This window comes from Pleurodeles waltl, chromosome 4_2, assembly GCF_031143425.1.
Source record: "Pleurodeles waltl isolate 20211129_DDA chromosome 4_2, aPleWal1.hap1.20221129, whole genome shotgun sequence".
Classification (NCBI taxonomy): domain Eukaryota; kingdom Metazoa; phylum Chordata; class Amphibia; order Caudata; family Salamandridae; genus Pleurodeles; species Pleurodeles waltl.
In genome coordinates, this window is record NC_090443.1 from 1,069,762,249 (window position 1) to 1,070,015,251 (window position 253,003).

Genomic DNA, 253,003 nt, shown 5'->3' on the forward strand with positions numbered 1-253,003 from the left:
GAGTTATCTTAGGTGTGTGACTCCCTTACCATGACTAGAGTGAGGTCCCTACTCGGACAGGGTACAAACCACTGCCGTTAGAGACCCCATGTCTAACAATTACCCTAGGTGCCAGATAAAGTACTTTGGACTGAACCCTTTCTGCTACGGGAAGCCGGTGCAGAGGCAGAGAGGCTAGTGCATTTCTAGCAGACATATCTTTGGGGACCTTGAGTATGATCCTTGCTGCTGCGTTCTGGACCACCTGGAATCTCTTGATGATGTGTTTAGGAGAGCCAAAATACAGGGAGTTCCCGTCGTCCAGTCAGGAGAGAATAAGCCCCTGGACCATTTGCCTCCTAGAGTGAGAGGTAGTAGATCCAGAATTTTTCAGCTAGTTTTGTTTATCTGGGCCTCCATGGACAGAGCTATTCAGCCACATGCCCAGGCATAATGGGGGAGGTTGGGATGGGTCGGGTTTACAGGCACTCTGGCCTGTTTGTGGCAATGGTTTGTTTTATCTCCATTCAGTTTCAGTGAACAGTTTCCCATCCAACTTGCCATATTTACCGGGCAAGTTGTTGTTGTGAAACTGTTCCAGGGCTCAAGCCTCAACATAATCAAGGCACCATATGGATACCTTCCCCCCGTCATAGCAGCAAAGGTAAACAACCTGGACATAGCCACATAGGTATTATACTATAAAGTGCGCAGTGCGTAGCAAAGCGCTTGATGCAACCAGTCCCCCTCCTGGCCCTGGTCTTCTTATACCTGTCCATGAAACGGGCAGGGATCTGTAACAGTGTTCGACCAAACTGGGTAACTAATTGTTAGACCTGGCAGTTTTTTGGTGTGTCTCCCCTGTCTTTGTGCCTTCTGACCTCCTGGTTGTATGGTGTACTGGGCTCTGTTTTTGCTGGTTTAATGTTTCTGCGCACTTTACCACTGCTAATCAGTAAAGTGCAAGTGCTTGCCATATAAATTGTACTGTGGATTGGTTTATCCATGATTGGCACATTTACTAATAAGTCCCTACAGAAGTGCACTAGAGGGGCCCAGGGCCGCTAAATCAAATGCTACTAGTGGGCCTGCAGCACTGGTTGTGCCTCCCGCATTAGTAGCCCCGTAAACATGGCTCAGACCTGCCACTGCAGTGTCGGTGAGTGCAGTTTTAAACTGCCAATTCGACTTTGCAAGTGTACCCGCTTGCCAGGCCTGAACCTTCCCTTTTACTACATGTATGGCACCCCTAGAGTAGGCCCTAGGTAGCCCAGTGGGCAGGGTGCTGTGTATGTTTAAGGTAGGACATATACAAATGGGTTTTATATGTCCTGACAGTGAAATACTGCCAACTTCGGTTTTCACTGTGCAAGGCCTATGTCTCTCATAGGTTAACATGGGGGCTGCCTTTAAATATCCTTAAAGCGCAGACTCCCCTTGAGAGCAGATACAAATGTGGAGTTTAGGGTCTCTGAACTCACAATTTGAAAATACATCTTTTAGAGAAGCTGGTTTTTAGATTGTGTTTTAAAATGCCACTTTTAGAAAGTAGGCATTTTCTTGCTTAAATTATTCTGTGACTTTGCCTGTTTGTGGATTGTCTGACTGGGTCAGTTTGACAGTTGGGCTGTTTTGCACCTCTCTAGACAGTGACACAAAAGGGGGTGGGGTGTAGCCTGCATATCCTGATGAGCCATCTGTGCTAGGAGGAAGAGGAGGAGTGGCCACTCAAACCTGAAAGGGCTGTGTCTGCCCTCCCACAATACAGTCTTCAACCCCCTGGTGCATAGCTCCACCTGCAAGTGGAAGCCCATCCTGACTCAAACTCTGACCTCTGTCAGAAGTTCAAGGCTCTCCTCCACCCGCAGGCTTCTGCCTGCGCCTCATCCCTGGTGCCTAGTGGGAGAGCTCTGCTCTTCTGATGGGCAGCCCTCTGCCTCTTTCTTTTTTCTCCTCCTTTTCTTTGTGTGTGCTGTTATTTGGGGCCTTCTGCTTCGGTGCTTTCCTTCTTCTCTGCCTCTTTCCCTTTTTTCTTTAGTGTGCTGTTCTGTGCCCTTTTCTCTTTCTGTGCTCTTTTGCTCGTTTTTCCCATCACTCCTCTCATTCTCTCTCTCCTCTCTCGCATACTCCCCACCGCTGCTGCCCTGCCCCCTCCTCTCTTGCATTCTCCCCGCCGCTGCTGCCCCTGCGTCCCTGCCCCCCTTTTTTCACACCGTTCCCGCTCCTGCCTCCCAGCTGCCCTCTCCCCCTCCCTACTTAATGGCGGGCGCTGTGCGGCCGCGCCGCTGGTGTGCCGATGGCGTGCCTAAGGCAAGTCTGTCTGTGACCTTCCGCAACCCGACCGCGACCAGCACCAGGACACTTGGACCTCTCTTCCACCACAGCTACACACCAGCAGCACTCATCGCACTCAACCAGGGACACGACATCAACTGCAAGCAGGCATCTCAAAGCAACACCAAGGGACCCTTCACCTGTCACCACTGCAAATTCACCAGCCTCCATCACTCAAACCCACCCCGAGGACTAACGAAGCAGAACACAACCTCTAATGTATCCTGATCAACACTCGCTCCATCCACAGGCACCGAACTCTGTAACCTCATTGACACCACATCCCGGGACGTCACCTTCCTCACGGAAACATGGCTTAACCCCTCCTCGGCTCCGACATCGCCATAGCCATGCCAGATAGCTACAAGGTCATCTGCAGAGACCTCACATACCGCCCCGGGGGAGGCATCGCCATCGTTCACAAAGTGTCCCTACGTCTACCCACCAGCACCGAAAACTCTGCTACCAACATGGAACTCCTCCACTTCCAGATTGGAACCAACCCTAACACCACTCTGCGGGGAACCCTCATCTACAGGCCGCCGGGCCCCCACCCCTCTTTTGCGATACCATTGCTGACCTTGCCTCCACCCATGCTCTTACGTCCAAGCACCAAATCCTACTGGGGGACCTCAACTTCCACCTGGAAAACCCAAATGACAGCAACTCCACCACCCTGATCGAAAACCTCACCAACCTCGGACTCAATCAACTTGTCAACACACCCACTCACTCAGCCGGTCACACTCTGGACCCCATTTTCTCCACCAGCAACCACGTCTCCGTCAGCCACACAGCCGAGCTCCAATGGACCGGCCACCACTGCATTAATTTCACCTTCAACAAACCCATCAGTCGACTCCACACTGTCCAACTTCCCCGCAGGAATTGGATCAAGGTCACTGAAGCCCAGCTCACCGCCAGCCTCAACGAAACATCCCCCCAAGCCGATGCCAACACTGCCGCACACAACCTCCATGAATGGATCACTGACTGTGCCAACACCCTCGCCCCCCTCTGGACTCCCAACTACAGAAGCACAGCCAAGAAAGCAAACTGGTTCACCCCCGCACTCAAAGAATCAAAATAGGTCTGCAGACATCTAGAGAGGAAGTGGCACACCGACAAGACCCCCGCAAATCATGAAACCTTAAAAACATCACCACCAACTCATTAGACCACCAAAAGACTCGCCCTGCAACAACACATCAATAAAAATGCCCACAACAGCAAGCAACTTTTCACCATCATCATAGAGTTCACCAACCCCAACTCCAATTCCACCAACATCCCCCGTCACAAGAACTCTACGAAAACCTCGCCAACTACTTCCATCGCAAGATCGCAGACATCTACGAGAGCTTCACCACCCAGGGCACCCCCACAACTCTCACCACCAGCCTGTCAACCGAAGCGTCACCACACCCCCCACCCTCCTCTGCTGGAACAACATCACTGACACAGAGACCCGTGACATCATGGCAACCATCCACTCAGGAGCTCCCACCGACACCTGCCCCCACCACATCTTTAACAAAGCCAGCAACATCATCGCACCCAAACTCCGTCATACCATCAACCACTCCTTCAAGACTGCCACCTTCCCAGAGAGTTGGAAACATGGCGAAATCAAACCTCTACTGAAGAAACCCACAACTGACCCAACAGACCTAAAGAACTACCGGCCCTTCTCCCTGCTCCTCTTTCCGGCCAAAGTCATTGAGAAGGCAGTCAACAAACAACTCACCGCCTTCCTGGAAATCAACAACATCCTGGATCCATCTCAGTCAGGTTTCAGAAGCAACAATAGCATTGAGACCGCCCTCCTCGATACCATAAACGACATATGCACCCTCCTCGACCAAGGCGAGACCGTCATCCTCATCCTCCTGGACCTTTTTGCCACCTTTGACACAGTCTCACACGACAAACTACGCACCCGCCTACACGACGCCGGCATCAGAGACTCAGCACTGCAATGGCTCTCCTCGTTCCTCACCGACAGAACACAGATGGTCCGACTCCCCCCCCCCTTTCTCTCAGAAAAGCTACCAAGATCAGCTGCGGCGTCCCCCAAGGATCCTCGCTGAGTCCCACCCTCTTTAACCTGTACATGACCCCACTAGCCACCATCGTCAGAAGCCACACACTCAACATTGTCTCCTCCACCGGCGACTCCCAACTGATAGTCTCCCTCACCAACAACCTGACCACGGCCAAAAACAATTTCCACAAAGGAATGAAAAAGAAGTTGGCTCCTGGATGAGATAGTTACCTCAAACTGAACTTGGAGAAAACAGAAGTCCTCCTCCTCTGCTCCACACCCTCTGCCTGGAACGAGTACTGGTGGCCCTCTGACCTCAGAAACGCCCCCACCCCCACTGACCATGCCCACAACCTAGGCATCATCTTAGACTCATCTCTCTCAATGGTCCGAGAGGTGACCGCAGTCTCATTGGGTTGCTTCCACACCCTGTGCATGCTTCAAAAGATCTACAAGTGGATCCCCACTGAAGCCGAATGACAGTCACCCAGGCCTATGTCAGCAGCTGCCTCGAGTACGGCAACGCTCTCTACGCCAGAACCACCGCCAAGACCCCGAAAAGACTACAATGCATCCAGAACGCCTCTGCCCGTCTCATCAAGAACGCCCCACGACACAGCCACACCTCCGCCCTCCTAAGAGATCTAGACTGGCTGCCTATCAACAAGAGAATCACCTTGAAGCTCCTGACCCACGCCTACAAGGCCCTACACACCGCCGGAACGATCCTACCTCAAGCACAGACTCTCCTTCTACACTCCCGCCAAACAACTCTGCTCCACTGACCAGGCCCTCACCAAGGTTCCCTGCATCCGGAAAACCACAGCCGGAGGAAGATCCTTCTCCCACATTGCTGCCAAGACTCGGAACACCCTCCCCACCCACCTCAAGCAATCTCCCACCCTGATCAATTCAGGAAGGACCTCAAGACCTGGCTCTTTGACTGATCCTCATCACCCCCCACCTTCCTCCCCCAACGCCTTGAGACCCTCATGGGTGAATAGCCGCGCTCTACAAAACCCTGATTGATTGATTGTCTGGGGCCTGGCCTGGACAAGGAAGGATCTCACAAACACTTGAGACTTTGCTTTTAAGTTTGCCTACTTCAAAGGCAGAAAGGGGTATACGAAGAAGACCCAAAACCCTAGACTTTTAGAATCTTTCTGGAAGCAAGAGGAAACGCTGCCAAGGAGAAGAGCCAAAGAGCTGGTGGAGGAGTACTGTCCCTTTGCAGTGTTGCTTTGCTGGACTGGCCTGCAGTTGCTGCTTCTGCCTGAAAAGAGTGCAAAGGGTGAACTTTGCTGTGTATCCTGCTTGAGAAAGTTCTCCAAGAGCTTGGAGTAAAGCTTGCCTCCTGTTGGAAGTCTCAGGGATAGCAAAGATTTTAGTTTCAACTTCCTACAGCACTGGGAACTGTGTGTTTTGTGCTGTTCAAGGAGAAAAACCACTGCAACACCGTCAACGACGCCACTGGCCTGCCCCGTGACCTGCTGCATGGAGCCGCATTGCCCCGCTTCGCACCACGACTCTAGTCTCACTGACAGCATCATCAGATGACTTCCCCGAGCCGCTGCTCGCACCATGACCTGTGGGCCCCACACTCTGGCATCGCCTGCTCACACCGCAGCCTGGGCATCCCCGACGCCGGCACTCCTGCTGACACCGGCGCCGCTGCCTGCACCGTGGCCACCGCTGGTGAGGAACACGAGGCACTGTCCCGTCCTGCACCGCAGCCCCGGTCCACCGACGCAAGCATCATCAACTCCAGTGTCGTCAACAGATGTCCCTGTCTGCACCGTGACCCGTAGATGCCGCCCAGAGCCGTCCCGGGCCGCACCGCCGACTTGGGCCTACTGACAACAGTGCTTCAGCAACAACGATGCTGCCTGCACCGTGACCTGGTGACATCGCACAGCCCCGCTTCACACCACAGCCCTGGTCTCACCTATGCCGCTGGCGACCATCACTTCCGGCACCGTGACCTGTGGGCACCGCATGTTGCACCGCCCCCTTCGTACCACAGCCCCAACGCTATCCACGCCAGCGCTCCTGACTTCATCAGCCCAGAGTTCAATCTGCAATGTGTGTGACTTCAAGGGCCCGACGACTCCCACACCAACTCCAGAACTGACACGGCGGCACCAGCGACGCCGCTCTCCTGAGCTCACCACAAGGATGACAACGGCTTGCAAATCCAAGGCACTGTTTGTGGGTCTTCCCGACACTGTAGCTGAACTGTTGGTTTTGTTGATCACAACGCCGTGATAGCCCCAGGTGAAGCTATTGACTGCAAGGAACTGTATTTTTAAGATAAATCTTAAAAAATTCCTATCTTTAGCACTGTATGTTAGATTTTTATCGTTTTTGTCTTGTTTTACACAGATAAATATTGGCTATGTTTCTAAAACTGGTGTGGTGTCCTTTTGTAGTGTTTTCACTGTGTTATGTGCAAATGCTCTACACATTGCTTCTGAGATAAGCCTGACTGCTCCTGCCAAGCTACCAAGGGGGCGAGCAGGGGTTATCTGAGTGGGTATCTCCCGTATCCTGACTAGAGTGAGGGTCCCTACTTGCACAGGGTGCAAACCCACTGCCAACTAGAGACCCCGTTCCTAACACTGGTTGTCAGCGGTGAGGATAGGACTTGCACTTGCACTTGACTTACACTGACTGGTGTACACTACTCCCATAGCGCAGACCACTAAGGGCCACATACAGATTTTTGGGTTTTTTAATTTTTCTCTTTGACCTATTTTTGATCTTGAGTTCAAGTGAACCCCAACGACATCATGTCTCCATCCAGAGCAACTTCAGTTGTATCCCAGGATTTGATTTTTGAGGAGGATAGGTTGGAAACCTATACCGTAAAAAAGCTGAAGGCAATTTGTAAATGTAGGAGGCTGGCCTGGTTTGTAGTGGGTGCCTTGGGTACTTACACCTTACAACAGGTCTAGTTATCCCTCGTTAGTGAATGTAGTAGTGTTCTAGCAGCTTAGGCTGATAGAGGGAGCTATAGCAGAGCAGCTTAGGCTGAACTAGGAGACATGCAAAGCTCCTGCAATACCACTTATAGTTACACAGTACCTATAAACAAGTAAAGACAATACTCAATGTTACCAAAAATATAGGTATTTATTTGGGTGACACAGTACCAAAAATATCTTAGAGACAATACTCCTTCTGGAGGTAAGCATAATACACAATATATACACTAGACACCAAAATTAGACAAGTAAGTAGTCATAGAACAATGCAAACAGTAGGAAATCCTATAGAATGCAACGGGAGAAAATAGGTCTAGGGGCAACACAAACCATATTCTAAAAAACTGGAATGTGAATCACAAATTCCCCCCAGACAAGTGTAATGTGTGCAGAATCGCTGGGAGAGTAAGAATACAGTAAAGGTAAGTAAATTACCCCACCCCAGAGCCCAGAAAAGCAGGAGTAAAGTACTGCAAGTTTACTTAGGAAACAGTACACCTCGTTTTGGGGATTTTGCAGCAGCCAACCAAGTCTGCAAAGACCAACTGCTGGATTATTGGACCTGAAGACCTGCAAAGGAAGGGGACCAAGTCCAGAAGTCGAAAGAAGTTCCAGGAAGGACAGGAGCCCCTGCCAACCCAGAAGAGGGTGCAAAAGAAGAGTCCCCAGTTAGTCGAAGACTGCAGAAATGCACCCTAGGAAGATGCCAGCGGCTTCCTGCATGATGAAAAAGATGTCCCACGGCGTGAACATCGTTGCAGATGAGATTTCGTGTTGGAAGGCACCATCAAGCCTTGGCTACGGCAAAAGTGCATTTTTCATCAAACTGGCACTGGATGGACCCAGGAGGGACCTGGGGGCCTCAACTCTGTGTGAGGAGGAAGAGGGGGCTCTCAGCACTTTATAGAGCCCTCAGGATGCCAGCCAGCACCCCCAGAAGCTACAGGATCCGGGTTCAAAGGAGATGCAAAATGCAGTTGATGCAGCACACCAAAAGAATGTCCCATGCCTCCGAAGAACAACTCAGTGAGTTGAGCGTCACAGAGTGGAGTGCTGGGGACCTGGGCCAAGGTGTGCATGAAGGAATTTTGCAAAGAGTGCACAGAGGCCTCAGGAGACGAAGAAGACACAATACACAGTGGTACAGTCGTTCTCTGGGAAGACAAGGTCTTACCTCCTCCAAATTGCGTCAGCAGGACCTCAGGACAGTCTATGTTGATAATGTTCACCCTCTGTGTCCTTAGTAGCATGGTCGTTGTTGTGAGAGGAGTCCCAGGGTACCGGTCGTCGCTTTGGAAGGTGCCTGCTTGCAACAGGGGAGTGACTTCGTCAGTCAACAGGAGATTTCTTAGGTCCTTCTGGTGCAGGATGAAGGGAGGGAGTCCCCAGAGCATGCACACCAGGAAAACTGTTGCAGTTGCTGACTTGGAGCTGAGGTTGCTTAAGAAAAGTGTCTCTTGTAGACACTTTGTTGCAGTTACAGCGCTTCTTGGAGCAGGCTGCGGTTGATCCGAGGTCAGAAGAGTCTGAAGTTGTTGCAGAGGATTCCTGAAGGAAACATGCAAGCAGAATCGGAAGATAACCCACAGGAGAGACCCTAAATAGCCCTGAGAGGGGGATTGGCTACTTTATCAGGTAAGGACCTATCAGGAGGGGTCTCTGAGGTCACTTGCTGGCCCTGGCCACTCAGAGCCCTCCAGAGTGCCCCCACACCTTGCAAAGCAAGATGGCTGAAGTCTGGGACGCACTGGAGGAGCTCTGGGCACCACCCCTGGGGTGGTGATGGACAGGGGAGTGGTCACTCCTCTTTGCTTTGTCCAGTTTCCCTTCAGAGCAGGGGAGAAGGGGTCCCTGAACCGGTTTAGACTGGTTTTGCAAGGAGGGCATCATCTGTGCCCATCAAAGCATTTCCAGAGGCTGGGGGAGGCTACCCCTCCCCAGCCTGTAACACCTATTTCCAAAGGGAGAGGTTGTAACACCCTGCTCTCAGAGGAAATGTTTTGTTCAGCCTTCCTGGGACTGGGCTGCCCAGACCCCAGGAGGGCAGAACCCTGTCTGTGAGGTGGCAGCAGCTGTAGAGGCAGTGCAAGCCTCAGAGAGCTGGTTTGGCAGTACTGGGGGTCCATGGTGGAGGCCCCAGGGTGCATGGAATTGGCTCCCCAATACCAGATTTGGAATGGGGGCACAATTCCATGATCTTAGACATGTTACATGGCCATATTCGGAGTTACCATTGTGAAGCTACATATAGGTATTGACCTATATGTAGTGCACGCGTGTGATGGTGTCCCCGCACTCACAAAGTCCGGGGAAATGGCCCTGAACTATGTGGGGACACCTTTGCTAGTTCAAGGGTGCCCTCACGCTTAGTAACTTTGCACCTAACCTTCAGCAAGTGAAGGTTAGACATATAGGTGACTTATAAGTTACTTAAGTGCAGTAAAAATGGCTTTGAAATTGCAGGCCTGTGCAAGGGTTTCTCTGAGCAAACTGTGAGTGTCAAAAGAAATGCTGCAGTCCATAAGGATCTCCTGGAACCCCAATGCCCTGGGTACTTAGGTCCCATATACTAGGGACTTATAAGGGGGGTCCAGTGTGCCAATTGAAATTGGTAAATGAAATCACTGGCCTACAGTGACAAATTTAAAAGCAGAGAGAGTATAAGCACTGACGTTCTGATTAGCAGAGCCTCGGTGACACAGTTAGGCACTACACAGGCATACACATTAGGCCACAAACTATGACCACTGGGGTCCTGGCTAGCAAGATCCCAGTGAGACAGGCAAACACACTGACATACAGGTTTTTATCTATGAGCATTGGGGTCCTGGCTAGCAGGATCCCAGTGACACAGTAAAAACACACTGACGCACACTCACAAACAGGAAGCTACTTTCCTACAGTAAAAACCTCAAAGTTTAGGTCAGAAGCCTAACCAAAAAGGAGGAGCTACAAAAAGCGCTGAGGGCCTGGGTATCTGCCAGAGCTGCCAGTGGGCAGTCTGAGGATCCAAATGGAGAGCAGGGGTCTGCCAAAGGTGGACAGGGTTGTCAGCAGCAGAGTGGGGGGGGGGGGACAAGGGTAAACAAAAGGAGTCTCCCAAAGGGCCCCAATCTAGTAACCCCGCTAAGAAATCCCACCCTCCAGGAGATAAGAAACCATGGGCCTCTTCAGGAAAGCCTGCAGAGGCAGGGCACAGTGAGTGCTTTGCTTGTGACCAGGAGGGTCACGTGAAGGGAGATCCCAGATGTCCCAAGTGGACACCACCACCCAGCGGTGGGCAGACCAAGGGATTGTCCAGTGTAGCGCTTAGGGAGGAGCTGGTCCCACAGAGGTGACCCTTGTCTCACTATGGGATGGTGAGATAGTCAAGAGAAACCTAATGCCTGATAACACTAAGAAATACAGGCAGTGGGTGACCATCAATGGGCAGAGGGTTGAAGCTCTCCGAGATACTGGAGCCAGTGTGACCACGGTCCGGTGTCACTTGGTGTCTGAAGAGCACATAGTCCCTGGTGTATTCCACTAAGTAGTTGCAGTGGGCAACTCGGAGTGCCTGTGTAAGGTGGCGCTGGTTCCGTTTCAGTGGGGAGGGGTCTCAGGTTCCTTGAGGGTAGCTGTGAGTCCCACCATACCAGTTGACTGTCTGCTGGGCAATGACCTGGAGACTTCCACCTGGAAGGAGGTGGAGCTCAGGTCGCACTTGGGGATGTTGGGGTTGTCAGAGTGGGCATGCGTGACAACTCGGTCTATGGCAGCCAGTCAGGGTGATCAGACAGACCTGGAGCCTGAAACAGTGGCCCAGGTAACTGCCAAAAGAAAGGGCAAGGTGTGCTGGAAACCCGCCCCAGACGTTTCCAAGGTCCGGGAGGAGGCTGACCTCAAGGGGGAAGCCCCGGCATCTACAGTGGAGCAAGTGGCTGAACTGGGAGTCCTACATGAGCTGACCCACTGGCAGCAAGAAGGGGATCCCACCAAAGAGGAGTTCTGCGCAGAGCAGAAGGTGTACCCTACTCTATTGGGCAGCTGGTGTTGAGCCCATGGATCACCTGATATCTTGGGAGAATGGTCTCATGTGTAGCGAGCTTAAGGTTGCTGAAACTGGGCCGGCAGCCTGTGTGCTGGTGGTACCCCAGCACTTCAGAGACTTCTTACTAGGTTTGGTTCATGATGTGCCTCTGGCAGGACATTTGGGACAAGGCAAGGCCTTTGAGAGGCTTGTTACCCACTTTCATTGGCCCCAAATGAGAAAACATTCAGACCCGTTCTGTAGATGCTGCTAGACTTGCCGAGCAAGTGGCAAAAGTTGAGGGAAATGTAAGGCCCCCCCTCCAACCATTTCCTGTCATGAGCACCCCTTTTAAGTGGGTGGGCATTGACATAGTGGGGCTTCTGGACCACAAGACAGCCCTATGCAACAGGTTCATCCTGGTCTTGGTGGACCATGTCACCTGGTACTCGGAAGCTATCCCTCTGAAAAGAGTGACAGCGCCCGTTGTGGCCAGGGCACTGATGGGGATCTTTCCTTGAGTGGTTTTCCCAAAGGAGGTGGTATCTGAGCGGCGTACCAACTTTATGTCCATCTACATAAAGGCCATGTGGTAGGAATGTGGAGGGAACTACAAATTCACCACTCCTTACAACTCCCAAAGAAACAGGTTGGTTGAGAGGTTCAACCGAACCCTGAAAAGCATGATTGGGGGTCTGTCAGACTCCATGAGGCATAAGTGGGACGTCTTCTTACCATGCCTTCTCTTTGCCTACCGGGAAGTACCACAAAAGGGGGTTGGTTTTAGCCCCTTTGAACTGTTGTATGGGCAACTGGTCAGAGGACCTCTGAATCTGGTGAAAGAGGTCTGGGAGCAAGCTCCTATGAAGCCACCCCAGGATGTATTTTGTTACATGCTGGCCATCCGAAACCAGACCACCAGCTTCAGGAAGCTCACACAAGAGAACCTTAAGGCAAGCCATGAGGACATGAAATGCTGGTACGACCAGAATACCACTCTGGTTGAGTTTCAGCCGGGCCACAAAGTGTGGGTCATGGCCCCAGTAGGGCATTCTGCTCTGCAGGATAGGTACTCAGGACCGTTTGAGGTGAAGAAGTGCAAGAGTGATGTCATCTACTTGGTGGACTTGCAGACTCCTAGGAACCCCTTGAGGTTGTATATGTGAACTTCCTCAAACCTCACTTTGAGAGGTCCGAGTTAACCATGCTTCTGGCCACAGATGATGGAGCAGAAGAGGAGAGTGACCTGGAGCAGGATTGGTCAATAGAAGGCGTTGTCCTAACCCCTTCTCTGACACTAGAACAGCAGGGTGAGTATCGCCAGTTACTGGAACACTTTGCCACTCTATTCTCACTCACTTCCAGTGTCACCCATCAATGCATGCATGATGTGGACCCTGGGGACAACCTGCCTGTGAAAAACAAAGTTTACAGGTTGGCTGATAGAGTGAAGGCCAGCATCAAGGAAGAGGTTTCCAAGATGATGGCGTTAGGGGTGATTGAGAGCTCCAGCAGCCCATGGTCCAGCCCAGTGGTCTTGGTACCCAAGCCTGCTGCACCTGGTGCCACTGTGTGGACTACTGGGGGCACAATGCCATCACCAAAACGGACTCCCACCCCCATAGCTGAAGAGCCCATAAATCGATTGGGGGCAGCCTAGTTCCTCAGCATGTTTGATTTAACGTCTGGGCGCTGGCAGATTGCCTTAACCAAGGGGGCCAAGGAGAGGTCAGTGTTCTTAACACCAGAGGGGCACTTCCAGTTCTGGGTCATGCCCTTCGGGTAGGCGAACACCCCTGCCACCTTTCAGAGGTTGGTCAATCTGGTCCTGGCTGGGCTTGAAAACTTCAGTGCAGCCTACCTTGATGACATTGCTGTTTTCAACTCCAGCTGGGAGGACCAACTGCACCACCTCTGGGAAGTTTTGAAGGCATTGCAAGCTGCAAGCCTCACTATCAAGACCAGTAAGTGCCAGATAGGGCAGGGGTCAGTGGTGTACTTTGGACACCAGGTAGGGAGTGGCCGGGTGGCACCGCTACAACCCAAAATTGATGCCATTCAGGCTTGGGCACCCCCCAAGACCCAGGCAGAAGTGAGAGCCTTCTTAGGTCTCACCGGGTACTACAGGAGGTTTGTCAAGGAATATGACACCATTGTTGCAGCCTAGACAGTTTATCTGGTCTGAGACGTGCCAGGCCGCGATTGCACCCTAAAGGAGGCCATGTGCACGGCGCCCGTGCTACTGGCCTCTGACTTCTCCAAGGAGTTTGTGGTACAGACAGATGCTTCTGAGCATGGTGTGGGAGCAGTACTTTCACAGCTAAACGAAGAGGGCCTAGACCAGCCTGCAGTCTTCCTTGGTGGGCATTCACTACCCAGGGACAGAGGTGGAGTACAATTGAAAGGGAAGCTTTTGCTGTGGTCTGGGAATGAAGAAGCTAAGACCCTACGTGTTTGGGTCTCACTTCCAGGTTCAGACCTACCACAGGCCCCTCAGATGGTTAATGCAGATGAGGGGTGAGAACCCAAAACTGTTAAGGTGGTCCATTTCCCTACAGGGGATGGACTTTACGGTGGAACACCGCCCTGGTACAGAACACACCAATGCTGATGGTCTGTCCAGGTTCTTCCGCCTTAGTGAGGAGGACTCCCCAGGAGTTGGGTAGTTCCCCCTACTCTCTGCTGGGGGTACATGTGTTAGACCTGGCAGCTTTTTGTTGTGTCTCCCCTGTCTTTTTGCCTTCTGACCTCCCAGTTTTATGGTGTACTGGGCTCTGTTTTTGATGGTTTACTGTCTCTGCGCACTTTGCCACTGCTAATCAGTAAAGTGCAAGTGCTCCCCATATGAATTGTACTGTGGATTGGTTTATCCATGATGGCATATTTGATTTACTAATAAGTCCCTAATGAAGTGCACTAGAGGTGCCCCTGGCCTGTAAATCAAATGCTACTAGTGGGCCTGCAGCACTGGCCGTACTACCCACATTAGTAGCCCTGTAAACATGGCTCAGACCTGCCACTGCAGTGTCTATATGCAGTTTTAAACTGCCAATTCAACTTGACAAGTGTACCCACTTGCCAGGCCTAAACTTTCCCTTTTACTACATGTACGGCGCCCCTAAGGTAGGCCCTAGGTAGCCCTATGGTGCAGGGTGCAGTGTATGTTTAAGGTAGGACATGTACTAGTGTGTTTTATATGTCCTAACAGTGAAATACTGCCAAATTCGGTTTTCACTGTGCCTCTCTGTCATAGGTTAACATTGGGGCTGCCTTTAAATATACTAAAGTGGAGATTCCCTTTGAGAGCAGATAAAAATGTAGAGTTTAGGGTCTCTGAACTCAAAATTTAAAAATACATCTTTTATTCTGTGACAGATTTTTTAAAAGGCTGAAGATTGCCTCACCAGACAATAGTGGAGTCTGACTTGCGCAAGCGAGGCTGACCTCGGCACCTAAAATACTCATTCATAGGACTGTATTATGAGCTTATCCAAGAGGTTTGCAACTTCACTAACCATTATCTCGCTTCCATACTATAAAGTCTGGATCAACTTTGACTTTATCACTGTGATGAGAGGTTTAAAGTTATAACCACAGAGGCTTTTCAAAAAGGTAAAAAAGTCAAAGTTTAGGGCAGTTGCTTTCCCTCTAGTAGAATCCTTTTGTGACGCAGAGGAGGCCCTCAAGTCCCGTTAACACCCAGATATGTGTATGTGGCTGTTTCTTCTACCGGTAACCGTTTGAGGAGCCATTTTCCCTGCATAGCTATTTGCTAGTTTTAAGAGATTCCTTTTGTCTTTTTGAGGTAAATCTCCAGCTGTTTTTTGTCAGATTATACTGCAAGCCAGTTGATCAGTCTTTGTAACCCTACTGCCTGTTATCTAGTAATAAGAAGTCATCAGAATGAAGGATGTTAGAAAAGGGCAGGCCATCAAGGCTCGACCATGAGATGCCAGTTCATCGAAGGAAAGTAAAAGATCTGCAGGTTAAACAGGATCGGCGCAAGCACGCACCCATGTTTCAGACCTAGTGATGTACCCACTTCCCTAGACAGATTTCTTTGTATATAGAAACATTATTGTCCTCAAAAGGTTTTACCGGGTCCCCCAGTGCTGCAGCTTTTCACACAGATCGTCACGTGGTACGCGGTCCAATGCCGCCTTGACATCCACAAAGTACATGAACAACGGTGCGCAGGTTTCGCTTGCTCTCCTCATGATCAGACACGCAGCCATCAGATTGGATAGGGTCCCTTGGTTCTTTGTGAACCCCGTCTGATTCAAGAGCAGTCTTCCAACTTCTAATGCCCACTCAGACAGGTCTTGCAGCAACAGGTTTGAGAAGTATTTGAGGTCCATATCGAACCAAACTGTCAGGCGATAACTGCTTGGAGATGAAGCTATCTCGCCATTGAAAATGGGGTGAATGATTGAACCTCGCAACCTTTTGGTGTACTCTCAGAGGCCAATATGGTGTTAAACAGTAAGGCAAAGAAATTCTTCGAAGTTGGTATATTTTGTTTTAGGAAGGCTTGGGGGACACCATTTGGACCAAGTCCCCAGTGGGACTGGGAGTTCTCTCTAATCTTGATTATGGACGAAATAGAGTATTCCAGCGGATCATATCAGGGAGGACATCGCTTACCAAATGGGATTCCTCTGAGGGTGGCACTGAGGAGATTGGGCTTTCTGTAGACCCTGACAAATGTCAGATACTTCACCCAGTCATCCTCACTTATGCTCACATTATTTGCCACCCTTGGGCGTTTGTTGGTCTGCTTTATTAGCTTCCAAAATTTCTTCGGGTCATTTTGCTTTGAAGAGTGTACGAGCTTGGCCCATAAAGCTTCATGCTTGCTTTTGTTGACAGACCAGACCTCTCGTTTAAACCTTCTCTGCTCATTGCAGTATTTTTAGCAGAGCTGCGCCCTGCGGGAAACGCTGCAGTTGCCGGAGAGATCTACTAATTCGAGATCTTATCAGGCGAGTGGGACTTGTCACACAGGGACCCTTTTAAAACTGATGCTTGCACATTTGCGTGACCGATTGGTCAGGTATTTGGCCGCCAGCCACTCAGAGAGGCATTCCCAGGCCTTTATTGGATTCGACTCGTTGTTTGTGGTTGCTTCAAGAATCTCTACTGCATCAATCGCCAGGTCGTGGACATTATCTGCATTCCACTTAAGACGTTTAAGGTTTTCCGTGTGAGCATCTTCTTGCAGTATTTTAACTTGACCAAGTCTACACGTATTTGCTCTGATCCAGATGTTTTGTGGTTGATGATCAACGAACACGGTGAACAGTTTTAAAGCCAATAACCTGGTTGCATGGACTAAAGCTTGCCGTGGAGTAGTTGAGGTATGAAACCGTTTTGTCCGAGGACTTAGTTCGTGTTACGGGGTGACGGGTGTGTCCCAGGAGGCAGCCATTCTTGACTATTAGTCCAGACGATCTACAGGCTCTCAGGAGTTTTTCACTCGTAGAGTAGATACGTTTGGGCTGCTATGGCACCCAGCACAACATCGTGATCCGAATCCGGAGGCTTGAAAAGATGTAGGTTTAAGTCACCAGTGATTGGTAGGTTGGCTACCGTACATTCCCTTTTCAGCTCCACCAGGAGGTTAATCAGCTTATCACTGCCATAGGTTTTTCTCTTGCGTTAATGCAGATGTTGACTAAAATGAGGGGATTTGGACATGGACGCGTTTGGCAAAGCAGAAACAGGTTGTTTAATTAAACATTACAGAACCGGCATGAGGTACCCATGTTCAACAGTAAACCGCTGCGCGCAGGGCCACGGTAGGGATACGGCCCCCCCCTTCATAGCAGCAAATGTACAAATCTTGGACATAGCCACATAGGCATTATACTATAAAGTGCAATAGCTGTGAAAAGAAGCTGAAGGCAGCCCTGGTTCTCCCTGGGCTCGGCTAAACTGCTTTTCGTCATTCAGGTGGGCCCAGGAGATGCAGGCGCTGAGCAGAAATCACCCCCCCCCAAGGCGCCAGTGACACTGCGAGCTACGAGAGGAGGAAGGGGGCTCCTATGTGCCCTACTGCACTGGCTCTATCCTTTACTTTCCCCTGACCAGTCCCTACACCTTAGAGAGGCTGGGGAGGGGAGGAGGCAGGGGCTGTGTGATAGGACATTGTAATGTTGGGAGCAGCGGGCCTGTATCAGGTTTCATCGTCTTCAATGGAGATCTCAATATTCCAATCTTCTAAGCTTTGTCGTCTGGAGGTTTGACTCCAAAACTGAGTTATTTGGTCGCCGTTTGTGGGGCTCAGAAGGCACCGACCCTCCACATCGTCCCTTTAGGTAATTTATAAATGCAAAGCACCAACACATTGATGCCTTGTCGCTTGCGTTTCTCAGCATTCGCACACAGCATCAGCTTGAGCCTGATTTGCTGTTACTCAGAGAGCATGGTTTCTATAAATCTAAGAGTGTGGTTGATTGATTTATGAAGGGTGGGCAGATTTATGTACAAGGACTTAACCAGATTGTTTTGATTCACAAGTCTCATGGGCTGTTAAAGAAAGACCGAGGTTATTAAGAAGTGGACTGGGTTGGTGGGGTCTCCTCTCCGAGACTGTGGGTGCATTCCATATTCACAGAGACCCTTTCCAGCAATGGATCATGGTGCTTCATGAACCAAAAAAGACTACTTTCCGGAGGACAAGAGTTTCATTTGTTTCATAGGTTCAGGAGGATTATTTGGAGAATGGGATGAAGTGTGATCATTGTCTGATACAAAACATTCTCTTTACTTCCTTTCACGGTATCCCGGGATGACCAGGCGGTGCAGTGCGGCGCGGCTGCCACTCTTGGAGAAAGAAAATAAAATAGCTGTCAGGTAAGGTTTCCTAGAACCCTAAGTTTCCTTTTCCCTTGTTTCTTCTTTCTATATTCCCTCTCTCAATCTCATTTATTTTATGTCTCTTCAACCTCAACATTTCACTCCCTCTGTACACTATTCCTGTTGCTATCAGACTTCTGATACTGTCCTTATGGAGCCACATTCCCCCTGGGAACTGCTGGGGGCCTGATGCAGGCCCTGTCCCTTTACAGATCGGGATGCACTGGGCTGGGAGTGCTTGCCTCCCGGTTTGCCCAGTAGTTCCTTAACTATCTGCACATTTGTGCCCTCCTCTACACCACATGATGCTGCCCTCTCTCTGCCTGTTCTTTCTGCGTCCTTTCTCTCTGGATCTGGCTTCCACCTCTTAACCTCTTCCCATCCTGCCCCTTTCTGTCTTGTCTGCCACTTCAGGGGTTGTGCTGGGTTCCTGTGGTCAGAGTGGAAGATAGTCTTTTTTCTCTTTCCTCTGCTTGTTTTGTTTGTCTTTTCTTCTCCTTTTATAGTTTAATTTACTGTTGTGATTTTGTTTTCCCTTTTCAGGTGTTGCAGTGCCCGGGTCCTGTCGGTGGAGTGTGATAAGTTCCAGGTCACCAAGTAAGTCATTATTGTCCCAACAACTTGAAATGGTGAATTCCACTGAGCTAACTGAGCCTCAGTACACAGACCATAGCATTTAAAGCAGTAATTACAACAAGGCCAATTCCTTTGTTTAATGTCCTTTCCTAGTTTGCTGGAAAAGGGAAGAGAGGAACACTCTAAGTGGGCAGGGGAGTAAATAACACCAGATAATCCAATAAAAGTATTCCAGTTATCTCACTATGACGCCAGACACTGCCACAAAAAGTGTAAAGTGATGGTGTTAGATGCTTCTGAGAATATGTGTCACTATATATGTGTAACTTATGTTTCTTTCTTCAGTATTCACTACTTTTGCTCTCACAACCTTGCGTTCCAGTCGTTACAAGCTCCCTGGCTACACAGTGTCCAAGAGCTGTTTCCCCTCTTTCAGAAATGCAACTCAAACTGATGTCCTTCCTCCGTTCTGTAAATACTTTCTTTCTTCAAGGAAAACGGTCATAAGTATTATTTCTCCGTGTTCATTTACAATTTCTAACTCTATTTCTACAGGTGACTGAGGCATGAGCAGAAAAAAGAAGGTTTCAGTTTAGTGAAACACAACAAAAAGGATTGTTTTAAGGAAAGCTAAAATATTCTTGAGCTCCAGAGAAGAAAAACATTCTTGGAGCCAGGAATGGTGAGGACCTGGAGCGGAAGAAACCGCTGAATGTACAAGTTGTCAGGTCCCAAATGACCACAAATGTCTACCAAGGGTCACTTACTGAGGTCGCGGAGCCTCTGAAATGGAAATGGAACCCAAGAGTAAATTGAAAGTCTGCATCTACTAATTGTAAGAATATTTTCACTTAAAGGAAACATTTCAAGATTGGTCGAGCAAAGAACATTGGCAACAATTAATATCCACTCAGTGCACTTGAGAATAATCACTGTTGTAAATTCTGTCTGATGGTTTATGAGGAATGCCTTAAAGACCGAAACCTCTTTCTAACAAAACCGTTTCCATACATGTGATATGACAGAACTGTCAGGAAGAATAATAACCTCAGTTTACAACAGCAACTTTTGTTTATGTCTCTTGTGATTGGTAGTTGCTTTTCAAAGAAACAAATTGTAAATGCTCTTTTTCAAATGACATTGCAGCAAAGACGCTGGATTATCCTTTCCAATATAGAAAGATTTTCCTCGCCATCTCTGTCTCTTGGGTTGATCTGAGTGGTTTCAAACTGTCCCAGACCGCAAAGTGAATCCTGACCTGCCTTAGTCATAGAGAAAAAAAGCTTGTACTAGCACAGAAAACTTAAAAGGGCTCAGAGTTACGCTATTGATAATTTGTAAAAACCAACTGGTGCGCCATAATCTCCTGTCATTACTTGCATGACCAAATATACTTAAAAGGCAAACACTAAACCCAAAGACCTTATCAAGTGCGTTTAAAACTCCTAAATCAAATGTGATTAACTGGAGTCACAAAATGAGTCTAATTCAACTTGAGAGAACTCACCCGGGCATAACTTGGAGAAAATGAATCCATGAGAGGCATCTTAATAAATACAAGGGGCTCCTCAGTGAAGGTTTATAAGACAAGTTAGATAGGCTGCCTTTAAAAGTAGGAACATTATCTCCAGATAAAGGCTATAATGAGTTAAATACAACTTTTAAGAAGAGCATCTGCAGCTTATTTTAGAAATTAATGCTGAGTATAACATAAATGAGTACAGACTCTAGAATCAGATTCAATCTTAAAATGGCATGTATCCAGGAACACAGCCAACTTGGAGATACATATATCTCAAATAAGAGCAATGAATGTGAGAACCGCTTTAGTTATCAATCCCACCTCACTAAACACGAGAGATCTCACACTGGACAAAAATCTTATCAGTGCCCTGAATGCCAGAAAGTCTTCAGCCACAAGTCCTCTCTCATTCAGCACGTGAGAATCCACACTGGGCACAAACCTTATCAGTGCTCTGAATGTCAAAAAAGCTTCAGTCATAAATCTAGTCTCACAAGACACGTGAGAATCCACACTGGACAGAAACCATATCAGTGCTCAGAGTGTCAAAAAAGCTTCAGTTATGGGGTCAGTCTGACTCGACACATGAGAATACACACAGGGCAAAAACCTTATCAGTGTTCTGAGTGCCAGAAAGACTTCCGTCACAAAACATCTCTCATATTACATGTGAGAAGCCACACCGGGGAAAAACCTTATCAATGCAATGAATGCCAGGCAAGCTTCAGTCAGAGAGCACGTTTAATTCAACATGAAAGAATCCATACTGGATACAAACCGTTTCAGTGCTCTGAATGCCAAAAAAGCTTCATTTCAAAATTAAGACTCACTAACCATGAGAGAACTCACACTGGGCTAAAACCTTATCAGTGTTCTGAATGCTAAAAAAGCTTCAGCCAGAAAGCCAGTCTTGCTGCACATGAGAGATCCCACACTGGTCAGAAACCTTATCATTGCTCTGAATGCCAAAAAAGCTTCAAGCACAAATGGCTTCTAACACTGCATGAGACAATCCACACTGGGCAAAAGCCTTATCAGTGCTCGGAATGCCATAAAAGTTTCAGGAGGAAAATTCGCCTCTCGCAACATGAGCGTTTACACACTGGGATAAAACCTTATCAGTGCTCTGAGTGCCAGAGAAGCTTTAGTAAGAAAGACCATCTCATTCAACATGAGAGAACACACACTGGGCTAAAACCTTATCAGTGCACTGAATGCCAGAAAAGCTTCAGTCAGAGAGGGAATCTCACTCGACATAAGGCAACACACACTGGGCTAAAACCTTATCAGTGCTCTGAGTGCCAGAAAAATTTCAGGCGGAAAATGTGTCTCATTCAACATGAGCGCGTCCACACTGGACTAAAACCTTATCAGTGCACTGAATGCCAGAAAAGCTTTAGTCAGAAAGACCATCTCATTCAACATGAGAGAACACACACTGGGCTAAAACCTTATCTGTGCACTGAATGCCAGAAAAGCTTCAGTCAGAGAGGGAATCTCACTCAACCTAAGACAACACACACTCAGCACACACCTTATCAGTGCTCCGATTACCAAAAAAGCTTTGGTTGTAAGGTCAGTCTCATGCGACATGAGAGAATCCACACTGGGCTAAAACCTTATCAGTGCCATGAATGCCAGAAAGGCTTTAGTCAGAAATGTAGTCTCACTGAACATGAGAGAACCCACTCTGGAGAGAAACCTTATCAGTGCTCTGAATGCTGGAAATGCTTCAGCCGGAAATTTAGTCTTGCTGAACATGAGAGAACTCGCACTGGTCAGAAACCTTATCAGTGCTGCGAATGCTGGAAAAGCTTCAGTCAGAAATCTGGTCTTGCTCAACATAAGAGAACTCACACTAGATAAAACCTTGTGATTGTTCTAAATGCCTAGAATGCATCGACTGAAGATTCAGTTTGATTCAAGTTGATAGAACCCACAACGAGAGAGAACATTATCAGTGCTTTCAATGTGCCAAAATGCAACATATCTCCATGAGAGAGACAATGTGGGAGAATTAAGGTGCTCACTGTCAACCCCTTCACATTAAGCAGCCACATAGACATCAATCCATTGATTGTCCAACAAACTGTCCACTGAGAAAAGCACACAACATGGGATGGAAATGCTTGAAATAACCTTATTCCTTAATAACTATTTGTGGCATTATTCCATTCAGTGTGTTTTGTTCCTGTGTGCTAATAAGCCATGGCACCAACACACAAGGTCGAGTTGATCCTGAACTTGATGCCACGCTCCTATGATCTGGAATATAAGTCACCTCAGGCTGTTTCCAGCCTTAATGAGCCTCACCAGGGAGCTGCAGGAGTCCCTTTGTCATAGGTGTCTGTGGGACCAATGTCTGGACATGTCTGTGCCACTTAGGGCTGATCGTTGAGAATGCTAAAGGTGATGGAAGGACTGGTAGCTAATCTCACCATCATCCCACCACTCCATTCTCTAGCCTTTGTACTACTAATGACAAGGCCAACAATATGAAAACCATTCTTAGCCCCACCATAAATAATCCTAAACACCTCTGTTCCGAGGAGCCACATCCTAGTCTTATAAAGATTCACTTGAGTGACCTCTTTCCATTTCTTTTTTGCTACAAATGGAACCAGCTTCCCATCCACAGAGGAAAGTATGACAAGCTTTAGAATCGCATTAGATGCATCCAAGAGTCTCACAAATAATCAGGCCTATTCATAAACTACAATAGGACGACTAACGTACTAGAATATGTTATTCACAGACCTATGTGCGGAAGTTCCACCTCTCCCATCTTTTTCTGTGAGGAGTTGTCTGCCGCGACTGCAGAGTTTCTGTACGCTTTTGTCTACTTTTTAGTAGTAAATGTGGGAGGGACAGAGGAGAGTGACTGTAAAGTGGGAAATAATGGGGAGAGGCTAAGTGAGGAGTTGGGAGGAGTTATGGGACGGACAAGCACTCGCCCACAAAGCAGTAAGCTTATTTCTATTTAGAAGCCACACTTCTAAAGTTACTACAGCCATAATGTTCCTAAAAAAGTCAGAAATGTACTCCAGTTCAGAGCTGGATTGAGTCCAACATCACAGATGGCCATTTGCTGCAAAACTGTCCCGTAAATAATAATGGAGGTAGGGATGTCGAATAAAACCCTACAGGAAATAGTGCTAAACTAAATATAACTAGTTACAAATCTAAATAAATGTGAATGTGATGAGAAGTCCTCATCATCAGCAACAACCCCTCAGCGTGGAACATCTCCTGGTGGCCCACAGCCCTTGGAAGCCCTCTGGCCCCCACTGACCACACCTGCAACCTCGGATTCATCCTGGACTCATCACTCTCGATGAACCGTCAAGTCAGCGCAGACTCCTCTGCCTGTTTCAACACCATGCGCATGCTTTGGAAGATCTTCAAATGGATCCCTACCGAAACCAAAAGAACAGTCACCCAGGCCCTCGTCAGCAGCCATTTGGGCTATGGCACCACACTCTACATCAGAACCACCACCAAGGTACAAAAAAGACTACAACGCATCCAGGACGCCTCTGCCTATCTCATCAAGAACGTCCCCAAACACAGCCACACCTCCACCCTAGTGAGAGACCTGCACGGGCTCCCAATAGAGAAGAGAATTACATTCAAACTTTGCACGCATACAAAGCCCTCCACAACGCCGGACCAGAATACCTCACCCAAAAGACTCCACTTCTACAGGCCCACCAGGTACCTCCGCCAACCTCGCCCCCACTGCCATCCCATGCATCTGGAGGGCCACAGACAGAGGAAGGTCCTTCTCCCACCACGCTGCCAAGACCTGGAACTCCCTCCCGATCCACCTCAGAAGATCTCCCATGCTTCTCAATTCAGAAAGGACCTCAAAACGTGGTTCTTCACGTGATCCCGTCTGACCTTTACTTCCTACTCCCTCCACCCCCCCAGCACCTTGAGACCCTACGCTATACAAGTACCTGATTTATTTGATTTAATGGCAAAAACATATTTAGAAAGCAAAACATTTTATTATTTTAAGATGTTTTTAATTGAAGGACTAATAGAAGAGTCCTAGGTAATATACACCTTCCCAGGGATATGGCTGTGGGCTCCATTACGAGTCTGGTGGTCCTGGGACCGCCAGACTCCCGGTGGTGGTTGAATTGCTGCCAGCCCAGTGGTCCGGCCTCCACATTTTGACAGTGGCGAGAGCACCATCGTCTGACCGCCGGCACCACCACGTTACCACAGGTCAATGGCCTGGCAGTGCCAGTGGTCTTAATCCTCCAGGGCATCACTGCTAGAAGTTCTGTTCTGGAAATTATGACCCCCATGTCCGCCAGATTTTGCATGGCGGTTCCACCGCCATGCAAAGGATGGTGGTGACAGGGCGCCGGGGACCCCATGGGGGCTCCTGCACTGCCCTGCACTTGGCCCCCCTGATTTACACACAGTGAAAAGCGCAATGGGTGCTGTCGCACCTGACACACCCCAACATTGCCGGCAACTTGATTACGAGCTGCCATCAATGTTGTGAGTAGTTTACCACTGGCCCAGCGAGAAACTCATAATAAGGCCAGCGGGTGGATGACCTTATTGGCGGTCTTCCGGGTACAAGGGTTTGGTGGGCGGAACTTGTAATCAGTGGCTGTGTGTCTTATACGCTATACAGTCCGGCCTCAACTCAAACATTTTATTGTGTAATCATTGGACTAGCAGGATTCTGTTGTCACATTACAAAAGGAGACCAAAGCTTTTTGACTTCTTTATTGCTACACGCTAGATCTAATTGACTCACGCACCTTACTGACTGGCTAGTCTACTTCAGATGGCAGAACAGAAGAAATCCAGTTTTTGCAAATTTCTCTTTTTGAAAGAAAGAACAACACGTTCTTTTGGTGCTCATTGAGGTTATTCAAAGCCAAGTCTGCCCCAAAGAATATCTTGAAGTTGTTTACCTTGATTTCACAGCCCATCCTCTCATCTACACAGCCACTTATTTTATTCCAGTAATGTTCCAGCATATGGCAACCTGTGAACATATTGTTGTCGCCCGCTCCCATCATACCGCATTTCTTGCAACATAAGTCCTCTTTGGAGAATTTAGCCAGCCTCTGGGCATCTAATAGGCTCTGTGGAAAGAGAAGAGATGGTTTTGCATCAGTGATGCAGACTTTGCTGTTTCATAAAGAACGATTTCTAGATACTTACCAGAGGTCTTCCACAACCAGCTGCGACAGGTCTTTCTCCCATATCCGGCGTGCGTCTATATACTTCTTGACCTCTGTTGCTATCATGTTCCGGTACCACAAAGACACTTTGGCCTTCATTATAACAATGGCAGTAAAAACCACCTAGTCACCGTGGCTACCATCCATCCACCATATTATGATCACTGCAGGACTTCTGCCACAAGAAGGGCGGAAATCCAGGATTAGTCATACTGGCGGGCAGTGGTCAGCTGGTGCTGTTACCACCAGCACTGCCACGCCAGTTGAATGCCGCCAGCTGTATCATGACCTGTGATACAGCCTGGGGGTGTTCTGCTGGAAGGACGCTGCTGGTGGTAGCAGCACCCTTTCCTGTTCCCTGACAGAAGACCTCCTCGATCAAGGTAAGTCAGGCTTCCGATAGAGGAGGGGGTATTGTGTGCGTGTCTGAGTGTGTGTATAAATGTCTGAGTGTGTGTGTGAATGTGTCTGTGAGTGTTGTGTTGTTTGCGTGGTTGTATGCGTGTGAGTGCGTGTAAGAATGGTAAAGTGAGTGCATGTCTGCATGTCAGTGAGATTGTGTCAAGAATGTGTGCGAGCATGTCTGGAAATATGTGTGTATGCCTGTGTGAGTGATTGGGTGTACCTGTGGTGCATGTCTCCAGGTGTGTGCGTGAATGGGGGGTTGAGTGTGTGGATCGGAGGGGGTGGGGGTTTGAGTGTGTAGATCGGAGGGGGTAGGAGGAGTTTGGATGGAGGGGGTCAGGTGTGTGTTGGCGGGGGAGCCGCCTACCGCTGACAGGGAAAGAATTCCTTGTCGCCGGTAGGGCCTACTGCCATGGTTTTCGTGGCGTTGCTAGCGCCACGAAAACCATGGTGGTAGGCAGGCTCATAATGCCGCCAGCGGAACTATGCCGACCGCCGGGCTGGAGATTGACATCTCTGGCCCGGCAGCTGATACCGCCATGGCGATATTGGTGGAGAAGTGGCGGGTTGGCTGCAGCAAACCCGCTATTCTCATAATGTGGCGGTATGTACCGCCAGCCTGTTGGTGGTATTGCCGCCACATTACCACTCACTGCCGGGGTCATAATGACCCCCTTTATTTTTAATCTGCTTATCCTCATTTAAAGAGGGCTTTGTGTTCCCAGTGCCTATTTTTGCTAGTGCCTGAGCTGACCACCATGGCCAAAGCCACAGATATGTAAACTTGGAGATTTCCTCTCCGAGTAACAACCGCAGAGCCTGCCACGCAATACAGGTGTCACTCGCCCTCGGATTGCCCCCAGGTACTAAAGTTTCCCATTTTTAGTGGGAGACGGAGTTTATCTCTCAACCACACAGGGCTGCCAGATCAGTCCCAAACTGTGCTGAATCTGTATAGTAGTGGATCCCTAGAGCCTTCCTCAAGTTCACCCGAACGCTAAGTGCTGGCAAAGGGACTTTCAACCCTGCTTGATTAAAACATTTCAGATCCCCGAACTTCCACAAAAAACTCTCAGTACTCAGGGGTGTCAGCAGAGCAAAATACATGTGACCCAGCTGTGAGTGATCTAGTGTCCTAGCTGAAGGTTTAAAATGCTTAAACCGAAAAGCATAGCAGTAGATCTGGACATCTTGTAAGGCAAGACCCCCAAGTTGTAATTTTCCCTTAAGCTCTTTCCTAGTAGATCCTTTCACCTGGGGACACCCAGATACAACTAGAGTTCCTCCCGTGTAATGTCTTAATCTGGCAATAACAGTGGGATTGTGTTAAATAGGAAAGTCAATTTCTGAAAGATCATCATCTTAGTGACATTCACTCTACTGTAAAAACTTAGTGCAATATTCTTCCATGTCCTATCCTCCTCTCAATCTCTTTACTGACTTTAGCCTAATTGACACCAGGAAGACCATCCAGATTTTGCGTTATTAAGATCCCCAATTATCTGATCTTGTCTTTTAGATGGTGGGTGGAAATTAAGTTTGGCCATGCCATTACCCCAGTTTTTTCTCTATTGATAGCTTATCCAGACATTTCCACGAATACCTCTAAATGCTGCTCAGACCTGGATATTGAATATTATGAATTTACAGTATATAGAATTAAATCATCCGCATAAAGGGCAATCTTCATAGAAATGCCAGCAGATTAAAAAAGAAGCATGGACCTGTCTAAACGGATTGTCTGTGCTAACGGTTCTACAGTATTTGTCAAACAATAATGGTGGGAGTGGGCACCCTTGCCTGGTGCCCCTGTGGATCGCAAAGGGTTGGGTGAGGTCGCCATTAATAAATACCCTTGCCGTAGGGGACCTATACAACATCTTTATCATCCTTATTACATCACTGCTAACTTCAAATCTCCTCAACACTTCCTATAGATAGACCCACTTGACCCTATTGAATACTTTCGCAGCATCTATGGTAGCAATTATGAAGGGGGAATTGTGTGTCGCCTCCAAATTTATAGCACCAATACGGAGATGTGTTAGCTCCTGTAGATGCCTACCTGCTGTAAAACCTTTCTGGTCAAGATGAAGAACGTGTGCATGACAGAGGATAGTCTCTTGGCTATGATTCCTTTGAAGATCTTGTAGTCACAGTTCAATAATGAAATAGGTCTCTAGGAATCTGCCTTCTTGGGGCCTTTACCTGGCTTTAAAATCATAACCCATGTTTTCTTGTGCACAGGGGGGGATCACTTTGTTATGCAAATAAAGGGTGCTAAATAAGATTTTCCACCGTGGAATCAATTAATCAATTATCCGCTTGTACATGTGTACAGATACTATCTGGGCCTGCGGCTTTCCCGTTCTTTCACCTGCAAACTTGATTTTTAATGTTGTCCTCTGTGGTCTGTTCCTGAAGAAACAATCTGTATTTCTCAGAGAGAGGATCATTCCTTGTCTGAGAAATAGCCTTTGATTTTGCGAGGGTCAGAGTTGGTATCTTCATCATAAACTGCACTGATATTGTTTAACATATTTCCAACTTTATATCCTCATTTAACTCAAGACCTTTCCTGTATACACTTCCATCAGTCTATCGATATGGTTCCTAGTCAGATCTACTTTGGTCTTCCATGCAAACAGTGCCCCACTGTTCTCTCCACATTTGTAATGTTCTAGTTTACCTGCATTCTATATAGCTTGGATTCTTTCTGCAAGATGGCCTTGTATTCATTTAGCATTCCCTCCAACTCAGCCCTCAATGTTGAGTTACCTCGTGGTAGACACAGCATCCTCACCTGTATTTCTATTTCTTTGCATATAGTATTGCGAATAAGATCACCCTTCCTCTTCTGTGACTTCAGTTTCTCTACATAAATTATCTTTGTGATAAATCCCCTGAAAATATGCCATAAAGGCATCGCACACGATCTGACAGTTGCCACTGGCAACCTTGAGCGCTACAAAGACCAATGTGGAATATTTAGCTTCCACCTTTTCTAGGGCTTGACCACTGGAAAATCTAGGGAGAGGATCACAGCAGCGTGGTCTGAGGTTGTTGCCGAGAGATGTTCACCTGACTTCACAAATTGGACTAGAGTTCCACTCAATAGCAAGTAGTGGATTCAAGAGTGGTGCCTGTATTTTTCACTATTAAACGTGTAACGCCTCTGAGTCTCGGACCTCTCTTGCTGTATATAAACTAATCCCAAATCTATAATTATATCATTTAACGTTGCCCTGACTTTTGTCATGCTTGTATAGTTGCACTTAGCTGACCCATGCAACTCCTTATTCAGAACCACTATCAGATGCTGCCCTAATATGTTAAGACAGTGTGGTTTACCACAGTTAGGCCCATAATACCCTGATCAGGCCAACTCGAAATCACCTGTACCCAAGATGCCCATTACCCACCTACCTGAGCTATCAGTTTTAGAGTTCAATCAATCAATCAGTAATTTCTATAGCGTGGCTTATCACCCTTAGGGTCTCAAGGCACTGTTTGCGGGTGTGCTGCTCAATCGAAAAGCCAGGTCTTGATGTCTTTCCTGAACTGCTTGAGATAGTTGAGAACTGTGATCCCGCTGTTCCTTCTTATTGCTATAGCCACCCCTTTTGTGCTGCTCTTTGGTCAGGACAGATTATAATCACTTGAACATTCAACACCTTTAAAAACTCCTGTACCAGTCGTTGGCTCTTCCATTAACGTTCCATGTAGTTATTTCTACTGAGAGCCCATTTTCAACATACTATAACCTCCCTTCGGACTATGTTTCACTTTACTGGCAATCAACACTATACATTTAGGTCATATTATTTTTGTTTTATTTTTCCCTATATTCCCTCCCCACTCAAGAACCCCCCCTACTACTTTTGGCACCAATATCTTTCAAGGGGCTCCCCTGGTAGAAAACCTTTGTATCTAGTCTATGAAAAGGGTCCGAATGGATCCTGTTTGTCTCACACACTGCACTTTACCCTACAGCTGTCCGCATTCATAGGACATAAAGTTATCCTCCCCTAGACCATTTCCCCCAGATCCTGACCTCTTCCTGGCCTATCAACCCTTAGAGGCTGCCGTTAACTTAACTTTCCTGATTAAATCATCAGCGTCATCTCCCCCGCCCACCTAAGATTGTGCTTCTCATTATTCCATATAACTTTGTATGTGGTGGGGAAATGAACCTTAACAGAGACCCCAGAGCCCTGAGGTCCTCCATGTTCACGCCCAGCTCTCACTGTCATTGTGCTGCAATTCTCCTAATATCTGATCTGGTGTGTAAAATTCATATACAACAGTAGTTTGACCCTTAGAGCCACAGAGAGGATCTGCTCCTTCAAGGTATATGTCTGAAAGTTCATCAGGATCTTCCTCAGTGCCTTACGGTTTGGATTCTGCCTAAAGGGGTCTCTAGGTATCCTCTGAATGTCAACCTCTATGTTAGTATCCGGCCTGTCCTTAAAAAAAGTTTCTTTCAGAATTTTTTCGGCAAAAACTTTAAGGTCGGGACCGTTTGTCCCTTCTGGTACATTCACAATTCCCAAGTTGTTCCTCCTTGAATGGATCTCTCATCCTTTCAACATCATCCCTCATCTGTTTATTCTGCTCTTGTAGGGTTCTGAATCCCTCTGAGTTCTCAGTGACACCCAGGTTTACCTGGGCCATCCTTCCTTTTATGACATCAGTGTGCTGTGCTAGTTTATCCAACTTGTCTCCCAGCTTATGACATGTACCGCGTATCTCTCCTTGATTTCGCTCCGATATCTCAAATCTCCAATATCTGAATTGAGACATAAGGTGTTCTTCCACTAGTGGACTTTCACCTCCATGAGTTCCAGTGGTCACGACAGCTCAAGGGGAAGGCAGCCCTCCCTCACTCAGATAGGGAGACTGATTTGATGACTGGGAAGTGAAACTCGCCAGCTGTGAAGGCGCCGGGTTAGATAAAGATTGATATTTGTTTGTGGATTTAACTACTACGGAAGATTGGGCCAGGAGGGGAGGAACTTGCCGCCGCTTCAGTTGACTCCGCCATCTCACCTGGCTGCTGCGCCTGAGGTGAAAGACCTGGTCCGTGCTCTTTTCCTTAGGCTTATCCTTAAGTTCTTTATCCTGCTTCTCCATAATCTTAAAGAGGGAATTTAGGGAGGGGGAAGTTATCCTTTGGAGGTGCTTTATGTATGTATGTATATGGGCATTTATATAGTGCGTTCCGGCCTTAGCATCGAAGCGCTTGAGGACATCTTGAACCTCTTGGACTGTGGCTCCCTTACCTTGTAGCTTAGTATACACACCTATTGCAGGAGCTTTAGCTACAGGGGCTCAGGATGTGACACTCTTGCCTTTATTTCCATCCCCATTCAAGGGATTTCTCCCCCTGGATCTTGCGGACCTATGTTTGTACCTGTTTTGTGACGCCCCTTTGAATGAAGCAACTGCGTTTATTGGGACTGGAAACATAGAAGTAGCAACATATCAGCAACCTTCATGTGATCGCTCAGTCCCCTCCCTTCAGATGTCTTGCCAGGCGAACCCCCTTCGGTTCTCTCCCCCAGGCTGTGAGATGAACTGCCCCTGTACCTGCTTGATTTGTTCGCTGAACATTGTAGCGGTCCCCTGTTCCCGCTGAGGTTTGTTCCTCCTGTCCAGCTGCCTCCAAATAGCAGTAAAAGCAGTTCAGAGTCTGCTGCTCTTAATCTACATCCGCATCTGCTCCTGTGCGTGAACAGGGGACTGCAAAGCCAGCGCACCTCTGCTGTCACAGCCGGGCGTCCCCAGAGAGAGACCTGAGCCACAGCAGCTCACCTCCAGTGCACCAGGGATGCTCTACAGGTCAAGCTGAAGGGGGAGGTACCAAGCTCCTGCATCCGGTAAGGACCTAAGCGGGGAGTACAGGGAAAGAGAGTACATTTCTTCAAAAATGCTCTGAGAAGGACATTTACGCTAGATTCTGTAAAGTGAAACAGCGCTCTCCTTGAAGCTCCCTGCGACTGGCCGGCATGTTCCCTGTCCCTTCTGCTCTCCATAAAGTATAATTAAATTTGTTATAATTAACTCTGTACATCACATTTAATAATTATTAATACCTAATAAAAATGTTGCTTTAGGTGTGAAACGTTTAATTTACGTTTAAGAAAAGATATAGGCCCTCATCATGGCATTGGTGGTAAATCCTGCTTACCGCCGCAGTGACGGCTGCCAACATACCGCCGCGGTGCTGCATATCCGTTCTCCAGATTATGACACACACACACCAATCCGACAGAATATTGCCACACACACAAATCCACCAGCCCAAAGGTCAGTGTTAAAGTGTTGGTGCCAACACCCATACCGTTGCGCCAACAAAACAACGCCCACCACATCATGACCCACAAATCACCACAGCAGACATTCAATGGCGCTAAACCATTGGCGGTATACACCGGCGCGCTCAGAATGGCAAAAGTATTTTAATTGATCATTATTTCCTAAGGGGTTCTGTTTAAGCCTCTGCCTCCATTATTTTCTAAGGGACGGTTTTGCAGTATCAGTGGTTGCCCATGTGTGATGCTGCACTTTCTACAGCTCCATTTTGGCTGTAGTAACTTACATCTCTACATTTTGCTGCACCTCTGTTTTGGGGTGAAGTCTAAACCTTTGAGTAACTTTACACTCGTAATTGTGAAAGCTAAACGTGTCAAGGTTACTCTTCAAGCATCCTTGCATGTAGAGATTACTCACAGGTGTTGGATACCTTTGTGAACAGCCCTCAAGGTGTCCAACTCAACCTGAGTCTTTCATTTTTGTGGTAAAGCTAAAGGGGACGCGGGCACTTGGCTGTTACTAGAGCATATGGAATGATCCTGCTGGAACCCCTGAGCACGTGTCTGATGTGACTGGGGAGCTACGGATATCTTGGAACTTATTTTCCTGGACTTGCTACATCACTGGGCCTCCTGAGGGCCTCTTGAGTAGATCTTTGATATTGCAGTAGTACGGTCAGGTAATTTCTAAATGATGTTAACCATGTGTAGGAGGCTGGCCTGGTTTGTAGTGGGTACCAAGGGGTACTTACACTCTGCACCAGGTCCAGTTATCCCTTATTAGTGTATAGGGTGTCTAGCAGCTTAGGCTGATAGAAAAGGTAGCTTAGCAGAGCAGCTTAGGCTGAACTAGGAGACGAGTGAAGCTCCTACAGTACCACTAGTGTCATATGCACAATATCATAAGAAAACACAATACACAGATATACTAAAAATAAGGTACTTTATTTTTATGACAATATGCCAAAGTATCTCAGTGAGTACCCTCAGTATGAAGATAGCAAATATACACAAGATATATGTACACAATACCAAAATATGCAGTAATAGCAATAGAAAACAGTGCAAGCAATGTATAGTCACAATAGAATGCAATGGGAGCACATAGGGATAGGGGCAACACAAACCATATACTCTAGAAGTGGAATGCGAACCACAAATGGACCCCAAACCTATGTGACCTTGTAGAGGGTCGCTGGGACTGTAAGAAAACAGTGAGGGTTAGAAAAATAGCCCAGCTCAAGACCCTGAAAAGTGCACCTAAGTTCCCCAAAGAGCACAGAAGTCGTGATAGGGGAATTCTGCAGGAAAGACCAACACCAGCAATGCAACAACGATGGATTTCCAGATGAGAGTACCTGTGGAACAAGGGGACCAAGTCCAAGAGTCACGATCAAGTCGGGAGTGGGCAGATGCCCAGGAAATGCCAGCTGTTGGTGCAAAGAAGCTGCCACCGGATGGTAGAAGCTGTGGATTCTGCAAGAACGAAGAGGGCTAGAAACTTCCCCTTTGGAGGATGGATGTCCCACGTCGTGAAGAAGCTTGCAGATGTGTTTCCGTGCAGAAGGACCGCAAACAAGCCTTGCTAGCTGCAAGGGTCGCGATTAGGGTTTTTGGATGCTGCTGTGGCCCAGGAGGGACCAGGATGTCGCCAATTGCATGAGGAGACAGAGGGGGCATCCAGCAAGACAAAGAGCCCACTCAGAAGCAAGCAGCACCCTCAGAAGTGCCGGAACAGGCACTACGAAGTGGAGTGAACCGGAGTTCACCCGAAGTCACAAAAGAAGGTCCCACGACGCCGGAGGACAACTCAAGAGATCGTGCAATGCAGGTTAGAGTGTCGGGGACCCAGGCTTGGCTGTGCACAAAGGAAATCCTGGAAGAGTGCACAGGAGCCGGACCAGCTGCAAATCACGCGGTACCCAGCAATGCAGTCTAGCGTGGGGAGGCAAGGACTTATCTCCACCAAACTTGGACTGAAGAGTCACTGGACTGTGGGAGTCACTTGGACAGAGTTGCTGAGTTCAAGGGACCTCGCTCGTCGTGCTGAGAGGAAACCCAGAGGACCGGTGATGCAGTCTTTTGGTGCCTGCGGTTGAAGGGGGAAGATTCCGTCGACCCACGGGAGATTTCTTCGGAGCTTCTAGTGCAGAGAGGAAGCAGACTACCCCCACAGCATGCACCACCAGGAAAACAGTCAAGAAGGCGGCCGGATCAGCGTTACAAGGTCGCAGTAGTCGTCTTTGCTTCCAGAGCAGTCAGCGGTCGATTCCGTGGCAGAAGGTGAAGAGAGAGATGCAGAGGAACTCTGATGAGCTCTTGCATTCGTTATCTAAAGAATTCCCCAAAACAGAGACCCTAAAATAGCCAGAAAAGGAGGTTTGGCTACTTAGGAGAGAGAATAGGCTAGCAACACCTGAAGGAGCCTATCAGAAGGAGTCTCTGACGTCACCTGCTGGCACTGGCCACTCAGAGTAGTCCAGTGTGCCAGCAGCACCTTTGTTTCCAAGATGGCAGAAGTCTGGAGCACACTGGAGGAGCTCTGGGCACCTCCCAGGGGAGGTGCAGGTCACGGGAGTGGTCACTCCCCTTTCCTTTGTCCAGTTTTGCGCCAGAGCAGGGCTGGGGGATCCCTGAACCGGTGTAGACTGGCTTATGCAGAAATGGGCACCATCTGTGCCCATGAAAGCATTTCCAGAGGCTGGGGGAGGCTCCTCCTCCCCAGCCCTAACACCTTTTTCCAAAGGGAGAGGGTGTAACACCCTCTCTCTGAGGAAGTCCTTTGTTCTGCCTTCCTGGGCCAAGCCTGGCTGGACCCCAGGAGAGCAGAAACCTGTCTGAGGGGTTGGCAGCAGCAGCAGCTGCAGTGAAACTCCGGGAAAGGTAGTTTGGCAGTACCCAGGTCTGTGCTAGAGACTCGGGGGATCATGGAATTGTCTCCCCAATGCCAGAATGGCATTGGGGTGACAATTCCATGATCTTAGACATGTTACATGGCCATGTCCGGAGTTACCATTGTGACGCTATACATATGTCGTGACATATGTATAGTGCACACGTGTAATGGTGTCCCCGCACTCACAAAGTCCGGTGAATTTGCCCTGAACAATGTGGGGGCACCTTGGCTAGTGCCAGGGTGCCCACACACTAAGTAACTTAGTACCCAACCTTTACCAGGTAAAGGTTAGACATATAGGTGACTTATAAGTTACTTAAGTGCAGTGGTAAATGGCTGTGAAATAACGTGGCTGTTATTTCACTCAGGCTGCAGTGGCAGGCCTGTGTAAGAATTGTCAGAGCTCCCTATGGGTGGCAAAAGAAATGCTGCAGCCCATAGGGATCTCCTGGAACCCCAATACCCTGAGTACCTCAGTACCATATACTAGGGAATTATAAGGGTGTTCCAGTATGCCAATGTAAATTGGTGAAATTGGTGACTAGCCTATTAGTGACAATTTGGAAAGAAATGAGAGAGCATAACCACTGAGGTTCTGGATAGCAGAGCCTCAGTGAGACAGTTAGTCATAACACAGGTAACAAATACAGGGCACACTTATGAGCACTGGGGCCCTGGCTGGCAGGGTCCCAGTGACACATACAACTAAAACAACATATATACAGTGAAATATGGGGGTAACATGCCAGGCAAGATGGTACTTTCCTACACCATGTTATCATGATTTGGTTTTATATTTCCCCCTTTCTCTTCCTTTTACCTGATTTTGCTGTGTTTCCACCACTTTAGCACTGAAATGACATTTGCTGTTAACTGCTTCTGAGGCACTCGTATTCTTCGTGTGCATGTATATACGATGAACAGTTTTCACCCTCACTGTACGGCTACAGTGTAAGCACAGAGAGCCCAAAACCTGAGATTCCTCCACCTTCATCAGCCTTTATTGGTATTGTACCTTTCCACTTGAATAACTGAGATATGGGTCGAATCGCTGTTCGAGCTTGAACCTGCTGTGTTATACCTTGACGAATACAAGTCTCATGTTTGAACCATCAGCGTGAGCTCCAGTACTCTGCTTGTTCTCACCACGTTCTGTGCTTTGGTTCGGATCATCAACCTCGAACCATCTCTATAACCTGGAAACCCTGAAGACTTTGCAGCTTTTTCAATTGACTGACATTTGAGGCATTTTGTTAGCTGTAGATTCAACTCTACCTTGTTGGCATTTGGCACAGTTCCGTGCATCTCACCATCTTCAGCCCAAAACTTTGCATCAAATTCACCGGAGACCAAACTTACCAGTGCCCCCTCAAGCCTGGCTGGCAAGGTCAGCTATTTTGTATGCGGCTTCATCATTGATTAAATGGATCAGTTTTTTCCAATCATCTGCATTTTTTGTGGTTTTGAACACGACTAACAGTATCCTTTATTTCCTTAAAGGCATTTGTTTGTGCTCGCCGATAATCCTTAAGTCACAGATCTGCTTTTGGTTTTGCTCCTGAGTAATTGTTAAATATTTGGTTTGAATATTGAAGTTCCTTGTCTCTTTCTACGACACTGTTTTGAAATGTATGACTTCCATTGGTTTGCTTTACCTTCGAGCGTGACCTTACTGCTCAAGCCACGTTACCAAAAGCGAGCTAAGGGCACTTTATTGGAAGACACATTTACCTCTGCTGACCAAAGTATGGAAAAACCAAAGCAGGTTGATTCCAGAACCCAATCTATCTAGCTGAAAATTTTACTATATTGAGAAATAGGATCAATAATATGCGTTCATACAATTGTGGTTACATAGGTCTTTATTAGTTTTTTTAAATGTACTTTAAAATTGCAGCAATTCTCCTGGTTACTTTTTTCTTTATATAACTCTTTGTTCTCCAACAATTGAACATTTGGGGCCCGATTCACATAAGTAACTTACACTTTTGTGTAACTTTACTGCTTTTCGGGATTCACAAAGGTAAACTTAGACCAAAAGTCTAACTTTACTCATAGTAACTTACCTTTGTAAATACCAAAAAGTACTAAAGTTGGAGTTTTGGTCTAACTTTACCTTTATAAATTGGGCCCTCAGGGCAAAAAGGCCCCAAGGGCCCGATTTATAAATGTAAAGTTAGAGTCTAACTTTACTACTTTTCGGTATTCACAAAGGTAAGTTACTACGAGTGAAATCAGACTTTTTGCCTAAGTTAGACTTCTGGTCTAAGTTTACCTTTGTGAATACCAAAAAGTAGTAGAGTTGGACTTTTCTTCTAAGTTTACCTTTGCGAATACCGAAAATTTGTGAATTGTACCCTTGATGTTTCACACAGGATATGTTGTTGATTTTCCTAGATAATTCTAAAATCCCTTTGTTCTTTCTTTGTCAGACTGTGTTTTGTCCCCACGGTGGCCTAATATGGGCCTTCTCGGGTGATAGGAATAATAATATAGACATACATGATATTGTCAGAGCTGCAGATTGTGACAGAAAAGAGCTGAAAACGCACATCTTTAAAGAATATCACACCAAGAAGAATTAACAGTCCTCTTTCACCCTTAGAAACCAGCTCCCACTCTAATCAAACATTGATGGCCTTTGACTTGGACCATGCACAAACAATCAATTAATCAGTCATTTGTAGAGCGCGTTGCTGTCACCCCTGGGGGTATCTAGGAGCTGGGGTGCCATGTCTCTGTCAAAGAGCCAGGTCTTGAGTCTCTTCCTGAAGTCTGCCAGTGAGGATGCAGTTCAGAGGGGCAGGGGTAGGTAGTTTCAGGACTTAGAGTGATGTAGTAAAAAGAGCGACCACCGCTGTGGCTGTGCCAGATTCTGGGTGTGTGTGCGAGGGCCAGAGAGGAAGAGCACAGGTGCCTGGTGGATAAGTGGAAGTGTAGACTGTGCTTGATGTAGTCTGGTCCTTGATCTTCAAGGGCTTTGTAGGCATTTGTGAGGAGCTTGAAATGACATCTCTTCTGGACGGGGAGCCTGTGGAGGTTTCTGAGGTGGAGGGTGATGTGGGTGCACCTGGGAAGGTCCACGATGAGTCCGGCGGTGGTGTTTTGTATTGTCTAGAGTCTCATTAGGAGCTGGGAGGACATGCCGGTGTAGAGAGTGTTACTGCAGTCAAGGCGGGTGGTGACGAGAGCCTAGGTGATGGTTTTCCTGGTGTTGACTGGGATCCATCTGAAGATTCTGCAGAGTGTGTGAAGCAGGAGGAGGTGACTACATTGATCTGCCACTTTATGGTCAGCTCACTTTCGAGGATGATCCCAATGTTGCAAGCTTGGTCTGTAGGCATGAGAGTGGGCCCGAGTTCGACTGGCCACCATCTATGGTCCCCAAGGGAGGTGTTTTTCATGAAGGTCAGGACTTCCATCTTGTGGAGTTGAGCTTCATGCAGTTAGTTTTCATTCAGTCGGCTACGGTGGTCATGGAGTGCAGAAATTGGTTCTGGTGGTGGAGCGGTCATCAGTAAGTGAGAGGATCAGTTGAGTATCATCTGCGTAGGAGATGATGTTGAGTCTGTGGGATCTAACGATGTTGGCCAGGAGGGTCATGTAGGTATTGAAGAAAGCGGGGCTTAGGGATAAACCTTGAGGTACTCCACAAATGATGCTGTTGGGTACAGAGGTGAAAAGGTGTAGTCGGATGCTCCGAGTGCATCCTGTCAGGAAGGAGGCAATCTATTTGAGGAGTCGTTTTGTATTCCGATGCTGTGGAGTCTGTTGATGAGAGTGTGGTGGGAGACAGTGTCAAATGCAGCTTCTGATTCCTTTCATCAGGTCCTACATATGGAATGTGCACCAGGCTCATATCACTCTTCCCTATGTAAACTTGTGTGCCATCTGTGACCCGGCACCAACACTACCATGTGTACCCTCGTGCACTGAACATGTGTGCTGTTTAACCAGGCACCACTAGGTCACATCTCCCACACTTGTAATAGAGCACCAGGCTCTTATCACTCCTTCCTGGGGTACTAAGCATGTATTCTGTCTTCGTCACTCCTTCCTGGAGTATCAAGCATGTATTCTGTCTTCGTCACTCCTTCCTGGGGTACCAAGCATGTATTCTGTCTTTGACACTCCTTCCTGGGGTACCAAGCATGTATTCTGTCTTTGTCACTCCTTCCTGGGGCACCAAGCATGTATTCTGTCTCTAACAGTCAACACCAGAATAACGTCAACCCCTTTTTTGCATAGCCAAGTTCTGGTGCGGTACCCTTTACAATCAAGAACAGTGAAAGCTACTTATCCTCTCTAGGTGAACAACATGGTGGCACTCTGTAACCTGGAAAAACCAGGCTCCTATCTCTCCTGGTTATGTAAATCACCCTATTACCACCTGAGCTTATTTTATGCTACATAAATGCTGTGGTGTTTGTGTACCGCGAGTTTCGATAATTTCTGATAGCACCCAGTAATGAACATCTAAAGCAGGTAGGCTATATAAATGATAACGAACCATCTGCCATACAGTATTAGGATGCTGCAGGTCACTAAGGGGTTCTGTGACCATATAGAAGAGCAAGTGTGAAGACAGAGCTCCTTGTTAGGGTCATGGAACGCAGAGGTGACTTGAAATATCCTTTTAATGCAGAGCAGAGGGAGTTTCTAACTCCTAACTCATCGGCTAGACAGATCAATGTGCCCTTTAGTGCGTAGTTGAGTGATGCTGGCAAAGTTCAAACTTCCAAGAATGAAAGCGTCAGAATCTGCCTCCCACCACGAGCTGAGGGGGTTGGATTTCTAATCGCCCGAAGCAAGGACTGAGTTCAGTGCACCAATACGAATTAGAAATCCGGTCGGACTGCGATCCGTACACAACCCACTCAGCAGTCTGTGCAGGAAGAGATTTATGGTCCTAATCAGTCCCACTAGAGGAGTTCAGGGACACAGTTGACCTCTGAACCCACTTTCGTAAGTGAATAACACAATCAAAACTGCACTTAGAAGCGGGGGATATACCTTCAGATGTTTACTTCTAAAACCCAAGTGTAGTGCATGATATATGAACATTAACCAGACAGAATGTGAAGCTAAATGCAGCAGCGCATGACATGGGCAGGGAAAAATATGAAGATTGTTAATATGGTCAGTGTTAGACATGGGATCTTTGGTTGGCAGTCAGGTTACCCCCTGTCCAAAGAAGGACCCTCACTTTAGTCAGGGTAAGTCACACACAATTGAAGTTATCCTGTGCCCACCCTCTGGTAGCTTGTCACTGAGCATTCAGGCTTAACTTAGAAGGCAATGTGTAAAGTATTTGTGCAATAAATCATGCAATAACAGTATAAACACCACAAAAATACATCACACAGGTTTAGAAAAATATAGAATATTCATCTGGTTAAATGCAGGTCAAAACGATCAAGATTTGACAAGTACATGTTGGAATATCACTTTAGAAAATGAGAAAAAGAGTTGTAAGTTCTTAAAATGCAATAAATGTCTCTTGCAAGCACAAAGTACCTGCTTTGCATCTAAATTATCCACAAGGGACTGCAGAGGAGGAGATGCGTGGAAAACGGGAGGCGTGCGTCGGTTTCAATGCTTTTCCACGCAGCAAGGGCTTTGTGTCAATTTCCGGCACACAGGCTTGGATCCTCTTCAGGTTGCGAAGTATTTGGATGTCCCGGGGACAACGCAGAGAAATCCTGGGCGTGCAGGACGAAGTCACAGGAGCTGCGTCGATCCGGTGGGCGATGCAGGGAAATTTCTGTCACACAGCAGATGCTGCATCGATTCCTCTTTTTCAGGAAGTCGGGCTGTGTTGTTCCAGGTCGGCAATTCATCGATCCAGTGCGTCGAAGTTCCGGCCGCAACGCAGGCGCTGCATCAATCTCCACTCGGGGAGCCGGGCTGCATTATTCTGGTTCGGCGTATGATGATTTTCTCACCGTGGTGCAGGCTGTGCGTCGATTCTGGCAGGCTTTGCGTCGATTTTCGCTGCACAAGGAGTTCTTTGCAGAGTTGAAGTCTTTTTGATCCTTGGACTTCGCGAAACAGGAGCCAAACTCAATCCAAGCCCTTGGAGACCACTTCTCATCAGAGTCAGAGGGCAGCAGGGCAGCAGTCCTTCACAGCAAAGCAGACTAGATGAGTCCTTTGGGCAGACAGGCAGTTCCTCTTGACAGGTTGCAGGTTCAGGTCCAGAAGTGTCTGAGTTGGTATGGTCAGAGGCCCTGTTTAAATACCCAAAATGTGCCTTTGAAGTGGGGGAGACTTGGCTTAGAAGTGCACAAGGTCCCCTTTCAGTTCCATCCTGTCTGCCAGGGTCCCAGTAGGGGGTTTGGCAGTCCATTGTGTGAGGGCAGGCTACTGTCCTTTGACATGTAAGTGTCAGACCCTCCACCCTCCTAGCCCAGAAAGACCCATTCAGTATGCAGATGTGTGCAGGTGTGACTGAGCATCTTGTGTTTGGGGTTGTCTGAGTGAAATGCACAAGGAAGCTGTCAACTAACCCAGCCAGACGTGGATTGTAAGGCACAGAAGGATTTAAGTGCAGAGAAATGCTCACTTTCTAAAAGTGGCATTTCTAAAATAGTAATATTAAATCCAACTTCACCAGTCATCAGGATTTTGTATTACCATTCTGGCCATACTAAATATGACTGTTTACTCCTTTCAGATCAGAATGTACCACTCAAACAGTATATAATGGTAGCCCTAATATTAGCCAATGAAGGAGCAGACCTCACAGCAGTGCAAGACGAATGTAGGAGTTTTACACCACTAGGACATATAAACTACACAGGTGCATGTCCTGCCTTTTACCTACACAGCACCCTGCCATATGGGTTACCTAGGGCCTACCTTAGGGGTGACGTATATGTAGGAAAAGGGGAGTTTAAGACTTGTTAAGTACTTTTAAATGCCAAGTCGAATTGGCAGTGTAACTGCACACACAGGCCTTGCAATGGCAGGCCTGAGACATGGTTAAGGGGCTACTTAAGTGGGTGGCTCAACCTGTGCTGCATGCCCACTAGTAGCATCTAATCTACAAGCACTGGGCACATGTAGTGCACTTTACTAGGGACTTATAAGTAAATTAAATAAGCCAGTTGGGTATGATTCAAGGTCACCATGTTTTAAGGGAGAGAGCATATGCACTTTAGCGCTGGTTAGCAGTGGTAAAGTGCGCAGAGTCCTAAACCCAGCAAAAACAGTGTCCAAAAATTGGAGGGAGGCAGGCAAAAAGTTAGGGGTGACCACCCTAAGGCTGTCAGGTCTAACATGTGTCCCCCCCAGCTTAAATGAGGAGAGCTACCCAACCTCCTGGGAGCTCTCGTCGCTAAGGCGGAAGTATCTGGAGAGACCATCAGCGTTGGCGTGGTCAATCCCCGGGCACTGCTCCACCGTAAAGTCCATCCCCTGTAGGGAAATGGACCACCTGAAGAGTTTAGGATTTTCGTCCCTCATGTGCATGAGCCATCTGAGGGGCCTGTGGTCTGTCCGAACCCGGAAGTGAGTCCCAAACAGATATGGTCTCAGCTTCTTCAGTGCCTAGACCACAGCAAATGCTTTTCTCTCAATTCACTTCACCTCTGTTCCCGTGGTAATAGTCTTCTGCTAATAAAGACTTCTGGTTGGTCTAGGCCCTCCTCATTCAGCAGTGCTAGGACCGCCCCTATGCCATGCTCTGAAGCATCTGTCTACACGATTAATTATCTGGAGAAGGCAGGTGCCTTGAGCACGGGGCCGTGCACATGCCTTCCTTCAGGGAGTCAAAAGCTTTATAACAAGCCTCTGTCCAACTCACCAACCTAGGTTGTTTCTTGGATGTCAGTTCTGTTAAGGGGGCTACGATAGTGCCATATCCCTTTACAATCTGCGGTAATATCCGGTGAGGCCTAAAAAGGCCCTCACCTCTGTTTGAGTTCTAGGTGGTTACCAGGCCTTGATGGTTTCAATCTTGGCCTGGAGAGGCTGCACCTTGCCACCACCTACTAGGTGTCCCAAGTACACCACGGAACCCTGCCCAATCTGGCACTTACTGGCCTTGATGGTCAGGCCTGCCTGTTGCAAGGCCTGAAGCACCTCCTTGAGGTGGAGCAGGTGTTCGTCCCAGCTGGAACTATAGACGGCAATGCCGTCTAGGTAGGCTGCGCAGAAGGCATCCTTGCCAGCTAGGACCCCATTAACCAACCGTTGGAAGGTAGCGGGGCATTTTTCAATCCAAAGGGCATTACTCTGAACTGGTAATGGCCCTCAGGAGTAGAAAAAGTGGATCACTCTTGAACATATGCTCTCTCCCTTAAAACATGGTCACATTGGCTCATACCCAACTGGCTTATTTAATTTACTTATAAGTGGCCTCCTCCTTTCGCTCCCTGACTTCGAATGGGCCAGTCCAGTGGTCCTGGAGAGCTCTAGGCTCTACTGTCTCCATCACCCATACTTTTTCTCCAGGTGAGAATTCTACCAAGGTGGCCTTCTGGTTATTCCACTCTTTCATCACCACTTGACTGGTCTGGAGGTTGCTCTTGGCCTGTTTCAATCAATCCATCAATCAGGAATTCGTAAAGCGCACTACTCACCCGTGAGTGTCTCAAGAAACACTATTGGTGGGCATTACAACCTTGGCGGTCTTTTTACAAGACCACCGATGGACCGCCGTGCGGAAGACCGACAGTAGTGGCGGTTTGCCGCTCTGCGTATTATGACTGTTGGCTGCTCTCTGTCCTTTTTCCGACGGAAAGCCGCCAACAGCCATACTGGCAGGCGGCGGGGAAGTGGAGGTTGCTCCACCTCCACCGCCACGCCAACAGAACACCGCCCACCGAATCACGTCCTGTGATTCAGCGTGGCGGTGTTCTGTTGGCTGTGTGGTGTCGGTGGAGCAGCCCCCATGGCTCCCGTCCCCTCCCAGAGGATCGACAGAACAGGTAAGTCGATTGTCTGTTAGGGGAGGGGGGTGGGGGTGTGCTGTGTGGGTGCATGGGGGGGTGCGTCTGTGTATGTAGAGGGGGTGTGTGAGTGCGTGTACGCTTGCAGGGGTGTTGCGTGTTTTGAGAATGAGTGCGTGTATGTCTGTGGGTATGTCTGTATGGATGTGTGCATGTATGTTTGTATGTGGGTGTGCGTTTCTGACTGTGTGTGTGGATGTAGGCATGTATGTCGGTGTGTGTATTGGTGGTGCCTGCGTGCGTGTCATGTGTGTGTGAGTTCTGTGATGTTGGGGGACGGGGTGGGGAGGGGGGCCCTGCCACCTTTGGGGATGGCAGGGGTGGTGGGGGGTGTATGGGAGGGAGTCGGGTTGGGGGTGGGGTAGACCCCTATCAGTGCCAGGGAAGGAATTCCCTGGCACTGATAGTGCTTACCGCCATGGATTTCATGGCGGTTCCAACCGCAGGAAATCCACGGCGGTAAGCCGGGTCAAAATACTACCGGAGGTATAGTGACGGCCGCCGGGCTGGAGACCCAGGTCTCCAGCCCGGCGGGCGGAACGGAGAACCGGCAGATGACCATGGCGGTAAGCGCCATGGTCATAATACAAAAAAAAAGACTGCCAGCCTGTTGGCGGTCTTACCACCGCTTCTCCGCCTTCCACCAGGGTCATAATGACCCCCTATGTCTGGTTGCAGAGGGCCAGCATGTAACTGACCACATCCTGCGGATATTTCTTAGGAGCTTTCTCCCAACCCTTCTTGACTATGCTTAGTGGTCCCCCGACAGGGTATCCATAGAGAAGTTCAAAGGGGCTGAACCCCACCCCTTTCTGGGGCATCTCCCTATAAGCAAAGAGAAGGCATGGCAAGAGGACGTCCCACTTACTCCTCATGGCCTCAGGCAGGCCAGTGATCATGCCTTTCAGGGTCTTGTTGAACCTTTCAACAAGCCCATTGGTTTGAGGATGGTAAGGGGTGGTAAACCAGTAGGTTACCCCACACTCATCCCACATGGACTTCATGTGCGCTGACTCATTGTGACTCTGTCAGAAACAACCTCCTTTGGGAACCCCACATGGGTAAATAGCTCCATTAGAGCTCTGGTCACCACCGGTGCAGTCACTGTCCTTAGAGGAATTGCCTCTGGATAGCGGGTGGCATGGTCCACCAAAACCAGGATAAACCTGTTGCTTAGGGCGGTTTTGGGGTCCAAGGGACTAATGACTTTGATGCCCACCCTTTTAAAGGAGGTGCCAATGATGGGGAGTGGGATCAGGGGGTCCTTGAGCTTTTTCCCTGTCTTCCCACTAGCCTGGCAGGTTGAGCAGGACATACAGAAATTATCTGAGGCTACCCTCATTCGAGGCAAATAAAAGTGGGTGACAAGCCTGGCAAAAGTCTTTCCTTGCTTCAAATGTCCTGCCAGGGGAATGTCATGAGCCAGAACCACCAGGAAGCCCCAGTAACACTGGGGGACCACCAGCACATGTGCTGCCCCAGTGGCCAGTACCTTAGGCTCACTGTAGAGGAGATCCTTCTCCCAATATATGTGGTGATCGCCAGAGGCTTTACCTGCTTCTTGGGCTGAGGCCTGTTGCCTCAGACCCTCAAGAGTGGGGCACTCCTTCTCCGCTTTGCAGAATTCCTCTCTGGTTGGCCCACCTTCCACTTGCCAGCCAGCAAGCACAGGCAGGTTACCCAGGGTGGCAATATCCTCCCTGGTTGGCTCAGGTGCCTCCTTTTCTGGGACCCCGTCACCCACCGTGCGAATATCTGGAGCCGGTTTCCTGCGCCCCTTGCCCTTCCTCTGTGCAGCTGTCTGGGCCCTTGTTCCAGGCTCCAGATGCCCTTGACTGTCTTTCCGGGCAGCCATGGACCGTGTGATAATGCAGACCTATTCAGGCAAACCTAAATTCTCCAGGTGGGATCTGAGCTCTACCTCCTTCCAGGTAGTGTGCTCAGGATCATTTCCTAACCGACAATCTACAGGCACATGGCAGGACTCACAGCTACTTTTAGAGTACTAGAGACCCCCCCTCCCCCTACTCACTGGGAACCAGAGTTAATGGTAGGTGACTCTCGCGATTGTCAGTGACTATAACCTGGTGGAATGTATTAGGGATGACCTGCTCTGCTGACACCAGCTGACCCTTAACAATAGTTATACTGGCTCCTGTGACACGGAGAGTCTCCACCCTTTGCCCATTAATGGTGACCCACTGCCTATACTTGGAAGTATTGGTATGCATGTGGGCTCTTGGCACCATTTCCGTACCTCCCAGGGATACCAGGGACACCCCTATCTGTTCCCCAAAGCTAACTAAGACTGTCTCCCCCCCACCCCTGAGCGCTTCACTAGCCAACCAAGGTGTCTGCCCTCCAGTGGGAGGCTGTGCCCTCTTGAGACACTGGGAGTCGCCCTTAGAGTTCCTATGCTTGAAGCACTCTAAGCATTTGGGGATAAACTTCCCTTTCTTCTTGTCAAAGAATCCTGGCCTCATCTCAGACTCGGCTGGGACTGGGTACCACCCCCCCTCCGAGAATCGTTTTGAGGGCCTTTAGAGAACTCCTTATTCTTACGTTTTTCTCCCCCCTCTTTCTTCTGGTGGGAACCATGACTGCCTTTGTGGGTGCCCTCCCTCCCCCAGATACATTTTTAGACACTCTGGTGGTATCCCAGATGTCTGCCCCCTCAGCAAGCTTTTTAGGATCAGTCAGTTTACTGTCAACTAGGTGCTGGCCCATCTCTGTAAAGCAAACACTGAGCATATGCTCACTTAGGATCAGATTATACAACCCTGTGTAATCATTTACTTTTCTGCACGCACCCACCCATTCAGTGCCTTACTGGAAAACTAAAATAAAAATCTACCCAGGTTTGTGTGGAGAGTTTGCTGCTGTCCCTGAACCTCTGACGGTATTTCTCAGGGGTCAGCCCAAACTTGGCATGTAAAGCGGTCTTCGTGGGCGCGTATATGTTTTGATCTTTTGGATCCAGTGTAAGGAGTGTGTCCCTCCCCACAGCTGGTACATACCACCACAAGGCTGCCCCCTATTGCTCTTCAGAAACCCCATGAGCCCTTAGTGCAACTTCATAAGCAGCAAACCACTTATCAATGTCATCTCCCACCACATAACTGGGCACCACATTTTTGGGTTTACTAACCTTCCTTTCCCCAGCCGGTCCTGCATAAATGCTGCCACCATCACTGCTGGACTTGCCTTGAGATCCAGCTCTTTGAGACTCAGTTCATGAGCCAGGAGAATCTTCTTCTCAGCCAAAGCTCTCTCAGCTGCAGCCTCATCTCTCCTCTCCTCTGCCTCTCTCTGAGCTTTCCTTTCCTCTGCCTTCATGATTAACGTTGCCATTTGCAACTGAAATTATCTCTCCTCCCTCCTTTCCTCTGCAGTCAGGCCATGGCTAGAGACACTGCTCCCTGATTTACCAAGGGGCACAATTCCAGGAGTAACATCCCCCACTGCTGGTGGCAAATCCTCTGAGGGGCCACTCTCTGGCTCCTCCAACTCCTCATCCTATTGTGCACAGGCTCTGCCTAGGCCCTCAGCGCCTTTTGTTACTCCTCCTTCTTGGAGGCACCCCGGGTAGGTACACCCATCCCCTTGCAGAATCTTTTCAGCTGGCTGACAGTGTATGTCTCCAGCTTGGCTAGGTCAAACTCTCCTGCTCCTGCTTGAGACCCAGCCAGAGACATGTTGAATGAGGATTTAAGTTAAAATGCCAGGCAGAAAACGAAATTGCAGAAAAAAGATAAAAAATCAATTTGACCTTCAACTGCGGCTAGGTAGTGTACATGTAGCTATTGTATGTTACTGCACAAATACAAGTCCTATCTTCACCGCTTATCACCAATGTTAGAAATAGGGTCTTTGGTTGGCAGTCAGGTTACCCCCTGTCCAAGCAAGGACCCTCACTCTAGTTAGGGTAAGTCACACACAATCCAAATTATCCTGTGCCCTCCCTCTGGCAGTTTGGCACTGAGCAGTCAGGCTTAACTTAGAAGGCAATATGTAAAGTACTTGTGCAATAAATCATGCAATAACACAGTATAAACACCATCAAAATACACCAGACAGGTTTAGAAAAATATAGAATATTTATCTGGTTAAATGCAGGTCAAACCAATCAAGATTTGATAAGGACACGTTGGAATATCCCTTTAGAAAATTATAAAAAGAGTCTTAAGTTCTTAAAAAGCAAATAATGTCTCTTGCAAGCATATATTACCAGGTTTGCGTCTAAGTTATCCACAAGGGACCGCTGAGGAGATGCGTGGAAAACAGGGAGGTGTGTGTTGGTTGCTCTGGGCGCACACAGACGATGCGTCAATGCTTTTCCATGCAGAAAGGGCTTTGCGTCGATTTCCGGCACGCAGGAATGGATTCTCTTTAGATTGCGGGGTATTTGGACGCCCCGGGGACAATGCGGAGAAATTCTGGGCATGCAGGGCGAAGTCACAGGAGCTGCGCTGATCCAGTGATCGCAAAGTCATTGCAGAGGAATACACACTTTCTAAAAGTGGCATTTCTAAAATAGTAATATTAAATCCAACTTTGTCAGTCAGCAGGATTTTGTATTGCCATTCTGGCTATACTAAATATAACAGTGTTACTCCTTTCAGATCAGACTTTACCACTCAAACAGTATATGAGGGGATCTCTAATGTTAACCTATGGAAGGAGCAGGCCTCACAGCAGTGAAAAACGAATTTAGGAGTTTTACACTACTAGGATATGTAAGCTACACAGGTGCATGTCCTGCCTTTTACCTACACAGCACCCTGCCATGTGGGTTACCTATAGCCTACCTTCGGGGTGACGTATATGTAGGAAAAGGGGATTTTAAGGCTTGGCAAGTACTTTTAAATGCCAAGTCGAATTGGCAGTGAAACTGCACACACAAGCCTTGCAATGGCAGGCCTGAGACATGGTTAAGGGGCTACTAATGTGGGTGGCACAACCAGTGCTGCATGCCCGCTAGTAGCATTTAATCTACAGGCCCTGGGCACATGTAGTGCACTTTACTAGGGACTTATAAGTAAATTAAATAAGCCAATTGGGTATGAGCCAATGTCACCATGTTTTAAGGGAGAGAGCATATGCACTGCACTAGTTAGCAGTGGTTAAGTGCACCATCAAGGCATACCATGTGTCTAGTCTGGTCCTCAACCCGTACAGGCGTAAAGGGCACAATATGGATATTGCGACCCTGGGCGTGCACAGTGTGTCTAGTTTTATAAACCCTCATGAGGGCAATCTTACAGTATGATGGGACGCTGCAAGATGTAGGAAGAAAGAGAACAACAAAGGCCAACCCTCTGTGGTGGCAGACTGGATCTGTCCGCCATGGCACCCAGAAGGACCACCCCTGCCCTCAGTGAATATTAAGAATATACAGTTGCTCACAAGTGAAAACTTGTGAGAATCTGTGGATTTTATCCTAGAAGATTGGGTGTATGTGTTGGCTGGAGGGGGGATAAGAACATCCACGGCACAAGTGGAACCCAAGAAACTATCACTCAAGGATGAAAGGTGTCTTTAGAGAAACAACACCTTTGCACACAATGGCAGTTCTTCAATACATGAATATCTTCACAAGTAAAAGTATGTCTATGGACAGGTGCAGACTTACTATTTACCGCTGGGAATGCCATGTGTCATCACCCACAGGCTGCTGTTCTCGCTGTGTATAAATCTACATAGCAGACATTTAATCACTTGGGAGACACAGAAGCTGTGAAATGCACACTTATTATCTGCTTTGCACATGGAGAATGACCTTCTTCATGCTCACTGAATATGGGGGAGGCGTCCCCCTTCCCACCCTAAAAGATGACTTCTCCACCCCCAGACTGTATATTTCCCATCATTTCTAGGGTGGAACAGCTCTAGACTTGTAAATGCTCAGAAATGAAAATGCTTGTGGGTATTCACAAACCTACAAAGGTTAATATGCCTTCTATCACTCACCCCTGCTACACAGGAGACCTTGATCTCACTGCACCAATAATCTAGACAGGAAATTTAAAATCTAAAGCGCTCATTCTTTAATAACTAGAACTCTTCATTGGGGTTAAGTGGTTAAAAAACATATAATATCATATTAATTAAATCTCACAATTTGAGTCAGGGAAAGGAGATGGATTTGTGAAACGATAGTAAGAACGGTCTTCTGCTCTCGGTAGCAGCTTATGGGAAAAGCAAGTTTATTTTTAACATTCTGCATTAGAATGAACAAATGAATCAATATAACGCACATTACTTACAAAGGTCTCTTGGTTAATTAGTAGTTCTTAAGTAAAGTAGTGCATCTTCAGCACTGATTAAACACTGCAAATGAAGGAAGAAGTCACCAGTGGACACCTGAGGCACAGAAGGGAGCTTTAGTTTGGAAAGTGGACAATAAAGATGAGACTTCATATAACTGCAGAGAAGGAGCCTGCACTGGTAGGCAAGGTTGAGACAATGTCCCTCAAGAATCATATTAAGAGGTCAGTGTGAGAGCACTGGAGAGCACGGGCAGAGCAGTGGGCCGAGTGTCACAATATTTGTGCAAAGGCAGACCGTAAACAATTACGGATGTTTGCAAATTACTATGGCGGTGGGCTAGGAGCAGAGCAACCACCTGTTTATGATGGAGGTCTGCTCTTTGGGCTGATAGATTGTGGCATCTTTATAGATGAATGTTCTTCCTGAACCTTGTAAAGGGGTCAATCCTCGATCCCCCCCACCCTGCACTGAAAACGAGTGATCTGGCCTAATCAGAGAACCATCAACATATTTGATTGCTAGATGCAAAGGCTAAAAATGTGCAAACATTCTGATAAAATAACCAGAAGTGAGGAGGATAGAAGCCAGCTGGTCACCTTCATACACATCAGCTCTAGACCAAACAGACATACCTGGGGATACCAGATGACTACGACCGCATGCTGTCTGACTTCATTACAGCTGCTTGCTGAGACCACTGGTTCCCTGGCCTACGAGAAGATGGTGTCTCTATAGACAACAGGCTTCATCGCTACTGTTATACTCCGGTATGGGGGATGATGTCTTCCCAGGTGCGAATCCTGAAGGGTGGATTAGGGCCTATCCTGGTATGCTCTAACATAGCTTAGGTAGGAATCGCATATATTGTGCATAGTGACGGTACGGTGGTACTTTTCCTGTGTTTCACTTTCCTTGTCACCATTTTGCTTCCAGTATGTTTCATCATTCTAATTATTTCATTTCCTGCCATTTCATCTAAAACGCAGCTGATTCAATAATTCTTATTGGACCATTTCATGCCTCTGTTCGTCTTTGCATGTGTGAATGTAACTGAGAGAAAAGGATGAGATCTGATCCACCATAATTTCCCTGAGAAGTCATCTTGTCATGCTTCCGGGTGCCACAAATCATCCCTGCTCTTGAGCAGAGATGAGGCGCTGTTAGTTGGCCGGAAAGAATGGTGTGGGATTAGACTTAGTTCCCCACAATTCAGGTGATGCTGCCGCCCAAATCCAGCAGCCTCATTAGGATAATGAGAGCCCACATGACACAACAGGACCCCACAAACATACTATCCAGCCGAGGTCTGACGCGGGGATGTCTTTGGAGGGAAGCATATTGCCAAAACACAGTGGTACATGGATGTGTGTGCCTTGATAGGGTTGACACCATCTGATATTTGGGTCTTTGACATGCATATACTATGACTTAAATCAGGATAGAAGAATCGAAGATGCCGGGGTTATTACTAATTCCTACAGCGTGGGCCAATCACGCAGAAAAAGTTGCCCAGTAATAACATTTTAGAGGGCAGAACCCAGCCTCCCTTTAAGATAGGCAACTGTAATGGAGTCAGTACGAGAAGCTCTCTTTTATGACGCCAGGTAAAATGTGACCAGGACGATTCGATCTTCTGAAAAAAAGAATCAGCTATCAAAACAGGTAATGCCCAAAAGAAAAAGAAAACTTTAGGGAGATTTTACATGACCTCTGAACACTTAAAGGGAGTCTATCACACTTAGCAAGACTGCAAAGCATTTTTTCTCTAGGTGGCTCAAAATTCAAATAATATCCATATAGTTTGCTGAAATCTTGACACTCAAACAGGTGGTTGATGACTTGAGTATTATTCATATTAAGAAGATACCACAAGACATCTCCAAATTTGGTTGCCGCCACTTCTATTGCAGACTTAGCGATCGGAGCTTGGCGTGAAGATAGAAATATCAGATAGGGTTCACCATAAAAAGCAAACAAGTACCTCTTTGAATTGCCAAAATCTCTGACTTGGCGCCAAGATCATAATCCTTGCCCTGAGATTTTTATACAGCACAAGGGGGACAAACCCATAATGAATCAATACCTACCAAAGAAATGGCCAAGAGACCCAGTCAAAGACCTTCTTAGTGTCCAGAGGTATCACACAAGCCTCTACTTGCTGAACAGGCTCAATTTAAAATATAGAAACGGACAGATTAGTCTGATGAGTAAGGTCCCGGTAAGGGACAAAACCATACTGTATATAGGATTAACACAATGCTCAATTGAAAGGGAGATCCGGTCCACCAATATCTTGGCATAGATCTCATACTCACTTATAATTAATGGAATAGACTGGTACAAGCCACATCTGAGCGCTATTGTCCTTTCTGAGAAACACATGCAAAGTTTGTTTCTCTCTCTGACGGGGGTGTATTGGTCCGGCCTTCACCTATTGCATTAAATAAAATTAGGGTTAAGGGACCCAAACTGTTAAGGAAAGTTTTATAAAATTCTACTGGGATCAAATCTGCTACGGTGATTTTCCCAGTGCAAAGCTTCTAGGTTAGTCAGTCATGTTTTGAGAGCCTTGCATTGCAAATTGGAAATTGTGGGTAGCTTAGCAGCCTCATTATAGCTATTTATTGCAGAACTTGAAGGTTGAATGTCCTGCACGTGTAATTTTGAGTGATACTCCCTAAAAGGAGACAAGATTTGCTCCTTGTCTTGAGTTACAGCACCATATGAATCTTCTGTTGGAAGATACTATTTATAGCTGTCTACTCCTTGATTTTCAAAGCTAAAATCTTTCCACACTTCCATGACGGCGATCAAGGCTGATTCAGTGCTGCGTCAGGTCTAAAGCCCATCGGGGTAGGATGAAGGATGTTGTTATCCTCAAGAAATGTTGATAGTTGAGTATTAATATATTTATCTAATATTTTAGAGAGAGAAGGTAGTAATGATATAGGTCTATAGTTTTTTAGCACTGTTGTATCCAAGTTAGATTTTTTTAGCAGAGGTTTAATTATGGCATGTTTCCACTGACCAGGGACGCCCCTAGATAAGGAAGAATTCAACAGCTCAGTCAGAACCAGAACAATGACAGGATCCCCAAGAGCCAGTATCGGAGGGGGGGCGGATCTAAAGGAGATCCTGACTTGAGAGATGTAATAAAGGAGGCAATTGTGAGATAGTCGCTGCACAATTGTGGTGACGATTTGCCAGAACCTCCGACTGAGACTTACTCTTCGGAAAATTTGAATAAATATCGACAATATTTTGTTGAAAAAACAATGTCATATTGTTACTGTGCTCTTCAGAGGTTTCGACTAATTCCCATCAAGGGGTGGATGTAGAATTTCTTCAAATACCTGAAAAACCTCTTTGGAGGAGTTGGAAGCTTGTTCAATTCTGTTAGTGTTATAGGTGCTTTACGCTGATTTTATTTCTGCGTGATAAAATCTGATTGCCTTCCTATAGTCATCCTTTAATGCAGGGTCATAAAATGTTCTCCACCTTCTTTCTAAACCTCTACATTTCCGTTTAAGGAGTTGCAGATGTGGGGTAAACCATTGTGCGCCAGCTTTCAGGCGACTTCCAGTTTTTATCCTTTAGGAAGTTGGGGGTCTAAACAATCAGTGATCCAATCATTGAATGAATCAGTTCCAATGTCATTCATTTCAAGACAGATGGATTTGCGGCTTTCCAACATACTGATCCACTCGCAGTTGTTGAATTTATGCCAGTGCCTGCAGGATTGAGCTATTGACTGAAAAGGTCCCCGTACGGTAGGAATAGCCAACTTTAGAAAAATAAAAAAATGATCTGACCAGGCCAAAGGAAGCGGAGGCCTGGAAGCTAAGGCTGCTAAGTTGCTAAAGACCAGGTCAATGGTATGTGCTTTGTCATGAGTAGGGCCTATAACCAATTCCCCTAATCCCAAGGCCTTTATGTCAGCAAGGAGGCATCTAGTCGCCACATTGTTTAAATTATCTACCTGAATATTAAAATCACCTAAAATAGTAAAATTAGGTCTTTTACATATTAAATCGGCAAGCTGGTCTGAGAAAGAAAGTATCAAAAATTTCAGGGGGGCCAGGAGGACGATAGAGTAGAACTCCTGTAAATGTGAATTGAGGATTTAGTGTCAGTGAGAAAAACATGCTTTCACAGTCCGTTAACTGGATGGGTTGGAATGTGAGCTTAATGGCTTCTTCATAAATAATGGCAATTCCGCCCACTCTGGAGGTGGTTCTATGCAGCCTCGCTATTAAGTATCCTGGGGGTAATGCCAGGTTGATGGGTAAAGACCCCTCCTGCAGCCATGTCTCAGTAAGAAACAAGGCTGTAGGGGAGACCTCGCTTAGAAGAAGATTAATGTCAAGTTTATGAGCTGACATCGATCAACAATTGACCAGCAAGAAGGTAGTGTAAGAGTCTGCCTCAGATGATGCGCTAGCCACTCCAGGTTGGGGGGCTCACTGACAAAAAGGGCACAGCCACATATTATAACTCAAGTCTAAACAGGGCTGGCATGCTCCAGGAAGGGGCAGCCTAAGTAACCGAAGAGGGCCCCTTTCTCGTGGCAGGACCAGGGGAGCTGGCCCCTGGGCCCACCCTGGCGCGGACAGGCGCAGACGGGCTTGCTTTAGGCGTGCCTTTGGTGTACCAGCGGCACACCCTCTGCGCAATGGCAGCATTGCGCTCTTTATGTGGGTCTAAATCTGAAATCTGTGGCAGCTGGACCGCTGACCTTAAAACAAAGAAATGGCGGCTGTCACATGTGCTACCAGCAACTGTGGAAAATGGTGGCCGCAACCGGACCGGCAACCAAAACAGCTCGATTCATCCTGACACAGTAAAACATGTAGGGGGGGGAGGGAAGTGGACACCCTGATTAAAACAGGAATTTTTGCAGCTGACCGGCCACTAAACACGGGCCTAGGTCAGCTGGGTAGCGAAAGCCTCAATTAAAAATCTAAAACCAATAAGACCTACGTAAAAACATCAGTAAATAATCATGGTGTTAAATAAGAAATATAGGCTATATAGCGTGCTTCACCAACCTAATCAGGAGAAGTCCATAACATCAACCTTCGTCTAGAGAAGGTTCCAGAAGCTTCCAGGAGAAGATATGGTGAAAGACTTTCAGACACCAAAAACATGTCCAGCCTGGAGCACACTGCGTGACAGGCAGAATAATAAGTATATCCAGGTCACATGGAGAGAGCGCAACACATTCACCAGGCTAAGAGAGGTTTTAATATGTTGCAAAGTGGCTCGTGATTGCTGCACACGTGACCCCGTAGCAGGACATGTTAAATCTTTCAAAGGTTCTAGAGGAAGGTTGAAGTTGCAGAGGATGATCAAGGGCTCCTCCCAGGTAGAAAGTTCCATTAGGAGCTCTTTATACATACTCAGGCCATTTACATTGGGAGCACATAGATTACAAATGGTGACTTTGAAGGAGCCCTAGCACACCCTGCAAATAACCCTTCAAACTTTAGGGTCTTCTTTTCGCTTCTGAGATGACCACAGTGAAACGAAACTCCATGATGGATGATTCTAACCTGGTGGTGGCAATGGTTTTGTAACTCTGAAGCCGTAAACCCAGATCTCCCTTACTCTCATGCATCTTTTGCAAACATACAATTTCCGGACCAATCCGGGATAACTCCTCCTGAACCAGACGGACCTTTTGAGTGGCTCGCAGATGGTTAACATTCCAGGTAAGCAATGTAAGCCCAAATTTGCAACAATCTTGTGCATCAGTACTGATGCGCCAGATTTCTTGCGCTCCGCCACCGCCACCTAACGACATCATGGGTGCGCTGTATTTACAATACAGTGCACCATGGCGCATGTCACGACTATAGTGTCAAACTAGTGGAACAAGGTGCCACAATTGCGTCAAACATTTTGACGCCAGTGGAGCAGAGTGCAAGGAGGTCCATTAATTTCAATGGGTGTGTCCTTTTAACGCTTGGTTTGAGCAGACATTAAAATTTACGCCAAAAATTTAAATTTCATTGCACCATTTTTGCATGCGTCCTAATGTCAGAACGCCCCCCTTGCATACATTATGCCTGGCGCATGCATAATGTGGGACAAGGCGTTGCAAAGTGCGCAATGTATGCATTGCGCCACTTTGAAAATATGGCGCAGCAAATTTTGCCTTGTTAAGTCACATTAGCGTTAAAAAATATTACGCTAATGTGGTGCAAGGACGCACTAGTGCCTTGTACATCTGGCCCTTAATGTCACTTGATGCCAAAGCATTAACTTAACACACATTCACTCCAGATAGACGTCTACATTAGACAGTGTTTTAAGCGGAATACATCTCTGGTTGATTTTTTTCTGTTGCTCCTCTATTAAAACCCTCTCCCACCCTCTTTTTCCTCAAATCCAGTAAGCCCACAAATCCTCATGAGCAAAGTCCACCCCCTCCGCCCACCCCACCAACCTCCACGGCAACATTCTGCCCAGCCTCCCACACCTTAGAGGGTCTCAGCGGGGGTCTCAATCAAGTGAGCTCCCACCACCCATCGCTAGTTACATCCTAAAAAATAATTTAGGAGCTGTGACTCCAAAAGAAGAAAAAGAAAAGTCAGAGGTAGTGAAAAGATTATTAAACATTGCCTATTTTACAGTCCTTTTTTTCTTTTCTTTCCTCCCCTTTCCTTTGCTCACCTTTCCCTTCCTTTCCTTTTACTCACAAAATATATTACTTCCTTCCCATCTCTCTCCTCACCTCCCTCCTTCTAACTAGGTGTGGGCGGAACTTGTGGAGTTTCACTCTATAGAAGTCTGCTGAGTTGCCTAAAAACTCTGCAAGATTCCATGGAGTTCAAAGGGCATCGTAATGGAGTATGTCCTGATGCTTGCACTGATTTCTAGCAGTGGGAGCTTGTCCCACGCTGTACAATCAGCGCAAACTGCACCATGCAGCGCCAGAGGGAGTTGCTTCTTTCTTCCACTCAAATAGATTTTCTACTGGAGTGGCAACCTTCTCAATATGAGCTGCAGCTTTCTCAATGCAAGTGGTAGTGACCTGTCGTGGCCACCCGCATTGAGAAATCTCGCTGGAAGGCAGTTTAGCATTTGATTTCCACGCTCCCCAACTTAACTTTGGCAAACTGCACAACAAAAAAGATGCTACTTGGCGGTTGGCAAAGTTTTTTCTGAACTCTCCGCTCGGAGTGCAGAGTGGGAAAAACTCCACAAAGTCCACTGGAGGAATGGAGTTTATCCACGCCACCCTCCCACCCTTACTTGTGACCTCACTTTCTGTGAGAAGAAAAGAAAAAAAAAAAGAGAAAGGGAAAAAACTCCTTGATTTTTACTTATTTTGCCCACCTATCCCTATAAAAAGGTACTCCAAATCTAACTGTATATTAACTCTTATGAATGCCATTTTCACTTACATAGACAGAACTTCTTATTTACTCAGAAACCCACAGCTCTATTGAGCATTGTGAACAAGTCCACTGTTGGACCAGGCGTTCAAAAGTTCCATTGCCTTTTCTTCTGAATTTAGAAAGTGTGTATGTGAGTTCCTAATGATGTTGAGATGGGCAGGTTCTTGCAAATAAGCCTCAGCTCCAACAGCCTGGAAACGAAAAATCAGCTGTCATAATTTCCATTTACCCTGCACTGTATACTGACAGAAGTCTAAGTGGAAAAAGAAAGCATGGGTGCCCTCCGTAGCCAGCGTGGTGGGTCGAGCCATCTAACACAAAAAATGGCAAACAATACATTTATCAATGTAAATCGGGATCACTCAGGGGCGAGTATCTATCTGTGCAGCTTTGGCTTTAAATAAAAGGGAATCAGTGTGCTTGCTGAACTTGGCAATCAATATCCCAATCCTGAAGAGGTGTGGACTGCTTTGCAAATCAGCTGTACCACAATAGTCAATGGATCATCCTCTCCTGCCCCCTCTTCAAACCCCAGAATTCTCAGGTTATTCTGGCATTGGTGATTTTCCATATCTTCCAGGTTCAGTCTTATATCACTCAATTGCCTTTCCTGTGCTGCTATCTGTTCTGACACCAACAGTGATTCCTCCTCTAATTTGCTTTTCCGCTCCTATCCAGCCCTAATCCAATTACCAATCAGCGCCACTTGTTTTAAAATTTTCCGGACAGCAGATTGGGTTTTGTGATTCACCTACACTGAGTCCTTACGGTATTCTTGATGAGAGCTAAGAAGATTGCCTATGTCACTCAATGAGTGTTTGGCAGCATGCGCCGATGCTGATTCTGTGGCGCGTAAATTATCTTCCAAGCATGAGGTATCCTACCTGGACTACCTTTTGCCTCAATTACTTTCAGTGTTATCAGATGGTGTAAATTGTTGTGCTGAATCACCCTATGATAAATTATTGTACTGTGATCTATCATACTTAATGGTGTTCATGGGTGTCAAGGTACGGGTAGGGCCGCTTTCATGCAAATGCCGAAGGGTCATGCTAGCATCCCTGCTCGGGGCAGCCCTAGCATTAAGATATCTAACAGGTGTAGGAAGTTGGCTCTGTATGTACTATTTCAAAGTAAGAAATAGCATGCACAGAGTCCAAGGGTTCCCCTTAGAGGTAAGATAGTGGCAAAAAGAGATAATTCTAATGCTCTATTTTGTGGTAGTGTGGTCGAGCAGTAGGCTTATCAGAGGCTAGTGTTAAGCATTTGTTGTACACACACAGCCAATAAATGAGGAACACACACTCAAAGACAATTCCAGGCCAATAGGTTTTTATATAGAAAAATATATTTTCTTAGTTTATTTTAAGAACCACAGGTTCAAGATTTACAGATTCACAGATTTAAGGTACTTCACTTAGGAACTTTAGGAACTTTGAATTAGCAAAATAGCATATACAGTTTTCACACAAATGACATATAGCTATTTTAAAACTAGACACAGTGCAATTTTCAACAGTTCCTGGGGGAGGTAAGTGTTTGTTAGTTTTGCAGGTAAGTAAACCACCTACGGGGTTCAAAGTTGGGTCCAAGGTAGCCCACCGTTGGGGGTTCAGAGCAACCCCAAAGTTACCACACCAGCAGCTCAGGGCCGGTCAGGTGCAGAGGTCAAAGTGGTGCCCAAAACGCATAGGCTTCAATGGAGAAGGGGGTGCCCCGGTTCCAGTCTGCTAGCAGGTAAGTACCCGCGTCTTCGGAGGGCAGACCAGGGGGGTTTTGTAGGGCACTGGGGGGGACCCAAGTCAGCACAAAAAGTACACCCTCAGCGGAACGGGGGCGGCCGGGTGCAGTGTGCAAACAGGCGTCGGGTTCGCAATAGGTTTCAATGGGAGACCAAGGGGTCTCTTCAGCGATGCAGGCAGGCAAGGGGGGGGTCCTCGGGGTAGCCACCACCTGGGCAAGGGAGAGGGCCACCTGGGGGTCGCTCCTGCACTGGAGGTCGGATCCTTCAGGTCCTGGGGGCTGCGGGTGCAGTGTCTTTACCAGGCGTCGGGTCTTTGAAGCAGGCAGTCACGGTCAGGGGGAGCCTCGGGATTCCCTCTGCAGGCATCGCTGTGGGAGCTCAGGGGGGTCAACTCTGGCTACTCACGGTCTCGTAGTCGCTGGGGAGTCCTCCCTGTGGTGTTTGTTCTCCACAAGTCGAGCCGGGGGCGTCGGGTGCAGAGTGCAAAGTCTCACGCTTCCGGCGGGAAACGTGTGTTGTTTCAAAGTTGCTTCTTTGTTGCAAAGTTGCAGTCTTTGTGGAACAGAGCCGCTGTCCTCGGGAGTTCTTGGTCCTTCTAGATGCAGGGTAGTCCTCTAAAGGCTTCAGAGGTTGCTGGACCCTGTGGAACGCGTCGCTGGAGCAGTGTCTTTAGAAGTGTGGAGACAGGCCGGTAGAGCTGGGGCCAAAGCAGTTGGTGTCTCCGTCTTCTCTGCAGGTTTTCAGCTCAGCAGTCCTTCTTCTTAGGTTGCAGGAATCTAGTTACCTAGGTTCTGGGAGCCCCTAAATACTCGATTTAGGGGTGTGTTTTAGGTCTGGGGGGTTAGTAGCCAATGGCTACTAGCCCTGAGGGTGGCTACACCCTCTTTGTGCCTCCTCCCTGAGGGGAGGGGGGCACATCCCTAATCCTATTGGGGGAATCCTCCATCTGCAAGATGGAGGATTTCTAAAAGTCAGAGTCACCTCAGCTCAGGACACCTTAGGGGCTGTCCTGACTGGCCAGTGACTCCTCCTTGTTTTTCTCATTATCTCCTCCGGCCTTGCCGCCAAAAGTAGGGCCGTGGCCGGAGGGGGCGGGCAACTCCACTAGCTGGAGTGCCCTGGGGTGCTGTAACAAAGGGGGTGAGCCTTTGAGGCTCACCGCTAGGTGTTACAGTTCCTGCAGGGGGGATGAGAAGCACCTCCACCCGGTACAGGCTTTGTTACTAGCCACAGAGTGACAAAGGCACTCTCCCCATGTGGCCAGCAACATGTCTGGTGTGTGGCAGGCTGCTAAAACTAGTCAGCCTACACTGGTAGTCGGTTAAGGTTTCAGGGGGGACCTCTAAGGTGCCCTCTGGGGTGTATGTTACAATAAAATGTACACTGGCATCAGTGTGCATTTATTGTGCTGAGAAGTTTGATACCAAACTTCACCGTTCTCAGTGTAGCCATTATGGTGCTGTGGAGTTTGTGCATGACAGACTCCCAGACCATATACTCTTATGGCTACCCTGCACTTACAATGTCTAAGGTTTTGCTTAGACATTGTAGGGGCATAGTGCTCATGCACTTATGCCCTCACCTATGGTATAGTGCACCCTGCCTTAGGGCTGTAAGGCCTGCTAGAGGGGTGACTTATCTATACCTATAGGCAGTGTGAGGTTGGCATGGCACCCTGAGGGGGGTGCCATGTCGACTTAGTCCTTTTATCCCCACTAGCACACACAAGCTGGCAAGCAGTGTGTCTGCGCTGAGTGAGGGGTCCCCAGGGTGGCATAAGACATGCTGCATCCCTTAGAGACCTTCACTGGCATCAGGGCCCTTGGTACCAGGGGTACCAGTTACGAGGGACTTACTTGGATGCCAGGATGTGCCAATTGTGGAAACAAAGGTACAGGTTAGGGAAAGAACACTGGTGCTGGGGCCTGGTTAGCAGGCCTCAGCACACTTTCAAATCATAACTTGGCATCAGCAAAGGCAAAAAGTCAGGGGGTAACCATGCCAAGGAGGCATTTCCTTACAACAGGGTCTTGAGATTCGAAAACATCGCTTGAGATGTGTCCAATGTCAACTCGCACATATAATTGGTCTGGATTGTCAGTTTTATTCTCTGAGTCTATAAGGCAATCACCATCTGAGATGTCGGTTACTTCTGAGGTATCAGACAAAAAACTGCCTCTTGGGGATCTAACCGGGGGTTTGGTGTACGAGGAGGTGCTCAAGAGCTATCTGTCGTTCAGAGACTTGAGACTGTCAATTAATTCTCCCCCATAGCCATCTGAGGGTTATTTGGAGTAACACAGATGACAGGATCTGCCCCCTAGTCATTAAGACAGAGAGGCCAGGGTCCTAGCACCCGAATGAGGTGTGCCTTGCAATCCTTGCTGGTCAAGGGTGCCAAGCCCCATTCAAGTTGTTTCAACAGCAGTAGTTGGACACACCTGAGCAATAGGCTGGGGGATGGGCTAGTGGCCGTGCAGGGCTGTATTGCTGCCTGTAGAGTTAATGTTGTGGCCACCACCAACCTCACCACCATCTATATCATTTTGGCTATTCACACCGACTTTGCAGAAATTCAGCTCCTCAGCACTGCAAACAAAAGAGAGATAATAAAAGCTGAGGGTCTTGCAGACAGAAGGGTTATCCAGCATCCCTGCACCAGAAGACACCTCATCATTAGTCATTCCCTGAGACTCGAGCTGTGATGCGGCTTAAGCAGTCTCGGCATGGGGTGAGTAATTGGAGCCCCTGCCGAGGTGCCACTGACACCTGCTTTTCCACTGATCTCCACTGTGCTGAGGTTTCTTGAATCCCAGCTGCGAGCATATTCTCAACCCACAGAACACTACTGCCATCATTGCCACCATGGGTGTGCTGCTGCAGTTCCTACGAGTGACAGGGAAGTTGCTCTGTGGTATTCTCAGGTAGACCAGACACTTCCATCTGACTGCTGCTCTGCTCATTGACAGGAAGGGGTGGAGGGAGGGTCAATGTTGATGTTTGTTAATTGCTACCCTGGAAGAACTACTTCAGGGCCTGAGTCTGCGGGCCAGCTTGGGAAGATCTGTGGACTCTGTGGCGGCAGTCGCTCTGTGCTTTGTCAGCGCCAGTGAAGAGGGCAAGATAGTAATGTGCCCCCCCGAACTACCTTCCTGCTGTTGATGTTTCCTTATGATTGTTCATCTCAACAACGCCGCCTACCCCCTGTCGTGTGGAGAAAAGCGACTGCTGCACAGAGCGCAGCCACAGCCCTAGCCCTCCAAATTAAACAGACACGTTAATCTGACAGCCCTCACCCATATGACACCAATTTATTGTCTTATATGTTCCTTGTGGATCATTTGGTGTGGTTAACCTCTCAATTTTCATTTCTTATCCTCACTTAGAGAAAATGGAGCTGCACACTCCCATGCCTCCCAGGCTCCCGCTGCCAGTATTTGCTAACAAACTTATGGCTTTGGAAGATTAAATGATTGGGTGATGTTCCCTTGCTGTAACCATCAGTCATTAAGTCACAGATAAGGCTAACCCTATCATATGGATCAGTTCCTCTTTCAAGTAGGTTGTCAGTGTGGCTGCACTTGGTCCACTGTAGCACATCGGAAATAAAGAGAGGGGATGGACAGGAATTTGATGGACCAGCTCACGTCCTCCCTAAACAGAACACATATCTGTACAGTAGTGTGGTGTTCCATAATTTCACTGACTCTACACTGAGGTAGATGAGCTTACACTGGTCATATAGAGCATCCTTTCTAGGATGCACTGGCCCTCGCTCACCTGAAAGGCATGCTTCATCATCGGGTCGCGCTCCGCACTGGGTGGAGACCTTGAAAGCGGGTAGGCTAACGGCAACACTTCTCTAGGACAAAATTGTATGGGCACATAGGAAGCGACTCCAAGGGTCTCTATAGGGGCACGTATATATTACAACTGGGGTCTAAGAGGGCATAAAAGGACTCAATTGAAAGCAATTCATCTTTAGGAAGTTTCTGATATATCTCTTTCCATGATTAAGGGGATTTTCCAACATGTTTACACTGTAATCCTGTGAGGATTTGAAGAAAACGAGTCTTTACTGCAGAAGTGCCACTGACCCTCATAGAGCACACCAGGCAAGAAACATGTTGACCTTCATTAGAACCTCAGGTTCATTGTCATCCGCATTGGTCTACATTATTTTTAAAAAATCTTGGCATGGGCATTTTTTAGAAATAAAATTGTAGGAAAGTACCATCTTTCTTGGCATGTTACCCCCAATTTTACATGTATGTCAGTATGTTTTTGCCTATCTCACTGGGATCCTGCTAGCCAGGACCCCAGTGCTCATAGTTTGTGGCCTGAATGAGTATACCTGTGTAGTGCCTAACTGTGTCACTGAGGCTCTGCTAATCAGAACCTGCAGCATTTCTTTTGCCACCCATAGGGAGCTCAGACAAACCCTTTCACAGGACTGCCACTGCAGCCTGCGTGAAATAACGCACACGTTATTTCACAGCCATTTTCACTGTACTTAAGTAACTTATAAGTCACCTATATGTCTAACCTTCACTTGCTGAAGGTTAGCTGCAAAGTTACTAAGTGTGAAGGCACCCTTGCACTAGCAAAGGTGTCCCCACATAGTTCAGGGCCGTTTCCCGGGACTTTGTGAGTGTGGCGACAACATTACACGTGTGCACTACATATAGGTCATCAACCTATGTGTACCTTCACAATGGTAACTCCGAATATCACCATGAAAGGTGTCTAAGATCATGGAAGTCTCCCCCCCATCCAAAATATGGAATTGGGGAGCCAATTCCATGCATCCTGGGGGCTCCACTATGGACCCCCAGTACTGCCAAATCAGCTTTCTGAGGCTTCCACTGCAGCTACAGCTGCTGCCACCTCACAGACAGGGTTCTGGCCTCCTGGGGTCTGAGCAGCTCAGTCCCAGGAAGGCAGAACAAAGCATTTCCTCTGAGAGCAGGGTGTTACACCCTCTCCCTTTGGAAATAGGTGTTACAGGCTGGGGAGGGTTAGCCTCCCCCAGCCTCTGGAAATGCTTTGAAGGGCACAGATGGTGACCTCCTTGCATAAACCAGTCTACACCAGTTCAGAGACCTCCAGTCCCTGCTCTGGCGCAAAACTGGACAAAGGAAAGGGGAGTGACCACTCCCCTGTCTATCTGTTGCCCAGAGCTCCTCCAGTGTGTACCCAGACTTCACCCATCTTGCTTTGCAAGGTGTGGGGGCACTCTGGAGGGCTCTGAGTGGCCAGGGCCAGCAGGTGACCTCAGAGACCCCTCTTGATAGGTCCTTACCTGATGAGGTAGCCAATTCCCCTCTAAGGGCTATTTAGAGTCTCTCATGTGGGTTCTCTTCCGATTCTACTTGCAAGTTTCCAGCAGGAATCCTCTGCAACTACTGCTTCATCCTCTGACCTTGGATCAACTGCAGCCTGCTCCAGGAACCGCTGTAACAGCAACAAAGTATCCACAGGGGATACTTTTTTCTGCAACTTCAGCTCCAGCCAGCAACTGCAACAGTTTCCACGGTGTGCATGCTCTGAGGACACCCTGTCTTCACCCTGCACCAGAAGGAGCGAAAAAATCTCCAGTTGGGTGATGGAGTCACTCCCCTGCTCATGCAGGCACCTTCTAAGTTGACAACCGGTTCTCTTGGACTCCTCTCACAGCGATGAGCATGCTCCTTGGAACACAGAGGGTGGACCCCATTGACAAAGACTTTCCTGAGGTCCTGCTGACGCAATTTGGAGGAGGTAAGACCGTGCCTTCCCTGAGAGCGACAGTACCCCTGTGTACTGCGTCTTCTTCACCTCCTGAGGCCTCTGTGCACTATTTGCAAAATTCCTTCATGCACAGCCTGGCCCAGGTCCCCAGCACTGTATCCTGGGACACTCAACTCACTGAGTTGTCCTCAGGCGGCGTGGGACCCTTCTTTGTAGTGCTGCACCAACCGAATTTTGCACCTCCTTTGTCCCCATGTCCTGGGACTCCCGTGGGTGCTGTCTGGTGTCCTGAGGGCTCTCTGAAGTGCAGAGAGCCCCCTCTTCCTCTTCACACAAAGTTGAGGCCCTCAGGTCCCTCCTGGGTCCAGCCAGCGCCATTTTGACACAAAACGCAACTTTGTCGTAACCAAGGCTTTTTGGAGACTTCCAACACAAAATCACTTCTGCATCCATCTTCACGTCGTGGGACATCCATTGTATCACGCAGGAACCCACTGGCATCTTCCTAGGGTGCATTTGTGCAGTCTTCGTCCAGCCGGGGACTCGTCTTTCAAACCCTCTTCTGGGTTGGCAGGGGCTCCTGTCCTTCCTGGAACTTCTTTCGAATTCTGGACTTGGTCCCCTTCTTTTGCAGGTCTTCAGGTCCAGGAATCCAGCAGTTGTTGTTTGCAGACTTGCAATAATTCCAATCACGACGTGTAGTGTGTCCTAAGGAAACTTGCAGTACTTTACTCCTGCTTTTCTGGGCTCTGGGTTGGGGTAATTGGCTTACCTTTACTGTATTCTTACTCTCCCAGCGATTCTGCACACACTACACTTGTCTAGGGGGGAATTTGTGATTCGCATTCCACTTTCTTAGTATATGGTTTGCGTGCCCCTAGACCTATTTTCTCCCATTACATTCTATAGCATTTCCTATTGTTTGCACCCTCCAGAAGGAGTATTGTCTCTAAGATATTTTTGGAACTGTGTCACCCAAATAAATACCTTTATTTTTCGTTACTACTGAGTATTGTCTTTACTTGTTTGTAAGTACTGTGTAACTATAAGTGGTATTGCATGAGCTTTGCATGTCTCGTAGATCAGCCTAAGCTGCTCTGCTATAGCTACCTCTATCAGCCTAAGCTGCTAGAACACTACAACATTTCACTAATAAGGGATAACTGGACCTGGTATAAGGTGTAAGTACCCAAGGTACCCACTGCAAACCAGGCCAGCCTCCTACATTTAGTACTTCACTTTTTCAACTATCTTTATTTATTCTGCGTGTTTACACATAACACTCGATAATCAGGATGCAGCATTTACTTGGAGTAAAGTTGTTATTTTGGTCTAACTTTACACTTTTGGTCTAAGTTTAGATCCAAAAGTGCAAACTTGGACCAAAGGTCTAACTTTACTTGTAGTAAATGCTGCAGAAGCCACGGTTCCCTTGACTAACATCACCCTTGTTTGAGATTCATGAATGGGGAATCCAGTTTTCGGTTCTGTCCTTGTCTTGCCAGCTCTAGTCTCTAGGAACCCTATGTGTAGGAGGCTGGACTGGCTTGTAGTGAGTACCAAGGGGTACTTACACCTTGCACCAGGCCCAGGTATCCCTTATTAGTGTAGAGGGGTGTCTAGCAGCTTAGGCTGATAGAAAAGGTAGCTTAGCAGAGCAGCTTAGGCTGAACTAGGAGACGAGTGAAGCTCCTACTGTACCACTAGTGTCACTTGCACAAAATCATAAGAAAACCCAGTACACAGTTATACTAAAAATAAAGGTACTTTATTTTTATGACAATATGCCAAAGTATCTCAGTGAGTACCCTCAGTATGAGGATAGCAAATATACACAAGATATATGTACACAATACCAAAATATACAGTAATAGCAATAGAAAACAGTGCAAACAATGTATAGTCACACTAGAATGCAATGGGGGCACATAGGGATAGGGGCAACACAAACCATATACTCTAGAAGTGGAATGCGAACCACGAATGGACCCCAAACCTATGTGACCTTGTAGAGGGTCGCTGAGACTGGAAGGAAACAGTGAGGGTTAGAAAAATAGCCCACCCCAAGACCCTGAAAAGTGGGTGCAAAGTGCACCTAAGTTCCCCAAAGCGCACAGAAGTCATGATAGGGGAATTCTGCAGGAAAGACCAACACCAGCAATGCAACAACAATGGATTTCCAGACGAGAGTACCTGTGGAACAAGGGGACCAAGTCCAAAAGTCACGTTCAAGTCGGGAGTGGGCAGATGCCCAGGAAATGCCAGCTGTGGGTGCAAAGAAGCTGCCACCGGATGGTAGAAGCTGTGGATTCTGCAAGAACAACAAGGGCTAGAAACTTCCCCTTTGGAGGATGGATGTCCCACGTCGTGAAGAGTCATACAGAGGTGTTTCCGTGCAGAAAGATCGCAAACAAGCCTTGCTAGCTGCAAGGGTCGCGGTTAGGGTTTTTGGATGCTGCTGTGGCCCAGGACGGACCAGGATGTCGCCAATTGCGTAAGGGGACAGAGGGGGCGTCCAGCAAGACAAGGAGCCCACTCAGAAGCAAGCAGCACCCGCAGAAGTGCCGGAACAGGCACTACGAAGTGGAGTGAACCGGAGCTCACTCGAAGTTGCACAAGAGGGTCCCACGACGCCGGAGGACAACTCAGGAGGTTGTGCAATGCAGGTTAGAGTGCCGGGGACCCAGGCTTGGCTGTGCACAAAGGAAATCCTGGAAGAGTGCACAGGAGCCGGAGTAGCTGCAAAACACGCGGTTCCCAGCAATGCAGTCTAGCGTGGGGAGGCAAGGACTTACCTCCACCAAACTTGGATTGAAGAGTCACTGGACTGTGGGAGTCACTTGGACAGAGTTGCTGAGTTCAAGGGACCTCGCTCGTCGTGCTGAGAGGAGACCCAGAGGACCGGTGATGCAGTTCTTTGGTGCCTGCGGTTGCAGGGGGAAGATTCCGTCGACCCACGGGAGATTTCTTCGGAGCTTCTAGTGCAGAGAGGAGGCAGCCTACCCCCACAGCATGCACCACCAGGAAAACAGTCGAGAAGGCGGCAGGATCAGCGTTACAAGGTCGCAGTAGTCGTCTTTGCTACTTTGTTGCAGTTTTGCAGGCTTCCAGCGTGGTCAGCAGTCGATTCCTTGGCAGAAGGTGAAGAGAGAGATGCAGAGGAACTCTGATGAGCTCTTGCATTCGTTATCTAAGGAATTCCCCAAAGCAGAGACCCTAAATAGCCAGAAAAGGAGGTTTGGCTACCTAGGAGAGAGGATAGGCTAGCAACACCTGAAGGAGCCTATCAGAAGGAGTCTCTGACGTCACCTGCTGGCACTGGCCACTCAGAGCAGTCCAGTGTGCCAGCAGCACCTCTGTTTCCAAGATGGCAGAGGTCTGGAGCCCACTGGAGGAGCTCTGGGCACCTCCCAGGGGAGGTGCAGGTCAGGGGAGTGGTCACTCCCCTTTCCTTTGTCCAGTTTCCATGATCTTAGACATGTTACATTACATGGCCATGTTCGGAGTTACCATTGTGACGCTATACATATGTCGTGACATATGTATAGTGCACACGTGTAATGGTGTCCCCGCACTCACAAAGTCCGGGGAATTTGCCCTGAAACATGTGGGAGCACCTTGGCTAGTGCCAGGGTGCCCACACACTAAGTAACTTATCACCCAACCTTTACCAGGTAAAGGTTAGACATATAGGTGACTTATAAGTTACTTAAGTGCAGTGGTAAATGGCTGTGAAATAACGTGGACGTTATTTCACTCAGGCTGCACTGGCAGGCCTGTGTAAGAATTGTCAGATCTCCCTATGGGTGGCACAAGAAATGCTGCAGCCCGTAGGGATCTCCTGGAACCCCAATACCCTGGGTACCTCAGTACCATATACTAGGGAATTATAAGGGTGTTCCAGTATGCCAATGTAAATTGGTGAAATTGGTCACTAGCCTGTTAGTGACAATTTGGAAAGAAATGAGAGAGCATAACCACTGAGGTTCTGGATAGCAGAGCCTCAGTGAGACAGTTAGTCATAACACAGGTAACACATAGAGGGCACAATTATGAGCACTGGGGCCCTGGCTGGCAGGGTCCCAGTGACACATACAACTAAAACAACATATATACAGTGAAATATGGGGGTAACATGCCAGGCAAGATGGTACTTTCCTACAATATGTGAATAGTCATAGGTGGTCATTACAACCCTGGCGGACGGTGTAGGAAGTTGGCTCTGTATGTGCTATTTCAAAGTAAGGAATAGCATGCACAGAGTCCAAGGGTTCCCCTTAGAGGTAAGATAGTGGCAAAAAGAGATAATACTAATGCTCTATTTTGTGGTAGTGTGGTCGAGCAGTAGGCTTATCAAAGGAGTAGTGTTAAGCATTTGTTGTACATACACACAGGCAATAAATGAGGAACACACACTCAGAGACAAATCCAGCCAATAGGTTTTGTTATAGAAAAATATATTTTCTTAGTTTATTTTAAGAACCACAGGTTCAAATTGTACATGTAATATCTCATTTGAAAGGTATTGCAGGTAAGTACTTTAGGAACTTTGAATCATTACATTAGCATTTATACTTTTTACATAAAACACAAATAGCTGTTTTAAAAGTGGACACAGTGCAATTTTCACCGTTCCTGGGGGAGGTAAAGTAATGTTAGTTTTAACAGGTAAGTAAGTCACTTACAGGTTTCAGTTTTGGGTCCAAGGTAGCCCACCGTTGGGGGTTCAGAGCAACCCCAAAGTTATCACACCAGCAGCTCAGGGCCGGTCAGGTGCAAAGGTCAAAGAGGTGCCCAAACCACATAGGCTATAATGGAGAGAAGGGGGTGCCCCGGTTCCAGTCTGCCAGCAGGTAAGTACCCACATCTTCGGAGGGCAGACCAGGGGGGTTTTGTAGGGCACCGGGGGGGACACGAGTCAGCACAAAAAGTACACCCTCAGCAGCGCGGGGGCGGCCGGGTGCAGTGTGGGAACACGCGTCGGGTTTCCAATAGTTTCCTATGGGAGACCAAGGGGTCTCTTCAGCGATGCAGGCAGGCAAGGGGGGGGCTCCTCGGGGTAGCCACCACCTGGGCAAGGGAGAGGGCCTCCTGGGGGTCACTCCTGCACAGGAGTTCCGTTCCTTCAGGTGCTGGGGGCTGCGGGTGCAGGGTCTTTTCCAGCCGTCGGGAAATGGAGTTCAGGCAGTCGCGGTCAGGGGGAGCCTCGGGATTCCCTCTGCAGGCGTCGCTGTGGGGGCTCAGGGGGGACAACTTTGGTTACTCACAGTCTTGGAGTCGCCGGAGGGTCCTCCCTGAGGTGTTGGTTCTCCACCAGTCGAGTCGGGGTCGCCGGGTGCAGTGTTGCAAGTCTCACACTTCTTGCGGGGAGTTGCAGGGGTCTTTAAATCTGCTCCTTGAAACAAAGTTGCAGTTCTTTTGGAGCAGTGCCGCTGTCCTCGGGAGTTTCTTGTCTTTCTTGAAGCAGGGCAGTCCTCAGAGGATTCAGAGGTCGCTGGTCCCTTGGAAAGCGTCGCTGGAGCAGGTTTCTTTGGAAGGCAGGAGACAGGCCGGTGAGTCTGGGGCCAAAGCAGTTGGTGTCTTCTGTTCTTCCTCTGCAGGGGTTTTTCAGCTCAGCAGTCCTCTTCTTCTTGTAGTTTCAGGAATCTAAATTCTTAGGTTCAGGGGAGCCCTTAAATACTAAATTTAAGGGCGTGTTTAGGGCTGGGGGGTTAGTAGCCAATGGCTACTAGCCCTGAGGGTGGGTACACCCTCTTTGTGCCTCCCCCCAAGGGGAGGGGGTCACATCCCTAATCCTATTGGGGGAATCCTCCATCTGCAAGATGGAGGATTTCTAAAAGTTAGAGTCACCTCAGCTCAGGACACCTTAGGGGCTGTCCTGACTGGCCAGTGACTCCTCCTTGTTGTTCTCATTATTTTCTCCGGCCTTGCCGCCAAAAGTGGGGGCCGTGGCCGGAGGGGGCGGGCAACTCCACTAGCTGGAGTGTCCTGCGGTGCTGGAACAAAGGGGTGAGCCTTTGAGGCTCACCGCCAGGTGTTACAGCTCCTGCCTGGGGGAGGTGTTAGCATCTCCACCCAGTGCAGGCTTTGTTACTGGCCTCAGAGTGACAAAGGCACTCTCCCCATGGGGCCAGCAACATGTCTCTAGTGTGGCAGGCTGCTGGAACCAGTCAGCCTACACAGATAGTTGGTTAAGGTTTCAGGGGGCACCTCTAAGGTGCCCTCTGGGGTGTGTTTCACAATAAAATGTACACTGGCATCAGTGTGCATTTATTGTGCTGAGAAGTTTGATACCAAACTTCCCAGTTTTCAGTGTAGCCATTATGGTGCTGTGGAGTTCGTGTTTGACAGACTCCCAGACCATATACTCTTATGGCTACCCTGCACTTACAATGTCTAAGGTTTGGCTTAGACACTCTAGGGGCACAGTGCTCATGCACTGGTGCCCTCACCTATGGTATAGTGCACCCTGCCTTAGGGCTGTAAGGCCTGCTAGAGGGGTGTCTTACCTATACTGCATAGGCAGTGAGAGGCTGGCATGGCACCCTGAGGGGAGTGCCATGTCGACTTACTCATTTTGTTCTCACTAGCACACACAAGCTGGTAAGCAGTGTGTCTGTGCTGAGTGAGGGGTCTCCAGGGTGGCATAAGACATGCTGCAGCCCTTAGAGACCTTCCCTGGCATCAGGGCCCTTGGTACCAGAGGTACCAGTTACAAGGGACTTACCTGGATGCCAGGGTGTGCCAATTGTGGATACAAAAGTACAGGTTAGGGAAAGAACACTGGTGCTGGGGCCTGGTTAGCAGGCCTCAGCACACTTTCAATTCAAAACATAGCATCAGCAAAGGCAAAAAGTCAGGGGGTAACCATGCCAAGGAGGCATTTCCTTACAGACGGTGTTAAAGCTGCGGAAATACCGCAAACAGGGCGGCGGACGAAAAAAAGGGAATTATGACCCTGGCGGTAACCGCCAACAAAGACAGTCACTTTAACACACCGCCCGCCACAGCGGTACAGACGAGCAGCGCGGCGGTCACCGCCAACAGACAGACGGGAGACAATGTACCGCCCACACTATTACAACCCGCCAATTCGCCACCTTTTCCGGGGTGGATTCACTGTGGATAAAAACACGGCGGAAACAGCTTTTGCTATGGGAAAACGCTCACCTCAACATACTCCACGAGGAAGGAGGACACCATGGAGGCCGAATTACAAATCCTACCTGCCCTTGTCTTTCTGCTCCTCTACGACCAACAGCTACGTAGGCGCCGAAGACACCGGTGAGTACTGCACCTACGACACAGGGAGGCAAAAGTTAGGGGGACACCCACCAAACACCCCCACCCTCGCATATTACAACATACACATCAATGCATTCACAAAAATCACAGTAACAACCCACAATCCCCCCGGAAGAATAAAAAGACAATGTGAAATTCGGTCAAACATTGTAATGTGCCAATATACATGTCATACAAAAATATACATATATATATATCTCAAAATCACTCTTATTTACACATACAATCCGAGAAGTAGTGCAGATATGTACACAACAATGTCCGTGCACCAACAGTCCAAAAATGCATGGGCGAGGCCCACAAACTATACCTGACCAAAATCGGAGAGAACACAGCCGGGGCATCAGATAGAAACACTACAGGCACCTCAGGGGGAAGGGAAGGGGGGGCACCTCAGCCAGATGAATGCAAAGCAAGATCCACAACGGGGCCCCATGCCCATTGATGTATCCTGGGGAGTGCAAAGCCACAGTCTCTCAAGTCTCTCCAGTGGGTGGTTTGCCCACTGTGCCATCCTGGGGAGTGCAAAGCCACAGTCTCTCAAGTCAATACAGTGGGTGGTTTGCCCACTGTGCCATCCTGGGGAGTGGAAAGCCACAGTCTCTCAAGTCTATACAGTGGGTGGGTGGTCCACTGTGCCATCCTGGGGAGTGCAAAGCCACAGTCTCTCAAGTCTCTACAGTGGGTGGGTTGCCCACTGTGCCATCCTGGGGAGTGCAAAGCCACAGTCTCTCAAGTCTCTACAGTGGGTGGTTTGCCCACTGTGCCATCCTGGAGAGTGCAAGGCCACAGTCTCTCAAGTCTATACAGTGGGTGGGTTGCCCACTGTGCCATCCTGGGGAGTGCAAAGGCACAGTCTCTCAAGTCTCTACAGTGGGTGGGTTGCCCACTGTGCCATCCTGTGGAGTGCAAAGCCACAGTCTCTCAAGTAGATGCAGTTCTCTACTGGTACTGGGGGATACTGGTGCCCAGACTGGATGAGTCTCCCCGTGAAAGTTCATGTCCTGTCACTGTCCCAGCTGCACATGGGAGAAGGATGCCTGATGTGGTGGCCTTTTCATTCCTACACAGTGCATGCCCTGTTCAGCGGTGCTTTGCCATGGCAGTCTTTGTCCTGTTCAGCGGTGCTTTGCCATGGCGGTTCTGGACTGTTCAGTGGTGCTTTGCCATGGCGGTGTATGGACTGTTCAGCGGTGCTTTGCCATGGCGGTTCTGGACTGTTCAGCGGTGCTTTGCCATGGCGGTCTATGGACTGTTCAGCGGTGCTTTGCAATGGCGGTTCTGGACTGTTCAGCGATGCTTTGCCATGGCGGTTCTGACTGTTCAGCAGTGCTTTGCCATGGCGGTCTATGGAATGTTCAGCGGTGCTTTGCCATGGCGGTTCTGGACTGTTCAGCGGTGCTTTGCCATGGCGGTCTATGGACTGTTCAGCGGTGCTTTGTCATGGCGGTCTATGGACTGTTCAGCGGTGCTTTGCCATGGCGGTTCTGGACTGTTCAGCGGTGCTTTGCCATGGCGGTCTATGGACTGTTCAGCGGTGCTTTGCCATGGCGGTTCTGGACTGTTCAGCGGTGCTTTGCCATGGCGGTTCTGATACGGACATTGGTGTGTGGCATGACGATCTCTACACTGGGCATTGGTGTGTGGCATGACGTTCTCTCCAATGGGCATTGGTGGGTGGCATGACGTTCTCTACAATGAGCCTTGGTGGGTGGCATGACGTTCCATCATTGCCCAGTGGGGCTGTGGCATCCGGGCCCCTCCTGGGCTGTGACTCCGGCGGTGGTTTCTGAACCAGTGACGATACTTGGGCCCTCCTGGGCTGTGACTCCGGCGGTGGCCTCCTGACCATTGACGATACTTGGGCCCTCCTGGGCTGTGACTCCGGCGGTGGCGGTGGCCTCCTGACCAGTGACGATACTTGGGCCCTCCTGGGCTGTGACTCTGGCGGTGGTCTCTGGACCAGTGACAATACTTGGGCCCTCCTGGGCTGTGACTCTGGCGGTGGTCTCTGGACCAGTGACGATACTTGGGCCCTCCTGGGCTGTGACTCCGGCAATGGCGGTGGTCTCCTGACCAGTGACGATACTTGTGCCCTCCTGGGCTGTGACTCTGGCGGTGGTCTCTGGACAAGTGACGATACTTGGGCCCTCCTGGGCTGTGACTCTGGCGGTGGTATCTGGACCAGTGACGATACTTGGGCCCTCCTGGGCTGTGACTCCGGCGGTGGCGGTGGTCTCCTGACCAGTGACGATACTTGTGCCCTCCTGGGCTGTGACTCTGGCGGTGGTCTCTGGACCAGTGACTATACTTGGGCCCTCCTGGGCTGTGACTCTGGCGATGGTCTCTGGACCAGTGACGATACTTGGGCCCTCCTGGGCTGTGACTCTGGCGGTGGTCTCTGGACCAGTGACAATACTTGGGCCCTCCTGGGCTGTGACTCTGGCGGTGGTCTCTGGACCAGTGGCGATACTTGGGCCCTCCTGGGCTGTGACTCTGGCGGTGGTCTCTGGACCAGTGACGATACTTGGGCCCTCCTGGGCTGTGACTCCGGCAGTGGCGGTGGTCTCCTGACCAGTGACGATACTTGTGCCCTCCTGGGCTGTGACTCTGGCGGTGGTCTCTGGACCAGTGACGATACTTGGGCCCTCCTGGGCTGTGACTCTGGCGGTGGTCTCCTGACCAGTGACGATACTTGGGCCCTCCTGGGCTGTGACTCCGGCGGTGGCGGTGGTCTCTGGACCAGTGACGACGGTGCTGGCGGTTGTGTCTGGACCGCCGGAAATGATGGCGCACTTCTCCGCCGTGACACTCACAACAGGCTGGGCAGACTTCCTCTGGACCTTCCCCACCTTTGTTGGAGTTACAGCTGACCCACCAATCCCCTTCGAACCCATGTCACTTGTTGTCCCACCAGGAGTCTTAACACGGTCCCGTAGCCACTCTCCAATTTTAGAGCCTTTACAGGGGGTGGGCTGCCAGTGCCTTGGCTCCGGGTCCTACTGCCTGCCCTGGTGGCCGGTGCACTCCACAAACCTTGAACAGGCACCACTGGTATTGGAGGCTTTTTGGCTGAGGTGCTACGACGGGACTGATGAATTGGAGGGGGGGTGGGGGCAAAAAGGTCAATTTGACATAGGGACGGTTTCTGACGGACACTGGGATGGGTAGCTGGAGGGGGTCTGGGAGTGGAGGAAGAGGAGGTAGTTGTAGGAGGTGTCACTTTAGGTGTTTTGGGTGCAGGTGCAGGTACTGGAGGGTGTCGTGAGGTGGATGGATGTTGGGTGAGTGATTGCCGGCGTTTGTGTACTTTGGGAGGGGGCGTCACAGACACACTGGGAGAGGACACAGGGGACGTGTAAATGGGAGTGGAGGTGGTGAGTGCAGGTGAGCCGCTTGTGGTGCTGTGTGTCCTGGTGCGAGTCCTAGTTCCTGTAGATGTGGTGCATGCAGGTGTGTGTGTAGACGAGACTAGGAGGGAGGAGGGAGAAGAGGAGGAGGGGGACACAGTGGAGACAGTGGATGTTGCTGTGTCTGTATGTGGGTGAGGCTTGCGTGAGTGCCTGTGGTGTGTGTGGTGCCTATGTTTGCTTGAGCTACTTGTGTGTGTTGACTTGTGTGCATGCTGGTGGTGGTTGTCCGTCTGCAGGGGGTGGGGTGCTGGTGTGGTGGTCCTGTGGCAGGGCGTCCTGTCCACTAGCGCCGGCGGAGGTGGTGGGCATTTCATCGTCGTGGCTAGTGTCAGGGGCCCCTGGGAGTGCCACGGTGTCCCTCAAGGTCTTTTGAATGTCCGTCAGCACCCCTACGATGGTGCCCAGGGCGGAGCCGATGGTCCTGAGCTTCTCCCTGAACCCCAAATACTGCTCCTGCTGCAGGCGCAGGGTCTCCTGCAACTTGTCCAGGACCGTCGCCATCGTCTCCTGGGAGTGGTGGTATGCTCCCATGATGGAGGAGAGGGCCTCGTGGAGAGTTGGTTCCCTTGGCCTGTCCTCCCTCTGTCGCACAGCAGCCCTCCCAGTTCCCCGGTGTTCCTGTGCCTCCGTCTCATGGACCGTGTGCCCACTACCACTGCCCCCAGGTCCCTGTTGTTGTTGGGGTGGTGGGTTAGCATGGGTGCCCTGTAGTGGTGGACACACCGCTGATTGACCTGTCCTGGGTAGGGAGGTTTGGGCCCGCTGGGTGGGTGCTGTGCTGGTGTTACCAGAGGGTGGCAGCTCGGTGTTGGGCTGTGGCTGGGAAAGGGGAACCGACTGTCCGGAGGCCCACGATGGTCCGGGCTGGTCATCAAGATCCAGTGGGGCAGAGCTGCTGTCGTCACTGTGGGCCTCTTCTGGGGGTGGAGTGGTGTTGTCTGGACCCTCTGGTGTGGTGACGATCCTTCAGGTTCCTGCAGGGGTATGAGAACATGATTATTGCATGTGTGTGTGTAATGGTGTGCAATGGATGGGTGTTTGTGTACCCCATTGCAAGCATTCCTGTGTGGGGGCTTGTGTTGATGGTTGGGGGGGTGTTCTGGGTATGTGCAGTGAGCATGCTTTAGTGAGGGGTGCCCATGCTTAGTTGTGTCATGCAGGGCATGGTGTTGGGATGGGTGGTTTGTATTATGGGTACATTACTGAGGATTTGGGGTGATAGGGGAGGGTGTGAGGGTAGGGGTGTGTGATAGCATGCAGGTAGGGTGGGGGATGTGATAGTTAAGATTTGACTTACCAGTGTCCCATCCTCCACCGACTCCTCCGAGGCCCTCAGGATGCAAGATGGTCAAGACTTGCTCCTCCCATGTTGTTAGTTGTGGGGGAGGAGGTGGGGGTCTGCCGCTAGTCCGCTGCACCGCGATGTTGTGCCTGGATACCGTGGAACGCACCTTCCCCCGTAGGTCGTTCCACCTCTTCCTGATGTCCTCCCTATTTCTTGGGTGCTGTCCCACGGCGTTCACCCTGTCCACTATTCTGCGCCATAACTCCATCTTCCTGGCTATTGATGTGTGCTGTACCTGTGAGCCAAATAGCTGTGGCTCTACCCGTACGATTTCCTCCACCATGACCCGGCGGATTCCGTGATGTGTGCCATAATAGCTGTGGCGGTCTACCGCCGCCGCAGCGGTGTATTGGCGGTCTTCTGCACGGCGGTAAGCGCCTTATACCACCAATGTTGTAATGACCCCCATAGTGTTTTGTAGTAAAGATAGACTTTTGGTCCAAGTTTGGACTTTTGGTCTAAGTTTAGACTTTTGGTCTAAGCTTAACTTTGTGAATCAGGCCATGTGACTTCAGAAGAGAGGGGACAAACCACAGACTGTCGTGCAGCATCAGACGTCCGTAGTGATGAAGAGAAGAGATGTGGTTGTGTAGTGACCACCGACTGTCTCGCAGCGTCAAAAGTCCATAGTGACGGACAGAAGAGATGTGGTCGTGTAGTGACCACCGACTGTCTCGCTACGTCAGAAGTTCGTAGTGACAGACAGAAGAGATGTTGTCGTGGAGTGCCTTGCGTGTATTCCCTTCATCTTCTGTTCTCTTTTTCATGTTTTCTTTTCTTTTAGTCTCCTCCTTCCTGTCTGTGTTTTTTACTTGCCCCCCCAACCCAAAGGCCAAAATTATTTCAATTGTCAAGAAAGGTGTAGATGTTGATTAGTGGTTAACTTGAGCCTGTGGTTGCAGGTGAGACCCATCAACACTCTTTTTGGGGAGCAGCACTAATTTTTCCTCATCAGACTTTGACCCGTAAGAAGGGAGCGAAAAAACCCAATGGGAGGAGAAAGAGGAAGAGGACGACTGAAAAAAGTGACAAAGGGAAAAGGAAGGAGCCTACAAGAGCGAGATAAAGGGGCAGAGTGTCTGGTGGTGGATTAAAGAGCCACGAGGTGGAATCAAGACCACGCAGCCTTGGTATTTAGCACCCGACATTCAATAGCGCCGGCTGTGGCCTTCTGAGCACACCTTGGGGACAACACTTATTCTTCTACAAATTAATGACGGGGTCAGATTTACAACCCCTTGCGCTGTCGCTGCTTCATTTCTTTTTGACGCAGCAGCCGAGCTAGCAGTGCACTACCCTGCTCCACTGACACATTGGGCCCAATGCGTCCATTTGCAAAACCCTGCATCACATTCCTTCGCCAGGCATACTGTATGCCGGGTAGGTGTTCCCACGGAAAAAGCCATGAAGAACGGATGCTAACAACTTTTCACTGCATCACTCTACGACTCCACCAGGTGAACATTTTACTGCCTGCTCAGACCTGGCATAAAATTGACAGAGGGCATTTTCCAAAGGGACTCTCCTCGCATTGCTGGAGTTGCGTGAATTCAACTACACAACTCCAGCAATGGGTCACTTCAGCGCCAACAGAATATCTGGTGCATCTGTGGAAACGTGCACCATGGAGCTCTGTGTTGTAAATAAGGCGCATCCATGGCGTTGTTACGGGGTGTGCAGCAGATGCAACAAATCTGACACATTGATGATGATACGTCAGATTTTTGTAAATGAGGCCCTCGATGTCCTGTACAGCACAGGACAGAAGGACCCTGTAGCCACAAGGAGAGGCCCTACCTCAGAAACCTGGACATTACTTCTACTGGAGGGCACAGGATCAATGGGGATTATCAGGACAGGAGTAATGCACACCACTCCAGTGGTAGTAAATAGGACTCTGAGGTATCAGTGGTTCCGGCCTCTGTGTGGTTCATGCTGCCAGGGCCGGACTGGGAGCCAAAAGCAGCCCTGGTAAAAATGTTCAAACCAGCCTGTTCCCTTCACCTCCTCGTGCTATCTCTCTCTTTCCACCCACCTATCCATCCATCCACCCGTTCATTCATCCATCCACCTGTACGTCCCTGTTTGGCCATCCACCCATCACTCTCCACTTCTCTTCTCCCTCTCTCCCCCTCCCATCCTCTACCTCCTTTACCATACATCCATCTGTCTATACGTCCATTTATCCATCCATTTCTCCATCCATCCATCTGCCTGCCCATCGGTCTGTCCATCATCCACCCATGATTCTCTTCCCCCTACTCTCCTCCCTTTCTACCCCACCCTTCCTTTCCCTCTCTTTCCATTCATCTCTATGCCCCCATCCACCCATCCATTCATCCATCCAACCATGTATCCATCCATCCACCCGTCCTTCCAGCCATCCATCCAACCGCTGTCCATCAATCCGTCTGTCCATCCATTCATCTGTCTGTCAAGTTATGTAAAGAAGACAGACACACAGTGCGACACCCCTAGAGGGATAGACATTAGAAGTGGGGTACAGTATTACCTGCATCATCCATAACCATAGAAGTCAGAAATACCCCCAAAGAAGGACACTTCATGGGTTAAAAGTCACAAGGGCAGCAGCATCAACAGAACCAGGTACCGGGGCTGAAAGGTGCAAAGTGGATCCGGACGTTCCTGTCATTTCCTTATTCTGAGTTATGAATATGTGTCTGGTGTGCAGCACCTAGTGTCTGGTGTGTAGCCCCTGGTGTGGTTCTGGTGTTTAGCACCTAGAATGTAGTGCCTAAAGCCTAAATCAGGTTAGGGTGTCCCCTGACCTGATTTAGGCCAGGAACCACTCTGCGCGACAAGCAGCTCCACCAGACTGCCCTCGAGCTCCCGACCCCGCCCTCGCTGCTGCCGCAAGTTCGAGGCCCTCCACCACCCGCAGGCACTTGCCTGCTCCTCATCCCTGGTGCCTACTGGTAGGCGTGAGCATCGTTATTCTTGTTCTTGTTATGTACTTTCCTTGACTGTTGTGCCGTTTTTTAACTCGTGCCTTTTTTGCTTTGATTGTGCCTTGTTGTTGTGCCTTTTATTGTGCCTTGTAATTGTGCCTTTCATTGTGCCATCTTAGTTTGCTTTTTATTTGTGCCTGGTAGTTTGCCTTTCCTGTGCCTTTCTCGCGCTTCCCGCCCGTTTCTGATCCTGCACGGTTCCTGCCGCTGCGGCCCCTGCGGCCCCACCCCCATCGCACCCCCATTCGTCACACCCTCCCGCCTCCCAGTTGCTCCTCCCTCCCGCCTTCCCTTCTTAATGGCGGCCGCTGCACACTGCCTAGAGTGACCCCTGACCTGATTTAGGCCAGGAACCACTCTGCGCGACGAGCAGCTCCACCAGACTGCCCTCGTGCTCCCGACCTTGCCCTCGCTATGAGTTCGAGGCCCTCCAACACCCACAGGCACCCGCCTTCACCTCATCCCTGGTGCCTAGTGGTAGGCGTGAGTATCATGGTTCTTATTCTTGTTATGTACTTTCCTTGACTGTTGTGTCATTTTTTTAACTCATGCCTTTTTTGCTTTGATTGTGCCTTATTGTTATGCATTTTATTGCGCCTTGTTATTGTGCCTTCATTGTGCCATCTTAGTTTGCTTTTCATTTGTGCCTGTTAGTTTGCCTTTCCTGTGCCTTTCTCGGGCTTTCCTGCCCATTTCTAGTCCTGCCCGGTTCCCGCCGCTGCGTCCCCTGTGGCCCGCCTCCCTCGTGCCCCCATTCGTCACACCCTCCAGCCTGCTCCTCCCTCCCACCTCCCCTTCTTAATGGAGGCCGCGCCACTGGCGCACCAGAGGCGCACCAGAGGCAAGCCCGTCTGCGCCCGTCCGTCCCTGGACCGCGCCCAGCGCCTGTACCCCTGGCCCGCGCTCCCCGCGTCCCTCAACGCCTCTACTCCACCACAGAGCTCCACGCTCTCAACCCCGGCCGGTGCACCGCCTGCACCCAGGCTTACCCCAGAGACACCCGCGGACCTTTCGCATGTCACTCATGCCACTTCACCTGCAATCAAGCCAACAAACACCACAATAACACCAGACACCCAAACCACCTAAACTGCATCCTCCTCAACACCCGCTCCGTCCACAAGCACGCCATCGAGCTCTGGGACCTACTCACGACAGCCTCTCCCGACATCGCCTTCCTCACGGAAACATGGATGAACCCCTCATCTGAGTCCGACATCGCTATAGCCATCCCGGAGGGATACAAAATCACCCGAAGAGACCGTATCGTAAACCAGGAGGAGGAATCGCCATAGTACACAGAAGTTCCATCAGGAGTTCCACAAACACCAACAACACCCTGGATGCCGCAGAACACCTACACTTTCAGATATATATCAACGCCAACACCACCTTGAGAGGAACCCTCGTCTACAGACCGCCAGGCCCCTGCCCCCATTCTGTGATGCCATCGTCGATGCTATCAGCTCCCTCGCCCCCCCAGACTACCTGCTCCTCAGCGACTAGAGAACACCAGCGACTGCAACTCCATTGCCCTGCTGGACAACCTCGCAGATCTCGGCCTCAAGCAACTGGTCACCTCACCCACCTACTCAGCCGGACGCACGCTAGATGCCATATTCTCCTCCAGCAGCCACATCACCTTCACTAACACCACCGAACTCCATTGGACTGACCACGACTGCGTTCACTTCTCCTTCCTGAAGCCCACCACCCACCACCAACAATATCTTATCCCTAACCGCAAGTGTAACAGGATCTCCAAGGAACAGCTGATCTCCAACCTCGCCCAATCTACCCCACCCATTTCCAACGACTCCAACACCGCCGCCCTCAACCTCAAACGATGGCTCGACGACTGCGCAAACACCCTCGCTCCACACAAGAAACCAACAACACCCGTATCAACAAGACAGCTCCCTGGTTCACCACAGATTTTCAGACCTCCAAACGAGAATGCCGGAAAACTGAGAAGGCCTGGCACCAAGAACAATCAGTGAGCAACTTCTCCACCCACAAATCAGCCATACGCAAACACCACCAGCTCATCTGGACCACCAAAAGATCCTTCTACAAAAAGCGCATAGACTACAACGCACACAACAGCAAGGAACTATTCACCATCATCAAGGAACTCACCAAACCTAAATCCTGCACCATCGACCCTCCACACTTGCAAGACCTCTGCAACTCCCACTCCAGCTACTTCCACTGCATGATTGCAGACATACATGAAAGCTTCATAACGCTGTCACCCACCATCACCACCACTGACACAGCCAACACCACAGCACCCTGCCACACCAACGTACTGAGCACCTGGACACCCACCAATGACAAAAAAACCTCCAAAGCCATGAGCACCATCCACTCAGGCTCTCCAACAGAACAGACCCCTGGCCCCACCACGTCTTCAACAAGGCCAGCCAAATTATCGCTTCCCAGCTCCGGTCTGTCATCAGCAGCTCCTTCGAGACTGCCAGCTCTCCAGATATTTGGAAACACGCCGAAGTCAATGCCTTGCTCAAACAAACCAAAGCAAACCCCGAAGACCTCACAAACTACAGACCTGTCTCTCTACTCCCCTTCCCCGCGAAGGTCATAGAGAAGATAGTCAATAAACAGCTGTCCTGCTTCCTGGAAGACAACAACATACTTGACGTCTCCCAATCCGGATTCCGCAAAAACCAGAGCACCGAGACCGCCCTCATCACCTGCACCAACGACATCAGGACCAGACTTGACCAGGGTCAAACCGTTGCCCTCATCCTTCTCGACCTTTCCGTAGCCTTCAACACTGTATGCCACAAAACCCTTCGCACACGCCTCTTCGACTCTGGAATTCGCCACAAAGCCCTGGACTGGCTCACCTCCTTCCTCTCTGAAAGAACCCAAAGAGTTTGCCTCCCCCATTCCGGTCTGAAGCCACCAAGACCGTATGTGGAGTCCCCCAAGGATCCTCTCTCAGCCCCACCCTCTTCAATATCTACATAGCTCCACTCGCCAACATCGTCCGACCCCATGGTCTCAACATCATTTCCTATGCCGATGACACCCAGCTCATCCTCTCCCTCACGAGGAACCCCTCCACCACCAAGAACAACCTCCACACCGGACTTCTCGCCATCGCTGGATGACAGCAAGCCACCTCAAACTGAACTCAGGAAAAACCGAGATCATCATCTTCGGACCCAACAAATCAGCATGGAACTACTCATGGTGGCCGGCCACCCTAGGACCACCCCGACACTCACCACCCACGCATGCAATCTCGGCTTCATACTAGACTCGTCTCTCTCCATGACTCAGCATATCAATGCCATATTGTCCTCTTGCTTCAACACCCCTTCTGTATGCTCTGCAAGGCCTTCAAGTGGATTCCAACAGAAACCAGAAGATCGGTCAACCACGCCCTCGTCAGCAGCAGACTGGACAACGGCAACGCCCTCTGCGCGGGGACCACAGCCAAGCTCCAGAGAAAACTCCAACGCATCCAGAACACCTCAGCACGTCTCATCCTCAACCTCCCTCGCCATGAGCACATCTCCGCCCACCTCAGAACCCTATACTGGCTACCCATCAACAAAAGGATCGTCTTCAAAATCCTAATCCACGCACACAACCCCCTCCACAACACCGGACCGGCCTACATCAACGAACGACTTAATTTCCTCATCCCGACCCGCCAGCACCGCTCTGCCAACCTCGCCCTCGCAACAGTCCCTCGCATCCAACGCACCACATCCGGCGGCAGTTCCTTCTCCCACCTCGCTGCCAAAACCTGGTACTTCCTCCCCACCAACCTACGCAAGAACCAGGACCTCCTAACCTTCAGAAAGAGCCTCAAAACATGGCTCTTTGAGCAGTAGCACCCCCCACCCCAGCGCCTTGAGACCCTACCGGGTGAGTAGCGTGCTTAACAAATTATTCATTGTTTGATTGATTGCTTGATGTGTGTCTGGTGTGCAGCTTCTAGCGTCCAGTGTGTAGCGCGTAGTGTCTGGAGTGTCTGGTGTGTAGCGCCTAGTATCTGGAATGTGTCTGGTATGTAGCGCCTAGTGTCTGTTGTGTGTCTCGTGCGCAGCACCTAGTATGTAGTGTTTGGTGTGTAGCGCCGAGCGTCTGGAGTGTGTCTGGTGTGTAGCGCCTACTATGTAGTGTTTGTTGTGTGTCTGGTGTGCAGCGCCTAGTATGTAGTGGCTGGTGTTTAGCGCCTAGTGTCTGGAGTGTGTCTGGGGTGTTACGACCCTTGACCTTGTTTTGGTCAGAAGCTCCCCACGCTGTGCAGCTCCACCTGACTGCGCCCGTGCCCTTTACCCCACCCTCACTGCTGCTTTGAGTTCAAGGCCCTCCCTAGTGTCTATTGTGTGTCTGTCTTGTGACCTTCTTTTCATTGTTGCCTTTTTTCACTGCTTATTGTCTCCATTTTTCAGCCTCTTTCTCCATTTCTTTAGCCTTTTTCTCCTTTTCTTAGCCGCTTTCTCCTTCTCCTAAGCTGTTTTCTAATTCATTATCCTTCTCGCTCTGCTTGCCCTCTCCCCCTTCCCTAATCCCGCTGCTGCGTCCCCTGTGGTCCCGCCTCCCTCACACCCCCATTCGCCCACCGATCACGCCTCCCAGCTGCTCCTCCCTCCCACCTCCCCTTCTCAATTGCAGCCGCTCTGCGGCCACGCTGCTGGCGTGCCAGAAGCAAGCTCATCTGCACCCGTCCACACCTTGACCGCGCCCAGCGCCAGCCCCCTAGGCCCCTGCGATCCTCACGCCGCCTGACGCTGCTACAGTGGCAACGCCCTCTATGACCTCAACGCCAGCCGATCAGCCACCTGCGTCCAAGCCACCCCGAAGCTCACCCATGGACCCTTCTCCTGCCAGGGCTGCAGCTTCACCAGCCCCGAGCTGCCGCCCCTCCCGCCAGAACCGGACGCAACCACCTCAGATGCATCCTCCTCAACGCTCGCTCCGTCGCCTTCCTAACAGAGACCTGGATGAACCCCTTCACGGAGCCCGACATCGCCATAGCCATCCCGGACGCCTATAAAATCACCCACAGAGACTGCACCAACAGACTGGGAGGAGGGATCGTCCACAGGAACACCTTCAGAATCTCGACCAACACCGAAGACACGCTCGAACCCGCCGAACACTTGCACTTCCAGATTCAAATCAACGGCAACACCACTGTAGGAGGCTTGCCTGGCTTATAGTGGGTAGCAAGGGTACTTACACCTTGTGCTAGGTCCAGTTATCCCTTATTAGTAGAGTAGTAGTGTTCTAACAGCTTAGGCTGATAGAGGTAGATATAGCAGAGCAGCTTAGGCTGAACTAGGAGACATGCAAAACTCCTACTATACCACGTATATCATATAGGTACTATATCATAAGAAAGACAATACTGAGAGTTACTAAAAATAAAGGTACTTTATTTTAGTGACAATGTGCCAAAAATATCTCATAGTATATACTCCCTTAGGAGGTAAGTAAAATACACAAAATATACGCACAAACCAAAATCAGGTAAGTAAAACAGTCAGAAAGTAGTGCATACACTGTAGAATACAATAGGATGGATAGGCCTAGGGGCAACACAAACCATATACTAAGAAAGTGGAATGCGAACCACGAATGGACCCCTAGGCTAATGTAGTGTGTATAGGGTCGCTGGGAGTGTAAGAAAACACTAAGGGTATCCAAGATACCCCACCCAGAGTCCCTGGAAAGTAGGAGTAAAGTACTACTATTTCCCCAGAAACACACTAGAGTCGTGATAGAGGATTTTGCAAAGACCACAACAGACTGCAAAGCACTGAAGACGGATTCCTGGACCTGAGGACCAGCAAAGGAAGGGGACCAAGTCCAAGAGTTGCAAAAGTGTCCAGGGGGGCCAGGAACCCACTAAACCCCAGATGAAGGTGCAAATGACTGCCTCCAGATGGAAGAAGCTGAAGATTCTGCAACAACGAAAGGTGCTAGGAACTTCTCCTTCATGCAGAAGATGTCCCACGGAGTGCTGGAGAATGCAGAGTTGTTTCCTTGGCAAAAGACCGCAAGCAAGCCTTGCTAGCTGCAAGAGTTGTGGTTGAAGAAAAAGGATGTCGCCACCTGGGAGAGGAGACAGAGGGGGCCCTCAGCAACGTAGAGAGTCCACGCACAAGAAGGCAGCACCCGCAGAAGCACTTGAACATGGCGGTCGTCCCAACACTGCAAAAGTGTATCCCACGAAGCTGGAGATCAACTCAGGGAGCTGAGCATCAGAGGACAGAGTGCTGGGGACCTAGGCTTGGCCCTGCATGAAGGATTTCGTGGAAATGTGCACAGAAGCTCTTGTAGCTGCAGTTCACATGGTGCACAGGATTACTGTCTGGTGAGGGGAGGCAAGGACTTACCTCCTCCAAATTTGGACAGTTGGACCACTGGATAGTCTGGGTCACTTGGGTCCACCACCTGTGTTCCAGGGGCCACGCTCATCAGGATAAGAGGTGTCCCAGAGTACCAGTGACGCCGAAGTGTGGTGCCTGCCGAACCAGGGGGAAGATTCCATCGACCCACGGGAGATTTCTTCATGGCTTCCAGTGCAGGATGAAGGCAGGCAGCCCCCAAAGCATGCACCAGCAGGAAACAGCCGAGAAAGCCAGCAGGATTAGGCGCTACAATGTTGCTGGTAGTCTTCTTGCTACTTTGTTGCAGTTTTGCAGGTGTCCTGAAGCAGTCAGCGGTCAATCCTTGGCAGAAGTCGAAGAGAGAGGTGCAGAGGAACTCTGGTGAATTCTTACAAGTCGTTATCTGAGGAAAAGCCCACTGGAGAGACCCTAAATAGCTCTCAGAGGAGGATTGGCCACCTAGTCAGGTAAGCACCTATCAGGAGGGGTCTCTGACGTCACCTGCTGGCACTGGCCACTCAGAGGCCTCCACAGTGCCCTCACTCCTCTGGATCCAAGATGGCAGAGGTCTGTGTCACACTGGAGGAGCTCTGGGCACCACTCCTGGGGTGGAGATGGACAGGGGAGTGGTTACTCCCCTTTCCTCTGTCCAGTTCCGCACCAGATCAGGGACTGGGGGCTCCCTAAACCGATGTAGACTGCCTTATGCAAGGAGGGCACCATCTGTGCCCTTCAAAGCATTTCCAGAGGCTCGGAGAGGCTACCCCTCCCCAGCCTTTAACACCTATTTCCAAAGGGAGAGGATGAAACACCCTCTCTCAGAGGAAATTCTTTGTTCTGCCTTCCTGGGACTGGGCTGCCCAGACCCCAGGAGGGCAGAACCCTGTCTGTGGGGTGCAGCAGCTGTAGCTGCAGAGAAAACCCTAGGTATCATATACTAGGGAATTATAAGGGTGTCCCAGTGTGCCAATTGAAATTGGTAAAAGTGGTCACTAGCCTATAGTGACACATTTAAAGGCAGAGAGAGCATAAGCACTGAGGTTCTCATTAGCAGAGCCTCACTGACAGTTAGTCACTACACAGGTACACACATTCAGGCCACAAACTATGAACACTGGGGTCCTGGCTAGCAGGATCCCAGTGAGATAGGCAAAAACAAACTGACATACATGTAAAAATGGGGGTAACATGCCAGGCAAGATGGTACTTTCCTACAACCACCCTCAGAGGAACACTTGTGTACAGGCCCCCCCGGAGCCCGGCCGCAGTTCAGTGACTCCCATCGCCGACGTAATCAGCGCTCACACCCTTGCTTCTACAGACTACATCCTCCTTTGCGACCTGAACTTTCACTTCGAGAACGCCAATGACAGAAACTCCACCGCCCTACTCGACAACCTCGGTCTCAAACAAATTGTCCCAACACCCACTCATTCCGCTGGCCACACGCTCGACCCCGTCTTCTCCGCCAGCAGCCACGTCACCTTCAGCCACACCACCGAACTACACTGGACCGATCACCGTTGCATCCACTTCACCTTCAAGAAGCCCCCACGCACCACCACCCACAACAGATCCCCCGCCGCATCTGGAACAAGGTCACTGAAGACCAACTGATCTCCACCCTCGCCCGAGATCCGCCACCCAGCACCTCTGACACCAACACAGCCACCCACAACCTCAGACAATGGATAGACGACTGCGCCAACACCCTCGCCCGATCAAGAAATCGTCCAACAACCGCACCAGCACTAAGGCCATCTGGTTCACCACCGACCTTCAGGCCTCCAAACGGGAGTGCCAAAAACCCGAGAAGAAGAGGTGCCACGAACAACCACACTGCCCTCAAGTACGCCATCCGCCAGCACCACCAGCTCATCTGGACCACCAAGAGATCCTCCTACAAGGAATGCATCAAAAACACACACAACAGCAAAGAGCTTTTCAACATCGTTAAGGAACTCGCAAACCCCAGATCCTGCCTCAAAGACACGCCACCTTCGCAAGACCTCTGCAACTCCCTCTCCACCTTCTTTCACTGCAAGATCACATACATTCACAACAGCTTCAATACCCCGACCTCCACGACAGCCGCTGTCACCACAAACCCCGACTCACCGGACCCCAACCACAACAACCTCCTGCTCTCCTGGACCCGCGTCAACGACAATGATACCATCAAAACCATGAGCACCATTCACTCCGGCTCACAATCCAACCCCTGCCCTCACCACGTCATCAACAAAGCAAACTCCATCATGGCCCCCCAACTCCGAATGATCGTCCACAGCTCCTTCGAGACCACCACCTTCCCGGAAAGCTGGAAGCACGCTGAAATCAACGCCCTACTATAGAAACCCAAGGCAGACCCAAGAGATCTCAAGAATGATCAGCCCTTCTCCCTGCTCCCTTTCCCGGCGAAGGTCATTGAGAAGATCGTCAACGGTCAACTGACCCACTTCCTTGAAGACAACAACACTCTGGACCCGTCTCAATCCAGTTTCTGCAGCAACCACAGCACTGAGACCGCCCTCATCGCCGCCACTGACGACATCAGGACCATGCTAGACAGAGACAAAACTGCGCCCCTCATCCTCCTATACCTCCGCCGCCTTTGACACTGTCTGCCACCACACCCTACGCACACACCTCCTTGACGCAGGGATCCACTCCAAATCCCTGGACTGGATTACATCCTTCCTCACCGGCAGAACCCAGAGAGTCGTCCTCCCTCCCTTCCGGTCTGAAGCCACCATGACGATCTGCGGCGTTCCCCAAAGATCCTCCTCAGCCCATCCCTTTTCAGCGTCTACATGGCACTGCTCGCCAACATCGTCGGATCACACAACCTCAACATCGTCTTATGCCAATGACACCCAGCTGATCCTCTCACTCACCATGGACACCACCACCGCCAAAACTAACCTCCACGACGGAATGAAGGCCATCGCCAACTGGATGGAGAGCAGTTGCCTGAAACTGAACTCGGACAAGACGGAGATCCTCATCCTCAGCTCCACCCCCTCCGCCTGGGCCGACTGCTGGTGGCCGGCTACTCTAGGAACCGCATCGACACCCACCAACCACGCACGCAACCTGGGATTCATCCTGGACTTATCGCTCTCCATGACCCAGCAAGTCAACGCCGTCTCATCATCTTGCTTCAACACCCTCCGCATGCTCCGCAAGATCTTCAGGTGGATCCCCACCAAAACCAGAAGGAAGGTCACACAGGCCCTCATCAGCAGCAGACTGGACTACGGGAAGGCTCTCTATGCAGGAACCACGGACAAATTCCAGAAAAGTCTGCAACGTATACAGAATGCCTCTGCACGCCTCATCCTCGACATCCCATGCTGCAACGACATCTCAGCCCACCTGAGAGACCTACACTGGCTCCCGGTCAACAAGAGGATCACCTTCAAGCTCCTCACCCATGCCCACAAAGAACTCCACATCGCTGGCCCAGCTTACCTCAACGAATGACTCACCTTCTACATCCCTAACCTTCAACTCCGCTACGCCAACCTCTCCCTCGCCACCGTTCCTCTCAACCACAGGACTGCAGCCAGTGGCAGATCGTTCTCCCACCTCGCTGCCAAGACGTGCAACACCCTCCCCATCCACCTACGACAGACCCGAGACTTGATGACCTTCAGGAGACGCCTCAAGACCTGGCTATTCGAGCAGTACCATCTGTTCCCAACCCCACCCCCAAGCTCCTTAAGACTCTTGCGGGCGAGTAGCGTGCTCTACAAATGAATGATTGATTGATTCATTGTAGCGCCTAGTATGTAGCTCCTAGTGTCTGGGGTGTGTCTGGTGTGTAGCGCCTAGTATGTAGTGTCGGTTGTGTGTCTGGTGTGCAGTGCCTAGTGTTTGGTGTGCCACGCCTAGGATGTAGTGTCTGGTGTGTAGTGCCTAGTGTGTGGTGTGCAGCACCTAGTGTCGGGTGTGTGGCATTAAAGCGCCTTCGCTCCGAGCCACAGTACTGCATCCGGCGCATCTGGGCAGGCCCAGGATAGCAGTGTCTCTCTTCAGGGCCTGTGCATAGCGCACAGAGGCCCAGGGCGGAGTCAGAGGCGCTGTATGGGGTGTAATGAACTCTGGGCTCCTCTGTCCTTAAATAGAAGTCACTGCAGCTCCAGGAGAGGCCTGTCCAGAGGAGGTGAGGCCTGTCCAGAAGTGGTGAGGCCAGTCCAAAGGGAGGAGGTGAGGCCTGTCCAGGGGACGTGAGGCCTGACCAGGTGATTCAGAGGAGGTGAGGCCTGTCTACAGGGCTGCAGAAGAGGTGAGGGCTGTCCAGTGGGTACAGAGGATGTGAGGCCTCTCCAGGGAGTACAGAAGAGGAGAGGCCTGCCAGAGGAGGTGAGGCCTGTCCTAGGGTTTGCAGATTAGGTGAAGCGTGTCCAGGAGTGCAGAAGTGAGTCCTATCCAGGGGGTGCAGAGGAGGTGACGCCTCTCCAGGGGAGGTGAGGCCTGTCCAGGGGGTGCAGAGGAGGTGGGGGTTGTCCAGGAGGGTGCAGAGGGGGTGAGGCCTGTCTAGAAGTTAGGGCTGTCTAGGGGGGTGCAGAGGAGGTGAGGCCTGTCTAGGAGATGCAGAGGAGGTGGGGCCTGTCCAGGGAGGTGCAAAGGAGGTGAGGCCCGTCCAGGAGGGTACTGAGGAGGAGAGGCCTGTCCAGGGGTGCACAGGAGGTGAGGCCTGTCTAAGGGGGTGCAAAGGATGTTAGGCCCGTTCTGGAGGGTGCGCGAGGAGGAGACTCCTGCTGTCCAGGGGTGCACAGGAGGTGAGGCCTATCCTGTCCTGTAGATTGCAGAGGAGATGAGGCCTGTCTCGGGGGGGGGGGCAGAGGAGGCAAGGCCTGTCTAGGTGGGCAGAGGAGGTGAGGACTGTCTTGGGCGGTGAGGCCTCTCTAGGGGGGAGCAAAGGAGGGGGCCAGTCCAAGAGGGGAAGAGGAGGTGAGGACTGTCTTGGGCGGTGAGGCCTGTCCAGGGGGTGTAGAGGAGGTGAGGCTTGGCCTGTCCAGGGGGTTGCTGAGGAAGAGAGGCCTGTCCAGTGGAGGTGAGGCCTGTCCAGAGGAGGTGAAGCCTGTCCGGGTGCAGAGAAGGTGAGACCTGGCCAGTGGGATTCAGGGGAGGTAAAGCATGTCCAGGGGATGGAGAGGAAGTGAGGCCTTTTCAAGGGTGCAGAGGTGGTGAGGCCTGTTCAGGGGGTGCGGTGGAGTTGAGGCCTGTCCAGGGGATGTAGACAAGGTGCGGCCTGTCCAGAGAGTACAAAGTTGAGGCCTGTCTGGGTGGGGTGCAGAGGAGGGAGGCCTGGCCAGATGACTCAGAAGAAGTAAGGGCAGTCAGTGGGGAGGGGGAGGCCTCTCCAGTGGGTGCAGAGGAGAGGAACTGTCTAGGGGGGTGCAGAGATGAGGCCTGTCCAGGTGGTGCAGACGAGGTGAGGACTGTCCAGGGGGTACAGAGGAAGTGAGGCATGTCCACAGTTTGCACAGGAGGTGACACTTGTCCAGGGGTTGCAGAGTCAGGGCCTGTCCAATAGAGGCAGAGATGTGGGCTGCCCAGGGGCATGCAGAGGAGGTGAGGCCTGCCCTGGGGGGTGGAACAGAGGAGGTGAGGCTTGTCTAGGGGCGGTGCAGGGATGAGGCCTGCCCAGGGAAGGTGCAGAGGAGGTGAGGCCAGCTGGGTGGCGGGCAGGGGTCAGGTGGATGGGGGTCGGGATGCAGAGGAGGTGAGGCCTGACCAGGGGGGTTCACAGAAGGTGAGACCCGTTCAGGGGGTGCAGAGGAGGTGACAGTTGTCCAGGGTGTGCAGAGGAGAGAACCCTGCCCAAAGAATGCAGAGACGAGGGCTGCCCAGGGATGTGCAGAGGAGGTGAACCCTGTCCAGGGTATGCAGAGGAGATGAGGCCTGTCCAAGGGGGAGGGTGCAGAGGACTTTAGTCCTGTCCAGAGGAGATGAGGTCTGTCCGGTGGGGTGCAGAGGAGGAGAGGTCTGTCCAGGGGGACAGAGGAGGTGAGGCCTGTCCAGGGCTTTGCAGAGGAGGTGATGCCTGTCCAGGGATTTTGAGAGGAGGTGATGCCTGTTCAGGGGTTTCAGAGGAGGCAAGGCCTGTCTAGAGGTTGCAGAGGAGGTGACGCCTGTCTAGGGGTTGCAGAGGAAGTGAGGCCTGTCTAGGAGGTTTCAGAAAAGAAGAGGCCTGTCCAGGGGGAGCAGAGGAGGAGAGATTGTCCAGGAGGGCGCAGAGGAGTGGAGGCCTGTTCAGGAGGGTCCTGAGGGTGCAGAGGACATGAGGCCTTTCCAAGGGGATGCAGAGGAGGTGAGGCCTGTCCAATGGGGTGCAGATGAGGTGACGCCTGTGAGAAAAGGCCTGTTTTTGACATGGTTAGCCACCACTTTTTGCATGGTGTATGATGTAGCCTAGACATTGTAGTGCCCAGGGCCCCTGCTAACCAGGTTCCCTGGGCCAGAGCTCCTCCCTAAAATTGTTGTGATTCCCTGGCACAATTGGAGACACCTTTAGCTGCCATCAAAAGTCCCTAGTAAATGGTACTTAGGTACCCAGGACAAGAGGTAATAAGGGTAGGCCCCTGAGGATAGCAGCACTGATTGTGCCACCCTCTAGGGCCATTCATTCCAGTGCACCCAGCACTGTCATTGCAGGCTGAGTGTCCTGATGCAAACCTAAAACGGCAAACTCGGCATGGCCCACTTCCTATGCGCCCTGTCCACTACACACTGTGTGCATTATAAGTGTGTCACACCTATGGCAGGCCTTCAGCCCTAAGGCAAGGTGTACTATATTGTATGTGAGAGCATAGCTGCATGAGCAATATGCCCCCCACTGTGTCCTTGCCAAGTCTGGGACATAGTGAGTGAACAGAGAAGCCATTTTAAAGTGCATGTGCTGGACACTGATCAGTAAGAGTTTCACAGCTAGATGATGGCCACTCTGAACCAGGGTTGTTTGGTATCAACCAACTCGAGATGATAATTCCCCACTGGTGTCAGTGGTGGATTTATTATAAAATGTAGCCAGGGGTACCTTAGAGGTGCCCACTGCAAATGCTAACTAACCTGCCATGGTTGCTGACTGGTTCTATCCAGCCTCCCACCACCAGACATCCAATCTACAGTCTTGGGGGAGAGTTCTGTCTCTCTGGATTGTAGAACAATGCCCTTCCTGGGAGGAGGTGCTAACACCTGTCGAGACATGGCCACTCACCTGAAAAGCAGGATGTCTGCAGGGACGATGGTATGCCTCCCCCCGACCTCCTGGAACACCTCTCAGCACTTCCTGGTGGACACAGAAGCCCCGGCAGGTGTCCCAAAAGGAAAGGGGAAGTGGAAGAGAAAGAGACAAAACACTGCCACGTCTTGCCAGCCCAGGCAGGCACCCTGTATCTTCGGGGGCAGGTCATTGTTGACAGAGTGATAGTAGAGTTAGTGCACTCAACTTCCTTGAAACTGAATCTTTCTTTCTGATATGGGCACGGGAGCGGTAGAAGAACACCTGGATGCTTAAGCACTTTTCTTGGATAATAAAAACTATTGGCACAATTACTAACACTGCATTACCAAAAAACCCAAACTGAGTACCATACCAATAAGTACTGTGACACTAGGGCTGGCTTCACAGAGATTCACTGTTGCACACTACAATTAGAACTGTGGTTCAACTTATCCTGCACAAGAAAGACAAACAATGGCATTAATTATATCACATATAACCTTCCTGTATGCATAGGGTTAAACTAAAAGGAACATAAATAATCCTAGAAATACAAATGTCCACTCTGGGCTCCATCAGTTAGGGTGGCACAGTTTGGTTGGGTTTCACTGTGTGTGTGTGAAAAACCATGCAAAAAGCAAATTCCCCAAACCTGAAACACAGGCATGAATGACACAATTTAAATCCAAGAGTTATGCTATTAGAGAAAGAAAAGTCACGTAAATGCTCTTTTAAAATTGCACTGTCACTTTTTGTAGTACTTGAGCTCAAGCAGATTTCCTGAAGCCCATTTAGGCAAGTAACTACAATAATAATGTAGAATGTCGTGGTCAATGAGTGGGTGTAGCCACCCAAAGATAGATGTCCCATGGGTCATTAGCTGGTTCCCCCTCACAAAAGATGGAGTTGATGGCAAATCCACATAGCATTACAGGGCCTCTGCAAGATGTTGTTGCATAAAGTGCTCCATTGCTATAATAGCTGTGTCTTGAATATTGCTATACAGTGCCTCAGTATCCAGAGTAACTAGGAGTTCTCTCTGTGAATTGAACTTGAGTCCTTCTACCGTTCTTATCAAATGTTCTGGGTCCTGTATATAAGATTTAACCCTAGGGACTACCGGTCTAAAAAAATAATCCACGTATTTAGAAAGGGATTCAGTCACAGATCCTATAGTAGTAACTATAGGTCTGTATGGGGGATCAAAATGTTTTTTATGGATCTTAGGGACTCCGTAAATACTCACCATTCGTGGATTGAGAACATTTATGAAATCAAATTGTTTTTCACAAATGATTCATGAGTTAAGGACTGATGTTGTCTCTTGCAATGTCTGCTTGGACCCTCTGTTAGTGGGGTCTATCTGCACCTTTGTATAATGCCCCCTATTATCAGCATCTTTGTCATTTGTTCCTGTACTCCCTAGTATCCATTATCTCCTTCATTAGACCCTTTAACTTTAATCTCCTGATTAGCTTGTAACCTTTTCACTGCTTGTTCTTCATCTCTCTGCAGATTTGGGGCAGGCTTGGGGACAAATCGAGTACATTCCTTCAACTTCTTCATTACATCTTTTTCAAATATAGCAACCTGAGGCCCTCGTTGTTCTAAAGAGGGAGTGAAAGTGGAGGGTAACGATAACCCGGGAGCACTAACGTCTCAAGGCTCTGACGGCTCTGTCCCCTCAAAGACCTTCCTTAGGTGGATTTTCTTTAAAAATATCAACACATCTTTAAATAGTTCAAATTTATCCTCCCTGTTATGTGGCACTAACAACATTCCTTTAGTCAGAAGAGATCTTGTGGCCTGATCCAATGTAACATGGGCAAGATTGAAAATAGGTATCGGATTCATCGCCTCCAATAATGGCCATTTTGCATCTGCATATATTGATGGCTGTTGTTGTTCAGGACATACCACCCTCGATAACTGGTTTCGACATATGATATATATATATATATATATATATATATATAAAATTATCAGTAAAAAATATTATATTTTTACTTTCTTGTAAGCTTTACTTTGTCTGCCCATCACCATAGGTCATGTCTCTATCAATCTATCCTCCATCCCCACTCTGACTCATTCCAAACCCATTCTGCTACTTTCATCTCCTAAATAACCCTGCCTAAGCTCTTCCCTCCTCTTCCACGTGTAACTCACCCAAACCTCAGTTTACTACCATGATCTCCCAAACAACCCTACTAAATTCTCCCTCATTTATCTTGCGTTTGACTCATTCAAAATCCTTACTGCTACTATGATCTCCCTAACCCTTTCCACAGACTCCTCCCTCCTCCATCCCCCTTTACTTATCCCAAAACTAAATCCAATTACCATAAACTCCCAATTAATACTTCTGGATTCTTCCCTCCTCCACCCCTCCATTACTCCAGTCAATCCAACTAACAAACTCACATAGTGTAGGAAGGTAGCCTCTTTCTAGCATTGTTACCCTCACTTGTGGCCTGTTTGTGAGTATATGTCAGTGTGTTTTTACTGTCTCACTGAGATCCTGCTAGCCAGGACCCCAGAGCTCATAGTGAAAACCCTATTTGTCAGTGCGTTCTATATGTCTCACTGGGACCCTGCTAGCCAGGGCCCCAGTGCTCATAGTTTTTGGCCTGAATTTGTTTGTGGTGCCTAACTGTGTCACTGAGGCTCTGCAAATCAGAACCTCAGTGCCTACGCTCTCTCTGCATTTAAAATTGTCACTGCAGGCCAGTGACCATTTTTACCAATTCTGATTGGCAGACTGGACCACCCTTATAATTCCCTAGTATAGGGTATCTAGGTACCCAGGGTATTGGGGTTCCAGGAGATCCCTATGGACTGCACTTTTTTGCCACCCATAGGGAGCTCAGACTATTCTTACACTTGACTTCCACTGTAGCCTGAGTGAAATAACGTCCACGTTATTTCACAGCCATTTTACACTGCACTTAAGTAACTTATAAGTCACCTATATGTCTAACCCTCAATTGGTGAAGGTTAGGTGCAAAGTTACTAAGTGTGAGGGCACCCTGACACTAGCCAAGGTGCCCCCACATGGTCCAGGGCAATTTCCCCAGACTTTGTGAGTGCGGGGACACCATTACACGCGTGCACTACATATAGGTCAATACCTATATGTAGCTTCACAATGGTAACTCCGAATATGGCCATGAAACATGGTCCACTCCCCTGTCCATCACTACCCCAGGGGTGGTGCCCAGAGCTCCTCCACTGTGTCCCAGACCTCTGCCATCTTGAATGCAGAGGTGTGAGGGCACAATGGAGGCCTCTGAGTGGCCAGTGCCAGCATGCGATGTCAGAGACCCCTCCTGATAGGTGCTTACCTGAGTAGGTGGCCAATCCTCCTCTGAGGGCTATTTAGGGTCTCTCCTGTGGGCTTCTCTTCAGATAATGAATGCAAGAGCTCATCAGAGTTCTTCTGCATCTCCCTCTTTGACTTCTGCCAAGGATCGACCGCTGACTGCTCCAGGACGCCTGCAAAACTGCAACAAAGTAACAAGAAGACTACCAGTGACATGGTAGCGCCTAATCCTGCCGGCTTTCTCAACTGTTTCCTGGTGGTGCATGCCCTGGGGGCTGTCTGCCCTCACCCTGCACTGGAAGCCAAGAAGAAATCTCCTGTGGGTCGACGGAATCTTCCCCCTGATAACGAAGGCACCAAACTTCTGCTTCACCGGTCCTCTGGGTCCCCTCTCATCTTGACAAGCATGGTCCCTGGAACACAGGAACTGGATCCAAGTGCCCGCGACAGTCCAGAGGTCCACCTGTCCAAATTTGGTGGAGGTAAGTCCTTGCTTCCCCCGCCAGACAGTAATCCTGTTTACTGTGTTAACTGCAGCTGCTAGGGCTTCTGTGCACTTTTGCAAGGAATCCTTCGTGCACAGCACAGCCCAGGTCCCCAGCACTCCGTCCTGCATTGCTCTACTCGCTGAGTTGACCACCGGCTTCGTGGGACCCTCTTTTGTAGTGTTGAGATGACCGCCGTGCTCAGTTTTCTTGAACCCATGTTCAAGTACTTCTGAGGGTGCTGCCTGCTTCTGAGTGGGCTCTCTGTGTTGCTGAGTGCCACCTCTGTCTCCTCCTCCAAGGAGCGACTTCCTGGTCCTTCCTGGCCCTGGGCAGCACCCATTTTCTTCAACTGCAACCTTTGCAGCTGGCAAGGCTTGTTTTGGTCTTTCTGCGTGGAAACAACTCTGCATCCTCCAGCACGCTGTGGGATATCTTCTGTGCAAAGAAGTTCCTGGCATCTTCCGTTGTTGCAGAATCTTCAGCTTCTTCCACCCAGAGGCAGCCATTTTGCTCCTTCATCCGGGGTTTAGTGGGCTCCTGCCCCCCCTGTAACTCTTGGACTTGGTCCCCTTCCTTTACAGGTCCTCAGGTCCAGGAATCCGTCTTCAGTGCTTTGCTGTCTTTTGTGGTATTTGCAGAATCTCCTATCACAACTTTAGTGTGTTTCTGGGGAAGTAGGGTCACTTTACTCCTACTTTTCAGGGTCTTGGGGTGGGGTATCTTGGACACCCCTATTGTTTTCTTACACTCCCAGCGACCCTCTACACACTACACTAGGCCTGGGATCCCTAAGTGGTTCGTATTCCACTTTCTTGGTATATGGTTTGTGTTGCCCCTAGGCCTATTGCATCCTATTGTATTCTACAGTGTTTGCACTACTTTTCTAACTGTTTACTTACCTGATTTTGGTTTGTGTGTATATTTTGTGTATTTTACTTACCTCCTAAGGGAGTATATTCTCTAAGATATTTTTGGCACATTGTCACTAAAATAAAGTACCTTTATTTTTAGTAACTCTGAGTATTGTGATTCTTATGATATAGTGCTCTATGATATAAGTGGTATAGTAGGAGCTTTGCATGTCTCCTAGTTAAGCGTACGCTGCTAGAACACTACGAATCTAATAATAAGGGATAACTGGACCTGGCACAATGTGTAAGTACCATCAGGTACCCACTATAAGCCATACCAGCCTCCTACACATATCCTCTGCTCAAATTAACTCATAAAAATACTAAAACTGTACTCATATTTCCCTATACTAATCCACCACTAATTCCTTTTGGGTTCCGGATCAGTGTGCTACTCGCTGAAAAGCGCTTCAACACCTCGGCGGGGTAGTAAGCGCTATATAAATACTATTACAATACAATACAATACAATCTTTTCAATCTTTACACAGCCCATATGGCCAGCCTGATCGAGGTCATTCGATATCATCTCTACTCGATGATACACAAATCATCAAATTAGGAGATAATAAGGTAAGATGACCAGTAACTCCAGGGGCTGCCTCCAGGAAATTGTGATTAGAGGATCTCAAACTCCCTGGAGCTCAACAGTGAAAAAACCAACGTATGTGGGACCAGAGCCTCAGGGGTACAAGAGTGGTGGTCGGTGTCACTGGGAGATCAGCCAACCCCATCCCATGAGGTCAGCAACCTGAGAGTTGGAGGACTCTCATCTGTCCTTAAAAAAAGACACATTAAAATCACCTTCTCTACAGACTCCTGACTGCTGAAAATTATGAGAAAACTATTTTGGCTCATCCCTGGCTCTAACTCTGATCCTATCAAGAATGGATCCCTGCATCTCCTCACACATAGGCATATCTAAATATCCCCTACATAGGTCACAGCTGCTACAGAAAACAGCAGCCAGGCTGGTTCAGCAATTTAAAGAAATCAACGTTGATCTCCAACAAACTGGTCAAATTGCACTGGCTTTCCAAAATATGTCAATTTAAGGCACTTTATGTGTGTTATAAACACTCTACAGTCGGAGTCAACATTCTTATTTGTCCTTGCTTTTTGCCTGTTATCAGCTGGATGACCTGGGAGGCCCCGCCATGCTTGCATATGAGTTCCTGAAAACCAGAAGAGGTGGCTGCTCTCTGCCTGTGACAGCAGATACCTGGAGTGTCCTCCCACCGGCCCTGTGCGCCCAAGAAAACTGGAGTTCTTTCAGGAAACAACTCAAAACCTTTCTGTTAAATGACATCTAGGTCTCCACACTACTGTTCAGAGGGCTGTGATTTTGCTACTTATGTTGTCAAACTAGTGCCATGATACTCCTTTCCCAAAGTAGTTGTGCAGCGCTATATGAGGTTGCCCTCATATCACATCACATTATAAGCCTTCGATCTCTGGGGAAGAGATTGTTGCAGCCATAGACGCCCTAGCAGGAGTAAAGGCACCAGATACAACCGCCTGACTGTCTAGCTTTACAAAGCTTACAAACATATACCGGCCCCACAGCTGCAGGAGGTCTGTGACGAGGTATTAAAGAGCGGTGTATTGCTGCCGTCTATACGGGACGCAGTCATATCAGTGCTCCCCAAGCCTGGGAAAGACCCGGCTAAGTGTACCTCTTATCACCCTCTGTCACTGCTTAGCTGTGATAATACATTTATGTCTGCGGTGATGCGACTCGGCTGTTCTTCCTACAAGAGAGAATAGTCTCCCCGTACAGTCGGGATTTGTCCCATATAGATCCACAGCAATTCATGTACACACAGTATGCACAGCACTGCCGCAGATAAACCCAGACATGAGGGCGGCTGATGCCAATAAAGGCGCTTGACTTCCTGGAACAAAGCTGGAGTGGCCGTGCCGGGCATCAGGCATTTCCCTGGGAGGCTGTAAGGGTGGGGATCCACTTGTGTTACTATGGGCTGGTTGTGTAGCAGTACAGCAGTTTTAAAAGCACAGCAGAGTTCCTTGTATATCCAACAGTTTTCAGCCAGCAATAAAAGTGCCAAGATAACTCTGGCAATTAATGTACCTGCTGGAGAGAGATCAGAGTTTTGTCTGGTGGCAGTTTTGACTCGTGTAAGGTAGAGCAGAGGGTTAATATGCCTGCTGCAAAGAACGTGCACTATGTAGACCACAGATCAGTATTTTATGTGCATAGCTCAGTGGGTTACTGCGTGTGTCACAGAGATGAACAAGTTACTTACCTTCGGTAACGCCTTTTCTGGTGGATACTTTAGCTACCTGTGGATTCCTCACCTCAAGAATTTTCCCCCACACGCCAGATTCGACGGAAATTTTCTTCTAGCTCTGTGCGTCGACGATGACGTCACAATTGCCGACTCCACGGGACGCCGTATGACGTCATCCAGGCAATAAGAAGCCCTCGACGACGTACAGACGTCAGTTATCACCATTTTTTATGTGCCTTTGAGGCGAACAGGTGAACATTGACTTTGCAGAGAAATATAATTACATCAAATAAAATTATATACCAACATTTATTGCAACAATATAAAACTATACTAATTGAAACAACACACTCATATGGAAACAAATATATATATACATATACATATCCAAACATGTTTCCTTTGTAAAATACCATATATGCAAATAAATATGACCATATACATCTCATCATTAAATACAAACATACAATAAACCGATGCTCACCCAAGGAATTTGTGGTAAGACCAGTCAGGCAACGGGGAGGCGAGAGGGACCATGAGGAATCCACAGGTAGCTAATGTATCCACCAGAAAAGGCATTACCGAAGGTAAGTAACTTGTTCTTCTGATGGATACAACTACCTGTGGATTCCTCACCTCAAGAATAGAGTCCCAAAGCAGTACCACCTCCGGAGGTGGGTGCCTGAATGGTCAAACCAAGAAATCCTGCAGCACTGAGCGGGCAAAATGGCCATCCCTCCTGACCTCAGAGCCCAAACCATAATGTTTGACAAAAGTATGGAGGGACGCCCAAGTTGCCGCTTTGCAGATGTCAACCACAGGAACACCCGTAGCGAAGGCCGATGAAGCAGCCTTAGCCCTGGTGGAATGAGCTTGGAGTCCTACAGGGGCTTCTTTCTTTGCTAAGGAATAACAAAGTTTGATACAGAGAATGACCCACCTGGACAGCGTTCTCTTGTGGACTGCTCTGCCTCTCCTCTTCCCCACGTATCCAACGAAGAGCTGATCGTCTTGCTTGAACTCCCTCGTCCTGTCGACAAAGAAGCTCAACACTCTTCGTGGATCCAACTGGTGAAGCCTCTCTTCCTCCTTGGATGGATGAGGTGGAGGGTAAAAGGAAGAGAGAGTAATGGACTGCCCCAAATGAAAGGGTGTAACAACCTTCGGGAGGAAAGCCGCCTTGGTCCTTAACACCACTTTGTCTCTAAAAAAGGAAAGATATGGGAACTCTACACTAAGAGCCTGGAGCTCACTCACTCTTCTGGCCGATGTTGTGGCTACCAGGAATACAGTCTTTAAAACTAGGAATCGTAAGGAACAAGAATGCATCGGCTCAAAGGGCGACCCCATCAGAAAGGTCAATACTAAATGAAGATCCCACTGAGGCATAACAAACGGAATGGGCGGAAAATGATTAGTGAGACCCTTAATGAACCTCAATACCAAGGTCTGGGAGGCACAGAAGAGCCGACAGCACTGATAAATAGCCCTTAACTGTGGCAACTGCACAACCTTTCTGCTCAACCTTTAACACATCAGACAAATGAGCCTTCAAGGGGTCAGTTTGGTTCTCTCCACACCATCTGACATATCTGGCTCACCTGCTTGCATAGATCGATTTGGTGGAGTGTCGCCTGGCCGATAAAATAACATCCACCACCTCCGGCGGGAGAGAAAAGGAACTCAGATTGCCCCAATCAATCTCCAGGCATGAAGGTGCAGGCTCTGGAGGTGGGGGTGTAGAACCTGCCCCTGCGACCGCGAGAGGAGGTCTGCCCTGTAAGGGAGACAGAGCGTTGGGCACAGAGAGAGTTGGAGAAGATCTGAATACCACACCCTTCTTGGCCAATGCAGGGCTATTAAGATGACTTGGGCCCGGTCTTGGTGGATCTTCCTCAGAACCTGAGGAATCAAGGGTATGGGGGGAAATGCGTAAAGCAACTGACCCTTCCAGGACATCTGAAACGTGTCCCCCAGAGCTCCTTGCACTGGATACTGGAGGCTGCAGAACGACGGGCAGTGCGCGTTCTCCTGAGTGGCAAACAGGTCTATCTGAGGAAACCCCCACATCTGGAAGATGTAAAGAACCAGATCCGGGTGAAGACGCCACTTGTGATCAGTCGAAATGAGCCGACTGAGACCATCCGCACGCACGTTCAGAACTCCGGCCAAATGATTTGCTACCAAACAAATCTTGTGGTCCTGAAGCCAGGACCAGAGTCGAAGAGCTTCTCTGCAGAGAAGATACAACCCCACTCCTCCCTGCTTGTTTATATACCACATCGCGTTAGTGTTGTCCATCAGGACCTGGATTGACTGACCGTTCGCCCGCAATTCCAACAGATTGATGTGAAACCTCTGTTCCACTGGAGACCAACAACCGTTGATCTCCAGGTCCCCGAGATGAGCTCCCCACCCTAGAGTGGAAGCATCCGTTACAACTGTGGCCACTGGCGGAGGCAGCGAGAACGGCCTTCCTTGCGACAGGTTGCCGTCCGCAGCCCACCATTGAAGATCCGCTGCAGTGTCTCTGGAGATTCTGATCGAATCCTCGAGATCTCCTTTGTGCTGAAACCACTGCCTGCGGACGCACCACTGAAGAGCCCTCATGTGCCAGCGTGCATGCATGACCAGAAGAATGCAAGAAGCAAACAAACCAAGCAGACGAAGGACCTTGAGGACTGCAACGACCACTCCATCTTGAAACATTGGAATCAACGCCTGAATGTCCTGAATCCTCTGCGGCGGAGGAAAGGCCTGATTCAATGTTGTGTCCAGTACTGTCCCTATGAACAGGAGGCATTGAGAGGGCTCCAGATGAGATTTGGGCACATTCACTGAGAATCCCAGGTCGAACAACAACTAAGTTGTCGACTGCAGGTGACACCACAAGAGCTCCGGAGACTTGGCTTTGATCAACCAATCGTCCAGATAAGAAAATACTGCTATTCCCTTTCTTCTGAGCTCGGCCGCTACCACCTCCATCACCTTCGTTAAGACTCGAGGTGCCGAAGTAAGACCAAACGGAAGGACCGCAAACTGATAGTGCTGTAACCCCACCACAAACCGGAGATACTTCCTGTGCAACTTGAGGATCGGAATATGGAAGTACGCATCCTGCAAATCGACATACACCATCCAATCTCCTTCGTTCAACGCCAAAAGAACCTGTGACCGTGTCAGCATCTTGAACTTTTCCTGCTTGAGGAACCAATTCAAAATCCTCAGGTCCAGGATTGGCCTCAACCGACCATCCTTTTTGGGGATCAGGAAGTACCTTGAATAGCAGCCCTGACCCCTCTCCTGCTCTGGAACCAACTCCACTGTGCCTTTCGACAAAAGGGACATCACCTCCTGTTGCAATAACAGAAGATGATCGTCCGAACAGAAGGAGGGGTGGGGAGGGAAGGGAGGAGGAAATTCCCGATAGGGAAGAGCATACCCCTTCTCCACAATGCCGGTGACCCAGGAGTCTGATGTTATGGACTCCCACATGCGAAGAAAGTGAGTAAGTCACACCCCCTACCGGAAACATGTGAGCAGGGAGTGGTGGAGGACTAAGGCTGCTTCCCTGCTGCACCCCTCCGGATGAAGAGGAAGAGGCAGAGTGCTGCTGGGTGGCACCTCTAGTGCGTACTCTACCCTTGCCCTTGAAGGATCTGTAAGGAAGAGTTCCTGCAGATTGTTGTTCTGCCGCATGGAGCCTGCCACGAAAGGAAGCACCACAACCAAAACCTCTAAGCCTCCTAAATGATCTAAAAGCAGAGGAAGTGGCTGCCTGGAGACCCAATGACCTCGCCGTGGCTCTACTCTCTTTAAAACGTTCTAGAGCAGAGTCGGCTTTCGCTCCAAAAAGTTTGTCGCCATCAAATGGCAGGTCCAGGAGAGTAGTCTGAACATCAGGGGAGAACCCTGACGAACGCAGCCAGGCCTGCCGTCTCATCGCTATGGATGTTGCCATAACTCTGGCCACCAAATCCGAGGTGTCCAGCCCAGATTGAATTACCTGGGTCGCTGCCACCTGAGCGTCCGACAACAGGTTCAACACCTCCTGTGACAGACCAGGGTGACCCTTAGCCTCATCCATAAGGGCATTAATATAACGCCCCAAAATGCAAGTCGCATTGGTAGACTTTAAAGCCATGCTACAAGAATAAATGGGCTTTTTCGCTGTCTGGTCCATCTTCTTAGACTCCCTGTCCGCAGGGGCCCGGGGAACGAACCAGGAGTAGAACGGGAGGAGCACAACGCTTGGACAACCAAACTCTCCGGAGTTGGGTGCTTGGTCAGAGAGTCTGGATCACCTGGTGCTACACAATAGCGTCTTGCTACCGCCCTGTTGATGGCCGCTGAAGTCGCTGGCTTTTTCCAGATGTCCTTAATAGGGTCCAAAAGAGCCTCATTGAAAGGCAAAAGAGGCTCCGCTGGATGCAGCACTTCGGTCAGGAGGTTTGTCTTCACCTCCGCAGCAGGAAGTGGAAGGTCCAAAAATTCTGCTGCCTTCCTCACCACAGCATGAAATGAAGCAGCCTCCTCTGTATACTCCCCCAGGGAAGCCAGGTTCCATTCCGGGGAAGTGTCCAGGCCACTTGCCGTATCTAAGCCATGCAGGTCCCCTGAAGGCTCCACGATTTCACCTTCCTCCAAATGCTGCCTCTCATACTCCTCTTCTTCCAGCAGCCGTAAAGCCAATCTCCTGGATCGGAGCCTTGGCCCGAGCCCCGGCGTCGATAAGGCTGTAAGCACCCAAGTTAAAGGTCAAAGGACCTGGCGGACCTGCATGGACACCACCAGACGCCATGGTGGAAAAAATATTAAACATTGCACTAAAAAATGCTGCGGGGTCCGTGCCCGGTGCCGGGAAAGCCGCATAACTTTGAGGAACCGGTGCCGGAGGGGAAGCCGATGATGGTCCAGGCATCTCCTGCTCCGGAGAAGCCCTCGGCTCCTGATGTGGTTCCACTTCATATACCGACAGTTGAGACGTCGGAGAAGCCGGAGACGTCAGAGGGGGAGGCGACACAGTGGGGCTGATCTCCCACGTCGGCCGGCGCCGAACTGATGGCGATCTTGAACAGGAACGTTCTCTGCTCGATCGGCGCCGTGATTCATGACAACGCGAGGGTCCCGATGGCGCCGATGAGACTTTGAAGATCTTGAAGAAGACTCTCTCCGATGATGCCTCTCCTTCCTCTTCTTAGAACGGGCGAGAAACAATTTTGCCTCTCGTTCCTTAAGGGCCTTAGGATTCATGCGTTTGCATGAACCGCATGACTCGACCTCATGGTCGGAACTACAGCACCATAAGCAATTTTCATGGGGGTCCGTGACCGACATTCAACCCCCACACTGTTTACAGGGTTTAAAACCCGACTTCCTCGGTTGTGACATAGTTACACTGGAGTGAAACTGTAGCTCCCTGGTAGCCGCAAAGAAAAACCGTTACTTGAAGGCATGGAAAAAAGGGAATGACGTCTGCACGTCGACGAGGGCTTCTTATTTCCTGGATGACGTCCTACAGCGTGGCGTGGAGTCGGGCAATTGTGATGCCATCGTCGACGTGCAGAGCTAGAAGAAAATTTCCGTTGAAGCTGGCGCATTGGGGGAAAATTCTTGAGGTGAGGAATCCACAGGTAGTTGTATCCATCAGAACCTTTTGTTACTGTGCAGCTCATAAGTTACAATCATGATCTAGCAGAGTGAGCTATGAACGGCCATCACAGAGCTGCGTGCAAACTTCATGGTACATGTTAGAAAGTTATGTTTTCTTCCCCCAGTCTTTGATTATCCTAATTCTGCAAAAATGGTTTTATTTGGGTAGAAATAAATGATTAGTAAAGTCAACCCTAACCACTGTGTTAAGTTCTGAATCCTGAGTTTGTTTCCTCAGACCGAGCTATACACGGATTTATACATATGTGATTGACTGTCTCTGTATATGTGTGTGATGTAAAGTGCTTCAACACCCTACGCTGGTAAGAGAGGCGCTATAAAACAAATGAGATACATGTGGGAGAGATGAGAGGCTCTGTTAGAGGGTGATGAAGAGGGAATCATTGAAGAGCCCCAATGAAGATTGCCCTCTCCTGGTGCACTGTAAGGCCATCATTTACTGTGTGTTCTAAAATGCACCGTTTTCCCAATTTTTTCTTGGGGGGAGGGGGACCCCCCAAAGCCCCATTGTAGTGGTCAGGCTTGGTTACTGTGCACCTTATGGGGCTGTTCTGACAAGATATACCAGTGCTGCTTCTTTGGGTTCTCAGCCTGGCCTTGCCCTGGAATAGCCTTTTTTGATGGAGACCCTTAGGCGCCTTGGTATCTCAGGGAGTTTGAAATCATTTCTGAAGCTGCTGCATACACAGCCTGAGTCCGGAGTTTACGTAATGGCCCAAACACGTACGCCACTCAGATATCCAGGGGCACTGGCTGAGACGCCCCCTGTCAACCGTTCCTTATGTCAGCAATGGACTCTGAGCCCCTCTACTCCAGGAGAGGCACACCATACTTGTCTGACCTCTTTTAAACACTAAAACCAAGAAGAAAGCACATCTTTATAAACAGCCAGGTTTGCAGTTCATAGCCACTGTGGCCAGGCCTGGAGATGACCAGAGAGTTGAGATGGTCAGGCTAGAGAACTCCAGAGTTCAGTCAAGTGACATTTCAGTACTAACTTAACTTTGGTAAATCACTGGGTAGCTCCTATCTGGGTCTGGAGATTTTTCCAAAGTATAGGACTAAGGGCCAGATGTACCAAAGCGTTTGCGAGTCGCAAATGGCGAAAAACGCCGTTTGCAAGGTGCAAAAGCCTCACCGGTATTCAGAAATGCATTTTGCAAATCGGATCCAACTCTCAAAATGCATTTCCGACTCACAAATAGGAAGAGGTGTTCCCTTCCTATTTGCGACTCGCAATGCAATTCAATTCCATTTGCGACCTCTTGGAATCGCAGTTACCATCCACTTGAAGTGGATGGCAACCCAGTCGCAAACGGGAAGGGGTCCCCATGGGACCCCTTCCCCTTTGTGACTGGACAAATAAATATTTTTTCAGAGCAGGCAGTGGTCCAATGGACCACTACCTGCCCTGAAAAAATCCGAAACAAAAGGTTTCGTTTTTTTATTCAAAGTGCAGCTCGTTTTCCTTTAAGGAAAATGGGCTGCACTTAGAAAGAAAAAAAACTGCTTTATTAAAAAGCAGTCACGGACATGGTGGTCTGCTGACTCCAGCAGGCCACCATCCCCGTGAGTGCCCCTACTCGCAATGGGGTCGCAAACTGCGACCCACCTCATTAATGTTAATGAGGTGGGTCTTTGCGACCCCATTGCGAGTTGCAGAAGGTGTCTGAGACACCTTTCTGCATACCAAATTGCGACTTGCAATTTGCGAGTCGCAGGGACTCGCAAATTGCAAGTCGCAATTTGGATTTTTGGTACATCCGGCCCTAAGTGTCTGAATGAAAACACACAGTGCCGGGTACAACTCATAAACAGAGATTATCTTTTCAGACAGGAGCACACGGTGCCATCAGGGCAGGTACATAACTCAGGGTCATGTCGTGAGTAGCCTTAGGCCTTTTAAGGATGAGTAATGTGTAGTGGGCTTGGAGTCTCCAGAGAGACTTCTTTCTTGGTGTCTGTGGGATGTGATGCATGAGTGATGGGCTGGGTGGCAGGATTCACAGTATTCTAGAGGCAGAACTGGTGCCTTCTTCTAGAAAGAAAGAAAGGCTCCTTCAGGAAGCTGACTGGAAGCCTCTTACAATAACACAATGTTCTTCGCGAGCGCTGAGGCTGGATGTGTCCGATGTTAAGAAGTTAGAACCTCATGGTGGTTCACAGTCAGAGTCTCAGGTGTATGGAATTACCAGATGTGGGGCGCACTCCAAGTTACCAAGCACTGAGTTGTCGATGAAATGGGCTCGCGGTAAGCTGTCGTGTCCACAGGCGCCTGTTGAGACGACTCTTCCTTCTTCTCTCCATGGTCAGCTAGTTGATGCGACAACGTCTCCACAAAGACACCTCCAGGTTGAGTCGGCAGTGGATTTCATCTTTCTCTCCGACATTCTCTGAATAAGGCGTTCTTTATTTTAAAGTTGGCACTGGCAAATCAGAAACAACCTCTACTCAGACTTGCTTGGCAGTCAGAGAGGTAGACTGGGGGAGCATGCACACTTCACAGGTCTTCTCAGATTAGCCGGATTAGATGTTATGTCTAGAGGTGGTGTGTGCACACACCAAGACCTAGGAGGACCAGGCACGTCCTCTGTCGGTTTCGATGAATAAAGATATTCTCTCTGGTTGTTTTCTATGCCAATGGAAGGAGGCTGTGATCAGACCTCGCCTAAATAACCCCAATCCGACAACAAGGATTTTAAAAACTACCGTCCGACCTAGCTACTTCCAGTACTAGCCAAGATTTTTGAGAAACACCTGAATGGCCACTTGATGGAATTTGCGGAAGAACAGCGACGACTGGACAAATCACAGTTCGGGTTTCCGTAAACATAATTGAAACGAAACTGCACTGGTCTCGAGCCACGGAGTATATTAGGTGGCTAATGAATGAGGGGCAAGGCACGGCCCTGGTTCTTTTAGACCTGTCCGTGACCTTTGACACCATCTCTCCCTCGCTGCTTGTTGAACACCTCATAGATATAGGCATCTCAGAACAGGAGGGCTTTGTTGTCCTCCTACATCAATGGTAGCTCTCAGAGGGTACTGTTCAACCAATTCCAGTTGAATGTTTCCTTCTTGCCATGTGGAGCACTGCAGGGCTCATCTTTGAACCTTACGCTTCTTAACCTGTCTGTGCATCCTCTTGTTGCCATCATTTGGGCCTATGGGGTGTGGGCGATATCTCACGCAGACGACACCCGATCATTGGGACAATCCCTAGGAACTCTTCTACTACTACAGATAATTTCTCCCAGTGTATATCGGTGGTTGCAGCCTGGACGGAAAGCAATTTCCGCAGTCTTAATGGTGAGAAAACTGAGGTGTTTCTCTTTGGGATGCAAACTTGAATCTGGAACAGTAACTAGTGGCCGGACACCTTAGGTACTCTTCCCGTCCCACATGAGAAGGCCAAAAACCATGGGGTAATCTTAGACACTGAACTTTCTCTGAATGGACAGGCCAGCTGCACAGTGGTGACCTGCTTCTGGGTTGTAAGGAAGTTAAAGAGAATCTTTCCCTTCATCTCCTTGCCGGCGAAAAAGTAGGTCACACTAGCTTTGATCATGTCCAGATTGGACTATTGCAGCTCCTTCTACCTGGATTCTTGCATCGAAACCCAGGCCAAACCCAGGTAGCACAGAATGTGTTCGTAAGGGCGGTTCTTGACTTTCCTAAATGTCAGTCGTCCGCTGCGTGGCTTGGTGACCTGCACTGGCTTCCCGTCAGAAATCTCATTGTGTTTAAGGCCATCTGAGTTGTGCATGAGCCTCGCTACCCTCCGAGTCCTGCCAGGATTAAAGATATGTTTTACCGGTATATTCCAAGTAGAAACCTTTGCTCTGTCCACTGCAATTTGGTCACCGTGTCCAGGGATTAGAGTTAGAGATGGGGGGTAGAGTCTTCTCAGTCGCTGCCGCCAAACTCTGGAACTCTCTCCCTCATTATCTGACTCGATCACTGAGCATTTGCCTTTCAGAAATGCACTAAAGACCTGGCTCTGTGCCACTTAGGGAGATTTTCAGAGAATTAAATTATGGTTGTCTGACTCCAATCCGTTTTGGATGGTCGTGACTGCAGTGCTTTGATGCCTATGCGTAAATGCAGCGCTTTATAACTTAAAATCAAATCAATCACCCACCTCATTGGGGGTTGCGCCATGGGTTTTTACCCTATTTGCTAGCTGTATTGAGCCTATTTCTAAGCGCCTCCCCCCAATATTTTCATGTAATGGAAAAAGTCAGAAGTAGATTGAGACCTTTTCCTTTAGCCGTGGAGCGGTAGGTGCTTTTTGTAGGGGACTACAGTCCCCACAAGCAGTCCACGACACTGCTAACTAGGGTAGTCAGGGCCCAGTAATGTGTACCTGAACGTCAGTGGTGAGAATACCTACCAGCTCTTTTTTCTAGGTTTGTGTTCTGAGCCCGTCCTTATGCCTTCGACCACCATCCCCCCAAGGATGTTTGGTCTGTTTACAAAGGTGGTTTTGTGAACTGGATTTATATGAGATGGAGATCCCATTTTAGGTGTCGTCCTTGCATGTATGTAGCCCCTAAATTTGTGTGGTGCTGCATAACCTTAGTGCTAATCAACGTTCTGCCCTCTCACTGCACGCCCCTCCACTCCCACGCTGCTTTTTAGAGTCACTCCTTGCATTGAAATACTTTGTAAAGCACATGTTCCTTGTAGGGAAGATTATAATCTCTCTGACACCACTTGGTATCTATTATCCCATACCTGGCCCAAAAAAACACCCAAACTGACTGTCCATGATACCCATCTCTGATCCCACTTGACTGCCCTAGAGTGCTGTAATCCACCCCATCACACTTCTTATCCATTGCCCCTTTTCGCAGCTCCCACATCATTGGCATCACCCTCCAAACAAACTTCTCTCTATCAAAGGAATGCTTCATCTCCATTGGTTTCCAACAGGTTCACCTGTGCCCTCTCATCAGAGGCTTAAGTGGATGAGAGGTGAGCAATCCACATTTGAACAACATCTCCGTATCCATGAGGACTGCCCAAGATCTGTTCCAGTTTATGAAAGAGTTGAAGAGGCACCTCTTTAAAGAACCGAACATCACAAGTGCATTAACCGTTCGCAAACCAGCTACCTCTCCTATCATTCCGTAGCTAAATGCTTGTCTTTCACCATGTACAGAGCTCTGTTGCCTTTTGGCTGGGTTCGTGCTATAGTAATCCCATGTACATACATAAATTCATCCACATTGGTGTGACTGGCGTGCCCTTAGACAGCTTCCCTGTCCGCTCATATACCTGCCCGGCCCTGTGCTGGGAAGCTGTGCTGCCCTCCATACACTATGGCCAGCGGTGGAATGGTTGACCGCCCATCGCACAAGGCACTGCTTCACTCCTTGCCCTTCTGGGCCAGTGGTCACTAATTGTACATCGTGATCCAATCTGCGTCCTTTTCACTTGGTCACGGGTCACCTGGTTCCCATCACAATGGAGTGCCTGTGGGTTCTGCCATCTTGAATGTCCTTCATCTGTCTTGCTGACTCCAACATCAACCACCAGCCATTTGAGTGACATGTTGTAGGTGACGTGTCCCCTGCTGCCTCCACCCCTCTTCAGTGCCTTTGGGGTCGGTTGCCTCCCTTCCACTCCTGGTTCACTTAAAGAACAGAGATTCGATTTGCATGAATGCCTTGTTGCTGCTGTTTTTCAGCATTTATTTGCATGCTGCAACTGCTTGAACTTGAATTGCTGTTGCTTAGAGAACATGGCTTCTGTAAATCTATGAGTTGTTGACTGATTTATGGTGGTGGCCAGAATTATCTACAATGACTTTAACATGCTGTTTCATGGGCTGTAAATGGGAAGATGGGGTTTATGAAGGAGTGGGCTGGACTGTTAGGGTCTGCTCTCTGAGCCTGTGGGTGCACTGTGTGTTGACTCAGCCCTTGTTCAGTCTGTGGGTGCACTGTATGTTCACTCCGCCCTTGTTCAGCCTGTGAGTGTGCTGTGTGTTGACTCAGACCGTTGTCAGCCTGTGGGTGCGCTGTATGTTTACTCAGACCTTGTTCATCCTGTGGGTAAGCTGTCTTTTCCCTCAGAACTTGTTCATCCTGTGGGTACACTGTGTGTTGACTCAGACCTTGTTCAGCCTGTGGGTGTGCTGTCTTTAACTCAGACCTTGTTCAGCCTGTGGGTGCGCTGTATGTTCACTCAGACCTTGTTCAGCCTGTGGGTGCGCTGTCTTTCACTCAGACCTTGTTCAGCCTGTGGGTGCGCTGTCTTTCACTCAGACCTTGTTCAGCCTATGGATGTGTTGTAAGTTGACTCAGACCTTGTTCAGTCTGTAGGTGTGCTGAATATTGACTCAGGCTTTGTTCACCAAGAGATCATCATTCTTTTTGTGTTCTTGTAGCTCAAGGTTTAGATTTGAAGGAAGGTGTTTTTTTTCCGGGGTTTGGTTGTAGATTCTAGGAGAATTAAATGTTTCATTCACCAAAACTGCTCTACAATAGTTGTGCAGAAAACAAGAGTTCCTTTTGTTTTATGAATTTAGGACGATTCCTTGGAAGAAGGAATGTAGTGTGATTCATGTTTGAAGCAAATAAGCTCCTGGTTGAAGCTTCTCTTTACTTCCTTTCAAGGTATTGGGGGACGGGCCAGGCAGTGCGGCTGCCACCCTCGGAAGAACAAATCAAATAATCAACCTCAGGTATGTTTTCCTACAACTCTGTTTCATCCTCTCTGCTCTCTCTTCTCCAGAATTAAATAGCTATACAGCCTGTGATAATAAAAACACACGTCTCTTTACACGTTGCACAGGAGTGCGAGTCGCTGTGCTACGTGGCTTAAAGTGTCTAAGCTCTTTTTTACTTTAAGCCACGTTGAATCAATGGGGAAAGGTTAGAATGAAGTCAAACACGAATTAGAAAATGGGAAGAAGAAATAAACATAGGAAGTGGGAGGAGAAGATTGGAAAGGGAGCATGGAGAAAAGGGATGAAAGAGAGGGAGGTAGGAAAGTAAACAGAGAGATGATGAGAGGAGGAAAGCATGGGAGGAGACGGAGGGAGACGGAGTAGAGGAAGACGAAGGAGAGGGGTTGAATGTGGAGAAGTGATGGAGCAGGAGAGGAAGGGCAGGAGCCGTCTTCTTTATAAATAATCCCCGGTGGTGGTGATATTTCCTGGGACTGTGACAGAACATTACTCACTGAACAAACACAAACCGATAGTGGGAGACATATCACCAGGGGTGGGAGCAAGGTGTCTGTGTGCGGCACTCTGGGGACAGCAGTGCTGCAGAGGAGAGGCTGTCAAGGGTGTGTGGAGCTGCTGGGGAGGGAGATGCAGTGCTGCCGAGGAGAGGCTGCCAAGGGTGTGTGGAGCTGCTGGGGAGGGAGATGCAGTGCTGCAGAGGAGAGGCTGTCAAGGGAGTGTGGAGCTGCTGGGGAGGGAGATGCAGTGCTGCCGAGGAGAGGCTGCCAAGGGTGTGTGGAGCTGCTGGGGAGGGAGATGCAGTGCTGCCGAGGAGAGGCTGCCAAGGGTGTGTGGAGCTGCTGGGGAGGGAGATGCAGTGCTGCAGAGGAGAGGCTGTCAAGGGAGTGTGGAGCTGCTGTGGAGGGAGATGCAGTGCTGCCGAGGAGAGGCTGTCAAGGGTGTGCGGGGCTGCTGGGGAGGGAGATGCACTGCTGCCGAGGAGAGGCTGCCAAGGGTGTGCTGAGCTGCTGGGGAGGGAGATGCACTGCTGCCGAGGAGAGGCTGCCAAGGGTGTGCTGAGCTGCTGGGGAGGGAGATGCACTGCTGCCGAGGAGAGGCTGCCAAGGGTGTGTGGAGCTGCTGGGGAGGGAGATGCAGTGCTGCCGAGGAGAGGCTGCCAAGGGTGTGTGGAGCTGCTGGGGAGGGAGATGCAGTGCTGCAGAGGAGAGGCTGCCAAGGGTGTGTGGAGCTGCTGGGGAGGGAGATGCAGTGCTGCCGAGGAGAGGCTGCCAAGGGTGTGTGGAGCTGCTGGGGAGGGAGATGCAGTGCTGCCGAGGAGAGGCTGCCAGGGTGTGCGGAGCTGCTGGGGAGGGAGATGCAGTGCTGCCGAGGAGAGGCTGCCAGGGTGTGCGGAGCTGCTGTGGAGGGAGATGCAGTGCTGCCGAGGAGAGGCTGTCAAGGGTGTGCGGAGCTGCTGGGGAGGGAGATGCACTGCTGCCGAGGAGAGGCTGCCCGGGTGTGCGGAGCTGCTGGGGAGGGAGATGCAGTGCTGCCGAGGAGAGGCTGCCAAGGGTGTGGAGCTGCTGGGGAGGGAGATGCAGTGCTGCTGAAGAGAGGCTGCAAAGGGTGTGGAGCTGCTGGGGAGGGAGATGCAGTGCTGCCGAAGAGAGGCTGCCAAGGGTATGCTGAGCTGCTGGGGAGGGAGATGCAGTGCTGCCGAGGAGAGGCTGCCAAGGGAGTGTGGAGCTGCTGTGGAGGGAGATGCAGTGCTGCCGAAGAGAGGCTGCCAAGGGTATGCAGAGCTGCTGGGGAGGGAGATGCAGTGATGCTGAAGAGAGGCTTCCAGGGTGTGTGGAGCTGCTGGGGAGGGAGATGCAGTGCTGCCGAGAAGAGGCTGCCAAGGGTGTGTGGAGCTGCTGGGGAGGGAGATGCAGTGCTGCCGAGGAGAGGCTGCCAAGGGTATGGAGCTGCTGGGGAGGGAGATGCAGTGCTGCAGAGGAGAGGCTGCCAAGGGTGTGGAGCTGCTGGGGAGGGAGATGCAGTGCTGCCGAGGAGAGGCTGCCAAGGGTGTGTGGAGCTGCTGGGGAGGGAGATGCAGTGCTGCCGAGGAGAGGCTGCCAAGGGTGTGTGGAGCTGCTGGGGAGGGAGATGCAGTGCTGCCGAGGAGAGGCTGCCAAGGGTGTGTGGAGCTGCTGGGGAGGGAGATGCAGTGCTGCCGAGGAGAGGCTGTCAAGGGAGTGTGGAGCTGCTGGGGAGGGAGATGCAGTGCTGCCGAGGAGAGGCTGTCAAGGGTGTGTGGAGCTGCTGGGGAGGGAGATGCAGTGCTGCAGAGGAGAGGCTGTCAAGGGAGTGTGGAGCTGCTGTGGAGGGAGATGCAGTGCTGCCGAGGAGAGGCTGTCAAGGGTGTGCGGAGCTGCTGGGGAGGGAGATGCAGTGCTGCAGAGGAGAGGCTGCCAAGGGTGTGTGGAGCTGCTGGGGAGGGAGATGCAGTGCTGCCGAGGAGAGGCTGCCAAGGGTGTGCGGAGCTGCTGGGGAGGGAGATGCACTGCTGCCGAGGAGAGGCTGCCAAGGGAGTGTGGAGCTGCTGGGGAGGGAGATGCAGTGCTGCCGAGGAGAGGCTGCCAAGGGTGTGCGGAGCTGCTGGGGAGGGAGATGCACTGCTGCCGAGGAGAGGCTGCCAAGGGTGTGTGGAGCTGCTGGGGAGGGAGATGCAGTGCTGCGAAGGAGAGGCTGTCAAGGGAGTGTGGAGCTGCTGGGGAGGGAGATGCAGTGCTGCAGAGGAGAGGCTGCCAAGGGTGTGCGGAGCTGCTGGGGAGGGAGATGCACTGCTGCCGAGGAGAGGCTGCCAAGGGTGTGTGGAGCTGCTGGGGAGGGAGATGCAGTGCTGCCGAGGAGAGGCTGTCAAGGGAGTGTGGAGCTGCTGGGGAGGGAGATGCAGTGCTGCCGAGGAGAGGCTGCCAAGGGTGTGGAGCTGCTGGGGAGGGAGATGCACTGCTGCCGAGGAGAGGCTGCCAGGGTGTGCGGAGCTGCTGGGGAGGGAGATGCAGTGCTGCCGAGGAAAGGCTGCCAAGGGTGTGCGGGGCTGCTGGGGAGGGAGATGCACTGCTGCCGAGGAGAGGCTGCCCGGGTGTGCGGAGCTGCTGGGGAGGGAGATGCAGTGCTGCCGAGGAGAGGCTGTCAAGGGTGTGTGGAGCTGCTGTGGAGGGAGATGCAGTGCTGCAGAGGAGAGGCTGCCAGGGTGTGCGGAGCTGCTGGGGAGAGAGATGCAGTGCTGCCGAGGAGAGGCTGCCAAGGGTGTGGAGCTGCTGGGGAGGGAGATGCAGTGCTGCTGAAGAGAGGCTGCAAAGGGTGTGGAGCTGCTGGGGAGGGAGATGCAGTGCTGCCGAAGAGAGGCTGCCAAGGGTATGCTGAGCTGCTGGGGAGGGAGATGCAGTGCTGCCGAGGAGAGGCTGCCAAGGGAGTGTGGAGCTGCTGTGGAGGGAGATGCAGTGCTGCCGAAGAGAGGCTGCCAAGGGTATGCAGAGCTGCTGGGGAGGGAGATGCAGTGATGCTGAAGAGAGGCTTCCAGGGTGTGTGGAGCTGCTGGGGAGGGAGATGCAGTGCTGCCGAGAAGAGGCTGCCAAGGGTGTGTGGAGCTGCTGGGGAGGGAGATGCAGTGCTGCCGAGGAGAGGCTGCCAAGGGTATGGAGCTGCTGGGGAGGGAGATGCAGTGCTGCAGAGGAGAGGCTGCCAAGGGTGTGGAGCTGCTGGGGAGGGAGATGCAGTGCTGCTGAGGAGAGGCTGCCAAGGGTATGCAGAGCTGCTGGGGAGGCAGATGCACTGCTGCTGAGGAGAGGCTGCCAAGGGAGTGCAGAGCTGCGGGGGAGGGAGATGCAGTGATGCCGAAGAGAGGCTGCCAATGGTGTGTGGAGCTGCTGGGGAGGGAGATGCACTGCTGCCGAGGAGAGTCTGCCAAGGGACTGCGGAGCTGCGGGGGAGGGAGATGCAGTGATGCCGAAGAGAGGCTGCCAAGGGTGTGTGGAGCTGCTGGGGAGGGAGATGCACTGCTGCCGAGGAGATGCTGCCAAGGGAGTGTGGAGCTGCTGTGGAGGGAGATGCAGTGCTGCCGAGGAGAGGCTGCCAAGGGAGTGTGGAGCTGCTGGGAGGGAAATGCAGTGCTGCAGAGGAGAGACTGCCAAGGGTGTGTGGAGCTGCTGTGGAGGGAGATGCAGTGCTGCCGAAGAGAGGCTGCCAAGGGTGTGCAGAGCTGCTGGGGAGGGAGATGCAGTGATGCCGAAGAGAGGCTGCCAAGGGTATGCGGAGCTGCTGCGGAGGGAGATGCACTGCTGCCGAGGAGAGGCTGCCAAGGGTGTGTGGAGCTGCTGGGGAGGGAGATGCAGTGCTGCAGAGGAGAGGCTGTCAAGGGTGTGCGGGGCTGCTGGGGAGGGAGATGCACTGCTGCCGAGGAGAGGCTGCCAAGGGTGTGCTGAGCTGCTGGGGAGGGAGATGCACTGCTGCCGAGGAGAGGCTGCCAAGGGTGTGCTGAGCTGCTGGGGAGGGAGATGCACTGCTGCCGAGGAGAGGCTGCCAAGGGTGTGCGGGGCTGCTGGGGAGGGAGATGCACTGCTGCCGAGGAGAGGCTGCCAAGGGTGTGTGGAGCTGCTGGGGAGGGAGATGCACTGCTGCCGAGGAGAGGCTGCCAAGGGTGTGCGGGGCTGCTGGGGAGGGAGATGCACTGCTGCCGAGGAGAGGCTGCCAAGGGTGTGCTGAGCTGCTGGGGAGGGAGATGCACTGCTGCCGAGGAGAGGCTGCCAAGGGTGTGTGGAGCTGCTGGGGAGGGAGATGCAGTGCTGCTGAGGAGAGGCTGTCAAGGGTGTGTGGAGCTGCTGGGGAGGGAAATGCAGTGCTGCTGAGGAGAGGCTGTCAAGGGTGTGCGGAGCTGCTGGGGAGGGAGATGCAGTGCTGCCGAAGAGAGGCTGCCAAGGGTGTGGAGCTGCTGGGGAGGGAGATGCAGTGCTGCCGAGGAGAGGCTGCGAAGGGTATGCAGAGCTGCTGGAGAGGCAGATGCAGTGCCGCGAAGGAGAGGCTGCCAAAGGTTTGCGGAGCTGCTGTGAAGGGAGATGCAGTGCTGCCGAGGAGAGGCTGCCAAGGGTGTGTGGAGCTGCTGGGGAGGGAGATGCAGTGCTGCCGAGGAGAGGCTGCCAAGGGTGTCTGCCGAGGAGAGGCTGCCAAGGGAGTGTGGAGCTGCTGGGGAGGGAGATGCAGTGCTGCAGAGGAGAGGCTGCCAAGGGTGTGCGGAGCTGCTGGGGAGGGAGATGCAGTGCTGCCGAGGAGAGGCTGCCAAGGGTGCGCGGAGCTGCTGGGAGGGAGATGCACTGCTGCCGAGGAGAGGCTGCCAAGGGTGTGTGGAGCTGCTGGGGAGGGAGATGCAGTGCTGCGAAGGAGAGGCTGCCAAGGGTGTGTGGAGCTGCTGGGGAGGGAGATGCAGTGCTGCCAAGGAGAGGCTATCAAGGGTGTGTGGAGCTGCTGGGGAGGGAGATGCAGTGCTGCGAAGGAGAGGCTGCCAAGGGTGTGTGGAGCTGCTAGGGAGGGAGATGCAGTGCTGCGAAGGAGAGGCTGCCAAGGGTGTGCTGAGCTGCTGGGGAGGGAGATGCACTGCTGCCGAGGAGAGGCTGCCAAGGGTGTGCGGGGCTGCTGGGGAGGGAGATGCACTGCTGCCGAGGAGAGGCTGCCAAGGGTGTGTGGAGCTGCTGGGGAGGGAGATGCACTGCTGCCGAGGAGAGGCTGCCAAGGGTGTGCGGGGCTGCTGGGGAGGGAGATGCACTGCTGCCGAGGAGAGGCTGCCAAGGGTGTGCTGAGCTGCTGGGGAGGGAGATGCACTGCTGCCGAGGAGAGGCTGCCAAGGGTGTGTGGAGCTGCTGGGGAGGGAGATGCAGTGCTGCTGAGGAGAGGCTGTCAAGGGTGTGTGGAGCTGCTGGGGAGGGAAATGCAGTGCTGCTGAGGAGAGGCTGTCAAGGGTGTGCGGAGCTGCTGGGGAGGGAGATGCAGTGCTGCCGAAGAGAGGCTGCCAAGGGTGTGGAGCTGCTGGGGAGGGAGATGCAGTGCTGCCGAGGAGAGGCTGCGAAGGGTATGCAGAGCTGCTGGAGAGGCAGATGCAGTGCCGCGAAGGAGAGGCTGCCAAAGGTTTGCGGAGCTGCTGTGAAGGGAGATGCAGTGCTGCCGAGGAGAGGCTGCCAAGGGTGTGTGGAGCTGCTGGGGAGGGAGATGCAGTGCTGCCGAGGAGAGGCTGCCAAGGGTGTCTGCCGAGGAGAGGCTGCCAAGGGAGTGTGGAGCTGCTGGGGAGGGAGATGCAGTGCTGCAGAGGAGAGGCTGCCAAGGGTGTGCGGAGCTGCTGGGGAGGGAGATGCAGTGCTGCCGAGGAGAGGCTGCCAAGGGTGCGCGGAGCTGCTGGGAGGGAGATGCACTGCTGCCGAGGAGAGGCTGCCAAGGGTGTGTGGAGCTGCTGGGGAGGGAGATGCAGTGCTGCGAAGGAGAGGCTGCCAAGGGTGTGTGGAGCTGCTGGGGAGGGAGATGCAGTGCTGCCAAGGAGAGGCTATCAAGGGTGTGTGGAGCTGCTGGGGAGGGAGATGCAGTGCTGCGAAGGAGAGGCTGCCAAGGGTGTGTGGAGCTGCTAGGGAGGGAGATGCAGTGCTGCGAAGGAGAGGCTGCCAAGGGAGTGTGGAGCTGCTGTGGAGGGAGATGCGGTGCTGCCGAGGAGAGGCTGCCAAGGGTGTGCGGTGCTGCTGGGGAGGGAGATGCACTGCTGCCGAGGAGAGGCTGCCAAGGGAGTGTGGAGCTGCTGGGGAGGGAGATGAAGTGCTGTGAAGGAGAGGCTGCCAAGGGTGTGCGGAGCTGCTGTGGAGGGACATGCACTCCTGCCGAGGAGAGGCTGCCAAGAGTGTGTGGAGCTGCTGGGGAGGGAGATGCAGTGCTGCAAAGGAGAGGCTGCCAAGGGTGTGCGGGCTGCTGGGGAGGGAGATGCAGTGCTGCCGAGGAGAAGCTGTCAAGGGTGTGCGGAGCTGCTGTGGAGGGAGATGCAGTGCTGCCGAAGAGAGGCTGCCACGGGAGTGTGGAGCTGCTGTGGAGGGAGATGCGGTGCTGCCGAGGAGAGGCTGCCAAGGGTGTGTGGAGCTGCTGGAGAGGGAGATGCGGTGCTGCCGAGGAGAGGCTGCCAAGGGTGTGTGGAGCTGCTGTGGAGGGAGATGCACTGCTGCCGAGGAGAGGCTGCCAAGGGAGTGTGGAGCTGCTGGGGAGGGAGATGCAGTGCTGCGAAGGAGAGGCTGCCAAGGGTGTGGAGCTGCTGGGGAGGGAGATGCAGTGCTGCCGAGGAGAGGCTGCCAAGGGAGTGCGGAGCTGCTGGGGAGGGAGATGCACTGCTGCCGAGGAGAGGCTGCCAAGGGTGTGTGGAGCTGCTGGGGAGGGAGATGCAGTGCTGCGAAGGAGAGGCTGCCAAGGGTGTGCTGAGCTGCTGGGGAGGGAGATGCACTGCTGCCGAGGAGAGGCTGCCAAGGGTGTGTGGAGCTGCTGGGGAGGGAGATGCAGTGCTGCCGAGGAGAGGCTGCCAAGGGTGTGCTGAGCTGCTGGGGAGGGAGATGCAGTGCTGCAAAGGAGAGGCTGCCAAGGGTGTGGAGCTGCTGGGGAGGGAGATGCACTGCTGCCGAGGAGAGGCTGCCAAGGGTTTGAGGAGCTGCTGGGGAGAGAGATGCAGTGCTGCCGAGGAGAGGCTGCCAAGGGTGTGAGCAGCTGCTGGGGAGAGAGATGCAGTACTGCATAGGAGAGGCTGAAAGGGTGTGTTTAGCTGCTGGGAAGGGAGATGCAGTGTCCTCAAGGAGAGTCTGCCAAGGGTGTGTGGAGCTGCTGGAGAGGGAGATGCAGTGCTGCAGAAGAGAGGCTGCAATGGGTGTGTGGAGCTCCTGGGGAGGGAGATGGAGTGCCGTCGAGGAGAGTCTGCCAACGTAGTGCAGAGCTGCTGGGAGGGAGATGCAGTGCTGCCGAGGAGAGGCTGCCAAGGGTGTGAGGAGCTGCTGGGGAGGGAGATGCAGTGCTGCTGAGGAGAGGCTGCCAAGGGTGTGTGGAGCTGCTGGGGAGGCAGATGCGGTGCAGGTAAGGAGAAGCTGCCAAGGGAGTGTGGAGCTGCTGGGGAGGGAGATGCAGTGCTGCCGAGGAGAGGCTGCCAAGGGTGTGCTGAGCTGCTGGGGAGGGAGATGCAGTGCTGCGAAGGAGAGGCTGCCAAGGGTGTGGAGCTGCTGGGGAGGGAGATGCACTGCTGCCGAGGAGAGGCTGCCAAGGGTGTGCTGAGCTGCTGGGGAGGGAGATGCAGTGCTGCGAAGGAGAGGCTGCCAAGGGTGTGGAGCTGCTGGGGAGGGAGATGCACTGCTGCCGAGGAGAGGCTGCCAAGGGTTTGAGGAGCTGCTGGGGAGAGAGATGCAGTGCTGCCGAGGAGAGGCTCCCAAGGGTGTGAGCAGCTGCTGGGGAGAGAGATGCAGTACTGCATAGGAGAGGCTGAAAGGGTGTGTTTAGCTGCTGGGAAGGGAGATGCAGTGTCCTCAAGGAGAGTCTGCCAAGGGTGTGTGGAGCTGCTGGGGAGGGAGATGCAGTGCTGCAGAAGAGAGGCTGCAATGGGTGTGTGGAGCTCCTGGGGAGGGAGATGGAGTGCCGTCGAGGAGAGTCTGCCAACGTAGTGCAGAGCTGCTGGGAGGGAGATGCAGTGCTGCCGAGGAGAGGCTGCCAAGGGTGTGAGGAGCTGCTGGGGAGGGAGATGCAGTGCTGCTGAGGAGAGGCTGCCAAGGGTGTGTGGAGCTGCTGGGGAGGCAGATGCGGTGCAGGTAAGGAGAAGCTGCCAAGGGAGTGTGGAGCTGCTGGGGAGGGAGATGCAGTGCTGCCGAGGAGAGGCTGCCAAGGGTGTGCTGAGCTGCTGGGGAGGGAGATGCAGTGCTGCGAAGGAGAGGCTGCCAAGGGTGTGGAGCTGCTGGGGAGGGAGATGCACTGCTGCCGAGGAGAGGCTGCCAAGGGTGTGCTGAGCTGCTGGGGAGGGAGATGCAGTGCTGCGAAGGAGAGGCTGCCAAGGGTGTGGAGCTGCTGGGGAGGGAGATGCACTGCTGCCGAGGAGAGGCTGCCAAGGGTTTGAGGAGCTGCTGGAGAGAGAGATGCAGTGCTGCCGAGGAGAGGCTCCCAAGGGTGTGAGCAGCTGCTGGGGAGAGAGATGCAGTACTGCATAGGAGAGGCTGAAAGGGTGTGTTTAGCTGCTGGGAAGGGAGATGCAGTGTCCTCAAGGAGAGTCTGCCAAGGGTGTGTGGAGCTGCTGGGGAGGGAGATGCAGTGCTGCAGAGGAGAGGCTGCAATGCGTGTGTGGAGCTCCTGGGGAGGGAGATGGAGTGCCGTCGAGGAGAGTCTGCCAACGTAGTGCAGAGCTGCTGGGAGGGAGATGCAGTGCTGCCGAGGAGAGGCTGCCAAGGGTGTGAGGAGCTGCTGGGGAGGGAGATGCAGTGCTGCTGAGGAGAGGCTGCCAAGGGTGTGTGGAGCTGCTGGGGAGGCAGATGCGGTGCAGGTAAGGAGAAGCTGCCAAGGGAGTGTGGAGCTGCTGGGGAGGCAGATGCGGTGCAGGTAAGGAGAAGCTGCCAAAGGAGTGCGGAGCTGCTGGGGAGAGAGAGATGCGAAGCAGCTAAAGGGAAGCCAGCAGCTGAGGAGAGCGATGTTGAAGGGAGGAAGGTGCAGCAATCAACAATAGGAAGAGCAATGATTTCGGGGAGGATGCTCCAGCTGCACTTTCCCTCCTCTAGCACACACGTTTGGCTGTGTATGCCTGTTTTATTTTAGATCAGTGTGCACTGTAAACAACCAGAGGAGTGACAAAACAGAGTAGGGGAAGGCTTGCTGTTATAATCTTGGAACTGTATGCTCTTCCACAGTCCTACTGCATGCCTGGAATATTGTGACACTGCATAATAAGCACCAGACACGTGTGCATAACCACACATTATGTCTGCGTCTTGATTGTGAATTTAAAACCTCTGCTTGTGACATGGTGGAAAACTGAGTGTTGTATTACATAGAATTTGTGATTCTCTGCAATGTGTAATGCCTTGGTAATAAAGATGTACCCTGCCCCGAGATACCAAAAGTTGCAAACAGAAAATTAGTCTTTTGGAAAGCAGGACTTCTCTTAATGTAATAGTCAGTAGCTCTGGTGTTTACACCTCATCCTGTCCCATCAGTTCTCTGTAGCAGATTGCTCTGCCTGTAATCTTTTGTTTTTTAGGGCAAATTAGAGCAAGATGTGCCCAGTGTAGTGTAAAACACTGGGAATCGGCATCTATGACACTTCTGCAGATGGGGGCTCAGAATAGGGCCGTGAAGGATATTTATACCCCATACAGCTGAAGGTGCTTTACAAAAGAGTACCTTCCAATGTCATGAGAAAACAAAGACAAGCAAGGATGGTTGGAGGCAGTTCTGAGGAAGGAAAGCTATCACTGAGAAATGCAGGGTCGGGGAGGAGGGGGTCCGTGGACAGCAGCATGAGGTTAGCGGGGCAAGAAGCGACGTGCAGGAGGTATTGGGGCAGAATGAAGCACCCAACAACAAATGCAGGCAGGGTGGGAGGGACAGGTAGAAACAGCCTGAAAGACGATGCACTCAGATGGAGTGCTACAGTATAAAATAAAAAAAAGTCCTAATGCAGGTACATGGGGAAGGAACAAGAAAATGGGAAGGAGAGCGAGCGGGTGGAGAAGCAACAACTAGCTGCGAGGAGAAAAGACAGCCTGCAGACACACTCATATAGAGTGCGTTATAGGAAATGAAAAAAAAGTACCAGTACAAGTGGAAGGACACTTGCCAGTAGCCCGTAGCCTGTGACCGGAAACTGTACTTAGGCCAAAGTCCATGCCACAGCATAGGCAGGCAAAGCAGAGCAGGAAGACATGTAAAGTGAAAGCAGACAATGTGCTGACCAATGAAAAGCATGTAAATTAGAGTAATGTTGGAATCAACAAATTTTAAGTTCAGGCAGGCGTTGGGTAGGTTCTAAGCCCCTTTTAAGATCTTTTTTTTTTAATACAAGAGGTTTTGCAAGCGCTGTGCAGGTGAAACCTACAAATGAAATAAAATAAAACAAATGCATTACTTTTTACGTAGAGCCTCTTCCTTATTTCTTTTTCTTCTAGCTGCTTTGAGTGTGTTTCCTTACAAAAGTTACTATACAAGGTCAAGCTAATTCTCTCCAGTTTCATAAATTCTGCAATACTTACTTCTTTCTGCCTCTTACTCTAGGTCTCTTATTAATATTAAGGGTTGTCTGGCAAAGTGCATCACTACACAGGGAGTTGTAGCAGCGTCCAGCCTCCCCGTGTTCCCACAAACCTTCCCTTTGAATTTTTGCGATTGCTAATGTGGCTGACCACCCATGTACTCTTACAGCCACTAGATAGAGCCACATTCCTCCAGGAATGTGAATGCTGCGGGCCCTAGTGCAGGTTTGGTCCCTTCCAGGGTTGTGAGGCCTGAGTGTTTGCCTCCCCTGTTGCCCAGCACTTCCCTAACTATTGCCACATTTGTCTCCTCCTCCTCACCACATGATACTCTCCTCCCTCAGACTATTACTTCCATGTCCTTGAGCTCTGGATCTGGCATCCGCCTCTTCATGTCCTCCCACCCTGCCCTTTTCTGTCTTGTCTGCCACTTCAAGGGTTGTGCTGGATCCCTGGGGTGAGAGTGGTGAGAGTGGAAGATAGTCTTTTTTCCCTTTCCTCTGTTAGTTTTGTATTTTCTTTTTTTACCCTATTTTGATTTCCTTTTCTGTTGTGATTTTTTCCCCTTTTTCAGGTGTTGCAGTGGCCGGGTCCTGTCGGGACTCTGATGAGTTTCAGACCGCCAAGGAAATCCTTATCGTCATCACAATTTGAAATGGTGAATTCCACTGAGCTAATCGGACACAGCCTCAGCAGACTGTAGCATTTAAAGCACTGTGTACAAGGCCAATTCCTTTGCTCCATAAAATGTCCCTTTATGGATTGCTGAAGTAGGGAATAGATAAATCCTCTATGTGGACAGGGGAGTAAACAATATCTGATCATTCATTAAAGGTGTTACCGAGATCTCACTGTGGTACCAGGCATTGTCACAGAAAGAGTACATTGTTGGTATTGGATGCTTCTGAGGATCTGTGTCGCAGTGTTTGTGTAACCTGTGTTTCTTTTTCTCTGTTCACTCATTTTGCTCTGACAACCTTGCGTTCCAGTCGTTACAAGCTCCCTATCGACAGTATCCAAGAGCTGTTTCACCTCTTTCAGAAATGCAACTCAAACTGATTTCCTCCCTCAATTCTGTAAATGTTTTCTTTCTGAAAAGAAAATGGTCATAAATATTATTTCTTTGTGTCCATTTACAATCTCTAACTTTATTTCTGCAGGTCACTGAAACACGAACCGAAAAAGAAATGTACGTTAGTGAAACACAATGAAAAGGATTATTTTGAAGAAAGTAAAACATTGCACATACTAGACCTCTAAAAAGAATCAAATTATTTGCACCAGGAATGGTGAGGAATGTGGAGGGGAAGAAACTGCTGAATGTCAAAATGATTTCTGAAATTTCTTACGTTCATTAGAAGTTGTCAAGTCCCTAAAGTAAAATGACCCGAAGCAATTACTGAATGTACCATTTCAAGATATGTAAGAACGAAGAATGTTGGCGATAATTGATATCCACGCAATGCACCTGAGAGCAAACTAATCAGTGTTGTAAATTCTATCTGATGGTTTATGAGGAATGCCATGGAGACCCAAGCGCCTCCCCAACAAAAGAGTATCCGTACATATGATTCGACAGAATTGTCAGGACGACCAATTGCTGAAAGAAAATAATTGTGGAAACTCGTTTCCTGTTGTTGCTACAGCAAAATCACTGGACTATCATTTTTGATATAGAAAGATTTTCTCCACCAACTCTCTTGAGTTGATCTGAGTTGTTTCAAAGTGTCCCGGGCTGCCAGAGTTGATTATCTATCTACTGTGACTGTAGCCACAGAGCAAAAAAGCTTGGACTGGGATAGGATGCTTAAAAGGGCCCAGTGTTACACTACTGATGATTCATAAAATCATCGTGGCATGTCGTAATCCCTGATCATTACTTGTATGAACAAATGTATTTAACATGTAAGAACTAAACTCCAAAGAACTTATCAGTGCTTTTAAAACTCCTAAATCAAATGTGATAAACTGGAGTCACAAAATGAGTCTAATTCTTCTTGAGAGAACTCACCTGGGCATAACTTGGATACAATGATTCCATGAGGGGCATCTTAAAAAAAAAACAGGGGGATCATCTTTGAAAGTTTATAGGCCAAAGTCAATAGGCTGATGTTAAATGTAGGAAAAATGATCTCCAGATAAAAGCTATCATTAGTTAAATACAAATGTTTGGCAGAATAAATGCACTGTATTTGGAAGCTGAATATAACATTAAGGAATACATATTCTGGAATCAGATTGAGTCTTAAGATGGCATATACCCAGGCAAAAACCCAACTTGGAGATACATACATCTCAAATAGGGCCAATGAATATGAGAACAGCTTTAGTCATCAATCCCACCTCACTGAACATGAGAGAACTCACACTGGACAAAATGCTTATCAGTGCACTGAATGCCAGAAAAGCTTCAGACAGAAAGGTAGTCTCACTCGACATTGGAGAACACACACTGGGTACAAACCTTATCAGTGCATGGAGTGCCAAAAAAACTTCACTTGTAAGGACAGTCTCATTCGACACAAGAGAATCCACAGTGGGCAAAAACCTTATCAGTGCTCTGAATGCCAGAAAAGCTTCATTCAGAAATCTTGTCTCACTCGTCATGAGAGAACTCACACTGGACAAAAACCGTATCAATGCAATGAATGCCAGAAAAGATTCAGTGTGAGATCGACTTTAATTGAACATCAACAACGCCATACAGGGCACAAACCTTATCAGTGCTCAGAATGCCAGAAAAGCTTCCGTAAGAAATTAAGTCTCATTCAACATGTGAGAATCCACACTGGGGAAAAACCTTATCAGTGCTCTGAATGTCAGAAAACCTTCAGTCGCAAAATCTGTCTCACTTACCATGAGAGAAGGCACACAGGGCACAGACCTTATCAGTGCTCCCAATGCCAGAAAACCTTCAGTCAGAAAATCAATCTCACTTTCCATGAGAGAAGGCACACAGGGCTCAAACCTTATCAGTGCTCTGAATGTCAGAAAAGCTTCAGTTCAAAATTCAGTCTCACTAAACATGAGAGAATTCACACCGGGGTAAATCCTTATCAGTGCTCTGAATGCTGGAAAAGCTTCAGTGAAAAAAAAGGTTTAATTCAACATGAGAGAATACATACTGGGCTCAAACCCTATCAGTGTTCTGAATGCCAGAAAAGCTTTAGGTTAAAACAAGGTCTCACTAAACATGAGAGAACTCATACGGGGCAAAAACCTTATCAGTGCTCTGAATGCCAAAAACGCTTCAGTGAGAAAGCAAGTTTAATACAACATGAGAGAATCCATACTGGGTACAAACCGTATCAGTGTTGTGAATGCCAGAAAAGTTTCAGATTGAAACAAGGTCTCACTAACCATGAGAGAAGTCACTCTGGGCAAAAACCTTATCAGTGCACTGAATGCCAGAAAAGTTTCAGATTGAAACAAACTCTCACAATTCATGAGAGAACTCACACAGGGGAAAAACCTTTTCAGTGCTCTAAATGCCAGAAAAGCTTTAGTCAGGAGTCTAGTCTTGCTCTTCATGAGAGAACCCACACTGGGCAAAAACCTTATCAGTGCCCTGAATGCCAGAAAAGCTTCAGGGAGAAAGCCAGGTTAATTCAACATGAGAGAATCCACACTGGGCTCAAACCGTATCAATGTTATGAATGCCAGAAAAGTTTCAGATTGAAACAAAGTTGCACTAAACATGAGAGAACTCACACTGCACAGAAACCATATCAGTGCTCTAAATGCCAGAAAAGGTTTAATCAGAAAGACAATCTCATTCATCATGAGAGAAAGCACACTGGACTAAAATCTTATCAGTGCACTGAATGCAAGAAAAGCTTCAGTCAGAAAGGTAGTCTCACTCGACATAGGAGAACACACACTGAGTACAAACCTTATCAGTGCACAGAGTGTCAAAAAAGCTTTGGTTGTAAGGACAGTCTCATTCGACATGAGAGAATTCACACTGGGGAAAAACCTTATCAGTGCTCTAAATGCCAGAAAAGCTTCATTCAGAAATCTTGTCTCACTCGTCATGAGAGAACTCACACTGGACAAAAACCGTATCAATGCAATGAATGCCAGAAAAGATTCAGTGTGAGATCGAGTTTAATTAAACATGAACAAAACCATACGCGGCACAAAGCATATCAGTGTCCTGAATGCCAAAAAAGCTTCAGTAAGCAATTAATTCTCATTCAACATGTGAGAATGCACGCTGGGGAAAAACCTTATCAGTGCCCTGAATGCCAAAAAAGCTTTAGTGGAAAAGCAAGTTTAATTGATCACGAGAGAATCCATACTGGGCTCAAACCCTATCACTGTTCTGAATGCCAGAAAAGTTTTAGATTGAAACAAAGTCTCACTAAACATGAAATAACTCACACTGGGCAAAAACCTCATCAGTGCTCTGAATGTCAAAAAAGCTTCAGTGGAAAAGCAGGTTTAATTCAGCATGAGAGAATCCATACTGGGCACAAACCCTATCAGTGTTGTGAATGCCAGAAACGTTTCAGAGTGAAACAAAGTCTCACCTTACATGAGAGAACTCACACTGGGCAAAAACCTTATCAGTGCTCTGAATGCCAGAAAAGTTTCAGATTGAAACAATGTCTCACTAATCACGAGAGAACTCACACTGGGGAAAAACCTTATGAGTGCTCTAAATGCCAGAAAAGCTTTTGTCAGAAATCTGGTCTCGCTCGTCATGAGAGAACTCACACTGGACTAAAACTGTACAGTGCTCTGAATGCCAAAAAAGCTTCAGTGAGAAAGGAAGTTTAATTCAACAAGAAAGAATCAATACTGGGTTCAGACCACATCAATATTGTGAATGCCAGAAAAGTTTCAGATTGAAACAAAGTCTCACTAAACATGAGAGAACTGATTCTGGGTGAAAACTTTATCAGTGTTGTTAATGCCAGAAAAGCTTCAGTCAGGAGCCTAGTCTTGCTTTTCATGGGAGAAGCTTCTGTCAGAAATCTGGTCTCGCTCATCATGAGAGAACTCAGACTGGCCTAAAACCGTATCAGTGCTCTGAATGTAAAAAAAACCTCCAGTAGGAAAGCAACGATAATTCAACATGAGAGAATCCTTACTGGGCTCAAACCATATCAGTGTTGTGAATGCCAGAAAAGTTTCAGATTGAAACAAAGTTTCACTAAACATGAGATAACTTACACCAGGCTAAAATCTTATCAATACTCCGAATGCCAGCTTTAGTCGTAAAGACAATGTCATTGAACATGAGCGAACACATACTGGCTTACCATTGCCCGGATTGCCAAGAAAGCTAGTCTTGCTCAACATAAGAGAACGCAACCTAGATAAAAGCTTGTGATTGTTCTAAATGTCAAGGATGCGTCTGCTGGAGATTCAGTTTGATTCAACATGATTGAACTCACAACAAGAGAGAAAATTACCAGTGCTCTCAATCTCACAAAAACATCAGTTGTAAATGTAACCTCTCTACATGAGAGAGACAATGTGAGAGAATAAAGGTGCTCACTGTCAACCCTGGGGAGCAGGTTTCAGCATCACAAAACCCTCACATGAAGCAGCCACATGGAATCCATTGACTGTCAAACAAACTGTCCACTGAGAAAAGCACACAGCGAGGGATGGAAATGCTTGAAGTAATTCATTTCATTTGTAATCATTATGTCTCATTCCAGTCAATGCTCCCTGTGTGCCAATTAGCACAAGGTCCAACCTGTATGGTCAAGTTGACTGCAAACTTTGAGGCCATGTCCCATCTGATTTGGACTGCAAGTAACTTGATACTGTTTACAGCTTTAATGAGCCTCACCAGGGAGCTGCAGCAGTGGTCCATTTGTCGAAGGTCTCTACGGGACCAGCGCCTGTTCACGTCTGCTCCACTTAGGGCTGATCATTGAGAAAAACTAAAGGTGATGGAAGGACAGGTAGTAGTTAATCTTGGCAACATCATTCTCTAGTCTGACAACAAGGCCAACCATATGCAAACCATTATTGGTCCCACCATAATTAGTCCTAAACACTTCTGTTCTGAGAAGACACAGCCCAGTATTATAAAAATCCACTTCAGTGGCTCCGAGTGAGTATTCTGAAAATTAAAATACCCCCCACTTTGAACCCAAGCTCTGATGACACCAAGCAAGTGAAGCTTTGAGCCCAAACGCTTGTAAAAGGGCTCCATGTCCCTTCCATCCAAGAACTGATCTATTCATCCTCTCACTCTTCCATCCACCCGCTAATCGGCACTGTTACACCTCTACATTTTTTCACCTGCTTATTCTTACATCCATTGTTCAATCTTTCACCATTCCATCCATCCATTGGCCAATCCATCATCCATCCGTACATTTATCATCAATGAGTGCATCCAACATACATATATCCACCTACACATCCATCAGCTGACGTTTCATCTATCAGAAAACCTTCCATATATCAAATGATTGTTTTGTCCATTCATTCACCATCCATCTTTTTAGATTTCCATTTATTTTGCCGCCCATCCTCTCAGATTTCCATTTACTATACCATCCATTCATCCTCTCAAATTACCAATTACTCTCCCTTCTTTTCACCTACCCACCTATCATCTTAGATTGTAATCTTCTCTGCCATGCTTTCACCCACCCACCCATCCATCCTTTCAGATCTCCATTTACCTTATCATCCATCCATCCATCCTTCTTTCCCTCCATCTCTCTCAGGTTTCCATTTACTCTGCCATCTTTTCATCCACCCATCTACCAGTCATCTCGCCTGTGGTGAATCCATTTTAGTTCCCCACTGGGACACAGGAGTCAGCTTAGCCTTTGGCTTGAAGGCATGTTGCCCCGTCAGCTAGTGACCTTTTACCTACTTGGTATGCTTTGTTTTATTCCATTTATTTTATTATTTCTTTCACCTTTTATCATTGCTTGCAATTTATAAGAAATGTTTTGATTTTCATTATCAGTGCCATTCTGAGAAGGCATCATTATGAACGTCACTATCATTGATGCACCTAGGTCATCATATCCCTTTCACACGTATGTGTGTTATAAACATCATGCACACTTGTTAGGGATTGTTTATGCTGTTGCCAACACAGGTCTGCCCCATTAGCAGTTGTTTATGTACATATCTGCATCAGGGATCATACGTGAGCCGTATAAATTCACCTCACATGGACAAGGTCATTAGAAGGGTTCCTTCCAGATGCCATCTATGCTGCGCGTCACCTCGCTGCAGAACGCAGCCTTTGTGTCACCACGGAGTCTGACCTAGAGACCTCATTCCAAGCTAAAAAGGGTTTAGTGCGCTTCTCATGGACATGGTACTGGCACATTAGGTTTATCAGACCTACCTCTCATTAGGTCAGAGATTAGGTTCTGTTTACGAGGAGTTTTACATCTCATGTTTATTGTAAGATGGTGGGGTTTTTCATATTCACAACTCCCATCTTCATTCTTCTTTTATTATAGTTCATTATGTTAATCATTGCAGCACATGCATTTTATTGTAGATTGCAATCTTTTCAATAAATATATTGGAAACTCTCCTGCATCTCCTCCATTGCCTATGTGTGTATGAGGCTTGTTGCTAACGAGAGAAAAGGGTAACTTCCGTTCCACCACGACTTCCCTGAGAGGTCTTATCTAGAGTCCACGCGTAAGGCTGCCAGAAATCACCTCTGCTGTCGGAGTTTTGGTGAGGTACTGCTTGTGAGTCAGGAGGGTTGGGCTGACAGTTGCGACTTTTTGCAGCAGTGACTCAGTTGTCTACAAACAGAAGTGTGGTCGCCCCTAAATCACCAGTCTCGCTAGGGAGCGAGAGTCCAGCTATGACACACCTACTTATCCACCTATCCTTTCACCCCCTTCTGTACCCATCCTTTAACCCACTCATCCATCCGTTTAGTCTTCCATACTTTCATCCATTTCACCCACTCATACATCCAACGTTCCATCCACCCAACCTTTCACCAAACCATCCATCTTTTTACCCACGCACCACTTCACCCACACATCCACCATTTCTCACTCACTCATCCTTCCATCCACCCATCCTTTCACTAAACTATCCATCTTTTTACCCACGTACCCCTTCACCCACACATCCACCCTTTCTCTCACTCATCCTTCCATCCACCCATCCTTTCATCAAACATCCATCTTTTTACCCACTCACCCCTTCACCCACACATCCACCCTTTCTCTCACTCATCCTTCCATCCACCCATCCTCTCACCAAACCATCCATCTTTTTACCCACTCACCCCTCCACCCACACATCCACCCTTTCTCTCACTCATCCTTCCATCCACCCATCCTTTTACCAAACCATCCATCTTTTTACCCACTCACCCCTCCACCTTTTCTCTCACTCATCCTTCTATCCACCCATCCTTTCACCAAACCGTCCATCTTTTTACCCACTCACCCCTCCACTCACACATCCACCCTTTCTCTCACTCATCCTTCCATCCACCCATCCTTTCACCAAACCATCCATCTTTTTACCCACGCACCCCTCCACCCACACATCCACCCTTTCTCTCACTCATCCTTCCATCCACCCATCCTTTCACCAAACCATCCACCTTTTTACCCACGCACCCCTCCACCCACACATCCACCCTTTCTCTCACTCATCCTTTCATCCACCCATCCTTTCACCAAACAATCCATCTTTTTACCCACGCACCCCTCCACCCACACATCCACCCTTTCTCTCACTCATCCTTTCATCCACCCATCCTTTCACCAAACCATCCATCTTTTTACCCACACACCCCTCAACCCACACTCACTCATCCTTCCATCCACCCATCCTTTCACTAAACTATCCATCCTTTTACCCTTGCACCCCTCCACTCAACCCTCCACCCTTTCTCTCTCTCATTCTTCCATCCCCCCTTTCTATCACCCACTCATCAATCCTTTCACTTACTCATGCACCCACTCACCCTTTTCCATCTGCTGAGGAAAGTCTCACAAGCTTTAGGATCACATCGATACACCCAAGCGGGTCCCACAAATAATCAGCCCATTCATGAACCTACGTGCGGACGTTCCACCTCTCCCGTCTTTTCCGTGTGGAGTTGTCTGCCCCGACTGCTCAATTTAATATACTTTATAGCAATAAACATGGGAGGGACAGAGGAAAGTGTCTGTATAATGGGAAATATGTATGAATGAAGGGAAGAGACTTAGGGAGGAGTGAGGGGGAGTTTAGGGAGGGGTTTAGGGAAGGATACACACTCACCCAGGAAGGAGTAAGCCCACTTCAATTTCCAGACACTCTTCTAAACTTACTACAGCTACAATGTACCTAAAACAGTGGTTAATGTTTTCCAGCTCAGGGCTGGAGTGAGTCCAACATCACACATGACCATGGAACTGCAACTCGTTAGAAATCTAAATAAATGTGATTTAATGGCAAACAATGTCTACATTTCTTATTTAAACACTAATATATCCTTAATTTTTAGTGAAGTATAATTAACTTTGTTTAATGTAGGTGATGTTCTCACTGTGTAACTATATGGTGAAAGTTTTAACAGTCTATTATATTTGAAAACCAGGAGTTATTTTTATGTTAAATATGAATGTAAACTAATTTTATATATTTTAAACGTAGAACAAAATAAAAATGCTACAACACTATTAACCTGTATCTTGTTTAACTATTTAATTAAATGTAAACGTGTTAAATAAAATAGTTTAAAAAAAATGTTTAAAATAAATCTCACCTAAAGTAAAACCATTGTATTTTCATATTATGAATTACTAAATTGTCTCACACACCTCTGCTTAGACAGGACATAGCCTTATAAAAAGGTATGTAAGGAGTTAATTTATAATATCTTTTTAATAGTTACAATATCTTTTTTTAAGTAAAAAGTTAACTTATATTATCATTAAGTAAAAATGTGTAACTTTGTAGCATTCTTTTGAATTTATATGAGGGAAAAATATATTATTTTAAAATATCTTTATTCCCTAAGGGATTCTGTTTAAGCCTCTGCCTCCATTAGTTTCTAAGGGACGGTTTTGCAGTATCAGTGGTTGGCCATGTGTGACGCTGCACTTTCTACAGCTCCATTTTGGCTGTAGTAACTTACATCTGTACATTTTGCTGCACCTCTGTTTCGGGGTGAAGTCTAAACCTTTGAGTACTTTACACTCGTGTGAAAGCTAAACGTGTCAAGGTTACTCTAAAAGCATCCTTGCATGTAGAGATTACTCACAGGTGTCGGATACCTTTGTGAACAGCCCTCAAGGTGTCCAACTCAACCTGAGTCTTTCATTTTTGTGGTAAAGCTAAAGGGACACGGGCACTTGGCTGTTACTAGAGCATATGGGATTATTTTCCTGGACTTGATACATCTCTGGGCCTCCTGAGGGCCTCTTGCAGTAGATCTTTGATATTGCAGTAGCACGGTCAGGTAATTTCTAGATGATGTTAACCACGTTATCATGATTTGGTTTTATATTTTCCCCTTTCTCTTCCTTTTACCTGATTTTGTTGTGTTTACCACCACATTAGCATTGAAATGGCATTTACTGTTAACTGCTTCTGAGGCACTCGTATTCTTCGTGTGCATTTATATACGATGAACAGTTTTCACCCTCACTGTACGGCTACAATGTACATATTACTGATGGCCATTTCTGCCCCCTTGGGGAGCAGATCAGCCTATTTTTATTACATCCATCTGCCCCCAAGGGAGGCAGATACCACTAAGGCACCAGGAATTGCTGTGCGTGTGTCTTATTTGGGGGGGACAGCCCCTTGGGCAAGGGTCACTGCCTGTGGAGGCACATTACTGATGGCCATTTATGCCCTGGGGGCAGATCAGCCTATTTTTGTAAGGCCCATCTGCCCCTAAGGAGGGGGCAAAAAGCCCACTAGAAGATTTTTTTTAAAAGAGGGTGGGAGCACCCCAAATAAATGGGGACAAAGTTGTTCTGCCCACTGGTGGGCAGATGGGATAATTACCCTGATCCGCTCCGTGGGGTGGTGGGTAGAAAGGCCACTAGATGCCAGGGAATTTAACAAAATAGAGGGGTGGGGGATGCCAACTACTATGGGCATGGGTGTGCCCTCCCACCCCAACTGAAGGGGGTAACAGTCCTTCAGCCCCACCTCCAAACTAAAGCTTCTCATCCCATTGGCAAGCGAGAGGACATATGATTATTTTGGGTTTTGATTCTACATTTGGGCCAAGAGAGCTTGGCTAACTCCCAAGCTGCACTTTTTGGATTTGGGACGCTGCCAACTAGAAGAAACTGCCAGACCTAGACACATCTGAAAACGAAACATCTGGGTGAGTCCAGGGTGGTGTGCTTCACATGCACCCCACACCATTTTTTTAACCCACAATGCCCTGCACACCTCCAACTTTGTTTGAAATCATGCATGTTCCCTATATTTGTGCAATGGAACCTTCTGGAATACGCAGGAATCCACAAAATTCCTACCACCCAGAATTGTTGCATCTATACTGATAAAAGTTCTGCCCCACTTGTCAGACTAAAAACGTTTTTATTTTTCCAAACTGCCCGTTTGGACCCGCTTTCACTCCCCCTCAATTTTTCCAAGTTTTAGGACTGTCCTTGTCACAGGCCACCTACAGAAGTGAGGGCAAGACTTCAGAAGCTGCGATTCCTCCACATTGACAATGGCCAAATCAAGGAAAACAATTCCTCCCTCAGCCAGACCTGCAGCAGAGGAGTGGCTGCCAGTGGGACCTCCTGGCAGCCCCATCAGCCACTGCATGCCGAAGGAGACCTATGGCGCTCCGAGAACCTATGCAAACTCTTCCTGCAAAGGACCGGGCATCTCTGACCGGGGGTGTGACGGCCGCTGCGGCAACTCAGCCATAGGAAAGACAGGGCCATCTTGCAGTTTCTACAGGAGCAGCACTCCGGCCCACCCGCTAGAGCAGCGCGTTGTGTGTACGGGGCGGAGCTAGGGAGTTCGGAGGTTGCCAGTGTGCGTTGCGTGGTTCCCCTGTGTGTCCACATGTGAAGGGGCTCTATGGGGGTGTCTTGGTCAGCTCCCGCCCCCCCCCGAGCTCCTCCGCTGCTCCGGCCCTTGCTGGAGTTGCCCTGACTACGCTGCAGCCGCGGCCACACAGCGGGCCGAGCTGCCGCGGCGTTCTGGTAGGGTGGAGGCTGCTGAACATTCTGCCTGCTCCTCTGCCGTTTCTCGAACTTCCAGCCCAGGGGCCCAGCTCCTATCTGCCCCAAGGCCCCCTGGACGGTTCTAGCTGCTGTTGGACTCTGCCCTAGGTGGCCCCAGTCCCTTGGTAGACCTTGATGAGGCCAGTAAGGACCAGGCTACTCATTTTACGACGGACGGTCCCGGTGGAGTCGATTGATAGAATTCCTGGTCCTGTACTATTGCACCTACTTTGATCTTCCTAGGCCTGCCCAGGACTGGAGTTCACAGGAGACGGCATCCTAAGTACGTTCAGCATCTTGCAAGCAGGGCTAACGATAGGCATTGGGGCGTGAATAAACTGAAGCTTAGGCTGCAAGCAACCGGTTTTTGACGGAAGCGGCTGGCGTAAGGCCAGTGCGGCTTGTCTGGACCGTACTGCCTTGCTCTTTCCCACCACCCCCGATTCTCCTTCTCAATCCAACTCAACGGGTCTCTGCTATTCCTTTTTCCTTACCTTAAGCCTATAAGCCTTCAAGTGCAGCATAGATATTCTTCAACAAGGGCCTCAAGCGCCCCTAAGAATTCATTTACGCTGTTACATCACCTTTTGCCCTGAGCTTCTCCAGATAAGGAAGGACTTTTGGAGATTGTCTCAACATGAGGTCTGGTAAAGTAAGGAACGAGCACCCCTATCCTCAAAAGCGCAAGAAATGCCGTTGCAACAATGTCACCCTGCATTTGCCATCGACCCCCGAAAAGTGGATTCATCCCCTTTCTCCTACTGTAATTACAGCGGCCACTTCTCCATTTGCTGCTGATCCGCCCAATCCAGCCACTTTGAAGTCTCAACTCTCTGTTGTTCATACTCCATATCCATGCTTTTCAAAACGCCATGAGTCTTCTCTTCTGGATTACTTTAAGAAAATACCTAAGCTGGAACATTTGGCTAACGGTGGGGAGAACGAGCCGGCGTTAGGCTGGGGTGTGTCTACGGAATCTGCAGCTACTGATGCTCTACCCATGGCTTGTGGTTATTCAACAACAGCGGCACTAGTTAATTGTCCCGCTTTATCCACCCCTTCTCAGCTAGCATCTCAGGATGAAGTGAGCCATTCTCTATCCTATGAGGGCCAGCCAGCCGCACCTGTGTCAAAACACAAACTTTCACCAATTATTATATCCAGTGATCATTCTTTCGCTGTTGGAGAGTGGGTGACTTCCTTAGCTGCCTCCCCTGCTGTTCTCTTCCAGCAGGTCGAGCTGGCTGTGAGTTACCACGACTCTCCATAGGACTGCAGCATTCTCCCGCTATCCAGCCCTCCGGCAGCTCAATGGATCCGTAGTCCAACTGGCAGTATCCATCCAATGTTTCCAATAAGGTCTCCCAGCGGGGCAGGGGATTCTAGCTCTCAAACGGAGTCTATCAAGGGCGAGTTCAACGACCAATCGCTCCTTGATTTTTCCTGTCTTCAATCCGGTTCCTTGGGAGGCGCTGGCAGGGTATCCAACCCTGTGCCTTCTTCTAAGACTGTGGCAACCAGCTCTGTTTGGCCACAGCTTTTGCAAACTCTTCAATCCACTGTTCTGGCCTTGAACTACCACTCTGATAAGCTGGACATCCAAGTCGATTTGCTGAATACACGGGCCTCTTATGTAGCTGGTATTGATAAAAAAATAGAAAACCTTAACCAGCTAATCACTAGAGCTCAGATAAGCTCTAATCTTGTGCAACCAACATGCTGCTGTTCTCCAATTATTGAAAGCCTTTCATCTCTGCCCACTTTTTTAAGTTCGTCCTTTGTGAAATCAAGAGGCTATCTCAGGCTCCTGCGCCGCCCCAGCCGAATTTAACCTCTCACTCCAATTTGGCTCAGGAACCTACCAAACCAAAGACATTGGATGATTACTTCTTTCCAGTCAAGAGTGCAACTTCTATCAACCCCCGTGGCTAGTTGCCACTGGAGCCTTGGAGCATGTCATTTTGGCAAATTGTGTTCCCAAGACCCCTCCTACGCTTGACCTTGAGTCCATGGTGCCTGCCTCTGCCCACTCCCCCTGCATTCCTGCACAACCAGTTTTAACACATCTAATGCCCCTAGGAGTTGATTTCGGGGCTCATCATTCGCTGAGCAAGAGGGGAAAAAAAGACTCTGCAAACAATGGAATAAAAGACAGAGCCAACCCCCTCAAGGATTTCCAGCTAACGCTCAACCCTTGGTTCGTCCTGAGGCGCAGCAGCTCTCGCAATTGCAGGTGGTCCCCAGAGTGACATCACCGCCCAATCCCCAGTTGACACTACTGGTTGGTCTTCCTCTCCCGATTGAGCCCGTTAAGGACCCTTCAAGTGGTATTACTGTGCAGGATACTAAACTTGTCTTCAAGGACCCTTTGATTTCGGCTAAGGAAGGTAACTTCGGCAGTGTATTGGACACAGTAGCTTCACACTGGGTTGGCGGAGTACCTGTATTGTTTGGATCTAAAACTGTCTATGGAAACACTGATGGTGAGGTTCTGGTTCCTGGTTCTCCCAACTCATTCAAGCTGCCTTCTGATAACACTAGATGCCTCCCTGTGGTTTTGGTACCAGGCCTCCGGTTCGTTCCTGCTGATTCTCTGGCCTTAGGCGTACCTGTGGGCTTACACAATGCAACGGATCAGTTACACCCTGCAGTTTTGCCATCAAGCTTCCGGTCCGTTCCTGCCGATATTCTGGCCCTGGGGGGCCCTGTGGGCTCACACAATGCAATGGATCAGTTACAGCCTTCATTCCACCTGCGTCCCTCAACACCCTTACTGGAGTGTATAACCTCTAAACTTGTGTTCATTCCAGAATATCGCTCCTGGGGCCCCCATGACATTTTGAATAGAGGGAACATTTTAAGGCTCTTTCATGCTATCCCAGATCTTAATAACATCGGCTCTAAGGACATTGCGTCTATTGAATTTTTGGACTCCAGTAGGTCTTGCTCAATGGAATCCACCCTGGTTTCTTTATTCTCTGCTTCAACAGCTCAGACTATTTTTCCAAGAGAAATGTATTCCACTCGTGGGGTATTACAATTATTCCCTATAAGGATTCTGGTTATCCTGCGCTATTATCAGAACTTCAATGTTCAACAGCTCCTACAGTATTGAAGCCTTTTTCAAATTTGAAAGGTGCTCTAGGTGAAACCGCTACCTTCAATGGCACCCCCCTTACTGGTTCCGGTCCACAGGGGGCATCTAATTGGGACTGGCTGCCCTCTACCCTTTTGCACAGGCGGCCTCATTGACCGCCATGGGTGGGCGGTCTTGGGTCAATACCTGGATGTCTGTCCTTGTGCTCTTGGAACATCAACGGGGTTGTGCACAAGTTCTCTTCGGCTAATCTCTTAGCATTCTTGAAGAGTTATGATGTAATCGCCCTTCAGGAAACCTGGGCTGGGTGTTGTCTGCTGCCTGGGTATTTAGAAATATGGAAACCTGCCCACCGAACGAGTAAGAATGGCTGTGCTAAGGGAGGATTGGCCACCTATGTAACAGTTATGGGATGACAATTGGATACAGGGGACAGTCATCAGGAACGGGACTGCACAGCAAACGTTTATAGTAATTATTGTTTACATTGCTCTTGGAACAAAGGACAAAGGGGGCAGGTTGTCTTGATTGATTCAGATTGTGGGTGATTTAGTCGGGGAATGTCCATGTGCCAACTATCTCATAACAGATGACTTTAATACGAACCTGTTTCAGGACACAATGGAGGCTCTTGACGGTCCCGCCCTTTGTAACCGCCAGTTAATTCCCGAACAATTGAGGCCTCAGGGTTGTTTGCATTGCCCGTTGAGAGAGTACACAGTAAAGCACCTCAACAGCATGGGCTTTAAAGTCTTGAATGGCCATTTATGTGACGATGTCCCTCCCCGCTGGACAAGATCAGATGGTTGATCTTACTCCTACTTAGACTATACTATTTGCAATATTGAATTGTTTCCTTTTATTGAAAAGTTTTCGATTTCCCCTCGGAGCGAGACTGACCACTGTCCACAACTTGTATCCATCAAATCTGGATTTCCTTTGCATGATGTTATGCGGGTGGTGGCGTCTGCTCTGAGTCTTTAAAGTACATAAAATGGAATCCTTCTATTGGCGGCATAGTATTGCCTGAATGCATTAACTCTTTTGACTCTGAGGGATTGGGTTGTGTGTCCCCAATTATGTCATGGGTTAAACTTTCCTGCCTTCTATGGTCAAGGTTTCATCAACCTGTGCGCAATTGCGCTCCACCCCGTTCTTTTGTCATTTGTAGGGAACCCAGGAACCTAAAGAAAGCGTGCAATAGACTAGCAAGGGCAATTAGGAAAAGTCTTGATTCCAAGTGTTTATTCATCAAATACAAACAATTGAGGAAAGACTACAGGAAGGCTGTTTACGTCGACCACCAGTCCTATCTTAATCAGTTTTCAGCTAAACTTTTAAGTGCAAGTAAAGATCCAAATTCTTTGAATTTTTGGTCCCTTATTAACAACCTAAATAGCAATCAAAGGGGCGTTGGCATTGCCAACATCTCAGAAGGAGCCTGGACGTCTTACCTGACTACCCACTTTTCTGCAAGTAAATCGGATGGGAAACTGTTGAATGTGTGGGCTTACAGCTGTACTTCTGCGCTGCCTAAGATGTGTCTCTTGTTTACTTGGTCTTTAACTCCCTCACAGGGAGTGAAGAGTCCTTTCAACTATGTCTTCCCAATATCATCTCAAGGGCTAAGCAGTTTGGAGCCCCCGGCCCCAACGGTCTTCCACAGGCACTGTTCAAACCGGATCCTCTCTTCTGGGCTAAGCATCTTGCCCACTTGTTTGAGCACTGCCTCCTGACTTCAACAATTCCTGAGTCTTGGCGGGATGCTATTCTTCATCCTCTTTATAAAAGTGGTCCAAGGTCAGACTCCGTCAATTTTAGGATCATAGCCCTGCTGGAAAACGAGAGTAAGTTTTACGCCAGTCTTTTGTTGCAGGATCTTCGTGCCTGGGCTGATTCAAGGGCTTTAATTACCACCGTTCAGACAGGGTTTTCCGCTGGTTCTGGCACGTTGACAAACCTACTGGCACGCTCTATTTTGATTGACAGGACGATTCTGTCAGGCTTAACGTTAAATTGTTGTTTTGTTGATTTTAAGGTGGCCTTCGACCGGATTCCCCAGAGCTCTCTGTGGACTAAAGTACAAAACTGGGGTATCCCCCCAGTGCTCCTGGGTGCAATTATAGAACTCCATACAAATACCTGAGTTCGTATTAAGCTCGGAGATGGGTGCTCTTTTGCTAGAAAAATCCCCACCACTCCTGGTGTGAAACAGGGCTGTGTGCTTGCTCCCATTCTTTTTAATTTGTTCATTGCAGACATGTCAACGTCTCTTGATGTTGTTAATTCTCATCCCCCTGAGATTAGTGGCCTTAGGCTTAGTCATCTGCTTTACACCGATGATCTTGTACTATTTAGTGACACTAAGATCGGCCTTCAACGGCTGCTTAATTAACTTGCATCTTACATTTCCAAGAATCAACTGGAAGTTAATCTGCTGAAAACCAAACTAGTCTCCTTTGGAAGGAAAAAAAGCATTTGGGCTCCAGTTGGTACTATAAAAGCTGTAAAGTTGTTTCCGACCAGTCTTACAAATATTTAGGGGTGCACTTCGACTCCAAGGGGCAGTTTTGCTAAACACAAGAAGGAGATCGAACTCAAAGCTATGGCACTGCAGGTGGCCTTTTCCAAATTATCTAAAGTTTATAAGGGGCCGACCCTCCTTCCCTTAATGGAAGTTATGAGAGTAAAGATTATCCCCTCATTGGCCTATGGTCAAGAAATTCTGTTGGGCAAAGGTTCCTGCCTATTAAATAGGCTGGTTAATAAAATCTTTAAGAGTGTCTTCCATGTCCTGTGCCTTACCTCACCCGCGCAGGTACAGTTCGAATTTGGGCTTCCGGATTTGGTGGCAGTTGGTGCTGGTGCTTTTTTGAAGCTCTGTTATAAGCTACGTCCTGCCACGGATGGCAGTTTAGAGGCAGTCCTGTGGCAAGAAATTAGTGAGTCTAAATTGAAGGGATCATACTTCCATTTTTTGGCTGAATGTAATTGGCGACTGGGTGTTGATGATCTCTGGGCAAGTATTCTCTGTTCAAACTAGATGTAAAAAGGCTTATTCAGTTGTATTTGTGTCACTCAGACCGCTCCCTCCTTGCTCAACGAAAGCATGCCTGGTCAGTAATTCAATCCTTTTAAGCCAGGTTTGCCTTCTAGCTTTTTTCCCTGCTTTTATGGGTATCGGTTGAATAAGGCCTTTATGGCCTTAAGGATGGGCGATCGGGGTTTCCTGAAACATCTCCCTCAATGGCGGCTACCTTCTGGGGAAGGAGTGACATGTAGAGGCTTTAGTAATGCGGATGAAACTTTCGATCATGTGGTCTGTTTGTGCCCAGCTTTACTAAAGGAGCGTAGATTTTAGCTTTGAAGCAAATGGAATGAACTGGGAATTCGCTCCTGTCAACAAGCCATCATTCAGTCTCTGGATCCCGCTGATTCAATGCTAAATGTGTTATTGATAAAATTTATTAAAATTGCCCAATCAAAATTCAGTGGTACTGCGAGCAATGGATAGGCACAGTTGGAACCTCCTTCTCCCTGCTCTTGCCATGCTGCCCGTTATTGGTTAGGCTGTGGAGTTTAATGGTCTATGCTGGCATTTATTATGGCCATTATTAATTCACTATGCACTTTAAGGCCTGGGCTTTGTGTATTTTGTTTATTCATGAGTTATGTGGAGTTCTTGGCTTGGTGGTTTATTCTATTTTTATATTTTAGGACTGTTTTATACTTTAGGCAAGAACACTTTCCTTTTAGCATGTATTTAGTTTCTGATTGCATTTGTATTTCCTTTTTTTTTGTTTTGTTTTTTTGTTTAATTGTATTGGATTTTATTATCTGTACAATAAATTATTAATTCATTTATTCATTCATAAGTGAGGTATCATTTTTATTGGGAGACTAAGGGAAACAATAGGTAGTAGGAACTTTGTGCCGGTACAGTGATCCCACACAGAAATGTGAGAAAAGTATATTTGTTTTTAGCTAAATTTGAGGTTTGCTGAGGATTCTCCTGGATTCTACACTTTGCGCTACATTATGCCAGCGCCAGGCATAATGTATGCAAAGGGAGCGTTCCGCTGTTGGGGGCGGGGGGGAGGCGAAAAAATGATGCAAAAAATCAAAGATATTTTTGTGCGTCATTTTTTGGGGCACTTCTAACTCCTGTTCAGAGGTGCACCATTGATTACAATGGGCACCAATGAGCTTTGCAATAGTAAAGTCAATTTCTTTTACGTTAATCCTGCAACGTTCCAGACTAGCGTAAAAAATTCTGACACTAGTCCCCTTACTACCGCCATGGTTCACCATATTTTAAATACTGTGCACACATAGTGGCTTTCGGGAGGCACTAAGGGGTGCAAGAGAAGTGGTGCTGCCCACAGTGCAGCGCCACCTTTCTTAATGCTCCTAGAGGCTAAACTAGTTGGATGCAAAATACGTTACCTAAGTAGAAATCCCTGAGTATTTGTGTCCTCATGTTTACTTTAAAAGTGTCTACTTCTAAAACTTTGAGATGTAGATACCGTGAGGAAGTACTAGACTTGTGGCACCTGTAGGAAAGTACCATCTTGCCTGGCATGTTACCCCCATTTTTCACTGTATATATGTTGTTTTAGTTGTATGTGTCACTGGGACCCTGTTCACCAGGGCCCCAGTGCTCATAAGTGTGCCTGAATGTGTTCCCTGTGTGATGACTGACTGTCTCACTGAGGCTCTGCTAATCAGAACTTCAGTGGTTATGCTCTCTCATTTCTTTCAAATTGTCACTAACAGGCTAGTGACCAATTTTACCAATTTACATTGGCTTACTGGAACACCCTTATTATTCCCTAGTATATGGTACTGAGGTACCCAGGGTATTGGGGTTCCAGGAGATCCCTATGGGCTGCAGCATTTCTTTTGCCACCCATAGGGAGCTCTGACAATTCTTACACAGGCCTGCCACTGCAGCCTGAGTGAAATAACGTCCACGTTATTTCACAGCCATTTACCACTGCACTTAAATAACTTATAAGTCACCTATATGTCTAACCTTTACCTGGTGAAGGTTGGGTGCTAAGTTACTTAGTGTGTGGGCACCCTGGCACTAGCCAAGGTGCCCCCACATTGTTCAGGGCCAATTCCCCGGACTTTGTGAGTGCGGGGACACCATTACACGCGTGCACTACACATAGGTCACTACCTATGTGTAGCTTCACCATGGTAACTCCGAACATGTCTAAGATCATGGAATTGCCCCCCCAATGCCATCCTGGTATTGGGGAGACAATCCCATGATTCCCCGTCTCTCTAGCACATACCTGGGTACTGCCAAACTGCCTTTTCAGGGGTTTCACTGCAGATGCTGCTGCTGCCAACCCCTCAGACAGGTTTCTGCCCTCCTGGGGTCCAGCCAGGCTTGGCCCAGGAAGGCAGAACAAAGGACTTCCTCAGAGAGAGGGTGTTATACCCTCTCCCTTTGGAAAAAGGTGTTAAGGCAGGGGAGGAGTAGCCTCCCCCAGCCTCTGGAAATGCTTTCATGGGCACAGATGGTGCCCATTTCTGCATAAGCCAGTCTACACCGGTTCAGGGACCCCTCAGCCCTGCTCTGGCGCGAACCTGGACAAAGGAAAGGGGAGTGACCACTCCCCTGACCTGCACCTCCCCTGGGAGGTGCCCAGAGCTCCTCCAGTGTGCTCCAGACCTCTGCCATCTTGGAAACAGAGGTGCTGCTGGCACACTGGACTGCTCTGAGTGGCCAGTGCCAGCAGGTGACGTCAGAGACTCCTTCTGATAGGCTCCTTCAGGTGTTGCTAGCCTATCCTCTCTCCTAAGTAGCCACACCTTCTTTTCTGGCTATTTAGGGTCTCTGCTTTGGGGAATTCCTAAGATAACGAATGCAAGAGCTCATCAGAGTTCCTCTGCATCTCTCTCTTCACCTTCTGCCAAGGAATCGACTGCTGACCACGCTGGAAGCCTGCAAAACTGCAACAAAGTAGCAAAGACGGCTACTGCGACATTGTAACGCTGATCCTGCTGCCTTCTCGACTGTTTTCCTGGTGGTGCATGCTGTGGGGGTAGTCTGCCTCCTCTCTGCTCTAGAAGCTCCGAAGAAATCTCCTGTGGGTCGACGGAATCATCCCCCTGCAACCGCAGGCACCAAAGAACTGCATCACCGGTCCTCTGGGTCTCCTCTCAGCACGACGAGCGAGGTCCCTTGAACTCAGCAACTCTGTCCAAGTGACTCTCACAGTCCACTGACTCTTCAGTCCAAGTTTGGTGGAGGTAAGTCCTTGCCTCCCCACGCCAGACTGCATTGCTGGGAACCCTGTGTTTTGCAGCTACTCCGGCTCCTCTGCACTTTTCCAGGATTTCCTTTGTGCACAGCCAAGCCTGGGTCCACGGCACTCTATCCTGCATTGCACGACCTCCTGAGTTGTCCTCCGGTGGCGCGGGACTCTCTTGTGCAACTTCGGGTGAGCACCATTTCACTCCACTTCATAGTGCCTGTTCTGGCACTTCTGCAGGTGCTGCTTGCTTCTGAGAGGGCTCCTTGTCTTGCTGGACGCCCCCTCTGTCCCCTCACGCAATTGGTGACATCCTGGTCCCTCCTGGGCCACAGCAGCATCCAAAAACCCTAACCGCAATCTTTGCAACTAGCAAGGCTTGTTTGCGGTCTTTCTGCGGGAAAGCACTTCTGCACGAGTCTTCACGACGTGGGACATCCATCCTCCAAAGCGGAAGTTTCTAGCCCTTGTCGTTCTTGCAGAATCCTCAGCTTCTACCATCCAGTGGCTGCTTCTTTGCACCCACAGCTGGCATTTCCTGGGCATCTGCCCACTCCCGACTTGATCGTGACTTTTGGACTTGGTCCCCTTGTTCCACAGGTACTCTCGTCTGGAAATCCATCGTTGTTGCATTGCTGGTGTTGGTCTTTCCTGCAGAATTCCCCTATCACGACTTCTGTGCTCTTTGGGGAACTTAGGTGCACTTTGCACCCACTTTTGAGGGTCTTGGGGTGGGCTATTTTTCTAACCCTCACTGTTTTCTTACAGTCCCAGCGACCCTCTACAAGGTCACATAGGTTTGGGGTCCATTCGTGGTTCGCATTCCACTTCTAGAGTATATGGTTTGTGTTGCCCCTATCCCTATGTGCCCCCCTTGCATTCTATTGTGACTATACATTATTTGCACTGTTTTCTAGTGCTATTACTGCATATTTTGGTCTTGTGTACATATATCTTGTGTATATTTGCTATCCTCATACTGAGGGTACTCACTGAGATACTTTGGCATATTGTCAGAAAAATAAAGTACCTTTATTTTTAGTATATCTGTGTATTGTGTTTTCTTATGATATTGTGCATATGACACTAGTGGTACTGTAGGAGCTTCACTCGTCTCCTAGTTCAGCCTAAGCTGCTCTGCTAAGCTACCATTTTCTATCAGCCTAAGCTGCTAGACACCCCTATACACTGATAAGGGATACCTGGGCCTGGTGCAAGGTGTAAGTACCCCTTGGTACTCACTACAAGCCAGTCCAGCCTCCTACATTGGTTGTGCAGCGGTGGGATAAGTACTTTGCAACTACTTACCACTTTTGTCATTGTACTTTTCATAAGAGAAAAATATACAAAACAAGTTCAGTGTATGTACACCTAACCAAAAAGTTTTGCTTTTCTCCTCTCACTTCTTTGCTAAGTGCTGAAAAGTACCTCTAAACTTTCTAAAAAGTTCTTAAAAAGTTTTAAAAGTTTTTTTCTGTCTTTCAAAAAGTTCTGAAAAACATTTTTCTCACTTTTTCTATCACTTAAACACTGTCTAAAATGTCTGGTACAGGCCAAACTCTTGACCTGGCTAGCATAGCTTACGACAACCTTAGCTGGAAGGAAGCAAGGAGTCTCTGTGTAGATAGAGGTTTAGGGGCAGGGAAGAATCCCTCAAGACAACTGTTGGTTAATATGCTCATTGAGCAAGATAAGACCTTAGTTGGCACTTCTGTTGAGAAATTAGCTGATGGTTCCCACTCTGATTCTGGGGCACCCCTAGCAAAAGATTTGGGAGGGAATCTTTCCAACCTGCCCATTAGCAGACCACCTAGCATAGCTGGTACTGATGTGAACTCACATCACAGTAAGAGTGTTCCTTCTCATCATAGTAGGAGTGTTACTTCTGTTAGCCAGGCTGTTAGAGTGCCATCTGTTAGGGCCAGGTCTCCTTCTGTTCATTCACAGCATAATTCTGTTTCAAGACATGCCTCACCCACCCACCCTGATGACAGAATGTTAGAAAGGGAGCTCAATAGATTGAGAGTGGAACAATCCAGACTGAAGCTCAAGAAGCAACAGCTGGATTTAGATAGGCAGTCCTTGGAGATAGAAAGAGAAAGATAGAAATTGGGTTTAGAAACCCATGGTGGCAGCAGCAGTATTCCAAATAGTCATCCTGCAAAAGAGCATGATTCTAGGAATCTGCACAAGATAGTTCCCCCTTACAAGGAGGGGGATGACATTAACAAGTGATTTGCTGCACTTGAGAGGGCCTGTGTTGTACAGGAGGTCCCTCAAAGGCAGTGGGCTGCTATCCTATGGGTATCTTTCAGTGGAAAGGGTAGGGATAGGCTCCTTACTGTAAAGGAAACTGATGCCAATAATTTCACAGTTCTTAAGAATGCACTCCTAGATGGTTATGGCTTAACCACTGAACAGTACAGGATGAAGTTCAGAGAAACCAAAAAGGAGTCTTCACAAGACTGGGTAGACTTTGTTGACCATTCAGTGAAGGCCTTGGAGGGGTGGTTACATGGCAGTAAAGTTACTGATTATGAAAGCCTGTATAACTTAATCCTGAGAGAGCATATTCTTAATAATTGTGTGTCTGATTTGTTACACCAGTACCTGGTAGACTCTGATCTGACCTCTCCCCAAGAATTGGGAAAGAAGGCAGACAAATGGGTCAGAACAAGGGTGAACAGAAAAGTTCATACAGGGGGTGAGAAAGATGGCAAGAAGAAGGATGGTAAGTCTTCTGAGAAGGGTGGGGACAAATCTAAAAATGAGTCTTCATCAGGCCCACAAAAACACTCTGGTGGGGGTGGTGGTCCCAAATCCTCTTCTAATCAAAACAAAGAAAAGAAACCATGGTGCTATTTATGTAAAATAAAAGGCCATTGGACAACAGATCCCAGTTGTCCAAAGAAAAGCACCAAGCCTCCTACCACTACAACCCCTGCTGCTACACCTAGTGCCCCTAGTAATAGCAGTGGTGGTGGGAGCAAACCTACTAATAGCCAATCCAAGGGAGTAGCTGGGCTCACTTTTGGTAACTTAGTTGGGGTTGGTCTGATTAGGGAGACCACAGAGGCTGTGTTAGTCTCTGAGGGGGCTATTGATTTAGCCACCTTGGTTGCTTGTCCCCTTAACATGGATAAGTACAAGCATCTACCCCTAATAAATGGTGTTGAGGTTCAGGCCTACAGGGACACAGGTGCCAGTGTTACCATGGTAATAGAGAAACTGGTCCACCATGAACAACACCTACTTGGTCACCAGTACCAAGTAACCGATGCTCATAACAACACTCTTAGCCACCCCATGGCTGTTGTGAATCACAACTGGGGGGGGGGGGGGGTTACTGGTCCAAAGAAAGTTGTGGTTGCCTCAGATTTACCTGTAGACTGTCTATTAGGAAATGATTTAGAGACATCAGCTTGGGCAGAAGTGGAGTTGGAGGCTCATGCAGCAATGCTGGGCATTCCAGGGCATATTTTTGCTTTGACCAGGGCTCAGGCCAAAAAGCAAAAAGGACAGGGTGACTTGGATCCTGGAAGAATGGACCAAGTGCTCCCTAAAGCAAGGGTTAGTAAAGGTAAATCACTACCTACTATCCCTCCCTCTACAGTGGATTCTACTTCTGAGGAAGAAGAATTTCCACCCTGAGCAGAACCTACACCAGAGGAGCTGGAAGCAGACACTGCTGAGCTTTTGGGTGAAGGGGGGCCTGCCAGGGAGGAGCTGAGTGTGGCACAGCATACCTGTCCCACACTAGAGGGTCTAAGGCAGCAAGCTGTCAAACAAGCAAATGGGGATGTCAGTGACTCTCACAGAGTTTACTGGGAGGACAACCTCTTGTACACTGAAGCAAGGGATCCAAAACCTGGAGCTTCCAGGAGATTGGTGATTCCTCAGGAGTACAGAAAGTTCCTCCTAACTCTAGCCCACGACATTCCCTTAGCTGGACATTTGGGGTAAATGAAAACTTGGGACAGGCTTGTCCCCTTGTTTCATTGGCCTAGATTGTCAGAGGACACAAAGGGATTTTGTAAGTCCTGTGAAACCTGTCAAGCCAGTGGCAAAACAGGTGGCACTCCAAAGGCACCCCTTATTCCACTGCCGGTGGTTGGGGTTCCCTTTGAAAGGGTAGGGGTTGACATAGTTGGCCCCCTTGACCCTCCTACTGCTTCAGGCAATAGGTTTATCTTGGTGGTAGTGGACCATGCCACCAGATATCCTGAAGCAATTCCTCTAAGGACCACTACAGCTCCTGCAGTGGCAAAGGCCCTCCTGGGAATCTTTTCCAGGGTGGGCTTCCCAAAAGAGGTGGTATCAGACAGGGGAAGCAATTTCATGTCTGCTTACTTAAAGGCCATGTGGAAGGAATGTGGTGTGACATACAAGTTGACCACACCCTATCATCCACAAACAAATGGACTGGTGGAGAGATTTAACAAAACTCTCAAAGGCATGATTATGGGACTCCCTGAATAACTCCGCAGGAGATGGGATATCCTGTTACCTTGCCTCCTTTTTGCTTACAGGGAGGTACCCCAAAAAGGAGTGGGCTTCAGCCCCTTTGAACTTCTATTTGGACACCCTGTGAGAGGTCCTCTAACACTTGTTAAGGAGGGTTGGGAACAACCTTTAAAAGCTCCAAAGCAAGACATAGTGGACTATGTACTTGGCCTCAGATCTAGGATGGCTGAGTATATGAAAAAGGCCAGTAAAAACCTTCAGGCCAGCCAAGAGCTCCAAAAGCAATGGCATGACCAGAAGGCTGTTTTGGTTCAGTACCAACCAGGGCAGAAAGTGTGGGTCTTGGAGCCTGTGGCCCCAAGAACACTCCAAGACAAATGGAGTGGACCCCACCTAATTGTTGAAAAGAAGGGTGAAGTCACCTACTTAGTTGACTTAGGCACTGCCAGGAGTCCCCTTAGGGTGCTCCATGTCAATCGCCTGAAACCCTACTATGACAGGTCTGATCTCACCCTGCTCATGGCAACAGATGAGGGACAGGAAGAAGAGAGTGACCCTCTCCCTGATCTCTTCTCTTCCACAGAACAAGATGCTCTAGTGGAAGGGGTAGTACTGGCAGATTGTCTTACTGCTGTGCAGAAAGACCACTGCATAAATCTCCTGGGTCAGTTTTCTGAACTCTTCTCTACTGTGCCAGGCACCACTTCTTGGTGTGAGCACACTATAGATACTGGAGACAGCTTGCCTGTCAAAAGTAAGATCTATAGGCAGCCTGACCATGTCAGAGACTGCATAAAGTAAGAAGTACAGAAAATGCTTGAACTGGGAGTGGTTGAGCACTCTGAAAGTCCATGGGCCTCTCCTGTGGTACTTGTACCAAAACCTCATTCCAAGGATGGAAAGAAGGAAATGCGGTTTTGTGTAAACTACAGAGGTCTCAACCAGGTAACCAAAACTAATGCTCACCCTATACCCAGGGCAGATGAGCTAATAGATACACTGGCATCTGCCAAGTAGCTAAGCACTTTTGATTTGACTGCAGGGTATTGGCAGATCAAATTATCAGAAGATGCAAAAGCAAAAACTGCATTTTCAACCATTGGAGGCCATTACCAATTCACAGTAATGCCTTTTGGATTGAAAAATGCACCTGCCACTTTTCAAAGGTTGGTGGATACAGTCCTGCAAGGGCTGGAAGCTTTTAGTGCGGCATATCTAGATGATATAAAAATTAAGTCCGATTGGGAGCACACTGCCTAACATTCCAACGAGTTCGCCCCTTGCATCCTGGTACATGCAGTTTGAACAATTAACGCTTCCTTGAAAAAATCTGTAGTATTTCACCAAAGTTAGTGCAGATAGTACTGTTCATCTCTAGACACGTGTTTCTGACGAGCTCTGGAGACGCACCTGTGAGCCGGGGAGTGGTACTAAACCTGAGACGATATCGGCGGCATTTCCAGCAACCCCAGATATTTTTGTTGTTCTTTGGTCTCTACTGATGAAGGGCACTAACCCAGAAACACGTGTCTAGAGATGAACAGTACTGTCTGCACTAACTTTGGTGAAATACTACAGATTTTTTCAAGGAAGCGTTAATTGTTCAAACTGCATCTACCAGGATGCAAGGGGCGAACTCGACTGGAATGTTAGGCAGTGTGCTCCCAATCGGACTTCATATCTAGATGATATAGCTGTCTTTAGCTCCAGCTGGGATGATCACCTGGTCCACCTATGGAAAGTTGTGGAGGCCCTGCAGAAGGCAGGCCTCACTATCAAGGCTTCAAAGTGCCAGATAGGGCAGGGGAAAGTGGTTTATCTGGGACACCTGGTAGGTAGAGAACAGATTGCACCACTTCAGGGGAAAATCCAAACTATTATAGATTGGGTTCCCCCTACAACTCAGACTCAGGTGAGAGCATTTTTAGGCCTCACTGGGTATTACAGGAGGTTCATAAAGAACTATGGCTCCATTGCAGCCCCTCTTAATGACCTCACATCTAAAAAAATGCCTAAAAAGGTATTGTGGACAGCTAACTGCCAGAAAGCTTTTGAGGAGATGAAGCAGGCCATGTGCTCTGCACCTGTCCTGAAAAGCCCCTGTTACTCCAAAAAAGTAATTGTCCAAACTGATGCATCTGAATTAGGGATAGGGGCAGTCTTATCACAACTTAATTCTGAGGGCCAGGATCAACCTGTTGCTTTTATCAGCAGGAGGTTGACCCCTAGAGAAAAGCGTTGGTCTGCCATAGAGAGGGAGGCGTTTGCTGTGGTCTGGGCACTGAAGAAGTTGAGGCCATACCTGTTTGGCACTCACTTCATTGTTCAGACAGACCACAAACCTCTACTTTGGCTAAAACAAATGAAAGGTGAAAACCCTAAATTGTTGAGGTGGTCCATATCCCTACAGGGAATGGACTATACAGTGGAACATAGACCTGGGAGTACCCACTCCAATGCAGATGGACTCTCCAGATATTTCCACTTAGACAATGAAGACTCATCAGGGCATGGCTAGTCTTATTGTCCTTCGTTTGGGGGGGGCGGGGTTGTGTAGGAAAGTACCATCTTGCCTGGCATGTTACCCCCATATTTCACTGTATATATGTTGTTTTAGTTGTATGTGTCACTGGGACCCTGCTAGCCAGGGCCCCAGTGCTCATAAGTGTGCCCTGTATGTGTTACCTGTGTTATGACTAAGTGTCTCACTGAGGCTCTGCTATTCAGAACCTCAGTGGTTATGCTCTCTCATTTCTTTCCAAATTGTCACTAACAGGCTAGTGACCAATTTCACCAATTCACATTGGCATACTGGAACACCCTTATAATTCCCTAGTATATGGTACTGAGGTACCCAGGGTATTGGGGTTCCAGGAGATCCCTATGGGCTGCAGCATTTCTTTTGCTACCCATAGGGAGCTCTGATAATTCTTACACAGGCCTGCCACTGCAGCCTGAGTGAAATAACGTCCACGTTATTTCACAGCCATTTTACACTGCACTTAAGTAACTTATAAGTCACCTATATGTCTAACCTTTACCTGGTAAAGGTTGGGTGCTAAGTTACTTAGGGGCATATTTATACTCTGTTTGCGCCGGATTTGCGTTGGGTTTTTTTACGCAAATCCGATGCAAAACTAACTCCATATTTATACTTTGGCGTTAGACCCGTCTAGCGCCAAAGATCTTGGAGTTTGCGTCATTTTTTAGCGTGGACACCTACCTTGTGTTAATGATATGCAAGGTAGGCGTTCCCGTCTAAAAAATGACTCCGAGGCATGTGCGCCGTATTTACACTCCCGTGCAAAAATGACGCACGGGAGTGGGCGGGTAAAAAAAAATGACGTCCAGCCGCTTTTGCGTCATTTTTTAACGCCTGGTCAGGGCAGGCGTTAAGGGACCTGTGGGCTCGGAAGGAGCCCAGAGGTGCCCTCCCATGCCCCCAGGGACACCCCCTGCCACCCTTGCCCACCCCAGGAGGACGCCCAAGGATGGAGGGACCCATCCCAGGGAACTTAAGGTAAGTTCAGGTAAGTTCTTTTTTTTTTTTTTTTTTGTGGCATAGGGGGGGCTGATTTGTGCCCCCCTACATGCCACTATGCCCAATGACCATGCCCAAGGGACATATGTCCCCTGGGCATGGTCATTGGGCAAGGGGGCATGACTCCTGTCTGTGCTAAGACAGGAGTCATTTCAATGGGGGTTGGGAGTCCAAACAAATGGCGCAAATCGGGTTGAGGCCAAAATTTTGCCTCAGCCTGACTTGCCCCATTTTTTGACGTCAAAGCTCCATTTTCCCCTACGCCGGCGCTGCCTGGTGTAAGTCATTTTTTTTTACGCACACTAGTCAGCTCCGCCGGCTAACGTCATTCCATGAATAAGGCGCCCGGCGTTAAAATTTTTGATGCACAACTGCGTTGGCGCAGTTGTGCGTCAAAAAGTATAAATATGGCCCTTAGTGTGTGGGCACCCTGGCACTAGCCAAGGTGCTCCCACATTGTTCAGGGCAAATTCCCCGGACTTTGTGAGTGCGGGGACACCATTACACGTGTGCACTACACATAGGTCACTACCTATGTGTAGCTTCACCATGGTAACTCCGAACATGGCCATGTAACATGTCTAAGATCATGGAATTGCCCTCCCCCAATGCCATCCTGGTATTGGGGAGACAATCCCATGATTCCCCGGGTCTCTAGCACAGACCCGGGTACTGCCAAACTGCCTTTTCAGGGGTTTAACTGCAGCTGCTGCTGCTGCCAACCCCTCAGACAGGTTTCTGCCCTCCTGGGGTCCAGCCAGGCTTGGCCCAGGAAGGCAGAACAAAGGACTTCCTCAGAGAGAGGGTGTTACACCCTCTCCCTTTGGAAAAAGGTGTTAAGGCAGGGGAGGAGTAGCCTCCCCCAGCCTCTGGAAATGCTTTCATGGGCACAGATGGTGCCCATTTCTGCATAAGCCAGTCTACACCGGTTCAGGGACCCCTCAGCCCTGCTCTGGCGCGAAACTGGACAAAGGAAAGGGGAGTGACCACTCCCCTGACCTGCACTTCCCCTGGGAGGTGCCCAGAGCTCCTCCAGTGTGCTCCAGACCTCTGCCATCTTGAAAACAGAGGTGCTGCTGGCACACTGGACTGCTCTGAGTGGCCAGTGCCAGCAGGTGACGTCAGAGACTCCTTCTGATAGGCTCCTTCAGGTGTTGCTAGCCTATCCTCTCTCCTAAGTAGCCAAACCCTCTTTTCTGGCTATTTAGGGTCTCTGCTTTGGGGAATTCCTTAGATAACGAATGCAAGAGCTCATCAGAGTTCCTCTGCATCTCTCTCTTCACCTTCTGCCAAGGAATCGACTGCTGACCGCGCTGGAAGCCTGCAAAACTGCAACAAAGTAGCAAAGACGACTACTGCGACATTGTAACGCTGATCCTGCCGCCTTCTCGACTGTTTTCCTGGTGGTGCATGCTGTGGGGGTAGTCTGCCTCCTCTCTGCACTAGAAGCTCCGAAGAAATCTCCCGTGGGTCGACGGAATCTTCCCCCTGCAACCGCAGGCACCAAAGAACTGCATCACCGGTCCTCTGGGTCTCCTCTCAGCACAACGAGCGAGGTCCCTTGAACTCAGCAACTCTGTCCAAGTGACTCCCACAGTCCACTGACTCTTCAGTCCAAGTTTGGTGGAGGTAAGTCCTTGCCTCCCCACGCCAGACTGCATTGCTGAGAACTGCGTGTTTTGCAGCTACTCCGGCTCCTGTGCACTTTTCCAGGATTTCCTTTGTGCACATCCAAGCCTGGGTCCATGGCACTCTAACCTGCATTGCACGACCTCCTGAGTTGTCCTCCGGCGGCACGCGACTCTCTTGTGCAACTTCGGGTGAGCACTGTTTCACTCCACTTCATAGTGCCTGTTCTGGCACTTCTGCGGGTGCTGCTTGCTTCTGAGAGGGCTCCTTGTCTTGCTGGATGCCCCCTCTGTAGCCTCACGCAATTGGTGACATCCTGGTCCCTCCTGGGCCACAGCAGCATCCAAAAACCCTAACCGCAAACTTTGCAGCTAGCAAGGCTTGTTTGCGGTCTTTCTGCGGGAGAACACTTCTGCACGACTACTCACGACGTGGGACATCCATCCTCCAAAGGGGAAGTTTCTAGCCCTTGTCGTTCTTGCAGAATCCTCAGCTTCTACCATCCAGTGGCAGCTTCTTTGCACCCACAGCTGGCATTTCCTGGGCATCTGCCCACTCCCGACTTGATCGTGACTTTTGGACTTGGTCCCCTTGTTCCACAGGTACTCTCGTCTGGAAATCCATCATTGTTGCATTGCTGGTGTTGGTCTTTCCTGCAGAATTCCCCTATCACGACTTCTGTGCTCTTTGGGGAACTTAGGTGCACTTTGCACCCACTTTTCAGGGTCTTGGGGTGGGCTATTTTTCTAACCCTCACTGTTTTCTTACAGTCCCAGCGACCCTCTACAAGGTCACATAGGTTTGGGGTCCATTCGCGGTTCACATTCCACTTCTAGAGTATATGGTTTGTGTTGCCCCTATCCCTATGTGCCCCCATTGCATTCTCTTGTGACTATATATTGTTTGCACTGTTTTCTATTGCTATTACTGCATATTTTGGTCTTGTGTACATATATCTTGTGTATATTTACTATCCTCATACTGAGGGTACTCACTGAGATACTTTGGCATATTGTCATAAAAATAAAGTACCTTTATTTTTAGTATATCTGTGTATTGTGTTTTCTTATGATATTGTGCATATGACACTAGTGGTACTGTAGGAGCGTCACTCGTCTCCTAGTTCAGCCTAAGCTGCTCTGCTAAGCTACCATTTTCTATCAGCCTAAGCTGCTAGACACCCCTATACACTGATAAGGGATACCTGGGCCTGGTGCAAGGTGTAAGTACCCCTTGGTACTCACTACAAGCCAGTCTAGCCTCCTACACCACCTGATACTCTAACAATTAAGGCTAAAGGGTGTTTAGAGATGAAAACCACTTTCACAAGTTCTGCGAAAGATGCCAAGATGGTGACTGTGAACTAAAGCGCACACAGGCTAACGAAACTGGAAGTTGTAGCTTAAGTGGAACCTGTCCTGCTTGTGCTTATGAACCTCAAACCTTCACCTAAAATGAAAATAAAGAAGGCTAAAGCGAGTGAGTAAAAAACATGGAATTATGAAGGGGAACGGTCACAGTGTGTATGACATGCCTGTAATAACCTCTACACTGAAGAATCACTGAATGTGTTTATGCGTAAGCTAGAGTATCACAGCTTCATGACACCTTTAGAGAACAGAAGAATATGCTAGAAATGTGCTTTTGATGCAATCATAGTTCATTATGTGTTGCATGTTCAATAACACATGTTTTCGTACTGAAATGAAAGGGGTCTCTGCGTTTGAAGACACAGGATCACAACAAGTACTGTGAGGGTATTGCCACCTTTGGTGGGCCCACGGTTTGATCCTCAGCCAGTAGCAGAGTCAAAGGCACAATATCAATACTGTCATTTTTGGGGGGTTGAGGATGTATCTAATCTGACCCTCACCCCGTGAAGGAGTAAAAGCCACAATAAACAGCCTTCCACCTTACTGGGGGGTGCACGGTGGGATCGCCACCCTTTACAGGACTAAAGGGCGCAATAAAGATATTGCCACCATTGAGGGTCCTCAACCCGTACAAGCGTAAAGGGCACAATATGGATGTTGCAACCTTGGGTGTGCACAGTGTGTCTAGTTTTATAAACCCTCATGAGGGCAGTTTTACGATACGATGGCACGCTGCAAAATGGTGGAAGAAAGAGAACAACAAAGGCCAACCCTTTGTGGTGGCAGACTGGATCTGGCTCCCATGGCATCCGGAAGGACCAGCCCTGCCCTCAGTGAATATTAAGAATATACAGTTGCTCACAAGTGAAAACTTGTGAGAATCTATGGATTTTATCCTAGAAGTTTGGGTGTATGTGTTGGGTGGAGGGGGGATAAGAACATCCACGGCACAAGTGGAACCCGAGAAACTATCACTCAAGGATGAAATGTGTCTTCAGAGAAACAACACCTTTGCACACAATGGCAGTTCTTCAATACATGAATATGTGCACAAGTAGAAGTATGTCTATGGACAGGTACAGACTTACTATTTGGGCAGACTTACCGCTGGTAATGTCATGTGTCATCACACACAGGCTTCTGTACTCGCTGTGTATAAATCTACATAGCAGACATTTGGGGGCATATTTATACTCTGTTTGCACCGAATTAGTGTCCTTTTTTTTTACTCTAATTCGGTGCAAAACTAACTCCATATTTATACTTTGGTGCTAGACCCATTTAGCACCAAGGCCCTGATTTAAACTTTTTTGCACCGCATTAATGTCATTTTATGACACAAAAGTGGCGCAAACTTACAAAATATTGGCCCTTATTTATACTTTTTGCTGCAAAACTGCACTAACTCAGTTTTGCACCAAAAAGTTTAGCACCGGCTTGCACCATTTCTGTGCACCAGCCAGGCACCATATTTATGGAATGGTGCAAGCCGGTGCAAAGGGTAGGCTAGAGTTTTAAAAAATGACTTTAGTCGGGTGGGGCTGGCAGTATAGAAGAAGAGGGTTTAGCACCAAAAAATGGCTTTAGGCAGGTTAGAGTAAAATAAAATGACTCTAACCAGATTAGCGTCATTTTATGGTGCTAAACCTACCATGCCACATGACTCCTGCCTTAGAAAAGGCAGGAGTCATGCCCACCACCCCAGTGGCCATCACAGAGGACAGGGGTCCCCTGGGCATGGCCATTGCACCCTGTGCCATGTATGGGGACCCATTTCAGGGCCCCCTATGGCACTTTCAAAAATAAAATGCATTTACCTGTACTTACCTGGGATGGGGTCCCCCATCCTCGCAGTCCCTCTAGTGTGGGTGGGGGTGCCCCTAGCGCCTAGGGAGGGCACCTCTGGACTTATTCCATGGTGTTCCACCATGGAAATAGGGCCACAGGTCCCCTAACGCCTGCCCTGACCCAGGTCTTAAAAAATGGGGCAAAGCAAGCTTTGCCCCATTTTCTGACCTCTCCTCCCTCCCTTGGACCATTTTTACATGGGAGTATAAATATGGTGTTAAGGCCATAGAGTCATTTTTTTGCACGGGAACGCCTATCTTGCATCTCATTAAGGCAAGGTAGGTTTCCACTTCCAAAAAATTACTTTACTCCATAAATTTGGTGCTAGACGGGTCTAGCACCAAAGTATAAATATGGAGTTAGTTTTGCACTGAATTAGAGTTTTAAAAAAATGACGCTAATTCAGTGCAAACAGAGTATAAATATGCCCCTTAGCGTCAAAAAATGATGCTAATCTGGTCAGAATCATTTATTTTGACTCGAAACTGCCTAACGTCATTTTTTTAAAGCTAGCCTACCCTTTGCATCGGCTTGCACCATTCCATAAATATGGTGCCCAGCTGGTGCTAAAAAATGGTGCAAGCCGGTGCAAAACTTTTTGGGGCAAAACTGCCTTAGTGCAGTTTTGCACCAAAAAGTATAAATAAGGCCCTTGATCACTTGGGAGACACAGAAGCTGTGAAATGCACACTTATTATCGGCTTTGCACACGGAGAATGACCTTCTTCATGCTCACTGAATCTTGGGGAGGAGTCCCCCTTCCCACCCTAAAAGATGACTTCTCCACCCCCTGACTGCAGTATATTTCCCACCATTTCTAGGGTGGAACAGCTCTAGACTTGTAAATGCTCAGAAATGACACAACCTACGAAGGTTAACATGCCTTCTATCACTCACCCCTGCTCTACAGGAGACCTTGACCTCAGTGCACCAATAATCTAGACAGGAAATGTAAAATCTAAAGCGCCCACTCTTTAATAACTAGAACTCTTCATTGGGGTTAAGTGGTAAAAAAACATATAGGCCCTCATTACGACGCTGGCGGTTGGTGGTAATATGGCGGGAAGTACTGCCAACAGGCTGGCGGTACTTTACACCATATTATGACACTGGCGGTTTGTACCACACTGACCGCCACGGTGGTAACAGCCGCCAGCCTGGAGATATCAATCTCCATCCCAGCGGCCGTCACTGTACCGGCTGGGGGATTATGACCCCGCCTACCGCCATGGAACCAAGGCTTCCTTACCGCGGCGAAAACCATGGCGGTAGGCACTATCAGTGACAGGGAATCCCTTCCCTGTCACTGATAGGGGTCTTCCCCACTCCCACCCCATCTGCAGATCCCCCAACCCCCTCTTCCTCTCCAAAGCCCTCCCACACCCCACATTCACAACCCCTTCACACACACACACACACACAAAACCATTCCCACAAACATTTAGACACGAATACAGTACATCCACTCACACACACCCGCACACACTTTCAGACATGCACGCAGACATGCAGTCACAACAAACAACATACACACACTCACACCACCATACATGCACACTCGCATCCAACATGCAACACACACCTATATCCACTCACACAAAAACATATACACACCCACACACACACACACATAACACCCGCCTCCCCTGTCAGAGACCCGACTTACCTGGATCCAGGGGTCCTCCGGCAGGAGACGGGACGGGGCGCTGCTGCTGGCACAATACGGCTGGTGGCGGACTACTGGCATGGCGCTGCTGCTGGCAGAAGAGCCACCTTACTGTCATCCGCCGGCATGGCCACAGCCGGATTTCCGCCATCCTCCTGGCAGACATCCAGCTGTGGTCATAATAGGGCGGATGGCTGGTAGCCGTGGCGACGGTCTTTTGGTGGCCATCGCCACGGCGGTAGGTGGTTTTCACCGCTGAGGTCAAAATGAGGGCCATAATGTCATATGAATTAAATCTCTGAATTTGAGTCATGGAAAGGAAATGGATTTGTGAAACAACAGTACGAACGGTCTTCTGCTCTCGGTAGCAGCTTATGGGTAAAGCAAGTTTATTCTTTACATTCTTAAGTACTGATTAAACACTGCAAATGAAGGAAGAAGTCACCAGTGGACACCTGAGGCACAGAAGGGAGCTTTAGTTGGGAAAGTGGACATTAAAGATGAGACTTCATATAACTGCAGAGAAGGAGCCTGCACTGGTAGGCAAGGTTGAGACAATGTCCCTCAAGAATCATATTAAGAGGTCAGTGTGAGAGCACTGGAGAGCACTGGAGAGCACGGGAGAGCACGGGAGAGCACTGGAGAGCACTGGAGAGCACGGGCAGAGCACTGGAGAGCACTGGAGAGCACGGGAGAGCACTGGAGAGCACGGGAGAGCACGGGCAGAGCACGGGAGAGCACTGGAGAGCACTGGAGAGCACTGGAGAGCACTGGAGAGCAGTGGAGAGCACTGGAGAGCACTGGAGAGCACGGGCAGAGCACTGGAGAGCACTGGAGAGCACTGGAGAGCACGGGCAGAGCACTGGAGAGCACTGGAGAGCACGGGAGAGCACGGGAGAGCACGGGCAGAGCACGGGAGAGCACTGGAGAGCACTGGAGAGCACTGGAGAGCACTGGAGAGCACGGGCAGAGCACGGGAGAGCACTGGAGAGCACTGGAGAGCACGGGCAGAGCACTGGAGAGCACTGGAGAGCACTGGAGAGCAGTGGAGAGCACTGGAGAGCACTGGAGAGCACGGGAGAGCACTGGAGAGCACGGGAGAGCACGGGAGAGCACTGGAGAGCACTGGAGAGCACTGGAGAGCACGGGAGAGCACGGGAGAGCACTGGAGAGCACTGGAGAGCACTGGAGAGCACTGGAGAGCACGGGCAGAGCACTGGAGAGCACTGGAGAGCACTGGAGAGCACGGGAGAGCACTGGAGAGCACTGGAGAGCACGGGAGAGCACTGGAGAGCACTGGAGAGCACTGGAGAGCACTGGAGAGCACTGGAGAGCACGGGAGAGCACTGGAGAGCACGGGAGAGCACGGGAGAGCACTGGAGAGCACTGGAGAGCACGGGAGAGCACTGGAGAGCACTGGAGAGCACGGGAGAGCACTGGAGAGCACTGGAGAGCACTGGAGAGCACTGGAGAGCACTGGAGAGCACGGGAGAGCACTGGAGAGCACTGGAGAGCACGGGAGAGCAGTGGAGAGCACGGGAGAGCACGGGAGAGCACTGGAGAGCACTGGAGAGCACGGGAGAGCACTGGAGAGCACGGGAGAGCACGGGAGAGCACTGGAGAGCACTGGAGAGCACGGGAGAGCACTGGAGAGCACTGGAGAGCACGGGAGAGCACTGGAGAGCACTGGAGAGCACTGGAGAGCACGGGAGAGCACTGGAGAGCACTGGAGAGCACTGGAGAGCACTGGAGAGCACGGGAGAGCACTGGAGAGCACGGGAGAGCACGGGAGAGCACTGGAGAGCACTGGAGAGCACTGGAGAGCACTGGAGAGCACGGGAGAGCACTGGAGAGCACTGGAGAGCACTGGAGAGCACGGGAGAGCACTGGAGAGCACTGGAGAGCACTGGAGAGCACGGGAGAGCACGGGAGAGCACGGGAGAGCACTGGAGAGCACTGGAGAGCACGGGCAGAGCACTGGAGAGCACTGGAGAGCACGGGAGAGCACTGGAGAGCACTGGAGAGCACTGGAGAGCACTGGAGAGCACTGGAGAGCACGGGCAGAGCACTGGAGAGCACTGGAGAGCACGGGAGAGCACGGGAGAGCACTGGAGAGCACTGGAGAGCACTGGAGAGCACGGGAGAGCACTGGAGAGCACTGGAGAGCACTGGAGAGCACGGGAGAGCACTGGAGAGCACTGGAGAGCACGGGAGAGCACTGGAGAGCACTGGAGAGCACTGGAGAGCACGGGCAGAGCAGTGGAGAGCACGGGCAGAGCACGGGAGAGCACGGGAGAGCACGGGAGAGCACTGGAGAGCACTGGAGAGCACTGGAGAGCACGGGAGAGCACTGGAGAGCACGGGAGAGCACTGGAGAGCACTGGAGAGCACTGGAGAGCACTGGAGAGCACGGGCAGAGCAGTGGAGAGCAGTGGAGAGCACTGGAGAGCACTGGAGAGCACTGGAGAGCACGGGAGAGCACGGGAGAGCACTGGAGAGCACTGGAGAGCACGGGAGAGCACTGGAGAGCACTGGAGAGCACGGGAGAGCACTGGAGAGCACTGGAGAGCACTGGAGAGCACTGGAGAGCACTGGAGAGCACTGGAGAGCACGGGCAGAGCACTGGAGAGCACGGGAGAGCACGGGAGAGCACTGGAGAGCACTGGAGAGCACGGGCAGAGCAGTGGAGAGCAGTGGAGAGCACTGGAGAGCACTGGAGAGCACTGGAGAGCACGGGAGAGCACGGGAGAGCACTGGAGAGCACGGGAGAGCACTGGAGAGCACGGGAGAGCACTGGAGAGCACTGGAGAGCACTGGAGAGCACTGGAGAGCACGGGAGAGCACTGGAGAGCACTGGAGAGCACTGGAGAGCACGGGAGAGCACTGGAGAGCACTGGAGAGCACGGGCAGAGCACGGGAGAGCACTGGAGAGCACTGGAGAGCACGGGCAGAGCAGTGGAGAGCAGTGGAGAGCACTGGAGAGCACTGGAGAGCACTGGAGAGCACGGGAGAGCACGGGAGAGCACTGGAGAGCACTGGAGAGCACTGGAGAGCACAGGAGAGCACTGGAGAGCACTGGAGAGCACTGGAGAGCACGGGAGAGCACTGGAGAGCACGGGAGAGCACTGGAGAGCACTGGAGAGCACGGGAGAGCACTGGAGAGCACTGGAGAGCACTGGAGAGCACTGGAGAGCACTGGAGAGCACTGGAGAGCACGGGCAGAGCAGTGGGCCGAGTGTCACAATATTTGTGCAAAGGCAGACCGTAAACAATTACGGATGAATTACTATGGTGGTGGGTGGTGGGCGGTGGGCTAGGAGCAGAGCAGCCACCTGTTTATGATGCAGGCCTGCTCCTTGGGGTGACTGATTGTGGCCTCTTTATAGCCGAATAATCTTCCTGAACCTTGTAAAGGGGTCAGTCCTCGATCCCCCCCACCCTGCACTGAAAACGAGTGATCTGCCCCAACCAGAGAACCATCGTCTTATCGCATCGTAGATGCAAAGGCTAAAACTTGCAAACATTCCGATAAAAGGACCAGAAGTGAGGAGGATGGAAGCCAGCTGGTCACCTTCATACAAATCAGCTCTAGACCAAACGGTGATACACCCGGTAATAACCTCGCCTTGTCGCTGCTCACCCAACTGTCTTAAAGTGATCTGTCTGCTTCCTGCGATAGAGGCCAGGTCCAGTGACTTTGATGGGGGGCGCTAGATGGGGGGAATTCAAGAACCTGAATGAAAACTCCACAGAGTCTATGGAGCGGTATTTGGGTGTGGGATAAGGCTTCAACAGGACCCCTATCTCACAAACACACTCTCCAGCCAGGTCTGAAGGGGAGTGTCTTAGGAGGGAAGCATATTGCCCGAGCACAATGGTACATGGAGGTGTGCGCCTCCAAAGGGTTCACACCATCTGATATTTGGGCTTTTGACATGAGAAGCGCAAGGGACAAATTCCATTGTTTGCTTGTTTTTTTAATCCAGCTGTATTCACACCTGGAGGTTCATGTTGTCCAGCATAATTCATTACATACACTACATTACATACAATACAGTTCAAGTGACATACATTTCAGCGTAAAATAAATGAAATGGATTACAACACCTTTTGAGTGGCTCACAGATGCTTAACATTCCAGGTAAGCACCTTAATGTCACTTGATACCAAAGCATTAACTGAACACACATGCGGTCCAGCCACATGTATAGACTAGACAGTGTCTTAAGCGGAATACATCTCTGGTTGATTTTTTCTGTTGCTCCCCCTCTTAAAACCCTCTCCCACCCTCTTTGTCCACTAGCCCCCCAAATCTTCATGATCAAACTCCACCCCCTCCATTTACCCCGCCAATCTCCTCTGCAACACTCTGCTCATCCTCCCACAACTTAGGGGGTCTCAGTCATGTGAATACCTCCCCCCGTAGGAAAGTACCATCTTGCCTGGCATGTTACCCCATATTTCACTGTATATATGTTGTTTTAGTCTGTGTGTCACTGGGACCCTGCCAGGCAGGGCCCCAGTGCTCATAAGTATGTGCCCTGTATGTGTTCCCTGTGTGATGCCTAACTGTCTCACTGAGGCTCTGCTATCCAGAACCTCAATGGTTATGCTCTCTCTGCTTTCCAAATTTGTCACTAACAGGCTAGTGACTAAACTTACCAATTCACATTGGCATACTGGTACACCCATATAATTCCCTAGTATATGGTACTGAGGTACCCAGGGTATTGGGGTTCCAGGAGACCCCTATGGGCTGCAGAATGTATTTTGCCACCCATAGGGAACTCTGACAATTCCTACACAGGCCTGCCACTGCAGCCTGCGTGAAATAACGTCCACGTTATTTCACAGCCATTTACCACTGCACTTAAGTAACTTATAAGTCACCTATATGTCTAACCTTCACCTGGTGAAGGTTGGGTGCAAAGTTACTTAGTGTGTGGGCACCCTGGCGCTAGCCAAGTTGCCCCCACATCGTTCAGGGCAAATTCCCCGGACTTTGTGAGTGCGGGGACATCATTACACGCGTGCACTGTACATAGGTACTACCTATGTACAGCGTCACAATGGTAACTCCGAACATGGCCATGTAACATGTCTAAGATCATGGAATTGTCACCCCAATACCATTCTGGAGACAATTCCATGACCCCCCGGGTCTCTAGCACAGAACCCGGGTACTGCCAAACTGCCTTTCCGGGGTTTCACTGCACTTGACCCTTATGAGCACTGGGGTCCTGGCTATCAGGGTCCCAGTGACACATAACAAACATACTGACAACATAGGGTTTTCACCATGAGCACTGGGCCCTGGCTAGCAGGATCCCAGTGAGACAGTGAAAACACCCTGACATATACTCACAAACAGGCCAAAAGTGGGGGTAACAAGGCTAGAAAGAGGCTACTTTCTCACACAACTCCCCCCCCCCAAATGAAGGACAATAGGGCTAACCTTGGCCAGTTGAGTCTTTATTGTCTAAGTGGTGATAAGTGGAGAGTAGCTCTGCAATAGACTGGTTACTCCCTTTATCATCCACAATATGGTTACTTCCCTGTGGGGATGTAAACCACCCTGTTTGAAGTTTTTTAGCTAACCAACAATGTGAAGATATATTCTCAGAGTTCCTATCAGTAAGTTTTAGTTTAGAGCAGTGAGAATTATCCACTGGACTTCTTTCAAGTGATGAAAATGCCAGACAGGGATGCTGTCTCAGTAAAGCCATAGCTGGGCAAAAACATTGTCCATATGGCTGTAAGAGAGAACAGGGATGCTGTTTCTCTTGATTTGGAGCAGGGCAGGGATGCTGTCCTATGAGCTCCACACTAGGGCAGGGCTGCTGTCCTAAGTGTTTTGAGGCAGTGCAGGGTTGCTGCACCAAAGTTTCTCTGGGAGGGTTGGAGGGATGCTCCATGTTAACTAAAATGGTGCTCTTTTTCTCACCAATAGTAGTTATCCCACAGAGAGGTACTTCTACCTCAGGGAGTACAGCTGTGTTAGCTGATGATTCCCTTGGCACAGGTGCCACCCCAGGAGAGGTTTCTCCTACTACAGGAATGGTATCCTGTATGGCAGGTTGGGTAGGGGATACCTTGATGCCCTTTTTACCTGTTGTTGGTGAGGGATCCTGAGATTTCAGGACTTTTTCTCTCCTTTGCTTTTTCAAATGTGAGAAAGCAATTCCTCAGGGATACCCAGCATGGCTGCATGGGTATTAAACTCTACCTCAGCCCAACCTGAGGTCTCTAGGTCATTACCTAAGAGACAGTCTACAGGTAAGCTAGGTGATACTACCACCTGCTTAGGGCCAGTAACTCCACCCCAACTAAACTGAACTATAGCTAAGGGAAGAAACTTAGTGGAGTTATGGACATCAATAATCTTATACTGTTGTCCAATGATGTGTTGTGCAGGAGACACTAGGGGCCATATCTATACTTTTTGACGCACAACTGCGCCAACGCAGTTGTGCGTCAAATATTTTAACGCCGGCTAACGCCATTCCAAAGCGCCATGCGGGCGCTTTATTTATTGAATGACGTTAGCCGGCGGAGCTGACTGGTGTGCGTCAAAAAAAATGACTCACACCAGGCCGGCGTAGGGGAAAATGGAGCTTGGGCGTCAAAAAATGGGGCAAGTCGGTCTGAGGCAAAAAATCTGCCTCAACCCGATTTGCGCCATTTATTTTGACTCCCACCCTCCATTGACATGACTCCTGTCTTAGCAAAGACAGGAGTCATGCCCCCTTGCCCAATGGCCATGCCCAGGGGACTTTTGTCCCCTGGGCATGGTCATTGGGCATAGTGGCATGTAGGGGGGCACAAATCAGGCCCCCCTATGCCACAAAAAAAAAAAAAAATTACTTACCTGAACTTACCTTAAGTTCCCTGGGATGGATCCCTCCATCCTTGGGCGTCCTCCTGGGGTGGGCAAGGGTGGCAGGGGGTGTCCCTGGGGGCATGGGAGGGCACCTCTGGGCTCCTTCCGAGCTCACAGGTCCCTTAACGCCTGCCCTGACCAGGCGTCAAAAAATGAAGCAAAAGCGGCTGGACGTCATTTTTTTTGACCCGCCCACTCCCGTGCGTCATTTTTGCACGGGAGTTTAAATAAGGCGCACATGCCTTAGAGTAATTTTTTAGAAGGGAACGCCTACCTTGCATATCATTAACGCAAGGTCGGTGTCCACGCTAAAAAATGACGCAAACTCCAAGATCTTTGGCGCTTGACAGGTCTAACGCCAAAGTATAAATATGGAGTTAGCTTTGCGTCGGATTTGCGTAAAAAAAACCGACGCAAATCCGGCGCAAACAGAGTATAAATATGCCCCTAGGTTTTCAGCCACCAAAGTGATACGGGCACCTGTGTCCCTGTAGGCCTGAGCCTCAACACCATTTATGGAAACTGCCTGCCTGTACTTATCCATTGTAAGGGGACAAGCAGCCAGTGTGGCAAGGCCAATGCCACTAGGTGTGACAGAAACTGTCTTGGGACTGACTACCCCAGTTTCTATGATGGACCCAAAAGTAACCCAACTACACCATTTGTTTGACTGTTGCCAGCAGTCCCACCACTATTACCACTACTGCTATGGGCACTAGAGTTTGATGTATTAGTGGTGGTTGGCTCAGGGGTTTACCTGGACAGGACTTATCCCCTGCCAATGGCCTTTATTTTTACACACATAGCACCAAGGCTTTTTAATGTGTGTGTTTGTGAAGAAGAGGAAGAAGATGATTTATTCCCACCCCCTGAAGAGTGTTTAGGATTTGAAGAAGGATCTTTAGTTTTACCCTTATCCCCATGCTTATCCTGAGATTTCTCACCATCTTTCTTCTTGCCATCCTTGTCACCTCCTGTATGAACTTTTCTGTTCACTCTTGTTCTGACCCATTTGTCTGCCTTCTTTCCCAATTCTTGGGGAGAGGTCAGATCTGAGTCTACCAAGTACTGGTGCACCAAATCAGACACACAATTATTAAGAATATGCTCTCTCAGAATAAGATTGTACAGGCTTTCATAGTCAGATACTTTACTGCCATGAAACCACCCCTCCAAGGCCTTCACTGAACAGTCTACAAAGTCTGCCCAGTCTTGAGAGGGCTCTTTTCTGGTGTCTCTGAACTTAATCCTGTATTGTTCAGTGGTTAAGCCAAATCCATCCAAGAGTGCATCCTTCAAAACTGTAAAATTGTTAGCTTCACTTTCTCTAACAGTAAGGAGCCTATCCCTACCCTTTCCAGTGAAAGATAGCCACAAAATAGCAGCCCACTGCCTTTGAGGGACCAACTGTACCATACAGGCCCTTTCAAGTGCAGCAAACCACTTGTTGATGTCATCCCCCTCCTTGTAAGGGGGGAATATCTTGTGCAGATTCCTGGAATCATGCTCTCAAACAGGATTACTATCAGGAATACTGCTGCTGCCACCATGGGGTCCTAAACCCAACCTCTGTCTTTCTTTCTCAATGTCTAGGGATTCCCTATCTAAGGCCAGCTGTTGCTGTTTAAGCTTCAGTCTGGTCTCTTCAACCATCAACCTTTTGATTTCCCTTTCTAACAAGTTATCTTCAGGGTGGGTGGGGTGGGAATGCTTGGACACAGAATACAAGTTTGAAACAACAGGGGGGGACCTGTCCCTAGCTGTCTGGACCCTTGTAACTTGGCCTCTAGGAATAAAGGATGCCCTACTATGATGGGAACCTATATTACTACCAACATTACTGGGTGTCCTGCTAGGGGCCAGGCCCTGATCAGAACCCTCCCCACCCTTTTCAGGGAACTTTCCTGAATCAGATTGGGAAGTTTCTATATGTTCCTGCCTCTCATTTGATGGACCAGCCTGGTTCTCATCATCTACAACAAGCATATTGAACAGAAACTCTTTTGTAGGGTTCTTTCCTATAACTAAACCTCTATCTAAGCAGAGACTCCTTAAGCTCTTGTAATTTAAAATGTCATAAGTAGCATTGACAGTTTTGGGAGCAGAATCTACCACAACTGGTAGCGACTGTGGGAGTCACTTGGACAGAGTTGCTGAGTTCCAGGGACCACGCTCGTCATGCTGAGAGGGGACCCAGAGGACCAGTGATGCAGTCTTTTAGAGCCTGCGGTTGCAGGGGGAAGATTCCGTCGACCCACGGGAGATTTCTTCAGAGCTCCTGGTGCAGGGAGGAAGTACGCAGAAGTACTGTGAGAAAGTAGCCTCTTTCTAGCCTTGTTACCCCCACTTTTGGCCTGTTTGTGAGTATATGTCAGGGTGTTTTCACTGTCTCACTGGGATCCTGCTAGCCAGGGCCCAGTGCTCATAGTGAAAACCCCATGTTGTCAGTATGTTTGTTATGTGTCACTGGGACCCTGCTAGCCAGGACCCCAGTGCTCATAAGTTTGTGGCCTATATGTGTTCCCTGTGTGATGCCTAACTGTCTCACTGAGGCTCTGCTAACCAGAACCTCAGTGGTTATGCTCTCTCTGCTTTCCAAATTTGTCACTAACAGGCTAATGACTAAATATACCAATTCACATTGGCATACTGGTACACCCATATAATTCCCTAGTATATGGTACTGAGGTACCCAGGGTATTGGGGTTCCAGGAGATCCCTATGGGCTGCAGCATTTCTTTTGCCACCCATAGGGAGCTCTGACAATTCTTACACAGGCCTGCCATGGAAGCCTGCGTCAAGTAACGTCCATGTTATTTTACAGCCATTTACCACTTGTAGGAGGCTGGACTGGCTTGTAGTGAGTACCAAGGGGTACTTGCACCTTGCACCAGGCCCAGTTATCCCTTATTAGTGTATAGGGTGTCTAGCAGCTTAGGCTGATAGATAATGGTAGCTTAGCAGAGCAGCTTAGGCTGAACTAGGAGACGTGTGAAGCTACTACAGTACCACTTAGTGTCATATGCACAATATCATAAGAAAACACAATACACAGTTATACTAAAAATAAAGGTACTTTATTTTTATGACAATATGCCAAAGTATCTTAGAGTGTACCCTCAGTGAGAGGATAGGAAATATACACAAGATATATATACACAATAGCAAAAATATGCAGTATAGTCTTAGAAAACAGTGCAAACAATGTATAGTTACAATAGGATGCAATGGGGAAACATAGGGATAGGGGCAACACAAACCATATACTCCAAAAGTGGAATGTGAACCACGAATGGACCCCAAACCTATGTGACCTTGTAGAGGGTCGCTGGGACTATTAGAAAATAGTGAGAGTTAGAAAAATAACCCTTCCCAAGACCCTGAAAAGTGAGTGCAAAGTGCACTAAAGTTCCCCTAAGGACAAAATAGTCGTGTTAGAGGGAGAATGCAAGGAAAACACAAATCAGCAATGCAACAACGATGGATTCCTGTCTGAGGGTACCTGTGGAACAAGGGGACCAAGTCCAAAAGTCACAAGCAGCTCGGAGATGGGCAGATGCCCAAGAAATGCCAGCGGTTGGTGCAAAGACGCTCTTACTAGGCTGAAGAACTGGGAATACTGCAAGAACGACAAGGGCTAGAGACTTCCCCTTTGGAGGATGGATCCCCCACACCTTGGAGAGTCGTGCAGAAGTGTTTTCCCGCCGGATGGACGCCAACAAGCCTTGCTACACGCAAATCATGCGTTTGGCGTTTTTGGACGCTGCTGGGGCCCAGGAGGGACCAGTAGGTCGCAAATTGGACATGCAGAGAGAGGGGACGTCGAGCAAGACAAAGAGCCCTCACTGAAGCAGATAGCACCTGGAGAAGTGCCAGAAACAGGCACTACGAGGATGCGTGAAACGGTGCTCGCCGAAGTTGCACAAAGGAGTCCCACGTCGCCGGAGACCAACTTAGAAAGTCGTGCAATGCAGGTTAGAGTGCCGTGGACCCAGGCTTAGCTGTGCACGAAGGATTTCCGCCGGAAGTGCACAGGGGCCGGAGTAGCTTGCAAAGTCGCGGTTCCCAGCAATGCAGCCCAGCGAGGTGAGGCAAGGACTTACCTCCACCAAACTTGGGCTGAAGAGTCACTGGACTGTGGGGGTCACTTGGACGGTGTCGCTGGATTCGAGGGACCTCGCTCGTCGTGCTGAGAGGAGACCCAAGGGACCGGTAATGCAGCTTTTTGGTGCCTGCGGTTGCAGGGGGAAGATTCCGTCGACCCACGGGAGATTTCTTCGGAGCTTCTGGTGCAGAGAGGAGGCAGACTACCCCCACAGCATGCACAAGCAGGAAAACAGTCGAGAAGGCGGCAGGATCAGCGTTACAGAGTTGCAGTAGTCGTCTTTGCTACTATGTTGCAGGTTTGCAGGCTTCCAGCGCGGTCAGCGGTCGATTCCTTATCAGAAGGTGAAGAGGGAGATGCAGAGGAACTCGGCTGAGCTCATGCATTCGTTATCTAAAGTTTCCCCAGAGACAGAGACCCTAAATAGCCAGAAAAGAGGGTTTGGCTACCTAGGAGAGAGGAAAGGCTACTAACACCTGAAGGAGCCTATCACAAGGAGTCTCTGACGTCACCTGGTGGCACTGGCCACTCAGAGCAGTCCAGTGTGCCAGCAGCACCTCTGTTTCCAAGATGGCAGAGGTCTGGAGCACACTGGAGGAGCTCTGGACACCTCCCAGGGGAGGTGCAGGTCAGGGGAGTGGTCACTCCCCTTTCCTTTGTCCAGTTTCGCGCCAGAGCAGGGGCTAAGGGGTCCCTGAACCGGTGTAGACTGGCTTATGCAGAATTGGGCACATCTGTGCCCAACAAAGCATTTCCAGAGGCTGGGGGAGGCTACTCCTCCCCTGCCTTCACACCATTTTCCAAAGGGAGAGGGTGTCACACCCTCTCTCAGAGGAAGTTCTTTGTTCTGCCATCCTGGGCCAGGCCTGGCTGGACCCCAGGAGGGCAGCTGCCTGTCTGAGGGGTTGGCAGCAGCAGCAGCTGCAGAGAAACCCCAGGAAGGGCAGTCTGGCAGTACCAGGGTCTGTGCTACAGACCACTGGGATCATGGAATTGTACCAACAATGCCAGGATGGCATAGAGGGGGCAATTCCATGATCATAGACATGTTACATGGCCATATTCGGAGTTACCATGGTGAAGCTACATATAGGTAGTGACCTATATGTAGTGCACGCGTGTAATGGTGTCCCCGCACTCACAAAGTTCAGTGAATTGTCTCTGAACAATGTGGGGGCACCTTGGCTAGTGCCAGGGTGCCCTCACACTAAGTAACTTTGCACCTAACCTTTACCAGGTAAAGGTTAGACATATAGGTGACTTATAAGTTACTTAAGTGCAGTGTAAAATGGCTGTGAAATAACGTGGACGTTATTTCACTCAGGCTGCAGTGGCAGGCCTGTGTAAGAATTGTCAGAGCTCCCTATGGGTGGCAAAAGAAATGCTGCAGCCCATAGGGATCTCCTGGAACCCCAATACCCTGGGTACCTCAGTACCATATACTAGGGAATTATAAGGGTGTTCCAGTAAGCCAATGTAAATTGGTAAAAATGGTCACTAGCCTGTCAGTGACAATTTGGAAAGAAATGAGAGAGCATAACCACTGAGGTTCTGATTAGCAGAGCCTCAGTGAGACAGTTAGTCACTACACAGGTAACACATTCAGGCACACTTATGAGCACTGGGGCCCTGGGTTACCAGGGTCCCAGTGACACATACAACTAAAACAACATATATACAGTGAAAAATGGGGGTAACATGCCAGGCAAGATGTTACTTTCCTACACAACCCCCCCCCAAATGAAGGACAATAAGACTAGCCATTACCTGATGAGTCTTCATTGTCTAAGTGGAAATATCTGGAGAGTCCATCTGCATTGGAGTGGCTACTCCCAGGTCTATGTTCCACTGTATAGTCCATTCCCTGTAGGGATATGGACCACCTCAACAATTTAGGATTTTCACCTTTCATTTGTTTTAGCCAAAGTAGAGGTTTGTGGTCTGTCTGAACAATGAAGTGAGTGCCAAACAGGTATGGCCTCAACTTCTTCAGAGCCCAGACCACAGCAAAGGCCTCCCTCTCAATGGCAGACCAACGCTTTTCTCTAGGGGTCAACCTCCTACTAATAAAAGCAACAGGTTGATCCTGGCCCTCAGAATTAAGTTGTGATAGGACTGCCCCTACTCCTAATTCAGATGCATCAGTTTGGACATAGAATTTTTTAGAGTAACAAGGGCTTTTCAGGACAGGTGCAGAGCACATGGCCTGCTTCAGCTCCTCAAAAGCTTTCTGACAGTTTGCTGTCCATAATACCTTTTTAGGCATTTTCTTGGATGTGAGGTCATTAAGAGGGGCTGCAATGGAGCCATAGTTCTTAATGAACCTCCTGTAATACCCAGTGAGGCCTAGGAAGGCTCTCACCTGAGTCTGAGTGGTAGGGGGAACCCAATCAATAATAGTTTGGATTTTCCCCTGAAGTGGTGCAATCTGTTCCCCACCAACAAGGTGTCCCAGATAAACCACCTTACCCTGCCCTATCTGGCACTTTGAAGCCTTGATAGTGAGGCCTGCCTTTTGCAGGGCCTCCAAAACTTTCCAAAGGTGGACCAGGTGATCATCCCAGCTGGAGCTAAAGACAGCTATATCATCCAAATATGCTGCACTGAAAGCTTCCAGCCCTTGCAGGACTGTGTTCACCAACCTCTGAAAAGTGGCAGGTGCATTTTTCAAACCAAAAGGCATTACAGTAAACTGGTAATGTCCTCCAATGGTAGAAAATGCAGTCTTAGGTTTAGCATCTTCTGACATTTTGATCTGCCAATACCCTGCAGTCAAATCAAAAGTGCTTAGATACTTGGCAGATGCCAGTGTATCTATTAGCTCATCTGCCCTGGGTATAGGGTGAGCATCAGTTTTGGTTACCAAGTTGAGACCTCTATAGTCTACACAAAACCTCATTTCCTTCTTTCCATCTTTATAATTGGGTTTTGGTACCAGTACCACAGGAGAAGCCCATGGACTGTCAGAGTGCTCAACCACTCCTAGTTCCAACATCTTCTGAACTTCTTGCTTTATGCAGTCCCTGACATGGTCAGGCTGCCTATAGATCTTACTTTTGACAGGTAAACTGTCTCCAGTATCTATAGTGTGCTCACACCAAGAAGTGGTGCCTGGCACAATGGAGAAGAGTTCTGAAAATTGTCCTAGGAGATTTATGCAATTATCTTTCTGCTCAGCAGTAAGACAATCAGCCAAAACTACACCTTCCACAAGAGCATCTTGTTCTGTGGAAGAGAAGAGATCAGGTAGAGGATCACTGTCTTCTTCCTGTCCCTCATCTGTTGCCATGAGCAGGGTGAGATCAGCCCTGTCATAGTAGGGTTTCAGGCGGTTGACATGGAGCACCCTAAGGGGACTCCTGGCAGTGCCTAAGTCAACCAAGTAGGTGACTTCACCCTTCTTTTCAACAATTGTGTGGGGTCCACTCCATTTATCTTGGAGTGCTCTTGGGGCCACAGGCTCCAAGACCCACACTTTCTGCCCTGGTTGGTACTGAACCAAAACAGCCTTCTGATCATGCCATTGCTTCTGGAGCTCTTGGCTGGCCTGAAGGTTTTTACTGGCCTTTTTCATGTACTCAGCCATCCTTGATCTGAGGCCAAGTACATAATCCACAATATCCTGCTTAGGAGCTTTTAAAGGTTGTTCCCAACCCTCCTTTACAAGTGTGAGTGGACCCCTAACAGGGTGTCCAAAAAGAAGTTCAAAGGGGCTGAAGCCCACTCCTTTCTGGGGTACCTCCCTGTAGGCAAAAAGGAGGCATGGTAGAAGGATATCCCATCTCCTGCGGAGTTTTTCAGGGAGTCCCATAATCATGCCTTTGAGAGTTTTATTAAATCTCTCCACCAGTCCATTTGTTTGTGGATGATAGGGTGTTGTGAACTTGTAAGTTACACCACACTCCTTCCACATGGCCTTTAAGTATGCAGACATGAAATTGCTTCCTCTGTCTGATACTACTTCCTTTGGGAAGCCCACCCTGGAAAATATTCCCAGGAGGGCCTTTGCCACTGCAGGAGCTGTAGTGGTCCTTAAAGGAATTGCTTCAGGATATCTTGTGGCATGGTCCACTACCACCAAGATAAACCTATTGCCTGAAGCAGTAGGAGGGTCAAGGGGGCCAACTATGTCAACCCCTACCCTTTCAAAGGGAACCCCAACCACAGGCAGTGGGACAAGGGGTGCCTTTGGAGCGCCACCTGTCTTGCCACTGGCTTGACAGGTTTCACAGGACTTACAAAATTCTTTTGTGTCCTCAGACATCCTAGGCCAATGAAACAGTGGTACCAATCTGTCCCAAGTTTTCATTTGACCCAGGTGCCCAGCTAAGGGAATGTCATGTGCCAGTGTTAGGAGGAACTTTCTGTACTCCTGAGGAATCACTAATCTCCTGGCAGCTCCAGGTTTAGGATCCCTATGCTCAGTGTACAAGAGGTTGTCCTCCCAGTAAACTCTGTGTGAGTCACTGACATCCCCATTAGCCTGTTTGACAGCTTGCTGTCTGAGACCCTCTAATGTGGGACAGGTTTGCTGTGCCACACTCAGCTCCTCTCTGGCAGGCCCCCCTTCACCCAAAAGCTCAGCAGTGTCTGCTTCCAGCTCCTCTGGTGTAGGTTCTGCACAGGGAGGGAATTCTTCTTCCTCAGAAGTAGAATCCACTGTAGAGGGAGGGATAGTAGGAAGTGGTTTGCTTCTACTAGCCCTAGCTTTAGGGAGCACTTGGTCCATTGTTCCAGGATCCAAGCTTCCCTGTCCTTTTTGCTTTTTGGCCTGAGCCCTTGTCAAAGCAAAAATATGCCCTGGAATGCCCAGCATTGCTGCATGGGCCTCCAACTCCACATCTGACCAAGCTGATGTCTCCAAATCATTCCCTAATAGACAGTCTACAGGTAAATCTGAAGCTACCACAACTTTCTTAGGACCAGATACCCCCCCCCAGTTGAGATTTACAACAGCCATGGGGTGGCTTTGTGTTATGTTGTGAGCATCGGTTACTTGGTACTGGTGTCCAAGTATGTGTTGTTCAGGGTGCACCAGTTTCTCAATCACCATTGTGACACTGGCACCTGTGTCCCTGTAGGCCTGGACCTCAACACCATTTATTAGGGTTAGTTGCTTGTACTTCTCCAAGTTATGGGGGCAAGCAACCAAAGTGGCTAAGTCAATAGCCCCTTCAGAGACTAAAGTAGCCTCTGTGGTCTCCCTAATCAGACCAACCCCAACTAAATTACCAAAAGTGAGCCCAGCTACTCCCTTGGATTGGCTATTAGTAGGTTTGCTCCCACCACCACTGCTATTAGTAGGGACACTAGGTGTAGCAGTAGGGGTTGTAGTGGTAGGAGCTGTGGTGCCTTTCTTTGGACAACTGGGATCTGTTGTCCAATGGCCTTTTATCTTACATAAATAGCACCATGGTTTCTTTTCCTTGTTCTGATTAAAGGAGGGTTTGGACCCACCACCCCCACCAGAGTGTTTTTGTGGGCCTGATGAAGACTCATTTTTAGATTTGTCCCCACCCTTGTCAGAAGACTTACCATCCTTCTTTTTGTTGCCATCTTTGTCACCCCCTGTATGAACTTTTCTGTTCACTCTTGTTCTGACCCATTTGTCTGCCTTCTTTCCCAATTCTTGGGGAGAGGTCAGATCAGAGTCCACCAAGTACTGGTGCAACAGATCAGACACACAATTATTAAGAATATGCTCTCTCAGGATCAAGTTATACAGGCTGTCATAATCAGTAACTTTACTGCCATGTAACCACCCCTCCAAGGCCTTCACTGCCTGGTCAATGAAATCAACCCAGTCTTGTGAAGACTCCTTTTTGGTATCTCTGAACTTTATCCTGTACTGTTCAGTGGTTAAGCCATAACCATCCAGGAGTGCATTCTTAAGAACTTGGAAATTGTTAGCATCATTTTCTTTTACAGTAAGGAGCCTATCCCTACCTTTTCCAGTAAATGATAGCCATAGGATAGCAGCCCACTGCTTTTGAGGGACATCCTGTACAGCACAGGCCCTCTCAAGTGCAGCAAACCACTTGTTGATGTCATCCCCCTCCTTGTAAGGGGGAACTATCTTATGCAGATTCCTGGAATCATGCTCTTTTGCAGGATGACTATGGGGAATACTGCTGCTGCCACCATGGGTATCTAAACCCATCTTCTGTCTTTCCCTCTCTATTTCTAAAGACTGTCTATCCAAATCCAGCTGTTGCTTCTTGAGCTTCAGTCTGGTTTGCTCCACTCTCAATCTATTGAGCTCCCTTTCTAACAATCTGTCATCAGGGTGGGTGGGAGGGACATTTCTAGATACAGAGGTATGATGGGAATGAACAGAAGGAGACCTGTCCCTTACCAAGGGCACCCTAACAGCTTGGCTACCAGCATAATGTGAGAGCACATCATCAGTATGATGTGATTCAACCTCTGTACCAACTATGCTAGACTGTCTAGTAATGGGCAGGCTGAGAAGTTTCTTTCCTGAACCTTTTCCTGGGGGAGTCCCTGGATCAGATTGAGAACCATTAGCTACTTTTTCTACAGATTGGGCACTTATGGCCTTATCCTGTACTCTAAGCATATTAATTAACAGTTCTACGGAAGGATTCTTCCCTACACTCAAACCTCTCTCTATGCAGAGACTCCTTGCTCCTTTCCAGCTAAGGTGATCATATGCAAGTTTGGACAGTTCAACTTTTTGGCCTGTGCCAGACATTTTTTAGAGAGAGTTAAAGTGATAGACAAAGAGAAAAAAGTTTTCAGAACTTTTTGGAAAGACAGAAAAAACTTTTTAAAGTTTTAAGAACTTTTTGAAAGTTTTAGAAGTACTTTTCAGCACTTAGAAAAGAGTGAAAAGAGGAAATGCAAAACTTTTTGGCTATGTGTATATACACTGACCTTGTTTTGTATATTTTTCTCTTATGAAAAGTACAATGACAAGAGTGGTAAGTAGTCTCAAAGCACTTATCCCACCGCTGCACAACCAATGTAGGAGGCTGGACTGGCTTGTAGTGAGTACCAAGGGGTACTTGCACCTTGCACCAGGCCCAGTTATCCCTTATTAGTGTATAGGGTGTCTAGCAGCTTAGGCTGATAGATAATGGTAGCTTAGCAGAGCAGCTTAGGCTGAACTAGGAGACGTGTGAAGCTACTACAGTACCACTTAGTGTCATATGCACAATATCATAAGAAAACACAATACACAGTTATACTAAAAATAAAGGTACTTTATTTTTATGACAATATGCCAAAGTATCTTAGAGTGTACCCTCAGTGAGAGGATAGGAAATATACACAAGATATATATACACAATAGCAAAAATATGCAGTATAGTCTTAGAAAACAGTGCAAACAATGTATAGTTACAATAGGATGCAATGGGGAAACATAGGGATAGGGGCAACACAAACCATATACTCCAAAAGTGGAATGTGAACCACGAATGGACCCCAAACCTATGTGACCTTGTAGAGGGTCGCTGGGACTATTAGAAAATAGTGAGAGTTAGAAAAATAACCCTCCCCAAGACCCTGAAAAGTGAGTGCAAAGTGCACTAAAGTTCCCCTAAGGACAAAATAGTCGTGTTAGAGGGAGAATGCAAGGAAAACACAAATCAGCAATGCAACAACGATGGATTCCTGTCTGAGGGTACCTGTGGAACAAGGGGACCAAGTCCAAAAGTCACAAGCAGCTCGGAGATGGGCAGATGCCCAAGAAATGCCAGCGGTTGGTGCAAAGACGCTCTTACTAGGCTGAAGAACTGTGAATACTGCAGGAACGACAAGGGCTAGAGACTTTCCCTTTGGAGGATGGATCCCCCACGCCTTGGAGAGTCGTGCAGAAGTGTTTTCCCGCCGGATGGACGCCAACAAGCCTTGCTACACGCAAATCGTGCGTTTGGCGTTTTTGGACGCTGCTGGGGCCCAGGAGGGACCAGGAGGTCGCAAATTGGACCTGCAGAGAGAGGGGACGTCGAGCAAGACAAAGAGCCCTCACTGAAGCAGGTAGCACCCGGAGAAGTGCCAGAAACAGGCACTACGAGGATGCGTGAAACGGTGCTCGCCGAAGTTGCACAAAGGAGTCCCACGTCGCCGGAGACCAACTTAGAAAGTCGTGCAATGCAGGTTAGAGTGCCGTGGACCCAGGCTTGGCTGTGCATGAAGGATTTCTGCCGGAAGTGCACAGGGGCCGGAGTAGCTTGCAAAGTCGCGGTTCCCAGCAATGCAGCCCAGCGAGGTGAGGCAAGGACTTACCTCCACCAAACTTGGGCTGAAGAGTCACTGGACTGTGGGGGTCACTTGGACGGTGTCGCTGGATTCGAGGGACCTCGCTCGTCGTGCTGAGAGGAGACCCAAGGGACCGGTAATGCAGCTTTTTGGTGCCTGCGGTTGCAGGGGGAAGATTCCGTCGACCCACGGGAGATTTCTTCGGAGCTTCTGGTGCAGAGAGGAGGCAGACTACCCCCACAGCATGCACAAGCAGGAAAACAGTCGAGAAGGCGGCAGGATCAGCGTTACAGAGTTGCAGTAGTCGTCTTTGCTACTATGTTGCAGGTTTGCAGGCTTCCAGCGCGGTCAGCGGTCGATTCCTTATCAGAAGGTGAAGAGGGAGATGCAGAGGAACTCGGCTGAGCTCATGCATTCGTTATCTAAAGTTTCCCCAGAGACAGAGACCCTAAATAGCCAGAAAAGAGGGTTTGGCTACCTAGGAGAGAGGAAAGGCTACTAACACCTGAAGGAGCCTATCACAAGGAGTCTCTGACGTCACCTGGTGGCACTGGCCACTCAGAGCAGTCCAGTGTGCCAGCAGCACCTCTGTTTCCAAGATGGCAGAGGTCTGGAGCACACTGGAGGAGCTCTGGACACCTCCCAGGGGAGGTGCAGGTCAGGGGAGTGGTCACTCCCCTTTCCTTTGTCCAGTTTCGCGCCAGAGCAGGGGCTAAGGGGTCCCTGAACCGGTGTAGACTGGCTTATGCAGAATTGGGCACATCTGTGCCCAACAAAGCATTTCCAGAGGCTGGGGGAGGCTACTCCTCCCCTGCCTTCACACCATTTTCCAAAGGGAGAGGGTGTCACACCCTCTCTCAGAGGAAGTTCTTTGTTCTGCCATCCTGGGCCAGGCCTGGCTGGACCCAAGGAGGGCAGCTGCCTGTCTGAGGGGTTGGCAGCAGCAGCAGCTGCAGAGAAACCCCAGGAAGGGCAGTCTGGCAGTACCAGGGTCTGTGCTACAGACCACTGGGATCATGGAATTGTACCAACAATGCCAGGATGGCATAGAGGGGGCAATTCCATGATCATAGACATGTTACATGGCCATATTCGGAGTTACCATGGTGAAGCTACATATAGGTAGTGACCTATATGTAGTGCACGCGTGTAATGGTGTCCCCGCACTCACAAAGTTCAGTGAATTGGCTCTGAACAATGTGGGGGCACCTTGGCTAGTGCCAGGGTGCCCTCACACTAAGTAACTTTGCACCTAACCTTTACCAGGTAAAGGTTAGACATATAGGTGACTTATAAGTTACTTAAGTGCAGTGTAAAATGGCTGTGAAATAACGTGGACGTTATTTCACTCAGGCTGCAGTGGCAGGCCTGTGTAAGAATTGTCAGAGCTCCCTATGGGTGGCAAAAGAAATGCTGCAGCCCATAGGGATCTCCTGGAACCCCAATACCCTGGGTACCTCAGTACCATATACTAGGGAATTATAAGGGTGTTCCAGTAAGCCAATGTAAATTGGTAAAAATGGTCACTAGCCTGTCAGTGACAATTTGGAAAGAAATGAGAGAGCATAACCACTGAGGTTCTGATTAGCAGAGCCTCAGTGAGACAGTTAGTCACTACACAGGTAACACATTCAGGCACACTTATGAGCACTGGGGCCCTGGGTTACCAGGGTCCCAGTGACACATACAACTAAAACAACATATATACAGTGAAAAATGGGGGTAACATGCCAGGCAAGATGTTACTTTCCTACACAACCCCCCCCCAAACGAAGGACAATAAGACTAGCCATTACCTGATGAGTCTTCATTGTATAAGTGGAAATATCTGGAGAGTCCATCTGCATTGGAGTGGCTACTCCCAGGTCTATGTTCCACTGTATAGTCCATTCCCTGTAGGGATATGGACCACCTCAACAATTTAGGATTTTCACCTTTCATTTGTTTTAGCCAAAGTAGAGGTTTGTGGTCTGTCTGAACAATGAAGTGAGTGCCAAACAGGTATGGCCTCAACTTCTTCAGAGCCCAGACCACAGCAAAGGCCTCCCTCTCAATGGCAGACCAACGCTTTTCTCTAGGGGTCAACCTCCTACTAATAAAAGCAACAGGTTGATCCTGGCCCTCAGAATTAAGTTGTGATAGGACTGCCCCTACTCCTAATTCAGATGCATCAGTTTGGACATAGAATTTTTTAGAGTAACAAGGGCTTTTCAGGACAGGTGCAGAGCACATGGCCTGCTTCAGCTCCTCAAAAGCTTTCTGACAGTTTGCTGTCCATAATACCTTTTTAGGCATTTTCTTGGATGTGAGGTCATTAAGAGGGGCTGCAATGGAGCCATAGTTCTTAATGAACCTCCTGTAATACCCAGTGAGGCCTAGGAAGGCTCTCACCTGAGTCTGAGTGGTAGGGGGAACCCAATCAATAATAGTTTGGATTTTCCCCTGAAGTGGTGCAATCTGTTCCCCACCAACAAGGTGTCCCAGATAAACCACCTTACCCTGCCCTATCTGGCACTTTGAAGCCTTGATAGTGAGGCCTGCCTTTTGCAGGGCCTCCAAAACTTTCCAAAGGTGGACCAGGTGATCATCCCAGCTGGAGCTAAAGACAGCTATATCATCCAAATATGCTGCACTGAAAGCTTCCAGCCCTTGCAGGACTGTGTTCACCAACCTCTGAAAAGTGGCAGGTGCATTTTTCAAACCAAAAGGCATTACAGTAAACTGGTAATGTCCTCCAATGGTAGAAAATGCAGTCTTAGGTTTAGCATCTTCTGACATTTTGATCTGCCAATACCCTGCAGTCAAATCAAAAGTGCTTAGATACTTGGCAGATGCCAGTGTATCTATTAGCTCATCTGCCCTGGGTATAGGGTGAGCATCAGTTTTGGTTACCAAGTTGAGACCTCTATAGTCTACACAAAACCTCATTTCCTTCTTTCCATCTTTATAATTGGGTTTTGGTACCAGTACCACAGGAGAAGCCCATGGACTGTCAGAGTGCTCAACCACTCCTAGTTCCAACATCTTCTGAACTTCTTGCTTTATGCAGTCCCTGACATGGTCAGGCTGCCTATAGATCTTACTTTTGACAGGTAAACTGTCTCCAGTATCTATAGTGTGCTCACACCAAGAAGTGGTGCCTGGCACAATGGAGAAGAGTTCTGAAAATTGTCCTAGGAGATTTATGCAATTATCTTTCTGCTCAGCAGTAAGACAATCAGCCAAAACTACACCTTCCACAAGAGCATCTTGTTCTGTGGAAGAGAAGAGATCAGGTAGAGGATCACTGTCTTCTTCCTGTCCCTCATCTGTTGCCATGAGCAGGGTGAGATCAGCCCTGTCATAGTAGGGTTTCAGGCGGTTGACATGGAGCACCCTAAGGGGACTCCTGGCAGTGCCTAAGTCAACCAAGTAGGTGACTTCACCCTTCTTTTCAACAATTGTGTGGGGTCCACTCCATTTATCTTGGAGTGCTCTTGGGGCCACAGGCTCCAAGACCCACACTTTCTGCCCTGGTTGGTACTGAACCAAAACAGCCTTCTGATCATGCCATTGCTTCTGGAGCTCTTGGCTGGCCTGAAGGTTTTTACTGGCCTTTTTCATGTACTCAGCCATCCTTGATCTGAGGCCAAGTACATAATCCACAATATCCTGCTTAGGAGCTTTTAAAGGTTGTTCCCAACCCTCCTTTACAAGTGTGAGTGGACCCCTAACAGGGTGTCCAAAAAGAAGTTCAAAGGGGCTGAAGCCCACTCCTTTCTGGGGTACCTCCCTGTAGGCAAAAAGGAGGCATGGTAGAAGGATATCCCATCTCCTGCGGAGTTTTTCAGGGAGTCCCATAATCATGCCTTTGAGAGTTTTATTAAATCTCTCCACCAGTCCATTTGTTTGTGGATGATAGGGTGTTGTGAACTTGTAAGTTACACCACACTCCTTCCACATGGCCTTTAAGTATGCAGACATGAAATTGCTTCCTCTGTCTGATACTACTTCCTTTGGGAAGCCCACCCTGGAAAATATTCCCAGGAGGGCCTTTGCCACTGCAGGAGCTGTAGTGGTCCTTAAAGGAATTGCTTCAGGATATCTTGTGGCATGGTCCACTACCACCAAGATAAACCTATTGCCTGAAGCAGTAGGAGGGTCAAGGGGGCCAACTATGTCAACCCCTACCCTTTCAAAGGGAACCCCAACCACAGGCAGTGGGACAAGGGGTGCCTTTGGAGTGCCACCTGTCTTGCCACTGGCTTGACAGGTTTCACAGGACTTACAAAATTCTTTTGTGTCCTCAGACATCCTAGGCCAATGAAACAGTGGTACCAATCTGTCCCAAGTTTTCATTTGATCCAGGTGCCCAGCTAAGGGAATGTCATGTGCCAGTGTTAGGAGGAACTTTCTGTACTCCTGAGGAATCACTAATCTCCTGGCAGCTCCAGGTTTAGGATCCCTATGCTCAGTGTACAAGAGGTTGTCCTCCCAGTAAACTCTGTGTGAGTCACTGACATCCCCATTAGCCTGTTTGACAGCTTGCTGTCTGAGACCCTCTAATGTGGGACAGGTTTGCTGTGCCACACTCAGCTCCTCTCTGGCAGGCCCCCCTTCACCCAAAAGCTCAGCAGTGTCTGCTTCCAGCTCCTCTGGTGTAGGTTCTGCACAGGGAGGGAATTCTTCTTCCTCAGAAGTAGAATCCACTGTAGAGGGAGGGATAGTAGGAAGTGGTTTGCTTCTACTAGCCCTAGCTTTAGGGAGCACTTGGTCCATTGTTCCAGGATCCAAGCTTCCCTGTCCTTTTTGCTTTTTGGCCTGAGCCCTTGTCAAAGCAAAAATATGCCCTGGAATGCCCAGCATTGCTGCATGGGCCTCCAACTCCACATCTGACCAAGCTGATGTCTCCAAATCATTCCCTAATAGACAGTCTACAGGTAAATCTGAAGCTACCACAACTTTCTTAGGACCAGATACCCCCCCCCAGTTGAGATTTACAACAGCCATGGGGTGGCTTTGTGTTATGTTGTGAGCATCGGTTACTTGGTACTGGTGTCCAAGTATGTGTTGTTCAGGGTGCACCAGTTTCTCAATCACCATTGTGACACTGGCACCTGTGTCCCTGTAGGCCTGGACCTCAACACCATTTATTAGGGTTAGTTGCTTGTACTTCTCCAAGTTATGGGGGCAAGCAACCAAAGTGGCTATGTCAATAGCCCCTTCAGAGACTAAAGTAGCCTCTGTGGTCTCCCTAATCAGACCAACCCCAACTAAATTACCAAAAGTGAGCCCAGCTACTCCCTTGGATTGGCTATTAGTAGGTTTGCTCCCACCACCACTGCTATTAGTAGGGACACTAGGTGTAGCAGTAGGGGTTGTAGTGGTAGGAGCTGTGGTGCCTTTCTTTGGACAACTGGGATCTGTTGTCCAATGGCCTTTTATCTTACATAAATAGCACCATGGTTTCTTTTCCTTGTTCTGATTAAAGGAGGGTTTGGACCCACCACCCCCACCAGAGTGTTTTTGTGGGCCTGATGAAGACTCATTTTTAGATTTGTCCCCACCCTTGTCAGAAGACTTACCATCCTTCTTTTTGTTGCCATCTTTGTCACCCCCTGTATGAACTTTTCTGTTCACTCTTGTTCTGACCCATTTGTCTGCCTTCTTTCCCAATTCTTGGGGAGAGGTCAGATCAGAGTCCACCAAGTACTGGTGCAACAGATCAGACACACAATTATTAAGAATATGCTCTCTCAGGATCAAGTTATACAGGCTGTCATAATCAGTAACTTTACTGCCATGTAACCACCCCTCCAAGGCCTTCACTGCCTGGTCAATGAAATCAACCCAGTCTTGTGAAGACTCCTTTTTGGTATCTCTGAACTTTATCCTGTACTGTTCAGTGGTTAAGCCATAACCATCCAGGAGTGCATTCTTAAGAACTTGGAAATTGTTAGCATCATTTTCTTTTACAGTAAGGAGCCTATCCCTACCTTTTCCAGTAAATGATAGCCATAGGATAGCAGCCCACTGCTTTTGAGGGACATCCTGTACAGCACAGGCCCTCTCAAGTGCAGCAAACCACTTGTTGATGTCATCCCCCTCCTTGTAAGGGGGAACTATCTTATGCAGATTCCTGGAATCATGCTCTTTTGCAGGATGACTATGGGGAATACTGCTGCTGCCACCATGGGTATCTAAACCCATCTTCTGTCTTTCCCTCTCTATTTCTAAAGACTGTCTATCCAAATCCAGCTGTTGCTTCTTGAGCTTCAGTCTGGTTTGCTCCACTCTCAATCTATTGAGCTCCCTTTCTAACAATCTGTCATCAGGGTGGGTGGGAGGGACATTTCTAGATACAGAGGTATGATGGGAATGAACAGAAGGAGACCTGTCCCTTACCAAGGGCACCCTAACAGCTTGGCTACCAGCATAATGTGAGAGCACATCATCAGTATGATGTGATTCAACCTCTGTACCAACTATGCTAGACTGTCTAGTAATGGGCAGGCTGAGAAGTTTCTTTCCTGAACCTTTTCCTGGGGGAGTCCCTGGATCAGATTGAGAACCATTAGCTACTTTTTCTACAGATTGGGCACTTATGGCCTTATCCTGTACTCTAAGCATATTAATTAACAGTTCTACGGAAGGATTCTTCCCTACACTCAAACCTCTCTCTATGCAGAGACTCCTTGCTCCTTTCCAGCTAAGGTGATCATATGCAAGTTTGGACAGTTCAACTTTTTGGCCTGTGCCAGACATTTTTTAGAGAGAGTTAAAGTGATAGACAAAGAGAAAAAAGTTTTCAGAACTTTTTGGAAAGACAGAAAAAACTTTTTAAACTTTTAAGAACTTTTTGAAAGTTTTAGAAGTACTTTTCAGCACTTAGAAAAGAGTGAAAAGAGGAAATGCAAAACTTTTTGGCTATGTGTATATACACTGACCTTGTTTTGTATATTTTTCTCTTATGAAAAGTACAATGACAAGAGTGGTAAGTAGTCTCAAAGCACTTATCCCACCGCTGCACAACCAATGTAGGAGGCTGGACTGGCTTGTAGTGAGTACCAAGGGGTACTTGCACCTTGCACCAGGCCCAGTTATCCCTTATTAGTGTATAGGGTGTCTAGCAGCTTAGGCTGATAGATAATGGTAGCTTAGCAGAGCAGCTTAGGCTGAACTAGGAGACGTGTGAAGCTACTACAGTACCACTTAGTGTCATATGCACAATATCATAAGAAAACACAATACACAGTTATACTAAAAATAAAGGTACTTTATTTTTATGACAATATGCCAAAGTATCTTAGAGTGTACCCTCAGTGAGAGGATAGGAAATATACACAAGATATATATACACAATAGCAAAAATATGCAGTATAGTCTTAGAAAACAGTGCAAACAATGTATAGTTACAATAGGATGCAATGGGGAAACATAGGGATAGGGGCAACACAAACCATATACTCCAAAAGTGGAATGTGAACCACGAATGGACCCCAAACCTATGTGACCTTGTAGAGGGTCGCTGGGACTATTAGAAAATAGTGAGAGTTAGAAAAATAACCCTCCCCAAGACCCTGAAAAGTGAGTGCAAAGTGCACTAAAGTTCCCCTAAGGACAAAATAGTCGTGTTAGAGGGAGAATGCAAGGAAAACACAAATCAGCAATGCAACAACGATGGATTCCTGTCTGAGGGTACCTGTGGAACAAGGGGACCAAGTCCAAAAGTCACAAGCAGCTCGGAGATGGGCAGATGCCCAAGAAATGCCAGCGGTTGGTGCAAAGACGCTCTTACTAGGCTGAAGAACTGTGAATACTGCAGGAACGACAAGGGCTAGAGACTTCCCCTTTGGAGGATGGATCCCCCACGCCTTGGAGAGTCGTGCAGAAGTGTTTTCCCGCCGGATGGACGCCAACAAGCCTTGCTACACGCAAATCGTGCGTTTGGCGTTTTTGGACGCTGCTGGGGCCCAGGAGGGACCAGGAGGTCGCAAATTGGACCTGCAGAGAGAGGGGACGTCGAGCAAGACAAAGAGCCCTCACTGAAGCAGGTAGCACCCGGAGAAGTGCCAGAAACAGGCACTACGAGGATGCGTGAAACGGTGCTCGCCGAAGTTGCACAAAGGAGTCCCACGTCGCCGGAGACCAACTTAGAAAGTCGTGCAATGCAGGTTAGAGTGCCGTGGACCCAGGCTTGGCTGTGCACGAAGGATTTCTGCCGGAAGTGCACAGGGGCCGGAGTAGCTTGCAAAGTCGCGGTTCCCAGCAATGCAGCCCAGCGAGGTGAGGCAAGGACTTACCTCCACCAAACTTGGGCTGAAGAGTCACTGGACTGTGGGGGTCACTTGGACGGTGTCGCTGGATTCGAGGGACCTCGCTCGTCGTGCTGAGAGGAGACCCAAGGGACCGGTAATGCAGCTTTTTGGTGCCTGCGGTTGCAGGGGGAAGATTCCGTCGACCCACGGGAGATTTCTTCGGAGCTTCTGGTGCAGAGAGGAGGCAGACTACCCCCACAGCATGCACAAGCAGGAAAACAGTCGAGAAGGCGGCAGGATCAGCGTTACAGAGTTGCAGTAGTCGTCTTTGCTACTATGTTGCAGGTTTGCAGGCTTCCAGCGCGGTCAGCGGTCGATTCCTTATCAGAAGGTGAAGAGGGAGATGCAGAGGAACTCGGCTGAGCTCATGCATTCGTTATCTAAAGTTTCCCCAGAGACAGAGACCCTAAATAGCCAGAAAAGAGGGTTTGGCTACCTAGGAGAGAGGAAAGGCTACTAACACCTGAAGGAGCCTATCACAAGGAGTCTCTGACGTCACCTGGTGGCACTGGCCACTCAGAGCAGTCCAGTGTGCCAGCAGCACCTCTGTTTCCAAGATGGCAGAGGTCTGGAGCACACTGGAGGAGCTCTGGACACCTCCCAGGGGAGGTGCAGGTCAGGGGAGTGGTCACTCCCCTTTCCTTTGTCCAGTTTCGCGCCAGAGCAGGGGCTAAGGGGTCCCTGAACCGGTGTAGACTGGCTTATGCAGAATTGGGCACATCTGTGCCCAACAAAGCATTTCCAGAGGCTGGGGGAGGCTACTCCTCCCCTGCCTTCACACCATTTTCCAAAGGGAGAGGGTGTCACACCCTCTCTCAGAGGAAGTTCTTTGTTCTGCCATCCTGGGCCAGGCCTGGCTGGACCCCAGGAGGGCAGCTGCCTGTCTGAGGGGTTGGCAGCAGCAGCAGCTGCAGAGAAACCCCAGGAAGGGCAGTCTGGCAGTACCAGGGTCTGTGCTACAGACCACTGGGATCATGGAATTGTACCAACAATGCCAGGATGGCATAGAGGGGGCAATTCCATGATCATAGACATGTTACATGGCCATATTCGGAGTTACCATGGTGAAGCTACATATAGGTAGTGACCTATATGTAGTGCACGCGTGTAATGGTGTCCCCGCACTCACAAAGTTCAGTGAATTGGCTCTGAACAATGTGGGGGCACCTTGGCTAGTGCCAGGGTGCCCTCACACTAAGTAACTTTGCACCTAACCTTTACCAGGTAAAGGTTAGACATATAGGTGACTTATAAGTTACTTAAGTGCAGTGTAAAATGGCTGTGAAATAACGTGGACGTTATTTCACTCAGGCTGCAGTGGCAGGCCTGTGTAAGAATTGTCAGAGCTCCCTATGGGTGGCAAAAGAAATGCTGCAGCCCATAGGGATCTCCTGGAACCCCAATACCCTGGGTACCTCAGTACCATATACTAGGGAATTATAAGGGTGTTCCAGTAAGCCAATGTAAATTGGTAAAAATGGTCACTAGCCTGTCAGTGACAATTTGGAAAGAAATGAGAGAGCATAACCACTGAGGTTCTGATTAGCAGAGCCTCAGTGAGACAGTTAGTCACTACACAGGTAACACATTCAGGCACACTTATGAGCACTGGGGCCCTGGGTTACCAGGGTCCCAGTGACACATACAACTAAAACAACATATATACAGTGAAAAATGGGGGTAACATGCCAGGCAAGATGTTACTTTCCTACACCACTGCACTTATGTAACTTATAAGTCACCTATATGTCTAACCTTCACCTGGTGAAGGTTGGGTGCAAAGTTACTTAGTGTGTGGGCACCCTGGCACTAGCCAAGGTGCCCCCACATCGTTCAGGGCAAATTTGCTGGACTTTGTGAGTGTGGGGACACCATTACACGCGTGCACTGAACATAGGTCACTACCTATGTACAGCGTCACAATGGAAACTCCGAACATGGCCATGTAACATGTCTAAGATCATAGAATTGTGCCCCCAATGCCATTCTGGCATTGGGGGGAAAATTCCATGATCGCCCGGGTCTCTAGCACAAAACCCGGTGTAAGGAAATGCCTCCTTGGCATGGTTACCCCCTGACTTTTTGCCTTTGCTGATGCCAATTTTATGATTTGAAAGTATGATGAGGCTTGCCAACCAGGCCCCAGCACCAGTGTTCTTTCCCTAACCTGTACTTTTGTTTCCACAAATGGCACACCCTGGCATCCAGGTAAGTCCCTTGTAACTGGTACCCCTGGTACCAAGGGCCCTGGTGCCAGGTAAGGTCTCTAAGGGCTGCAGCATGTCTTATGCCACCCTGGGGACCCCTCACTCAACACAGACACACTGCTTGCCAGCTTGTGTATGCTAGTGGGGATAAAAAGACTAAGTCGACATGGCACTCCCCTCAGGGTGCCATGCCAACCTTTCACTGCCTATAGGTATAGATAAGTCACCCCTCTAGCAGGCCTTACAGCCCTAAGGCAGGGTGCACTATACCATAGGTGAGGGCACAAGTGCATGAGCACTATGCCCCTACAGTGTCTAAGCAAAACCTTAGACATTGTAAGTGCAGGGTAGCCATAAGAGTATATGGTCTGGGAGTCTGTCATGCACGAACTCCACAGCACCATAATGGCTACACTGAAAACTGGGAAGTTTGGTATCAAACTTCTCAGCACAATAAATGCACACTGATGTTAGTGTACATTTTATTTTAACATACACCCCAGAGGGCACCTTAGAGGTGCCCCCTGAAACCTTAACCGACTAACAATGTGGGCTGACTAGTTTTAGCAGCCTGCCACACACCAGACATGTTGCTGGCCAAATGGGGAGAGTGCCTTTGTCACTCTGTGGCTAGTAACAAAGCCTGTACTGGGTGAAGGGGCTTCTCGCCTCCCCCTGCAGGAACTGTAACACCTGGCGGTGAACCTCAAAGGCTCACCCCCTTTGTTACAGCACCCCAGGGTACTCCAGCTAGTGGAGTATCCGCCCCCTCTGGCCACGGCCCCACTTTTGGCGGCAAGGCCGGAGGAGATAATGAGAAAAACAAGGAGGAGTCACTGGCCAGTCAGGACAGCCCCTAAGGTGTCCTGAGCTGAGGTGACTCTGACTTTTAGAAATCCTCCATCTTGCAGATGGAGGATTCCCCCAATAGGATTAGGGATGTGCCCCCCTTCCCTCAGGGCGGAGGCACAAAGAGGGTGTTGTCACCCTCAGGGCTAGTAGCCATTGGCTACTAACCCCCCAGACCTAAACACACCCCTAAATCGAGTATTTAGGGGCTCCCAGAACACAGCAAGATAGATTCCTGCAACCTAAGAAGAAGAAGGACTGCTGAGCTGAAAACCTGCAGAGAAGACGGAGACACCAACTGCTTTGGCCCCAGCTCTACCGGCCTGTCTCCCCACTTCTAAAGACACTGCTCCAGTGACACGTTCCACAGGGTCCAGCGACCTCTGAAGCCTCAGAGGACTACCCTGCATCTAGAAGGACCAAGAACTCCCAAGGACAGCGGCTCTGTTCCACAAAGACTGCAACTTTGCAACAAAGAAGCAACTTTGAAACAACACATGTTTCCCGCCGGAAGCGTGAGACTTTGCACTCTGCACCCGATGCCCCCGGCTCGACTTGTGGAGAACAAACACCACAGGGAGGACTGCCCGGCGACTACGAGACCGTGAGTAGCCAGAGTTGACCCCCCTGAGCCCCCACAGCGACGCCTACAAAGGGAATCCAAAGGCTCCCCCTGACCGCGACTGCCTGCTTCAAAGACCCGATGCCTGGAACCAACACTGCACCAGCAGCTCCCAGGACCTGAAGGATCCGACCTCCAGTGCAGGAGCGACCCCGAGGTGGCCCTCTCCCTTGCCCAGGTGGTGGCTACCCCGAGGAGCCCCCCCCTTGCCTGCCTGCATCGCTGAAGACACCCTTTGGTCTCCCATTGAAACTTATTGCAAACCCGACGCCTGTTTGCACACTGCACCCGGCCGCCCCGTGCCGCTGAGGGTGTACTTTTTGTGCTGACTTGTGTCCCCCCCAGGTGCCCTACAAAACACCCCTGGTCTGCCCTCCGAAGATGCGGGTACTTACCTGCTGGCAGACTGGAACCGGGACACCCCCTTCTCGATTGAAGCCTATGCGTTTTGGGCACCACTTTGACCTCTGCACCTGACCGGCCCTGAGCTGCTGGTGTGGTAACTTTGGGGTTGCTCCGAACCCCCAACGGTGGGCTACCTTAGACCCAACTTTGAACCCTGTAGGTGGTTTACTTACCTGCAAATCTAACAAACACTTACCTCCCCCAGGAACTGTTGAAAATTGCACTGTCTAGTTTTAAAATAGCTATATGTCATTTGTGTGAAAACTGTATATGCTATTTTGCTAATTCAAAGTTCCTAAAGTTCCTAAGTGAAATACCTTTCATTTAAAGTATTGTTTGTAAATCTTGAACCTGTGGTTCTTAAAATAAACTAAGAAAATATATTTTTCTATACAAAAACCTATTGGCCTGGGATTGTCTTCGAGTGTGTGTTCCTCATTTATTGCCTGTGTGTGTACAACAAATGTTTAACACTACCCTCTGATAAACCTACTGCTCGACCACACTACCACAAAATAGAGCATTCAAATTATCTCTTTTTGCCACTATCCTACCTCTAAGGGGAACCCTTGGACTCTGTGCATGATATTTCCTACTTTGAAATAGTACATACAGAGCCAACTTCCTACACCCGGCTACTGCCAAACTGCCTTTCTGGGGTCTCCACTGCAGCTGCTGCTGCTGCCAACCCCTCAGACAGGTTTCTGCCCTCCTGGGGTCCAGGCAGCCCTGGCCCAGAAAGGCAGAACAAAGGACTTCCTCTGAGAGAGGGTGTAACACCCTCTCCCTTTGAAAATAGGTGTGATGGTGCTCATCTCTGCATAAGCCAGTCTACACCGGTTCAGGGATCCCTCAGCCCTGCTCTGGCACGGAACTGGACAATGGAAAGGGGAGTGACCAGTCCCCTGACCTGCACCTCCCAGGGGAGGTGCCCAGAGCTCCTCCAGTGTGTCCCAGACCTCTGCCATCTTGGAAACAGAGGTGTTTGTGGCACACTGGACTGCTCTGAGTGGCCAGTGCCAGCAGGTGACGTCAGAGGCTCCTTCTGATAGGCTCTTACCTCTCTTGGTAGCCAATCCTCCTTCCTTGGTAGCCAAACCTCCTTTTCTGGCTATTTAGGGTCTCTGCTTTGGGGAATTCTTTAGATAACGAACGCAAGAGTGTAGGAGGCTGGCCTGGCTTGTAGTGGGTGCCAAGGGGTACTTACACTCTGTACCAGGTCCAGTTATCCCTTATTAGTGTAGAAGAGGTGTTTCTAGCAGCATAGGCTGATAGAAGGTAGCTATAGCAGAGCAGCTTCGGCTGAACTAGGAGACATGCAAAGCTCTTACTATACCACTGGTGTCATATGCACAATATCATAAGAAAATACAATACACAGATATACTAAAAATAAAGGTACTTTATTTTTATGACAATATGCCAAAAGTATCTCAGTGAGTACCCTCAGTACGAAGATGCCAAATATACACAAGATATATGTAAAAAATACCAAAAATATGCATTAATAGCAAAAGGAAGTAATGCAAGCAGTGGAAAGTTACAATAGATTGCAATAGGAGAACATAGGTATAGGGGTAACACAAACCATATACTCCAAAAGTGGAATGCGAACCACGAATGGACCCCAAACCTATGTGAGCTTGTAGAGGGTCGCTGGGACTGTAAGAAAACAGTGAGGGTTAGAAAAATAGCCCACCCCAAGACCCTGTAAGGTAGGTGTAAAGTGCACCTACAACCCCCAGAGAGCACAGAAGTCATGATAGGGGGATTCTGCAAGGAAAACCAACACCAGCAAAGCAACAACAATGGATTTTCGGACCTGAGTAACTGTGAAACAAGGGGACCAAGTCCAAGAGTCGCGACAGTGTCGAGAGTGGGCAGATGCCCAGGAAATGCCAGCTGATGGTGCAAAGGAGCTGCCACCGGATGGAAGAAGCTTAGTGTTTTGCAAGAACGAAGAGGACTAGGAACTTCCCCTTTGGAGGATGGATATTCCACGTCATGAAGAAGCTTGCAGAGGTGTTCCCACGCAGAAAGGCCGCAAACAAGCCTTGCTAGCTGCAAGGGTCGCGGATAGGTTTTTGGATGCTGCTGTGGCCTAGGAGGGACCAGGATGTCGCCACTTGGATGAGGAGACAGAGGGGGCACCCAGCAAGTCAGGGAGCCCTCACAGAGGCAGGCAGCACCCGCAGAAGTACCGGAACATGCACTTGGAAGAGGAGTGAACCGGAGTCCACCCGAAGTCAGAAAAGGGAGTCCCACGACGCCAGAGGACAACTCAGAAGGTTGTGCACTGCAGGTTAGAGTGTCGGGGAGCTAGGCTTGGCTGTGAACAAAGGAAATCCTGGAAGAGTGCACAGGAGCCGGAGCAGCTGCAAATAACGCGGTACCCAGCAATGCAGTCTAGCGTGGGGAGGCAAGGACTTACCTCCACCAAACTTGGACTGAAGAGTCACTGGACTGTGGGAGTCACTTGGACAGAGTCGCTGAGTTCCAGGGACCACGCTCGTTGTGCTGAGAGGGGACCCAGAGGACCAGTGATGCAGTCTTTTGATGCCTGCGATTGCAGGGGGAAGATTCCGTCGATCCACTGGAGATTTCTTCAGAGCTCCTGGAGCAAGAAGGAGGCAGGCTACCCCCAGAGCATGCACCACCAGGAAACAGGCGAGAAAGCCAGCAGGATGAAGTGATACAAGGTTGCAGTAGTCGTCTTTGCTACTTTGTTGCGGTTTTGCAGGCGTCCTGAGCAGTCAGCGGTCGATCCTTTGGCAGAAGGTGAAGAGGGAGATGCAGAGGAACTCTGGTGAGCTCTTGCATTCGGTATCTGAAGAATTCCCCAAAGCAGAGACCCTAAATAGCCAGAAAAGGAGGCTTGGCTACCTAGGAAGGAGGATAGGCTAGTAAGACAGGTAAGAGCCTATCAGAAGGAGCCTCTGATGTCACCTGCTGGCCCTTGCCACTCAGAGCAGTCCAGTGTGCCAGCACACCTCTAAATCCAAGATGGCAGAGGTCTGGGACACACTGGAGGAGCTCTGGGCACCTGGGAGGTGCAGGTCAGGGGAGTGGTCACTCCCCTTCCCTTTGTCCAGTTTTGCGCCAGAGCAGGGCTGGGGGAATCCCTAAACCGGTGTAGACTGGCTTATGCAGAGATGGGCACCATCTGTGCCCATCAAAGCATTTCCAGAGGCTGGGGGAGGCTACTCCTCCCCAGCCCTGACACCTATTTCCAAAGGGAGAGGGTGTAACACCCTCTCTCCGAGGAAGTCCTTTGTTCTGCCTTCCTGGGCCAGGCCTGGCTGGACCCCAGGAGGGCAGAAACCTGTCTGAGGGGTTGGCAGCAGCTGCAGTGAAACCCCGGGAAAGGCAGTTTGGCAGTACCCGGGTTCTGTGCTAGAGACCCGGGGATCATGGAATTGTCTCCCCAATGCCAGAATGGCATTGGGGTGACAATTCCATGATCTTAGACATGTTACATGGCCATGTTCGGAGTTACCATTGTGACGCTATACATAGGTAGTGACCTATGTATAGTGCACGCGTGAAATGGTGTCCCCACACTCACATAGTCTGGGGAATTTGCCCTGAACGATGTGGGGGCACCTTGGCTAGTGCCAGGGTGCCCACACACTAAGTAACTTTGCACCCAACCTTCACCAGGTGAAGGTTAGACATATAGGTGACTTATAAGTTACTTAAGTGCAGTGGTAAATGGCTGTGAAATAACGTGGACGTTATTTCACTCAGGCTGCACTGGCAGGCCTGTGTAAGAATTGTCAGATCTCCCTATGGGTGGCAAAATAAATGCAGTAGCCCATAGGGATCTCCTGGAACCCCAATACCCTGGGTACCTCAGTACCATATACTAGGGAATTATATGGGTGTACCAGTATGCCAATGTGAATTGGTGATATTGGTCACTAGCCTGTTAGTGACAATTTGGAAAGCAGAGAGAGCATAACCATTGAGGTTCTGGTTAGCAGAGCCTCAGTGAGACAGTTAGGCATCACACAGGGAACACATACATATAGGCCACAAACTTATGAGCACTGGGGTCCTGGCTAGCAGGGTCCCAGTGACACATAACAAACATACTGAAAACATAGGGTTTTCACTATGAGCAATGGGCCCTGGCTAGCAGGATCCCAGTGAGACAGTGAAAACACCCTGACATGTACTCACAAACAGGCCGAAAGTGGGGGTAACAAGGCTAGAAAGAGGCTACTTTCTCACAAAGAGCTCATCAGAGTTCCTCTGCATCTCCCTCTTCACCTTCTGCCAAAGGATCGACCGCTGACTGCTCAGGATGCCTGCACAACCGCAACAAAGTAGCAAGACGACTACTAGCAACCTTGCATCGATTCATCCTGCCGGCTTTCTCGACTGTTTCCAGGTGGTGCATGCTCTGGGGGTAGGCTGCCTTCTCCCTGCACCAGGAGCTCTGAAGAAATCTTCTGTGGGTCGACGGAATCTTCCCCCTGCAACTGCAGGCACCAAAAGACTGCATCACTGGTCCTCTTGGTCCCCTCTCAGCACAACGAGCGTGGTCCCTGGAAATCAGCAACTCTGTCCAAGTGACTTCCACAGTCCAGTGACTCTTCAGTCCAAGTTTGGTAGAGGTAAGTCCTTGCCTCCCCACGCTAGACTGCATTGCTGGGTACCGCGTGATTTGCAGCTGCTCCAGCTCCTGTGTACTCTTCCAGGATTTCCTTCGTGCACAGCCAAGCCTGGGTCCCCGACACTCCTTCCTGCAGTGCACAACCTTCTGAGTTGTCCTCCAGTGTTGTGGGACTCCCTTTTGTGACTTCGGGTGGACTCCGGTTCACTTTTCTTCCAAGTGCCTTTTCAGGTACTTCTGCGGGTGCTGCCTGCTTCTGTGAGGGCTCCCTGAGTTGCTGGGCGCCCCCTCTGTCTACTCCTCCAAGTGGCCACATCCTGGTCCCTCCTGGGCCACAGCAGCACCCAAAAACCTCTACCACGATCCTTGCAGCTAGCAAGGCTTGTTTGCAGTCTTTCTGCATGGGAACACCTCTGAAAGCTTCATCGCGACGTGGGACATCTGTCTTCCAAAAGAGAAGTCCCTAGCTCTCTTCTTTGTTGCAGAACTCCAAGCTTCTTCCAACCGGTGGCAGCTTCCTTGCAACCTCAGCTGGCATTTCCTGGGCTCCTGCCCACTCTCGACACTTTTGCAACTATTGGACTTGGTCCCCTTGTCTTACAGTTACTCAGGTCCGGAAATCCACTGTTGTTGCATTGCTGGTGTTTGTTCTTCCTGCCGAAACCCCCTATCACATCTGTGCTCTCTGGGGGTAGTAGGTGCACTTTACACCTCCCTTTCAGTGTCTTGGGGTGGGCTATTTTCCTAACCCTCACTGTTTTCTTACAGTCCCAGCGACCCTCTACAAGCTCACATAGGTTTGGGATCCATTCGTGGTTTGCATTCCACTTTTGGAGTATATGGTTTGTGTTGTCCCATGTGCTCCTATTGTAATCTACTGTAATTCTACACTGCTTGCTTTACTTTTCTTGCTATTACCTGCATAATTGTGGTTTGTGTACATATATCTTGTGTATATATCTTATCCTCATACTGAGGGTACTCACTGAGATACTTTTGGCAAATTGTCATAAAAATAAAGTACCTTTATTTTTAGTACTTCTATGCATTGTGTTTTCTTATGATATTGTGCATATGATACCAGTGGTATAGTAGGAGCTTTGCATGTCTCCTAGTTCAGCCTAAGCTGCTTTGCCATAGCTACCTTCTGTCAGCCCAAGCTGCTAGAAACACCTCTTTTACACTAATAAGGGATAACTGGACCTGGCACAAGGTTTAACTACCTCTGGTACCCACTACAAGCCAGGCCAGCCTCCTACAGTCACTAAAATAAAGTACCTTTATTTTTAGTTACTCTGAATATTGTGTTTCTTGTGATATAGTACTATGTGATATAAGTGGTATAGTAGGAGCTTTGCATGTTTCCTAGTTCAGCCTAAGCTGCTTTGCCATAGCTACCTTCTGTAAGCCCAAGCTGCTAGAAACACCTCTTTTACACTAATAAGGGATAACTGGACCTGGATATGTAAAAGCACTTGTAAGGAAATCTAATGGCCAAGTATCATTCTTTTTTCCATAATGATAATGCAGAGCGTAAGGAAATTGTTGTCTTTGCCAGACCTTGCCTCATAAATTTTCAGAGGAGAGAAAGAACAAGATTCTTTAGAGAAACCAATATCAAGTTCTCCAAAAAGTCCTGACTCCACTTGTGAAGAGAAATAGCAATGTGAATCTTGTGGCAATCAAATGCAGAGTAAAATACAATAATATTGTAAGAAAAACAACAAAAACAAAATCAGGGATCCCAATGCGGCAAAGACGAACGCCAAGTGCTCGTGAAAGCAAAAAACTTCAAACCAGAAGAATTCAGGTGAGTACAGAGGAGCGGGAACTGAAGACAAGCAGTCGTTGTGGTGTAGCCTTTAAGGTTACGTGCTCCACCATAGTGCGACCACTGCAACTTCCTTAAAGGGGACATGGCGGTGAAGAAAGGCCGGATCAGCCGACGCCTGACACGCATGCTGGTGGTCAATGCCTCAGGTCACACAAGATGCACCAATCCTGTATGATTTCAAAGAATTTAAAAAGGGGTTTCTGAGCATATTTGATCGGAGGAAGGTGGTCTAAGCTACAGATAACAAACTGCTTGAATTAAAGCAAGGTAATCTAGCACAATTCAATTAGCTAGTGGTTAAAATGGAGTGGCCCGAAAATAAAAGAGAAGCCTTATTTGATTGAGGATTGAAAGATGAATTCAAGGATGCCTTGGTGCATATCCCATACAGACCAACTAAAATATCTGCACTTGTAAATCTGGTCCTCGAGATTACCAACAATCAAAAAAGGAGATGAGCAGAAGAGGGAAATTCACTCAAGTGTTCCTAGATTTGATCAAATTAGAGCTGATGCAACAGGGACCCCAGAGAAAGATCAAGGAGCTGAGCCCATGTAAATTGGCACAGTAAGAGCCCCCCTTACTAAAGAGGAGAAGGAGAAATGTAGATAAAAAATTGTCACTGTATTATGAAGCCAGTGGACATTTTGTTAAGATTTGTCCCAAGAAACCAAGAAGTTCACCGAAGGAAAACTTGCGGCATCACCAGTACAAGGAGTTGGACTGGTGGGTGCTACAGAAGATGCAACTCCAAGAAATCATCAAGTCTCCAGTACATTACAATTGTTCACTCCCCATCTCACCATAACTATTGCTTAAATTTAGAGAGATTATCCTGCAGAAGGTAGCAGTAATGGGAGATTCAGGAGCTACCATAAATTTGTGTGATATAAAATTTGCAACAAAGTTTTGCCTGGGAGCAATTTGGAAACTTAGAAGAGAGGCTGTAAGAGTGATGGACGGAACCAAACTTTCACCGGGACCCATATGCAGTCACACAGAATCTGTTAAACTAATTTCTACAGCAGGTCACAGGATATTGATCCAATTCAATCTAATAGATACCCGCAGCTCCAAATTATCCTGGGATTACCCTGGCCAACAGAACACAACCCCACTATAAACTGAAGTGAGAGAACCATAGTCATTGATTCCAGTTATTGCAAAGACCATTGTTTCTATGATAACCCCCAAGACAAGGAACCCAACCCAGCAACAATGTTATGTGAAAATGAAATGGCATTCTGCATGATTAATACAACAAAGATTCCAGAAGGGTATCAGGAATTTGCAGAAGTCTTCAATGAAGTGGAAGCAGGGAAGCTGCCTCCACAGCAGTCTTACGAATGCAAAATAGAACTATAACCTGATGCGAATATACAATGAGGTCAGATTTATGCTTTGCTTGGAGCCAAGAGTAAACACCTGAAAGAATATATTAAAAAGTATTTGACTAATGGTTTAATTCGACCCTGAGAATCGCCCATCTCCTTGCCATTGTTCTTCATTGCTATATAAGAAAGAGAAATGAGACGTTGTATTGACTATGGAGCGTTGAATCAAATCACTATATAGAATCATTACCCTCTACCACCGATCTCCATCCTGTTGGACCAGTTAAAAAGAACTACAATTTACACTAAGATAGATCTAAGAAGCACATATTGGGGGTCATTACAACATTGGTGGTAAAAGCCGCTTACCGCCGTGAAGAAGACCGCCAACATACCGCCGCGGCCGCGGAATTCTGCCACAGCTATTATGACCCACATCTCGGAATCCGCCGAAATTCAGACACCCACACAAGTCCGCCACACCAAAGGTCAGTGATAAACTGGCGAAAACAAATCCTCCACTGTCACGCCAACAGAAACACGCCCATGCTATTACGACCCACGAATCCACGCGGCGGTCTTTCAACCTCAGTATTCCATTGGCGGTATACACCGTCGCGCTCAAAATACACACACATCTCCAAAACACCGCCACATTGGACAATTCAAAATACACACACCTGAGACACATACACACACCACTCCCACACACCCATTACAATATAAAACACCCACCCACATCACCCACAAACCCCTACGACCAAAAATTAGAGACGAAAGCCAGAGAGAGCGAGCACAGCAATAGACAACCCCACCACACAGAGGCACACAACACCATCACCCACACAACATCCACACACAAAACACCACACACCACTACACATCACCACACTCATCACCACGTACACCACCCCACACATCACCTACACCACCCAATGGCACGCCAAAGACACCCCAGGTTCTCCGAGGAGGAGCTCAGGGTCATGATGGAGGAAATTGTACGGGTAGAGCCACAGCTATTTGGATCACAGGTGCAGCACACCTCTATAGCTAGGAAGATGGAGCTATGGCGAAGAATAGTCGACAGGGTCAACGCAGTGGGACAGCACCAAAGAAATCGGGAGGACATCAGGAAGAGGTGGAACGACCTACGGAGGAAGGTGCGTTCTGTGGTCTCCAGGCACAACATAGCGGTTCAGGGGACTGGCGGCGGACCCCCACCCCCTCCCCCACAACTAACAACATGGGAGGAGCAAGTCTTGACCATCATGCATCCTGAGGGCCTCGGAGGAGTCGGTGGAGAAATGGACACTGGTAAGTCAAATCTTAACTATCATATCCCCCACCCTACCTGCATGCTATCACACACCCCCACCCTTGCCCCATCCCCTATCACTCCAACTCCTCACTAATGTACTAATAACACAAACCACCCATCCCAACACCAAGCCCTGCATGACACAACAAAGCATGGACACCCATCACTAAAGCATGCCCACTGCACATACCCATAACAACCCCTAACCATCATCACACAAGCCCCCACACAGGAATGCTAGCACTGGGGTACACTTTCACCCACCCATTGCACACCATGACACACACAGATGCAATAATCATGCTTTTATACCCCTGCAGGATCACTACCTAACGTCACGAGACAGGAGGGTCCAGACATCTCCACCCCACCCACAGAAGAGGCCCACAGTGATGACAGCAGCTCTGGCCAACTGGATCCAGATGATCAGCCCGGACCATCGTGGGCCTCGGGACAGTCGGTTCCCCTCGCACAGGCACAGCCCAACACTGACCTTTCACCCTCTGGAAACACCAGTACAGCACCCACCCAGCAGGCCCATACCTCCGTACCCAGGACACGTCAATTAGCTGTGTGTCCACCACTACAGGGAACCCAGGATAACCCACCACCCCAACAACAACAGGGACCTGGGGGCAGTGGTAGTGGGCACACGGTCCAGGGGACGGAGGCACAGGAACACAGGGGAACTGGGAGGGCTGCTCTGCGACAGGGGGCGGACAGGCCAAGGGAACCCACTCTCCACGAGGCCCTCTCCTCCATCATGGGAGCATACAACCACTCCCAGGAGACGATGGCCACGGTCCTGGCCAAGTTTCAGGAGACCCAGCGCATGCAGGAGGAACAGTATTTGAGCTTCAGGGAGGAACTCAGAACCATCAGCTCTACCCTGGGCACCATCGTAGGGGTGCTGAAGGAAATTCTTAACACCAGGTGGGACACTGTCGCACTACAAGGGGCCCCTGACACTAGCATGGACGATGAACTGCCCACCACCTCCACCGGCGCTAGCGGACAGGAGGCACCGCGACAGGACCACCACACCAGCACCCCACCCCCTGCAGACGGAGAACCACCCCGCAAGCGGTCCCTGAGATCCAGGAACAGGACAGAGCACGATGGCAAGACCCCCGCCAAGAAATGAGACCATCCTGATTGTCATCCCACTGTCCCACTTTGGAACCCTGTCCAGATTGGAACTGTCCCAGTTCCACTTCCTATGCCCATATGGGCAGTGCACCTGTGAGAGTAATAGACTGGATTCTGCCATGGACATTCCTCCACCATCACCCCTCACCATTTTACCACCCCCTCTAATATTTAGCACTTCAATAAACACCCTTGAACCACAAAACAACCTGGAAAATGTGTATTAGCTATAACAATGACAAAATCCATTCACAATAGTAATGTCAACATACCTATGTCACACATCACAAGTCCATGAAGGATGCAAGCAGATGACACACGTTGGTAACCACACCTGTGAAACCATAAGGGAAATGTACAACTCAGTTACCAAATACTGGTTGAAATTGACAGACAGGATAGAGGTAGAAGTGTGAAAGTAAAAGTATTAGTAAAGAAAGTGTTCTCACCTGTGTGTCACTGAAAATATTGCTGTATGACTGAGTCCCTGTTGTCAATGTCATTGTTGTCAATGTCTTCTTCCTCTGCTTCCTCCTCATCACTGTCCGCAGGCTCCACAGCTGCCACAACACCGTCATCTGGACCATCCTCCTGCAGAATAGGCACCTGGCGTTGCAAAGCAAGATTGTGAAGCATAGAGCAGGCAATGATGATCTGGCACACCTTCCTTGGTGAGTTGAATAGGGAACCGCCTGTCATATGGAGGCACCTGAACCTGGCCTTCAGGAGGCTGAAGGTGCGTTCGATCACCCTCCTAGTCCACCCATGGGCCTCATTGTAGCGTTCCTCTGCCCTGGTCCTGGGATTCCTCACTGGGGTCAGTAGCCATGACAGGTTGGGGTAACCAGAGTCCCCTAATAGCCACACCCGGTGCCTCTGGAGTTGACCCATCTGTAGGAAAGTACCATCTTGCCTGGCATGTTACCCCCATTTTTCACTGTATATATGTTGTTTTAGTTGTATGTGTCACTGGGACCCTGCCCGCCAGGGCCCCAGTGCTCATAAGTGTGCCTGAATGTGTTACCTGTGTTATGACTAACTGTCTCACTGAGGCTCTGCTAACCAGAACCTCAGTGGTTATGCTCTCTCATTTCTTTAAAATTGTCACTAACAGGCTAGTGATCAATTTTACCAATTTACATTGGCTTACTGGAACACCCTTATAATTCCCTAGTATATGGTACTGAGGTACCCAGGGTATTGGGGTTCCAGGAGATCCCTATGGGCTGCAACATTTCTTTTGCCACCCATGGGAGCTCTGACAATTCTTACACAGGCCTGCCACTGCAGCCTGAGTGAAATAACGTCCACGTTATTTCAGAGCCATTTTACACTGCACTTAAGTAACTTATAAGTCACCTATATGTCTAACCTTTATCTGGTAAAGGTTAGGTGCAAAGTTACTTAGTGTGAGGGCACCCTAGCACTAGCCAAGGTGCCCCCACATTGTTCAGGGCCAATTCCCCAGACTTTGTGAGTGCGGGGACACCATTACACGCGTGCACTACATATAGGTCACTACCTATATGTAGCTTCACAATGGTAACTCCGAATATGGCCATGTAACATGTCTATGATCATGGAATTGCCCCCTCTATGCCATCCTGGCATAGTTGGCACAATCCCATGATCCCAGTGGTCTGTAGCACAGACCCTGGTACTGCCAAACTGCCTTTCCTGGGGTTTCACTGCAGCTGCTGCTGCTGCCAACCCCTCAGACAGGTTTCTGCCCTCCTGGGGTCCAGCCAGGCTTGGCCCAGGATGGCAGAACAAAGGACTTCCTCTGAGAGAGGGTTTTACACCCTCTCCCTTTGGAAAATGGTGTCAGGGCTGGGGAGGAGTAGCCTCCCCCAACCTCTGGAAATGCTTTCATGGGCACACATGGTGCCCATTTCTGCATAAGCCAGTCTACACCGGTTCAGGGACCCCTTAGCCCTGCTCTGGCGCGAAACTGGCCAAAGGAAAGGGGAGTGACCACTCCCCTGACCTGCACCTCCCCTGGGAGGTGCCCAGAGCTCCTCCAGTGTGCTCCAGACCTCTGCCATCTTGGAATCAGAGGTGCTGCTGGCACACTGGACTGCTCTGAGTGGCCAGTGCCACCAGGTGACGTCAGAGACTCCTTCTGATAGGCTCCTTCAGGTGTTGCTAGCCTATCCTCTCTCCTAGGTAGCCAAACCCTCTTTTCTGGCTATTTAGGGTCTCTGTCTCTGGGGATTCCTTAGATAACGAATGCAAGAGCTCATCCGAGTTCCTCTGCATCTCTCTCTTCACCTTCTGCCAAGGAATCGACTGCTGACCGCGCTGGAAGCCTGCAAAACTGCAACAAAGTAGCAAAGACGACTACTGCAACTCTGTAACGCTGATCCTGCCGCCTTCTCGACTGTTTTCCTAGTGGTGCATGCTGTGGGGGTAGTCTGCCTTCTCTCTGCACTAGAAGCTCCGAAGAAATCTCCTGTGGGTCGACGGAATCGTCCCCCTGCAACCGCAGGCACCAAAGAACTGCATTACCGGTACCCTGGGTCTCCTCTCAGCACGACGAGCGAGGTCCCTTGAATCCAGCAACTCTGTCCAAGTGACTCCCACAGTCCAGTGACTCTTCAGTCCAAGTTTGGTGGAGGTAAGTCCTTGCCTCCCCACGCCAGACTGCATTGCTGGGAACCGCGACTTTTGCAGCTACTCTGGCCTCCGTGCACTTCCGGCGGAAATCCTTTGTGCACAGTCCAGCCTGGTTCCACGGCACTCTAACCTGCATTGCACGACCTCCTAAGTTGTCCTCCGGCGACGTGGGACTCATTTGTGCGACTTCGGGTGAGCACTGTTTCACACCACTTCGTAGTGCCTGTTCCGGCACTTCTGCGGGTGCTGCCTGCTTCTGAGAGGGCTCTTTCTCTTTCTCGATGCCCCTTCTGTCCTTAGACGCAATTGGCGACATCCTGGTCCCTCCTGGGCCACAGCAGCATCCAAAAACCCTTACCGCACGATTTGCATCTAGCAAGGCTTGTTGGCAGTCTTTTGGCGGGAAAACACATCTGCAAGACTCTCCACGGCGTGGGGGATCTATCCTCCAAAGGGGAAGTCTCTAGCCCTTATCGTTCCTGCAGAATCCTCAGCTTCTACTGTCCAGTAGCAGCTTCTTTACACCCACAGCTGGCATTTCCTGGGCATCTGCCCATCTCCGACTTGCTTGTGACTTTTGGACTTGGTCCCCTTGTTCCACAGGTACCCTCAACTGGAAGTCCATCGTTGTTGCATTGCTGGTTTGTGTCTTTCCTGCAGAATTCCCCTATCACGACTTCTATGTCCTTTGGGGAACTTTAGTGCACTTCGCACTCACTTTTCAGGGTCTTGGGGTGGGCTATTTTTCTAACCCTTACTATTTTCTAATAGTCCCAGCGACCCTCTACAAGGTCACATAGGTTTGGGGTCCGTTCGTGGTTCGCATTCCACTTTTGGAGTATATGGTTTGTGTTGCCCCTATCCCTATGTGTCCCCATTGCATCCTATTGTAACTATACATTGTTTGCACTGTTTTCTAATACTATTACTGCATATTTTGGTATTGTGTACATATATCTTGTGTATATTTGCTATCCTCATACTGAGGGTACACTCTGAGATACTTTGGCATATTGTCATAAAAATAAAGTACCTTTATTTTTAGTATATCTGTGTATTGTGTTTTCTTATGATATTGTGCAAGTGACACTAGTGGTACTGTAGGAGCTTCACTCGTCTCCTAGTTCAGCCTAAGCTGCTCTGCTAAGCTACCATTATCTAACAGCCTATGCTGCTAGACACCCTATACACTAATAAGGGATAACTGGGCCTGGTGCAAGGTGCAAGTACCCCTTGGTACTCACTACAAGCCAGTACAGCCTCCTACACCATCACATAAGGGATGCTGCTATTCCACAGGATGTAGGCGTCATGCACAGAGCCAGGGAACATAGCATTTACCTGCAAGATGTACTGGTCTGCCAAACATACCATCTGTGCATTCATGGAATGATAACTCTTCCGGTTCCTGTACACCTGTTCACTCCTGTGGGGGGGGACCAGAGCTACATGGGTCACATCAATGGCACCTATGATGTTGGGGATATGTCCCAGGGCATAGAAGTCACCTTTAACTGTAGCCAAATCCTCCACCTGAAGGAAAATGATGTATCTCTTTATGTGTTTCAGCAGGGCAGACAACACTCTGGACAACACGTTGGAAAACATAGGCTGGGACATCCCTGATGCCATGGCCACTGTTGTTTGAAATGACCCACTTGCTAGGAAATGGAGCACTGATAGCACCTGCACTTGAGGGGGGATTCCTGTGGGATGGCGGATTGGTGACATAAGGTCTGGCTCCAACTGGGTACACAGTTCCTGGATTGTGGCACGGTCAAACCTGTAGGTGATGATTAAATGTCGCTCCTCCATTGTCAACAGGTCCACCAGCGGTCGGTACACCGGAGGATTCCGCCATCTCCTCACATGTCCCAGCTGACGGTGCCTAGGAAGGACAAAAGCGACCATAGAGTCAAGCAATTCAGAGGTATGTACCCACAGCTACACAGAACACGAAACAAATTCCAAAATGTTGTATGTATGTGTGTTGAGTCCAGGCCTCGGTATGTGTGACGCAGTTGAAAATGAAGCCATGTGGGCCCCTGAAATGGCGGCTGCCTGACCTCTAAAGTGGGACAATGGGATGTGAGTTAACTGCGCAGGCGGTAGGCAGTCGGAGACCACGGCGCAATGCTGCATTGGTTAACATTGGACCCTAGGATTCCCGGGAGCCAATGAGGAAGTGCGCCAGCGGTGATGATACGCACCGCCGCGGACGTCACCGCCATTTTCTATGTGTGCAATCACTCGATACCTGATCTTCGACAGGAGAGGACCTACACTGCAAGTGCTGCTGTGACCTCGGTCTGGAAGAGACAATGGCACGTGCATCTGGGGAAAGGGCCCCTGCCTTCACTGCACAGGAGTTGGAGAAGCTCATGGACGGTGTCCTCCCCCAGTACACGTTACTCTACGGTCCTCCAGACCAACAGGTGAGTACATAGGGTGCAAGTTGTAAGGGCTATGCCTGGGTGGAGAGGACTGGATGTAAGAAGGAAGGGGGCAGAGTTCTGCGACCATGAATGAGTGTGAATGCATCTGCCCCATGGCAAGGGCAGGGATGTGGGCCACTCACTTCGACCGTGCAGTTGGTAATGACTTCTCTTCTTCCCCTGTACATGTCATGTAGGTCAGCGCCCACCAAAAGAAAGATATTTGGCTTGCCATCGCCAAGGACGTCCAGACCCTGGGGGTCCACCAGAGACAGAGCACCCACTGCCGTAAAAGATGGGAGGACATTCGCCGCTGGAGCAAGAAGATGGCGGAGGCTCAGCTGGGGATGGCCTACCAACGTGGGCTCGTCGCACCATGACCCCCCTGATGTTCCAGATCCTGGCGGTGGCCTACCCTGAGTTCGATGGGCGCTTGAGGGCATCACAGCAGTACACTCTCATTCTGCTGGGTTTGGGTGGTGGAGGAGGGCTGTGGGTTTCCCTAGGCCAGGGCGAGTTCCGTAGGCTAGGCCGCTCCGTAATGCAGGCCATGTGGCACTCCACCCCACCTCTGTAGAGTGCCAAGTACAGGTATACATGCCCCTGTGTCATCTATGTGTGCAGATGTCCACCGTAGCCATGTAGGCCATATCCCAGGAACTGCATCTGTAGAGGCCAAGAGAGCCCTTCCTATCAGATAACTTACCTCCTGTTTGAGGGTTTCCAGTTTAGTCATTGGGGCTCTGGAGTAGTGTTTCTTCACTGATAGGAGTAACTCTGCTCGTCTCGCATAATCTAATGTATCAAAGATAACTACACCTCCACCTTTATTGGGAGGTTTAATCGTGATACGGGGGTGCTGTTGCAAGGATTAAAGGGCATTCCTCTGATCATATGTTAGATTGTTCTGGGGTGTGACCGGATGCCTAAGGATTTTCTGCATGTCCATCTCTACAATATTCTCAATGAATTCCACCTCCTTTCCCACTTGTGCTAGGGATGGGGTGAACAAAGATTTAGGGGGTCATTTTGACCTCGGCGGTCTTTTTTGAAGACCACCGAGGGACCGCCGTGCGGAAGACCGCCATTGGTGACGGTTTGCCGCTCGGCCTATTATGACCGTTGGCAGCTCTCCGTCCTTTTACTGATGGAGAGCCGCCAGCATCCATACTGGTGGGAGGTGGGGAAGTGGAGGTTGCTCCACCTCCACTGCCACGCCAACAGAACACCGCCCATCCTGTGATTCGCCGTGGCGGTGTTCTGTTGGCAGTGTGGTGTCAGCGGAGCTGCCCCCATGGCTCCCCTCCCCTCCTGGAGGATCGTCGGACCAGGTAAGTCGATCGTCCGTGAGGGGAGGGGGATGGGTGGGTGTTGTGTGTATGTCGAGGGGGTGTGTGAGTGCGTGTATGCCTGCAGGGGTGTTGTGTGTATGGGAATGAGTGTGTGTATGTCTGTGGGTATGTCTGTATGGATGTGTGCGTGTATGTTTGAATGTGGGTGTGCGTGTATGACTTTGTGTGTGGATGTAGGCATGTATGTTGGCGTGTGTGCGTGTAAGTATGTAGGTGCTGCCTGCGTGCGTGTCGTGTGGGGTATGGGTGAAGTGATGTTGGGGATCGGGGTGGGGAGGGGGGCCCTGCCACCTTTGGGGGGTGGCAGGGGTGGTGGTGGGGGTACGGGAGGGAGTTGGGGTGGGGGAGACCCCTATCAGTGCCAGGGAAGGAATTCCCTGGCACTGATGGTGCTTACCGCCAAGGATTTCATGGCAGTTCAAACTGTAGGAAATCCACGGCGGTAAGCCGGGTCTAAATACCGCCGGCGGTATAGTGGCGGCCCCCGGGCTGGAGACCCAGGTCTCCAGCCCGGCGGCCGTCTCCGCCCTGGCGTGCGGAATGGAGAACCGGCGGATGACCATGGTGGTAACCGCCATGGTCATAATTCCACAGAGTAAGACCGCCAGCCTGTTGGCGGTCTTACCGCCGGTTCTCCGCCTTCTGCCAGGGTTGTAATGACCCCCTTAGTTTTGAGCCCCGAAATGTTATGCCCATCATTCCTATAATCCCGTCCTTCAAACATGGTAGTCTGGCGGTTCCACCGCCAAACTCGTAATGAGGCCCATAGACTGTTTTCTCATAGTCGCTCTCTCTCATAGCCTTCTCACCTGGTATTGATGCTCATCTTCAGAAGTGGAATATATCAAGATGTCATTCATTTACACTTTGGCACATTGGTCGATGAATTCTTTCAATACATTACTTATGAAGTACTGAAATGCTGCTGGTGTATTACAAAGGCCATAGGGCATCACCTGGTATTCAAAAAGCCCATACTTCATTCTGAAACCGGTCTTCTACTCGTCCCCTTCATGTATTCTTATGAGATTATGGGGGTCATTACAACCCTGGCGGACGGTGTTAAAGCGGCGGTAATACCGCAAACAGGCCGGCGGTAAAAAAAAGGGAATTATGACCGTGGCGGAAACCGCCAACATAGACAGCCACTTTAACACTCCGACCGCCACGGCGGTACAAACAAACAGCGCGGCAGTCACAGCGAACAGACAGGCGGAAGACAAAGTACCGCCCACAATATTACAACAGGCCAATCCGCCACCTTTTCCGGGGCGGATTCACCGTGGATAAAAACACGGCAGAAACAGCCTTTCCAATGGGAAAACGTTCACCTTAACAAACTCCACGAGGAAGGAGGGCACCATGGAGCCGGAACTCAAAATACTCCCTGCGATTGGGTTCCTGCTCCTCTACCAACATCAGCAACGGCGGCGCCGAAGACAACGGTGAGTACTGCACCTACGACATAGGGGAGGGGGAGGCAAAAGCCAGAGACACACACACGCAACACCCCCACCCCGACCCTCACCCACTACAACACACACACCAATGCATTTCAAAACATCACAGTAACAACCCCCAACCCCCCTGGAAGAATGCAAAGACAAAAGGAAATGAGTGCAACCATTGTAATGTAGCACAATACAGTAAGTCAATATATAAAGAAATATATACAAATGCCCAAAATATACATCACGATCAGTAGTGCAGGTATGCACCATCCAATGTCCGTGGACCACTGGGCCCAAAATGTATGGGCGAGGCCCACACACGATACCTGTCCTGAAACGGAGAGAACACTGCAGGGGCATCAGATAGAAATACAACAGGCACCTCAGGGGGAAGGGGGGGGCACCACAGCCGGATGACAGCACCACGCCAGATCCACGACGGGGCTCCATGCCCGTTGATGTATCCTGGGGAGTGCAAAGCCACAGTCTCTCAAGTCTCTACAGTGGGTGGTTTGCCCACTGTACCATCCTGGGAAGTGCAAAGCTACAGTCTCTCAAGTCTCTACAGTGGGTGGTTTGCCCACTGTACCATCCTGGGGAGTGCAAAGCCACAGTCTCTCAAGTCTCTACAGTGGGTGGTTTGCCCACTGTACCATCCTGGGGAGTGCAAAGCCACAGTCTCTCAAGTCACTACAGTGGGTGGTTTGCCCACTGTACCATCCTGGGGAGTGCAAAGCCACAGTCTCTCAAGTGGATGCCTTTCTCCACTGGTTCTGGAGGGGGACTGGTGCCCAGAGTGCTTCATCCTGTTAAGGACTGAGGTAGTGGATGCCTTTCTCCACTGGTTCTGGAGGGGGACTGGTGCCCAGAATGCATCACTCTCCCTGTGACAGTCCCAATTCCGTCACTGCCCCTGCCGCACATGGGCTAGCGATGCCAAAGTTGGCGGTGCTTGCCCTGTTCAGCGGTGCTTGCCATGGCGGTCTTTGCCCAGTTCAGCGGTGCTTGCCCTGTTCAGCGGTGCTTGACCTGTTCAACGGTGCTTGCCCTGTTCAGCAGGGCTTGCCCTGTTCAGCGGTGCTTGCCATGGCGGTCTTTGCCCAGTTCAGCGGTGCTTGCCCTGTTCAGCAGTGCTTGACCTGTTCAGCGGTGCTTGCCCTGTTCAGCGGTGCTTGCCATGGTGGTCTTTGCCCTGTTCAGCGGTGCTTGACTTTGCTGTCTCTGACCTGTGCAGCGGTGTGTGCCATGGCGGTCCCTCATTGCCCAGCGGGGCTGTGGCTGCTGGGGCCCTCCTGGGCACTGACTCCGGCGGTGGTCTCCTGACCAGTGACGATTGTGCTGCCCACCTGGACACTGACTCCGGCGGTGGTCTCCTGACCAGTGATGATGGGGCTGGCGGTGGCGTCCTGGGCAGCGGGGATGGTGGCGGCCTTCTCCGCGTGCTACTCTTCCCAGACTTTGGCGCTTTCTTCTGCCCTTCCCCACCTTGGGAGGAGTCACAGCTGACTCAACACTCCCCCCGGGACCCTTGTGAGCGCCTTTGCCGGCAGGAGTCTTCACCCTCTCCCGTCGGGCACTGTCCAACTTCTGGTGCTTCACAGGTGGGGGACTGGCTGTGCTTTGGCTCCGTGTCACACTGGCTGCCCTGGTGCCGGTGCACTCCACATACTTCTAACAGGCACCACTGGTACCGGACTTTTTTTGGCTGAGGTGCTACTACGGGACCTATGAACTGGAGGGGGGGGTGGTGGGAAAGAGGTCAACGTTGCTCAGGAAAAGTTTCTGACGAACACAGGGACGGGTAGCTGGAGGGGGTCTGGGAGTGGAGGAAGAGGAGGTGGTTGTAGGAGGTGTAACTTTTGATGATTTGGGTGCAGGTGCATGTTCTGGAGGCTGTTGTGAGGTGGATGGATGTTGGGTGTGTGTGTGCCCGCGTTTGTGTACTTTGGGAGGGGGCGTCACAGACACACTTGGAGAGGACACAGGGGACGTGTAAATGGTAGTGGGGGTGGTGAGTGCAGGTGAGCGGGGTGTGGTGCTGGGTGTTCTGGTGCGAGTCCAAGTGGCTGTGGTGGTAGTGCATGCAGGTGAGAGTGTAGACGAGACTGGGAGGGAGGAGGGAGACGAGGAGGAGGGGGACACAGTGGAGCCTGTGGGATGTTTGGTGCCTATGTTTGCCTGAGCTGCCCTTGTGTGTTGAGATGTGTGCAGGCTGGTCTGATGGTGTGCTTGGGATAGGTTGAGGTACAAGGGAGTGGGTATCGGTGGAGGAAGTTGGAGGGAGGAGGCTAGACACAGGGACAATGGCTGCCATCAGTGCTGAGGCCAGAGATTGCAGGGTTCGATGATGGGCAGCCTGACCAGAATTTATGCCCTCCAGGAATGCATTAGTGTGTTGCAACTCCCTCTCTACACCCTGGATGGCATTCACAATGGCAGACTGCCCAACAGTGAGTGACCTGAGGAGGTCAATGGCCTCCTCACTGAGGGCAGCAGAGGTGACAGGGGCTGAGGTGCCTGGGATGAAGGTGATGCCCACCCTCCTGGGTGAGCGGGCACGGGGCGAAGGCTGAGGGGCTGCTGGGAGGGCGGTGCTGGTAGGAGGGGTGGCGGCTGTACCTGTTGAAGTGGGGGGCACAGATGGTGCCGCCACCACAAGGGAGCTCCCATCGGAGGACGAGTCCGTGTCGCTGGTTGCTGATCCGGTGACTGCCGTGAAGCTCCCCCGTGGTGTGTTCCTCCATGGCCATGCAGCCCCCTCGTGCTCCGGTGCCACTGTACCTCCACCTGATGATGCTGATGCACAAAAGAACAAGGAGAGCAAAAAAAGGGGGTGGGAAACAGAAGAAAGACAGGTTGAGTGCATGGCTTACCGCTACCGTTGGCAGACAATACAGACACAGCAGCCCCCTGCACTACGCCGCTCTCTTGGCCTCTACAGATGCAGTTCCTGGGATATGGCTACATGGCTACGGTGGTGTAGGAGGCTGGACTGGCTTGTAGTGAGTACCAAGGGGTACTTGCACCTTGCACCAGGCCCAGTTATCCCTTATTAGTGTATAGGGTGTCTAGCAGCTTAGGCTGATAGATAATGGTAGCTTAGCAGAGCAGCTTAGGCTGAACTAGGAGACGTGTGAAGCTACTACAGTACCACTTAGTGTCATATGCACAATATCATAAGAAAACACAATACACAGTTATACTAAAAATAAAGGTACTTTATTTTTATGACAATATGCCAAAGTATCTTAGAGTGTACCCTCAGTGAGAGGATAGGAAATATACACAAGATATATATACACAATAGCAAAAATATGCAGTATAGTCATAGAAAACAGTGCAAACAATGTATAGTTACAATAGGATGCAATGGGGAAACATAGGGATAGGGGCAACACAAACCATATACTCCAGAAGTGGAATGCGAACCACGAATGGACCCCAAACCTATGTGACCTTGTAGAGGGTCGCTGGGACTATTAGAAAATAGTGAGAGTTAGAAAAATAACCCTCCCCAAGACCCTGAAAAGTGAGTGCAAAGTGCACTGAAGTTCCCCTAAGGACAAAATAGTCGTGTTAGAGGGAGAATGCAAGGAAAACACAAATCAGCAATGCAACAACGATGGATTCCTGACTGAGGGTACCTGTGGAACAAGGGGACCAAGTCCAAAAGTCACAAGCAGCTCGGAGATGGGCAGATGCCCAAGAAATGCCAGCGGTTGGTGCAAAGAAGCTCTTACTAGGCTGAAGAACTGTGAATACTGCAGGAACGACAAGGGCTAGAGACTTCCCCTTTGGAGGATGGATCCCCCACGCCTTGGAGAGTCGTGCAGAAGTGTTTTCCCGCCGGATGGACGCCAAAAAGCCTTGCTACACGCAAATCGTGCGTTTGGCGTTTTTGGACGTTGCTGGGGCCCAGGAGGGACCAGGAGGTCGCAAATTGGACCTGCAGAGAGAGGGGACGTCGAGCAAGACAAAGAGCCCTCACTGAAGCAGGTAGCACCCGGAGAAGTGCCAGAAACAGGCACTACGAGGATGCGTGAAACGGTGCTCGCCGAAGTTGCACAAAGGAGTCCCACGTCGCCGGAGACCAACTTAGAAAGTCGTGCAATGCAGGTTAGAGTGCCGTGGACCCAGGCTTGGCTGTGCACGAAGGATTTCTGCCGGAAGTGCACAGGGGCCGGAGTAGCTTGCAAAGTCGCGGTTCCCAGCAATGCAGCCCAGCGAGGTGAGGCAAGGACTTACCTCCACCAAACTTGGGCTGAAGAGTCACTGGACTGTAGGGGTCACTTGGACGGTGTCGCTGGATTCGAGGGACCTCGCTCGTCGTGCTGAGAGGAGACCCAAGGGACTGGTAATGCAGCTTTTTGGTGCCTGCGGTTGCAGGGGGAAGATTCCGTCGACCCACGGGAGATTTCTTCGGAGCTTCTGGTGCAGAGAGGAGGCAGACTACCCCTACAGCATGCACAAGCAGGAAAACAGTCGAGAAGGCGGCAGGATCAGCGTTACAGAGTTGCAGTAGTCGTCTTTGCTACTATGTTGCAGGTTTGCAGGCTTCCAGCGCGGTCAGCGGTCGATTCCTTATCAGAAGGTGAAGAGGGAGATGCAGAGGAACTCGGCTGAGCTCATGCATTCGTTATCTAAAGTTTCCCCAGAGACAGAGACCCTAAATAGCCAGAAAAGAGGGTTTGGCTACCTAGGAGAGAGGAAAGGCTACTAACACCTGAAGGAGCCTATCACAAGGAGTCTCTGACGTCACCTGGTGGCACTGGCCACTCAGAGCAGTCCAGTGTGCCAGCAGCACCTCTGTTTCCAAGATGGCAGAGGTCTGGAGCACACTGGAGGAGCTCTGGACACCTCCCAGGGGAGGTGCAGGTCAGGGGAGTGGTCACTCCCCTTTCCTTTGTCCAGTTTCGCGCCAGAGCAGGGGCTAAGGGGTCCCTGAACCGGTGTAGACTGGCTTATGCAGAATTGGGCACATCTGTGCCCAACAAAGCATTTCCAGAGGCTGGGGGAGGCTACTCCTCCCCTGCCTTCACACCATTTTCCAAAGGGAGAGGGTGTCACACCCTCTCTCAGAGGAAGTTCTTTGTTCTGCCATCCTGGGCCAGGCCTGGCTGGACCCCAGGAGGGCAGCTGCCTGTCTGAGGGGTTGGCAGCAGCAGCAGCTGCAGAGAAACCCCAGGAAGGGCAGTCTGGCAGTACCAGGGTCTGTGCTACAGACCACTGGGATCATGGAATTGTACCAACAGTGCCAGGATGGCATAGAGGGGGCAATTCCATGATCATAGACATGTTACATGGCCATATTCGGAGTTACCATGGTGAAGCTACATATAGGTAGTGACCTATATGTAGTGCACGCGTGTAATGGTGTCCCCGCACTCACAAAGTTCAGTGAATTGGCTCTGAACAATGTGGGGGCACCTTGGCTAGTGCCAGGGTCCCCTCACACTAAGTAACTTTGCACCTAACCTTTACCAGGTAAAGGTTAGACATATAGGTGACTTATAAGTTACTTAAGTGCAGTGTAAAATGGCTGTGAAATAACGTGGACGTTATTTCACTCAGGCTGCAGTGGCAGGCCTGTGTAAGAATTGTCAGAGCTCCCTATGGGTGGCAAAAGAAATGCTGCAGCCCATAGGGATCTCCTGGAACCCCAATACCCTGGGTACCTCAGTACCATATACTAGGGAATTATAAGGGTGTTCCAGTAGGCCAACGTAAATTGGTAAAAATGGTCACTAGCCTGTCAGTGACAATTTGGAAAGAAATGAGAGAGCATAACCACTGAGGTTCTGATTAGCAGAGCCTCAGTGAGACAGTTAGTCACTACACAGGTAACACATTCAGGCACACTTATGAGCACTGGGGCCCTGGGTTACCACGGTCCCAGTGACACATACAACTAAAACAACATATATACAGTGAAAAATGGGGGTAACATGCCAGGCAAGATGGTACTTTCCTACACAACCCCCCCCCAAACGAAGGACAATAAGACTAGCCATTACCTGATGAGTCTTCATTGTCTAAGTGGAAATATCTGGAGAGTCCATCTGCATTGGAGTGGCTACTCCCAGGTCTACGTTCCACTGTATAGTCCATTCCCTGTAGGGATATGGACCACCTCAACAATTTAGGATTTTCACCTTTCATTTGTTTTAGCCAAAGTAGAGGTTTGTGGTCTGTCTGAACAATGAAGTGAGTGCCAAACAGGTATGGCCTCAACTTCTTCAGAGCCCAGACCACAGCAAAGGCCTCCCTCTCAATGGCAGACCAACGCTTTTCTCTAGGGGTCAACCTTCTACTAATAAAAGCAACAGGTTGATCCTGGCCCTCAGAATTAAGTTGTGATAGGACTGCCCCTACTCCTAATTCAGATGCATCAGTTTGGACATAGAATTTTTTAGAGTAACAAGGGCTTTTCAGGACAGGTGCAGAGCACATGGCCTGCTTCAGCTCCTCAAAAGCTTTCTGACAGTTTGCTGTTCATAATACCTTTTTAGGCATTTTCTTGGATGTGAGGTCATTAAGAGGGGCTGCAATGGAGCCATAGTTCTTAATGAACCTCCTGTAATACCCAGTGAGGCCTAGGAAGGCTCTCACCTGAGTCTGAGTGGTAGGGGGAACCCAATCAATAATAGTTTGGATTTTCCCCTGAAGTGGTGCAATCTGTTCCCCACCAACAAGGTGTCCCAGATAAACCACCTTACCCTGCCCTATCTGGCACTTTGAAGCCTTGATAGTGAGGCCTGCCTTTTGCAGGGCCTCCAAAACTTTCCAAAGGTGGACCAGGTGATCATCCCAGCTGGAGCTAAAGACAGCTATATCATCCAAATATGCTGCACTGAAAGCTTCCAGCCCTTGCAGGACTGTGTTCACCAACCTCTGAAAAGTGGCAGGTGCATTTTTCAAACCAAAAGGCATTACAGTAAACTGGTAATGTCCTCCAATGGTAGAAAATGCAGTCTTAGGTTTAGCATCTTCTGACATTTTGATCTGCCAATACCCTGCAGTCAAATCAAAAGTGCTTAGATACTTGGCAGATGCCAGTGTATCTATTAGCTCATCTGCCCTGGGTAAAGGGTGAGCATCAGTTTTGGTTACCAAGTTGAGACCTCTATAGTCTACACAAAACCTCATTTCCTTCTTTCCATCTTTAGAATTGGGTTTTGGTACCAGTACCACAGGAGAAGCCCATGGACTGTCAGAGTGCTCAACCACTCCTAGTTCCAACATCTTCTGAACTTCTTGCTTTATGCAGTCCCTGACATGGTCAGGCTGCCTATAGATCTTACTTTTGACAGGTAAACTGTCTCCAGTATCTATAGTGTGCTCACACCAAGAAGTGGTGCCTGGCACAATGGAGAAGAGTTCTGAAAATTGTCCTAGGAGATTTATGCAATTATCTTTCTGCTCAGCAGTAAGACAATCAGCCAAAACTACACCTTCCGCAAGAGCATCTTGTTCTGTGGAAGAGAAGAGATCAGGTAGAGGATCACTGTCTTCTTCCTGTCCCTCATCTGTTGCCATGAGCAGGGTGAGATCAGCCCTGTCATAGTAGGGTTTCAGGCGGTTGACATGGAGCACCCTAAGGGGACTCCTGGCAGTGCCTAAGTCAACCAAGTAGGTGACTTCACCCTTCTTTTCAACAATTGTGTGGGGTCCACTCCATTTATCTTGGAGTGCTCTTGGGGCCACAGGCTCCAAGACCCACACTTTCTGCCCTGGTTGGTACTGAACCAAAACAGCCTTCTGATCATGCCATTGCTTCTGGAGCTCTTGGCTGGCCTGAAGGTTTTTACTGGCCTTTTTCATGTACTCAGCCATCCTTGATCTGAGGCCAAGTACATAATCCACAATATCCTGCTTAGGAGCTTTTAAAGGTTGTTCCCAACCCTCCTTTACAAGTGTGAGTGGACCCCTAACAGGGTGTCCAAAAAGAAGTTCAAAGGGGCTGAAGCCCACTCCTTTCTGGGGTACCTCCCTGTAGGCAAAAAGGAGGCATGGTAGAAGGATATCCCATCTCCTGCGGAGTTTTTCAGGGAGTCCCATAATCATGCCTTTGAGAGTTTTATTAAATCTCTCCACCAGTCCATTTGTTTGTGGATGATAGGGTGTTGTGAACTTGTAAGTTACACCACACTCCTTCCACATGGCCTTTAAGTATGCAGACATGAAATTGCTTCCTCTGTCTGATACTACTTCCTTTGGGAAGCCCACCCTGGAAAATATTCCCAGGAGGGCCTTTGCCACTGCAGGAGCTGTAGTGGTCCTTAAAGGAATTGCTTCAGGATATCTTGTGGCATGGTCCACTACCACCAAGATAAACCTATTGCCTGAAGCAGTAGGAGGGTCAAGGGGGCCAACTATGTCAACCCCTACCCTTTCAAAGGGAACCCCAACCACAGGCAGTGGGATAAGGGGTGCCTTTGGAGTGCCACCTGTCTTGCCACTGGCTTGACAGGTTTCACAGGACTTACAAAATTCTTTTGTGTCCTCAGACATCCTAGGCCAATGAAACAGTGGTACCAATCTGTCCCAAGTTTTCATTTGACCCAGGTGCCCAGCTAAGGGAATGTCATGTGCCAGTGTTAGGAGGAACTTTCTGTACTCCTGAGGAATCACTAATCTCCTGGCAGCTCCAGGTTTAGGATCCCTATGCTCAGTGTACAAGAGGTTGTCCTCCCAGTAAACTCTGTGTGAGTCACTGACATCCCCATTAGCCTGTTTGACAGCTTGCTGTCTGAGACCCTCTAATGTGGGACAGGTTTGCTGTGCCACACTCAGCTCCTCTCTGGCAGGCCCCCCTTCACCCAAAAGCTCAGCAGTGTCTGCTTCCAGCTCCTCTGGTGTAGGTTCTGCACAGGGAGGGAATTCTTCTTCCTCAGAAGTAGAATCCACTGTAGAGGGAGGGATAGTAGGAAGTGGTTTGCTTCTACTAGCCCTAGCTTTAGGGAGCACTTGGTCCATTGTTCCAGGATCCAAGCTTCCCTGTCCTTTTTGCTTTTTGGCCTGAGCCCTTGTCAAAGCAAAAAAATGCCCTGGGATGCCCAGCATTGCTGCATGGGCCTCCAACTCCACATCTGACCAAGCTGATGTCTCCAAATCATTCCCTAATAGACAGTCTACAGGTAAATCTGAAGCTACCACAACTTTCTTTGGACCAGATACCCCCGCCCAGTTGAGATTTACAACAGCCATGGGGTGGCTTTGTGTTATGTTGTGAGCATCGGTTACTTGGTACTGGTGTCCAAGTATGTGTTGTTCAGGGTGCACCAGTTTCTCAATCACCATTGTGACACTGGCACCTGTGTCCCTGTAGGCCTGGACCTCAACACCATTTATTAGGGTTAGTTGCTTGTACTTCTCCAAGTTATGGGGGCAAGCAAACAAAGTGGCTAAGTCAATAGCCCCTTCAGAGACTAAAGTAGCCTCTGTGGTCTCCCTAATCAGACCAACCCCAACTAAATTACCAAAAGTGAGCCCAGCTACTCCCTTGGATTGGCTATTAGTAGGTTTGCTCCCACCACCACTGCTATTAGTAGGGACACTAGGTGTAGCAGTAGGGGTTGTAGTGGTAGGAGCTGTGGTGCCTTTCTTTGGACAACTGGGATCTGTTGTCCAATGGCCTTTTATTTTACATAAATAGCACCATGGTTTCTTTTCCTTGTTCTGATTAAAGGAGGATTTGGGCCCACCACCCCCACCAGAGTGTTTTTGTGGGCCTGATGAAGACTCATTTTTAGATTTGTCCCCACCCTTGTCAGAAGACTTACCATCCTTCTTTTTGTTGCCATCTTTGTCACCCCCTGTATGAACTTTTCTGTTCACTCTTGTTCTGACCCATTTGTCTGCCTTCTTTCCCAATTCTTGGGGAGAGGTCAGATCAGAGTCCACCAAGTACTGGTGCAACAAATCAGACACACCATTATTAAGAATATGCTCTCTCAGGATCAAGTTATACAGGCTGTCATAATCAGTAACTTTACTGCCATGTAACCACCCCTCCAAGGCCTTCACTGCCTGGTCAATGAAATCAACCCAGTCTTGTGAAGACTCCTTTTTGGTATCGCTGAACTTTATCCTGTACTGTTCAGTGGTTAAGCCATAACCATCCAGGAGTGCATTCTTAAGAACTTGGAAATTGTTAGCATCATTTTCTTTTACAGTAAGGAGCCTATCCCTACCTTTTCCAGTAAATGATAGCCATAGGATAGCAGCCCACTGCTTTTGAGGGACATCCTGTACAGCACAGGCCCTCTCAAGTGCAGCAAACCACTTGTTAATGTCATCCCCCTCCTTGTAAGGGGGAACTATCTTATGCAGATTCCTGGAATCATGCTCTTTTGCAGGATGACTATGGGGAATACTGCTGCTGCCACCATGGGTATCTAAACCCATTTTCTGTCTTTCCCTCTCTATTTCTAAAGACTGTCTATCCAAATCCAGCTGTTGCTTCTTGAGCTTCAGTCTGGTTTGTTCCACTCTCAATCTATTGAGCTCCCTTTCTAACAATCTGTCATCAGGGTGGGTGGGAGGGACATTTCTAGATACAGAGGTATGATGGGAATGAACAGAAGGAGACCTGTCCCTTACCAAGGGCACCCTAACAGCTTGGCTACCAGCATAATGTGAGAGCACATCATCAGTATGATGTGATTCAACCTCTGTACCAACTATGCTAGACTGTCTAGTAATGGGCAGGCTGAGAAGTTTCTTTCCTGAACCTTTTCCTGGGGGAGTCCCTGGATCAGATTGAGAACCATTAGCTACTTTTTCTACAGATTGGGCACTTATGGCCTTATCCTGTACTCTAAGCATATTAATTAACAGTTCTAAGGAAGGATTCTTCCCTACACTCAAACCTCTCTCTATGCAGAGACTCCTTGCTCCTTTCCAGCTAAGGTGATCATATGCCAGTTTGGACAGTTCAACTTTTTGGCCTGTGCCAGACATTTTTTAGAGAGAGTTAAAGTGATAGCAAAAGATAAAAAAGTTTTCAGAACTTTTTGGAAAGACAGAAAAAAACTTTTTAAACTTTTAAGAACTTTTTGAAAGTTTAGAAGTACTTTTCAGCACTTAGAAAAGAGTGAAAAGAGGAAATGCAAAACTTTTTGGCTATGTGTATATACACTGACCTTGTTTTGTATATTTTTCTCTTATGAAAAGTACAATGACAAGAGTGGTAAGTAGTCTCAAAGCACTTATCCCACCGCTGCACAACCAATGTAGGAGGCTGGACTGGCTTGTAGTGAGTACCAAGGGGTACTTGCACCTTGCACCAGGCCCAGTTATCCCTTATTAGTGTATAGGGTGTCTAGCAGCTTAGGCTGATAGATAATGGTAGCTTAGCAGAGCAGCTTAGGCTGAACTAGGAGACGTGTGAAGCTACTACAGTACCACTTAGTGTCATATGCACAATATCATAAGAAAACACAATACACAGTTATACTAAAAATAAAGGTACTTTATTTTTATGACAATATGCCAAAGTATCTTAGAGTGTACCCTCAGTGAGAGGATAGGAAATATACACAAGATATATATACACAATAGCAAAAATATGCAGTATAGTCTTAGAAAACAGTGCAAACAATGTATAGTTACAATAGGATGCAATGGGGAAACATAGGGATAGGGGCAACACAAACCATATACTCCAGAAGTGGAATGCGAACCACGAATGGACCCCAAACCTATGTGACCTTGTAGAGGGTCGCTGGGACTATTAGAAAATAGTGAGAGTTAGAAAAATAACCCTCCCCAAGACCCTGAAAAGTGAGTGCAAAGTGCACTAAAGTTCCCCTAAGGACAAAATAGTCGTGTTAGAGGGAGAATGCAAGGAAAACACAAATCAGCAATGCAACAACGATGGATTCCTGTCTGAGGGTACCTGTGGAACAAGGGGACCAAGTCCAAAAGTCACAAGCAGCTCGGAGATGGGCAGATGCCCAAGAAATGCCAGCGGTTGGTGCAAAGAAGCTCTTACTAGGCTGAAGAACTGTGAATACTGCAGGAACGACAAGGGCTAGAGACTTCCCCTTTGGAGGATGGATCCCCCACGCCTTGGAGAGTCGTGCAGAAGTGTTTTCCCGCCGGATGGACGCCAACAAGCCTTGCTACACGCAAATCGTGCGTTTGGCGTTTTTGGACGCTGCTGGGGCCCAGGATGGACCAGGAGGTCGCAAATTGGACCTGCAGAGAGAAGGGACGTCGAGCAAGACAAAGAGCCCTCACTAAAGCAGGTAGCACCCGGAGAAGTGCCAGAAACAGGCACTACGAGGATGCGTGAAACGGTGCTCGCCGAAGTTGCACAAAGGAGTCCCACGTCGCCGGAGACCAACTTAGAAAGTCGTGCAATGCAGGTTAGAGTGCCGTGGACCCAGGCTTGGCTGTGCACGAAGGATTTCCGCCGGAAGTGCACAGGGTCCGGAGTAGCTTGCAAAGTCGCGGTTCCCAGCAATGCAGCCCAGCGAGGTGAGGCAAGGACTTACCTCCACCAAACTTGGGCTGAAGAGTCACTGGACTGTGGGGGTCACTTGGACGGTGTCGCTGGATTCGAGGGACCTCGCTCGTCGTGCTGAGAGGAGACCCAAGGGACCGGTAATGCAGCTTTTTGGTGCCTGCGGTTGCAGGGGGAAGATTCCGTCGACCCACGGGAGATTTCTTCGGAGCTTCTGGTGCAGAGAGGAGGCAGACTACCCCCACAGCATGCACAAGCAGGAAAACAGTCGAGAAGGCGGCAGGATCAGCGTTACAGAGTTGCAGTAGTCGTCTTTGCTACTATGTTGCAGGTTTGCAGGCTTCCAGCGCGGTCAGCGGTCGATTCCTTATCAGAAGGTGAAGAGGGAGATGCAGAGGAACTCGGCTGAGCTCATGCATTCGTTATCTAAAGTTTCCCCAGAGACAGAGACCCTAAATAGCCAGAAAAGAGGGTTTGGCTACCTAGGAGAGAGGAAAGGCTACTAACACCTGAAGGAGCCTATCACAAGGAGTCTCTGACATCACCTGGTGGCACTGGCCACTCAGAGCAGTCCAGTGTGCCAGCAGCACCTCTGTTTCCAAGATGGCAGAGGTCTGGAGCACACTGGAGGAGCTCTGGACACCTCCCAGGGGAGGTGCAGGTCAGGGGAGTGGTCACTCCCCTTTCCTTTGTCCAGTTTCGCGCCAGAGCAGGGGCTAAGGGGTCCCTGAACCGGTGTAGACTGGCTTATGCAGAATTGGGCACATCTGTGCCCAACAAAGCATTTGCAGAGGCTGGGGGAGGCTACTCCTCCCCTGCCTTCACACCATTTTCCAAAGGGAGAGGGTGTCACACCCTCTCTCAGAGGAAGTTCTTTGTTCTGCCATCCTGGGCCAGGCCTGGCTGGACCCCAGGAGGGCAGCTGCCTGTCTGAGGGGTTGGCAGCAGCAGCAGCTGCAGAGAAACCCCAGGAAGGGCAGTCTGGCAGTACCAGGGTCTGTGCTACAGACCACTGGGATCATGGAATTGTACCAACAATGCCAGGATGGCATAGAGGGGGCAATTCCATGATCATAGACATGTTACATGGCCATATTCGGAGTTACCATGGTGAAGCTACATATAGGTAGTGACCTATATGTAGTGCACGCGTGTAATGGTGTCCCCGCACTCACAAAGTTCAGTGAATTGGCTCTGAACAATGTGGGGGCACCTTGGCTAGTGCCAGGGTGCCCTCACACTAAGTAACTTTGCACCTAACCGTTACCAGGTAAAGGTTAGACATATAGGTGACTTATAAGTTACTTAAGTGCAGTGTAAAATGGCTGTGAAATAACGTGGACGTTATTTCACTCAGGCTGCAGTGGCAGGCCTGTGTAAGAATTGTCAGAGCTCCCTATGGGTGGCAAAAGAAATGCTGCAGCCCATAGGGATCTCCTGGAACCCCAATACCCTGGGTACCTCAGTACCATATACTAGGGAATTATAAGGGTGTTCCAGTAAGCCAACGTAAATTGGTAAAAATGGTCACTAGCCTGTCAGTGACAATTTGGAAAGAAATGAGAGAGCATAACCACTGAGGTTCTGATTAGCAGAGCCTCAGTGAGACAGTTAGTCACTACACAGGTAACACATTCAGGCACACTTATGAGCACTGGGGCCCTGGGTTACCAGGGTCCCAGTGACACATACAACTAAAACAACATATATACAGTGAAAAATGGGGGTAACATGCCAGGCAAGATGGTACTTTCCTACAGGTGGACATCTGCACACATAGATGACACAGGGGCATGTATACCTGTACTTGGTACTCTACAGAGGTGGGGTGGAGTGCCACATGGCCTGCATTACGGAGGGGCCTAGCCTACGGAACTCGCCCTGGCCTAGGGAAACCCACAGCCCTCCTCCACCACCCAAACCCAGCAGAATGAGAGTGTACTGCTGTGATGCCCTCAAGCGCCCATCCAACTCAGGGTAGGCCACCGCCAGGATCTGGAACATCAGGGGGGTCATGGTGCGACGAGCCCAATTTGGGAGGCCATCCCCAGCTGAGCCTCCGCCATCTTCTTGCTCCAGCGGCGAATGTCCTCCCATCTTTTACGGCAGTGGGTGCTCTGTCTCTGGTGGACCCCCAGGGTCTGGACGTCCTTGGCGATGGCAAGCCAAATATCCTTCTTTTGGTGGGCGCTGACCTACATGACATGTACAGGGGAAGAAGAGAAGTCATTACCAACTGCACGGTCGAAGTGAGTGGCCCACATCCCTGCCCTTGCCATGTGGCACATGCATTCACACTCATTCATGGTCGCAGAACTCTGCCCCTTCCTTCTTACATCCAGTCCTCTCTACCCAGGCATAGCCCTTACAACTTGCACCCTATGTACTCACCTGTTGGTCTGGAGGACCGTAGAGTAACGTGTACTGGGGGAGGACACCGTCCATGAGCTTCTCCAACTCCTGTGCAGTGAAGGCAGGGGCCTTTTCCCCAGAAGCACGTGCCATTGTCTCTTCCAGACCGAGGTCACAGCAGCACTTGCAGTGTAGGTCCTCTCCTGTCGAAGATCAGGTATCGAGTGATTGCACACATAGAAAATGGCGGTGACGTCCGCGGCGGTGCGTATCATCACCGCTGGCGCACTTCCTCATTGGCTCCCGGGACCCCTAGGGTCCAATGTTAACCAATGCAGCATTGCGCCGTGGTCTCCGACTGCCTACCGCCTGCGCAGTTAAATCACATCCCATTGTCCCACTTTAGAGGTCAGGCAGCTGCCATTTCAGGGGCCCACATGGCTTCATTTTCAACTGCGTCACACATACCGAGGCCTGGACTCAACACACATACATACAACATTTTGGAATTTGTTTCGTGTTCTGTGTAGCTGTGGGTACATACCTCTGACTTGCTTGACTCTATGGTCGCTTTTGTCCTTCCTAGGCACCGTCAGCTGGGACATGTGAGGAGATGGCGGAATCCTCCGGTGTACCGACCGCTGGTGGACCTGTTGACAATGGAGGAGCGACATTTAATCATCACCTACAGGTTTGACCGTGCCACAATCCAGGAACTGTGTACCCAGTTGGAGCCAGACCTTATGTCACCAATCCGCCATCCCACAGGAATCCCCCCTCAAGTGCAGGTGCTATCGGTGCTCCATTTCCTAGCAAGTGGGTCATTTCAAACAACAGTGGCCATGGCATCAGGGATGTCCCAGCCTATGTTTTCCAACGTGTTGTCCAGAGTGTTGTCTGCCCTGCTGAAACACATAAAGAGCTACATAATTTTCCTTCAGGTGGAGGATTTGGCTACAGTTAAAGGTGACTTCTATGCCCTGGGACATATCCCCAACATCATAGGTGCCATTGATGTGACCCATGTAGCTCTGGTCCCCCCCCACAGGAGTGAACAGGTGTACAGGAACCGGAAGAGTTATCATTCCATGAATGTACAGATGGTATGTTTGGCAGACCAGTACATCTTGCAGGTAAATGCTATGTTCCCTGGCTCTGTGCATGACGCCTACATCATGCGGAATAGCAGCATCCCTTATGTGATGGTGTAGGAGGCTGGACTGGCTTGTAGTGAGTACCAAGGAAGGGGTACTTGCACCTTGCACCAGGCCCAGTTATCCCTTATTAGTGTATAGGGTGTCTAGCAGCATAGGCGGTTAGATAATGGTAGCTTAGCAGAGCAGCTTAGGCTGAACTAGGAGACGAGTGAAGCTCCTACAGTACCACTAGTGTCACTTGCACAATATCATAAGAAAACACAATACACAGATATACTAAAAATAAAGGTACTTTATTTTTATGACAATATGCCAAAGTATCTCAGAGTGTACCCTCAGTATGAGGATAGCAAATATACACAAGATATATGTACACAATACCAAAATATGCAGTAATAGTATTAGAAAAGAGTGCAAACAATGTATAGTTACAATGGGATGCAATGGGGACACATAGGGATAGGGGCAACACAAACCATAAACTCCAAAAGTGGAATGCGAACCACGAACGGACCCCAAACCTATGTGACCTTGTAGAGGGTCGCTGGGACTATTAGAAAATAGTAAGGGTTAGAAAAATAGCCCACCCCAAGACCCTGAAAAGTGAGTGCGAAGTGCACTAAAGTTCCCCAAAGGACATAGAAGTCGTGATAGGGGAATTCTGCAGGAAAGACACAAAGCAGCAATGCAACAACGATGGACTTCCAGTTGAGGGTACCTGTGGAACAAGGGGACCAAGTCCAAAAGTCACAAGCAAGTCGGAGATGGGCAGATGCCCAGGAAATGCCAGCTGTGGGTGCAAAGAAGCTGCTACTGGACAGTAGAAGCTGAGGATTCTGCAGGAACGACAAGGGCTAGAGACTTCCCCTTTGGAGGATGGATCCCGCACGCCGTGGAAAGTCTTGCAGAAGTGTTTTCCCGCCGAAAGACTGCCAACAAGCCTTGCTAGATGCAAATTGTGCGGTTAAGGTTTTTGGATGCTGCTGTGGCCCAGGAGGGACCAGGATGTTGCCAATTGCGTCTGAGGACAGAGGGGGCGTCGAGCAAGACAAGGAGCCCTCTCAGAAGCAGGCAGCACCCGCAGAAGTGCCGGAACAGGCACTATGAAGTGGTGTGAAACGGTGCTCACCCGAAGTCGCACAAAGGAGTCCCACGTCGCCGGAGGACAACTTAGGAGGTCGTGCAATGCAGGTTAGAGTGCCGTGGAACCAGGCTGGACTGTGCACAAAGGATTTCCGCCGGAAGTGCACGGAGGCCGGAGTAGCTGCAAAAGTCGCGGTTCCCAGCAATGCAGTCTGGCGTGGGGAGGCAAGGACTTACCTCCACCAAACTTGGACTTAAGAGTCACTGGACTGTGGGAGTCACTTGGACAGAGTTGCTGGATTCAAGGGACCTCGCTCGTCATACTGAGAGGAGACCCAGGGTACCGGTGATGCAGTTCTTTGGTGCCTGCGGTTGCAGGGGGACGATTCCGTCGACCCACGGGAGATTTCTTCGGAGCTTCTAGTGCAGAGAGGAGGCAGACTACCCCCACAGCATGCACCACTAGGAAAACAGTCGAGAAGGCGGCAGGATCAGCGTTACAGAGTTGCAGTAGTCGTCTTTGCTACTTTGTTGCAGTTTTGCAGGCTTCCAGCGCGGTCAGCAGTCGATTCCTTGGCAGAAGGTGAAGAGAGAGATGCAGAGGAACTCGGATGAGCTCTTGCATTCGTTATCTAAGGAATCCCCAGAGACAGAGACCCTAAATAGCCAGAAAAGAGGGTTTGGCTACCTAGGAGAGAGGATAGGCTAGCAACACCTGAAGGAGCCTATCAGAAGGAGTCTCTGACGTCACCTGGTGGCACTGGCCACTCAGAGCAGTCCAGTGTGCCAGCAGCACCTCTGTTTCCAAGATGGCAGAGGTCTGGAGCACATTGGAGGAGCTCTGGGCACCTCCCAGGGGAGGTGCAGGTCAGGGGAGTGGTCACTCCCCTTTCCTTTGTCCAGTTTCGTGCCAGAGCAGGGCTAAGGGGTCCCTGAACCGGTGTAGACTGGCTTATGCAGAAATGGGCACCATGTGTGCCCAGGAAAGCATTTCCAGAGGCTGGGGGAGGCTACTCCTCCCCAGCCCTGACACCATTTTCCAAAGGGAGAGGGTGTAACACCCTCTCTCAGAGGAAGTCCTTGGTTCTGCCATCCTGGCCCAAGCCTGGCTGGACCCCAGGAGGGCAGAAACCTGTCTGAGGGGTTGGCAGCAGCAGCAGCTGCAGTGAAACCCCAGGAAAGGCAGTTTGGCAGTACCAGGGTCTGTGCTACAGACCACTGGGATCATGGGATTGTGCCAACTATGCCAGGATGGCATAGAGGGGGCAATTCCATGATCATAGACATGTTACATGGCCATATTCGGAGTTACCATTGTGAAGCTACATATAGGTAGTGACCTATATGTAGTGCACGCGTGTAATGGTGTCCCCGCACTCACAAAGTCCGGGGAATTGGCCCTGAACAATGTGGGGGCACCTTGGCTAGTGCCAGGGTGCCCTCACACTAAGTAACTTTGCACCTAACCTTTACCAGGTAAAGGTTAGACATATAGGTGACTTATAAGTTACTTAAGTGCAGTGTAAAATGGCTCTGAAATAACGTGGACGTTATTTCACTCAGGCTGCAGTGGCAGGCCTGTGTAAGAATTGTCAGAGCTCCCTATGGGTGGCAAAAGAAATGTTGCAGCCCATAGGGATCTCCTGGAACCCCAATACCCTGGGTACCTCAGTACCATATACTAGGGAATTATAAGGGTGTTCCAGTAAGCCAATGTAAATTGGTAAAATTGGTCACTAGCCTGTTAGTGACAATTTGAAAGAAATGAGAGAGCATAACCACTGAGGTTCTGGTTAGCAGAGCCTCAGTGAGACAGTTAGTCATAACACAGGTAACACATTCAGGCATACTTATGAGCACTGGGGCCCTGGCGGGCAGGGTCCCAGTGACACATACAACTAAAACAACATATATACAGTGAAAAATGGGGGTAACATGCCAGGCAAGATGGTACTTTCCTACAGATGGGTCAACTCCAGAGGCACCGGGTGTGGCTATTAGGGGACTCTGGTTACTCCAACCTGTCATGGCTACTGACCCCAGTGAGGAATCCCAGGACCAGGGCAGAGGAACGCTACAATGAGGCCCATGGGCGGACTAGGAGGGTGATCGAACGCACCTTCGGCCTCCTGAAGGCCAGGTTCAGGTGCCTCCATATGACAGGTGGTTCCCTATTCAACTCACCAAGGAAGGTGTGCCAGATCATCATTGCCTGCTCTATGCTTCACAATCTTGCTTTGCAACGCCAGGTGCCTTTTCTGCAGGAGGATGGTCCAGATGACGGTGTTGTGGCAGCTGTGGAGCCTGCGGACAGTGATGAGGAGGAAGCAGAGGAAGAAGACATTGACAACAATGACATTGACAACAGGGACTCAGTCATACAGCAATATTTTCAGTGACACACAGGTGAGAACACTTTCTTTACTAATACTTTTACTTTCACACTTCTACCTCTATCCTGTCTGTCAATTTCAACCAGTATTTGGTAACTGAGTTGTACATTTCCCTTATGGTTTCACAGGTGTGGTTACCAACGTGTGTCATCTGCTTGCATCCTTCATGGACTTGTGATGTGTGACATAGGTATGTTGACATTACTATTGTGAATGGATTTTGTCATTGTTATAGCTAATACACATTTTCCAGGTTGTTTTGTGGTTCAAGGGTGTTTATTGAAGTGCTAAATATTAGAGGGGGTGGTAAAATGGTGAGGGGTGATGGTGGAGGAATGTCCATGGCAGAGTCCAGTCTATTACTCTCACAGGTGCACTGCCCATATGGGCATAGGAAGTGGAACTGGGACAGTTCCAATCTGGACAGGGTTCCAAAGTGGGACAGTGGGATGACAATCAGGATGGTCTCATTTCTTGGCGGGGGTCTTGCCATCGTGCTCTGTCCTGTTCCTGGATCTCAGGGACCGCTTGCGGGGTGGTTCTCCGTCTGCAGGGGGTGGGGTGCTGGTGTGGTGGTCCTGTCGCGGTGCCTCCTGTCCGCTAGCGCCGGTGGAGGTGGTGGGCAGTTCATCCTCCTTGCTAGTGTCAGGGGCCCCTTGTAGTGCGACAGTGTCTCACCTGGTGTTAAGTATTTCCTTCAGCACCCCTACGATGGTGCCCAGGGCAGAGCTGATGGTTCTGAGTTCCTCCCTGAAGCCCAAATACTGTTCCTCCTGCATGCGCTGGGTCTCCTGAAACTTGGCCAGGACCGTGGCCATCGTCTCCTGGGAGTGGTTGTATGCTCCCATGATGGAGGAGAGGGCCTCGTGGAGAGTGGGTTCCCTTGGCCTGTCCGCCCCCTGTCGCAGAGCAGCCCTCCCAGTTCCCCTGTGTTCCTGTGCCTCCGTCCCCTGGACCGTGTGCCCACTACCACTGCCCCCAGGTCCCTGTTGTTGTTGGGGTGGTGGGTTATCCTGGGTTCCCTGTAGTGGTGGACACACAGCTAATTGACGTGTCCTGGGTACGGAGGTATGGGCCTGCTGGGTGGGTGCTGTACTGGTGTTTCCAGAGGGTGAAAGGTCAGTGTTGGGCTGTGCCTGTGCGAGGGGAACCGACTGTCCCGAGGCCCACGATGGTCCGGGCTGATCATCTGGATCCAGTTGGCCAGAGCTGCTGTCATCACTGTGGGCCTCTTCTGTGGGTGGGGTGGAGATGTCTGGACCCTCCTGTCTCGTGACGTTAGGTAGTGGTCCTGCAGGGGTATAAAAGCATGATTATTGCATCTGTGTGTGTCATGGTGTGCAATGGGTGGGTGAAAGTGTACCCCAGTTCTAGCATTCCTGTGTGGGGGCTTGTGTGATGATGGTTAGGGGTTGTTATGGGTATGTGCAGTGGGCATGCTTTAGTGATGGGTGTCCATGCTTTGTTGTGTCATGCAGGGCTTGGTGTTGGGATGGGTGGTTTGTGTTATTAGTACATTAGTGAGGAGTTGGAGTGATAGGGGATGGGGCAGGGGTGGGGGTGTGTGATAGCATGCAGGTAGGGTGGGGGATATGATAGTTAAGATTTGACTTACCAGTGTCCTTTTCTCCACCGACTCCTCCGAGGCCCTCAGGATGCATGATGGTCAAGACTTGCTCCTCCCATGTTGTTAGTTGTGGGGGAGGAGGTGGGGGTCCGCCGCCAGTCCCCTGAACCGCTATGTTGTGCCTGGAGACCACAGAACGCACCTTCCCCCGTAGGTCGTTCCACCTCTTCCTGATGTCCTCCCGATTTCTTTGGTGCTGTCCCACTGCGTTGACCCTGTCGACTATTCTTCGCCATAGCTCCATCTTCCTAGCTATAGAGGTGTGCTGCACCTGTGATCCAAATAGCTGTGGCTCTACCCGTACAATCTCCTCCATCATGACCCTGAGCTCCTCCTCGGAGAACCTGGGGTGTCTTTGGCGTGCCATTGGGTGGTGTAGGTGATGTGTGGGGTGGTGTATGTGGTGATGAGTGTGGTGATGTGTAGTGGTGTGTGGTGTTTTGTGTGTGGATGTTGTGTGGGTGATGGTGTTGTGTGCCTCTGTGTGGTGGGGTTGTCTATTGCTGTGCTCGCTCTCTCTGGCCTTCGTCTCTAATTTTTGGTCGTAGGGGTTTGTGGGTGATGTGGGTGGGTGTTTTATATTGTAATGGGTGTGTGGGAGTGGTGTGTGTATGTGTCTCAGGTGTGTGTATTTTGAATTGTCCAATGTGGCGGTGTTTTGGACATGTCTGTGTATTTTGAGCGCGACGGTGTATACCGCCAATGGAATACTGAGGTTGAAAGACCGCCGCGTGGATTCGTGGGTCGTAATAGCATGGGCGTGTTTCTGTTGGCGTGACAGTGGAGGATTTGTTTTCGCCAGTTTATCACTGACCTTTGGTGTGGCGGACTTGTGTGGGTGTCTGAATTTCGGCAGATTCCGAGATGTGGGTCATAATAGCTGTGGCAGAATTCCGCGGCAGCGGTGGTATGTTGGCGGTCTTCTGCACGGCGGTAAGCGGCTTTTATCACCAATGTTGTAATGACCCGACATATGTGCTTCTTAGATCTATCTTAGTGTAAATTGTAATTCTTTTTAACTGGTCCAACAGGATGGAGATCGGTGGTAGAGGGTAACGATTCTATATAGTGATTTCATTCAACGCTCCATAGTCAATACAACGTCTCATTTCTCTTTCTTATATAGCAATGAAGAACAATGGCAAGGAGATGGGCGATTCTCAGGGTCGAATTAAACCATTAGTAAAATACTTTTTAATATATTCTTTCAGGTGTTTACTCTTGGCTCCAAGCAAAGCATAAATCTGACCTCATTGTATATTCGCATCAGGTTATAGTTCTATTTTGCATTCGTAAGACTGCTGTGGAGGCAGCTTCCCTGCTTCCACTTCATTGAAGACTTCTGCAAATTCCTGATACCCTTCTGGAATCTTTGTTGTATTAATCATGCAGAATGCCATTTCATTTTCACATAACATTGTTGCTGGGTTGGGTTCCTTGTCTTGGGGGTTATCATAGAAACAATGGTCTTTGCAATAACTGGAATCAATGACTATGGTTCTCTCACTTCAGTTTATAGTGGGGTTGTGTTCTGTTGGCCAGGGTAATCCCAGGATAATTTGGAGCTGCGGGTATCTATTAGATTGAATTGGATCAATATCCTGTGACCTGCTGTAGAAATTAGTTCAACAGATTCTGTGTGACTGCATATGGGTCCCGATGAAAGTTTGGTTCCGTCCATCACTCTTACAGCCTCTCTTCTAAGTTTCCAAATTTATGTTGAGGAGTTATGGTGAGATGGGGAGTGAACAATTGTAATGTACTGGAGACTTGATGATTTCTTGGAGTTGCATCTTCTGTAGCACCCACCAGTCCAATACTCCTTGTACTGGTGATGCTGCAAGTTTTCCTTCGGTGAACTTCTTGGTTTCTTGGGACAAATCTTAACAAAATGTCCACTGGCTTCATAATACAGTGACAATTTTTTATCTACATTTCTCCTTCTCCTCTTTAGTAAGGGGGGCTCTTACTGTGCCAATTTACATGGGCTCAGCTCCTTGATCTTTCTCTGGGGTCCCTGTTGCATCAGCTCTAATTTGATCAAATCTAGGAACACTTGAGTGAATTTCCCTCTTCTGCTCACCTCCTTTTTTGATTGTTGGTAATCTCGAGGACCAGATTTATAAGTGCAGATATTTTAGTTGGTCTGTATGGGATATGCACCAAGGCATCCTTGTATTCATCTTTCAATCCTCAATCAAATAAGGCTTCTCTTTTATTTTCGGGCCACTCCATTTCAACCACTAGCTAATTGAATTGTGCTAGATTACCTTGCTTTAATTCAAGCAGTTTGTTATCTGTAGCTTAGACCACCTTCCTCCGATCAAATATGCTCAGAAACCCCTTTTTAAATTCTTTGAAATCATACAGGATTGGTGCATCTTGTGTGACCTGAGGCATTGACCACCAGCATGCGTGTCAGGCGTCGGCTGATCCGGCCTTTCTTCACCACCATGTCCCCTTTAAGGAAGTTGCAGTGGTCGCACTATGGTGGAGCACGTAACCTTAAAGGCTACACCACAATGACTGCTTGTCTTCAGTTCCCGCTCCTCTGTACTCACCTGAATTCTTCTGGTTTGAAGTTTTTTGCTTTCACAAGCACTTGGCATTCGTCTTTGCCGCATTGGGATCCCTGATTTTGTTTTTGTTGTTTTTCTTACAATATTATTGTATTTTACTCTGCATTTGATTGCCACAAGATTCACATTGCTATTTCTCTTCACAAGTGGAGTCAGGACTTTTTGGAGAACTTGATATTGGTTTCTCTAAAGAATCTTGTTCTTTCTCTCCTCTGAAAATTTACGAGGCAAGGTCTGGTAAAGACAACAATTTCCTTACGCTCTGCATTATCATTATGGAAAAAAGGATGATACTTGGCCATTAGATTTCCTTACAAGTGCTTTTACATATCCAGGTCCAGTTATCCCTGTGAGAAAGTAGCCTCTTTCTAGCCTTGTTACCCCCACTTTGGGCCTGTTTGTGAGTGTATGTCAGGGTGTTTTCACTGTCTCACTGGTATCCTGCTTGCCAGGGCCCAGTGCTCATAGTGAAAACCCTATGTTTTCAGTATGTTTGTTATGTGTCACTGGGACCCTGCTAGTCAGGACCCCAGTGCTCATAAGTTTGTGACCTATAGGTATGTGTTCCCTGTGTGATGTCTAACTGTCTCACTGAGGCTCTGCTAACCAGAACCTCAGTGGTTATGCTCTCTCTTTACAAATTGTCACTAACAGGCTAGTGACCAATTTTACCAATTTACATTGGCTTACTGGAACACCCTTATAATTCCCTAGTATATGGTACTGAGGTACCCAGGGTATTGGGGTTCCAGGAGATCCCTATGGGCTGCAGCATTTCTTTTGCCACCCATAGGGAGCTCTGACAATTCTTACACAGGCCTGCCACTGCAGCCTGAGTGAAATAACATCCACGTTATTTCACAGCCATTTTACACTGCACTTAAGTAACTTATAAGTCACCTATATGTCTAACCTTTACCTGGTAAAGGTTAGGTGCAAAGTTACTTAGTGTGAGGGCACCCTGGCACTAGCCAATGTGCCCCCACATTGTTCAGGGCCAATTCCCCGGACTTTGTGAGTGCGGGGACACCATTACACGCGTGCACTACATATAGGTCACTACCTATATGTAGCTTCACAATGGTAACTCTGAATATGGCCATGTAACATGTCTATGATCATGGAATTGCCCCCTCTATACCATCCTGGCATAGTTGGCACAATCCCATGAACCCAGTGGTCTGTAGCACAGACCCTGGTACTGCCAAACTGCCCTTCCTGGGGTTTCACTGCAGCTGCTGCTGCTGCCAACCCCTCAGACAGGCAGCTGCCCTCCTGGGGTCCAGCCAGGCCTGGCCCAGGATGGCAGAACAAAGGACTTCCTCTGAGAGAGGGTGTGACACCCTCTCCCTTTGGAAAATGGTGTGAAGGCAGGGGAGGAGTAGCCTCCCCCAGCCTCTGGAAATGCTTTCTTGGGCACAGATGTGCCCAATTCTGCATAAGCCAGTCTACACCGGTTCAGGGGACCCCTTAGCCCTGCTCTGGTGCGAAACTGGACAAAGGAAAGGGGAGTGACCACTCCCCTGACCTGTACCTCCCCTGGGAGGTGCCCAGAGCTCCTCCAGTGTGCTCCAGACCTCTGCCATCTTGGAAACAGAGGTGCTGCTGGCACACTGGACTGCTCTGAGTGGCCAGTGCCACCAGGTGATGTCAGAGACTCCTTGTGATAGGCTCCTTCAGGTGTTGCTAGCCTATCCTCTCTCCTAAGTAGCCAAACCCTCTTTTCTGGCTATTTAGGGTCTCTGTCTCTTGGGATTCCTTAGATAACGAATGCAAGAGCTCATCCGAGTTCCTCTGCATCTCTCTCTTCACCTTCTGCCAAGGAATCGACTGCTGACCGCGCTGGAAGCCTGCAAACCTGCAACATAGTAGCAAAGACGACTACTGCAACTCTGTAACGCTGATCCTGCCGCCTTCTCGACTGTTTTCCTGGTGGTGCATGCTGTGGGGGTAGTCTGCCTCCTCTCTGCACTAGAAGCTCCGAAGAAATCTCCCGTGGGTCGACGGAATCTTCCCCCTGCAACCGCAGGCACCAAAAAGCTGCATTACCGGTCCCTTGGGTCTCCTCTCAGCACAACGAGCGAGGTCCCTCGAATCCAGCAACTCTGTCCAAGTGACTCCCACAGTCCAGTGACTCTTCAGTCCAAGTTTGGTGGAGGTAAGTCCTTGCCTCACCTCGCTAGACTGCATTGCTGGGAACTGTGACTTTTGCAGCTACTCCGGCCCCTGTGCACTTCCGGCAGAAATCCTTTGTGCACAGCCAAGCCTGGGTCCACGGCACTCTAACCTGCATTGCATGACTTTCTAAGTTGGTCTCCGGCGACGTGGGACTCCTTTGTGCAACTTCGGGTGAGCACCGTTTCACGCATCCTTGTAGTGCCTGTTTCTGGCACTTCTCCGGGTGCTAGCTGCTGCTAAGAGGGCTCCTTGTCTTGCTTGACGTCCCCTCTACCGCCTGGTCCAATTTGCGACCTCCTGGTCCCTCCTGGGCCGCAGCAGCGTCCAAAAACGCTAACCGTACGATTTGCAGCTAGCAAGGCTTGTTGGCGTTCTTTCGGCGGGACAACACTTCTGCACGACTCTAAAAGGCAAGAGGGATCCGTCCTCCAAAGGGGAAGTCTCTAGCCCTTTGTGTTCCTGCAGAAACCGCAGCTTCTTCAGTCCAGTGGAAGCTTCTTTGCACCCGCAGCTGGCATTTCCTGGGCATCTGCCCATCTCCGACTTGCTTGTGACTTTTGGACTTGGTCCCCTTGTTCCACAGGTACCCCAGATTGGAAATCCAGCGTTGTTGCATTGTTGGTTTGTGTCTTTCCTGCCTTATTCCTCTAACACAACTTCTTTGTCCTTAGGGGAACTTTAGTGCACTTTGCACTCACTTTTCAGGGTCTTGGGGTGGGCTATTTTTCTAACCCTCACTATTTTCTAATAGTCCCAGCGACCCTCTACAAGGTCACATAGGTTTGGGGTCCATTCGTGGTTCACATTCCACTTTTGGAGTATATGGTTTGTGTTGCCCCTATCCCTATGTGTCCCCATTGCATCCTATTGTAACTATACATTGTTTGCACTGTTTTCTAAGACTATACTGCATATTTCTGGTATTGTGTATATATATCTTGTGTATATTTCCTATCCTCTCACTGAGGGTACACTCTGAGATACTTTGGCATATTGTCATAAAAATAAAGTACCTTTATTTTTAGTATAACTGTGTATTGTGTTTTCTTATGATATTGTGCATATGACACTAAGTGGTACTGTAGTAGCTTCACGCGTCTCCTAGTTCAGCCTAAGCTGCTCTGCTAAGCTACCATTATCTATCAGCCTAAGCTGCTAGACACCCTATACACTAATAAGGGATAACTGGGCCTGGTGCAAGGTGCAAGTACCCCTAGGTACTCACTACAAGCCAGTCCAGCCTCCTACAATCCCTTATTAGTGTAAAAGAGGTGTTTCTAGCAGCTTGGGCTTACAGAAGGTAGCTATGGCAAAGCAGCTTAGGCTGAACTAGGAAACATGCAAAGCTCCTACTATACCACTTATATCACATAGTACTATATCACAAGAAACACAATACTCAGAGTAACTAAAAATAAAGGTACTTTATTTTAGTGACTGTAGGAGGCTGGCCTGGCTTGTAGTGGGTACCAGAGGTAGTTAAACCTTGTGCCAGGTCCAGTTATCCCTTATTAGTGTAAAAGAGGTGTTTCTACCAGCTTGGGCTGACAGAAGGTAGCTATGGCAAAGCAGCTTAGGCTGAACTAGGAGACATGCAAAGCTCCTACTATACCACTGGTATCATATGCACAATATCATAAGAAAACACAATGCACAGAAGTACTAAAAATAAAGGTACTTTATTTTTATGACAATTTGCCAAAAGTATCTCAGTGAGTACCCTCAGTATGAGGATAAGATATATACACAAGATATATGTACACAAACCACAATTATGCAGGTAATAGCAAGAAAAGTAAAGCAAGCAGTGTAGAATTACAGTAGATTACAATAGGAGCACATGGGGCAACACAAACCATATACTCCAAAAGTGGAATGCAAACCACGAATGGATCCCAAACCTATGTGAGCTTGTAGAGGGTTGCTGGGACTGTAAGAAAACAGTGAGGGTTAGAAAAATAGCCCACCCCAAGAGACTGAAAGGGAGGTGTAAAGTGCACCTACTACCCCCAGAGAGCACAGATGTGATAGGGGGTTTCGGCAGGAAGAACAAACACCAGCAATGCAACAACAGTGGATTTCCGGACCTGAGTAACTGTAAGACAAGGGGACCAAGTCCAATAGTTGCAAAAGTGTCGAGAGTGGGCAGGAGCCCAGGAAATGCCAGCTGAGGTTGCAAGGAAGCTGCCACCGGTTGGAAGAAGCTTGGAGTTCTGCAACAAAGAAGAGAGCTAGGGACTTCTCTTTTGGAAGACAGATGTCCCACGTCGCGATGAAGCTTTCAGATGTGTTCCCATGCAGAAAGACTGCAAACAAGCCTTGCTAGCTGCAAGGATCGTGGTAGAGGTTTTTGGGTGCTGCTGTGGCCCAGGAGGGACCAGGATGTGGCCACTTGGAGGAGTAGACAGAGGGGGCGCCCAGCAACTCAGGGAGCCCTCACAGAAGCAGGCAGCACCCGCAGAAGTACCTGAAAAGGCACTTGGAAGAAAAGTGAACCGGAGTCCACCCGAAGTCACAAAAGGGAGTCCCACAACACCGGAGGACAACTCAGAAGGTTGTGCACTGCAGGAAAGAGTGTAGGGGACCCAGGCTTGGCTGTGCACGAAGGAAATCCTGGAAGAGTACACAGGAGCCGGAGCAGCTGCAAATCACGCGGTACCCAGCAATGCAGTCTAGCGTGGGGAGGCAAGGACTTACCTCTACCAAACTTGGACTGAAGAGTCACTGGACTGTGGAAGTCACTTGGACAGAGTTGCTGATTTCCAGGGACCACGCTCGTTGTGCTGAGAGGGGACCAAGAGGACCAGGGATGCAGTCTTTTGGTGCCTGCAGTTGCAGGGGGAAGATTCCGTCGACCCACAGAAGATTTCTTCAGAGCTCCTGGTGCAGGGAGGAGGCAGCCTACCCGCAGAGCATGCACCACCTGGAAACAGTCGAGAAAGCCGTCAGGATGAAGCGATGCAAGGTTGCTAGTAGTCGTCTTGCTACTTTGTTGCGGTTGTGCAGGCATCCTGAGCAGTCAGCGGTCGATCCTTTGGCAGAAGGTGAAGAGGGAGATGCAGAGGAACTCTGATGAGCTCTTTGTGAGAAAGTAGCCTCTTTCTAGCCTTGTTACCCCCACTTTCGGCCTGTTTGTGAGTACATGTCAGGGTGTTTTCACTGTCTCACTGGGATCCTGCTAGCCAGGGCCCATTGCTCATAGTGAAAACCCTATGTTTTCAGTATGTTTGTTATGTGTCACTGGGACCCTGCTAGCCAGGACCCCAGTGCTCATAAGTTTGTGGCCTATATGTATGTGTTCCCTGTGTGATGCCTAACTGTCTCACTGAGGCTCTGCTAACCAGAACCTCAATGGTTATGCTCTCTCTGCTTTCCAAATTGTCACTAACAGGCTAGTGACCAATATCACCAATTCACATTGGCATACTGGTACACCCATATAATTCCCTAGTATATGGTACTGAGGTACCCAGGGTATTGGGGTTCCAGGAGATCCCTATGGGCTACAGCATTTATTTTACCACCCATAGGGAGATCTGACAATTCTTACACAGGCCTGCCAGTGCAGCCTGAGTGAAATAACGTCCACGTTATTTCACAGCCATTTACCACTGCACTTAAGTAACTTATAAGTCACCTATATGTCTAACCTTCACCTGGTGAAGGTTGGGTGCAAAGTTACTTAGTGTGTGGGCACCCTGGCACTAGCCAAGGTGCCCCCACATCGTTCAGGGCAAATTCCCCAGACTATGTGAGTGTGGGGACACCATTTCACGCGTGCACTATACATAGGTCACTACCTATGTATAGCGTCACAATGGTAACTCCGAACATGGCCATGTAACATGTCTAAGATCATGGAATTGTCACCCCAATGCCATTCTGGCATTGGGAGACAATTCCATGATCCCCGGGTCTCTAGCACAGAACCAGGGTACTGCCAAATTGCCTTTCCCGGGGTTTCACTGCAGCTGCTGCCAACCCCTCAGACAGGTTTCTGCCCTCCTGGGGTCCAGCCAGGCCTGGCCCAGGAAGGCAGAACAAAGGACTTCCTCAGAGAGAGGGTGTTACACCCTCTCCCTTTGGAAATAGGTGTCAGGGCTGGGGAGGAGTAGCCTCCCCCAGCCTCTGGAAATGCTTTGATGGGCACAGATGGTGCCCATCTCTGCATAAGCCAGTCTACACCGGTTTAGGGATTCCCCCAGCCCTGCTCTGGCGCAAAACTTGACAAAGGGAAGGGGAGTGACCACTCCCCTGACCTGCACCTCCCAGGTGCCCAGAGCTCCTCCAGTGTGTCCCAGACCTCTGCCATCTTGGATTTAGAGGTGTGCTGGCACACTGGACTGCTCTGAGTGGCAAGGGCCAGCAGGTGACGTCAGAGGCTCCTTCTGATAGGCTCTTACCTCTCTTGGTAGCCTATCCTCCTTCCTAGGTAGCCAAGCCTCCTTTTCTGGCTATTTAGGGTCTCTGCTTTGGGGAATTCTTCAGATACCGAATGCAAGAGCTCACCAGAGTTCCTCTGCATCTCCCTCTTCACCTTCTGCCAAAGGATCGACCGCTGACTGCTCAGGACGCCTGCAAAACCGCAACAAAGTAGCAAAGACGACTACTGCAACCTTGTATCACTTCATCCTGCTGGCTTTCTCGCCTGTTTCCTGGTGGTGCATGCTCTGGGGGTAGCCTGCCTCCTTCTTGCACCAGGAGCTCTGAAGAAATCTCCAGTGGGTCGACGGAATCTTCCCCCTGCAATCGCAGGCATCAAAAGACTGCATCACTGGTCCTCTGGGTCCCCTCTCAGCACGACGAGCGTGGTCCCTGGAACTCAGCAACTCTGTCCAAGTGACTCCCACAGTCCAGTGACTCTTCAGTCCAAGTTTGGTGGAGGTAAGTCCTTGCCTCCCCACGCTAGACTGCATTGCTGGGTACCGCGTTATTTGCAGCTGCTCCGGCTCCTGTGCACTCTTCCAGGATTTCCTTTGTGCACAGCCAAGCCTAGCTCCCCGACACTCTAACCTGCAGTGCACAACCTTCTGAGTTGTCCTCTGGCATCGTGGGACTCCCTTTTCTGACTTCGGGTGGACTCCGGTTCACTCCTCTTCCAAGTGCATGTTCCGGTACTTCTGCGGGTGCTGCCTGCTTCTGTGAGGGCTCCCTGACTTGCTGGGTGCCCCCTCTGTCTCCTCATCCAAGTGGCGACATCCTGGTCCCTCCTAGGCCACAGCAGCATCCAAAAACCTATCCGCGACCCTTGCAGCTAGCAAGGCTTGTTTGCGGCCTTTCTGCGTGGGAACACCTCTGCAAGCTTCTTCACGACGTGGAATATCCATCCTCCAAAGGGGAAGTTCCTAGTCCTCTTCGTTCTTGCAAAACACCAAGCTTCTTCCATCCGGTGGCAGCTCCTTTGCACCATCAGCTGGCATTTCCTGGGCATCTGCCCACTCTCGACACTGTCGCGACTCTTGGACTTGGTCCCCTTGTTTCACAGTTACTCAGGTCCGAAAATCCATTGTTGTTGCTTTGCTGGTGTTGGTTTTCCTTGCAGAATCCCCCTATCATGACTTCTGTGCTCTCTGGGGGTTGTAGGTGCACTTTACACCTACCTTACAGGGTCTTGGGGTGGGCTATGTTTCTAACCCTCACTGTTTTCTTACAGTCCCAGCGACCCTCTACAAGCTCACATAGGTTTGGGGTCCATTCGTGGTTCGCATTCCACTTTTGGAGTATATGGTTTTTGTTGCCCCTATACCTATGTTCTCCTATTGCAATCTATTGTAACTTTACACTGCTTGCATTACTTCCTTTTGCTATTAATGCATATTTTTGGTATTTTGTACATATATCTTGTGTATATTTGGCATCTTCATACTGAGGGTACTCACTGAGATACTTTTGGCATATTGTCATAAAAATAAAGTACCTTTATTTTTAGTATATCTGTGTATTGTATTTTCTTATGATATTGTGCATATGACACCAGTGGTATAGTAAGAGCTTTGCATGTCTCCTAGTTCCGCCTAAGCTGCTCTGCTATAGCTACCTTCTATCAGCCTTAGCTGCTAGAAACACCTCTTCTACACTAATAAGGGATAACTGGACCTGGTACAGAGTGTAGGTACCCCTTGGTACCCACTACAAGCCAGGCCAGCCTCCTACACTCTTGCGTTCGTTATCTAAAGAATTCCCCAAAGCAGAGACCCTAAATAGCCAGAAAAGGAGGTTTGGCTACCAAGGAAGGAGGATTGGCTACCAAGAGAGGTAAGAGCCTATCAGAAGGAGCCTCTGACGTCACCTGCTGGCACTGGCCACTCAGAGCAGTCCAGTGTGCCACAAACACCTCTGTTTCCAAGATGGCAGAGGTCTGGGACACACTGGAGGAGCTCTGGGCACCTCCCCTGGGAGGTGCAGGTCAGGGGAGTGGTCACTCCCCTTTCCATTGTCCAGTTCCGCGCCAGAGCAGGGCTGGGGGATCCCTGAACCGGTGTAGACTGGCTTATGCAGAGATGAGCACCATCACACCTATTTTCAAAGGGAGAGGGTGTTACACCCTCTCTCAGAGGAAGTCCTTTGTTCTGCCTTTCTGGGCCAGGGCTGCCTGGACCCCAGGAGGGCAGAAACCTGTCTGAGGGGTTGGCAGCAGCTGCAGTGGAGACCCCAGAAAGGCAGTTTGGCAGTAGCCGGGTGTAGGAAGGTGGCTCTGTATGTACTATTTCAAAGTAGGAAATATCATGCACAGAGTCCAAGGGTTCCCCTTAGAGGTAGGATAGTGGCAAAAAGAGATAATTTGAATGCTCTATTTTGTGGTAGTGTGGTCGAGCAGTAGGCTTATCAGAGGGTAGTGTTAAACATTTGTTGTACACACACAGGCAATAAATGAGGAACACACACTCGAAGACAATCCCAGGCCAATAGGTTTTTGTATAGAAAAATATATTTTCTTAGTTTATTTTAAGAACCACAGGTTCAAGATTTACAAACAATACTTTAAATGAAAGGTATTTCACTTAGGAACTTTAGGAACTTTGAATTAGCAAAATAGCATATACAGTTTTCACACAAATGACATATAGCTATTTTAAAACTAGACAGTGCAATTTTCAACAGTTCATGGGGGAGGTAAGTGTTTGTTAGATTTGCAGGTAAGTAAACCACCTACAGGGTTCAAAGTTGGGTCTAAGGTAGCCCACCGTTGGGGGTTCGGAGTACCCCCAAAGTTATCACACCAGCAGCTCAGGGCCGGTCAGGTGCAGAGGTCAAAGTGGTGCCCAAAACGATGTTCTTTTGTGCATCAGCATCATCAGGTGGAGGTACAGTGGCACCGGAGCACGAGGGGGCTGCATCCCACATGGCCATGGAGGGCCACACCACGGACTCTGAGTACACTAGTGGGACGGGGGGCGAGGGGAGCTTCACGGCAGTCACCGGATCAGCAACCAGCGACACGGACTCGTCCTCCGATGGGAGCTCCCTTGTGGTGGCGGCACCATCTGTGCCCCCCACTTCAACAGGTACAGCCGCCACCCCTCCTACCAGCACCGCCCTCCCAGCAGCCCCTCAGCCTTCGCCCCGTGCCCGCTCACCCAGGAGGGTGGGCATCACCTTCATCCCAGGCACCTCAGCCCCTGTCACCTCTGCTGCCCTCAGTGAGGAGGCCATTGACCGCCTCAGGTCACTCACTGTTGGGCAGTCTGCCATTGTGAATGCCATCCAGGGTGTAGAGAGGGAGTTGCAACACACTAATGCATTCCTGGAGGGCATAAATTCTGGTCAGGCTGCCCATCATCGAACCCTGCAATCTCTGGCCTCAGCACTGATGGCAGCCATTGTCCCTGTGTCTAGCCTCCTCCCTCCAACTTCCTTCACCGATACCCACTCCCTTGTACCTCAACCTATCCCAAGCACACCATCAGACCAGCCTGCACACATCTCAACACACAAGGGCAGCTCAGGCAAACATAGGCACCAAACATCCCACAGGCTCCACTGTGTCCCCCTCCTCCTCGTCTCCCTCCTCCCTCCCAGTCTCGTCTACACTCTCACCTGCATGCACTACCACCACAGCCACTAGGACTCGCACCAGAACACCCAGCACCACACACCGCTGACCTGCACTCACCACCCCCACTACCATTTACACGTCCCCTGTGTCCTCTCCAAGTGTGTCTGTGACGCCCCCTCCCAAAGTACACAAACGCGGGCCCACACACACCCAACATCCATCCACCTCACAACAGCCTCCAGAACATGCACCTGCACCCAAATCATCAAAAGTTACACCTCCTACAACCACCTCCTCTTCCTCCACTCCCAGACCCCCTCCAGCTACCCGTCCCAGTGTTCGTCAGAAACTTTTCCTGAGCAACGTTGACCTCTTTCCCACCACCCCCCCCTCCAGTTCATAGGTCCCGTAGTAGCACCTCAGCCAAAAAAAGTCAGGTACCAGTGGTGCCTGTTAGAAGTATGTGGAGTGCAACGGCACCAGGGCAGCCAGTGTGACACGGAGCCAAGCACAGCCAGTCCCCCACCTGTGAAGCACCAGAAGTTGGACAGTGCCCGACGGGAGAGGGTGAAGACTCCTGCCGGCAAAGGCGCTCACAAGGGTCCCGGGGGGAGTGTCGAGTCAGCTGTGACTCCTCCTAAGGTGGGGAAGGGCAGAAGAAAGCGGCAAAGTCTGGGAAGAGCAGCACGGCGGAGAAGGCCGCCATCATCCCCGCTGCCCAGGACGCCACCGCCAGCCCCATCATCACTGGTCAGGAGACCACCGCCGGAGTCAGTGTCCAGGTGGGCAGCACAATCGTCACTGGTCAGGGGACCACCGCTGGAGTCAGTGCCCAGAGGGCAGCAATTCTTCTGGGTCTCGACTTTCATGCCCTATTATGTACTAGGTTCTTATAGGTAGTTGGCACTCCCTTGCCACGTTTTATTCTAGGGACTTATAGGGGCTGTCATGCAAATGGTAGGAATTTAACTTTTAAAGACAGGTCTTCATTTAAAAGGACAGGAAGCACACAGCAGTGCACACATGCAAGTGCAGAAATTCCGCTGGGCCTCTAATCTCCCTGCCCAATGATATACTTGGAGTTTATAGGTAGATTGTACACCCTTGCTGTATTATATACTAGGGACTTACAGGGTCTGTTAGGACAATTGGAAGGGTACCCTAATACCTAGCGTACTGTATTACATGTGTGTGTTTTAACATAGCACTGGCCTGGGTCTGGCTAACAGAGCCCAGAGCACAGTCAGAGTCAGTTACCATCAGCACCAGTCAGCAACAAAAATGGGGATGAACAGGGCAAAAAGATGATTTTGCAACAGTATGCAATTGTGCCAAGCATCACAACAGATTTAGGGAAAGGCTCTGGCCCAGGGAACCTGGTTAGCAGGTGCCCTCGGCACTACCAATTTCTAGAACACATCAACATCAGGCAAAACGTTGAGGCTACCCATGCAAAAAGAGGCCTCCTCTCACACCACTTGCCACAATGCATCTGTTGGTGAACTCTCAAATGAAGTTCACTCACCTGTGAGGATAACATTTGTCTAGTGTTGGGAACTAGAGGGAGTGGCCTGAATGCAACTCCAAGGGGACACTGTTCCAGTGACACCAAACAGCAGAGCAGTGGTAAATTGTCCAAAATTCCTTGCCTGCTCACTCTCAAATGTTGTTTGCTCAACTGGAAGGGACCAAGATACAGATGATGCTCAACTCAGAGATGTGGATGACCTCCTAGCTCCATCTTGAGCTGCTCAGCCAAGATGAAAATACTGAGGACAGGAAGGACAGCCTACCCAGTGCGCAACAAAAATGATCACCAATGCCTCAAGATGCATCACCAGAATGGTATTGGCAGCAGACACGTTCACACTGCGCTGACCACATGATGACTCCAATCATCACATATACAACAAAGTCCTGGGTCTGCCTGCATCACACTCATACAGGCCTCACAATGGTCAAAGCCATATCTAGCCTCCCCCCTGTTTTGCTTGCACTGGTGGCAAGATGTAATTCTCAGCCCATCCTCCCTAGTGTTAGTGACCTGCACATCTCAGCAGCTGCTTGACTTAAATGGAATTGGCTTGCTTCACAAATATCAGGCCAATACTATCAATATTATGGCTACTTGCCACAATAAGATTAACTGCAAATCAACGATGTACAAGGCCTTTGCAAAATGTCACTGTAAACGTTTGAAGGTAGATGTCACAATACAACCAGTAACATTGTATCTTTCACATCAACCGGTCAAGCTGCCACGGGGCACACAGAGGCCACAGACAGGACTTTCACTACCCCCTTGGATGAAGCCCTCAGTAAAGAAGACACTCCTGGACGTGGAGGACCATTCAGGCCCATCTGAACAACCTGGCCAGATCCCAGCAGTGAGTGTCACTGTAGCCACATCAACACCTCCCAACCCGGCTGCCTCGACATCACAGGCAGCCATTCGCCCCCCAACCTGCGCTCCAAGCACAGTGGGTACCATCCTGTGCCCCCAGCACAACACCTCGGACAATGATGGTCCTAGAACCAGTGAAAGGGGGCGCGCTATGGCAAGGGCACACTGTGGGGGTAGTGTGCATGGGAGGGATGCTGTGGGCCAGCGGGGTGAGGCCACTTGGGATGCTCCTGGCCAGGACACCATCAGCCACATCTTGTGGGTCTCTCAGGAGTCCCACGGCGTGATGGGCCTGGTACTTTCTGAACTCCGGGAGATGAAGCAGCTGCAGAATGACATCCATAGGGATCTGCCTCAACAGTGGGAGGCCACCAGTACCAACCTACCTGGCCAACCTAACAGGGGTGTTGAGGGACATTAACAGTACCCTGATCAGGGATCGTCATCAACACACTACCCCTTCCTGTGGCCGAGCAACACCAGGCCCTTCTACATAGGTGCCAGCCACTGGAAGGAAGCCCCTGCCAGGGGAAGAACCTGACCTAGATCCTCTGCCTTTGTAGTGGCAGATCCCCCTTACACAAGCAGTAACATCCAGCAAAGAATCCAGGAGGTGCAGATGGCAAGACACTCACCACTGCTAGCAAGTGATTTCTTCCTAAAGGAGCTCCTTTGTGTGCCACATATTCACTCCGCTGACTGTTCCTCACCCACCTTCAATTTCCTATCGGAGAAGTACTCTGGACTTTGGTCTGACAGTTGTGTTGCATCCACTCCAATGATTTCATCCTGCATGACTGAACCCTTCACTTGTTTTTCCAACCATGCCCCACTTTACTTGTGAAGCACACTTTTTGAATAAATCCTCCTGTCACAAAGTCAAGGTCTGCTTGCTTTTGTTCCACATTTTGATCTGTAGCGATGTAAGAACATGTGAAGTAAATGAGGAAGACACAAGATACTAATGCAAGGAGGGATATGTTACAGGTACAGTGTCCCGCTAAGGATTACCAGCAAAACACACAAACATATTGGTGCAAGTGTCTGCTCACACCAAACATTTTATTTCACTGTACAGCACAAAGGCTGTCCATATATCTGGACTGTCAGAGCCAAGAATGGCTGACTCATGTTATGACAAGGTAGATATACCAAGGTACAGCCCCCCAGTCCACAGAAGGACTGGCTTTGTTATGTTATGTTATGAACATTTATAGAGCGCATAGCTATCCAAAGGCCTCTCAGCGTTATATAGAAATCCTCAAAGACACAACCTTAGGGACCGGCAACTAAAACAGCCAAGTTTTCAAAAGCTTCTGAAATGGAAGTTCTTGACTAGTTTGTCGTAAATTAAGTGGTAATGAGTTCCACAGTTTGGCCCAAAGATAGGCCAACGATCTTCCTCCCCATTTAGCTTTTTTGACTCGGGAGTGGATACAAGGGCAGCGGAGGATGATCTAAAGGTGGGCCTTTGCCTTGTAGGGCTCTATGAATGTAGCATAGAGATTTGAATGTTATCCTTTGCTCCATGGGGAGCCAATGCAGAGAGAGCAGAGCCGAGCTGGCTGATTCATGGCTTGGTATTTTAAAGAGAAGACGGGCAGCAGCATTCTGAGCCACCTGCAATTCTTTTACTACATTCTTTGGTGCTCCGGGAAACAAAGCATTCCCATAGTCCAATCACAATATTATTAGAGCCTGTAAGATAATCCTTTTTGCAACGAACAAGAGTATTTTAAAACTTTTCCTGAGACGTCTGAGGATGCCAAAGCACGCGGACGATATAATTTTTGCCTGATGCTCCATGGTCAGCCCCGGATCTAGCCATACACCTAGACTCTTGATGTTTGTATTGGGCGCGGGTAGATCTCCTAATAGCCGGCGAGCAGGGGAGGTAAGGTTCGGATTGACCTGGGGACCCAAAAACATAACCTCTGTCTTCTCTCCGTTCAGCTTCAGTTTAGAATCTAACAACCACTTAGATATTGCCTGAAGGCAAGGAGTAAGTAGAGAATTGAGTGAGTTCTGGTCAGTGGAAAAGGAAACAAAAAGCTGAGGGGCATATTTATACTCTGTTTGCACCAAATGTGCGGCAAAAATTTTGACGCACATTCGGTGCAAACCGTGCACCATATTTAAACTTTGACGCCCGAGCCTGCGGATGTCAAAATTCCTCTGTGTGCAAAAGTTTTTGGATGCGGGAAACTGCCTTGCATTAATGACCATGGAAGCAGTCCAGAGGTGCCCTTCCCTGCCCCCAGGGACACCCCCTGCCACCCTCGCCCACTCCTGGAGGACACCCATAGATGGGGGGACCCATCCCAGGTAAGTACAGGTAAGTTGAGGTAAGTATTTTTTTATTTTCTTTTAAAGTGGCATAGGGGGGCCTAATTTGGGCCCCCCTACATGCCACTGTGCCCAATGACCATGCCCAGGGGGCTGAAGTCCCCTGGGCATGGCCATTGGGCAAGGGGCATGACTCCTGTCTTTGCTAAGACAGGAGTCATTTCAATGGGGGTTGTGCATCAAAAAATGGCGCAAGTTCGGTTTCAGGCATGATTTTTGCCTCAAACCTCACTTGCACCATTTTTTGATGCACAACCCCCATTTTCCCCTACGCCGGAGCTGCTGGTTTGAGTCATTTTCTTTTACTCTGACCAGTCTGCAGCGCTGGCTAACGTCATTCCTTAAATAAGGCGCCTGCATGGTGCATAGGAATGGCGTTAGCCAGCGGTAAAAATGTTTGACGCAAATCAGCACCGGTCCTGGTTTGCGTCAAAAAGTATAAATATGGGCCTGAGTGTCATCGGCTTAAGACACTAAAGAGAGACCAAAGGGTTCCACTACTTTAGCCAATGGACTCATTTACATATGAAATAGTGTAGGGCTCAAAGAGGAGCCTTGGGGCACCTCCCAGCTACTCTTAAAGCGGCTGGAGTAATAGGATTGGTCCAGCACTTGAAATGAACGTGCATCCAAGAATGAGGAGAACCAGCGTAGAGCATTTCCTGAAACACCGCTTTCCCTCATTCTTTGAAGTAAAGTCCAGTGGCCGACCATATCAAATGCGGCACTAAGATGTAATACCACTATGGCTGATACCATGCCCTGACCCATACGTTTCCTTGCTTCTCCGGTGACCGCAATCAACGCAGATTCTGTACTATGTAACGGTCTGAAGCCCATCTGAGAGGGATGTAGGATGTTGTCCTCTAGGAAACTTGAAAGATGAGTGTTGACGTGTTTTTCTAGTATTTTAACAAGGGTTGGAAGCATGGAGATGGGTCTATAGTTGTGAAGCAGGGTCGAGGTTGGGCTTTTTAATCAATGGCTTTACAATTGCATGTTTTCATTGTGCAGGAACCGTGCCTACTGACAGTGACAGGTTCAGTAACTCAGTTAAAACCGGTACTATTGTGGATCAATCAATCAATCACAGATATTTATAGAGCGCGCTACTTACCCGTTAGGGTTCCAAGGCGCTGGGGGGGTTTGGGGGGACTGCTACTGCTCGAAGAGCCAGGTCTTGAGGAGTCTTCTGAAGGCCAGCAGGTCTTGGGCCTGTCGGAGGTAGGTAGGGAGCGTGTTCCAGGTCTTGGCGGCGAGGTAGGTGAAGGATCTGCCGCCGGAGGAGGTTCGTTGGATGCGGGGGACGGTGGCAGGGTTGTAAAAGTTGAGTCTGTTGTTGAGGTAGGAGGGGCCCGTGTTGTGGAGTGCTTTGTGTGCGTAGGTGAGGAGCTTGAAGGTGATCCTTTTGTTGACGGGAGCCAGTGGAGTCCTTTGAGGTGAGGGGTGATGTGGCTGTGGCGGGGTGCGTTGGTGATGAGTCGGGCTGAGGCGTTTTGGATGCGTTGGAGTTGCTGTAGGTGTTTCATTGGGATTCCTGCATAGAGTGCATTGCCATAGTCCAGTCTGTTGCTGACGAGGGCGTGGGTCACTGTCTTCCTGGTGTCGGTCGGGATCCACTTGTAGATCCTGCGGAGGGTGCGGAGAGTGTTGTAGCAGGAGGAGGTGACGGCGTTGACTTGTCTGTCCATGGAGAGTGCGGAGTCGAGGATGAATCCCAAGTTGCGGGCGTGGTCGGTGGGCGTCGGGGGAGTTCCGAGGGTGGTGGGCCACCATGAGTCGTTCCAGGCGGAGGGGGAGGTCCCGAGGATGAGGATTTCTGTCTTGTCGGTGTTGAGCTTCAGGCGGCTATTTCTCATCCAGTCGACGACTGCTTTCATTCCCTCGTGGAGGTTGGCTTTGGCGGTGACAGGGTCGTTGGTGAGGGAGAGGACGAGCTGGGTGTCATCGGCGTAGGTGATGATGTTGAGGTCGAAACGGCGGGCCACTTAAGCGAGGGGGGCCATGTAAATGTTGAACAGCGTAGGGCTCAGGGAGGAGCCCTGGGGGACGCCGCAGATGATGTCGTTGGCTTCTGAGCGGAAGGGTGGGAGGCGAACGGTCTGTGTTCTGCCGGAGAGGAAGGATGAGGTCCAGGCTAGGGCTTTTTCCTGGATGCCGGCTTCTTGGAGGCGTGACAGTAGGGTGTGGTGGCAGACTGTGTCGGAGGCCCCTTGTCCTAAAATTGACGTTGGAGCCGAGTCTAAAGGGGACCCGGACTTGAGCGCAGTCATTACTGATAGCATGGTTTCAGAGGAGAGGGATGAATCTGAGTAAACCTTGCTGCGCCATTGAGGCACTGGTCATCTATGTCATTGGAGCGGTGTATGTTCATCGGAAAGGCTGCATAGATATCTGAAATCTTTTTCTGAAAGAAGGAAGCTAAATCATTACTATGCTTTTGAGAGCCTTCTATGGCTTTGATGTGTGCCTGGGGGGGTAGTAAAGTCTTTTAAAATGAGAAAGATTTCATTAGGAGAGTTAAAGCTCTGTTTAATTTTCTCTGCATAGTAAGTACTTTTGAGCTATTTTAATTTCGGCATGAAACCTTCTAATCGCCTTCCTGTATTCCTCTTTCGAGGAATTATCATAGGTTTTCCTCCATTTTCGCTCAAGCTGCCTACATTCCCTCTTTATTGTACTCAGGTGATTGGAGAATCAAGGGGCACTTTTTTCCTGTGACCCCTTGGCCTGGACGTAAATGGAAGCATTATATCTAGACTGTTGCTAATCCAGGTGTTAAATAATTCTAAAGACGAAGCCATATTTCCATCCAATGTAGGAATGGGATTTCTTAAAATGTCTATCCATTCTTTGACCTAAGCATATACCAGCGTCTATAGGGTTGCGTGGTGGTTTGGGAGGGTTTTTCCATTCCTTGAAAAGAAAGCGAGAACAAGATAAAAAAATTGGTCAGACCAGACCAAGGGGGTAGGGGGCAAAACCGTTAGCTCAGTTATGTTACTGTCAGATATTGTCCTGTAGAACAGGCAAATAAAAAAGTGAATGGTGTCAAGAGCTTGAGCCTTATCACATACCAAACCAAAGTAATCCAGCATCACATAAACCAGGGCAGTACAACAGTCCCTGATCACAGGTCCATCATAATCCAGTGAGCATGCATCTGGTGGTATGACACACACATATGTCAGTGTTGTGGCACAGGCACTATGGCCTGCAATGATGAAACATATCTACAACTACATACAGGTCATAGAAGAAGAGTGTTTAGCCTATGTGAAGGGTGAATGCCCGGCTTGCACTTGATCACAACAAACACAAAAAACAAGTATAATGTGCACTTCAGACCTTCCACCCAAACAATGTTCAAGCTGCCTTGGCACAGGTCTCATACGCCCCCAATCTGTGACCTACATAACCTGGAACAATCCATGTCCAACTTCCTACAAGTCCTCTTTGGCAAGATTCTGATATACTTCTTTCCATGTTTACAGGGGCTTTTCCAACATGTTTAATACACTGCAACCTGTTTAGATGGGGTAAAAAGGTTTGGTCTAGAAGAAGTGCTGCTGACCCTCATAGAGCATACCAGGCAAGAAGCTTGTTGACCATCAATAGAACTTCGGGTTCATTGTCGTCCCCATTGGTCTTCATGATTTTTTTAAATCTTGACATGGGCATTTTTTTAAAATAAAATAACCAGCAAATTACCCATAGCCAATTTTAACAGATCACCCAAACTTCTGCTCCCCTCCCCCCAACAGATCTCAGAAAATGGCACCATCTCTTTGTTTGGCAAAAGCCAGGCATTGAAATTAGAAGATCTCTGGCAAGGGGCCCCCGAGGGGCCTGCTGAGTGTGGCAGTACCCACCCAAGGGCAGACGACACGCCGATTATGAAGCATGCCGCTCTGGTGGCAGTGGCCAGTGCATCCTAAAAATGATGCCTTTTATGACCAGCTGTAGGAGGCTGGCCTGGCTTATAGTGGGTACCTTGTGGTACTTACACCTTGTGCCAGGTCCAGTGATCCCTTATTAGTAGAACAGAGGTGTTTCTAGCAGCTTAGGCTAATAGAAGGTAGCTATGGCAAAGCAGTTTACGAATGGACCCCAGACCTATGGATGCTTGTAGAGGGTCGCTGGGACTGTGAGAAAACAGTAAGGGTGTCCAAAATACCCCACCCCAAGTCCCTGAAAAATAGGAGTAAA

At 49.5% G+C, this 253,003-nt stretch overlaps 1 protein-coding gene and 1 pseudogene across 2 annotated transcripts; both read left to right on the forward strand.

The window, feature by feature from the left end:
- Positions 1-18,145: 18,145 nt before the first annotated feature.
- LOC138293783 (zinc finger protein 84-like) lies at positions 18,146-24,826 on the forward strand (annotated as a pseudogene).
- LOC138293782 (zinc finger protein 850-like) lies at positions 18,147-131,993 on the forward strand. Of its 2 annotated transcripts, XM_069233124.1 has the most exons (5): positions 18,147-18,205; positions 18,752-18,805; positions 113,145-113,212; positions 125,039-125,122; positions 125,625-131,993. In XM_069233124.1, exon 5 carries the CDS (start codon positions 126,646-126,648, stop codon positions 129,244-129,246), a length of 2,601 nt encoding a protein of 866 aa, XP_069089225.1. In that variant the 5' UTR covers positions 18,147-18,205; positions 18,752-18,805; positions 113,145-113,212; positions 125,039-125,122; positions 125,625-126,645; the 3' UTR covers positions 129,247-131,993. The 2 variants fall into 2 exon arrangements, with proteins under 2 accessions (XP_069089225.1, XP_069089224.1); XM_069233123.1 differs by having other exon boundaries at positions 125,039-131,993.
- The last annotated feature ends 121,010 nt before the right edge of the window (positions 131,994-253,003 follow it).

Excerpts from the sequence above, each read along its gene's own strand:
- LOC138293782 (XM_069233123.1), top strand. The coding sequence starts at position 126,646 with ATGCACTGTATTTGGAAGCTGAATATAACATTAAGGAATACATATTCT.